This window comes from Gorilla gorilla, chromosome 1 (genome assembly GCF_029281585.2).
Source record: "Gorilla gorilla gorilla isolate KB3781 chromosome 1, NHGRI_mGorGor1-v2.1_pri, whole genome shotgun sequence".
Lineage (NCBI taxonomy): Eukaryota > Metazoa > Chordata > Mammalia > Primates > Hominidae > Gorilla > Gorilla gorilla.
This window is the reverse complement of record NC_073224.2, coordinates 216898654-217176247: the sequence shown is the minus strand read 5'-3', so window position 1 is coordinate 217176247 and position 277594 is coordinate 216898654. Positions and strand designations below refer to the sequence as shown.

At 51.3% G+C, this 277594-nt stretch overlaps 1 protein-coding gene and 1 long non-coding RNA gene across 8 annotated transcripts; one reads left to right on the top strand and one right to left on the bottom strand.

The window, feature by feature from the left end:
* Positions 1 to 41275: 41275 nt before the first annotated feature.
* On the top strand, positions 41276 to 248272 carry EPHB2 (EPH receptor B2). 7 transcript variants are annotated; one of them, XM_063701892.1, is made up of 16 exons: positions 41277 to 41484; positions 113136 to 113200; positions 116108 to 116792; positions 194813 to 194968; positions 196660 to 196995; positions 214917 to 215041; positions 225552 to 225621; positions 228072 to 228180; positions 228986 to 229050; positions 238909 to 239031; positions 239632 to 239879; positions 240874 to 241089; positions 241942 to 242091; positions 243305 to 243498; positions 245389 to 245544; positions 246409 to 248272. In XM_063701892.1, exons 1-16 carry the CDS (start codon positions 41424 to 41426, stop codon positions 246515 to 246517), a joined length of 2868 nt encoding a protein of 955 aa, XP_063557962.1. In that variant the 5' UTR covers positions 41277 to 41423; the 3' UTR covers positions 246518 to 248272. The 7 variants fall into 7 exon arrangements, with proteins under 7 accessions (XP_055211260.1, XP_063557962.1, XP_055211222.1 ...); XM_055355247.2 differs by having other exon boundaries at positions 228983 to 229050; XM_031011809.3 differs by having other exon boundaries at positions 225459 to 225621.
* Positions 248273 to 250627: 2355 nt separating this feature from the next.
* On the bottom strand, positions 250628 to 252706 carry LOC134757742 (uncharacterized). The gene is made up of 3 exons (XR_010132158.1): positions 252470 to 252706; positions 251799 to 252158; positions 250628 to 251037 (listed from the first exon to the last, which is right to left on the bottom strand). It is a non-coding gene; the product is annotated as an uncharacterized lncRNA (long non-coding RNA).
* Positions 252707 to 277594: the final 24888 nt, after the last annotated feature.

The following is a 277594-nucleotide window of genomic DNA, read 5'->3' as shown; positions in this document are numbered from 1 at the left end:
GCCACCATGCCTGGCCCATACTTTCTTTGTAGCCTCCACTCTCATTTCTGTCTATGTCTTCCTGCCTTTCCAACCACATTTTCCCATTGCTTTCGCAGATTCTTCTCATTTATGTCTTCTCATCACTTTTTTTTTTTTTTGAGACAGGGTCTTGCTCTTTTGCCCAGGCTGGAGTGCAGTGGCATGATCATGGCTCACTGCAGCCTCAACTTCCCAGGCTCAAGTGATCTTCCCACCTCAGCCTCCCAAGTAACTGGGACCACAGGTGCACACTACCATGCTCGGCTAATTTTTGTATTTTTTGTAGAGACGAAGTTTTGCCATGTTGCCCAGGCTGGTCTCAAACTCCTGGGTTCAAGAAATCTGCCCTCCTCAGCTTCCCAAAGTGCTCAGATTACAGGTGTGAGCCACGGCACCCTGCTTCACCACATACTTCTCCCTATAATCTGCCTTACAGCATCTATGGAGCAAGAGAGGACGTAAACAAGTCAACCACCAAAAAGAAGGCAAAGGAAGCAAAGCAGGATGCACCAAGCAACTCCGATGTGTCAGGTGCCATGCCAGGTGCATTGTGCAGGTTCCCTCACTGGCTTCTTGCTTGAGCCCCACCGAGTTCATTCCTGCTTTTCCACCTTCTAGCTGGATGACCTTGACAAGCAAGTTGCCTCGACTCTGAGCTTTTATATCCTCGGCTTCAAAATGGAACTCTATTGGCTACTATTGTTATGAGCATTCCATGAGCTAGTGTATGTAAAGCACCCACCTGGCACATAGTAGACATAAAATAAAATCTGGCTGTTATAAAGAAACACAAGGCTGGGCACAGTGGCTCATGCCTGTAATTCCAGCACTTCAGGAGGCTGAAGCAAGTGCATTGCTTGAGCCCAGGAGTTCGAGACCAGCCTGGGCAACATAATGGGACCCTATATTTATAAAACATAAAAAAATTAGCTGGGTGTGATGGCACACATCTGTAGTCCCAGCTACTCAGGAGGCTGAGGTGAGAAACTCTGTTGAGCCCAGGAGGTAGAGGCTGCAGTGAGCCATGATCACACCACTGCACTCCAGCCTGGGCAACAGACCAAGACCCTGTCTTAAAACAAAACAAAACAAAAGAACCACACACCCTCCCAGACACATAGTAGGCCCTCAACAAATGTTAGCATCCTCACCTGTGAAATGTGACTATTGGTTGTTGTGAGGTTCAGGTGAGCCACAAGAGGCAAAAATCCTGTGCCCACCTTAGGACAAATTTTTCCTTCTCCCTCTAGCCTGGATTCCAGCCATTCCAACAAGCCGCTTGCCGCTTGCGGCGGCAGCATGTGAGCCGTGCCACAGGGTGGGCCTGTCTGCAGGCTCCAGGCCTGAGTTAGCATATCTCGGGGCGGGCTCCCCATGCCAGCACAGGTATCCACAGGAGAGACAGCTGGGCCCTTGTTAACAAGGTGTCTCCAGACCTTGTTTGGAATACGTCAGCTACTGTGATTAAAGACAGTACATAAATGTCAGCCTCGCCGGGCCCCAGCCCCAGCTGGTTTCCGGGGAAGGAGACCTGAAAAATATGTCTTCATTCCTTCTGTTTTACAGCTTAGGCCATGATGGCTTTATACAGAGCGAGTTCACCGTGGTGGAAGCCTGCGCAGGTCCTGCCAGGCGTGGGGAGTGGGAGAACAGTCTCCCATTGAGCCCCCAGCCAGGCCAGGCCTGATTGTCGTGTGACCTGCAGTCACTTCTCCCCTTCAGAGCCTCGGTTTCCTCATCTATAAAATGGGGACAATAATATATGTGCCCATGGGTTCTTAAGAAATAAAGATCACCTTTGGAAGCTGCCCAGGGTAGTCCCTCTCCAGGAGCAGGCACTCACTGCAACCAGGAAAACACAAAAAGGGGCACACTGGGGAATGGAGCTGCCCACTTTGTAGACACAGGTGCTCAATGAATGGCCCTTTCCTTGGATCCAAGTGGGGAGAGACTTTGACATTCTCAGTGAAACAACATTGAAAATAGGTAATTGGGGGCAAAGTAAGGTGCAGGAGCACTGCTCCCAGAGTCACTGACTCACTGTGTGACCTCAGATAAGTGACTCCAGTCTCTGGGACTGGGTTTCCTCATCTGTAAAATCCCTGGCCCGGCCGGGCTCTTCCTTTTGGAGCACTGTGATAAGGCCAACACCTGGCCTCAGTTTCCCAATCTGTAAAATGACGGGACTGGACCAGATGATCTCTGGCTCATCTCAGCTCAGGCAAATGGAATTTCTTCCAGGAAGTGAAACAATGGTCAGGACTAGGCTGTGTGGAAAAGGGAGATTTCATGATTAACGAAGGGGCAGAATCCCATGGCAGGAGAAGCCATTCTGGAGAGTGGGGTTATGTACCTGAGGTCACACAGTGCGTAGGTGACTCTGAGACCAGTGCTCCTGCCATTCCTATGGCAGGAGAAGCCCTTGATGCTGTTGGAGTCCCTCAGGGAGGCAGAAAGATAAACCCAGGGCAGGGAGAGAGCTCACCATGCTGCAACCCGAGCACCAGACAAAGGTAGCCTGGGAGACCTGTCTCCCAGTCCCAATGGTAGGATAAGGGCAGGGGAGGGGACTGGAGATGCCTTTTCACAAATTGCTTCTGAACCTCAGAAAAAGAGAATAGCCTGGCACCAACTTTGCTCCTCCTTTGTTCCAGGTTCTGTTCCAAACACTTTACACATCTTCACTCATTTAATCTCCACGAGGCAGGTGCGACTGTTATGCCCATTTCACAGATATGGAAAGTGAGGTATAGGGAAGTAATTTGACCGAGTCCTCACAGCTAGCCCACGGCAGAGCTGGGGCATGGACTAAGACAGTCTGGCACTGAAGCCACTCTCTTGAAGTATCAATGATGAAGAGTACCATTTAATGAGCACCTACTATGTAACAGGTGCTGTGCTGGCTTCCTTACAGAATGATCTTCATTAACTGGGACAGCATTCTTATGAGGATGGCACTTTGTTACTCACATTTCAGGGAGGAAGAAATGAAGGCCCAGAGAAGTGAAGCACCTGGCCTTGGTCACAGAACCGGAATGTGGCTGAGCTGGGATTCTGACCCACGGCCCAGGCCCCTTCCATGCCACCAGGCTGGACAGGACCCCCTCTGCAGAAACTCTGAGTAGAGGCTAAAGCAAATGTCAGGAGACAGAACACAGTTATGGCTTGTGTAGAATGGTAGGAAAGTCTGTCAGGTGGTCCCGGGACAAGAAAAGGCATCCAGAACACAGCTGGGTGGTGGGGAGATCCCTATGAAGGATGTCTGGGGGCTTTGAGGGGCTCTGGGGGGCTTCGAGGGGTTCTGGCAAGCTTCACACAGCATCAGAGTCGTGAAGGCAGGTCCTCTGATGGAGGGCCTGCTGTGTCCTGGGCACTGTATTAAATGCTTTGTATTCATTATTGCTCAATTCTTACCGTGGTAGGAATGGCATAGATATCATTACTATCATCCCCATTTCATGCATAAGGAACTGAAGCTCACACAGGCTCACACTAGTCCAGGGTCACATAGCTAGCAAGAGCCAAACTCAGGTCCCCCCTTTTAAAAGCCAGTGCCTTTCCAATGGGCCAACCCTTCCTTCCCAGGTTCAAAGTGCTCAAGCCACCCAAACCGCATGGCTCAGGATCTGGTGCACGGCAGGTCCACGGCCTCGCCCCTTCCTAGCTCCATCCCAGGACCCTGAAAGGGTTAACTTCCCTGTGGCCCCAGGCCCGTCCCTGTCAGCCCACCACCCCTGCCCCTGCGTTATGAGGACCAGACCAGCTCTCTCTCCGGGCAGCTGACGAGTTCTCCACTCAGTGGTTCGCGCTCCAGATATTAAATTACTCATAAAATATTTGGCCTGTCCCCAAAGTGGCTGCTGCCTCCTCCCTGTGCCCACTGCTCACTTCACAACAGAAGGTCACACTATTCCATGGGGGAGGGGCCCTTGGAAAATGAACCCAACTTCATCTTGGGGGATCTGGGAGCCCAGGAAGGGGTAGGCTCTGGTAAGGTTGGGATGTTCCAAGGGCGAGGATTCTGTCCCCCATTCTGGGGCCCCCCGGCCTGGCCTGAGCAGAGGACTATGCCCCCAAATCTCCATGCTGCAGGGTACAAAGAGCCCAGAACTGCTGACTGCCCCGAGTCCCTCAGGATAAGGCCAAGGGTGACCTGGAATAGGTTCCCATTGTCTGAGGGACGAGTGGTCTCTCCTCTCCTCCTCCCTCCCCTCCTCAGTTGCCATGGCAACCACAGTGGGGGGTGGGAGGCTGGACCGCTCAGCTCCTGGCCGGGCTACCCGGCATGCTCTGCTTTCACCCAGTTTTCTCCCTCGTTGCCCCTTGGCAGGCAGGGGGTGGGGCAGACCCAGCCCTTTCACGCAGCAGAGGGTTTGCAGCCAAGGAGCATCACCTCCGGTTCCCTGCCTTCATGCAGGAGGTTTTCCGGCATGGCCCCCAGGAATGGGACTTTTCTGAGTATGGTTTATCAGAGAATGATTTTGGGGAGGGGTCTCTCTCAAGCCCCCTGGAGTTAATGAAGTCAGTTAAGCCCTGGGATTAGAAGGTCGGGGTCATGGGTACAGCCCATGTTTGCAGAGTAACACCCCACCCCACCCCTAGCTCCCACCAGCTGTTTCAGAAATGCCTAATGCTGGTCGTCTAGGGAACTAGTGAGAGGGTCTGGACAGGACATGGCAACCTCATCCTGAGTACCCACAGTCACAGTCCCTCAGAGTATATACCCCGCAGCCTGGGCATTGGGAGCCTCCTCTCTTTCTTCCTGCCCCCTCATAGACAACACATTTTTCATAATAGTAGTGTATATATTACTAGTAAGTTCTTATCACCCTGGCCTGGAGTTTCATAAAGTAATACTGAAAGAAACTGGGTTTAGCCTTTGTCGTGGCTCTACTTGGGGTACACTGCCACCAGGTGGCGGTAGGCACTTTCCAACTACTCCCTGAGATTCCAGAAGGTGATATTCCACTTTTACATTCCACCGCCACAACCTATAAAATGCCATTGCTTTTTTACTTTTATATTAAGATTACAGGACTTTATAAATAGCCAAAGTTAAGGAGGCTTTAAACAAACTCTATGTTTTGGTAGTATAGCATAGCAGACAGCACAAACTCTAGAGCCAAACTGCCTGAGTTCAAATCCTGGCTCAGCCACTTGCTAGCTAGTTAACCTTGGACAAGTTATTTCTCTGTGCTTCAGTTTCTTTATCTGCAAAATGGAGATGATGGAAAGCACCTCCCTCGATGCATTGTTTTAAAGACTCAATGAGCGAATGTACACAAAACATTTAGAACAGTGCCTGGCACAGAGCATTAAGCTCTTTAGAAATGTTGGTTATTAATATTTAAAGATGAGCATAAGGGAAAAGTTTCAAAAACAGTTCATTTTGAGACCCACGGACATATCTTTCTCTGCTCAATCTTTTATCTGGTGTTTCTAATCTGGTGATTCACTTCAGGGCTGCCCTGCTAGACACCCACCATCTGCCCAGATGCCTCCTCCAGCTCCCTCAACCCCACATTCAAGCCCATATCCTAATGCCTTTACCTCCCGGGTGTCTGTGGGATCGTCCCCTGCACGCCCTGTGCACAGCCACCCTGATCTCATTCCTGAACCACTGCAACTGTCCCCCTGCCTCTTGCCTGCTCCCCTCCAACCATCTTCTCACCGCTGCCACAGTGATTTTTCTAAAACAAAAATATGCCTCTACTCAAATGCCCTCCATAGCTCCCCAGTGACTCAATATCAAGTCCAGGCTCTTTAGGTAGGTCCCTCTCCTCATCTCCCACTCCAGCTTCATGTCCCCATCTCCACTGTCAGAATGCCACGCCCTGGTTCCAGCTGCCTCCTTGTAGTTCTCCCAAAGCCTTGGGCTCCCAGGCTCTGCAGCCTGGGCAGGGGCTTCCTCCTCTGTCTGCATCTCTTCCTTCCTTCTCCTGCCTGCCCATCTCCTGCCTGCTAAGCCTCAAGATGTAGCCCCTGTCTCCCCTTCCCTGGGAAGCACTTTATGATCCCTCCACGGCCTCTGAACCGGGTGCAGACCTTTCTCGGCATGCCCAAAGCCTCTGCATGCTGGAAAGGGGCTGTCTCAGTTTGTTGGTATCACCAGAGATGCCCTGCACACAGCAGGCCCTCAGAGTACCTCTAAGGAATGAATCCAGAATGTCCATTTTGCCAATTCGGCCTACAATGTCCTCTTTCCCATCTTCTCCGTCCCAGCATCTCTTTCTAGGTCTGGCTCAAATATCACCTGTTCAGGAGCCTCCTGGTAACCCGCACCCCCATGTCATCCCTGCATTAACTATTTCACTCTCTCCTCAAAGAGGCAAATGCAATAGGCATGAACTTGACATGTGCGGAATGAATGAACAAATGACCAGGATTATGGTCTAGACCAATGTTTCTCAACCCGGGTTGGCATCCCCCCAGGGGACATTTGACAATGTCTGGAGACTTTTTTGGGGTCACAGGGGTGCTGCTGAGATCTGGTGGTGGAGGCCAAGGATGCTGTAACACCTCCTGCAATGCACAGGACAGCCCCCAACCATGAGTTATCTGCCCTAAATGTCACTTTCTCAAGGCTGAGAAACTGGGCTAGAGCCTGTTGCCTACAAATCTGTCTTCCTAGTACACAGAGGGCCCCAAGCACTGAGTCTGATCTTATTTCTCCTGATTTTCTCAGTATCCACCGCAGAGCAGGCACACAACAATTTTTTTTTTTTTTTTGACATGGAGTCTCACTCTGTCACCCAGGTTGGAGTGCAGTGGCACGATCTCGGCTCACTGCAACCTCTGCCTCCCGGGTTCAAGCAATTCACCTGCCTCAGCCTCCCGAGTAGCTGGGATTACAGGTGCACGCCGCCACCTCCGGCTGATTTGTCTGCATTTTTAGTAGAGACGGGGTTTCACCATGTTGGCCAGACTGGTCACGAACTCCTGACCTCAGGCGATCCACCTGCCTCGGCCTCCCAAAGTGCTAGAATTACAGGCATGAGCCACTGCACCCAGCCAACAGTTTTTTAAAATAAGCTCATGGGTGACATAATTCTTGTCCTTTTCCTCTCCCCAGCTTCCACCTCTCACTAGGAGCTTGGCCTCGAACTATTGTCAAAAGCCCCTTCTGGGATTATTCTTGCTAAGTCCCTCCAGTTTCTGCTGCCCCCAACCTTCCCTTTCTCAGATTCTCCTGGTCCCCACAGCTACGCGGAGCAAACTGGCAGGAAAGGAAGACCACATTTCCAAGATGGCGGGGAGCTCTGCTGGGCTCTGGGGACCCTAGGAGTCAGTCCTGGTTGGTGACTAACTTGCTGTGTGACTTGGCTGAGTCACAGACCTGTCTGGGCCTCGAGCTCTCAGTGAGGTGATGGGGGCGTGTAGACAGACCCTCTCTGGGCCTGCCGCCTCTAAAGGACGGTCCTAGCAGTCCCCCCGACTCCCAGCACCTCTCCCCTGCATGCAACAGTGCTCCCTGGGAAATTCTGGGAGGTGGGAGGGAGACAAGGATTTCCCCGTCTTTCCCCAGCCCGGGTGATCCAGGTGCTCCCGGCTCTGCCGCTCACTGGGGTGCCACCGTCTCCAAGGGCGCCGCTGTCAGCTGTGACCCCTGCGCCCCCAGAGGCGGCCAAACAAGCGGCCTTTGTGGTCTGTGCGTTGGCGGCCCTCGGGGAGCGTCACAAAGGGTGGGAAGAAAGGCCGCCAATCCTCTTAGGGCCAGCCGCCCGCTTTCCCACTGCGGCCCATCTGCTCCTGGGGAGCGGGCATAACCGCCGCCTGGCCCCACGGCGCGCAAAGCAAGCAAAAGCTGCCCGGGAATGAAAGGCAGGGGCCCGGGCCAGCCCAGATCCCCACGGCAAACACAGGCCTGGCCGGGGGCCTGGGAGGGGGCAGGGCTGATCCCCGGGGGAGACCACGGTTAAAAGCGCCGCCCCAGGAGGGGGACCCAGGGCTAATCCCCTCCTGCCCCACGCCTTCCCTTCCCACACCCCTACAAGGGGAAGGGGAAAGGCAGGGAAGGGCTGGGATCAAAGGTCCTTCCTCCTGTGCCAGGCGCTCAGTGGGGCCCTTTCTACGCACCCCTATCTTTTCCTTGAAGCACCCTATTTTACAAAGGGGCTCAGTAAGGCTAAGTCACTTGCCTAGGGTCACCCGGCTGCGATGTGGCAGAGCTGGGATCTCAGCGGGAGGCTGAATCTGAATTCTTTCATCCACGTAGCTGAAGTTTGCTGAGTCTCTCCATGCCATGGGCTCTATAACCATCTCCATTGCTTACTGCAACTCTTTTAACAGATGGGGAAACTGAGGTCTGTAGGCCGGTGGTGATTGCCCAAGAGCACAGACCCGATCAAGTCCTGGCTCTACCATTCCTCTGCATTCTGGTCCCAACCCCCATCACTCATGTGCAAGCTTGGGCTCTGCCAGCCCCCAGCATGGGCCCTCAGGCAGGTCACTTCACCCCCAGGAGCCTCGATTTCCTCCTGTGGAAACTGGGGATCTGTGAAGGGCGTAGTTCTGAGGGTTTGATGAGATTATCTGCTAAAGACTTTAGCTCCAGGCCTGGCACACAGTAGGCACCCAATAATGGCAGCTGCTATTGGTATTACTTGGCCCAGAGCAGGATGGATCCCAGAACAGGAAGAAAAGGAAACAAAGAGTTTCCGCCCACTAATGGCTGGCCCCAAATACTCCTTTTTTCCATGGTTGGGGTTGGTTTGGCAGAGTAAGGAAGGAGCTGGAGAGGGGGAGGGAGGCAATGGATGCGTGGGAGGCCGCTGCTGGGGCCCAGGCTGAATCCACCCAGGGAGGGGGCTATCGACCAGCTGCCCCACCTCCCACCCACAAAAGGCCCAGAGCCCAGGCGTGGTGGCATCCAGGACATCAGAGCCCAAATGCTGCCTCCTACACACACACACACACATATACATACACACATGTGCACACACACGTTTGCACACACGCAAATACATACACTCACACATGTGTGCACACACAAATATACACACATACACGCGCATACATACACATACACACATAACCACACACATGCACACACACACCCCACACACATACACATAACCACACATGCACACACCCCACTCCCACACACACATGCACACACATACCCCCCCACATACACACACACAACCACACATAACCACACTCACCACAAATACACACGTGCACACACACATACACACGGACATACATATGCACACATACACTCACATGCACACTCATACACACAGACATACACTCTCGCATACCCACAACCACATACACACATATCCCCCCACAGAGACACACATGCACACACACATACACACAGACATACACACTCTTACACACACATAGCCACACACACCACAAATACAAACATACATGCACACACACATGCATGTACGTACACACACACGCACACACACATAATCACATACACACACATCCCTCCACAGAGACACATACACACATGCACACACACACACAAACCACACACACCACATACAAATACATACACATGCACACACCCATACATATACACACTTACACACACATACACTCACACACATATACACATAACCACATACACACACATATCCCCCTAGACACACACATACACACATGCACACACACACACAGATATACAAACCCTCACACACATAACCACAACACACACACCACATAAATACATATGCATGCACACACACATGCACATATATACACACACATGCACACAGACATACACTGTCACACACATACACACACATAACCACACACACCACACACAAATACACACATGGACACACACACATGCACATACATATACACACATACACACATATCCCCACAGAGACACACACACACACATGCACACACGCATACACACATGCACACAGACATACACTGTCACACACATACACGCACATAACCACACACACCACACACAAATACACACATGGACACACACACACGGACACACACACACATGCACATACATATACACACATATACTCACACACATATACCCCCACAGAGACACACACATGCACACATGCACGCACACACACATGCACACACACATACACACACACACACACACAGCCCCAGCTCTGACTGTTTTGCAGATTTGGAACCTGAGGCTCAGGAGAGGGGCTGTGGCTCACTGAAGATCCCTTGGCCCTTGAGCATGGCCCAGGCCCCTCAGTCACCCTCTCCCATCTCTCAGTGGGATCTGGCCCTGAATCCCACCAGCCTGCTCCATGCCTTGTCCACCAAGGAGCCACGCAGGGGACAAGGGCAGGGGACAAGGAGGTGAAGGTCCCTATGCTCCTGTCGAGCAGGCTGAGTTCGCCACTCTGCCCCGGGCATTCCCCTAGATCTGGAAATGGGTTCTGCTCAGAAAATGGAAATGAATCCATTATTCATTCTCTCTTTTCTCTTCCCTTCCTCCCTCCCCCTCTCTCCCTCCCTCCTTCCTTCCATCTTTTCCCCCTGCTTGCTCTCTCTTTGTCTCTTTTTTTTTCTCTTAATGTCTCTTTTAATCTCTCTCACATTCACCGTCTTTCCCCTTCCAGCTGCTTCTCCCCCAACTCTTGCCCATGACACAGTTCCCAGGGAACCTGACGGTGTGGCTTTGAGCCTGTTTCTGTTCCCCTGTACCCGGGGATTGTTGGGAGCTTCCCCCACTGACAGGCCTCCTCTGGGGTATGGGGGTGCAGTTAGTGCAAGATAGGCCATGGTTTGGGGTCAGTTCCAGCCCTGTCACCAACCTTATGCAACTCCTTTTCTTCTCCAAGTCTCGTCTCTTCCTCTGTGCGTAGAGTGGGCACACATGAAGAACATGGCTTCCACAAGTGCCCTGCCCCCCAGAACCAGAGCCGCTGAGCCCTTTGAGGGATGGGTGAGAACTGTATTCACCTTTGAAAATGGTCCCTCCTCCAAATCTTAGTGCCTGACCTCCTGCCCAAAGCTGTCAGACTGTCCCCCTCCCAGAGCAGAGCACAGCAGAGCAGGTCTGGGGATGTCCTGACTCGGACTGACTCCAAGATGTCACCAGTGGACCAACGCATTCCCAGTTAACCTTGGCCTTGGAGGGTGAGAGGTCACAGAAATAAGTGAGACCAGGAATCGGACAACCTAGGTTCTAATCCCCCCTCTGCTTCATGCCTGACTGAGGGTGTTGGAGAAGTCACTTTACCTCTCTTGGCCTCATTATCCCTCATCAGGGAACTGGAGCTAATTGCTGATTTGTGCTTGAAACTAAAGAAAGGGAGGTTACCAAAGAAACTGGCGCTAAGGTGGCATTTTGCTGAATTCATGGATGGGCTAATTTATGGACCACAGACTGTCTGCTCTACCCAGGCTCTTTCTACTTAGGGGGAAACTGAGGCTGGGAGAAGGGAGGCAACCTGCCCGGGGTTGGCAGCGAGTGGCAGCAGTGCCCAGACTTGAATTCCAGCCCGACGATTAGCAGTTCCTCAGTGCAGGCTATCAAAGACAGCCGATTCCAAAAGGGAGATCAAAGGCCTGCTTCCTTATTTACAAAGAGAAGTCCTCATTAAAACATGGCCAACGGCTGAGGCGGCTGTGGAGATGGGCCACGTGTGCGCCAACAGAGGATTCACGATCCCAGACAGACTGTGCTGAGCGGCAAGGGAGCCAGCCGTTCAGTGAGTCTGTGCTAGGGAGAGCCAGCCCGAGGGTGGGGTAGTTAGGGAGGGCTTCCTGCAGGAGGGCTGGGCTCAGGCCAGCCTCACAGGGAAGACGGGACATCCGGGACATCCAAGGAGAGTGGACCACAGCTACCTTTTTTTTTTTTTTTAGCTGGAGTGTTGCTGTGTTGCCCAGGCTGCAGTGCAATGGTGCTATCCCGGCTCACTGCAACCTCTGCCTCCCAGGTTCAAGCAATTCTCCAGCCTCAGCCTCCTGAGTAACTGGGAGTACAGCATGTACCACCATGCCTGGCTAATTTTTGTATTTTTAGTAGAGACGGGTTTTCTCCATGTTGGCCAGGCTGGTCTCGAACTCCTGGCCTCAAGTGATCCACCTGCCTCGGCCTCCCAAAGTGCTGGGATTTCAGAAGTAAGCCACCATGCCTGTCCCACAGCCAGCATTTATTGAGCACCTACTGCATGCCAGGCACTGACAGTAACTCTGAGAGGCTGCGATCCTGTCCCCGTTTTCCAGGGGAGGAAACAGAGGCACAGGACCTGCTTGGGGGTTGCCACAGGGCAAGCCAGACCCCACTGAATCCGGCTCTCGGGTCTCTGTACCTCCAAGCTTGTCGCTACTGGGCTGCACTGCCTCTTCAAGGATAACGTGAGCCACTGTGTGTGTCTGGGGGTGGGAACATGGTCTGTCACTAGAGTCATTTGTCAAAAGCCAAATGTGTGGGAAGTGGGGTGGAGGGGCCCAAGGAGGGCCTGGCTGGAACAGCAGGTTGGGGCTGGACTAGACAGATCCTCCCAGCATGCAGGGCCCAGGGTTCTTTGATTCGACGGAATCCTTTGTGAGTATCTACTATGCAACAGGTACTGTTCCAGACATGAGGGACACAGCAGCGACAAAAACAGATGGCACCTGGACTTATGGAGTGGATCCCTCGAGGAGAAGGATGAAGAATAAATCCATAAATAAATAAGATCATGTCTCATTTCAGATGGTTATCAGTCTTCCAGAGCTGCTGCAATAAGATAATACAAACCAGGTGCTCAAAACAACAGAAATGGATTATCTCGCAGTTACGGAGGCCGAACGTCTGGAATCGAGGCATGGGAGGGACCTGCTTTCTCTGAAGACTTGGGGAAGAATCCTTCCTTGTCTTTTCCAGCTTCCGGTGGCCCCAGTGTTCCTTGGCTTGGTGGTGGAATTGTTCATATCTCTGCCTCTGTCTTCACATGGCCTCTTCCCTGTGTCTTCTCCTCTTCTTAGAAAGACATCCCATTTTACAGAGGAGGAAACTGAGACTCGGAGGGGAGAAATAACTCACCCAAGGTCACACAGCCCAGGAGTGGGGACCAAGATGGAAGCCAACTGTGACTGATCCCCAAGTGCCGTGTGGGTACCTGGACTCTGTACTCCATGTAAGGGGAGGCTGGCCACTGATCCCCAGGCCAGGAAGACTCTCAGCCCTGGGGGTCTCTCACTGGCTAGAGTCCAGCCCCTTCTCCTGGCAGCAGCCTCCTGATTTCCTGTGGGGACCTCCTGTTCCCACTTGCTGTCTGTGTAATTTGGGAGGGCCTGACACTGCTCCCCCCACCCATCCTCCCTCCCACTCTTAAGACTCTAAGGCATGCCTGGCCACTCAGCATATTCCATTCTCCTCCAGCCATGGCGACTGGTTCAAAAATGGACATGCAACTCATGTCAGGCCAACAAGAGTCTATCCAGGAATTTCGTGGGAGAATATTGAAAAAGAAAAAAGAGCTCTCTTTTCATTGGGCTTTCTATGCAGAAAGACCTCTTGTCAATACGTGGGGAGAGAATGCTTGTAGACAAAGCCCTTGGAGAGGAAAACAGAGTCAAGAGATGGAGTACTGATGACATCACTTGAGAACCTGGATCCAGCCATGCCTGAAGTTCACTCCTGGTTATTTCAATGATGTGCATCCATAAACTCCATGTATTCACTCAAGCCAACTTGGTGTCCTGACTTACACCATTTTCTTATCTGGAAAACTCTGAGGAAGGCAGTGTAAGCCACCCTCAGATGACAAGTACATAACTTCATGCCCTCCCCACCTTTCCTGCTGGACCAATAACCTTCATGCCAATCCCAGGCATCATTAGCCAATAATAATGGTAAGGAAGACTGTGCTCTTCAGGCTGGGTGTGATGGCTCACGCCTGTAATCCCAGCATTCTGGGAGGCTAAGGCAGGTGGATCACCTGAGGTCAGGAGTTCGAGACCAGCCTGGCCAACGTGGTGAAACCCCGTCTCTACTAAAAATGCAAAAATTAGTTGGGCATGGTGGCATGTGCCTGTAATCCCAGCTACTCGGGAGGCTGAGGCAGGAGAATTGCTTGAACCCAGGAGACGGCGTTTGCAGTGAGCCGAGATCACGCCACTGCACTCCAACCTGAGCAACAGAGCAAGACTCCATCTCAAAAAAAAAAAAGTGTTCTTCTTCCCCTGATTCTCTGCCTAGTAAACTATTCAACCTTCAAGATACAGCAGAGAATGTCACCTGTATTGTAAAGAAATTCTCTCAAAGTTTGCTGCTCCCTCCTCTGCCTTCTTGTAGCTCCCCCTGCCATGCTGTTCTCCCTGGTGGTAGGGAGTGGGGGGACCTCATAGCACTCTATACTGTAAGGTCTGTCTTGGAGCCTCTGAGCTTCTTTGGATCAGGCATCATGCCTCATTCATTCATTCACTCATTCATTCATTCAACAAATATTACTCAGAGCTCTGAGTCTCTACTAAGCACACGGCTCAGTGCTGTGTGCTGGGGGAGAGAAAGACTTTCCTTTCATGCAACTTTCCATTGATCTAGAGAAACTGATGAGAAAATAGTCAAAATCATGTGTGACATGATAATGGGGAAGTCAGTACAGGGACTATGGAAACGCAGGAGCCAAAGGGTGGGGCTGTACATGGGATGCTGGGGAGAGGGGCCGGGGGACTTCCAGGCAGAGTGTGCAAAGGCTGAGAGCCAACAAGTGCATGGCACGTCCATGAAGGCAAAAAAAATTCAGATGGCCTGGATTAGAGAGGGTGAGTGACGCAGGCAAGGCCAGACCAGGCCAAGGAGCTCAGATTCATCCTGTGAGCCTTGGACAGCTGCTGAAGGTTGTGAGTAGCAGAGAGATGTGGTGGAGACCACGTTAGTCCCCACGTGGAGATGGGTGGGCCAAACCTGAGCAGAAGCCAGCTGGAGCCACAGCAGGGCCCAGGCAGCTTGGACTTCGAGTGGCAGAGGGTGGAAAGAGTGGAGTGGCAGGAGCTGGCAACTGGTTGGAAAGAGCAGCATAGGGAAGGGGAAGGCGCCAAGGTGATATCCAGGTTTCCATCTTTTGCAAGCAGGAGGTTGGTGGGACATCCCTGAGAGGGAGGACACGGAGCATAAGCAGGGCAGGGGCCAGGGAAGGGGATGGCTTCAGTTTGGGGATGTGGGGTTTGAGGAGCCTGTGGCACCTCCAGATGGAGATGTGGATCCGTCTCTGTGTTCATACCTTTCCGGACCTCGATGCCTGACCCTTCGTGCCGGTAAAGTCCCACCCACTCGGCAGCGTCCTTGCTCTCCCTTGGCCCCTCGCCTTTCCGTGCCACAGGGCATCCCCCTGCAGCTCTCTGAAGAACCACGTTCTCCCCAACCTTCTCATGGCCTTTGCATATGCTGTTTCCTCTACGCTTCCTGCTTTGACCCCCTTTGCCTGGCTAATTATTTACTATATGGCATCTCCTCCAAGAAGCCTTCCTGACGTCCCCCAGCTGGGAGAATGCACACCTCAGAGCTCCCTCAGCCCTTTCTGTGGCTGCCACCATAGGGCTTCCCAGTGCGGGGTATGGCACTCCTGAGTCACATTAGCAGAGTACAAGGGGTAAGCGTCATGCTGTGGGGACAGGCTGTCTGCGTTTAAACCCTGAGAAAGCCAGTTGACCTCTCCGTCCCTCAGTTCCTTATCCTTAGAGTGGGGATAACAATAGTTCTTATCTCTCGGATTTGCTGTGAGAACTAAGTGAATTAATCCACATAAGGAATAGTGCCAGGTGCCTAGTAAGTGTTCACTATTAGCTACTGTCATGGGTCCCTGCTTATCTCACCCAAGTGTCTTGGGGGTCCTTGTGGGCCAGTTCTTCCCTAGCAAACAGCGTGGGGCTAGCACACTGGCAGAGCCCACCCAATTGCCTAGGGAAGGATGAGGGCAGTCTGGGATTGGCTTTCTTCCACCCAAATCCAACAAAAGAGACTGCATAGAACAGTATCTGTGCAGAGGGCCAGGGTCAGACCCATGGCTTGATGCTAGGAGAACATGCATTGCAATCGTCTGAGCCAGCACCTGCCTCTGCCTAGCAAGGCGTCCGAATTCTCAAACACACCAGAGACTCAAAGATGGAGAGAACCCCCTCTGGTTCCTTTCTCACTGAGGCCCTGGATGCTTCTCCCCTGAGTATTTCCCACCCCTGGCTAGGTACGTGGCACACCTCCAGCATCATCTCCTAGCCCCGGGGCCTCCAGCCCATTACTCCTTCCCTGTCCCCAGTTCCCCTTCAGGCTGAGCCCTGGCAGGGCCCCTCCTTGGCTGCTCCTTCTGGAAACTGGCTTGGATTATGCAGTTTTTGCTCAGCAAGGCTGGGAGGAGACAGACCCTCCCATCCTCCCACAGCAGCCCCCGCCTAGCTGGCGCACAGCCCCCAGGCCACACTCTCCTTCCCATCCCCCCTGAAGCCCTGTCACTCCTGGTCCTGACAGCTCTGTCCTCAGCGACACTCTCCCTCCTACACAAACTCATTCCCTCCTCGGCCCAAGCCTGTCTCTGGGCACTGAACGTGGGAGTCCGCAGACACTTCAAACCCAATGCATTCCCGTTTATCATCTCCTCCGCAGACCTGCTCCCCGACTGCGGCCCTGTCTTGGCAGCCAGCAACAGGCATCCAGGCCCTGCCTCCCAGCCCAGAAGGTTTGCCTTCTCTCAAACCTGCCCCTGCTCTCCTATGCCCTAGCTCCCAGCCCCTCCCTAAAAGCTGCCTGTTCACCAGCCTCACCTCCTCCCGGATTTCCCCTCATCCAATTCATCCTCCTCAGAGTGTGACCCGGGATCCCCAAGACCTTTACAGGGAATTTTCAAGGTCAAACTTTTATCAAAATCATAAGCCAGACATAAAAGAGACCTGCAAAAATGTGAAACAGCGGTACTCTCACCAGTAAATACTTTTATTTGGGAAAATATTGTTGTTTTTCATAAAATATATTATTCACTTAAACATGGAATGGGTGTGTTATTATTATTTGGAAACGAATTTATAGATAAAAATGTTCACATTTCCTCAGTCTTAATTTTCTTTTTTTTTTTTTTTTTTTTTGAGATGGAGTCTTGCTCTGTCGCCCAGGCTGGAGTGCAGTGGCGCAACCTTGGCCCACTGCAATCTTCATCTCCCGGGTTCAAGCGATTCTCCTGCCTCAGTCTCCCGAGTAGCTGGGATTACAGGTGTGAGCCCCTGAACCTGGCCCATCTTAATTTTCGATACACATAAATATCATGTTCATGGATTGTATCAATAAGCCATATAAGTGATGATTCTTCCTCAAAAAGTTTTGAAGAGTATTGAAGGATCCTGACAGCAAAAAGTTTGAGAATCGCTGTTCTAGAATTGATCATCAGACACACAGGTTGTGAGGACAAGGGTCTTATCGGTCTTACTCTCAATCAGGGCCTAGCGCTGTGCCTGGCATTCAGCATAGTAGGCTCTGGCACTCAACATACGCTTACTGAACAAACAAATGAAGATGTCCCTCTCCCCACCCAAACCCTTCCTTGACTCCTCACTGCCCACCGGATTCAGTCCAAGCCCCATGGCTTTTTTAAAGTTCCCCAAAGGTGCTGTTCCCTCTTTGTCTCCAATTCTCTGCCCACTCTGTCCCTCTGCCCCAAATATCTTCCTTGTCTTTCTTCACCTGACTATCGCCTAACTCCCTCTTCAAGATGAGAGTCAGGCATCACCTCCTCCAGGAAGTCTGCCCAGATGCCTCTCATCTGAGCTGGATGCCCCTCTGTGCTTCCATCATTCTCACACTGCCCTCTGTCAAAACACTTCAGAGCACCTGTCACCCTCTGTTGAAGTGGTCTTTTTTCGTGTGTCTCCCCCAGAAGACTGCAAGCTCCACGCTGGTCTCTGCATCCCCACCCCTGGCATAGAGCCTAGCATAGAGTAGGTGCTCAGTGAATCCTGAGTAGCCCGTGGCAGGTGGACAGATAGTGGTAGGTCCAGAATTTCTATATAGAGGAGCTTCAAGGCAGCTGTCTTGCTAGAAGGCCTGTTGGGAGATGGCTAAGGAATTTGCTGAAGTTGTAGTGACTCAGATAGGTTAAGCCATTTGAACTCTCTGAGCCTCAGTTTGCTTACTTGTGAGATGGGGTTAACAACAATACCTCTCCTCCCTGCTTCACAGAAATGTTTTGCAAACTGTAAAGTATTGTACACATGCAAGATGTTCATTATAATTATCAGAGCTTGGAAGGGACCTGGAGATGGCATCACATCCTTAATCTCAGTGCTGAATAAGACCTGAACAATCAGTCAGGTGTGGTGGCTCACGCCTGTAATACCACCATTTTGGGAGGCCAAGGCAGGTGGATCACAAGGTCAAGAGTTCAAGACCAGCCTGGCCAACATGGTGAAACCCTGTCTCTACTAAAAATACAAAAAATTAGCCATGCATGGTGGCATGCACCTGTAGTCCCAGCTACTCGGGAGGGTGAGGCAGGAGAATTGCTTGAATCTGGGAGGCAGAGGTTGCAGTAAGCTGAGATCGTGCCACTGCACTCCAGCCTGGGTAACAGAGAAAGACTCTGTCCCAAAAAACAAAACAAAACAAAAAAAAGACCTGAGCAATCGATTTCATCCAACCTTCTCATTTTACAGGTGAGAAGTCTGAGGCTCAGAGAGGAGTCTGAAGTCACTTGTCTAATATCATACAATGACAGGGAACACTGAAGGGCTGTTTTCCATTCTCAGTGTATAATCTTATCTCCCTCTATCAACTTGAGAGGCCCCAGAATCACGGAGAAACATCCCCCTCACCGGGACATCAGAAAATCTGGTTTCCATTCTGATCTGTCCCTAACCTGCTTGAAGAAGCAGCTTCTCACCTCTGCGCCTGTTTTCACAGCTGTCAAAATAAAAAGCTGGATGATAAGCTCCAAAATCTGTTTCACTATAATTGACCAATAAGCATAAGGAAAACATGTCCACGACATCCCCAAAGGAAATACAAATTAAAACAACAATTAAATAAATAATACCCAATAAATAATACCCAATACCCAATAACACCAGAGTGATAATACCCAATGTTGGCAGGCATGAGCTGAAATGAGCACTCTTGATGTTTTTGATGGCAGTGTTAATCAATACTGTCAAATCCTGTAGCCAAAGTCTTTTAAATATAGTATGCTTATCCTTTGGCCTAGAAACTTCACCTCTAGGATTTTATCCTGTGGAAATAATGAAGAAATTGACTACAGGAATGTTATTTATTATTCAAAATAGTGAGAAAGAGAAAGAAAGAGAGAGAGGACACTGGTCCTGCCAAACATATACACAAGGGAATACTCTGCAGCCACTCATACTGATGATGTAGCAGTGCATTTATAGATGTAGAAAAATATTCATGGTTGGATGGAAAAAGCAGGTTAGAAACAATAGATGCAACATATTCTTGTTAATGTTGTCTTAAAAGTGGGAAGAAAACAAGCAAGATACAGGTTGAACATCCCTTGTCTGATATGCTTAGGATCAGAAGTATTTTGGATTTTGGATTTTCAATTTTGAGATCTGGGATGCTCAACCAGTATTTACTAAAATATTAAAGGTAGTTATGGCTCACACCTGTAATCCCAGAACTTTGGGAGGCTGAGGCTGGCAGGTTGCTTGAGGTCAGGAGTTGGAGGCCAGCCTGGCCAACATGGTAAAACCCAGTCTGTACTAAAAATACAAAAATTAGCTGGGTGTGGCAGCAGGCACCTGTAGTCCCAGCTACTCAGGAGGCTGAGGCACAAGAATCACTTGAACCCAGGAGGCAGAGGTAGCAGTCAGCTGAGACTGCACCGCTGCACTCCAGCCTGGGCAACAGAATGAGACTCTGTCTCAAAAAACAAACAAACAACAAATAAATAAATAAAGGTAGTTATCATTAGGTGCTTGAATTGCAGGAGAGAGAGAGAGAAAAAAAGAGATATCTTTTGGGGTTGTTTAGCAGTAAATGTGTGTTACTGTGAAATAAGAGAAAAAATAGAATCGAGTCCCTTTCAGCTCTGAAATTCTGCAATGTGGGGCCCCTGCTCGGTTGCATCCTCTTCAGCATCAGCTCATCTCTTTCAGCCCTGTGTGACTCATGGAAAACAGGAGTGACGGTCAAGCAGAGAGGAATGTGAACTTAGTGGGTAATGCCATAAACCTTTGGCCAGGACATAAGCAGTAGAAGCAGCCTGCATGTGTCATCCATGAGAAGGCCCCACTGTGACTGCAGAGGCAGGAAACCAGGTGTCAGTGGAGACAAAGGAGTCCTCGGCGCGTGAAATGGGACTTGGAGCAGGGCCCGACGGGAGGGGACAGAGGATGGCTGCCCAGCCAGACAGTCCTAACTCGGGGAATTCAGTGACCAGAGCATCCCCGGGTGACACGGGTGTGAGGCCTTCAGAGCGTCACCATTCAGTCACCCCTTTTTACACTGGGGAAACTGAGGCTCAGGGAAGTAAAGCAGAAATGCCTTTAGACCTGGGCAAGAGGGGACCTGTCCTAGGCCCTGCATTTTGGGAGCAGTGCTTCTTCAACTACCTAAGGCAAAGGACCATTTTGGTTTTCAAACCTCTAATCTGTTTCAGACTGATACTTTAATAAGAGACAATAAAAATGAATCTGCCGGGCAAGGTGGCTCACACCTGTAATCCCAACACTTTGGGAGGCTGACACGGGCAGATCACCTGAAGTCGGGAGTTCGAGACCAGCCTGATCAACATGGAGAAACCCCGTCTCTACTAAAACCACAAAATTAGCTGGGCGTGGTGGCGCATGCCTGTAATCCCAGCTACTTGGGAGGCTGAGGCAGGAGAATCGCTTGAACCTGGGAGGCAGAGGTTGCGGTGAGCCGAGATCACACCACTGTACTCCAACCTGGGCAACAAGAGTGAAACTCTGTCTCAAAAAAAAAAAAAAAGAAAAAGAAAAAAAGAATCCATAATGAGGTATCTGAAGTAAGTCCAATTTATAGAAACAGATAGTAGAATGATGGTTACTGGGGCTGGGAGGAGGAGCAGAGAGGAGTTGTTTAAAGGGTACAGAGTTTTCATTTTTTTGTAAAGATGAAAAAGTCTTAGAGATCTATTTCATAATATCATGAATAGACTTAGCACTACGGAACTGTACACTTAAACACTGCTAAGATGGTAAATTTTATGTGATGTGTTTTTTTCACCACAATGCAAAAAGATAGTTTTATAACTTGCAAAGATAGCGATGCCAATATACAACGTGCTATTTTGAAATGACAGTCAATGCATCCTAAAGCAATGTAATAAAACTTCAGGAAATGAGAGAAACATGTTCTCACTGTCTTCCAACATTTTATAAAATAATTACTTAAAAATGAACTACTAGAAAAATGAACACGAGCTTGGATGTAGCAATAATGCTGTGAGCGTTTTAAAATACTTATTTTTGGTTTCTGAGTAGTTCATGCACCAGCCACAGTCCACAGGCCCAGATCACACATGAGTAGCACAGGGACCCCCAGATCACAAACACACACAATTTATTAAAGGATACACAGAGCCTTGGTCACTTGGCCCAGCACACCCCATGTAACCCTCAACATCCGCTTTCGTGACTGACGCTGCTCAGGCCCCAGGAGGGAGAAGGGATTTGCTTTTCCTCTTTTCTTGCTCTATGTCCTTGACACAAAGGATGACTGCATCCAAATGCCACAAAGGCTGTGGGTTGTGCGGCTGCTGACAGTGCAGATGGACGCTGCTTTGGGGGCACGGGGAGGCTCTGAGCAGTGTAAGAAAAGCTTTCACTCTTAGGTAAGAAAAAAGACAAATTAATTAACTTGCTAAATCCTTCCTCTAAGATAGCACAAATGCGGTAAATTCCACTAGAACCAAACATCCATTTCCTTACTTCTTGTTATGTTCCAAGTCCTGGTTCTGGAGGTGCTCAAAAAAGAGCATGGTATCTGCAAGAGCTGCACAGGGCAGCTGAAGAACATTTTGCAATATTAAATCTTTTATATTACTCTTAAATTTGTATATACGTAGGTCCAGCTGTAACATACTTAAAGTGTGACGTCAATTACTTACATGGCTGTTAGATCTCGATATTGCCTAGAGAGACAGTAAAAAATCATGATATATATGATATGATTTACATGAAGAACTTACAGCTTGTAACATTTTCCATAATAATGGTAATTTATCATATGCAACCCCATTACAATGTTTGAGCTTGCTACATAAAATTCATGGCTCATTTCCTAATCTAAATATTGCTTTAAGAATTTTATTGACAATTTGTTGCTACATCCTCAACAGAGCAAGTGTTTCCAACCTGAAATTAATTAAAAACTAGCTAAGAAATACAATGACTTGCAAAAGGTTGTCTAATTTCACATTGCCATCAACGAAACAGAAATTATGTGAGAATCTTGATTATCACCACACAATTACTATTTTGTTGAAATAAAGGCAAGAAAGACAAAATTGATGGAACAAATAATAATTTATGAATCATGTAGGCTTTTGTTTTATTACTTATTCAAATATGATCAGCCTATCAAGAAACTACCCAGACATATGCAATATGATATTCAGTCACCTTTGATAACTTGCTGACTTTTGGCCATATAAAAACTGCAGTTTACACATATTTTCTATTTTGTTATAATAAAGGAATAGTTGCCATATTTTATTTAACTGTTTATTAGGTTTGATTTATAACTTTCATTTTATTTCATTTTTTGAGACAGGGTCTTACTCTCTTCACCCAGGCTGGAATGCGGTGACATGATCAGGGCTCACTGCAGCCTTGACTCCTGAGCTCAGGTGATCCTCCCACTTCAGCCTCCCAAATTGCTGGGACTATGGGTATGTGCCACCATGCCCAGCTATATATGTATATATACACACACACATATACATACATACATCATACATACATACAAGCATATATATACATATATGTACACACACACACGTATAATTCACATGTCTTGAACTCCTGGCCTCAAGTGATCTACCCGCCTCAGCCTCCCAAAATGCTGAGATTACAGGCATGAGCCACTGCACCCAGTCTGATTAATAACTTTTAAATATTAGATACAAACTCCATTTGTATCTTGCCCTGAACCCCACAAATGTTTGGATGGACTTGGCCAAGGAACCAGCCCAGGACCACACAGGATTCAAATGTCTCTCATTCAAACCTGCATTTAATGAGCCCATACTGGTTGCTAGGTATTGGGAATTGGGTCAAGATGTGTAGTTTACAGCCCTTGTTCTTGGGAGTGCACCAGCTCATAGTGGAGCCCAGACAGATCTAGATTCAGCCATCAGAACCCCTCTAGGAGGCTGGGTGCAGTGGCTCACACCTGTAATCCCAGCACTTTGGGAGGCCAAGGGGAGCGGATCACTTGAGGCCAGGAGTTCAAGACATGTGACTTAGTGGCTACCCTACTAGACTGTGCAGAATGGAACAGTTTCATCATCGTGGAAAGTTATGTCAGACATTGCTGGTCCAGAGCCACACTGTGCAACCAAAATATAAGGCCGCCACATGTGGAATTTTAAATTATAAAATTTAGCGATGTTAATAGAAGTAAAACAAAACAGGTAGAATTAATTTTAATAATATATTTTATTTAATCCAGTAACTTCTAAATATTATTTCAACAGTATCTCTTGATGGGCTGAGCCTGGCCAACATGACCAAACCCTGTCTCTACTAAAAATACAAAAAAATTAGCCGGGCATGGTGGTGCACGCCTGTAGTCCCAGCTACTTGGGAGGCTGAGGCATGAGAATCACATGAACTTGGGAGGCAGAGGTTGCAGTGAGCCGAAATCATGTCACTGCCCTCCAGCCTGGGTCCTGGGTGACAGAGACTCAGTCTCAAAAACAAAACAAAACAAAACAGGGGAAAAAAAGAAACCCTCTAGGAGGTGATATGTCAGAGCACTTACATACATATCATCAGGTTTTAATTCAGATGGCCCTGCACTGAGGTCTTGAGTCCATCACATCTTTACTGAGTAGACTTAGGCAAGTGTCTTCTCTTTGAGCCTTGGTTTTTTCATCTGTAAAATGGGGGTAACAACAGTATCTACATCAGATTATGAGAATTCAATGAGATCATGCATATGTTTTTGCTATGACTGTATAACAAATTATCCCCAAAATGTAGTGGTTTAAAAACAACAAACATTTATTAAACCACAGTTTCTGTGGGTCAGGAATTCAGGAGTGGCTTTGGTTCTAGGTGAGGGTCTTTCACGTAGTTACAGTCAGAATGTCAGCAGGGCCTGCAGTCATCTAAAGTTCTGCCTGAAGCTGAAGGGCCCGCATAGCCGGTGGCTCACTCCCAGGGCTCCTGGCAAGAGGCCTCAGTTCCTTGCTAGAACCTTGCAGGAGGCCTTGTTTCTCACCACCTGGGCCTCCCAATATGTGTCCAAGAGTCCACAAGACATGGCAGCTAACACCCCCCAATATGAGACAGCAAGAGGAGCAAGCCACGGCACCTTTTTATGACTTAAGTCTCCAAAGTCACACGTCATCATCACTTCTACTTTATTCCATTAGTTACAAGCAAGCCACGAAGTCCAGGCCACCCTCAAGGGAAGGGAATTAGATTCCACCTTCTGAAAAGAGGAGGATTTAAGGATTTAAATAATTCAAAGCCACTACAGCATGAGGTTAGCATGAGGGTAACACCTAGCAGAGCGTCCGGCCCACAGTAAGGACCATAATGATTTCCCATGCTTGCATTTCATTTGACAGTTAACAGGGTACTTTGCATCCCTTGCTGCATTTAATGTTCATAAGAGCCCTATGCTATCATTATGTCCATTTTATAGATGAGGAAACTGAGGGTTGGAGAGAAGTGACTTGCCCGTAGTCACACAAACATTTGGCAGCTCGGGGGTTGGAGCCCTGCCCATCCTCAGCCTGGTAAGGGAGCAGTGAGCCAGGCTTCTCCTGGTATTGCTTCCACATGAGATGGGAGTTCAAGTTCTGCATTTTAAAGTACCTGGGGCCGGGCGCAGTGGCTCACACCTGTAATCCTAGCATGCTGGGAGGCCGAGGTGGGTGGATCACGAGGTCAGCAGTTCGAGACCAGCCTGACCAACATGATGAAACCGTGTCTCTCCTAAAAATACAAAATTTAGCCGGGCGTGGTGGTGCATTCCTGTAATCCCAGCTACTTGGGAGGCTGAGGCAGGAGAATTCTTGAACCTGGGAGGTGGAGGTTGCAGTGAGCTGAGATCACGCCACCGCACTCCAGCCTGGGCAACAGAGTAAGACTCCATCTCAGAAAAATAAAAGTATTATTAATAATAAAGTACCCGGGAAGCCCGGAAGCCATGGAAAGGTAGCAGGCCACAGGCAGGGATAGGACAGGATGCCAGGGGCCTGGAGAGCACGTAGGAGGGGTGGGATGAGACAGGGTGTGGCCAGTGCAGAGAGGCCACGATTCAGGCGTGAAGTGCTGAGGGATGAGGGCGGGGAGGGTGACAGTATCCGAGCACATACTGAGGCAGGTCGGCATGTCACCGCAGCCTGGAAGGGGGTTCCAGCAGGGTGCCCAGGAGGACAGGTGCTCTGGGGTGGAGCGGTACGGGTCAGTGGTTGACTTGGAGGGGTTCTTTGGAGATGCCCTGCCACCCCGCAAAGGAGGCAGCAAACCTTGAGAACAAGCCCAGGGCTTCGAGGGAGGCTCACCTGGGGCCAATCCCTGAATCTACCACCTCCCAGCTGTGTGCCCTTGAGTAATCCTTAAGCTCTCTGAGTCCTGTCCACTGACCTCCTCCTTGAGTCCCCCACACCCTGTAAACACACATCTACTGGGACACCCAGAACACACCGTGACACTTGTTTGTCTCCACAAGGCAGAAAAGCCCACCCCTCTGGGGCTGTGCTATACAATACAGTAGCCACGAGGCATGTGTGGTCACTTAAAGTCCAATTTAAATTAATTACAGTGAATTAGAATTAAAACTGCACTTGCTCAGTCGCCCTAGTCATAGTTCAAGTTCTCAATAGCCACATGTAACTTAGTGGCTACCCTACTGGACCCTGCAGAACGGAACAGTTTCATTATCGCAGAAAGTTCTCAGACAGCACTGATCCAGAGCCTCACTGTGCAACCAAAGTATAAGGCAGCTGCATGTGGAATTTTAAATTAGAAAATTTAGCGATGTTAATAAAAGTAAAATGAGGCCGGGCATGGTGGCTAACGCCTGTAATCCCAACATTTTGGGAGGCCGAACAGTGCGGATTGACTGAGGTCAGGAGTTCGAGACCAGCCTGGCCAACGTGGTGAAACACTATCTCTACTAAAAATACAAAATTAGTGGGGCATGGTGGTGGGCACCTGTACTACCAGCTACTCTGGAGGCTGAGGCAGGAGAATTACTTGAACCTGGGAGACAGAGGTTGCAGTGAGCCGAGATCATGCCACTGCACTCCAGCCTGGGTACAGAGTAAGACTGTGTCTCAAAAAAAAAAAAAAGTAAAATGAAACAGGTGAAATTAATTTTAATAATATTTCATTTAGTCTGGTATCTTCCAAACATCATTTCAATATTTCACCAATATTAAGAAAAAAAAACACTTCAGCCAGGCACAGTGGCTCACTCCTGTAATCCCAGCACTTTGGGAGGCTGAGGCAGGAGGATTGTTTGAGGCCAGGAGTCCAAGAACAGCCTGGGCAACATACAAGATCCCCATCTCTAGTTTCTGAAACAAAAAACAAAAAAAAAACTCTCTTAATGAGATATTTTACATTCTTTTTTTTCCTTAGCCTTTGAAATCCCATGTATATTTTACTTTTACTGCACATCTCAATTCAGACTGCCACATTTCAAGTGCTTGATAGCCACGTGTGGCCAGTGGCCACTCTATTAGACAGAGGAGTGCTGAGGTCCTTGAGCACAGACCCAGGTACCTGCAGAACTGGGTGTGAATTCTGCCTCCTTCATGTGCTGCAGTGCTGTGTGATCCTGGACAAGTTATTTAGTCTCTCTCAGTCTCAATGTCCTTATCTGTAAAAGGACTGTGATATTCTATATGTGACATTATTATATATGTGATACTGTTAAATTCTATATGTGATACTATTTATTATATCACTAACTGATACATTATTATATCACCAGCCGGTGATTATTATGAAGATCAACGAAGAGTATGAGCATAAAGCCTGTTGCACAACGTATGCTACAAGGTCACTCTTTTTTTGAGATAGGATCTTGCTCTGTTGCCCAGGCTGTAAGTGCAGTGCCTCCATCATAGCTCACTGCAGCCTTGGCTTCCTGGGCTCAAGAGATCCTCCTACTTCAGCTTCCTGAGTAGCCGGGAGTACAGAGGTACACCACCACTGCTGGCTACTTCTTGTGTTTTATTTTATTCTTTTATTTTATTTTATTTTATTTTATTTTTTATCTATCTATTTTTTTGAGACAGAGTTTTGCTCTTCTTGCCCAGGCTGGAGTGCAATGGCACGATCTCAGATTACTGCAACCTCCGCCTCCCGGTTTCAAGCAATTCTCCCGGCTCAGCCTCCCAAGTAGCTGGGATTACAAGCATGCACCACCACGCCCAGCTAATTTTGTATTTTTAGTAGAGACAGAATTTCACCATGTTGGTCAGTCTGGTCTCAAACTCCTGACCTCAGGTGATCCACCCACCTTGGCCTCCACCACCACGCCTGGCCTATTTTTTAATTTTTGAGATAGAGTCTCCCTCTGTCGCCCAGGCTGGAGTGCAGTGGCATGATCTCGGCTCACTGCAACCTCTGCCTCCCGGGTTCAAGCAATTCTCCTGCCTCAGCCTCCTGAGTAGCTGGAATTACAGGCGCGCATCACCACACCAAGCTAATTTTTGTATTTTTAGTAGAGACAGGGTTTCACCATGTTGGCCAGGCTGGTTTTGAACTCCTGACCTCAAGTGATCCACCCACCACAGCCTCCCAAAGTGCTGGGATTATAGGCGTGAGCCACTGCACCCAGCCTAATTCTTGTGTGTTTTTTTGTTTGTTTGTTTTAGAGACGGGGTCCCACTGTGTTGCCCAGGCTGGTCTCAAACTCCTGGGTTCAAGTGATCCATCTGCCTCAGCCTCCCAAAGTGTTGGGATTTCAGGCATGAACCACTGCACCCGGCCACAAGGCCACTCTGGATAAATGCTACCTGTGGTGGTCTACTTATGCTACCTGTTAGAGGTCTGACTACCCACCAGACTGTGAATTCTTAAAGGGCAGGGACCAGGGTCTCTTCATCATCTCTGCCCCTCCCTGTCCATACCCTTTCCCCACTCCCCTTCCGCAGCACCTCATCCAGAGCTCCCCTCTTTGTCTGGCTTCCTTCTGAGGTCAGACAGGTGCGAAGTTGTTCAGCTTTGGTGCCGCCCACCCCCAGGGCCTAGCTCAGGCTAGGCCAACTCAGGCTTAGCAAACATTTTCAGCGCATGAGGCAGTTGGTGGTTCAGCAATCAATTGCCCCAGGGTGGGTGGGAGTGGAAAGAGAAGCAAGTTCTGGGCTAGGAGACAGAAGACCTGCTGGTAACTGTCTGCTGTGGTGGCTGGGTTACTTTCCCTCTCTAGGCCTCAGCATCCCAGCTGTAAAATAGGCAGGTCAAACCTGATGAATGTCAGAGCTCTTCTATAGTGTCTATACCGCTGGGGAGATGAGGGCCCCTGACCAGCCAGGATCTGCTCAGAGGTGGGAGGACAACAGACACACCCCTCCTGTACACACACACTCAGGCATGAAATGGGTGCATTCGTATGTGCCTCTATCATGGGGTTGTTGTAAGCCCTCAGTGAGCTAATAAAAGGCTCAGAACAGTTCCCAGCTCCTGCTGTAAGTCCTCTCCAAGCATTTGCTGTTATATTACTCTTTGCTGTTGTAGTGTGTGTATGTGTGTGTGTGTATATATATATGTGTGTATATATGTATATATAAGTATATATGTATATATATAAAAATTTGCTGTTATATTGTGTATACAAAAAATATTATTACATTACATGAGTTATTGTTGTATTTATTCCATACAGAGCAAGTGGATGAAGAGGCAAGCATTGGTATGATTGAGCTGAGTCCCAGGCCTTAACCAGACTTATCTCATTCAATCCCCCCATCAACTCTATGAGGGTACAATCACTGTCCCCCATGTCACAGATGAGGAGACTGAGCCTTAGAGGGGTAAAATGGCTCCCCCAAGGTCACACAGCCACCAAGTGGTGGAGCAGGGATTTGAACCCAGTTCTGATTCCAAAACCATCGCCCTTTCTCCTACGCCTCACTGGTTTCTTGGAGAAGAATTATTAAGCTCTGCATCCTGAGGCTGGGTTCCCTTCAGGGTGACCAGTCTAATCTCCCCTCTGTTAGTAAAACCTACCCCTAGACTCTCTCTAGAAGTTCTAGTCCCAGGCAAACAACAGTTGCCGGGGAGGATGTGGAGAAATAGGAACGCTGCTTTTACACTGTTGGTAGGAGTGTAAATTAGTTCAACCATTGTGGAAGACAGTGTGGCAATTCGTCAAGGATATAAAACCAGAAATACCATTTGAGCCAGCAATCCCATTACTGGGTATATACCCAAATGATTAAAAATCATTCTCCTATAAAGACACATGCACACGTATGTTTATTGCAGCACTATTTACAATAACAAAGACTTGGAACCAACCAAAATGCCTATCAATGATAGACTAGATAAAGAAAATGTGGTACATATACACCATGGAATACTATGCAGCCATAAAAAAATGAGTTCATGTCCTTTGTAGGGATGTGGATGAAGCTGGAAACCATCATTCTCAGCAAACTAACACAGGAAGAGAAAACCAAACACCGCATCTTCTCACTCATAAATGGGAGCTGAATAATGAGAACACATGGACACAGGGAGGGGAACATCACACACCAGGGCCTGTTGGAGGGTGCAGGGAAAGGGGAGGGAGAGCATTAGGACAAATACCTAATGCATGCGGAGCTTAAAACCTAGATGACGGGTTGATAGATGCAGGAAACCACCATAGCACATGTATACCTATGTAACAAACCTGCACGTTCAGCACATGTATCCCAGAACTTAAAGTAAAATAATAAATTAATAAATAAGAAGTTCTAGTCCCAGGCTGCACCCTGTTAAGTCAGGATTCTTCCAACTGCCATGCCATAACCCTAGACTCAAGAAAGGACACAGTCCCAGCTGCAGCCTTGGTGGAGGTTTTCTGGAAATGGACAGGTTTTTAAAATGGCGAGAACAACCAGGAGCTCAGAAATCTCCCGCCTCCCCTCCGCCCCCACCCCCGTCACCATCCACGGCCTCATTTGCATAATCCCCACAATCCAATGCAGACCCAGCTTCCCTTTGTGATATTAATTAAGAGGAGGAAAATGTCCTGGACAAGAACTGGCTCCCGTTTTTCAACCATTGTCCCTTCATGCCACCCCCCACTGCTTCATCCCTCCCAAATGTGTCATGGGTATGGTGCAGAATCGGAATTCAGAAACAAAAGGTTTGACCCTCTACCCATGTGCCCCCCATTCCTGTGTCCCCCAGGGGCTGCCTGGGCCCCTGAAGCCAATGGAAGAAGGCCTGCCCCTCCTCAGAGGCCATGGACCGATGGGTGCTGAATGCTCAAATGTGTGATAAAACAGGCTATTTGCATTTAAATATTAACCCTAGAGGAAAATAATAGACTATTAGTTAATAGACGGAATTGACAAGCTGGCTGCATTCCAATTCCACCTCAGACAGTTGCAGTGCTCAGCTCGGCCCAGCTGTTAAGATGGTCCTAGAAAAACGGAAACCACCCGCCTTATCTCCTTGGACTCCCCTTGGGCTCCTTGTCCCAGACTTCCCATTTGGAAATCTTAGGCCAACTGCCAATTCCACTCCATGAGCTGGAGAACATCTCACCATCATTGCCCACTAACTTGCTGTGTGACCTTGAGTTAGTTACTTTCCTTCTCTGAGACCTAGTTTCTTCATTTATAAAATGAGAGGGATGGAGAAGTTGATTCCAGGCTGGCTCTTCCAAATCTAAAGATTCTAGCGTTCTGGCCGTGCATGGTGGCTCATATCTGTAATCCCAGCACTTTGAGAGGCTCAGGTGGGTGGATCATCTGAGGTCAGGAGTTCAAGACGAGCCTGGCCAACATGGTCAAACCCTGTCTCTACTAAAAATACCAAATTTAGCTGGGCATGGTGGCAGGCACCTGTAATCCCAGCTACTTGGGAGGCTGAGGCAGGAGAATCGCTTGAACACAGGAGGCAGAGGTCGCAGTGAGCCAAGATCACGCCACTGCACTCCAGCCTAGGTGACAAGACTGAAACTCCTTTAAAAAAGAAAAAATAGACAATAGCATTCTGTCATCATCAATATCAAGAACAGGGGTTGAAAACTGACTATAGGCACAGTTCACCTCAACATTTTGAGGCCTATTTCCTGGGAACAGAGTCTATCCAAGGAACATCTGTGAAGGCTGAGAAGTTTAGGCTCACTACCCTCAAAGCTCCTTCTCCTTCCTTTATCTCAGTTCCCCTCCTGGACCCCAAATGCCTGTTCCCATCTGAATGCAGAGATAGAAAAGCACTGGGACATCTGAGTTCTACTCCTTACACTGCTCCAACCCACCATGAGACCCTGGCCAGGGCTGTACCCTCTCTTAGGAGACCCAAAGTCAGCAGGGCTTTGGACTGGCCAGGGGCCCAGGTGGTACTCCACCCACACTGGGCTGAGGTGCTGACTGGGCCAATCTCAGTCTCTCCTGAATGGCACAGAAAGAGTCAGGCAGACGAGGTGGGTACTGAGAGGGAGCAACCTGCCAAGAGAAGGAAGGTACAGAGTCTTTGTCAAGCATCCTAAGAGAATTTGGGGCAGTGAATAAGATGATGTTTGTAAAATGCTCAGCACTGCCCCTGGCACCAACTCGTTTTGTTTTGTTTTTGTTTGTTTGTTTGTTTTGAGACAGGGTCTTGCTCTGTTGCTCAGGCTGGAGTGTAGTGGTGCAATCATAACTCACTGCAGCCTCAACCTCCTGGGCTCAAGGGATTCTCTCACCTCACCCTCCCAAGTAGCTAGAACTACAGGTGTGCACCACCACGCCCCACTAATTTTTTTATTTTTATTTTTGTAGAGACAGGATCTTGCTATGTTGCCCAGGCTCATTTTGAACTCCCGGCCTCAAGTGATCCTCCCACCTTGGCCTCCCAAAGTGCTGGGATTACAGGTGTGAGCCACCACGCCCAGCCAGTAATTGTTATTATTATCATTATCTCAGTGGCTACAGATGCCTTTGATTCTCAATAACTACAAGTCTTATTCAGGCCCCCTAAGGCTTTTGCTGGGTTCCAATAAGTCCTGATCACAAAGTAGAGATTCCTGGGTTTTGATTGCCTTATGTGTCCTTCCAAAAACTCCTTAGTCAATTTCTTGCAATCCAGAGAATCATCATGGCTCACATGTCACTACCTCCTAGAAGCCTGCCTGCTTATCATCATGTCCTCTCCTCTCTGTCTGTCCAACCAACCAACCATCCATCCATCCATCCACGCGTCCATTTGGCAAACACTTCCAGAACGTCTTCTTTGCCTGGTCCTGTTTAAATGTGAATCAGCTAAAACCTTTGCAGAGAGCTTAGCTACACCCACACCCAGTTCCATGACTTTTTTCTTCTCACGTCCAGGGTCCTTAAAAAATGGGACCTGTGCCTTACCCTTCTGTATGTGTCCCCAACCCCAGTGCCCAGCCTAGTCTGGATCTTTTCTGTGATTGTACCCGGATAGGGGACAGCTGTCCCGGCCTTCAGAGCCTCCACACCCAGCTCACTCGCCCAGCTCCCCCACCCTGCTGCACCGCTGTTACCAGGAACCCATCAAAACAGCATTATCAAACTCCAGGAGAGACGCAGATTGGGAAACGGTCGGCCAGGGGAATAGCCATAAAATTCTGTGTGCTCCTGTGGGGCGCAAAGATCAAAGTATCCCATATCAGGCTCAGTATACAACCGTAACAACATAACAACCTTTTACCTGGATACGGCACTCCACAGTTGACAGAGGTGTTTCCCATCTCCTGGCTTCTTTCATCTTCCAACAGGGCCCCTGGCCACAAGGAAACTGAGGTTCAAGAAGTTACACAATCACCCAAAGCCACACAGAAAGTAAAGGGCTGAGTTGGGGTTTCAACTCGTTTCTCCTGACATTAAATCTAGTGCCTTTGCAACCATATCATAGCTACAAGCTTCGGAAAGGCCTTAATCTGGGGAATTGGGAGACCTGGCTCCCAGCCCAGCATTCAGGAGTCTGTTGAGCGACCTTAGCTAAGTCACTTCCTCTCCTGCCTGCAGTTTCCTCCACTGTAAAGTGAAAGGGCTGCCAGGCTCACAAAGTTGTTGCAAGGATTAAAGCAGATGATGGGTGGGAACAGACTGTGGAGACAGGCTACCCACTGCAAGCTAGACACCCACCCACCCACCAGGAGCCTCACCTACAAGCTAGATAAGCCAGGCCCTCCCAGCTCCCAGGAGGAAGTGAGTCTTTGGCTCCACGTGGTAATGGAGCTACTGGGAGCTACATGGCTCACAGCTACTGGGTAGCATTTTACCACTTATTTCCTATGCCAAGAAGGTTCTTTCTACTGGTGGGAGAGAAGTTTCCATTCATTCTAGCAAGCAATTAGTCAGTGCCCATGTGTCAGGCCCTTTGCTGGACTTGGATTCAGGGGTGAACAGAATGTAGTCTGCCCTAGGGCAGCTTCCTGTATGGATGGGGCATGAACTCGCAAGGAAAGGAAACTGACATTTCACAGGTATTCTCTAATGCCAGGTATTTTCTGTGTGTCGTCGCATGCTATGCTCATCACGAACCTATAAAGATCTGGTCCACTTGACAAATAAGGAAATTTGAGGGCTGGGTGCAGTGGCTCATGCCTGTAATTCCAGCATTTTTGGAGGCTGAGGTGGGAGGATCGCTTGAGCCCTGAAGTTTGAGGCTGCAATGAGCTATGATCACGCCTCTGTACTCCAGCTTGTGCAACAGAGTGAGACCTATCTCTAAAATAAAAAAAAAGAAAGAAAAAAACTGAGGCTTAATGAGATTGAGTATTCTCCCTGCTCAAGATCATGCATGATTCTAACACATCCCTTCCCTAACTCCAAAGGCCACACTCTTTCCGCTCCACAAGGCTACTTTGCAAGAACATAGGATGAAGGAAATTGAGGTGTGTGTCATCAGCAGGCTGGGGAGGTTTCCAGAAGGGGAATGGGTCTATGGAAGGATTCCTGAGGAGATGGTCTGTGATGAGGTCTTTGGAGGATAAGCAGAATTCTGGAAGACAGGATGGGGAGAAATGTGGTCTAGCGTGAAGCTGAGCATGAGGAGAGAGTGGAGGTAAGAAAATGGAGGAGTTCCTGGAGACCTGAGGACAATGGTTTGGCTGGGGCAGAGGGTACCTGGAGGTGAACAGTGAGACAAGACTGGGAAGGTGGGCTGGGTCCCGTCCTTGAGGGGCCTCGAATGCCAGGCTAGGGAGTTTATATTTATTGCATGGGGGAGTAGGGGGGCATTCAAGACTTGTGAGCAGGAAAGTGGCTTCATCAAAGGGGCTTAAGGGTTAAGAGCAGAGAACCAGAGAAACAGGATGAGATTTAATAAGATTCATCCTTGTACTTTGCACTTAATTTCCCTCTGACATTAAATAATTTAAAACACTGAACATGTACTGTGGACAAGGCCCCGTGCTTGTCCACATGGATTATCTCATTTCAGCCTCACAGCTCTAGGGGATAGGCACTATTATTAGTCCATGTTACAGATCAGGAGACTGAGACAGAAAAGTAGACTGGCCTGAGGACTCCGTGCTTATAAGAGGTGGTGCTGGATTTGCACCCAGGCAGTCCTCTCCCCAAGCTACGACCCTTTAGAATGACAGCAGGAGGGAAGCCCTTCTCCAGAATGAAAACTCAGATGACCCCTTCCCCAGAAGGCTGGTCATGAAGTGGGGTGCGGGGCCAGGGGTCAAAAGTGGAAACCCAGGACCCCTGCACCTCTTTCCTCTGGCCACCTCCCTGATGGTTCTCCTAGAGGGTGCATTCACTTCCAGGGCCACCAGGTGGCAGTCAAGAGACTGGCTAATTGGAGCTGCAGCCCAGCCCAGCCTCCTCCAGCTCTGAGTCACAAAGACCCAGGGCTGACAGTGAGGAGTCAAGCAAAGGGTGGCTTTCAGGGAACTCTCCTCTCCTGGTTGCTTCTCTCCATTCTCCCTGCAGCCTCTGTGCTCAGAGGGGCATCCAAAGTGGAGCTGGGTTCGCAGGTACCTCCAGGAGAAGTGGGAAAGCAGGAGAGTTTCTGGTTTCACGGCCCATCACCCCCCTGGAATAGTACGCAGTGGTTAGCAATGATGTTTCCAGAGGGTTTTTAACAACCCAAGGGAATGCCCGCTCCACGGTGCTGGGTGGGAAAAAATAGGACACAGCACCATACAGACAGCAAGATTATAGTTAACACGCAAAATACTTGTGCCTTAAAAAAAAAATACCTGGAAGGAAACAGATCAAAATATTAGTAGTGGGTCTCAGGCTGTGGAGATTAGAGGTGGTCTTTGTTTTCTTTCTTATCTCTTCTATATCTTCTTTATTTTTAACAATAAGTATGTGTTTCTTTTCTCATAAGGTAGAAAGAAAAGTTTTCTTGAAAGTGGGAAGAAAGAGGATTAGCTATCAAGGCATTTTTTTATCTTTTAAATGTAAGCTCCTCCAGGAAGCCTTCTCCCCTTCTCTAAGCAGAAGTAGTGACTCCCTCCTCTGTGCCCGCAGAAGGTTTGGACAACCTCTATTAAAGAGCACTTTGAGTTCCTTAGGATAACTATTGCCGTCAGTGTCTGTATCTGTGCTATCCAATAATGGTGGCCACTAGCCACCAGCCACACGTGTCTATTGAATACTTGAAATGTAGCTAGTGCAAATTGAGCTATGCTGAAATATAAAATGCATGCTACATGGCAAAGGCTTCGTGTGAAAAAAGAATGTAAAATGGTTCATTCATTACATGCTGAAATGATAATATTTTGGATATATTGGGTTAATAAATATATTAAAATTAACTCCACCTATTTCTTTTTTTTTTAAATATGCCTACTATAAATGGTTTAATTATATGTGGGGCTTAGATCATATTTCTATTGGACAGTGCTGGTTCATGAGCTTCATGAGGGTAGATCTGGGGCTCTCAGCTCAGGCCCAGAAAGGGGAAGAGCCCTGTCTGAGGTCACACAGCCAACTAGTGACAGAACTAGAATTTGAGCCATGTCTCTGTACATTTATGCAGCCAATAGACACATGAAAAAATGCTCATCATCACTGGCCATCAGAGAAATGCAAATCAAAACCACAATGAGATACCATCTATACCAGTTAGAATGGTGATCATTAAAAAGTCAGGAAACAACAGATGCTGGAGAGGATGTGGAGAAATAGGAACACTTTTACACTGTTGGTGGGACTGCAAACTAGTTCAACCATTGTGGAAGACAGTGTGGCGATTCCTCAAGGATCTAGAACTAGAAATACCATTTGACCCAGCGATCCCATTACTGGGTATATACCCAAAGGATTATAAATCGTGCTGCTATAAAGACACATGCACACGTATGTTTATTGAGGCCCTATCCACAATAGCAAAGACTTGTAACCAACCCAAATGTCCATCAATGATAGACTGGATTAAGAAAATGTGGCACATAAACACCATGGAATACTATGCAGCCTTAAAAAAGGATGAGTTCATGTCCTTTATAGGGACATGGATGAAGCTGGAAACCATCATTCTGAGCAAAATATCACAAGGGCAGAAAACCAAACACCGCATGTTCTCACTCATAGGTGGGAACTGAACAATGAGAACACTTGGACACAAGGTGGGGAACATCACACATTGGGGCCTGTTGTGGGGTGGGGGCAGTGGGGAGGGATAGCATCAGGAGAAATACCTAATGTAAATGACGAGTTAATGGGTGCAGCACACCAGCATGGCACATGTATACATACGTAACAAACCTGCACGTTGTGCACATGTATCCTAGACTTAAAGCATAATAAAAAATATATATAGTAAAAAAAAAAGAAATTCCCCCTGGCCTGGCACTGGCTGTAGGGATGGTTTGACCCGCAAATGGCCATGTGACCCCATCAATCCTGCATCAGTCAGCAAAGCCACTGGGATGGGAGTCAGAGACTTGGGTACACCAAGAGGGGATGTCTATTCTATGTTTTCTCTGGGCTCTGCCACTCAGTGTAACATATTTCCCCCCTTCAAAAGCCCCACTACCTTTCCCCTCAGGAAGAAGGAGCCTCAGGGAAAGCAAAGGGAGCCTAGAGCTCATTGGCATCCTCTGGTATGGCTGAGATCCTCACGAAGGTCATGTTGCCCCCACTGAATCCACGACAAAGAGAGGGCTGAAAGTGGCCTCAGAGAAACCACCTTGGCTAATGCCCTCATTTGGCATTTGTGGCAAGTGAGGCCCAGAGACGGTGAGTACCCTGCCCAAGGTCACACGTAAGTTAAGGGAGGGCTAGGGAGTTAAGGGAGTCAAGTTAAGGGAAGCAAGTTAAGAGAGCCCCTGGAGTCTCCATCTAGGGGCTCTAGAGGCCAGCCCAGCCCCACAGACCGGGAGGATGGTGGCATGGGTTAACACATGGGGTCCCCCAGGCCCTGCTCAGCTGAGTTCATGCTATTTCCTCTACCTCCAATCTATCCAGTCTCAACTTATAATCCTCCATGACTCCCCCATTGAGCTTAAACTACAATCCATATTCTCCCTCCCTGACGTAACCTCCTCCACGCTCCAGTTGATTGCCGTGCTTCAGCTCCTATTCCCAGAGGGTACCCAGTGTGTTCCCACCTCAGGGCCTTTGCCTCTGCAGTTTCTTCCACCTGGAGCTCTCTTCACACATGTTGGCATGGTAGACTCCTCGCTGTCCAGCTTTCAGCTGCCATGTTGCCTAAGAGGCCTTCCCTGATTCCCCTGGCCAGAGCAGCCCCCTGCCCTCCGTCAATCACTGCCCCATCACCCTGGTCATTATCTTTCTCGCACTTACCATTATCGTTATTAGCTTGTCCCTATATAGGTCTCTCTGCAGCAGAATGTAGGCTCCCAGAGAGCAGGGCCTTGTCTGGCAGATCCACAGCTGCACCCCTGCCTCCCCAGTGCCTGGTATGCAGGAGGTGCCCAACTAATGTTTGTCAATCAACTCTGATTGAAAGAGACCTAGACAAGACAAGTCACTGAAGCCTCACTCCAGCTGCACCAAAAACAAACAAAAAACCCCAAACCTTCCACATGTCTTTGGGCAAGTGGCCCCTCTTTGGGCCCCAATTTCGCCTTCTGAAAAATGGCGTTCCCTGGCTGCCAGGCTGGCTCGCAGGATAGGCTGGTTGAATTAGCATGAGTCGAGTTGATGGGTGTGAACGCTGCTTTGTAAACTGTTAAAGCGTGATTGCAAATTCGAGTAGCTGTTGTCATTAGACAAATGAAGCTTAAACCGCCTCCTCCTCTGCTGAGGTGGGGATTGGGTCAGATGCTCCCTGGGGCCTCCTGCCCTGGCAGTGTACAGTATAGTTTTGCATCCAGGCACTGCCCTCATGGAGCTCACAGTCGGCTGGAGTTGTAGAGATAACGTGCAAATCAGAAACAATCCATCAGAGAAACCAGCAATGGACCATGTGGGGCTGATTATCTTTCAGGGAACAGATAATAGGCAAATAGGTCAGTCAGAGAGGGGTGAGGCGAATGTCAATTAAGCTCTTGGTGGGGGCTGGGGTGAGGCTGAATCCAAGTCTTTAGAGCCAAGAAGGCAACCAGGTGGAGTGCACAGCTGGGACAAAAGCACAGCTAAAGGCGGTTGCCAAGAAATCAGGGAGGAGAGCCTGGCCAGACTGCAGAACCCAGCCACCCCAAATGGGGAATAAAATACTGTTTAGAGAGAAGAGGATGTGAGAGAAGGGGAACTTAATTATGATCAGTAATTTTCTATTTTTGCCAGGTAAAGGCCCTGGATAGATGTCTATTTCATCAGATAACATTGGGTGAGTCACTTTCCTTTTTAGGCCTCAGTTTCCTTATCTGTGAAATAGGCTGTGGGAAGAGCCCTGAGCTCTGTGCTTCTGTGAAAGGTACAAGGAGGTCAGCACTGGGGTCAGACGGACATGGGGTTGAATCCTAGCCCAATTTGCCATGGGACTTTGGACAAATTACTTATCTGGTCCTCAGTTTCATCATATGAAAAGATCAGCACCTGGTGCACAGAGTAGGAAAGATTAAGGGGGACAAGAAATAAACAAAGCCCAGCCTAGTGCCTGGTACCATGTCCTCAATAAAGCAGAGTCACTGGTCTTCCTATTTTGAGACAAAAAGGAAGTAACCACTGGCCCTGGGTAGGTGGAGTCAAGGGTCCCAGGAAATAGAAACAAAGCAAAAAAGCTGAATCTGCACAGTACATAATAGGTGCTCAATAATGACTTCTTGAATTTGGAAGTGTCTAGCACCTGGATGCACTGGAGGGGGCCAGAGCTTAGAGCTGCTCTGTCCAGGAGAGGGAGGATTGCCTCAAGATGGGCCAAGCTTGGGGTCCCTCAAACCCTGGGTCTCCTGGAAGGTCTGACAGGCAAGAACTGAAAATAAAGGCCAGCCCCACCCCAGTGGATCTTGACCCTGGTGAGAGGTCTGTAGGCTTAAAAGGGGGAATCTTTCATTTTTCCTCTCCCCCTGCTCACTCAAATAGGAACGGTAGTGGCTCTGCCAGCCCCACCCCACTGGCTCTTGACCCTGGTGAGGGGTCTGTAGGCTTAATAGGGGGAAATCTCCTGTTTCTCTTCTCTCCCTGCTCACTCCTGTTCTGTCTCCCTCCCAGGCTGCCTCCTCCTGGTGGCCTTCCAGGATGACACCCATTTCAACTGGACTCTTAGAGCTTCAAGAGACGACCCAACTTTCCAAACCTTAGATGGATTCCCGAAGCCTGTGGTACCCCATTTTCTTGGTATGGACTGAAGGGAAGGGATTGCTGGGACATTTTGATGGTATGTGGGACAAAGGGACACAGGAGATGTGGGTAGCATAGACTTAAACTGCCTTCGACTTAAACCACCTGCTCCTGCACTGGGCTCCTCCACTCACTCCACAGAGTTCCGAGCTCCTGATGAAGTCTCCTCAGTCAGGAGTGGGCTCCCAACCGCCAGGGGTTCAGCCTGGGTGATTGCCGCAGGCCCCCTGCAGCCGCCCACCATCCAGACTTCAGTAAAGTCTGTTAATGATGATGGTGATGAAGGCTGTCAGAGCAGGGCAGGGCCGACAGGGTTGGGGCTAGGGTTGTGTTCTCCCTGAAGGGACGGCCATGCACAAAACCACGGCTGCACAGACAGGTCCATTCCACAGCGTGGGGGTGGCTGGGGCTTTCCCCAGATTCACCCATGGACATCCTTCACCCCATCCCCAAACTGCACTGGGAGCAAGATCAACAGAGAAGGAGAAATCTAATACAGAGATAGACGAGTCTGCAGTGAGGGGCTCGCGGGCCAGCTCAGAACAACCGGGCAGGGAGGGGAGGCCTGGGGTCTGCCTGCCAGGGCCCAGCCCACCAGTGCCGAGTGACCACCTCCCCCCCCCCCCCCAGCCCCACCCCAGGCCCTCGGGTAGCGCCAAGGCCCAGTCTCCCACTCGGAGGCCCCGGCCCAGCCCCAGTGCCTGGGAAAGCCGCCTGTTTTGTTCCCAGATGCCACCCCCCCCACACCCTTTTTTTTTTTTCCATTCATTGCAGTTCGGTCCCTTTCGAAGCCGCAGGGACCCGGGTGGCAGGGCTGAGGCGAGGGGGTGGGACTCCCTGCCCTGACAGGTAGTGCCGGCCCCCGCTTTGGGAAGCCCCTTCCCCCGCCCTCCCCTCCGTCCGCTCTCCCTGCCCCTGTCAGCCGCGCCAGACGCTCTCCGGCTTTGCAGCATTCAATAAAAATTGAGAAACATTTGGGCTGAAATCGCTGCTTTATCTGGAGGAGCCACAGCGCCGGGAGAGACCACTGCTGCGCGGGGGGAGCCCGGGGTCTCAGTGTCCCGGGCACGCGGGGTCGCCGCGCTCCAGCGCCCGCGCTGCCCCCGGGTGACCTTACGGGCGCGGTGTGGGGACCCGGGCTCGCGGCGGCGCGCGGCCGCCGGGGGCCGGGACGCGCGCGGGGAGCGGTGGCCTGGCCAGGCTCCCCCCGCGCCCGCGGCTCAGGTGGGCCGTGCCCAGCGCTGGCGGAGCCCGGGTCCCCGTTCTGCCCGGGCTGGATGGCTCATTCTGCTGGCTGCGCGGTGGCGGCGGCTGTGTGTGCGCCGCGCCTTGCCGCCCCCCCTGGCCCCCCGAGCCCGGGGCGCGCGCTCCCGCCCGGGCCGTCCGGGCCCCGCGGCGCCGCGGCCCGAGGCCCCGGGAAGCGCAGCCATGGCTCTGCGGAGGCTGGGGGCCGCGCTGCTGCTGCTGCCGCTGCTCGCCGCCGTGGAAGGTGAGCGAGCGGGCGGGCGATGGGGGCGGGGAGCGGCCGGGCACGGGCGGCCGCCGGCGCCCACCTCCGCTCCGCGGCCCGCAAAGTTTGCCTGGGGGCCGGCGCCGGGCGCAGGTGGCCGCGGGGAGGTGTGTCCGGCCGCGCCGGGAGGAGCGGGCCCCGCGGGCGCCCGGGGAGCGGCGGGCGCTGATTGACTGTGCCAGGAGGAGGCGAAGGGACCATCTTGCCGAGGCTTTGTAGCCAGCCCGGCGAGCGCCGCCCAGGGCTAGGGGCTGCCCACGCGCGCTCGCCGCCCCCGGCTCGGGCAGCCGCCTCGCGCCGGCCTGGTCTTGCTCCGCACAGGGTGGAGGGGCGCGGGCCCGGCCGTGGCGGGTGGCGGGGGGCGGGGGGGGCCGGCGCTCGGTCGGGGCTGGAAAGTTTGGCAGGGAGCAGAGGGAGGGAGGCACCGCGGCCGGCCGGGGTGGGGGCTCCCGGCCCGCGCCCCCGAGATGAGGCCCGGCGCCCCGGAGAGCGGGGACTGGCAGAGTGGAAGGGAGCGCGCCAGCCCCCGCGTCGGTGCCTGCCCATCGCCCGCGGCGTACAATGGGGTCCCCTCCCCGAGAGGACTGCGCGGGGGATGGGTCTGTGGGCATCTCTCCGTCGCGCGAGGTCTCCGGGCACCCCCGCCGGCCACCGCCCCGCGGCCGCGGCTCTCAGCGTGGCGGCTGGAGCCCCGGGAACTCTCCAGCTGCCGCCGGGGTCGGACCAGATGCTCTTGCCATGTGTTGGCCTTGGCCAGGGTCGCGGGCCCTCTCCCCGTGGCCTCGTGTATTGGTACCACTCGACCCCCAGGGGGGCAAGGGTAGTTGCTAGGTCTCCCGAGCCAGCTTGCTCTGGAGGGAAAGTTAGTGCGGTCTGGGTGTGTCCACCAGGAATGGCCGAGCTTGCAGGGCAAGAAGCGAACGTGAATAATGGTTCTCACGTGTACTGCGCTTTACAGTTTTCAAACCACTTTACAGTTTATGAAGTACTTCGCACTATACGCAGCTCTCTGCGGTTTACAACGTGCTGCACAGTTGACAAGGTACTTTAAGCTTTACAAAGTGCTTTCCCGCCCACCAGTGTGTTGGATCCCTCAAAATACACCTTCCGGGGAAGACAGGTAGGTATGATTCCTACTTCTCTTGAACAGATAGGGAAACTGAGGCTCTGAAAAGTCCGATGTCTCACCCAGGGCCGTTGGGTGACAAAAATAGAACCCAGGTCTGTGGTCTTTCTTTGAAACCAGCACTCACTTAGCTGGGTTTTGTTGACCCTAAACTGCGTGAGCCCTTCCAGGGTTCTGCTCCCGTGGGCTTAGGGATGATGTCTGTGTGCACTTCTCAGGCCACTTTAGGGTTGCGGGGCGCCCCTTCCCTTCTTGCAGCCTAAGAAAAAAAGCATATCAGACCAGGCGTGGGGGCTGCGGCCTCTGGGAAAGGCGTCGTGGGGGACCCTGTGCTACAACTTCAGTTTCTCTTTCGGTAATGAGCACTTTAGTGACCGCAGTCAGGGGGTGGGGGGTGTCCCTGGATGGCAGCCACAGTTTCTGGCACTGAGGCAGCTGTCCTTCGGCTCCTGGGGGATTTGGCGGCTGCCTGCGGTTTCCCGGAGTGGGGCCACTGGGGCACCGAGGGTGCCACGGGCCCTGGGTGTGGAGGGCAGCCCTGGGGCCTGGCTGCTGGCGGGAGCCCTGTGGAATATGGCTGAGGTACCACTTATTAACTCTGGCTTTGGGGAAATGACTCATGCGTTGGCCCGCTATACATTGGGATGTTTACAGTATTATGGGGAGCTTGGCATAAATATTGCTATTTAGGTTGCAGTCAGCAGTGCTGGAGGGGAAGAAAATTGGCCCCTCTCTCGTTGGAAGAGGCCTGGGTGTGTTTTTAATTACTCTGGGGTAGATGGAAGGGCCACGTCTGTCCAGCCATCGCCCTGGCAGAGGCTGGTTGGAATCTGGTGGGCTGTGGCCAGCCTGGACCCTGGTCCTGGACACAGGGCTGGTGGGCGCTGACGTCACAGGAGGGTATGGCTACTTGGACTGCCACTTGGGGGCAGGGTGGGGAAGGGAAGCCACAGCAGGGTGGGAGGAGGGCTGCAGCAGGCACCCCAGTGCTTGCCTCAGGCTCTTCTTCCGTTTGCCCCCTGTACACTAGGAAGTTAGTCCGTCAGTCGTTAATAAGGAGCTGGCCGAATGGATGGGGAGATGGTGTGAGGTGGAGGTCAGAGGGCCTGCTTCTCATTTACTATGGGACCCTGGGCCAGGTCCCTTCCCTATGGGGGCCTCAGTTTCTCTGGGTGTAAAATGGCCTGGCTAAATATCTTGTACAGTCCATCATCTACACCCTACTTCCCCTCTTTGAGCCTCATTTTCCTCCCCTGTCTAGTGAGGGTGATGACAGCGCCTGTCCTGCCTGTCTCCTGGGGTGTTTGTGAGGATCAGACCAGATGACGGGTGGGAGAAGTCCCCCTTCAAAGCCAGGGATGGACGGTGCTGCCTGTGCACATTTGGGGGACGGTGCTGCCTGTGCACATTTGGGAGACACCAGGGTCCTCCTGAGGGTGACAGTCTGTGGAGACAGGACTGGGCCGTGGAGCAGTAGGAGGGTGGCCCCTCTGGCTCCCAGAACCCAGAGCCACATGGCTACCACTTCCTTCCCTTCCTCGTCTCCTCAGCCCGTAAAGGGCTGTCCTGCCGGTTAAGTCCCCAGGAAATCCCCAGCTCCAGCCTTCGGAATGGGGGAGAGGAGAGTGTGTGTGTATACGGGGGGTTTCTAGGTTAGGACGGTAAGCTTAGCATCTCCCCCAAACCGTGAGACCGCCCCCCGACCAAGGGAAAGAAAGCATGGAGCATGTGAAGTGGCGGCTTAGAGCAGGATGGAAGAGCACTGGGGAAACGTCCAACAGGACAGGAGGCCGGTGGCAGACCCGCCACTAGATGGAATCCAAAGGTCAAGGTCTCGAGAAAACAGCCTCCTTACATCTGCTCCTTTGCTCTCCAAATATCGATAGAGTTTCCTCTCTGGCTGGCAGGGTGCTGGACTCCGGGGCAGGCAAGGAGACGGGACAAGCTGACAGGGAAAAGAGTGGGCGAGACAGAGCATGATACGGGGTCCAACATGCTTCCCAGAGGAGGCTGTGAACCCCCCGGGGCGGCAGGTGCACTTGAGGACAGAACAGGGTTATTTCATCTTTTATGCTGTTATGCTTTGCCTCATTTTCTCACCACCCATTTTCCCTGCTATGAAACTTTCTTAGCCACCTGTCATGCTAACGAACTGTGTTCTCAAGAGTTAAAGAGGTTGACTTTAGAACTTATAGGATGTGGAGAATTTTACCTAAAAAAGGAAATAGCATGTCTATATGTCCATAGAAAGACATGGAGGCAGGATGATCAGGTGCTTACTTTGATGTGTCTGAGGAGGGTGAGTGTTGAGGGCAGCAGTGGGGGTTGAGACTGAGAATGGGAGTGGGGTGGTCAGGTCCTGAAGGGCTAGAATGGAAGGCTGGGGAGTTTGGATCAAATGCTGAGGGCAGCAGGGAGCCCTTGAAGGTTCTTGAGCTATCAAGGGACCTGGCCAGATTCATGCTTGGAAAGATCACTGACTTGCAATGTGTGGTGACGTTCAGATGAGCCAGATCTGGTCCTGGACAGTCACAGTAAAGCCAGCTTGTCGGTTCCCGGCTAGACTGTGAGCTCCCTGAAGGCAGAGACCCATCTGGCTCATTTTTGTGTCCACAGTTCTGGTCTGAAGAGCTCTGTTCAAATTCCACCTCCCCAGAGGCCTTCCCTGATTCTCTCTTCTAAAACAGACCCAGTTCTGCTTCTTTCCATCCCACCTGCTTTGTTGTGCTTCATGAAACCCATCGCCACCTGAAGAAGCATCAAAGACTTGTTTGGCATCTGCCTTGCCCACTAGACTGTAAACTCCGGGACTTCATCTGCCATGTTTGCTGTGACATCTCCAGTGCCTAGAACTGTGCCCAGCCATGCGGGTGCTCAGTAACGGAATGACATTGTCAGCTGAGGAACATGGAATGAATTGAATGTTGAGTGAATGAACAGATGAATATATGATACTGTGTTATGTGATAAGTATTGGGAGAATGATATGGAGATGGAGGGAAGTCCATCTGGCAGAGGAAATCAAGGAGGTCTTCCTGGAGGGAGATACCAAGGGGATGGCTTGAGTAGAGATGCAAGAAAGTGCTGGGGATAACGAATAGACCAGTTCAGGGGGAGCAGAGCATTCAGATGGGCCAGCAGCCACTGTGTGCTAGGTAGACAAGTCCACTTCTGATGGGTGGTGGGGGAAGCCTGCCTCCCTCCCTCCCCCAGCTCAACTCTCCCACCCCAACCTCTACCCTACTGGGCCCACCTCTGGGGCATTACCTGTCTAAGACCCAGCGACCTTCCATGGGATTAATTTGGAATTGGTTTTCCTTTTATGTCTGTTTCTTTTGCTTCTCATTTTTAAAGGAGGCTGCTTTCATGTATTTGTCTTAGCCAGGAAATCAGGGCTTAGATTTAAAACCTAAACGTTGTAGAATTTGAAAGCCAGTTGACTTATTCACTCATTCATTTCTCCATCCATCCATATATTTTTAAAGAGTCACCAGGCACCTAGTTCATGTCAGGGGCTGGTTGGGAGAAGGGATTCTGCCTGTGGTGGGGAACGGGGCCAGCTGACTTCACAGGCAGTGTGTGGTAGAGAAAACACATAGCCTTCAGGGGCAAACAGACGTGAGTTCAAATCCCAGCTGTGTGCTCTGGGGCGAGGAGCGCAGACTCCCTGCACTTCAGTTTCCCCCTGGGTTCCTGTGTCAGACACTCATTAAATGCTGTGGACATTAAATGCTGGTCTCAACCCCTCTAAGGTCCTTCCCTCAATGATGGCGACGTGGCCCCCTTTTTGGCATTTAATTTGTCCAGGCACCAGATCAGCCTTCAGTGTCTCCCCTAACCCACCCCACAAGCTCCCAACTTCCCCCAGACTCGGGATGGCAACCCCCCAAGTGTGGACAGACTCAGACTCCATCCCTGCCTCTTTCTCCAGAGCCCCATCAGGGGAAAATACTCAGATTCCTAGTCCAGGGGGACTGTTATCTGGGGTCCCTAAGCCTCCTAAGTCCTGGGGATCTGTGTTCACCCTGAAATTGTCATAGAACATTGGATGGGCCCCCTCCCTCCTGTGGGATTGTCCTAGGCCCTACTTCCTCAAGGCTCTGCATCAGAGCCAAAGTGGGGACAGGTTCTTTTTTTTTTTGAGATGGAGTCTCACTTTGTCACCCAGGCTGGAGTGCAGTGGTGCCACCTCGGTTCACTGCAACCTCCGCCTCCCGGGTTCAAGCCATCTTCCCACCTCAGCCTCCAGAGTAGCTGGGACTACAAGCATGTGCCACTATACCCGGCTAATTTTTTTGCATTTTTAGTAGAGACGGGGTGGGGGCGGGGGGTTCACCGTGTTGACCAGGCTGGTCTCGAACTCCTGACCTCAAGTGACCCACCCACCTTGACCTCCCAAAGTGCTGGGATTACAGGCCTGAGCCACTGTGCCTTGCCTGGGACAGATTCTATGGGCCAGTTTGCTGGGGATTCAGCCCGTGGTAGCCTCTGGTCAACTCTGCCTGCCCAGAGCTCACCTGTGAGTTTAGACTGGAGACTGGACCTCTGCACATAGAAAGGCCCCTAACAGGAAGGGGCAGATGGAGCCTGCTGATGACAGGATGCCTGGGCTGGGCAAGGCAGGGGACCCATGCTTCCACTGAGGGTGGCGGAGATGCAGAGCACGGTGGGCCTCCTGACAGGGGAGGATCTTCCACACCTCCGACCAAGGACCCGTCTCCTGACCTGGCACCTGCATGCCTGACTTAGCTGGAGATCTGGGAGATGGGGAACAAGGTTGGGGAGTCTGTATTTTTAACATACTCTCCAGGTCTTTCCATTAGGCAGGCAAATTTGCCCCCCAGCGGCCTATGATAAAACACAGGACTCCTGGGAAAGAGGAAGAGAAACCTCAGCAGGAAACTGGAAAAGACTGAAATGAAGTGAAATCAATCAGAGTTAGCGCCCACCAGCCCTGGCTGCCACTGGCTCGTGCATAAAAAGAGGGTTAGCTGGGGGAAGGCAGGAAAGGAAAGAATGTTTGCACAGCTCCCAGGGGTGGGGCAGCAGGCCAGGCAGTTGTTGATTGTGGCAGCACCTGGAGGCTCCCTGATTGGGATCAGCTCAGGCTCTCTGATAAGGCTGCCTTGAAAGCATTTTAGGGCCTTTTAAAGCAGCTGCCTTCCGGAGGGTGCAGGAGGGGGACACCTGTCTCCCCAGTACCCCCGTGTCATCTGGGGGCTTGCCTAGGACACCCTCACTAGGTGAGCTTCCTGGAGCCATCTGCTGCCCTGCTGCAGCCCCCGTGGGGTGGGAGTGTCCTCAGAAGAGGGGACCTTGCCTGCTGTGTGGCCTTGACCAAGTGATCCACTCTCTGAGCCTCAGCTTCCTCATCTGGAAACTGGAGAATACCGCGCATGTGTCAGAGGCTCATGGCGAGGATTCAGTGAGATGCTGTGTACCATGACTGGCAGAACTGCCTGGCACTCGGCTGTGCCCATTCTTTATTAGTTTCCATAACCATTAAATGTCAGCAGCACCCTCGTGCCCCCGGCCAGAATGACTTGTCCCTTTCTCTGAAGTCCTACAGAGGCTTTGCTTAGCCCTGATCACTTTCTCTCCTGTTCTATAAACAGCAGAGCCTGGGGGTTACAGGAAATGTGTGTGGAGTCAGACTGCTCCGTACTGTGTGTCCTCTGGCTTGTGTTTTCACCTCTCTGAGCCTTGGTTTCCTCATCTTTCAAATGGGGGTAATCATTGTTCCTAGCTCTTGAGATGGTTGTGAGCAATGGATGTGTTAATCTGAGGAAGACTAAGCTGAGTGTGTGCCTCAGGTGTGCTAAGTTTGCAATAAATGTGAATGGGTGCTATCCTTGCTTTCTACCAGTGGGAAGCTCAATTCACAGTAGGGGAACAGGGGGCCAGTGTACCAGGTTTTTCATCTCCAGCTCTCCCCCACCCACTGTGTTCTGAGCCTTACAGGGCAAGGGTCTGACTGGCTTGCCAAGTAGCTGAGAGGCCCCTCCAGCCTGCCCACTCAGGGTACCATCCAGGTTTTCTCAAAGGCCCCCTCCCCACTCCAATTCAGCCTCCGTAATCTGGGAAAGGGGTAGACTCCTTCATGGCTGTACCCTCCTTCTTTGCCCAGTGCCTGCCGGGCACCACCTTCCCTGCCATGATCATGGGAATGGCTGTCAATTCTTTTTTTTTTTTTTTTTTTTGAGACAGAGTAGTGCTCTTGTTGCCCAGGCCGGACTGCAGTGGTGCAATCTCGGCTCACTGCAACCTCTGCCTCCCGGGTTCAAGAGATTTTCCTGCCTCAGCCTCCCTGAGTAGCTGGGATTACAGATGCCTGCCACCATGCCCGGCTAATTTTTTGTATATTTTAGTAGAGATGGGGTTTCACTATGTTGGTCAGGCTGGTCTCGAACTCTGACCTCAGGCGATCCACCTGCCTTGGCCTCCCAAAGTGCTGGGATTACAGGTGTGAGCCACCGCGCCCAGCAGCTGTCAATTCTTGTGCCAGACATTGTACTAACAGCATTATGTGTGTTGCCTTGTGCAGTTGCCCCAAGAGCCCCGCAGGTCGTTGTATTATTGTGCCCGTTTTACAGATGAGAAAACCAAAGCTCTGAGAGGAGTGACTGGCCCAAGGACACCTAGGGAGTGGTGAGGCAGCGATTGAAACCCAAGTCTGGTGACTCCGGAGCTCATGCTCTTCTCCACTTCTGGAATGTGCCTCCCTGCTCAGAGGAAAGGCTTGGCTCTGATGAGGGTCTCTAAGGCAGCTGTCCAGCTTCCAGCTCCATCAACATCCTGAGATAATGCAATGGGAGGGTTCTACAACTCACAAACCTGCCATAAAAATGCAATCTCTGTGATAATGGTCAGAATAATGTTGTTCTAACTTAGACAAATCGGGTGTTAACTCATTATGTTGTAAGGGGCGCCTCCACAGAGAATGGAGACTACGAAACAGTCACAGGGCCATTTGCAGCTTGTACTTCCAAATACAATAGCTCATCAGGCCTTCACAGCCATCCTGAAAGGGGCAGGAGCCACGGGGCCCACTTTAGAGATGAGGAAACTGAGGTCTGGGAGATAATATGACTCACCCAAAGCCAGCAGCGGGACCAAGCTTGAAGCCCAGGGCCAATCTTAATAGCTCATCTATCCAGTTCAAATTCTTAGCCAACATTTGAAAATCAAGAGATTTTACAGAAAAGTCCTGTTTCTGGCGTTTCTGAAAAGTCAGACAATCTGGTTTCGCTGGGCCCACATTCCCACATGGCCACAGTTGGCTGGAGTGACTGCCTCTTAAGACAGAATGTGTGAGCACCAGGGGTACCTCTCTACTGACTTGCAACATACATTTGTCTTGGTGTGTTGCAAGTCGGTGGAGACGTACCCTTGGTGCTCAACCCCTGTAAGGGCTTGAGTTTGCCTCCTGGATCTGCCCCTGTTACCCTGTGTGACCTGGAGTCAATTGCGTGGCTTCCCGAGCCTCAGCTGTCTCTTCTATAAAATGACAGGGGTGAGACTCAGTGGTTTTGGAGGCCTCTTCCAGCTCCAGGATTCAGTGCCCATTGCCAGGGTTCAGGGGTTCAGGCAAGGGAAGGGAGAGCTACAAAAAGTACAGGACTCCACTCCTGAAAAGCATATCACTTATCTTTAGCAAGCCACCACAAAACCTACTGGCTTAAAACAATAATGATTTCTTAGTTGTCCTGATTCAGTGGATTGGCTGGGCTCAGCTGGGTGCTTATTCTGTTCCCCGGGTTGTCAGCTGGGATCACTCAGGAGGCTGCACTCAGCTAGGTTGGGCTGGAAGTTCCATCGTGGCTTCACATAACATCTTTGAGGCCCTCATAGAGAAGGCTGGAAGGCTGGTCCCCCTATGCTCCTCACTATCTCCCATCCTTTGCTAGTCTAGACTGCGCCTCTATCCATGGCAATTAGCTCACAAGATGGTGAAATGGAAACTGCAAGACTTCTTAAGGGCTGGGCTCTAATGTCACAAAGTGTCACCCCTGCAGCCTTCTGTGCTGGTCAAAGCCAGTCACAACGCCAGCTCAGATTCATCCCAGGCTTCCTCATCAGGTTCAAGGAAAAGGAAAATATACTGGGCTTGACTTTTTTGTTTTATCCTTGAAGAGAAGTCCCATTTCTTGCTCAGCTGTTCAGCATGGAAAATTTAATGGTGGGTTATCCAGCATCCCACTCAACATGTCCTGACCCACTGAATCAGGTGACACTCAGAGTTCAGTGCCCGCCCCTGCACCCTGTTGTTGTCCATGTTTCTTGGGCCAACCTGTGGTCCAAACTTGAATCTAGACGCCCCCTTACTGGGAGGAGTGGCTTCGTGTTTAGTAGGGGGAGGAATCGTTGGCAGCCATATTTGGAGACAGCCTCTCACAGGTAGTTTATCGTCCAGTCCAGGGATGGCGGTGGGGAGGCAACAGGAAGCCAGAAATCTCATTCCCTCCCACCCCACCCCCAGCACTTACCCCCGAATTGTCTTCAGTGTTATCTGCCTCTTCTGAGAAGGCAGGGACTTTCCACTTCACCATGTACAGCACAAAGGCTTGGCTCATGACAGATATTAGATAGATGTTTGTGCAATAAACGAACCTAAAATTCATGAAAAATGGCAGCCTGGAGTTGTAGATATTCAAGACCTAGTGTGAGGTGTGAGGCCAGAGAAAGGGGCCTTGGACTGGTGGGATTGAACTGAAAAGATGGGTCCCTGGTGCTCCTGTGGCCTGGGGCAGGTCACTTCACCCCTCTAGGCCTCATTTTCCTTATCAGTGAACTGGGCATCATAATTTCAGGCACTACAGAAGGCTGTGCCAAGGAGTAACTGTGTTCTTCATTCTACTATGAAAGACCGGGTAAAGGGGTGACTGGTTGTCACTCCCACCTTGGCCAGAGGTCATCGCAAGAGTGGGGAAGCATTAGAGGAAAAGAAAAAATTCTAAAGGCATGGGCCAGTTATTGTCAAATTAAGTTTGGACCACACGTTGGCCCCAGAGCACATGGAAATGTGTACAAACAGTGAAGTGAGTGGGTGGGACCACTGAGCTCTGAGCGTCACTTTTAAAGACAGTTGAGGGGGACCTGGGCAACACATAGTCAAAGTTGACGCATTAAACCATTGAGCAAGAAATTGGCCTTCTGTTTGCTGGCAGACCAGGAAATCTGGCCTAACGTAATACCGGGAATAAATCGCAAGAGTCTTGATCAGAGACTCCAGACTTGTGAGCTGGCCTGTGTTGTGAATGAGTGAGGTGACTTGACTGTTGGAAGTATAATAGTGCCCCCAGTAAGAGCGCATGTCCAGTCTAAAAAAGGCAGGTGCTACCCACTCCTGACCATGTTGTCACACAGGAATCTGTGTCCGGTTTTGCCAGATCTTCTGATTTGCAAAGTTCTTTTTTTTCCTCTCTCTTTTTTCTTAGACAGAGTCTCACTCTGTCTCATAGGCTGGAGTGCAGTGACGCAATCGCAGCTCACTTAGCCTTGACCTCCTGGGCTCAAGCAGTTCTCCCACCTCAGCCTCCCAAGTAGCTGGATCCATAGGCACCTGCCACCGCATCCAGCATTTTTTTTTTCTTTTTTTTTGTAGAGACAGAGTCTTTCACCATGTTGCCCAGGCTGGTCTTGAACTTCTGAACTCAAGCAGTCCTCCTTCTTCAGCCTCCCAAAGTGCTGGGATTACAGACATAAGCCATTGCGCCCAGCCTGATTTGCAAAGTTCTGATGCTTATGGGAAAACTGGTTTTTGTTTTGTTTTGTTTTGAGTCTCACTCTGTTGCCTAAGCTGGAGTGCAGTGACACTATCTTGGCTCACTGCAACCTCTGCCTCCCAGGTTCAAGCAATTCTTGGGCCTCAGCCTCCTGAGTAGCTGGAACTACAGTCATGTGCCACCACGCCTGGCTAATTTTTGTATTTTGAGTAAAGACAGGCACCTACCACCATGCCCAGCATTTTTTTTTTTCTTTTTGGTAGAGACGGAGTCTTGCCATGTTGGCCAGGCTGGTCTCGAACTCCTGGCCTCAAGTGATCCACCTGCCTCAGCTTCCCAAATTGTTGGGATTACAGACGTGAGCCACCATGCCTGGTCTGAAAACTGGTTTTTGAATGTTTACTCATTTTATTCTAAAATACAGTTCTGGCCAAACCAAACCGTGTTTGCTGGCTGGATTTGGCTCACTGGCTGGCAGTTTACAACCTCTGGTTTAGGTATTTGGGGTAAAGAAATAGCAAGGGTATTGTTAGCACCATTGTACAAATGGGGAAGTTGAGGTTCAATGACTTACTCAAGGTTACATAGCTGGTAGGCACTGGGAGGTGTTAAAACATGGCTCTTCACCTTGAAATGGGGAGTCTCTTTCCCTGTAACTTCCCTGCATGGTCCCTGTTTTCCACCCTCCAGAACAATCCAGGAACGTAAGAGCCATCTTGCAGGCATCTGCCATGTTTGAAGGCAGAAAGCATGTCTTCCCTAGGTTTCTTCTTGAGGGAGGTAGAGTTGGCAGAATGAATGAAAAGCAGCGTGGTCTTAGACTAGAACCTTGCTACGTTGGACCTCTGGCTCTGACACTTAACAATGTTACCTTGGCCCTCTTAGCTCTTTGAGCCTCAGCTTCTTGAACTATTCAATGAGGTTAGACAAGGCGTCCTAGAAGAGGCGACTTCTAAGATGATTCTTAAGGAAGAGCCAGGTGAAGAAGCAGCGAGGCAGCCATTTCAGGCAATAGGAACAGCATCTGCAAAGATCCGGATAGGAGGCCAGTGAGTGTGTGATGTATTTGGGGAGCTGGAAGGAGTCCTGTGTGACTGAGAATGGGGCATGCCAAGCACTGGGGCGGGGTGCAAGCTGCCTGGCCCCAGCAGGGAGAGACCGTGGGGTCAACATTCCCATTATGGCGACGACATATGTCCACGGTACCAACTTGTCACTTGGCCTGAGTCCATGGGAAGCCGGAAGGACAAAAAGCATCTGAAACGTGTAAGTGGGGAGAAAGCGGCTTAGTGCACAGTGGGATGCGTCCCGCCTGAATGGGGCTTCTCCGCCTCTCACGGGGAGGCAGAGCCTGGGAACAGCCTCGTCCAGAGCCCGCAGGGCCTTTTTGGAACCCACGAAAGGCCATGGCCCAGGGAGTCTGTTCGAGTCAGGGCTCTGGCCGGTACATCCTCTTGCCTGTCTCCGTCAGCGTCAGCTGTCACTCCCCACGGCCTCAGATGGCAGCTCCCGCAGCTCTCGGGAGAACAGTGGAAAAGGGCTCCTGAGCTGCCAAGGAGCCCCTGACACTGGGTGCCCCTGGCTGGCCCGGAAGCACAGCCATGCCAGCAAAGCTCAGGACTCCCTCTGACCAGCCCCTTCTGGAGTTGAAAGGGTGAGGAGGCTGGGCCCCTTGGCCTGAGGCCAGGAGAGGGAGGAGATATCGGGGGAAAGACCCTGAACTTTGTAGACTTGCAGAACTGTGTTCAAATCCTAGTCTTTCCACTCACTGGCGGTGTCAGGGGTAAACCATTTTACCCTCTTCAGCTTTAGCTTCTCATCTGTAAAGTGAGGATACTGTCACCTACCCCATGGTGTTGTTTGAGGAATTAAAAGAGCTCATGTATTTTTTTTTAAAGCAGTTGTTTTACCAAGCCTCTCTCATCCTCAGTATCTCAGCCACTCAAAGACAATAATAATAGTAGTAATAATACCAGCAGCAGCTAGCATGTATTAAGGACTTGCTAAGGACCAGGCACTGGGCTTAGGTATTATTGTTAGCTCAATCCTACAGATGAAAAAATTAAGGCTTAGAGAAGACATTCATGTACCCATGGCCATTTGGCCAGTAATGGTAGAGCTAGGATCCAAGCTTAGGCGTCTGGCTCCAAGATAAATGGAGAAAGAGCTGATTTCTTTTCTTTTTCACATTTCAAACATACAGAGAGGTTGAAAGCAGAGTAAAACACCTGTCTAGCCTTCACCTAGATTCAACAATCATCAACATGTTTACCACATTTGCTCTCCTGTGTGTTCTCACTCCCTCTGCTCCCCTTTCCCCCTTGCATGTGTGTGTGTGTGTGTGTGTGCGCATGTGTAATGTAGAGATATATATTTTTTCTGAACCATTTGTACATAATTTGCATACATGGACAGAGAACTAACATTTACTGATAATTGACTCATGTGTTGTCTAAGGCCAGCTCTCTAACCCCCGTTTTAGATCACTTTGCCTGGCACACAGTAGGACTTGAGTATTGGCAGCGACCAGGAAGACTAACTGGTCTTACCCGCAGCTTACCAAGTACTCCCCCTATATTAGCTGCTTCCGTCCTCACAATGGCCTGGCATAGAGCTCTTGGTGTTTTCTTCATTTTCAGAAGAGGGAAGAAAGACTCAGAAGTTAAATAACTCGTTGCAAAATAAGAAGTTGGGATTTATACCTGGGTTTGCTTGGCAGCAAAGCCTGTTTCACAAAATCTTAGGGCACCCACTTTTCTCTCCCTCCTGGGTTTAACCCTATTGTAGCCATCAGAGCACAGCCCAGAGCAGCAGATGGCAGCTTCCCACCCAGCTGCCGCAGGACATGGCCCTTTCTCTCTAGGAATCAAGGGGGAATTATAGAGTCCAGTGGACTTGGAAAAACTGGGGACTGGCCCAGGGATCACAGCTAACCAAGTAGTTTTGAGGACTCAAGGCTTTGGGCTCCTAGAATCCACCATACTGTTTCATGTTGCTCCTCCCTCTCCTCCTTGCCTGGGTACCCTTTTCACCATCTCTCCCTGGTCAGTTCTTGCTACCTGTTAAGATGAAGCTTGAGCATCTCTTCCTGTGTGAAACCTGCTCTGATCCCTCTCACTGGCCCCTCCCCCTTCTGCTCTTGGTGGCATCTGTGTCCTTGGTGGCACCTTGCATGCAGCCCTTTTATATTGCCTAGGTTATGCCATACCATGTATAGGTTTCTCCCCCACCATACTGGGAGATTCTCATCCATGCTGGTTGGGTAGTGTACAGTTAGATGGTTGCATGAGCAGCTCAGCTGTTGGATGAGTGGATGAGTTATTGATGGTTAGATGGATAAGTGGCTGGATAGATAAAGGATAAGTGCATGGATTGGATGGTTGGGTGAATGACGGGCAGGTTGATGGTGAGGTAGATTGTTGAGTGGTTGATGGTTGGCTGGCTGGCTGGATAGATGGAGAGGTAGATAGATAGGTAACAGGTTGGTTTCATGAGTAGAGGCAGGATGGCAGGATGATTGCCTGTTTTGGATAGTTGGTTGGATAAATCGATGAAATCGATGGATAAATAAACAAACACCAAAAACCAGAGTGCATTTCTTCCCCCGAGACTCCCTTTTGTATCTGGACTGTGACATTTCCTCATTTTCCAGTTTCTGGCCCTGGAAAGAGCTAGCAAACAGCACACTCCCCAGGTTTGGAGAAACCTTCTGAGCCATTGACTATGGATTTGCCAAGGTTTTTGCACTGGGGAGTTCTGGAGAAGCTGGCCCCCAAAGTGAATTTCTGTAAAGTAAATCCTATTTTCCCATTGACTTGGCCCACACTTTTGGAGATATGTTCCTGCTGTCAAAGGCTGGTGACAGGTGGGGGAAGAGCTGGAACTCCCCTGGGTGTCAGCTGCCCCGAGCTTCTACTCATTCCACCTTGAGAGCAGACTGATGCTGGCCAGGAGCACAAGAGCTTAGAGCCAGGGGGAGATGCAACAGCAGGGGAAGAGATTTGGCATCTGGTCCCAGAAGCCTCTGCTGCCAGTGGGATGCTCTGCCGCTAGGGTTCTGGGATAGCACACTCCGTCTCCTCCAGACTGATCTGTTTCTGTTCATCTGTCCGTACATCCTTCCTTCTCACAATCCCCCCCTCCCTCCTTCATCCATCCATCTGTCCATCCATTCAGCAATCATTTTTGAAAGACTCTAGGATGCTAGGGGACATAGAGGGAAATTAAAGAGAATCAATGTTCTGATGGCAAAGAATTATATCCCAGTAGAGGCGATAGGCAAGGCCTCCTTCCTCCTCTTTCTCCTTCTCTTACTGCATTGCTTTTTCCTCTTCATCCTCCTCTACCTCTTCTTTCTTTTCTGCTCTTTCTTCTTCTTTTCTTCTTCCCTCATCAATATCATGATCATAGCAGCCTCCACCGTTAAGTCCCCACTAAATGCCAGGCACCATCCTAGGTGAGGTTCTGACATACTCTAATTTATCTCAACAACCCTGCATAATAGTTTCTTTTTTTTTTTTTTTTTTTATGAGACGGAGTCTCGTTCTGTCACCCAGGCTGGAGTGCAGTGGCATGATCTTGGCTCACTGCAGCCTCCACCTCCCAGGTTCAAGTGATTCTCCTGCCTCAGTCTCCTGAGTAGCTGGGATTTCAGGCGTGCACCACCACACCCGGCTAATTTTTTATATTTTTAGTAGAGATGGAGTTTCACCATGTTGGCCAGGCTGGTCTTGAACTCCTGACTTCAAGTGATCTGCCTGCCTCAGCCTCCCAAAGTGCTGGGATTACAGGTGTGAGCCACCACGCCCAGCCCATAATAGTTAATAATGCTCATTTTGCAGGTAAAAAAGCAGGCTCTGAGATGTTCAGTGATATACCCAAGGTCACACTTTTTAGTACATACTTGTGTATGAGATGGAATGTGTTGAGTGCGGAGGGGAAAGTCCTCCAGCCTGTGCTGTCAGGATGGCATTATTTAGTAGGTAGGATTTTGATACACAGTAGATGGAAAGAAGGGCATTCTTAGCAGGGGGAACAGCCTAGGCAAAGGCCTAGAGGCTGGAAAGGGGCAGGTTTGTATGAGCCATGGTGAACCAAAGTGTGAGAAAGAAATGGCAGGAGAGGTTTGAGTCCGTTCAGAGAAGCCTTGAGTGATGAGCTATGGCTGACACTGGAAGCAGTAGGAAGCCACTGAAAGAAATCAAAAGGAGGGAAAGGTTCGGGAAGATGGCCATGAAGCCTGGCATGGGAGGAGGATCCAGAGCAGGGAGAGGCAAGCTGGAGGCCAGGAGGGGCTATATGGGCCTAGCCTCCATTAAGCCAGACCCTGGGTGTGGCTATTTCTGCCCAGCCAGCTACTCCAGCAGTGGGAGAGGCCAGGACGTAGCCCACATCCTTGGTGGATGGGCCACAATGGCAGGGACAAGGGCAGAGTGAACGAGTTAGGGCAGAACAGCTGCCTGCCTGCCTTTTCCCCTCACTGAAGCCCCACAGCTCCCAGGGGGCTCCTCCGCATCCTGTCCCACCCTGCCCACTTCACTCCTTGAGCCAGGGAATGGTTGCCAGTACCTTGCTGGGCCTCAGCTCTTCCATCGAGCCTGGACAACCCAAGCAGCACCCTGAGAACCATCCCAGAATATGCAGAATGTCAGAGCTGGACATATGGGGAAGCTGAGGCCCAGAAGGGGACAGCTAGTTGCCTGAGGACACACAGAGATAGTGGCAGGGCTAGAACTTGGGGCTAGATCTATAGCATAAAACTCCTTCCAAGGGAGATAAGTTGGTGGCTCCCTTTTCTAGCTGTGGAGGCTTGAACATATTTTTCTTTTCTTTTCTTTTTTCCTCTCCTGTCTTTGCCTATGTTTTCTTTTCTTTAGAAAAAAAAACAAAAAAACAGAAAAACAAACTTTTTTTTTTTTTAGTGGAGATGGGGTCTCCTCTATATTGCCCAGGCTGGTCTCGAACTCCTGGGCTCAAGCAATCCTCCTGCCCCAGCCTCCCAAAATGCTGGGATTACAGGTGTGAGCCACTGTACCTGGCTGAGACTCAGACATAGTATTTAACATCTGCCTCTAGCCCTCTTGAGAGTAAGGTGGAATAAAAATAAATAGCCTTTAAAAAATGCCTTAACCACTCTGAACCTCAGTTTACCCGGCTGTAAAATGGGGATAATAATAATAAATAAAACATTATTTAGTCATCATTTTTCCTATCAGCTCCCTGTAAGAATGCAAACTTCACAAAGGCCGGGATTTTTTAATCTCTTTTGTTTACAAATGCTCAGCATGGCACCTAGGACTTAGCAGGTGCTCAGTAAAAAATTACTGAATGAATGAATGAATGAATAAGGAATACATATGATTTATGGGTTCCTCACAATGTGCCTGGCACTGCAGAAAATGCTTTCCATGCAGAATCCTGTTTAATCCTTAGAACAATCCTGAGGTGTGGAATTGGTATGATTATCTCCACTTTGCAGAGGAGGAAACTGAGCCTCAGAGAGATTACACATGACTTACTCGTGGTCACACAGTTCCTGGGTGATGGAACTGGGAAAGAAGCCCTGCTTTGTGGGGCCCCACAGCCTGCAGGGCTGCACAGCTGCTGCAGAGCCGGGTGAGTGCTTCTGGGAACTATTGTGGGGCCTGGCACGAAGTAGGTGCTGGATAGACCATGTCTCTTACCCTAATCCCCCCATTTCCCTTTTCTGGACTTCAGCTTTCCCACCTGGAAAGCTCCAGGGCTGGCCTCTGACCTTTTCACGGTCCTCCCACATGGACTGATCACACTAGGGATGATCTTCCCATGGCCGACAGCTCTAAGGCCCGTTGTCCTGCCTGATCATGACCCCCAATCCCGAAGGGAAAAGGCCTCTGGAGGTGTCTCAATGCTCACTTCCCCTCTGGGACCTCAGCACCTCTGTGCTGTGCAAGTCTCATCACTTGCTTCCTTAGGGGCCCTGAATTGGCCTCCATGCAAATCCGCCTGCATGACAGCTCCCAGTGGCCTGCGGGAGGAGTGTGTTCTCGGCTCCCTGACGGCATCCGTCCCAAGGTGCGAGGTTCCAGCTGCACGCGGCGGGCCAGGCTGCTGTTCTGTCTGGAGCGCTGCATGGAGAAACAAACACAGCTGTGTTTATTCCAGAAATTACACATCCTGATAATCTGCTCACTCGGGGTAATGCCTCCCAGTTAGGATCACAGGGGGAGCTACACCAAGGTTCCTGAACTTCTGGGCAGGTTGTAATTCTCTGTGACATCTGTGCTGTTGGGCAGACCTTGGGCAGCAAGTAGACCTCAGCCAGTGGGCACCCAGACAGCTTTGGAATGCCCCATTCCGAGGGGTGTGGACATTCTCACCTGGGCATGAGATGCTGGAAGGAGATGACCTTTTGTCTTGAAATCTCCAAATTAGGATTTCAAGCCTGACACCCTGGCCCATAGCCACACTGGGAGACAGAAACACACAGACCTATATTAGGAGAACATGACCCAGAATTGGATCATGAATCAAGTCATGTTGTTGCTCCAGAGCATTTCCACAACTCCCTGTTGCTTTTGGGTCACTCTTCCTTGGCCCATAGGCCCTGTGCGGTCTGCTTCCTGCCTACTCTGCCTAATTTCCATCACCCACCTCGGTCTAAGGGTTCTAGCCACTCTGGCCTTTCAGTTCCTTGCAGTTCCTAGACTCTTCCCACCACAGGGCCTTTGCACTGCGTGGTCCCTTTAGCTGGAATGCTGTTCGCTTATCACTGGATAACTCTCACCCATCCTCCATGTTTTCAAGGAAGTGTTCCCAGAGCCCTGCATAGCTCCATGGGCCAATCTTTTGCTGCATTTGTCAACATCATAATTTTAAAATAATTAGTGTGTTTCTTTGAACATCTCTACCTCTCCTACCAGACCGTCAACTTTACAAGGGCAGGGACCATGATCCAATTGCTTCATCACTTAGATTCCCTGGGCCTAGCATAGCGCCCAGCCCCTAGTAAGTGCTCCACTGATATATATTGATTGGAAGAATGAATGAATGAATGCACGGCTCTCAGATGACTGAAAGGAGGATATGCTTCTGTTTGTTCTTTTGGGTGACAGTTGGCAGAGTGCTGTGACATCCATCATCTCCCTTTAATTGAACGGAGTGGGATTGAAGTCTGCAGGGGCTTGGCACAGGGCCAGGCCCCAGGGTGGGGGTGTGGGATCCGAGGTGAATTAGGCATCATGGGCCTGGCCTTGGGGAGCTCACACACTGGCTGTGCACAGCCCCCTGGGAGGAAGGTCCCACTGGTATTGTTCTCCTGGATGGACAGATGAGGCTCCTACTACTCAGAGCCAGGGGCGGAGGCGGGGGTGGCTTGATGAGGCCACACAGCTAGTCAGCGGGACAGACGTGCACTCAGATCCAACGGATATCAAGCCAGGTGGCCCTTCCCCCACTTCTTGTGGGCACTTGGGTGGGAGGTGTCAGGGATCCCTGGCCTTTGGGGGTCTTGACATCCCAAGCTCTTACCAGCCATGTGGCTGTGGACAAGTTACAGGGGGCAGCATGGATTGTCCTGCCCTATGGAGGTTTTATTCTAATGGACAGGACTGATGCCAGATATCTAGTGAGTAGCTTAAGTAGGGATGGTGCTAAGAAGAAAACTGCTGCAGCGATGGGAGGGCCAGTGAGAGGAGGGATCAGGAAGGCCTTTCTGAGGAGGTGACGTTTGAGCAGAGGCCAGAAGGAAGCAAGAGAAGGGGCCCGGGGATATCTGGGGGAGGGTGTTTCAGGCAGTGGGGAGAGCTGGCAAAGGCCCTGTGACGGGTGTGCAAGGCAGCCAGCGTGACTGGAGCGGGAGGGCCAGGGGAGAATGGGAGCAGGTGACACAGAGGGACCAGCCATGGCAGGACTTTGGCTTCTACCTGGAGTGAGATGGGAGCAGTGCACGGCTTTGAGGAGGTGGCAGGATCTAACCTGGGTTCAGAAAGCACCACTCTGTCTTAAGAGGCCAGAGAGTGAGGGGCAGAGCAGGGGACAGGAAGAACCATCACAGAGTCCAGGCACGAGACGGTGGTGGCTGGACCAAGCGGGCAGTGGTGGGGAGTTGTCAGTAAGCGGCCCTGGTTTTGCTCCTCAGGCTGCCTCACATAGTTTGGGGGATCCAGAGGGGGCGGAGAGAAAATGGACCTTAAATGTCTTCTCCCTCTGGCCTGCCCCCACTCACCCCAGGAGGCTCCGTTGGCATTTTTGGCATGGAAACATATGTCTCTTTCTTTCTAATGTAAATTGATAATGTATTGACAATGCGATCTCCTGGCAGCCAGGTTGGTGACTCTAGCATGTGCTAGATCATTCTGGGGGGGGGAATGGAGGGCAGAGGGACAGAGAAGAGCCTGGCCCGGGCCCAAATCCACCCCCATCAGGACTTGCTGAGCGACTGTGCACAAGGCCCCTTCCCTCTTTTGAGCTGGGGGCTGCACTGGGGGATTAGCGGACCACCGAGGGGCTCTGCAGTCACACCAGCTGGGTTCATGTCCTGGCACCAGCTCTTACTAGGTGTGACTGTGGACAAGTTGCTTCACTTCTTGGAACCTCAGTTTCCTTATCTGTCAAATGGAGAGGGTAATAGTCCTTACCTTAGTAGGTGGCTGAGACATAGTAAGTTCTCAACAAATAACCATCATCGGCTAGGCGCGGTGGCTCACGCCTGTAATCCCAGCACTTTGGGAGGCCGAGGCAGGCAGATCACGAGGTCAGGAGTTCAAGACCAGCCTGGGCAACAGCCTGTCAAACCCCGTCTCTACTAAAAATATACAAATTAGCCAGGCGTGGTGGCGCGCATCTGTAATCCCAGCTACTCTGGAGGCTGAGGCAGGAGAATCGCTTGAACCCGGGAAGTGGAGGTTGCAGTGAGCCAAGATCACGCCACTGCACCCCAGCCTGGACAACAGAGCAAGATTCCATCTCAAACAAAACAAAACACAACAAAAAATCATCACTGTGTAGAAGCCAGGGCACAGAAGCCAGGGCTGGAATGCTTTTGTGCGGCCTGTGCCCCAGTCTTCATCCCACCCAAGAGGAATTTGCCTGGTCTTTGGTTTGAGCAGTCCTAAGGATCTCTTGGGTCTCAGGACTTGCAGAACTTCAGCAGCAGCTGCCCTGGAAGGCGGCCCCCTCTAGCAGAGGAGATTCAGCTCTGGGCCGTACAGACCATTTACAGGCTGTGTTACCTCAGCTTGGGAGCACAACCTTCCTGAGCTCCAGAGGTGATGAGCTCCCCTTATCTGTGCAGTGGGAATTAGAGGGCCTGCCTCCCAGAGTGAGGATGACATAAGAACCCACTTGGAAAGGGCTTAGAGGGTGGGGCTGTGTGAATTCTGCCTCCCTTCTGCCCAGATGTGTGGGCCAACTGGCTCCCAGGAGTGGGAGCCAAGAGCTGCGGGGGCCTGGGAAAGGTGAGGGGGCCAGAGAAGGTGGGGGTGGAAGCCTGGAGGCAGAGGCAGCAGGGTTTGGGGAAGCGCGTGGGGGGCCGGAGGGCGGCTCTAACTCTTCTCTCTAATTTTTGAGAAAATCTTTACCCCATCTTCATATAATTAAGAGTATTTTTAAAATGCCTTGTTGAAATAAAAATAGTCCATTTCCATATGACCTCATTTCATTCCACACCCTCAGTGCGCGTGTGCACACAGATATACACACGCACACGAATGTCTAGATTTTTAAAGCTGCCTTTTGTGCCTCTGCTGAAGGGGTTCTTATTTTTGCCTAGCAGGTAAATATTTAGGGACTGCCCCCCAGCCCGGCTTTAATTTCTGATTTGCAATTGGAGGCCCTCTAAGGTCCATTAACAGCAGCTGACACTGTGCGGCTCTGCAGCTTACAAGGCGCGCTCACATTGATATCTCCGTTGCTCCTCCTGCGTTCCTGGGAGGGGGTGTCACCATGACCCATCACTTAGAGATAGGACCATCTTTTTACCAGCAGCATCTAGTCCAGACCTGGCACATCACACACAAAAAATCAGCTAGCGTCTGTTGAATACAGATGAAGAATGAGACGCATAACACAGATGAAGAAATTGAGGCTCAAAGAGATGAAAGGATTTGCCCAAGTGGATTTTTTCCTGAGTTTTAATCCAGGACTGTCCAGACTCTCTGTATGTTCCCCCTCCTAGGCTGCCTTTCCTTCTTTCTTTCTTTCTTTCTTTCTTTTTTTTTTTTTTTTGGAGTTTCGCTCTTGTCGCCCAGACTGGAATGCAATGGCATAGTCTTGGCTCACTGCAACCTCTGCCTCCCGAGTTCAAGCGATTCTCCTGCCTCAGCCTCCTGAGTAGCTGGGATTACAGGTGCCTGCCACCACGCCCGGCTGATTTTTGTATTTTTAGTAGAGACAGGGTTTCACCATGTTGGCCAGGCTGGTCTCAAACGTCTGACCTCAGGTGATTCGCCCACCTCAGCCTTCCAAAGTGCTGGGATTGCAGGCGTGAACCACCGCGGCTGGCCCAGGCTGCCTTTCTAACCAACCTCTTTATTTTCAGATGGGGAAACCAAGACCCAAAGAAGATAAGGACCTGTGCAAAGTCACACAGTGATGAGTGATGATATGAATGATGAAAATATTAGCGTTATACAATTTTAACATTCATGTTAACAGTCATTTTAAAGGATTGATTTTACGGAGTAGTTTTGCACGGTGGAAATCAGCATATACCATGGCCTTATTATGTGCCATGTTGCCATGCTGAATCCACCACTGTGAGGCAGGACTATTATTATTTTTGTTTTAGAGGAAAACTGAATCTCTGAGAGGTTCAGTAAATTGCCCAAGGCCACATAGCCAGTAAGGGGCGGAAATGGGATTTGAACCCGCGATTCTCTAAGTCCAAAGCCCATGCTCATGACATGCTACTACATCAGGCTGGTATGATTTGGTGGGGACAGAGCTAGAAGGTGAACCCGGGACTGGATTCTTGACCTGGTATGATTTGGTGGGGACGGAGCTAGAAGTTGAACCCGGGACTGGATTCTTGGCCTGGTATGATTTGGTGGGGACAGAGCTAGAAGTTGAACCTGGGACTGGATTCTTGGCCTCCTGATCCCCAAAAACAAAACCCCAGCCCAGAGGCCACAGGAGTGGCCCTGTCAGGAGCTTCTCAGTCAAGAAGGACAGAGCTCTGCCCTGGGCCCCCCACCCAGGGCCAGCCTGGGCTTGGGCAGGGGGCTCATGTCTATCAGGCCTGACTGTGAGGGGGCTTTGGAGCAGCTGCCTCTGTGGCCCAGCCTGCAGGCAGCTGGTCCTGGCTGCCTCTTTAGCAGGAGCAGGATAAATCTTACCCCCCGGCACAGCCCATGCGCAGCCCAGTGTGGTTCACAGCATCCTTTCCCCTCCACAGTCTCACCTGAGCCTCACAACATCCTTGTGAGACAGTTAGGGTAGGGCTCCCCAGTCTTCAAGCAGAGAAACCAAAGCCCAGAGATATATACAGTCAGTAAAGTACCACCAGAATGTCAATATTCTTTTTTTTTTTCTTTTCTTTTGAGACTGAGTTTCACTCTATTGCCCAAGCTGAAGTGCAGTGGCGCAATCTCTGCTCACTGCAACCTCTGCCTCCTGGGTTCAAGCGATTCTTGTGCCTCAGCCTCCCGAATAGCTGGGATTACAGGTGTGCACCACCACGCCCAGCTAATTTTTGTATTTTTAGTAGAGATGGGGTTTCACCATGTTGGCCAGGCTGGTCTCTAATTCCTGACCTCAGGCATCTGCCTGCCTCAGCCTCCCAAAGCACTGGGATTTAAAGGCCTGAGCTACCGCTCCCGGCCTGAATGTCAGTATTATTTTGCTGTGGTTCTTAATTTCTTTGGGGTCCTGAAGAGCCTTGAGAAGCTGCCACAGGCTATGAACTGCCCCCTCCTAGAAAGTTGGAGACACACAGATACTTTTATGAAAAAATTCAGGGGACTTACAGATTACAAGCCTCTGTTGTGTTGCTCCATGGTGCTGATGATAATGAATACAACTTTGTTTTATTGAGCCTCTGCTTTGTGCTGGGCAGGGTGTTTGATGCTTTACATACATTATCTCAGAACACCCCTGCAGGGTAGGAGACTGAGGCTCAAGGGAGGGTGACACTGACTAAGGCTGCACAGCAGGGCTATGAACCTGCTCTACCGACTCCTGTGGCCTGCGGGGCATGGTGTGGGAGCATCTTCCTGAGGCTGCTGTTAAGAACCAGGACCTTTGCTGGGTACGGTGGCTCACTCCTATAATCCCAGCACACTTTGGGAGGGTGAGGCAGGAGGATTGCTTGAGGCCAGGAGTTCGAGACCAGCTTGGGCAACACAGTGTGACCCCATCTCTACTAAATTTTTTTTTTAAATTAGTCAGGCATGGTGGCGTGTGCCTATAGTCCCAGCTACTTGGGAGGCTGAGGTGGGAGGATTGCTTGAGCCCAGGAGGTCAAGGCTGTAGTGAGTCATGGTCATGCCACTGCACTCCAGCCTAAACAACAGAGTGAGACCCGGTGTCAAAAAAAAAAAAAAAAAAAGAAGAAGAAGAAGTAGAACCAGGGCCTCTAAGGAAGTTTACAGTCCATACTTTCTGCCTTTGGAAAAGACTGCTGGCTTACCCCAGGCCTGAGAGCAGGAACAGCTACTGAGGACAGGGTTTCTAGCAACCTCTGAACTCCCAGCAGGGAGCCTCCTTCTCCCACTTCCCAGGGGTCTGATTTGAGGGCCCTGGGTAGAGCCTGTCTCAGCTCTACATGATGGGAAAGTCTGCAATTCAAGCTTGACTCATTTGGCTTAACTCATGGGAATTTGCCTTCCTTGAAATCCTCTTCCCACCCTGGGACAGCCTAATGATTCCTACAGGGCACTTGGGACTCCCTTGGCAGTGAGTCGGCCCAGAGAGCAGGACTGAGGGAGAGGGCTGGGAGGTCAGTAGGGTCACTAGACTTAGGGCAGAGCCCCTGCCTGTGCACCCCTCAGGACCGGAGCGGCCTGAGGTATCTTGTACAGTGGATAAGAGTGTGGGCTCTGAGGGACCTGGGTTCAAATCCTGGCTTACACCTACACTCTCTGTGACTTTCAATAGGCTCTTTTCCCTCTCTGAGCCTCAGTTCCCCATTAGTAAAATGAGGATGATAAATAGCACTAAGAGACATGTGGCACTGTCCCTGGCCCAAAGGTAGTGCTCAATAAAGATGATCGTAGTGGTCATCATTGTTGCTGTCATAAGCAGAGTCGGGGGGCTGTGGAAGAGAGCGCATCATACACACGGGGGTCTACAGGAGGCTGCTCAGGAGACCTCCCTTTCCTCTTTGGCAAGACTGTACCTGAAAGGGGATTGGGCGAGGAGTGATAAGGCTGGTATGGGGGAACGTTTGGGGACAAGGCGGCCCCTCTTGCCTGGTTGGTGTGGGGAATGAGGCCTGGTGCTGGGCCCAGAGACGTAAAAGCCTCTCCCCTTCAACTTTCCTCCCAAATAATTCTGGAGGCTGGACAAAGAGTTCCATGGGGCCCCCCTTCCCAATGCATGAGCCGAGGCTCTGTTTAGCAGCCCCCACCCCACAGACCCGCCTCAGTCACTGTGTTGGCCAAAGCGTGGTTCCCTGGGGGTGGGAAGGAGCCTGGGAGCCTCGGTGGGGCCTGCAGGCCGCGGTCTGGTTCCCAGAGGCCCTGGAGGGGGCCCCTTCACAGCTTCAGCACGAGGCCCTTTGAGGGTGGGGGCAGCCTCCGCAGCGCGGCATGTTTGCGCCGCTGACACTCTGGCAGGGTCACTGTGGATAAAGGCGCTGCCCAGACCCCGGGCCCAGCCTGCAATGGGGCTTTCTTGTCAGAGAGGAGTCTTTTTTTCCCAGGCACTGTGGGGCGGCCGCAGGGGGTCACCCTGCCTAGGAGGATAATGGAGCTTTGGGCCAATGGAGACACAGGACTCAGCTGGCCCCCTCCCTGTCAGACCTGGGGAGGAGGGGAGACTGGGGGAGACTGATTGGCTCGGATCAGCCGCCACCTTGGCCATGGCTCTCTGGGTGGAGTCAGAAGGGAAGACACAGCGGAGAACCTGGGACTCCCCCAGGCCTCCAGGTGTCTGCAAATCCAGCCATCAGCGTGACGAGGAATCTTGGGCAAGTCATCCAGTGCTTCTGTTTCTAATCTGGCTGCCTTGTGGTTCTCAGGAGAGACCACCAGGGCCAGAGCTACCACGGCCCTTTTTAGCTGTGCCTCCCTCTCACCCTGGCCATTCAGCTACTGCCTGCCTTTCTGTTCCTACAGCTACCACCTGACCTCAAGTCTACCCCCTGCCCCACCTGGACCATCTCAGTGACTTCTGAACCCCACAAAGCATCACCACTGAGTCTTCTAAACTGCAGCTGAGACCACATTACCCTCCTGCTCAGACCTTGGGCTCCTTATCTAAAAAAATCAAGGTCAAACAGCCGCTTGTTGACCTGGCCCCTGAGGCCTTCTCTGCCTGTCCTTGTCATCCCACAAACTCTAGGTGGATGTCATTCTCATCCACAAACTATAGGTTTCATACATACATGTTATAAACTCCCATGCCCCCAGATCTTTGTTCAGGCCCCAGCTGCTGCCTAGAATGAATGCCCTTCTTGCTTCTGCCTAGTGAACTCCTACTCATCCTTCAAGGCCCAACTCAAATGTCCCCTCCTTGGTATATCCTTCTTTGTACTTATCCTCAGCTCTTGATTAACAATTCTTATAACACCAAGGTATGGCTAATTTTGTCTACATCACCCTCCCCCATTAAGCTGGAGTGTAGAGACTTTCTTGTCTTATTCATCGTTGGGCCTCCAGTGCCTAGCACAGAGTCTGTTACCAACAGGCTCTTGGTTTGATGTTTTATGAATGAGGGAATGAATGAATACATTGTCTGCCCATGAAAATAACTTCCTTCTCTATCCTAGAGGCTTTTACAACTCAGCATGACACTCCCACAAGACCTTGGAAGTAGGAGGAAATTATCATGATGCACAGGCTGTTCAGATGCCTCTGAAACTAGGTAGAACCTGGAATGAGACTGGATCTGGGTCTCAGGCCAGAACAAGGTAGCTCTTACATCAACCTAGCCTCGCAGAGGTCTTGGAGTTCATGCTCTACCTTGAAGCAAGACCTGGTCAAACCATTTAAAGATTAAAAAAATACTAACATCGCAGAGTTGAGAATTCTCCACTTAGGGGCTGGATGGATTCTTAGAGGCTACCTGGCCCAACCCCCTCTTTGGGGATGATTTATACAGAAGCACAGATGGATTTGTTCACTTGGGATCCTTGTCTTAGTTTCTCTTCCTCTTTTTCCTTTGTCATTTTCTTGTTCCTTTGTATTCCTGGCTCTGTGCTTATCTGTGTTGATGGTCTTTCCAAAGCCGGGAGTGCCCAAATGTTCTAGCTCCCCAAACCCTCAAGCATGTAGTGATGATAGTCATGAGAATAATAGTTTCTATCTCCAAGCATGGCTGGGTGTCAGGTCCTATGCCAAGCTCTGCTGGTACCGTACCCATAGGAGCTTCCTAACGACCGCCTGTGGTAGGTACTGTCATTAAACCACACATTGCAGATGAGAAAACCAAGGTTCACAGAAGCAAAGTAATTTCCCAGAAGTCATCCAGGTAGTAAATGGCAGAGCCAGGATTCAGATCTACAGATAACTTCCGTGTGCTTTCCTGTTCTAGGGCCATACTGCAATTCAATCATTCATTATCGAGCCATTCATTCAGTAGCCACTTTTGGAGCCCACGTGCTGTTATTAGTCATTGTAGCCATTTACTCATTCCTTGCATTCAACAATTGTTTACTAAGGACCAACTATGTGCCTGGGCTCTGCTGCAGAAACTTCTAGGGGAGGTGAGACCTTGAGGTTGGCATTGGCAGAGAGGAGGAAGAGAGGCATTCTCAAGCCACGATGCGGGAACCTCTAGACCAAGGTGCCCCCACAGTCCTTGAACGGTTTGGACCTGCAGCCCTGGGTCCTGTAGTCTAGCAGGTTGGGGAGGATACTAGCAGTGAGCGAGTATGCTCACTCCCAAGTCTCACCTGGCACAGTGAAGCATGCTCAGGGTTGCTTTTGTAAATCTAATATTTTATTTTATTTTTAAAAATTATGTTGTGTACTTTTTTTTAGCGACAGGGTCTTGCTTTGTCACCCAGGCTGGAATACAGTGGCACAATCATAGCTCACTGCAGCCTGGAACTCCTGGGCTTAAGCAATCCTCCTACCTTGGCCTCTCCAAGTAGATGGGATTACAGGCATTTGCCACCATGTCCAACTAATTCTTTTTTTTTTTTTTTTTTTGAGACAGAGTCTCGCTCTGTCACCCAGGCTGGAGTGCAGTGGCACGATCTCGGCTCACTGCAACCTCCGCCTCCCAGGTTCAAGCGATTCTCGTGCCTTAGCCCCCCAAGTAATAGGGACCACAGGCGCATGCCAGCATGCCTGGCTAGTTTTTGTATTTTCAGTAGAGATGGGGTTTCACCTTGTTGGCCAGGCCGGTCTCAAATTCCTGACCTCAAGTGATCCACCTGCCTTGGCCTCCCAAAGTGCTGGGATTACAGACGTGAGCCACTGTGCCTGGCCTGTTTAGGGTTTTGGCTTCTAGACTTAGCTCTGCCACCTTTTCCATTTCACCACATCACCCCATCTCTGAGCACATTTCTGAAGTGAGCTACCCAGACCTAGCTCACCTGGGCAGTCCACAGCCTCAAGGAATTCATCTGTGTAAAGGGTCTGTCATGGATGATCAGACCCATCCCAGTCTGAGCATTTCTGGGGTCCCAGGCAGGTGACCCTTGGGGAGTCAGGGTGAGGAGAAGCTGGTCTGAGCCTGCGCAGCAGCCCAGAAGCTGGGAGTCGAAGGAAGCTGCCCTCCCCCACGTGCCCGGCCTGGCCTGGAATCGTTCTCGGATTTGATGAGTGATTCATAACCTGACACTGCAGAAAGTTGTGCCGGGCTGCAGAAGGGCTGCCCGGGGTTTGCGGTTTTGAACACAGAGAAGAATTCCCTCGTCGGCTCAGACTAGGATAACTTACTTGTTGAGAGAGACATTTTCACAAAATAAATCCTTAGAGAAACCAGGCGCTGAGGCAGGGAGGCCTGGTGAGGGATTATCCAAATAAACCGGTTTTGAAGCTTCGGGTCCAAACGATTTGCCTGAGCCCTTTGTTGCTTCCTTGTACTCAACCTGAGGTCCCCGGTGACCCTGAGATCTTTTTCAGTGGTACCAATGCAGCCAGGCCCTCTCCACCTGGGTGATGTCCCCATCACGTGGCATCACTGAAACCCTCTTCAACTGCGGTCACTGGGATATATTGTTCTTTTGGGGAGTGTGTCATGATCAGTCTAATCTACTATTTTTTTCTAAATAAGGTTTCTATTCACATTTTGGGTGGGACAATTCTTCCTTTTGTGGGACTGTCCTACCCAATCAGGGTGTTTTCCACCCCTGGCTCCAGCCCATGAAATGCCAGTGGTACCCAGTATGGTCATTGTGCCCTCACAATCCTTAAAAGGTGAGACCCGTGGCCCTGGGGTCCTGCGGTCTGGCGGGCTTGGGATGGTACCTCTGTGGCATCAGCATTGAGTAAGCATGCCCTCAAGCCTCGATCATCACTACGACAACCACAGCTGCATTTCTGAGTGCGATCTGGGGGACACCATGCCAGGCAAGACCCACTGGTCTCACCAGGGCCTCGTGTCCCACCACCCTGAGTGTCTTGCCATTCCTGGAACTCACCTGACCCTTTCAAACCTCCCTGCCTTTACTCCCACTCTTCCCTCTGCCTGGTGGCCCTTCCCCGCCCCTCTAATTTCTCCCAGAGCCCCACCCTTCTTCAGTCCCAGACCCCTCACCATCATACCGGCCCCTCCCTGCTTCCTGATGTGGGTGGCCTTGTACTCATTTCTTCAGCTTTCGGAGTGTCATTTTCCTCATCAGTAAAATAGGGAGCAGAACAGAACCTTCCTCCTCTGGCTGGGGGGCGGTCTGTGTAAAGTTCTTGGTGTCCAGTGGTGAGCATGAGCCGTCCCTGCGATGCCAAGCCTTTCCTTGCTGACGGCGGGGATTGACACTCCAGCTTATGTGCCCTGCTGCCCTCTGCCTGCCCCTTCTCCCTGTCCCCAGGTCTCCCCTGTTGTGGGGGATGCAGGTCCCATTTTCCTATGGGGCACTGGCTTTGGAGACCACCCCCGCCCCGACCCCTGTCCTCTGATTGTATCTAAGTGCTTAATCTCTCCCCCCGACCCCACCCCCCGACCCCTATCCTCTGATTCTATCTAAGTGCCTAATCTTTCCCAGCGGCAGCCCTGGGAGACATCTCCTCTCTCGCTATGGGGCTGCTGGGATCTGTCTTCCCAACCTGACACTTCACAAGTCTGTCCCCTCTACTTTATCCTCCCCCTAAGTAAAACTCCTTAAAACCGCGTTCCTGGAGCCGTCTGTTTTCCCTCCCCTGACGACACCTGGCTGCCTTCCTCCAGCCTGCGCCCCCTAGTCTCCCTCTTATCTAAATCCCAAGCCCTCCTGTCTCTCTTTGGGAGATAAGGGTTCCCTGCAGATTACCGTAGTTACATCCTAGGTGCTCACTGCCTGATGCATAGAATAACTCCTGGCACATAGTAGGCACTTAAATATGTGTCGAGTGAGTGAAAGGACCCTGTAGCCCATCTATTCCTCCTGTTCGGAGGTTTGGAATGAGGTCTAAAAGCTCAGGGAAGGCGGGTTATATTTACCTTGACAGCCTGGTTTTCTTCCCAGCAAAAAAAAAAAAAACTCAGTTTCTCATGTTGGCTCTGGCTCAGTGCAATAACGAAAACGAGGGCAATAATAGTTCACCTGCGTGGAAGCCGCAAATCCCCACACACTGTGCTTGTTGTCTTATGTGCCTGTCTCGGGGATGGGCTTTATTTTTCTCCCTGTTTCAGAGATGAGAAGGCCAGAGCTCAGTGTGGTTAAGGCACCTGCCCCCAATGGGGAAGTGGTAGAGTCGGGACCTGAACTAGTTCTGTGTCTCCAGTGCCCATGCACTTCATTGGTACCCCACACCTCTTCTGCACCATTTTATTTTACTCACGAACTCACCCTGCTACAGATGGGAAATCTGAGGCTCGGAAAGAACAGCTTGCCCGAGGTCCCCTGGGTGAGTGGGTGGGTAGGCAGGGTCCAAGCCAGCATCCGACCCAGGCCCCTGCTCACAGGGTTCATCCACATCATCCTCCTGGCCCATATGAGCCCAGAGGCTGTGTTGGTCTGCAAAGCTCCAGGCTCGTGGTATGGACAAGCCATAGGGTCCCTGACATGAGGACTGCCCCGGCTGATGTAGAAGGATGCCCAGAATGAGACAGGTTGGAGATAGAGAGCCCTGTCTTCTGCATTCAGGGTGGGCTGGGAACAGTTAGGAATAATGGAGGAAAGTTGGTAGAAAGGGTGGGGGCAGGGGCAAAGCTGAGAGCCGGAGCTCTGTCCAGGTTCCCAGCTCCTGGACCTCACTCAGATCAAAAGGAAAATGGGGTGAATCGACTAACTGACATTCCAGCCAGACTTCCTTCCTTCCTTCCTTCCTTCCTTCCTTCCTTCCTTCCTTCCTTCCTTCCTCTCTTTCTTCTAAGAGAGTGTCTCACTGCGTTGCTTAGGCTGGAGTGGAGTGCAATGGCTATTCGCAGAAGCAATCATAGTTCACTGCTGCAGCCTTGTCCTCCTGGGCTCAAGCGATCCCCCCACCTCAGCCTCCTGAGTAGCTAGGACTAAAGGTATATGCCACCATGCCCAGCTAGTTTTTTATTTTTTGTAGAGGGGACTCACTAAGTTGCCCAGGCTGGTCTCAAACTCCTGACCTCAAGTGATCCTCCCACCTCAGCCTCCCAAGGAAAGTCAGACACCTGGCTGACTTTCTTTTCTAAGTGCTTTGATGTCTTTCTGAGCAGAGAAGTTTAACCCCCAGGTTTGCTCAGGGTCCTTGTTCTGTTTCTACTTTGACATTCATTTATTATGAACTTTTTTTTTTTTTTCTGAGACAGGGTCTCATACTCTGTCACTCAGGTTGGAGTGCAGTGGTCTTATCATGGCTCACTGCAGCCTCAACTTCCTTGGCTCAAGAGATCCTCCCACTTCAGCCTCCTGAGTAGCTGGGACTACAGGCTTGTGCCACCACGCCCAGCTAATTTTTAAATTTTTAGTAGAGATCGAGTCTCACTACGTTGCCCAGGCTGGTCTTGAACTCCTGGGCTCAAACGATCCTTCAACCTCAGCCTCCTGAAATAGTGGGATTACAAGCATGAGCCCCTACACCTGGCCTAAACAAGCCTTTTTGAGTGCCAACTCTGTACTAGGCATCATGCTCTCCGGAATGTATTGGCTATTAATGGTCACAGCAACCCAGGGCTTGGTGATGCCACCCGTACACCTGAAGGGCTGCTGACCTCCAGTACAGCTTACCAGGATCAGCTTACTTCTTGTGAGACCCAGGCTGAGGCACTTCACCTCTCTGAGCTTCAGTTTCCTCCTCTGTAAAATGGGATGGTCATCACTACTTCATAATACATTTGGGAGGATTTCTGTAAATTTAATTTTATTTTTCAATTTTATGTTTTTGAGACAGGGTCTCACTCTCTTGCCCAGGCTGGAGTGCAATGGGGTGATCTTGGCTCACTGCAACCTCCACCTCCCGAGTTCAAGTGATTCTCATGCCTCAGATTCTCATGCCTCAGCCTCCCCAAGTAGCTGGGATTATAGGCACGCACCACCACACCCAGCTAATTTTTGTATTCTTTTGTAGAGATGGGGTTTCACCACGTTGGCCAGGCTGGTCTCAAACTCCTGGCCTCAAGTGATCTCCTCACCTTGGCCTCCCTAAGTGCTGGGATTATAGGTGTGAGCCACCATGCCCAGCCCGGGAGGATTAAAGTAGATGATAGCCCCAAAGCTCTGAGTACAGTGCCTGGCACATAGTAGGCCTCCTCGGCCACCTCTACAAATGGTAATGTCATCTGCTTCTGGACTGGGTCCCACAAGCTCTAAGTCAGGAAGCTTGATATGGCATCCGGGGCAGCAGGTAATGACACTGTTCTTATCTGAACCCCCAAATTACAACGTAGGAGTTCTAACAAAGAGTTTATAATTGATGTGCCAATTTGTTTCTAATGGAACTCACCCAGTAGTACTAAAAAGAATCAGATCACATTTCATTATTAACACAATGAATCACCATACTCAAAATAACAAAATCACCCCAAATCATGATTTCCCTAAGAAACAGATTGGGGTAAGGGTATGAATAAAATCAGTCATATAACCCCCCCACCCCTGTGGAAAACAGTTTAGCTGTTTCTAATAAAATTGAGCACACGCCTAGCTCGTAGCCCAGTAATTCCACTCCCTATTTAGTACATTTGACCCTTGAACAATGTGGGGGTAGGGGTGCTGACCCCTCACACTGTCGAAAATCCACATATAACATTTGACTCCCCAAAAACTTAACTAGTAATAGCCTACTGTTGACCAGAAGCCTTACTGATAACATAGTCAACTAACACATATTTTGTATGTTGTATATATATATATGTTATATATTTTGTATGTTATATATATATAATATACTGTATTCTTACAATAAAGTAAGCTAGAGAAAAATATTATGAAAATTCTAAGCTGGGCATGGCGGTGTGTGCCTGTAGTCCAACTACTTGAGAGGCTCAGGCAGGAGGATCACTTGAGCCCAGGAGTTTGAGGCTACAGTGAGTTATGATGGCCCAGTGAGCCTGGGCGACAGAGTGAGACATTGTCTCAAAAAAAAAAAAAGAAAAGAAAAGCATAGGCCAGGCATGGTGGCATGCACCTGTAGTCTCAGCTATTTGGGAGGCAGAGACAGGAGGATCGCTTGAGGCCAGTTCAAGGCTGCAGCGAGCTATGATCATGCCACAGCACTACAGACTGGGTGACAGAGTGAGACTGTGTCTCAAAAAAAAAAAAAAAAAAAAAGAAAAAGAAAGAAAATCACAAGGAAGAGAAAACATATTCACTATTCATTCAGTGGAAGTAGATTGTCATAAAGGTCATCCTCTTTGTCTTCACGTTGAGCAGGCTGAGGAGGAGAGGTTGGTCTTGCTGTCTCGAGGGTGGCAGAGGCAGAAGAAAGTCCAAGCATAAGTGGACCTGCTCTGTTCAAACTGGTGTTATCCAAGGGTCAGCTGTATATACCTAAATGAGATGAATGCACATGGTCACTGAAAGACAGGGACTAGAGCACAATGTTCACAGCAGCTTTGCCTGTCACAGCTCCAAACTGGAAACAACCCAAATGTCCATCAACAAAGAATGAGCAAATAAATTGTGGGGTATTCATTCATACGATGGAATATGACGCAGGAATAAAAAAGCACAACAAGCTGCCGATAACACGCAGCATCATGGATAAATCTCAAGATCATTACACTTCGCAAAATAAGCCAGACACCAAACAATACATACCCGACTGGTTTCACTCATAGGAACTTCAAAACCAGGCAAAACGAATCAATGGCAATTAAGTCAGGATCGCGATTGCCTATGGTGAAGGAAGGATATTGATGAGGACAGGACACGAGGAACTTTTCGAGTGGTAGTTACATGGGTATATGCATTTGAGACATTCATCAAGCTGTACACCTAAGATCTGCGTGCTTTACTGTATATGAGCTATACCTCGATTAAAAAAAACTTCAAACATCCCTCCCCACTTTCTCATGGTTTGGCTATGGGCAATTGACCTGTCTGAGCCTCAGTTTCCTTTATCTCTGAAAGGGGGTGGTCACAGGGGTTGAGAGGATGTACTGAGATAATTATAATCCATGCAGCAGCCTAGCTCACGGTGGGCGCTTGGCAATTGGGGGCTTTGTTGATGTCATTCAGCAAGGCTCAGGCTGGGCCTTGGATGATCGGCAGCTGTGAGCGCAGGGGGGCCTGGCGTCTGCCCACAGATGTGGCTGGTGTGCCTAGCTGACGCTGCTCTGGATTCTGTGACAATCTGCAGCTTATCTTTCAAAGCCTATCTCCCCACCCATTTCTACACCTCAGCAGTCAGCCTGCACAGTGGGGACGCAGCAGGATCAGGATGTTTAACTTCTCTATATGCCAGCAAGGTTTGGTGAGAAAGACCTCCAAATACATAGTGATCAACTCTGCTCTGATCGAAATCTGGTAATGACTGAGTCCCTGCCCTGAGCCAGGCATTTTGCCAGGGAAGGAGGTGAGTGCAGCCGTGGAAAGATCGCACCAGACACCTGCCCTATGGACCTTGCAGCCTCTGGCAACAGATCAGACAGTCATCAAAGAATGAGCCCACAGACATGGGGCAACTGCATCTTTCACAACTGCCAAAAGAGGCTGTAATGATTGGGTCTGGTGGGGAGGCCAGGGAAGGCTTCCTGGAGGAAGTGACACACAAGTATGGACTGAAAGATGAGCGGGAGTTGACCTGGCTAAAAGGGAAGGGAGGGCGCACGAAGCTGGGGGAACATCTTGGGCAAAGATCCAGTAGGAGTGTGAGTTATTGGTGGTCAAAAGGAACCAGAGTGGCTGGAACTGAGAGCTCGATGAAGAGAGGGGCAGGGTGAGGCCAGGGAGGCCTGTGGGCTCCTCCTTGAGCCCCACCCTGTGTGTCTTCACACTTGGAGCAACAGGAAGTCACTGCAGTGTTTTCTGCAGGGGGGAGATGAGACGGTGAAATTAGCCTTTTGCAAAGAATAACAAAACTTCCATGATCGACCACCTACTGTGGACTGTGGACCATGGACCATGTTAGGCCCTCCAGTACACATCTCTAAATCCTGACCTCCTTCTGCATGGGAGGCCTCACCTCCACCTTTCAGGATGCAGAAGTCAGGTCACAAAGGTGTGAAGTGTGTTTTCTTTGTGACCTTCCCACGAGGGTGTAGGGGAGCTGGGATTCAGACCCCGCTCTGAGGCCACATCCACACACTTCCCTCTGCACCCTCCTGACCTGTGACCCCCAGGGGTGCAAAGCTCTTAGGTTAGCCTTGCTTTCCCCATTCCTGGAAGGGGGTTAGGACCAGCCCTGCCTCCCTCCTAGGGAGTGTTTTAAAGTCAGATGAAATAAAGGAAGAAGTGACAAGTGGTCAGAGCAGGAGAGTCCCTCAGTCCAAGCCTCTTCTTTTATAGAGGGGGAAACTGAGGCCCAGAGAGGGAGATTGGCTGGCCCCAGATCACACAGCCAAACTCGGGTTCTGCATCAGCTGCTGCTTACCAGAAACCCAGGCAAACAGGGAGAACTGCCTTCTGCTCAGGGTTCGGTCACCGGGCTGAGGGCCCAAGCAAGGCGGGCTCATGTCCTCTGTTCACTGTGGTCACAGCAGCTGTGGGCCACAGATAGCCCAGGCAAGGTTACTTGTATTAATAATGGCTGAAATTTATTAAGCCCTTTTTCTGTGCCAAAGCACTCTGATAAGTGCTTTTACTGAGTTATATTACTTAATCCTTGACATTGCCCCCAGGTGGTGAAGTGGCTTGCCCAAGGTCCGACTCAAAATCAAGGTCTGTTGATGCCAGACCAACTAGGCTGTTCCAGAGATTCTTTGTCATCCTGGTAGAGCAAATCGAGAGGGGCTTGAGACTCCTCAAATCCCAGCTGCCAAAGCCCTTGCACAGCCACAGGCAAGGGAGGGGGGCTCTGAGATGACTCACCCACCCAGCTGAGCAAAGCAAACACCTTGGGGTGGCATGTGGTCTGTGAGCTGGCATTGCCAGACCCCCAGTCATCAGGGACCTCTGCCAGCAGGGGCGGCCTGCAGGAGAGCAGGCAAGCGAGCCGTCAGTGTTCCTCTGCTGTTTGGGGACTCAGGTGTGACCTGTCTCCTCACCTGGAATGAACCCATTTGTTGGTGGCTTGAGCTCTAGAACCCATCGTGCTGTAGAGCGGAGCCGGTCTGCCTGGGGAAAAGGACAATGAAGGTGGGCGGCCCCACTCAGCCACTGATGAGCTGTGTGACTTTGGGCAAGTCACTTCACCTCTCTGTGCCTCAGTTACTTCATTCAGCACCTGAAGGTAATAACACGCATGTGGTGGAGCTGTGTGAAGCCAGTAAAAAACCACATTTAAGGGCCTGGGAGGATAGCATGGTAGCTGAGAACGAGTATGACTCTAGAACTGAATTTCCCAGTTCACATCCTGGCTCAACTTCTTGCTAGCCACTTGTGCAAGTTATTTAATCCTCTCTGGCCTTAGTTTCCCCATCTGTAAAATGGAGCAAGTAATCTTATCGATTTCACTGGGTTACTGTGAACATTCAGTGTGTTTCCACACGTGAAGCTCTTAATGCCTGCCACAGAGTAAGCACTCAGTAAGTTTGGCTGTTATTCTTAATATTCCTTCATCGTACCCTCCCAACTTGCTTCCTGTCTCACTTTGGCTGCTGGGAAGCTCAGAGCAAACGTTGTTTCCTAATTAGGTTCATGGAAGAATTATCTTTCCCTTACCTCAAGGGGCTTTCTGGGTCCTTTTTTTTTTCTTTTTTTCTTTTTTTTGAGATGGATTCTTGCTCTGTCGCCCAGGCTGGAGTGCAGTGGCATGATCTCAGCTCACTGCAAGCTCCACCTCCCAGGTTCACACCATTCTCCTGCCTCAGCGTCCTGAGTAGCTGGGATTACAGGTGCGCACCATCATGCCCAGCTAATTTTTGTATTTTTAGTAGAGACAGGGTTTCACCATGTTGGTCAGGCTGGTCTCGAACTCCTGACCTCATGATCTGCCCACCTCGGCCTCCCAAAGTGCTGAGATTACAGGCGTGAGCCACTGCGCCCAGCTCTGGGTCCTCTTTTTACGTAAATTTGATTCTAATGTCCTGAGATGTATGTACATACATAAACACACACATATATATGATATTAAAATAAAATAAATTATATAATTTATTTTAATTATAAAGTTTCCTCCAATTCTTTCTAGAAGTAGTATTAGGTTGGTGCAAAAGTAATTGCGGTTTTTGCCTTTGAAAGTAATGGCAAAAACCAGAATTACTTTTGCACCAACCTAGTAGAATGTATCGCATTTTATGAAAACCAACAAGGTAGGCTACACATGTCATGGGCCCTCTTGTCTGTGAGCTGCTGGTCATCAGCGCCTATCCCATTCTTTCCTTTTTACTTTGTGGCTTTTTTTTTTTTTTCTTTTGAGATGGAGTTTCACTCTGTTGCCCAGGCTGGAGTGCAGTGGTGGGATCTCGCCTCACTGCAACCTCCGCCTCCTGGGTTCAAGTGATCCTCATGCCTCAGCCTCCCTAGTAGCTGGGACTACAGGCAGGTGCCACCACGCCCAGCTCATTTTTGTATTTTTAGTAGAGGCAGGGTTTCACCAGGTTGGCCAGTCTGGTCTCGAACTCCTGACCTCAAGCGATCTGCCCACCTTGGCTTCCCAAAGTACTGGGATTAGGGTGTGAGCCACCACACCCAGTCTCCTTTTTACTTTCTGGCTTTGCTTTTTGCCAGCATGTTGGTGCCCTGGAAAAAAAAGGAGAATGCAGGGCAGGGACTGGGATGTGCATTTCTTCTAGAACTCTCTACCCCCAACACTGCCTCGCCCAGGTCTGGGCACATGATAAAGATCCAACAGAAACCTGGAAGTGAATTGAAGGATTCAGACCAAGGTGTTTGGTTCTGTGGGTGACAATAGGCGTTTCTTGGTTGTCTTGTGTCACAGATCCTATGTGACATCAGCTCCCATTGCCAGGGGAGCTGTCCCTCCTGGCTCCTCTTTGAGGGAAGGGGAAAGGAACGTGAAGGTATTGGACCCAGGATGGAGAGGGGAAGGATGCTGTCTCCTCCCCGTCCACAGGGTGGCTTATGTCTACCGGAGCCATTCATTCATTCATTCAATCATTCATTCATTCATTCACTCACTCAGCTGGACCTCCATTGGGTTCCAGATCCTATACTGGGGGCTGAGGATACTGAGATGAGTCATCTGGTCCCTGCCCTCATGGAACACCTAGAAAGACATATGGACAAAAGGATGGGGATGAGGCGGGGATACATGAAGTTACCCTAATCAAGACGTGTGGTTTGACAAAGGACTTTCTTCTCAAATTTTGAATTTATTTATAGTAACAACTGTCATTCATTGAGTGCCAAGTGTGCACTCAGAGCTGTGCAAAGACCTTAACCTGCATTATCTCATTAATAAGCCCCCAAGGCCCCCTGAAGAAGGCAGTTATATTCTTATTTGGCAGATGAGGAAACAGACCAGAGCAGGGATGTGACTTGCCCAAGGTCACACAGCAAGCAAGTGTCAGATGTGGAATTTAAAGTCCAGAATCCTTATCTCAACTTCTCCCATGGGCCACCTCTCTATGAAAAGAAAGGCAGTGGGGTAATTTATATTGGGACAGCCCTACAATTCAGGGAAGGTAGTGGCTGAGGCAGTAGAAGGATTTTCAGCAGGCAAGGGGCAGGGGGAGCAGGAGAGATGGGCTGGGATGGGTGCTGAGGCCCGGACCCTTCTGTGGCATCAGAGCTTTGCTCTCTTCTCTTTCTGGAGTCCTGGGTCACCAGAGCCAGACTTCTGATGTGCTTTAGTCCTGTGTTTACACGAGTGTCAGACGGAGCAGGCTCCAGGGGAACACGGAAATGGCATTAAATAACGCTGAATCACACAGTAAGAAAGTTCCCCTTCCCTTCTCCTCCGTGCCTGCTGATTACTCATGGAGAAAGTCTCTGTTTCCTGCCAGCATGTCTCTAACACCTCTCTGACAGCCCCTAATCTCCCTTTTCAATTGGGAAAAGCAGACTTCAAGCTCAGACCCTGCTAGGGAGCCGGAATGCCAGGACATCATCTTGTTTTCATCGTGAATAGTTTAGCTTATATATTTTTATTTAACAAACATACAAATGGCACTTTCTAAGTGCTTTGCAAATATTACAAATATTTCATCCCCATTACGACTTTATGAGACAGGTACTATTATCCACCTTCCAGATGAGTAAGCTGATACACAGAGAGGTTGAGTAACCTGCCTGGGTCACACCTCCAGAGTTTCAGAGCAAGGACTAGGAATCCAGGCAGCGGGCCCCAGAGCCCATGCTCTTAAGCATCTCCCCAGACTGCCTCTGATTCTCAGAATTGGTGCTGGCTCTCTTCTAGTTCCAGCAGTAGCCTGATTTTTTCCTTTACTGATGAATTTATTTCCATGAAAATAGGTGAGCCAATTTAAAAGTAAAGTGGAGTTCAAGTGGTTGTGTGGAAATAGCCAAAGTCCTAACAGTAGTTCAAGGGCTACTGAAGTTTGAAGAACACTGGTCAGTCCAAGCCCTTCATTTGGTGGAGGGGGATGCTCTGAAGAACAGAGAGGGGATGGGACCTAGCAGAGGTCACGCAGCGAGTGAGCCTGGAGGCTGCCAGGACAGATGGGAGCGCTCACCTGCCACCCACGCCCGTCTGCTTCCTGCACGCAGGACTGATGGGGCGCCAGGTGGCAGGAGCACAGAGGTGTGCTCACCTGCCCAGAAGTGTCCCGGTGCTGTAACAGGATCCCTGTTATCTCTGCTGTTCTGGGAACAGGCAGATCTGAGCCCCGAGGCCCAAGCCCAAGTCAGCATTTTGGCCACTGCTGAGCTGACATCTGTTGTATGTCTTTACCTTGTCTTCCAAGTCTCAACAGAGCCTGAGTGGGGAGCTCTGTCCTCAGCCTGCTGGTCAGGGCTCACCTTCCGTACCTTTACGCCTTTCCAGAAGCTTTCACAGCTTCTGCCTTGGTAGATGCGAGCTGACCCTGGGTTCAAATCCTGGTTCTGCCGTATACCCACCATGTGGCTTTCTTTAGGATGCTTAGCCCCTGCAAGCTGCGCCATCATCAGGTAGGAAATGGGGATGTACAAGATCAAAGACAGTGGGCCGGGAGGATCACCTGCCACACAGAAAGGCGGGAATGATGTCAGCTCCTTCTGGAGTCGCCTCGCTGCAGGGCTGCCTCCTTTGTCATGAAGGCCACCAGCTTTCTCCATGAGGGTCCTGGGAAGCGGAGAATGAATTAGGGCCATTGTCCCCATCATAGAGATGAGAATACCCCAAGTTGGGGCTGTCTTCTTTAAAAATCAGGCTTCGGTCTGGAGTTCCACCCTGTGCACAGTGACACCAGTCACAAGCTTTGGATTTGGGCGTTCACTAGTTCCGTGTGGCCTTGGGTTGGTCATTTCTCCACTCCCAGCCTCAGTTTCTTCATCTGTCCAGTGAAACCATGCAGGGTTATTGTGAAACTTAAACATGATGAATGTTCTTGGAAATGTCTGACGTACTTCACAGGTGTTATTTATGATTGTTTTTATTCCTTGTGTAGGCAGAAAAATAAGTGTGCAACACTCTAAAATTACTAGGTGGGGTGGGCTCACGCCCATAATCCCAGCACTTTGGGGGGCCAAGGCAAGCAGATTCCTTGAGCCCAGGAGTTCAAGACCAGTCTGAGAAACACAGCGAAAACCCATCTCTACAAAAATACAAAAATTAGCTGGGCGTGGTGGTGTGCACCTGTTATCCCAGTTACTTGGGAAGCTCAGGTGGGAGGATGGCTTGAGCCCAGGAGGTTGAGGTTGCACCATTGCACTCCAGCCTGGGTTACAGAGTGAGACCCTGCCTCAAAGAAAGAATAATAATAAAATATAATAATAAAATAATAAAATAAAATAATACAAAAATAAAAATATAAAATTACCACGTAGTCAGGACATACAAGGGAATTAAAACCTGCTTTTTAGTAAGAGCCTCTGAAGAAGGCCTGAGCAGAGTTGGATCCAGGCTGATCTATATATTTGTATATAAAAATATGTGCATGTAAATACATTTTTAATATTTTAATATTATTTTCATGTATTTTAATATTTATAAAGTAAATATATATTTATACTTACACGTACACACACACACATGCACACACACATATATTTTGAATTGGGGTCTTGCTCTGTCGCCCCGGCTGGAGAGCAGTGGTATAGTCATGACTCGCTGCAGCGTCAGATTACTGGGCTCAAGCAATCTTCCTGCCTCAGCCTCCTGATTAGCTAGGACTACAAGTGCATGCCATCATGCTGGGCTATGTTTTTTTTTTTTTTGGAGACAGGATCTCACTATGTTGCCCAGGCTGCTCTTGAACTCCTGGGCTCAAGTGATCCTCCTGTCTTGGCCTCCCAAAGTGCTGGGACTACAGGCATGAACCACTACACCTGGCCCAGGCTGATATTTTGTTTCCCATCTGTTCTTCCAGTCAACAGTCTTTTTCACCCACTACTGGTTTAGGCATTGTGGTATGGAAGAAAGAGTGTGAGCTCCAGAGTTGGGCAACCCTGGATTTACAGGCCAGCTCTCCCAAATCTTGGCTGTGTGACCCTGGGCAAGTTGCTTTCACTCTCTGACCTTCAGGTTCCTCATCTGTAAAATGGGGGTCCCTTACCAGATTCTTATGTGGATTAAATGAGTCACTGCACATCAAATGCTCGGCACACATCCTGGCCTGTGGTGGACACTTAAATGATGGCTCCTCTTGTCACATGATCACGAGGCACTGGGTCCTGCACTGGGCTGTCATGGTCCAGTCAGGTGGCTTTGGTGGACATCCAAAGTCAGTCAGTCCCCTGCCCTGATGGAGGAAGCGCAGGCACCAAGCCCAGTCTGGGTGGTCAGGGAAGGCTCCCATGAGCCGAGTCAGAAGGGAAGGCAAGGGCTGGCTAGGTGCAGAGACCAGCACAGGCACAAGCGTGGAGTGCGGAGTGGGAGGGGCCTTTTCCTTTGGCTGTACCCAGGCTGCGTGTGGGGGAGAGGCAGGAGATGAGGCTGCTGAGTGGACGGGCCCCCTGGGGACAGTTTGTCGGGGAGCTTGACAAGGTTAAGGATCTTCTTTGGACATCCTTTCACTTTCTCTCAATAACCTGGTGTGGATCTATCATCCCAGTATTTATCTAAACCCTTGCTGGACCCATTTATATCCTCCGCCTCTCCAGCTTCTCGGCGTAATGAGCTCCAGATGTGGTGAAAGGGCCTTCCCCAAACCTCTACCTCAAGCCGGGAGGGTGCTGGGATTGCAGGGATGAGTCTTCGTTCACCAAGAGACAGGAAGTCCTTAGAGCCTGCAACTCAACCTTGGCTTCACCCTTACACAGGCCCAAGACACTCAGATTCGTGATCCCCTGAGGTTCCAGGCCACTGTAAGGACCCCAAATCCTGGGCCTGAGTGTTCTGTGGGCTCCTTAAGGGGCACCCCAGAGACACTGGACCCTCTGTGGCCACCCCAGGAGTGAGACAGGCAGCCAGTAAGCTTTCAGCCCATGGAGATAGCAGAAATGTCCCCAAACCAAACCAAAATGGTGGCTCAAAGGTGCTCAGAAACCTCCCGTCTTGTGATTCCCAGCTGTCAGTCTCAATTTCTACCATCTCAAGCCATGTTCTCACTGTTGTTCTACAAATGACTCACTTTTCTATTTCCTGGGTAAATGTATGAAGACAGAAAGTCCATATCCCGCCATAAATAAAACACCAGCATCTCTTGACACCACAGAAGTTAACTGTAACTATAAATACAACAGAGGCAGGACAGGGTGACCATGTCCGGCTCCAGCCTGGTGCTCACTCTTTGGCTGGGCTTCTGCAGAAGGGAGGACACCTGAGACCAGGGCTCAGGGGGCCAGAGAGGGGCCCAGGGAGGGAGGCAAAGGTGGCGCGAGGTGTGCAGTGGAGCTGACCACTGCTGGGGCAGCTGGGGCTCGATCCCCCAGGCCTGGTACGGGGCCATGGAGAGCACACCTCAGAACTGCCACCCGCCCTCTCTTGTCAAGGCTGTTCATGGGGAGTTGCCTCCCCTACACGTGTCTGTGTGCCGTGTGTCAGGAGGCAGAGGCTCTTGCAGGCACTGGGCATCTTTGTGGCCCCAGAGCAGAAAAGAGAGGTCGACAGGGAAGGTGAGAGACAGGGGAAGCGAGGTGAGGGGCAGGGGAGGGGAGGTGAGGGGCAGGGGAGGGGAGGTGAGGGGCAGGGGAGGGGAGGTGAGGGGCAGGGGAGGGGAGGTGAGGGGCAGGGGAGGTGAGTTGAGGGGTAGGGGAGATGAGGTGAGGGGCAGGGGAGGTGAGGTGAGGGGCAGGGGAGGTGAGAGGCAGGTGAGGTGAGATGAGGGGCAGGTGAGATGAGATGGGCAGGGAAGGTGAGATGAGGGACAGGGGAGGTGAGGGTGAGGGTCAGGGGAGGTGAGAGGCAGGTGAGGTGAGATGAGGGGCAGGGGAGATGAGATGAGGGGCAGAGAAGGTGAGATGAGGGATGGGGAGGTGAGGTGAGGGGCAGGGGAGGTGAGGTGAGGGGCAGGGGAGGTGAGGGGAGGTGAGATGAGGGGCAGGTGAGATGAGGGGCAGGTGAGGTGAGATGAGGGGCAGGGGAGGTGAGGTGAGGGGCAGGGGAGGTGAGGTGAGGGGCAGGGGAGGTGAGGGGAGGTGAGATGAGGGGCAGGTGAGATGAGGGGCAAGGGAGGTGAGATGAGGGGCAGGTGAGGTGAGATGAGGGGCAGGTGAGGTGAGACGTGGGGCAGGTGAGGTGAGGGACAGGGAAGGTGAGGTGAGGGACAGGGGAGGTGAGGCGAGGGGCAGGTGAGGTGAGGCGAGGGGCAGAGGAGGTGAGGCGAGGGGCAGGGGAGGTGAGGCGAGGGGCAGGGGAGGTGAGGTGAGGGGCAGGGGAGGTGAGACGTGGGGCAGGTGAGGCGAGGGACAGGGGAGGTGAGGCGAGGGACAGGGGAGGTGAGGCGAGGGGCAGGGGAGGTGAGGCGAGGGGCAGGGGAGGTGAGGCGAGGGGCAGGGGAGGTGAGGCGAGGGGCAGGGGAGGCGAGGGACAGGGGCAGGTGAGGCGAGGGACAGGGGAGGTGAGGCGAGGGGCAGGGGAGGTGAGGCGAGGGGCAGGGGAGGTGAGGCGAGGGGCAGGGGAGGTGAGGCGAGGGGCAGGGGAGGTGAGGCGAGGGGCAGGGGAGGTGAGGCGAGGGGCAGGGGAGGTGAGATGAGGGGCAGGGGAGGTGAGACGAGGGGCAGGGGAGGTGAGACGTGGGGCAGGTGAGGTGAGGGACAGGGGAGGTGAGGCGAGGGGCAGGGGAGGTGAGACGTGGGGCAGGTGAGGTGAGACGTGGGGCAGGTGAGGCAAGGGGCAGGGGAGGTGAGGCGAGGGGCAGGGGAGGTGAGGCGAGGGGCAGGGGAGGTGAGGCGAGGGGCAGGGGAGGTGAGGTGAGGGGCAGGGGAGGTGAGGGGAGGTGAGATGAGGGGCAGGTGAGATGAGGGGCAAGGGAGGTGAGATGAGGGGCAGGTGAGGTGAGACGAGGGGCAGGTGAGGTGAGACGAGGGGCAGGTGAGGTGAGACGTGGGGCAGGTGAGGTGAGGGACAGGGGAGGTGAGGCGAGGGGCAGGGGAGGTGAGGCGAGGGGCAGGGGAGGTGAGGCGAGGGGCAGGGGAGGTGAGGCGAGGGGCAGGGGAGGTGAGGTGAGGGACAGGTGAGGCGAGGGGCAGGGGAGGTGAGGCGAGGGGCAGGGGAGGTGAGGTGAGGGGCAGGGGAGGTGAGGTGAGGGACAGGTGAGGCGAGGGGCAGGGGAGGTGAGGCGAGGGGCAGGGGAGGTGAGGCGAGGGGCAGGGGAGGTGAGACGATGGGCAGGGGAGGTGAGGCGATGGGCAGGGGAGGTGAGGCGAGGGGCAGGAGAGGTGAGCCGAAGGGCCTGTGCCCTAGAGACAGCTCCATACTAGGCCCTGAGCCCGAGGCCCCCTCTCCTGCTCTTTGTTGCAAAAGACCAGTGTGTTTCAGAGAGGTGGAGAGGTGTTAACGTCTCAGCAGCCCCAGTGGAGACTTTCTCTTTGAGGGATCAGGGGATTGAAGAGAATTGAAAAAGGGAAAATGTTCTCAGTTTATGGCGTCCTAGAATACAGTGTCAGGTGCCACTAAATCCTCTTGCAGATGGCCCCGGTGAGAAAACTGAGGTCCGGAGCCAGGAAGGGACTTGGCGAGGGCGTGGACATGCCAGAAAAATGGCCTCTCCTGTCACTGCACCGACCTGCTGTCCCTGAATCTGTTTATGCTCACTTTGACTATTTTTAAAAACAAAGACCGAAAAAACATTTTTAGATGGATGCAGGGGAGGGGATGCCCCAAATCAAATGGGCACACTGAGGTCTGAAGAAAGAAGCCTTGGAAAGGCCCATCCATCCTGCTGGCCTACCTGCCTCCTCCCTGCCCTTCTGGCCCATGCGCCCAGGGTGAGCTTGGAATTCTTGATAGTAGACAAATGGCGAGGACAGAGAGGGGAGCCATCTCACTAGGAGGGGCTTCTGGGGGAGCTAGATGCACTGGGTTTGAATCCTCGCTCTGCCCTGAAATGGCCACGTGACCTTGGGCAATTACTTCACTGCAAAGTGCCTCGGTTTCCTCATCTGTAAAATGGGAATAATACGGTGCCTATGTCAAAGGAACATTTAGGATATTAAATATTCATAAATTACTACATGTAAATGCTTCCAACTGTGCCTGGCATAAACACTGTGTTTGCCAGTCGTACTATTATTATTATTATTAGTCACAGGGAAGAAAGGAAGGAAACTAACATGTATTTAGTCCTTAGGAAAGGCCAAGCACTGTGCCTGCAATTTGTGTGGCTCATCTTATGTAATTTCACCACTCTAGAAAGGTAGTTCTTTGTCTGAGACTGTCATTGACGAACCCAGGGTCCCATCATTGTGGGGATGCAGCCACATTCTGACCCTGGGCACGCAGATGTTCACTACATGGACTCAGGACAAGTGGGGAGGTGGAAACACAGGGAGAGGAGCCGATAGCTGAGCTGAGGGCTTCTGGGGTGGGGATGGGCTGGGGGTCCATCAGGCTGGAAGGGGAGGCTGGGGCTAGCTCAGGAATTCCGTGGGAAGAAGCTTGCACTTTCTCCCACAGGCCCTGGGGAGCGACAGGCAGGCCACGAGTAGGGAGTGACATGATAAAGGGGGTGTTCGGGAAAGGTCTCTGTGGCTGCGGTTTCAGGATGGATGGGGGCAGCGGAAGGGTCCGGAGGGGAGGCAGGAAGCTCCACTGGGCGGCTGGCCTGGGACGGTCCCCTGGGAGAGGCACAAGGAGCCTTCAGTCAGACTGACCGCCAGGACCTCATGGTCCTGGGCCCTGACCCAGCCCTGACCCTGAGTCCCGCCTGAGGTGTGGACTGGGCCCCAGTCCTTCCCTTCGCCCGTGGGCGGCTTTATCTGGGAGTCTCCGGAGGGTGTCCCGTCTGGGTTGAGCAGGCCTGGCCGCCTGCAGATTTATGAGGTGTGGGGGAAGTGGCGGGGGCAGCGGGCGTGTGAGGCAGCCCTGGTGGGAGAGGGGAGAGCTGGAGGAAGCTCTCCAGCCCATGGACCTGCGCTGACCCCATTTCCACCCCGAACTAACCCCACCCCATCTCACTGGGCCAGCCCCAGAACAAGGCGGCACCTGCTGCCTCAGTTTCTCCTCACAGACACCTTGAGGGGTGAGTAGAGAGAGGCTACAGGCAAGAACCTTAGATATGAGGAGGCTGTAGACAGAACATGCTAGAAGCTTCTGTACCCGGGTCAGAAGATGTCTATGATAGGAAAGCAGGTTACTAACAGTATGCTGGGTGTGATTCCATTTGCAACTTTGAAAGGAATAAATATGCATCTGTGCCTCTATAAATACATTTTATGTGCAGTAAAATGCCTAAATGATGTTTAGTTTGTGACTTCTTCTGGGGAAAGAGCTTTGACTTTCACTTAATACCTGTCTATATTGTTTCAATATCTTGTAAGCATATACTTTTTTCACTTACAAACTTTTTTAAAAACAGAGTAATGGTAGGGGGTGATGGTGGGTGGGAGAGGGCCTTTGTGTTTATGGGTGATAGGGGGTTGCTTTTGTGGGGGCCTGAGGGTGCTCAGGGTTTGGGTGGTTCTGGAATACTTGAGTCATTCTCTGCTGAGAGCCCTACCCTCCAAGAGACCCCAGCCTCATTGGGGAGACCCCACATGGATGAGCTCCCAGGATAAGGCAGGCACAGACAGGTTCCAGGGAGGTGGGTAGAGACAGTCAGGGAGGGTTTCCCAAAGGTGGTGGCCATTGAAAGGTGAGACAATTAGATTAGATGGGAAGGACAGCCTCAGGCATTGTAGAAGAGAAGCTAAGAGCAGACTCTGGAGTCAGACAGGTTGTGAATCCAAATCCTTGCTCTTTTACTTACCAGTCATGGGACTCTGAGCATATTTTGTCATCCTGAGCCTCAGTTTTCTCATCTGGGTAATGTTTATCCTAATGATATTAAAAATCCACCAGGCGTGGTGCCTCGTGCCTGTAATCTCAACACTTTGGGAGGCTGAGGCAGGTGGATTGCTTGAAGCCGAGAGTTCAAGACCAGCCTGGGCAACATGGCAAGACCCTGTCTCTACAAAAAATAAAAATAAATTAGCCAGGCATGCTGGCGCACACCTATAGTCCCAGCTGCTTGGGAGCTGAAGTGGGAGAATCGCTTATGCCTGGGGGGTTGAGGCTGCAGCAAACCATGATTGTGCCACTGCACTCCAGCCTGAGTGACATGGTGAGACCCTTTCCCCCCACCAAAAAAAATCAGACCATGCTCACTATGTGTAAGCTATGCTTTTAGGTGTAGGGATCCCAAAAGCTGGGGGATGGCCCTGAGAATTTGAAAGCACCCTGCCAGATGTCCAGGACCCCAGCCTGAAAAGGCATAGGGTCAGGGAGGGTCATGTAGAGGGACCCAGAGGGTCCCTCCTAGGAGAGAACAGCTTCTCCTAGGAGAGGGCTTCCTAGGCAGTTGGATGATATGGCAGCCCGTCGTAAGGGCACCAGGCAGTCCTTAGTCAAGGTCCATCCTGGTCTGGGTATCCAGTGGCAGCTGGCATTCATTTGCATGAGCACTGCCTCCCTGGGGCTCCCAGGACAGCCACAAAGCAGGACACCATGCTGCCCTTGTGCCACGCCTGAGCTGTGATCCAAAGCCAGGGTGGGATTCTGGCTGCCCCCAGAGACTGGGACTCAAGTCCCAGTGCCACCTCTCACTCATGGTCTTTCCCTGCATGATCAGGTCACCTTTCTAGGCCTCAGTTTCCCTCTCGGTGACATAGTGGTATAAGGGGCAAGCTGGACCTCTCTCTGAGGGCCACTCAAGATTTTATAGTCTGTGAGGTTGGAGCTAGCTGTCAGAACCAGTTCATATCCTCATTCCCCAGCACAGAGCCTGGTACCTATTGGGGGCCCAGCTAGGTCCTGGTGGATGGATGATGGATGGATGAATGGATGGCTGGCTGGATGGATGATGGGTGACGGATGGGTGGGTGGGTGGACGAATGGATGGATGGATGATGGATGGATGGATGGATGGATAGATGGACAGATGAATGATGGATGGATGGATGATGGGTGATGGGTGGGTGGATGGATGGTTGGTTACCTAGTTAACTAATGAACACACCAGAAAATGACAGAATCAGATAATGAATGCTCCCTCCTCAGGTCTTTGCACTTGCTCCTTCCTCTCGGAACATTTTTCCCAGCTATTTTCCCAGCTCGCTTCCTCACCGCCATGAAGCTTGACTTGGAGGCCAGCATAGCCACTAATCACCAAGGGCTTTGAGCAAAACCCTTGGCCTCACTGAACCCTAGTTATCTCATCTGTAAAATGGGGACACTGAGGTTCACCTGTTTCCTTTATACTGCTCAGGTGCTCCCTGTGTACTTCTCAATTCTTCAGGTACTTCAACAGGTACTTCTCAACAGTACCTGTTACCCTTTATTGCACTTAATGGTGGTCTGTTTGCCCCGGGCCATTCTTGCCACCCTGCCCCCATTATCTGTCTTGCCCCAAGGGATGGTGGGATTTCATTCCTCTTGGAGTTGGCTGAGCTCAGTACAACCCTGCAGTAGGCCCTCAGGGAGGCTCTGATGAGTGTCTTGAGTGTCCCTGACAGTGATGGGAAGGGGCCTTGCAAACTGTTTAGGACTGTGCTGTTGCCTTTCAGGAAGCTCAGCTGTGCCTAGGTCTATACCAACACCTCTGCCCAGCCACCTCCCTCACCAGGTGGCTCTGAGCCTTTGGGCAGAGAATTCAAAGCCCTTTCTACCATCCCATCCCCAGCCCCTTGAGTTCTGTGACACACTTTAGAGGAGGTGTCATCCTTGATGACTGTAGCACCCTCTGGAGGGATTCTCTCACCACAGCCACACCCACTGCTTCAAAGCCAAATTTTGGGCCTGGCTAACAGCAGGCCTGCATGCGTGTCAGGGGAGGCGGGTGGAGAGGCTCAAGAACCTGCCCCAGATCCCACCCATGCAACATTCTCGCTGCCTGTCAACCTGAGGCTTGTGCACTCTATGGGTTCAAGAGGCACCTGCATCCTCTAATTTGCTATAGATGCCAAACCTCTGAGGCACGTCAGACGGATAACATAAGTCACCCATTTTACAGCTGAGAAAACTGAGACTTAAAGAAGTTCATGCTTGGCTTATTCAGACAGAGCATAACCTGACTCAGTCTTGCCCCCCAAGACCCCACAGTTTGGTGGAGGTGGGGCACTCAGAAATAATTATCTCCCCGCATGGAGGATGGGGTGGAGGCTCACAGAAAGTGGGGCTGAGGGAACCCCAAAAATGACCTTGTAGCCAGGTCCTGAAAGCTGAGCAGAATTTTGGCAAATAGGGTGGGCTGGGGAAGACTGTGGGCTAAGGTCAATTCCACGCATGGTAGTGGGGGCCTGGATTTTTTAAGGACAGGGACAACTCTGTCCCCTGTCTGCAGAGGCAGTCTTGATGACATCTATTTTGGTTTTGCTTCTAAAAGCACCTCCTGCCCCACCTGTGCCCTCTTCCCCAGCTTCAGGTGTTCTTGCCTCTGTCCTCAAGGAGCAGCTCTCCAACCTTCCCAAAGCTGAGCTCCTCAGAGTCTGCCTCATGTCATCCTGGCCACAGGAGGGAGGACACATGCCATGATCCCCTGTCCGGGAGGGTGATATAACTCGGGGAGATGAGACCGCAGAGGCTGGGCCAGCTGAGCACACCCCAAGGCCTGTGTGAGTCACTCCTCTGCTGCTGTAACCCATTTCTCTCCTCTGCTCCGGGGGCCTCCCCATCATCCCATCTGTACCCCCAGGAAAGTGGCCTTAGATCACTTAGGATGACAGGCTTGGGAGGGTGGCTGTGTCTCAGGTAGGTATAAGATCCTGTTCGGCCTTTTTCTTTCATCCTCCCCACGAGCCTGCAAAGGAAGATCCCATTTTTCCAGATAAGGAACTGCAGCTCAGAGAGGTGAATGCATGTGACCAAGGCCACACAGCCCATTCCAAGGTTGAGCCAGGTGATGCCAGCTGTCTCCAGAGCCAGTGGTCTTGCCAAGTGCAGGTCTATAGGCTTCCTAGGCTGGCAGCATCAGCATCACCTGGGAGGCTTGTGGAAAATACAGATTCCCAGCCACCAATTATGAGCCTGCCCCCAAGATTCTCTTCTGATCTCATGGGGATCAGGGAATGCCAGGACTGATGTTTTTAAAACGTGCCCGAGTCCGTTGTGATGCACAGCCAGCTGCTACCCTGTGCCACCACCAAATGATGTTCAAAGTGTGACAGATTATGAGAAGCAAAAAAACAAAGAGTAGCACGAACACACCAAAATGTTGGCAGTGGTCGCGGAGAGGGGGAGGGATCGTGGGGGGAGATAATTATTATTTTGTACTTTATACTTCCATCTGACTTTTCTGTGTTTTCCAAATTGTCTCTAATGAGCATGTATTGCTTTTATAATGAAAAAAATAAATAACAGAGCATCTGGCTGGGAACTATTTGGAGAGGGGTGAGAATGAGCATTGGAGCCGTGTCCACACAGACCCGGGTCAGCCACCCCGCTCTTGGGCAGGGCACTTGACACTGAGCACTGAGCCTCCGTTCCTTCGTCTGTAAAATGGGGATAGGAAAGTCTCAAAGTATAGCTGGGAGTGTTGAGCAAGATAATTCCCTAGAGCTAACAATTCTCCTTCCTCCTTCCCTCTCCTGGACCTCTCTCTCCCTGGCAACCCTTCCCCTGGACGCCCTTCCCTGCCAATGCCCAGTTGAAGCAGTTGAAGCCTCCTCCCCGGCTCACCCAGACCCTCATGGTGTGTGCAGTCTGCCAGGGGCTTTCAGGGCTGCCTCAGCGAAGCCCATTTTGCAGATGGGGAAACCAAGGCCCAGGGCAGCCGAGGGACTTGGTTGCCAGCTCTGGCTCCCCAGCAGAGGGAGGGGGGCGTCCACGTGTCTGCTGCGCATCTCTGCCTGTCGTTGCCTTGCTCAGTGTGTGTGAGGGGGCAGCAAGTCACCATCTGTGTTTTCCAATAAAAGAAAATGAAAATTGAAGCACGTTAAAAATAGCTCAATTGGGATTCCGAGCGGGGCTCTGAGGCCTGCTGTGGCAGACGCCCAGCCTGCCTCCCCCTCCTCCCAGCCTGGCACCGACATCACCCGGAGTCATCTGAGGCGAACGTCTCCTGGTGGCGTATGGGAAGGGGCCAGGGTGCAGGCAGTGTCCCTGATGGCACCAGGGGCCGCTGGGGACCCCCAATTCCAGTTTCCCAGCTCCCAGCAGCTGGTGTCCCACCAGAGACAGGAGAAAATGGAATTGGGGCCATATGCTGGGCAGACTCCAGACACCCTCCACTCCTCAGGGCCGCAGGACCCTCAGCTGGAACCTCTACCCACTAAGAATGGCTCAGGGACACCCTGTGGCAGAAAGGAAGGTAGGCTCTTCTGGGGGCCTGGAAACCAGGTTCCCAGGCCACGTTTTCACTGAATCCCTGTGCCTTGAGCAAGCCAGGAACCCCTCTGGGCCCATTTACTCCTCTGTCCAATGAAGATCTTGGTAGGGGCCAAGGGGTGGTGTGTGAGTGGGCTTCTGAGACTCCTGTCTCCAGCAAGGCTCCTTCCTGGCTTCATGACCTGGGGAAGCCCCTTCCCCTCACTGAATCCCAGTGACCTAGTTGGAAATGAGGATGATTTAGGAGTTTCCTGTAGGGGATGTGTCAGAGGACAAAAGGAGACATCAGCAAGCACTTAGCTTGGTGCCTGGCATGGGCAGGGACTTGACCAATGACCACTATTGTAATCCTTTTCATTATCATGATTTTCTGTGAAATGGGAGTGTGATGGCCCCACACCGTAGAAGGCCTGGGTGAACTCTGCGCTGGCTGCAGTGGCTCATCACGAGGAAGGCTGGCACTCACCCAGGAGTGCTGGTGCCCAGTGATTCCCAGCATCTCTTCCTCCCTCGTGGGTCCAGCTCTTACAGCAGCATCTAGTGCCTATGACCAGCCACCACGCAGACCCTCAGTGAGGCAGACAAGGGGGCACGATTCCTACCTCGAGGCCCAGAGAGTGCTGGGCAGAGAGCAGCCCCGGATCCACACAGCTAGGCCCACGCAGGGGTTCCCTGCCAGGATCTGAGTGGTCTGAGAGTGGACAGGACATCCATGGAGGACCTGAGCTGCCTGGGTCTGGGCCTGTGCGAGCAGAACCTGGGCTACATCCTGCGGGATGGCCTTGGGCAGGTTGCTTCACTTCTCTGGGCCTCAATTTCTTCATCTATAAAATGGGGCTGATAATAGTTCCTGTCTCACAGGGCTTTGGGAAGACGAGTCCTGGGCAGGGTTTGGTAGGTGGAAAACACTAAATCCATGGTGCCCCTGACAGCACCAGCCCACCCCCACCTGCAATCCCATCCCTCCAGGACAGAAACTTGCTGGGCCCACCAGGGACCAGTCACACAGGACCAGCACCTGCCCTGCCTCAGCTCCAAGCCTCTCCTGGACAGGCACACGGTGGAGGTGGGGTGGCTCCCCTCAACCATAGATGTCAACTAAAGTGGCCAGACCCCCCCAACTTCAAATGCCCTTCAGCAGAGGGTCTGGGTGGTTTCTCAGCGGTGAGGAGTGAGTGTGTGGGGTTCATGGATCCAGCCATCACGGGGTGTGAGAGATGGCCACTTTCTCGACTGAGGATGGTCTGTTAGTTTCTTGTTGCTGCTATGACTAATTACCAAAGTCTTCGTGGTTTAAAACAAGATGCATTTATTGTTTTACAGCCCTGGAGGTTAGACGTCTGAAATGGGTTTCACTGGGCTGAAATGGCCAGCGGGGGGTGAAGGGCACACTACCTCCAGAAGCTCAGGAGGAGGATCCATGTCCTTGCCCTTTCTAGAGACTTCTAGAGGCTACCTGCATCCCAGAGCTTGTGGCTCCTTCATCCCCAAAGTGTGTCATTCCCACCTGGCTTCTGACATCACATCTCCTCTCTAACGCCAACCCTCCCACCCCCTCTTACGAGGACACTCATGATTACAATAAACCCACTTGGCTAATCCAGGATAATCCCCCCATCTCACGATTCCTAATCTCATCTCATTTGCAAAGTCCCTGTTGCTACGTAAGGCAACATTCCCAGTTATTGGGGATTAGGAATGTGGGCATCTCTTGGGGGACATTATTCTGTCTCCCATAGATGAGAAAGCAAGTCTGCTCAGCCTTGCCCAGAGGGTACTGGCTGATGTTGATAATAACAATATCATAACATCCGCTTATTGAGTGATTGCTTTGTGTTATAATTTGAGTGATAATGACCACGGTCAATATTTTACTGAGTACTTACTATAGCCAGGCTCTGGGCTAAGAACTTAACATGCATGATCTTGTCACAGCCACCTGCGAGGCAGGTACTAATCTTGTTCCTATCCCACAGCTCAGAAAGGGAAGCTCGAGACTTGCCCTGGGGTAGTGGGTTAGGAAGTGGGGTTCAAATGTAAATGACTCTGCCGGACTTGGTGGCTCATGCCTGTAATCCCAGCACTTTGGGAGGCCGAGCCAGGCGGATCATTTGAGGCCAGGAGTTCAAAACCAGCCTGGCCAACATGGTGAAACCCCGTCTCTACTAAAAATACGAAAATTACCTGGGTGTGGTGGCTCGCACCTATAATCCCAGCTGTTCAGGAGGCTGAGGCAGGAGAATCTCTTGAACCAGGGAGGCGGAGTTTGCAGAAAGCCGAGATTGCGCCACTGCACTCCAGCCTGGGCAACTCTCAAAAAAAAAATAAAAAATCTAAATGACTGCTGAGGCCACTCTCTCAGACCCTGGGATGTGCCGCTGGATAGGCCATTAGGCCATTTCCCTGGTGTTTGGACCTAACACCTGGGTTCTGCTGCCAGGTTCCCGCTCCCCTGCCCCTCGCTGCAGTGGCAGATACAAGAACTGCTTGATGGGGTTTCACCCTCGCCAGTTTGGGTTCCTCCAAGCAGGGGCTGCGGTTGGGGCAGATGCACGGGAGGCGCTCAGAAAGGGAGTGTTAAAATGGGAGGAGGGCAGAGGCTGGAGGACAGGCAGGGGTGCTGAGGGCTGCTTATGGGAGAGCAGAGTGGGTGTCTGTCTGAGTCTAATTCTGTATCTGGGTGAGGGTGAGGAGCTGGACATTCTGGGAACCAATTCTGGCCACACCACTGAGTGTTTGACAGGGAGCCTTGGCCCAGAACTCTGAGGCTGTCTGTAGCATAGGACCCCCACTGCACTCTGCTCCTTGCAAAGCCTTTAGGAAGCACCAGCGTGTAGAAAACCCTGAGTCTAGCCGGGTGCAGTGGTTGACACCTGTAATCCCAACACTTTAGGGGGCTGAGACGGAAGGATCACTTGAGGTCAGGAGTTCGAGACCAGCCTGGGCAACATGGCGAAACCCCATCTGTACTAAAAATACAAAAATTAGCCAGGCATGGTGGCGGGCACCTGTAATCCCAGCTACTCAGGAGGCTAAGGCAGGAGAATCACTTGAACCCTGGAGGCGGAGGTTGCAGTGAGCCAAGATGGCGCCACTGCACTCCGGCCTGGGTGACAGAGAGAGACCCTGTCTCAAAAAAAAAAAAAAAAAAAAAATTGAGTTCATCCCGTGAGCACTGGCATTCTCCTTTGCTGGAACCCTGGGGCCCTTCCCCAGTTCTGTCTTTCCACCTCTCCCGAGCTTTCCGTCACTCTGAGTCTTAGGCCCCACACATTGCTACCTCACCATGGGATCTTGGACCAACCCCCAGGCTGCCTCAGTCTTTCCATCTCTGCATTGGGTGCAGAGATTGCTGCATGCCAGCAATCCCTAAGGCCTCAGCTCATGATGTGACCCCTTCACAACCTTTGTGGGACTGACAAGGAACCTCCCCACCCTGGGAACCCGCCACTGGCCAGTTCTGCTCCCCGGGGTGGGGGCAGAGGGGACAGAAGCCAGGTACAGGAAGAGGGCCTCCTGCAGGAGCATGTGTCTTCCCTGCTCCTTCAGTTGGAGGCTCAGGGAGGATTCCTTAGACATTCGCTGTTCGTGGCATCCTCCTCCATCAGGGTCTTCCCGCCTCCCCGGAGAGCTCAGCTGTAGCCAGTGGGAAATGGGACAGATAATTGCAAGTTTAAATAAGGCCAAGTGAACACTCCCTCCCAGGTCCAGCACAGGGGACTCTCTGAGCTTTGAAGGGAGGAAGCCTCAAATGGCACTCAGAGTCCCAGCACTACCACTGCCTCCCTGGTGACCCCAGGCAAGTCACAGCCCCTCTCTGAACCTCAGTTTCCTCATCTGTGAAATGGGGACCACATGGCATCACCATGAAAAGTGGCTAGCACAGTGCCTGGTACGTTGAGCACCTAGTAGGTACTCAATAGCTGGAAATGAGGATTATGATTATTATCCCTGTTCAAATGCAGCGTCCCGCTCATCCCACCCCACTCCAGAGGTTTCTTTGGGAGCTGTTCTCAGTCGTGTTGGCCTCTAGGTGAATGAGGGGCAATGATGATTGTGGTACTAGCCTCCCCTGAGCTAGGCTGACTGTGCCAGGCCTTGTGCAAAGGGCATTGTGTCCATACCTATGAGTAGGTGTTATTTACCATTCCCATTTCCCAGATGAGGTCACTGAGGCTGCAGTCCTATGGTGGTTGGGGGGAGGAGAGGGCTAGCAGGGAAGGAGTTGGGAGCCCATCAGCCTGAGGGGACCACCCACCACACACCCCATCAGAGAAGCATCCTGTCCCAGTGGGATGCGAGCCAGCGTGGTGAGATGCTTGAGGTTCCGGGTCCAATTTGCCGTTTATAGGAAAAAATTTCTGATCCTGCTCCCAGCATCAGTAGGTCTGACTGCGCTGCCCCAGGCTGCTGCCATCACCACCAATACAGAATTCCTGGTGAGAAGGAACCCCAGTGTGGGGCTGGGGAGCTGATGAACTGACTGGGCAGGGCACTGGGCCCAGCTGTGGCCTGTGGTCCTGTGGCCTCCGGCTCTCATGTGAACCAGCGGAGTGGCACAGCCAGCAGCTTGGGAGGCTTCTGTTTGGCTCAGGAACAAGGGCGGGTCTGCCATGTTTGTGGGCTTAGCACAAGGCCATCTGACATAGCCTCTCCTTGTGCCTCAGGGAAGCTGTCTCCAGGTCACACTGGGCACCAATGGCCTTCATCCTCCACTTAGCAGCCCAGCATTGCAGGGCCTCAGGCCCAGTCCAAAACCAGACTAGGAAAGGGCATCAGACACACTCTGGAGGGCGAATTGGAGCCCAGACAAGGGGCATCTAACTCAAGCTGGGGAAGTGGGGGGTGGTCTGATTCCATGCTGCCACCTGAGCCCTTCCCGATGCCACTACCTGCATCAGCTCTCACCTGAGACTTTCGACTCCCAAAAGGCTCCTTGGGATCATGAAAGGAGTTTGGGTCACACAGCCCAGAAATCAAAGCCTGCCTCCCTCACTAACTTGCAGCCAGCTTGCAGGGATCTTGCCTGCTTACTTGTTCTCCCTGTGCCTTGGTTTACTTATCTGAAAAATGGGGGCAATGACCCATCCCTTGAAGGGTTTTGGAAAGCTTAGAGGAGCTCAGGTGCTATGCTGGGTGTCCATTGCATGGGACAGTGCCTGGCAGGTAGTAGGTGCTCAGTAAATGGTAGCTATGATGATAGAGATGCTAGGGGTGGAAGTAGCATTCCCTCACCTCCTGGTCCATGTCCTCCTTCCCACCACTGGCCCAGGGTGCCCCTCTTCCCCCTGTGTCTTCTCCACCTCAAAGGCTCTCTTGATTTTGAGCCCTGCTCCATGTCAAGGGCCCCACCAGCCCATTCCAGAAGCTGGCTCTTTAGTTGGCATTGCCTCTCAGGGTACCAGTGGGAAATGGTGGGAAAGAAATGGTCACTAATGATGAAGACATGGAAGCTCTGGTGAAGATGGTGATGGGAAATCACTGAGCAGCTCTCCTGAGAAACATCGACATGCGAGAAAATGCCCCAGCAGAGCCGTGACTGCTTAACTGCCTGAGATGCCAGGTGTGGTTGGCAAGAGAGCCCAGGGAGTCACACTGAGCAGAGATGGCACCCTGGGGTGTTCTGTCACTGCATCCACACTGCCGAGGGCTGCAGAGGCGGTCCTGGAGCCAAGCGTTACTGTGGGAGGGATGCAGGCATTCTGGAAACGTCTCCTCCGAGGCAGCAGCCTCTCTCAGAAAGAGCGAGGGCTTTGGAGCCATCAGACCTAAAGTGGAATCTCTTCTCTGCTCCTGACCAGCTGTGTGGCCTGGAGAAGCCCTCCATACCTCTCTGATCCTACAGTTTCCTCATCTGTAACATGGATCCTTTACACAAGAGAACACAGCAACAGCTGTCAGGCCACTTCTTCTGTGGTCCTCTGCTGTCTTAGGGATGAAGTCTTAGTCCTTCAACCTGGTATTCAAGACTCTTTGTGAGGCCAGGCACAGTGGCTCACACCTGTAATCCCAGCACTTTGGGAGGCCGAGGTGGGAGGATCACATGAGACCAAGAGTTCAAGACCAGCATGGGCAACATAGCTAGACCCCAGTCTCTACTAAATAAATAAATAAGCAAGCAAGCAGGGCATGGTGATCACACGTGTAGTCCCAGCTTCTCAGGAGGCTGAGGTGGGAGGATCAGTTGAGCCCTGGAGGTTGAGGCTGCAGTGAGTCACGCTGCCACTGCACTCTGGCCTAGGTAACAGAGAGAGATCCTGTCTCCATTAAAAAAAAAAAAAAAAAAAAAAAGACTCTTTGTGGTGTCTGGAGTTCTCTTTCTCCTAGGCCTTCCTTCTCCCTCCTGCAGGTTCTTGAAGGGGCCCTGATCATTCTCTCCTCCCGGCCTTTGTACAAGCTGTTCTTTCTGCCCGAGACACCTTTTCCCCTTCTCCTGGTGCTTCCTCTTTCCCTCCTCCTTTTGCCTTGCTGTCTCCTACTCAGTTTGGGGTTCAAGCCAGTTGCCACTCACTTGGGAAGTCTCCTCTAACCTCCAGGCAGGGTTAGGATTCCTCCTTTGCTGTGGGATCCCCCTTATAGACTGGGACCCCTTATGTCTGGGATCCCCCTTACAGACTGTAGGACAGGGGACTGTGGTAGGGGTGAGGCTGAACCTGGTTTAAGTTACCATTCACTGGCCCCTCTTTGGGGTGGGATGGGGCCCAGCCATGTCCATATCCATAATGTGATATGGACAACAGATTCACAGGCCAGATGGGGTCCTCGTGAAGCAGGCTATCTGAATGCAAAGGGAAGCCAGGTTCCAGGGCCACAGAACAGAGCCCAGGATGCCAGACTCAGCAAGGGCCCAATCCACAGGTAGAATGTGGAGCTTGGAAAGTGCTTGGGAACTAGTGGCAGGAGCCAAACAGGGCTTAGGGTTTGCTCCAAATCAGTAAATTTCTTCAAGTCAGTGATAGTATCTATTTTTGATTCTCCAATACTTTTTTCTTTTTCTTTTTTGAGACAGAGTCTCATTCACTCTGTCACCTAGGCTGGAATGCAGTGGCGAGATCTCAGCTCACTGCAACCTCTGCCTCCTGGGTTCAAGTTGATTCTCGTGCCTCAATCTCCCAAGTAGCTGGGATTGCAGACATGCACCACCACACCCAGCTAATTTTTGTATTTTTAGTAGGGACGGGGTTTTGTCATGTTGTTCAGGGTGGTCTGGAACTCCTGAGCTCCAGCGATTCACCCACCTCAGCCTCCCAAAGTGCTGGGATTACAGGCGTGAGCCACCGCATAGAGCCTGATTCTCCAGTACTCAGCATGGGCCTGGCACATAGTAGGTGTTCAACATATGCAGGCTGGCTGGATGGGAGGAGTGGATAGCAGATGTATAGATGTATAAATGAGTGATGTGAATGGATGGACAGGTAAATGAATGGGCGAGTGGATAGATGAATGGAAAGAAGAGAGGTAGGGAGGGAGGTTGCTTCAGAGGAAGGGAAAAAACCGAAGTGGGATGCTGGGCATAGGGGTGAGTGGATAAATTGGTGGTGTAAGGATAGACAGATGAATGTGGTAAATGAGAAAATGAGTAGATGAATAGATAGATCGGTGAGTGGAAGGCAAGATGGCAGAATGACTTCATAAATAGCTGCTTGGATTGGGTGATTCGACAAATAGATGGATGGATGGATAGGTGAGTGTGTGGGTGGGTGGAATGCTGGGTAAGTGAATGGATGGGTACACGGGCGGGCAGATGGATAAGCGTATAGATGTGTGCGGATGGGTAAATAGGTAGGTGGGTGAGTGAGCAGATGTCAAGATAGTTTATGGATGATTGCAAGGATTGGATGGTTGGAAAGATAGATGGATGAGTGGGCGTATGGGTCAATGGGTGAATGAATAAACAGTAAATTTCATGTAGCTAAATGCCTGACACCCTGCCCAGAAGCAGAGGGGTGGTCTGGGTTCTGGGATTTGAGTTAATTGTCCTTCACTGGGGGAAACCAGTGCCAATTAGGCAAATACATCAAGTCCCAGCAGGTCCTGCAGCAGGCTTGCTAATTGACTCCAACCCAAGAGACCCCAGCTTGGACTTACAGTGGCCTGTGTCTTATTGATTTGTAATTTATACTCCATTCACATGCAGAGGGATTTGAGGTGACTTATAAGATTAAACCTGCATGCAACAGTACAGTTAGAAATAAAGTGAGACAGCTAAGAGGCCACATAGCAAAGTGATTAAAAGAGTACCTGGTTCAGCTCCTGGATCTGCCGTGTACTCGCTGTGTGATGTTGGGCAGGTTACTTAACCTCTCTGAAGGTTATTTCCCCCATCTGCAGGAAGGAAGGGATGAAGGGAGGTTGGTTCAGTAGGAATATGAATGGATACATATGTGAGATACTAGTGGATGAACAGGTGGTAGAATACTGGGTGAGTGGAGTGGGACAGATGGATAGGGTGACAGGGTGGGTAGGTGGATGGATAGATGGGTGGGTAAGTGGTGACAATAATCAATTATCGCATGGGGCATTGTGAGCATCAAAACAGATAATATGTGTGACAGCTCAGCTCAATAAGTACTTTGGATTATCTACTGTGTGGAGCCATCTTGATACCAGCGACTGCATTTCCTGGAGGAACAGCTCAGACACCCAGACTGATGATGTCAGCAGGAAAGAGCATTTAAGGTCTGGGTGGGCCTGGGTGATCAGGAGTAAGGTGGTTTTAATAGAGAGGCTGGTGGCTACCACAGTGAACGAGACTCGGCCCTGCCTACAAGGCACTTAGAGTCCAGTTGAGGGACAGAGAAGTAAAAGAAAGTTGCAGGACAAGGTGACAAGTATAATGATGGGAGACACATATAGGACTCTGGGAGCCCCAGTGCCAGGGTCATTAGGGAAGCCTTCTCAGAGGAGAAGACATTTGAGATGGGTCTTAATGAACATGTCTGAGTGTCCTAGGCAGGCCAGGAGGGCGAGGGACATGGCAGGGAGAAGGAACAGCACCTCGAGTGCCAACTGTGGAGTGAGGCTGTGTCCAGTGGGCAGAGGGGAGAGGCACACAATTTAGAACCACTCAGAAGGGGTGCAGCTATAAGCAACTGGGGTCCCCAGGCCCCCTGCCTTCATTAGCCAGCCTGAGGGTATCTCAGCTCTGCCGCGTCTTGCAAGTGACTGCCTCTCTGAGCTTTCCTCCCTTCTTCTGTAAAATGGCCCTGACGATTGGTCCTCCCTCAGTGGGTCCCGTTAGGATCTCAGGAGATGAGTATTAACGTGGCAGGCATTGTTCCATGCACACGGTAGCTGCCCAGTAATGCCAGCTGCCATGATGATACTTCTTTACCTGCTGAATAGATGTGAAAACTGTGGGTTCATTTAAGTAAAAAGGCTTTAAAAATTAAAAAATCACTGGGCAAATGCTGGCTGTGAGATGCAGCCTGGTGTGTTGGGAAGGCTTGAGGGCGACTGGCCTGGGTTCAGTTTCTGATTCACTATGTGGCCTTGGTCAAGTCACCTAAAATGGGACCAGTAGCAGGCGTCCCTCAGGGTTGTCATGGGAACTAAAGGAGCGCTTAATGTGTCCAGGGCTGTTCCCGTCCCTGCCTCCCTTCTTTCCCTTCCCCAGCAAGCCCTGGTGTTCATTTACCACCCACCCCACCCCCAGCAACCCCGTCCCAGACCCCCATCCATCATCCTGTCCTTTGCCGAGGTTAAGTGGGTCCCCAAGCAGCGAATCCAAACTCTCCCAAAGCCGTGGCTGCACAATGTGGCCCGCTGTTAGTGAGCAGCCAGGCTGGCCCGGAGGATTGGGTTTCAGCCGGGGCGGCCGGCGCTGGCGGATGCCCAGGCCAGCGGCAGGCAGGCAGGGGACAGAGCAGAGGAGCTGGCGTCACAGGGACTCCTCCGCCTGGGCCTGAGAAAACAAGAGCAGGCTCCAAGCAGGCAACCGAGGCAGAGAAGGGCCTCTGAGTGGTGGGAGGACGAGAAGGGGTGTGTGCTATGAGAGTCCTCGGGCAGAAGGATTTTACATTAGCCGGGTTCTCTTTCCTCGAGACTGAGGGCTGAGCAGGGGGCCGAAGCAGAAAAACAACATGCTGCTAGTTGGTAGATTTCACTTTAGAAAATCTGCATTCTTCTAGGAGCTAGTCAGGGGCTTCTCTGGCATCTCCACCTCTTGCCTTGCTTTGGGCCAGTGAACCCAAGGCCATCCTGGGCTCCCATTCTCATGATGTTTATAGAGGAGAGGGCTCAGGAAACTCAGTCAGGCTGGCCTGGGTTCAAATCTCAGCTTGGCTTCGTTCTGGCTATAGGACTTGGGGCAGATCTCTGAGCCTCTGCAGTCTCAGTTTCGTCATCTGTACAATGGGATAAAGGTATGGGCCTTACAGGGCGTGCAGAGGGTTTAGCTCAGAGCCTGGCAACGACAGCACTGGTAGATGAAAGCAGTGATTCTTCCTTCCCTTTCCTGAGGCAGCATAGTCTAGTGGCTTCTGGGATCAGACCAAAGGGATCAAATTTTACCCTGCCCCTTACTGGCCTTGTGGCCTTTTGGAAGTCCTTGATCTCTCTGAGCCTTGGTTTCCCCATAAGTTTGCTCTGGGATGTAAATGAGACAATATCGATGAAGTGCCTGCCCCTAGGTGGCCTCCACCACCTTTCCCTATGGCTCTGTATGGTCCAGCCTTTGCATACTGTAAAAACCTTTGGCTCCCAGTACCTCCTTTGATCCTCAAAACAATGCAGTGAAGTATACAGAGCAAGGATTTTGTCATCTCCATTTTACAGATGAGGAAACAGAGGCTCAGAGAGGTGAAGTGACTCTTCCAAGCTTGTCAGTGTCCTTGTCTTCTCCTGGAATTTCTAACTTGGACCATGAAAAGAGTGCTGTGACCGTGGACAGTCCGGGTCAGGCCTCCAGGCTGTGAATGGCATCTTACCAGGCCATGAGATCCCAGCCAGGCCTAGCTTCAGGCCACCTCAGCCCCACCAGCCCCAGACAGGGTGCAACAGGAACCGCTGGGAAGAGCCTGGGCTGGTATCTGCTGCATGGGTCTCACACCAGGCTGATTTGCTGCCTAGGCTACAGGCCACTGGTCAGTCTGTAGGCGAAGACCCGTGGGTGCAGCTGCGGGGTGTCTGTTCATCTTCAGCTTCAACCCTTCCCCCAGCTGGCCCCCAATTCTAGCCTAATTTCCTCTGCCAAGACCACTCTGTGACCTAGTGGTTCTCAGAGCGGACCACATCACTACCCTCTTCAAGAATCTTCCATAGCTCCCTGCTGCTTATGGGAGAAGACCCAACCTCCTTAGCCCCACATTTGAGAGGCCCTCCACATTCTGGCACCCTGTCCTGTGCTACCATCTCCTTCTGTGAAGCATTTTGCTCCCACTACATGGGACGGACACTCCAGCATGGCGCAGTGGCTAAGGACATGGGCTTTGGTGCAAGGCAGACCCGGCTCCATCGCTTCCTGGCCATGGAAACCTTGAACAACCTCTCCAAACTTTGATTTCTCCATCTGTAAAGGGAGATCCTAAAGTACTTACTTCACAAATAGTTAACGATGAAATGGGATAATGAGTGCTAAGCGCTTGGCCTACAGCCCACCACTGAGAGCCAGTCATCAGTTTTACGATTGCCCAGCCTTCCCCGATGTCTTACACTTCTGTGCCTTTGATTCTGCTGGGCCCTGTATGTGGCGTGCCCTTCCCTCTCCTCCCAGCTCACATGCCACCTCCTCTGAGATGCCTTTCCAAATTTCCTGCTCAAAGCTACTCCCTTCTTCCTCTGGGTTTCCTGGCTCCTGGCCGGGACCAGCCGTCTCACTCCGCCTCTCCCTGCAGTAAGTTCACACGTCGGGCACTAGTCTGGGAGCTTTTTGAGGGAAGGGCCTGCTGATCTGCCTCTGTGTCTCCAGTGCCTGGCTCAGGGCCTGGCACACATCGGGTGGAGGAGATGTTCATTGAATGACCATGACTTTGTTACTTAACCCAGCCAGAGCAGGAGGAGTCAGGACAGCTGCCAGGAAGAAGGAAGAAGGAGGCTTTGAGCTCAGTTTTGGAAGAGAAGTTAGCCAGGCTAACAAAGCAAGAAGGGCCAGGCGTTCCAGGCAGAAAAATCTAGGAAGGTCAAGTCGCCAGTGTTCAGGGAGGTAAAGTGACTTCTGCAAGCAGGAGGAAATTTTGGATGGCTGGATACGAGAGACACGGAAGACGGTGGCTGGAAGGTAATTAGCTGGCCTGCTTGGCAGGGGCCTCGAGTACCTTGTTAAGAGCTAGGACTTGATCCTTCAGGCAGCAGGAGCTCTGAAGGGCGATCACACATGGACTTTAGGAACATCACCCAGCTGCTGTGTGGAGGTTGGATGCATGTGCTAGTGCCAGGCCTAGTTCTCAGTGTTGAGGGTACAGCGGTGAACAAGGTGGATGCAGACCTCCCCTACATGTGGGCCCTGGGAGACATCAGAAGAACAGGACTTACCTACATGGTGTCATTTAATTCTCACAATGACCCATTTTACAGATGTGGAAACTGAGGCCCAGAGAGCAGAACTGGCATTCCTGCAATTATACACTAGAGTGCCAGAGCCAAGATTCTGGCCTGGGCAGTCTATGTCCCACTCTCCTGCTGCCCTCCTCCTGCCCCTTGCTATTCTCACACAGGCCCATGCAGAGAGAGAAGATAAATGCACACACACAAGCCCTGACGACTTTGTTGTTTTGTGTTGTCTGTTTTTTAAGGCTATGGCCATGGCATCTTAAAAATAACACAGTTGTGAAAATAGATGGATGTGGGTTCCAGTCCTAGCCCTGCCTGTGTGCACTTATGCAGGTTGGTTCTCCTGTCTGGCCTCAGTTTCCTCGTCTGTGAAATGGGGTTAATAATAGTATATACTTCTGGAGGTTGCGCCTGAAATGGCATTTAGAGGGCCCTGGCCAGCGCTTGGCACGTATAGGTGCTTAATGAAAGTTTCTTCTTCATGACTTTGGAACACTCACATACTGTCATTAGTGCAGACAAACAGCATCTGTGGTCCTAGAGAATTATAGCCCACAAGGGGATCAGACAGAGCTGGCTAGGGGTGGATCGGAGAATAGGGGGCAACCACCCGCTCCAGCCTGAGAGCAGGCAGCCCCCCTGCAGCCACCTCCTTTCAGCCCAACGCTAACGACTTCAGTGTGTCTCCCCTTTAAGTTCAAATATTTCTGAAATGTACACTGCTCATTCACACATAGCCAGAGGGGCCATCGGGCCTCCCCAGCCCGGCAGTCAGGGCCTCCTGATTGCTTTCTTCTGTGCAGCCTCCAGGAAGGAGAGGGGGTGTGGGTACGGTAGGGATAGAGCCAAAGTCACTCCCATGGCTGGGCCCCCGTTTTCACACTGAGGAAGATGCTCTGGGCTGGTGGCCCTAGTTCCAGCTTTTGCCTGGATGCTAAGAATCTGTGTAGCCTCTTTCTTCATCTATCCATTGGGATTTTTTTAAATGGGCACTAAGAGCAGCCAAGGTCTGGGAACCGGACATTTCAATAGGGTGGGAGGGCCTAAGGGCAGGTGAAATGGCACAGTTGGCAGAGTGGGAAGTGGGTGGTGCCAGCGAGGCTGGCAAGGATGTGGGGAGACAGGGATGATCCAGCAGAGGGGCCTCAGAGAGCTGCTAACCGTTCATGGCCCTGGCCTGTGCTACCTGGGCAGCCCCTGCTTAACCTCTCCAGGCTCAGCTCTTAGCTCCCACCACTTCCAGCCCCACCCTTCAGCCAGCACTTGATTCCCACAAACCCCGCTGTGGCTCAGCTCACCTCCTGGCCTTTGCCTCTGCTTCCCCTCTGCCTAGCGTGCCCCTCCCACTCCACATCAGTCACTCCCCACTCACCCAGTCTTTAAGCCTCCATGCAGGCATCACGTTCTCCTGGAAGCCATCCCTAAATTTGGCATTTTATTCCCCTCCTTCCATATTCATTTCCTGTAACCTGCAATAAACCATGCACATCCTCATTGTGATCTTAGCCACATAGTGTGGTGATTAATTATCTGTGTACAGTGACAACAGCTTCCCCTGCATGAGAGATTGTCACCGTCACAGTGGGGATGGAGATAGAAACATTTCCAGAGCTTCAGAGGCAGCTCGAGGGAGCCCAGCAGCTCCCAAAGTATGGGAAGTGAAATGATGTTCCATACTTTGCAGACAAACATTTTTAATTGTAGTAGTCTGTGTTTATTTTCCTTCCTGTTATGGCAAGAGATATTGGTTTTCCATTTATAATCATGATTACGCTTTTTCCTCTTTAAGATGCATTTAAGAAAGAAAAGGAGTCAAGTGGAAGAAAAAGTAGTAACTAAATAATTGTACAGATTGTAGCTGGAAATGGCTAAAGTCATTAATGTTGTCTGTATGAAAGGCTCAAGCCTGGGCAACCCTAGTGGAGCAGAACACTGGCGTATGCTCAAGCCTTGCAGATGGGGAGAGGAGGCCCGTGTGCCAAGCCCTGTGCTAGGTCTTAGGGATCCCAGGACCAGGACCCAGCACCACCTCTCAGGGGACCACAGAGCTTTGGGAGATGATAGCAAATAGGGGTAGTTACCACCCAGAATATCTTCAAGTGCCGGGATATCTTGAAGCACCCGTGGCTGCAGAGCTTTGGGGCAGAATGGATTTAAGAGGACTTGCTAGAGGAGGTGACCTGAGTTGAGACTTCACAGATGAACATTAGGGCAGGCAAAGAAGATGTAGAGGTGAGAAGGTCAGAAGGAACAGTATGTGTGAGGTACAAGGGTGAGAAAACACCACATTGTCTGTGCGGAGTGAGACGGCCAGTCTCTCCACCTACTCATAGCTAACTGGAGTGCAGCTTGAGGGTGGAATAGATGTGTGATCTTGGGCAAGTTCCTGAGGCTTTGGAAGCCTCAACTTTCTCATCTATGAAATGGGACAGTATCAAGTACCTCTTGGCATTGTTGTGAGAATGTTGGTGAGAGATTCTGGCTCCTAATAGGGTCTCAGCAGATGTGAGTTCTCTCCCTTTGTAGATTTTTGGGATTGGAGGGGAGACGTCTGGTGTGTTACAGGGTGGAAAAAGGATGTGATGGTGGTGGAAACAGAGCTTGGTTTCCTGAACCCACTAAGTTCTTGAGGCAATAACTATTAACTCCAGATTCCCCAGAGAACAGAATTTGACTTTTGTGCTTAGTTTGAGAGGAACAAAGAGGAAACTCAGGGCACCCCAGGGAAAGCAGCATCAGATGGACTGGGACGGGCTCCATGGAGGCTATAGCCACGGAGCAAGAGACTGATGCTTGTCAGATGTTGGCAGGCATATCTGGGAGGTGGGGGAGGCCAGGCAGACTAAGTTGGAGCCTCTTGGGCCTGCCTTTGCTTTCAGGGGCACCTAATAAGCCCAAAGGAGGAAGCAGTATGTGCAGGCACTGGGTGGGCCAAAAAGCACTGCACACCATCTAAAAACAGCAGCTGTTGTTACTAAGTGAGGATCTACTTTGTGCTGGGCTCCAAGCTGCTATACTTCCAGACTCGGAAGGTATTTTGGCCATTTTCCAGATGAGGAAACTGAGGTTTAACAAGAGGTAGAACAAATAAAGGTCCATTTGTTTGTTTGTTTGTTTTGTTTTGTTTTGTTTTGTTTTGTTTTGTTTTTTAGACAGAGTCTTGCTCTGTCGCCCAGGCTGGCGTGCAATGGTGCAATCTCAGCTCACTGCAACCTCTGCCTCCTGGGTTCAAGCAATTTTCATGCCTCAGCCTCCGGGGTAGCTGGGATTACAGGTGTGCATCACCATGCCTGACTAATTTTTGTATTTTTAGTAGAGACGGGGTTTGACCATGTTGGCCAGGCTGGTCTCGAACTCCTGACCTCAAGTGATCTGCCCGCCTCAAAAGGTCCATTTGTAATAGTCTGTGTTTATTTTCCTTCCTTTTATGGCAAGTGATATTGGTTACCAGGCAAGGAAGGGACAGAACTGGTATTAGAATCCAGATCTCTGTTACCTCCAGAGCTCAGGTCTGTCTGCTCTGCTCATCTGCTCATTTGCCTTTGTGCAGAGGTAGAGGGAGGTGTTAAAATTGAAAAGCAAAAGACCAGGTTGGGGAGAGAGCATGCTTGTGCTGCCTCCTGCCACAACCCAGAGGGGTGACAGGTTTCCCAGAGCCAGGCCTCCAGGCAAAGCCAGGAGTGGCACAGGAGAAGGGAGCAGAGGAGATGCCGGCCCTCTACCTCCTCCCAAGGGGATCTGCAAACTTCATGTCCTTTGCGTTCCCTTTGTGTCTGCAACCCAGCCAGCCCATTTACTTCCAGTCCTTCTGAGATCCTCCCACTGCTTTGGGCCACTGCTTTGGGCCAGGAGAGGTAGAAGACACAGGGGGACAGTGGGCCCCCCCACCCTAAGCTTCTTGGGAGCCCAGAGTGTGAGCACCAACTTTTAGTGTGTGACTTGGGCAAGCCATTTGCCCTCCTTGAGCCCAAGTTTCCACCTGTACGATGAGGATGTCAGTTCTTGGCCCCTCCTTCTCTGGGCCATGGAATCCTCTAGTGTTTGGCCTCTGGGTCAGCCCAGGAATCTAGCCAAGGGATGGGGCCACCTGCTTGGCGGGCTTGCCTCCCCTGCCCGACCCTCTTCTTGTCCCAAGCAGAGTCTCTCCTCTGCCTTGTTCGACACAGCTCCCAGCAGCTGTTCCCTGGGCCCAGGCAGAGAGCCCGGCTTGGCGCGTCTCTGGCTGAGGCCAATGAGAGAAAACAGGTTAAAAGTTCAGCCCTTGTTCTCTCCAGGAAGAAAAATCTGTAGCATTCGGAGTGTGAAAAGGAACCTTTTTTTCAGCTCCAAAGCTGCATAATAGAACTTCCCTCCAATTTGCCATCAAAAAGATGCCCTTGGCACTGGCTCTACCGTCCCTGGCACCCTTACCCCACACCCCCTCCCTGTGCCAGCCCCCGGTGCAAAGGGACACAGTGACCACAGGCAGTCATGGGGATGCCAGTGCACAGGGACACAAGCCACAGGCAGTTGTGGGGACACTTCTGCATCCTCTCTTGTCAGCTCATGGGTCTGACTGGGGTCACCTCTGACCAAATGCTTCCTCCTGTCCCCACCCTTTATCCCCTCCACCCCTGCCATAGTTCAAGCCCTAATTATCTGCCATTTGGACCTTCTCAGCTGCCTAGACACTGGGCACACAGCCCCAATCTCCTGGTCCTTGTCATTTAGCCCAGACCATCAAACTAATTGTTTCAAGTGCCTAAAAGTTTATAGGCTAGGAGGCAAGACACCTGCACTTCCCACTGTGTCACCAACTCCTATGCAATCTTTGGAAGCCCCTTCTCATCCCTGTGCTTCAGTTGCCCTGTCTCCGAAAGGAGGCGATTGGGCTGGACCAGTGATAGCATCTCAAATGGTTCGTATTTGTTTCCTGGAACACTGTGGCAAGAAGCATCATGTGGCCACAGTATGGGGATTGATGAGTGATGCCTGCCCTGGGCACAGAATTGGAGCATGGCAGCAAGCATACCTCTCACCCACTCTCACTGAGCGAGGTGGTGTCACTGTGACCTTCTAGGTCTCTCCCCCTACTCTCTCATAGCTATTTATATTCACACCTCATCTCCACTACCAGACCAGGAACTGCTCCATGGTAGGGTCTTGCTAGCCACGGTTTTCTCTCTCAGGGCGCCCAGTGCAGTGCCTGGTACATAATGGGCATCAGGATATTTTGTTGAATGAACGCTTGAAAGGGGTCCATTTAAATTCATTCGGTGTATTGCAATTCCATTCAGAAAGTGTTTGGAAGCCAGAGAGGCAAGGAAGGGGTAGAGGACAGGGGTCCTGAACCTGACCTGGGGAGAATGGGGGTCTCTAGGGCCATGTGGCTCTTCTTCCCCCTAGGCCACGTGGCTCCCTGCAGCTGCTGGAATCGGGGGAGGCAAGTGGGGCCCAGGATGGTCCAGGTGCTGACATGTCTCCTGAACCCCCACAGGCCATGTGACAGTTGGCCCCTACTGGGTGCAGTGCTTGCTCTCAACACTTCTCCACTCCCGGGACCCTGTCCTGGGGGCAGAGTTGCCTGAGCCCTGGGGGAGGGGCCCCAGTGATAGGAACATGATGGAAGACTCCAGGTTTCTAGAGAAAGGGAGAGTGTCCTGACAAGATGTGTGCGCCAGAGGAGCAACGAGGGGAAACTGAGGGGTCTCAGCTGGGACACAAGCACAGCCCCTCTAAGGCCCAAGTTCCAGTTTTTGAGAGTTTGATGCAAGCTGAAAAGCAAACAGATCCCAGAGTTTGATGTAAAATATCAAGGGTTTAGTGGCAGACCCTCAGAAACCCATCCAGTAGACTCCAGGTTTAGTGGATGTAAGACCCTCCTCGTCCAGAAAAGGAAGGGAAGGACAGTACCTAGGTTAGTGAGACTAGACTGGCCTAGAGGTAGAGCCTGACCATGATGTAAGGGTGGACTTGGCCTGGAGGGGCGGGGCCTAGAGGAGTGGCATCAGATGATTGGCTAGGCTGTGGGGGTAGGCGGGATAATGGAGTAGAGAGGCGGAGTCTAAACCGAGGGCAGTCTGGAGAGTTAGAGTCAGATGACTGGGGCAATGGAAGTAGGCGGGGCTTTCAGTAAAGAAGGATGAGGGCCCGGCCGTGAGGGTCTGGCCGGGCGCGGTGGCTCACGCCTGTAATCCCAGCACTTTGGGAGGGCGAGGCGGGCGGATCACGAGGTCAGGAGATCGAGACCGTCCTGGCTAACACGGTGAAACCCTGTCTCTACTAAAAATACAAAAAATTAGCCGGGCGTGGTTGGAGGCGCCTGTAGTCCCAGCTACTCGGGAGGCTGAGGCAGGAGAATGGCCTGAACATGGGAGGCGGAGCTTGCAGTGAGCCGAGATCACGCCACTGCACTCCAGCCTGGGCGACAGAGCCAGACTCCGTCTAAAAAAAAAAAAAAAAGAAGAAGAAGGATGAGGGCCCAACAGAAAGATTGACAGCGCCTGGTAGGTGGGTCGGGGTGGTGACTCTTTGCTCTCCCCACAGAAACGCTAATGGACTCCACTACAGCGACTGCTGAGCTGGGCTGGATGGTGCATCCTCCATCAGGGGTGAGTCAGTGGTCCCCAAACCTTGCATTGGTCCCCAGGATCCCTCAAGCCCTGCTGCAGGGCCCGAATGCCCGCTCATATTCTAACCCCTTTCCCCCTCTTCAGGGCCCAGAGCCAGGCCTCTCTCAGCCCCACCCTCCCAATCCCCTACCATTGATGGAGCCATGATCCCCTACCATTGATGGAGCCAGTTACCATGACAACAGGCTGGATGCTTTCAGCCTTTATCCCGTGGAATCCTTAGGGCAAGGCTGAGAAGTAGGTGCTCTCACTACCCCCGTTTTACAGATGAAGACAGTGAACTGTCGTTTCCTGAGTACCCATTCTATGTCAGATACTGTATTAAGTACCTTTATACACATCATCTCTGATCCCATGGAGAGGAATTATCTCCATTTTACAGATGAGAAAACTGAGGCTCAGAAAGGTGTAGCCACCTGCCCAGGGCCCTATAGATAATAAGTGAAGGGCTAAGGTTTGTATTCAGGACTATGACTGAGCTCTCTCTGCCCGCTTTCTGGGTCCCCATAACACAAAGCTCCCCCTCCTTTGGTTCTTATCATCCTAGGGTCTATGCTGTGAGCTCTCCAAGAGCAAAATCTGGCATAAGTTACAGACTGTGGGGTCAAATACTCCTGAAAATCTGTCTTAGCTCTGCCACTCACCAGCTGTGTGATTTGGGGCACTTCCTTAATCTCTCTGAGCTTCAGTTTCTTCATCTATAAAATGGTGATGATGTTTTAGACCTCACAAGACTGTCGCGAGGTTTTTCTGCAAAGTGTCTAACACAATGCCGGGCATAGATTGGGCTCCCAGTCAAGAGTAGCTATAATCATCATCATCATTGTCATTGTCATGAAGTTGAATATTCATCCCTCATCCCCGCAGTCTCTGGACTCTATAACCCAGCCCTTCCCTTCCCCCCACCCCAGTTCCTCCGCTGGGACTCAGCTGCTGCCCCAGGGAACTGCATTCCCCCCACCCCCCAGGCCTGTGCTCTCAATAGGCAGGGCCCCAGGGTCAGGCCGCTTTCTGTGGCTCTTTCTTGTCACCAATTTTCCATCTGCGAAGGCGGCTGGGCCCACAGCCCCACCCTGCCAGTAATGAGGCCAGGCTGGGCTGCAGGGCCCCCGGACGCAATTATTTGGGGTGTTTAGGCTGCAGGGCCTCCGCATGTTAATTAGAGAGAGGGGAGAAAGGCAGAGTGCTCTAATTAAGTGTTCTAATTAAGTTCTGAAGAAGAGCAGCGGTTGTAACAAGGGGCTGACTTTGTCACATGGTGCCACCAAAAAGAAAAAAAAAAATTAATGCAATGTAGGGAGCTTCAGAGTCGCCATTGAAGAAGAGGCTGAGCCAGTCAGCTCCAGACCTGCCCTCCCCATGTGTACTCACCCTTCATCGCACCTGACCCTCCCCAGGCTGCCAGCCCCTGCTCCACACGCACAGACTTGGCCCAGGGAATCTGAGTGGCACAGGATAAAGGACACCCACTTGAGCGTGACACCTCTTCCATCAGCTGCCACCCCCACAGTCACATTTGGCAACTGGAGGCCCAGGAGGGAGAAATGACTTGCCCAAGGCCACTCATCAAGTTAGTAGAGCTGGGACTAGAACCCAGGACTCCTGGGGCACACTTGGGGTCCTTGTGTTTCCAGGCAGCACAGGCAACCACACGAACAGCTCTGGGTCTGTGTGACCTGGGTCAAATGACCTCACTTCTAGTCTCTACTCCCTCATCCTCTGTAAAAGGGGTCTAACCATACAGACCATGTGCGATAATCACACCAAAGAAATAAGATCCTGTTAGGGTGCCCATCCCCAGACATGGATGGGAGAGGGGACTCTGCTGTTGGGGCTCCTTTGGGTCTACCCCAGGTGAAGCCAGCCAACACCAAAGGGGATACGGGAGAAGGACAGGAGGGGTGGTTTCCCTCAGCAAGCTCTCAGTCCCACTGACACTGGCCCAAGAGGGCTGAGTGTACTGGGCACTCACGCAGGGAGATTGTTCCCGAAGGCCCTCGGGAAAGTTGGTGAATGCAAACAGCAGGCAGCCAGAGAGCCTGCTGCAGAGGAGACCAGAGACGATGCCCCAGGAGGGCACAGAAGTGTGCAAAAGACTCAGCGGTGGGAAGGAGCCTGGTCCGCGAGTGTGAGGAGGTAACCCGGGCCCTAGGCCCTTCCTGCCCCAACTTTCCACCACCTGGCCCAGCCCCTTGCAGCAGTGAGGCTTAGCATCTCTCTGCTGGGTTTGTGAGAGCCCAGGCTGCCCCAGTGAGGGTACAGGAGTACTCTCCCCAGGCAGGAAGGGTGGGCAGCCTCCCTCCAGGTACCCAAGAGGAAATGTTAGCAGCTGAAAGCCCCAGAGCAGAGCTGTTCTCATGGGGAAGGACCCTGTCTTCCCCATCATCCTAGGCGTTCATTGAGGATGAGGACTGTCTTCCTCCATCAGACCGAGAGTTCCCAAGGGCAAGGGCTGTCTCTCCCTGGTCAGACAGGGAGCTCCCCGAGGGCAGAGGTCCTGTCTCCTCCATCAGACTGGTAGTCCCCACAACCACAAAGCTATGTCTACTTTCATCAGAAGGAGCTCCCTAAGTGGGGAAGGGTTCTCCCTATTTTCCCCTTCCAGGTGGGAACTTCCTGGCCAGGGTCCCTGTCTCCTTTATCAGATTAGTGTACCCCTGACAGTAAGGGCAATGTCTCCCCTGTCAGCTAGCAGAATACCAAGAGCAGGATGTGTGCCTTTCCCACCTGATTGGCATGTCTCCCCCATCAGATTGGGAATTCTCTGATGTCTTCACCATTAGACTGGAGGATTCCCTAAGGCAGAGTCTGTGTCTTCCACCTTAGACTGAGTGTGTGCTGGGGCTGAGCCCTTACCGCCCCACCTGACGAGCATTTTACCCACAGTGGGAAGAGGTGAGTGGCTACGATGAGAACATGAACACGATCCGCACGTACCAGGTGTGCAACGTGTTTGAGTCAAGCCAGAACAACTGGCTACGGACCAAGTTTATCCGGCGCCGTGGCGCCCACCGCATCCACGTGGAGATGAAGTTTTCGGTGCGTGACTGCAGCAGCATCCCCAGCGTGCCTGGCTCCTGCAAGGAGACCTTCAACCTCTATTACTATGAGGCTGACTTTGACTCGGCCACCAAGACCTTCCCCAACTGGATGGAGAATCCATGGGTGAAGGTGGATACCATTGCAGCCGACGAGAGCTTCTCCCAGGTGGACCTGGGTGGCCGTGTCATGAAAATCAACACCGAGGTGCGGAGCTTCGGACCTGTATCCCGCAGCGGCTTCTACCTGGCCTTCCAGGACTATGGCGGCTGCATGTCCCTCATCGCCGTGCGTGTCTTCTACCGCAAGTGCCCCCGCATCATCCAGAATGGCGCCATCTTCCAGGAAACCCTGTCGGGGGCTGAGAGCACATCACTGGTGGCTGCCCGGGGTAGCTGCATCGCCAATGCGGAAGAGGTGGATGTACCCATCAAGCTCTACTGTAATGGGGACGGCGAGTGGCTGGTGCCCATCGGGCGCTGCATGTGCAAAGCAGGCTTCGAGGCCGTTGAGAATGGCACCGTCTGCCGAGGTAAGGGCCAGGGCGGGGCACGTGCCCCTGCAAATGCATAGAACTGGTCTTGGCTGCAGACTCGGGCTGCAGACTTGGTCTGGCCTCTGAAGCTTAGAGCTGACCATGAGGCACTCTAGGGCCAGGGTTTCCAAACTGGCAACCATCGTTCAGCTTCTTAGAGGGAGGCACTTGAATATAGCACTTTCTGAAAACGATCCGCGCACATGCCGCAGGTGGTATACCAGATAATCTGGGTTGGCACAGGATAAAGGTTTTTTGTTTACATCATCATATGAGTATGTCAAGTGGTGTCTTTTTCTTCCTTTACAAAGGTGATATGGTTCCCCTTTTAAGAAAACATATGTTATAGTAAGTAACATTTATATATGAATAAGTTAACATTTTTTGAGCTTTTACTCTGTCAGTATAGACCAGACAATGCTGAAGTGACCAAACAATAAAAGTTTATTTCTCCCCTTAATGCTCCATGTCCATTGTGGATCAGCTTGGGACTCCTCCCTCTGAGAGCCAAATGGATGGAGCACCACCATTAGGGATGTGGCCATCTGCAGGGCAGACGGATGGAAGGAGTGTGGCAGTTGGAATACCGGCTTTAAAGCTTCCACCTGGAATGCGCCCCCGCCATAACCTCTGTGCACATTTCACTGGCCAAAGCAAGTCACAAGGTTACTTCCTATTCAAAGAGTTGGAGAAGTGCAATTTTACTGTGAGCCAGGCCCACGACTCCCCTTGTACGATGTGCTGAGCACTTCTATGACTTAATTCATTTAATCCTCACAAGGACCCTGTGACAGAAAGTACTGTTGTATATGAAGAAACTGAGGCTCGGAGAGCTTAAACTGAGACTAAGTAGGGGATCTGGGATTCCAAAGCCCACCCTCTTAACCACCATGCCACACTGTTAGCTTAAGGAAAACTATTAAGTAAGTATAAGTGGTGTTTGAATATGGTAAAGAACCATGAAGGTGGTCTGCAAACAAACTTTGCAAACACGAGAAGTTTGTGAGAGGTACACCCTGGTGCTAAGAAGGCTGTGAAGGTTGAAGGACCTGGGTTAAATCACCCCTTCCACTCACTAGCGGTATCACCTTGGCCAAGTGTAAAACCCTCCTTCCTAGGCTGGTGTGAGGAGTCAGGAACTTGAGGCATGCAAAGTACTTGTAATGGTTTCCAGTACACAGGAAGTGCTTAATAGATGTTAACTAAATGAGATGATGTGTACAAAGCCCAGATGCTCAGCCTGTGAGCTGCAATGGTGGTGCTGGGGGTATAGGGGACTTGAAGCTACTTGTGTCATGTCCTCTTGCATTCCCCATTGGATTCAGAGGTTGGGGCCAGATCCTGGGGTGCCTCAGATGCCAGGTTAAAGACGGACCCTAATCCAGTGGCCTTGGAGAAGGCCAGATATACTTTAGCCTGGGGGTGGTTGCAGTGATCCTTACGTGATAAAATGCTTGTTAAATCTACCAGCTCTGTGGTTCCTCCCTCGGAGACAAGCAAGGCAGCTTTTCAAGATACCTAGAAGGACAGATGGGGGTGCCAGAGACAGGAGGAAGGGGCCTATAAGGGAACCATTGTTTTCATCTCAAGAGACAGTGGCAGCCTGGAGTGGGGCGTCCACCAGTGCTGGGGAAGAGGAGAGGCGAGATCAAAGGATGTTTTGCCAATGAAAGGGATGGGATGGGAAGGAAGACAGGATGGAAAGGGAGGAGAGGTAAGAGTCACAGGGAACAGGGCATTCCAGCTTGCAGAAAGGTGATGGTTCTAGAAAAGAAATGGGCAAGTTAGGAGAAAGGGCTGGTTTCTTGGGGAAGATAACAAATTTGGTTTTACGTCCTTGGATATAAAAGTGCACAGCCTTGGAAGGTGGCAGTGGTGAAACAGTGTGTGGGTGGCAGAACAAGTGAATGGGAAACCAGCCACTCATTGTTGATGGTTTGTTCAGTCATCAAACTTTTACTGAGCCTGCTCTGTGTTAGACCTTATGTTGAGCATCAGGCAGTACAGAGAAGAATCAGACTGTGGCTCTGCCTTCTGGAGCTCAGAGTCTAGCAAGGGAGACAGACATATAAATGTACAAAGGTGGTGATGTGTTAGACTTGTTTTAATAGGAACTGCTCAGGCTACAGTGGGCACAGAAAATGACAGAAGGCTTCACAGAGGAGGTGACATTGGAGCTGAGTCTTGGGTGGGTGGCCCAGGAATGCTGGAGGATGGAGCTGCATGAATAAAGGCCTGGGAACGTGAATCAACTTGGCCCATTAGGGAGGCAGTTTTGGTATGGCCATGGCTAAGGGCTGGAGGAGGGATGTAGGAAGAACTGTGACAGGTGGGGTATTCAGATGAGAAGGTATATTCATTACCTATTGCTGCATAAAAATTATTCCAAGACTTAGCAGTTTAAAACAACCAACAGATCAGGTATGGTGGCTCATGCCTGTAATCCTAGCACTTTGGGAGGCTGAGGCAGGAAGATTGCTTGAGCCCAGGAGTTTCAGACCAACCTGGGCAACATAGTGAGACCCTGTCTCTACAAAGAAAGAAAAAGAAAAAATTTAGCCAGGTGTGGTGATGTGCATCTGTAGTTCCAGCTACTTAGGAGGCTGAGGTGGGAGGATCGCTTGAGGCTGTAGTGAGCTATGATTATGCCACTGCACTCCAGCCTGGGTGACAGAGCAAGACCCTGTCTCTAAACAACAACAAACGTTCATTATCTCATAGTTTCTGAGGGTCAGGAATCCAGGTGTGGTTTAGCTGGGTTCTTCTGGCTCAGATTTTCCCATGAGGTTGCACTCAAGGTGTGGCCTGGGGCTGCAGTTTCATCTGAAGGCTGGACCAGGGAGGGGTCTGCTTTTAAGGTCACTCACGGGGTTGTTGGCAGGACTCTGTCCCTCACCACATGGGCCTCTTGCATGTGCAGTGACATTCCCCAGAGTGAGAGAGCCAAGAGAGAATACCAGCAAACACCCAAGACAGAAGCCACAATCTTTTATAACCTAATCCAGAAGTGACATCTTGCCACTTCTGCCATATTCTCTGCATTAAAAGCAAGTCACCCAATTCAGCCCATACCCCAGGGGAGGGAATTACACAGGGTGTGAATGCCAGGAGGTGGGATCATGGGGCCATGTTAGAGGCTGCCTGGCATAGGCAGGTTCTCAGAGTCAGAGCTACTCCTTGCAGATGGTGAGGGTACAAAGTGGGGCAGGGTTAAGGTGTGCCCAGCCCTGGCTCCCTTCCAGGCTCCCTTCCACTCTCATCTTCCCCTGGACCTGAAAGCCTCCCCAAGGCCTCAGCCCAGCCCAGCCATCCACTGAGTGTGAGTGGGGTCCAGTCAGGGTGTGATTAATGAGCTCAGGGAGCCCAGAAGGACACCAGCTGTTGCTGTGGCCTGTGCTGCTGTCACCCAGATGTGAGGCTGCTGCAGCCCAAGCCCCATAGGCACTGGCCCCGCTGGAGCAGGACGTGCAGGAATGGTGATTCCAGCTCACATCCAAGTAACATTGGCCAAGTGCTTTCTCGTCCTCTAGCTTAGGGCTTCTCAACCTTTATTGTGGATCAGAGTCACCTGGTTAGTTGGTTAAAGTGCAGGTTTCTGGGTCTGACTCAAACCTCTCCCCCAGGTCTGGGAATGTGGCTCTGAGATGGGGCCAAGAATCAGCAGGGTTTGTTTTGTTTTGTTTTGTTGTCTTTTGTTTTTGTTTTTTTTTTTTTGAGACAGGGGTCTCACTTTATCACCCAGGCTGGAGTGTAGTGGTGCAGTCTCAACTCACTGCAAGCTCCGCCTCCTGGGTTCAAGCAATTCTTGTGCCTCAGCCTCCTGAGTAGCTGGGATTACAGGCGTGCACCATCATGCCCAGCTAATTTTTGTATTTTTACTAGAGATGGGGTTTCACCATGTTGACCAGGCTGGTCTCGAACTCCTGGACTCAAGTGATCCACCTGCCTTAGCCTCCCTAAAGCTGGGATTACAGGCATGAGCTACCGTGCCCAGCTGGAATCAGCATTTTTAAACAAGCAGTCCTGATGATTCTGTACCAGGACCATGAGCTCAGACGCACGATGTGATAACACATGTTTGGCTGGACCAAGCTGGGACCTAAGGCCAAAGAGAGGACACTAGCCCAGCCCCAACACCACCCCAGGGATTGTCCCTCCTGGGGCAGTGGAACATTAGCAGAATCTCTAAGAGGATGTGGTTTGAAAAGATGCATTTAATATTGAGATATAATTTAATAGGAAAACATCCATTGCTTTGTTAATATAAATTAGAGAAAATAAGGCTGGATTAAGTCTTCTTGGCAGATGGAGAGTGGGGGAGTCCTCACAGGGAGTGGCCACCATCCTTGGTGTGGGCAGTGATGGTGAACAAAGGCTTACTAGTTCCCAATGCAGTGAGTGGGCTAAACTGATTCAATCTGACCAACTTCTCTGGTGCCTACTGTGTACAGGGCACAGCGGGAGAGGGGAGGGGCCTGGGGAAGCCAACCATTCAACACGCATGTTTTGAGTAACCTCTGTGGGCCATTTAGCCCTCTAACAAATATGCATTGCATACCTGCTGTGAGCCAGACACATTCCAGGTGCAGGGAGATACGGAAATGAACAAGACGGACACATCAGTGCCCTCCCAGAGTTTTTAGTCTGAGTGGGTGGATAGGAGACGAACAGAAGAAAAAGTCAGTGAGCAAATAAATAAACTAGTTGCAGAATGTGATGAGTGAAGGGGGAAAGAATTGTGCAACAATAGAGATCAAAAAGTGGCCGTGCTTCAGGAAGGGCTTCCTGGAAGAGGTATCATTGAGCTGATGGGCCTGAGAAGGCTGTGGGGAAAGCATTCCAGGCAGAGGGTCCCTGAGAAACCCTGACACTCAGGGTTTGGTCTGAAGTGGCTCCTGGGTGAGCAGGGGACTCAGACACCCAGGGAACAAGGCAGAGTATGGTGCTGCCACAAATGAGATCCGTCCAGGCAAAGTGCTTTGAGAACATGAGGAAAAAGCCATCTTGTATGACTGGGTATTTCAGAAGGCTTCAAGGAGAGAGTAGCATTTGAATTAGGCCTTGAAGAGTGAGTAGGATTTGGATGGGTGAAGGTAGGGAGGAAGGGAATTGTAGGCAGAGAGAACTATACGAATAAAGGCCCCAAGGTGTGACAGTACAAGGCATATTTGATGGGTAGAAAGTGCTTTGCAGGGTGTAGGGATTAGGACGCAATTTTCCCCTATTTATTCACCTGTTCATTTTTTATCGCATGCCTAATCGGGGTCTACACTGGGCATACAGCTGCCAGGTGAGGATTCCTGGGACTTCCTTTAGAAAAGCCCTGTTCCCTCCCCAACCCCAGTCCCCGCTGGGGCTTCCTGCCAGCAGGTCTGCTGGGAGTGGCAGAAGGTGTCCCTGGAATGCCTTCTTTGCAGCAGCTGCCCGCACCCAAGTCTGTTTCTCTGACTCTTTCTAGAGTATGATAGGTGTGATTGTGAATGTTCCCCTGCCCCAGTTTCTCCAAGCCTGCCTGTCTCCAGATTCCTGTTCTCCTTGGTCTCTCCTTACCCACCTCAGTCCCACTTCCGCCTGCCCATCAGGAACCCCCAACCTAGCCTTCTTTGGGGACCTTGCTCTGTTCTCTCCCAGTGGCCAACCCGCATCTGCGAGGGATCTGGAGGCAGTTCCGCAGTGAGCATGATTGCTGCGATGCTATCGGGCGTAATGGGATTTTTAATATTTAGCTTGGATGGGGAGAGGGGCTGCTAGCCAGCTCGGGGTGGTTGCACGCACATGTTGATTCGCTGGCTCCAGCTCAGACTCCCCAGTTCCCAGCTGCTGGGTTTCTCCTCCCAGCCTCTCCTTCTTGTCTGCCCTGCCCTGCTGTGCAGCCCCTGCTCTCTCCCCAGCTCATGGCCTCTCCTTGACCTTGGCTTCAGAGACCTGCTTTCAAACCCCAGCCCTACCTCTCACTAGCTGTGTGACCTTGGGTGAGCCACTGACCCTCTCCCAACCTTTGTTTTCTCATCTGCAAAACAGAATAAACAGAGGGCTGTTATACAGAATAAATGAGAAAATACCCAGAAGAGTGTTATAAAAATAAGATTAAGGACTTTTATGAACACTGTCTTTGCCTGTGAACTTTTTTTTCTTTTTTTCCTGGTGAGCTTTTTATTTTGAGGAAAAAATAACTTTTCCTTATCACAAAAGCAATGCAGGTTATTTGTAGAATCTTTAGAAATTACTGATAAGCAAAAAGGAAGAAATTAAAATCACCCATAATCCTATCATCCAGAAATAAGCACCGTGAAACAAACTGGTATAGGTTCTTCCAGGTGGATTTATGTGTATTTACACATACTGATTTTTTGTTTTAAGAAAAAAATGGACTTCTGCTTAAATTACATGGGTTTTTTCTTTCTTTCTTTCTTTCTTTCTTTCTTTCTTTCTTTCTTTTTTTTTTCCTTTCAGAGAGACAGGATCTCACTATGTTGTCCAGGCTGGTCTTGAACTCCTGGCCACAAATGATCCTCCCACCTCAGCCTCCCAAAGTGTTGGAATTACAGGCATGAACTACCATGCCCAGGAGGAGAATTTTTGATAATAATATTTTGTGGACATCTTTGCATATCATGTCAGAGCTATAACATCATTGTGGAGAAGCTCTTAGGATCCCATAGAATAAATGTACCGTAATTTATTTACTACTGCTCTGTTGATTGACAGCTTGCAGTATTTTACCATCTTAAACAAATGCTGGGGTGAGCCTCATTGTTTCCCTGTCTTTTTGCATTGCTGCTGATATTTGCGTAGGATACATTTCTAGGCGTGGAATTGTAGGGTCAAAGGGCATGTACTTTTTTTAGAGCTTTTGACAAACATTGCCAAATTACCCTCCAGAAAGGCTGGACCAAGTTACCCTCCTAGCAGCTGCCTTTGAGAGTGCCTGTTTGCTGGCATGCTCTCCAGCATGGGATGTTATGCCTGTGGCTTTATTTTCTGTTTCACTCCAGAATCCTGTGCTTCCCAGCCAAGGGAGGGAAGGGCCAGGGGTCCTTTCTGGGCCTTCAGAGTTGGATCCTCCTTCCCACCCTGCTTTCAGCTCAAGCCCTTCTTACAGAGGCTGGACCAGTGGCCCAGATGTGTCTGGGGGAGTCAGCGGGGGTGGGTTGCGGTCAATGGGGTGGGCTCTGGGAGGGAGGCCGCCAGCTGGCAGCCTGTGCTATGCTGACTGGGGAAGGGTGTGAGGGTTGGAATGCTGGGTGGGAGGGGAGGCCCAGACCCCCACACAGAAAATTCTGCTGCTTCTCTTCAAGGACAGGGTGGAGACACCCAGTTGAGGGAGAAGGAGGGGGGACAGAAAACTCCTGCAGACCCCCAGGCTCAGGCCAGGGCTGAGACCACACAGGCCAGCCTTTTGTGAAGGGAATTAGATAGGGACCCTGGCCAATGTACTCAAGTGATTCAGGCCTTTGCTCTTAAAAATAGGAAAAATTCTGCACCCTCCCCAACTTCCCCTTTCCTATCCATCCATTGGTCCATCCATCCATCCATCCATCCATCTGTCCATGATACATCCATCCATCAGACATCCACTGAAATCATTCAGCTCTTGATTTTTCTTCCTCTTGGAGGACTCAATTATGTCTTCATAGAGGACCAGGAAGCTAACCCTTGTTGAGTGTCATGTGCCAGGCATTAGGGGGCCTTGGAAATGGCCATAATGACCCCTGCCCCCAAGGCCCACCCAGCCTAGAGATGGTGACAGATACATCTACAGACAGTGAAGGTGCAGGGGGACTGGGGTTATGCTGAGGAAAGCAGAGCAGGCAGGGAGGGTCTGTGGAAGCTGACGGAGGCACCCAGCCCATCCAGGGGAGCGTCAGCCAGGAACAGGCGGTCAGAGGACGGCCTCCAGGAAGAGGGGCCACTCCGGTGGAAGCTGAGCAAGGAGCAAGAGTTAGGCAGGTAAGGAGGAGGTGGAAAGGCCTGGAGGCAGCCAGAGTGCATGTTCCTGGGAAGGGTGGGGGTCAGTCACCTCAGTCCTCTCTCCTCTCTGAGTCAGCTAAATGGAAGGTTCTGGATCTCAGGACATGAGATGATTCTTTCTCTCTGGTCTTCAAATTCCTAGTGATCTGGGTAGGAAATATGGGACAATTTGGGCTTCAGAACAGCTCATTCATTCTTCACTCAAATACCGCTTCCAGGACACCTGCTGTGTACCAGTTCCTAGGCCAGGTGTGGGAGCTGCCCAGATGCTGAAGGCCCTCCGTACCATCCCTCGGGCTGCCAGTCTAGGGCGCAGGAGAGAGCTCTATCCATAACTACAGACTTGGGGTGTTTAGGAGGGAATGGGGAGAGAGCCAAGAAGGCTTCCTGGAGGAGGAGCCATTTTCCCAGGGCTTTGGAGGATGAGAAGAACCAAGGGCTGAAAGGGCAATTAGTCCAGGAAAAAAATGGTTGGAAATGATGGCGGTTTTTTTCTTTTTAAACCCTAGCCTCTTGCTTATCCCCAGACAAGGTGCAGCCATCCAGGGAAGAGCAGAAGAAAGGTGTTCTTGGCCAAGGGAGGATGGTGGAAGGGCTGCCAGGGTTTCAGTTCTACTGCCCTCAAAGGCTGAGGGTAGTCCTGAGAGGCCTGGAGGAGGCCCGAGACAGGGAGGTGAAAGGTGCCACCTGTGTGTCCCGCACTGTGGTATATGCTATGCTTCCATTATCTTATTGAAACTTCTGTTGGTATTATTAGCTCTATTTTACAAATGATGAGACTGAGGCCCAGAGAGGGTCATCAAGCTGCCCAAGGCCACACAGCCACTAAGTAGCCAAGCCAGAATTTGAACCTGGCTTTCTGCAGCTTGCTGGGACAACTTATTAACCTGAAAAGGTTGGATGCCAGAATGTACTCACCTTTTATACCTGGGGCCCATGTCTTATCCACCTGGTCATTGAGTCCCGATCCTGTAGACCCTATGGAGAGCGACCAGCAGGGTGTGATAGAAAGAACCTCAGTTTGCTTACCTGGGAAATGGAAACATTACACCCTGGCCTGCCTACCTCCAGATGACGGAGGACCCCCTGAGATGGTGGAAGTGAAAAGAGCTTGGCAGATAACCGGCTAAGGGGCTCATGTTTAGGACTGTGGGACCTCAAAGGAAAGAGGGGGCTGACCCTACTGGGGCAACCAGGAGGGCTTCTTGGGAGAGGAGGAGACCCGGGTCTGGGCCTTGAATGACGAGGTGCTTTCCTATCAAGAGATGCAAGGCAGGATGGAACACAGTCCCAGGACGAAGGCTCGGGAGTAAGGAAGCCTCAGGGAAGGAGGCTCCCCCACCCTGGCTAACCTCTGGCCAGAGAGAAAAGCCCCCAGTCTGTCCCACACCGCACATACCAAATGCTCACCTGGATGGGCCGTTCCTGCCCAGTCACCTCCTTGAATCCTCTCATCAGACGAGGAAACTGAGACTTGGCCAATGTCACACCCCTCTTAGGTGGCAGGGACAGGTCTATGCCTTTGTGCCTTCCACTTCTGATTTCTTCTGATACAAGCAGTATCCACTGGCCCTCAGTCACCCTACAGGGTTGGATAAGGTCATCCCTATTTCACAGAAGAGGAAATTGAGGGGAAAAGTCCAAGATGACCCAGCTAGGAAGAAGTAGGGTTAGAACCCAGGCCATCTGACCCCGGAGCCCTGCACTGTCCTCTCTCGGCCCCAGACTGGCTCATCTGGACCCTGAAAACACATAGGCTGCCTCCAGATCACTCCAGCAGGACCATAAACAGCTGGGAAGTTCCCCGCCCTCCAGCCACTGCCTTTTCATCTGGCTGGGCTTTAGAATCTGGCAAGAGAGGCCCGTTTATTGAGGAAGTTTATGCATTTAACAGTTTAAGCCTTTCTAAGCCTGTGGTACAACAGGATTTGGGAGCTGTTAACAATTCTGTGTGGTTAAGAGCTTTTCATTGCTCTGCGGCAGCTGGCACAGGCCCCACTGGCCTGCTCTGGCCTCACCCCACCCTGTTTGGGCACCCCCGTCCCTGGGGCCTGTTATCCTCACTCCCCCCACCCTAAGCCCTACACCTCATACCTCACAAGAGGAACCGAGGCCCAGAGAGGGGAGGAAAGTTACCCAAGGCTGCATGGCAAGTGAGAGACTTAAACCAAGACCTGCCTGAGTCCCTGGAGAGGAGGGAACATTCTATTGTTAATTCTTTATTGGCAGAACTTGCAAAGCCTCCCTAAAATCAACATCTGTTTGATTCCCTACCAGGGCTCTAAGGCAGGGAGTCGGAGGTGGCTCGCCCAGGCTCACTCACCTTATCAGGTACATACGGAGCTGAAATCAAAACTCAGGCCTCCTGAAATCCTAATGAGAATTCTTCACGCCATACTGAACTGGTTTCCATTTTGTTTTGTTTTGTTTTTCCCCCATAGCTTGGTGGGAGAAATGCCATTTGTAATGATAATGTCTTACATATGTACAGTATTTATTTACTTACACCCTGCTTTATTCCAGAAAAGATTGGAGGCTGCTTTTGTGTAATATTCGGATTCACTCCATGAGATATTTTGATCTAAATGATACCCACATGAGAGACGCATGGCAAAGGTTATTGGCACCATTCTAGAGACAAGGAAAACTGAGGACACGAGGAGGCATGACTTTCTCAGCGTCCCATATACTTTGTCAGGCAGAAGCCGGGACTAGAACCCAGCGCTGCAGGCTCCTAGACCTGGCTCTTTCTGGAGCCCCTTGTCATCTCTAAGATGTCCAATCAGACAGCTCCCCCCGCTGGGGGAGGTTTTCCGGGACCTGTTACCATCCCGCCAACCCATCCACACACTCCTCTTCACACGAGCCACGTGTTCTCAGGTCTGTGAGGAGCTCACACTGAGGCTGGCCTGCCTCTTCCCACCCAGGGCAGAGACCAAGGTCTCAGGGGAGCCCAGGCGTCTCACTCCTGCTAAGGTGGAAGTGGGTGCAACAAGTATTTATTGAGCACCTTCTGTGAGCTCAGCACCATCCTAGAACCTGGAAATACAGTGGTGAACAAAACAGACAAAATAGCTGCTCTTTTGGAGCCCACACTCCAGCTGGGAAAGACAGGCAGTTGGGGAATACAGTGGGAAATACACAGTATGTCAGGCGGTGATTAGGACAACGGGGAGAAATAAATCAGGGAAGGGGATGGGCTGCGTAGCCCCCATGGCTGGGGGGCCAGGGGTTATCCTGCGGGGTGGGCTGGCCTGGGACTGCTGCTCTTGCTGGTATCCTGGGCTTTCTGCTCCTTCCTCGGGCCTTCCCAGTCTCTTCCCGTGGGACCTGGTGGAGGTTGGTTTAAGTTACTGTTTTCATAACGAGGATTTTGTTTTCTGGTCACAGTAACCTGCTTGCCCAATGAGACAACAGGCCAAGGAGAGGGCCGTGAGTGCACAGCCATTTCCATTTCACTTGCAATCCGTGAGCTTTGTCTCCTGTCCTCTCTGTCCCCCCCATCCCCCAAACAAAGGGGGCCAAGGCCACAGCTTGCCAACTTCACAGCTGTAAAAACTGAGGCCCAAGAAGTTAGATGAAATGACTTGTCTGGGGACCGGCACTCAAACTCAGGGTCCGACTCCTGACTCTGTACCTCTTGCTGGAATCTACTTGTAAGTAACAGAATAAGAATCCCCGGAGGAGGCAGGCACAGGCTCTTATCAATTGGGTGCTCACTCTGTGCCAGGCTGCTGCCTTGAGCTTGGTGAACACTCCGCTGAATCCTTACAATCCCCAGAAGCTGGGTACAACTATTACAGAACAGGAAGCAGAAGCTCAGAGAGGTTAAATAACCAAGCCAAGGTCACACAGCTAATGGACAGAGGAGCCAGAAGTGAAATCCAAAGCCTGTACTTGTCCTGCTGGAATATTCGCAGTGTTTCATCATTAGTACATTTTTTTCATGACTGTTATCTCATTGGATTCTCAAGGACTCTAGGAAGTAAAAGGGCTATTGTCCCCATTCTTCAGATGAGGAAATCTTAGCACAGTGAAGTGACCTGCCCAAGGCTCACTGCTAGAAAGGGTCAGAGCTGGGACTGGAACGGGGGTCACCGGGTTGGTTTGATTCTGAAGCCCCCCTTGCTGCTGACTCCCGTTCCTAGGGCTCGTGAACACATTCATATCAGACATTCGTCCCCTTCATTCCACTAAAACAGCTCATCATCGAGGCCTCCAGTGATGCCCGTGTTGCCAAGTCAGTGGGAGACATGGACGTAATGTCCCAGACCTCATCTTCTTCGACCTGCCAGCAGCATCTGACAAAGTGACTGCTCCCTCTTCTGGGACCTCACTGGCTCCCAGGGTCCCACCCCCCTCCACCTCTCACTCTGAGCACTTTGTGGCCAGTTCCTGTTCATCTCCCGACCTCTCCACCTTGGAGGGCCCCAGTGCTGTGTCCTTGGCCTCCTTTTCTCTCTCCCTGATGACTCCACCCAGCCCCACAGCTTCAAATGTCTTCTCTGGGCTGATCTCTAACCCAGACCTCTATTCTGAAGTCCAGACTCACTCCACTGTCTCCTGGCCGTCTCCACCCTGCTCCCACCCTGCCTCCTCCAGTCTGGGATCCCTAGGATGCTTGGTCTGGCCAGAATCTTTAAGACTCCCCATCTTGCACAGTGCAAAAGCCAAGCTCCTAAAAATGGCTCATAAGGCCCTCCATCATCTTTCCCTTCTCTCACCTTTTTGACCGGTCTCCTCCCGTTTCCTCCTTCCCTCCCGCTCTCTAGGCACTCTGACCTCCTTCTGCCGGGAATGTTCTTTCCCTAGATATCCACAGTGGTTGCTCCATCATCTTCTTCAGGTCTCTGCCCAAATGTCACCTGCTCACTGAGATCCCCCATCACCCAATTTTTATACAGGCATGCAGCCTGTCCCCTTCCCTAATCACCATCATCCTAATCACCATCTGACATACTATGTATTTCCCACTGTGTTCCCCAACTGCCTGTCTTTCCCAGGTGGAGTGTGGACTCCACAAGAGCAGCTATTTCGTCTGTTTTGTTCACCATTGTATTTCCAGGTTCTAGGATGGTGCTGAGCTCACAGAAGGTTCTCAATAAATACTTGTTGCAGAGTCCCACCCACCCCAGTCTCAGACATGGACCCTTTCAATCCTGCTGGGAGTAACGCTACTAACCAAGGCCCATGGAGAGGCTGGGGTTCTTCCTGCCACCTCTGGAGGGCTCCTGAGGGACTGACATGGCCAGGGCGCCCCACAGGTCTGTCTGTGGTTGGGATAGATGTTTCTAAGCACAGATGGAGACTCCTTATTCCTGATACTCAGGGTTTCCCTAAGATCTCAAATCCCTCTTGGAGCTAGAGGCCTTAGAGAGCATTTTTCAGTCTTACCCATTTTTTTTTAACATAAACCACTATAGTTTCAGCTCCTGCTCCCTTCTTTGCCCTGGCATGACCATGTTCTGAATCTCTGCAGTGTGGTCCTAGACCAGAGGCTGCTGTGGGACTCGATTCTCTCATAAGGAGCTGGTGGGAGCCCACCGTGTGTCTGGGTCTGTGCAGACCCGGAATTGGAAGTTGCCAGGGGGAGCCTTGCACAGAGAGAGCTCCCCGTCCTGCCACTAGCCATCCATGAGACTGACTGACTTGGTTACGTCCTTTTTCTGAGCCTCAGTTTCCCTGTTGTTAAATGAGACCAGTAGTCTCATTTAACAACAGGTTTGAAGGTTTGAAGAGGCTCCGAGGAGTCAAAGGAGCTCAGAAGGCAGGAGCAGGATGAGAAGGGAGGCATTGTCCGGCCGCAGGATGGATGGTTTCTCAGGGTGGACACCAGCCCAGTGCTGGCAGAGTTTCTAGAAAGCAAGGCAGTGCCTACATGTCTAAGGTGGGGGGGACATGGTAACTGATGAGCCTTCAGTTTTAAGCAAGTCCGAGCACACAGCAGGTACCTAATATGTGCATGTGTCACGGCACTGTTTTAAGCAGCCAGGGTGCATTGATTGAATAGTGCAGGAGCAGCTCACAAAGTCAGGATCCCTGGGTACAAATTTGGGTTCTGGGACCCCGGCAGAGCACTTCCCCTCGCTCCTCCCACCTGTGGAGCTCCGTGTCACCGTCTGTAGAATGTGCCTAACAGTCCCTGATTCCATTCTACCTGGTCCTTGTGGCACTCCTCGAGAAGCCATCAGGACAGCTGTGACCTTCTGTGACATAAGGATAAGGACCCTGTGTTGCCTCCCACCACTCCAGACACCGACAAGCAGGAAGGTTTAGCAAAATAGGTAAGAGCCAGCCACCTGGGTTCAAATACTGGCTCTGACATCTGCTACCTATGTGGCCCTGGACAGGTGACTCACCTACCCAAGCCTTGATCGCCTCATCTCTAAAATGGGCTCAATAATGAATGGAATATGACAGAGCAAGTTGTGAAGACTCAAGGAGATAATGAAAAGAAAGTGTCTGCACAGCACCTGACATGAGGTGCGTGGTCAGTAAATGTTTGCTCTGTTTGACACAGCCTGGCCCCTGCGATCTAAATGCTCGAAGTCATGACCATCCCCTTTTGCAGATGAGGGAACTGGGGTTCAGAGAAGCCAAGTGACTTGCTCCAGTCCACACAGCGAGTAAGTGGTTGTCACTGAACACAGGTCGTTTGGTGGAGCAGGAGGTATGACCTGGGTGAGGCTTAGGGGCCATGCAGAGCTATGTCTGTCGCTGTGTCCCCAGCAAATTTTGGGCCCAGAGCCTCATGGCAGCCTTAGAGAGAAAAGCTTCTGCCCTGGGGGCTTTGCAGGCCTGACCTGGGACCTGTCAGGGTTATACTGGCTCCTTCTAGGAAACCAGCCTCAAGTTCCCAGTTCCCTCCCTTAAAGGCATTGCCATCTGATTAGCAACATTTTAAAGACCTAAGAGTGGTCACTGGCGTGTCTGTGCTGCCTGGGCAGGCCATGCAGCTTTGACAGCCCCACATCCGTATCCCTGGCAACCCTGGCCCTGAGCTGCCCTCCCCCACACCCTGCTGTCAGAGCTGTCTGTCTGTGGGAGCTCCCCGGAGACCCAGGAGGGATGTGCACGCACGTGCTGGGTCAGCACAGAGCGTCCCTGTACGCATGCGTGTGTGCTGGGCCTGCTGGGAGTTGTTTGTGTGCCCATACGTGCACTAGCATACCCACTGAGCCAGCCTCTGCACGTGCTGTTGGAACGTCTCTGGATCTATGGGCATGTACGTACATTTCAGGGGCGGGCTGCGCACAGAGCTTGCCTGTGTGGGTGACGCTGGAGCCTGCTGGGAGCCATTCCTCTCCCTGTATTGGTGTGTTCCTGTGTCTGCCTGACCTGCCGCAGCATGTGTGTACAGGGAGGAGCACACTCATGAGTGTGCTGGATCAAAGCGCACACCTAAGAATGTGTGGGTGCAGCCGTGGAGTGAGGTCCCCATCTGTGTGTACACGCCACTGCTGTTGAGTACGCTCACTGGGTCATGCAGGTGTGTGTTTGCATGGGTGCCCACCCACTCACAGGGAAATCAGCCAGAGTATTCAGATTCATGTGTACATCTGTATATTTTATCAAGCCAGATGTACATGAAAATGGGTACTTGTTAGCATATGTGAGCCCTATCTGTGTGAGTATGTGTGTGTGTGTGTGTGTGTGTGTGCACACACATGGCTGGATCAATTTGTGGAGTGTGTGCGTGTGTATGTGACACACACACACTCTCTCTCTCTCTTTCTGGGGGCCAAGATATGTCAGGGCCATTGATTTTCTGTCTCTTAGAAATTCCCTTTGAGGTCCTATTCATGCCTCTTTCATGAAGCAAAATCAGTGGTTCCAATGTTCTTAAAGCAAACCAGGCCTGTTTTGCAGCAACGCTCCATCCCTGGTCCGCCCATCTCCTCCACCGGTTGTGCCTGCACACACACATATACCCACAGGACCTGCTTGTCGTGCTTAGGTGGGCACAGCAGCCCTGCAGGGGTACAGGGGGCAGGCTCCCTGGCCAGACTCTGCTGCTTTCTAGCTGTATGGCCTTGGCCATTTCCCATCATTTCCTGAGCCTCGGGTTCCTCCTCTGCCCGATAGGCACAGGGTGGTAGTGAAGATGTGAGTCGTGAAGCCGCTGCCAAGGCTGGAGGTTTTCTCTCATCTGTCCCAGCTATTACGTTTACAAAGCACTTTCATCTGGGGAGAGAGGCTTGTGTCTGTCCTCGCCAGGCCAGCAGAGGAGCTTTGGGAAGGGACACCCATGAATGCCCCCCTTCCTGTGGGCCCTCTGCTCCAAGCATTTTGCTGACATCCCTTCATTTTTATCCCAGCCACCGCCCTGGGTGGCAGCTGGTGTTATCCGCCTTCCACAGAGGGGAAACCGAGCCCCAGAGAACTGCAAGGGCTTTGTCGAACTTCACCGAGAGCAGGTGGCAAGCCAGGATTGGGACCCAGGTCCAGTGGACTCCGGAACCTTCCCACCGCATTCCAAGAAAGCTTCCTCCAGCAGGCAGGAGTGAGAGGCCAGGCCTTAGAGGATGCCCAGACCCCACACGAGGGGATGGCCTCCAGGCCCAAGGCACCATGTGGGCAGAGGTGCAGCACAGGGAAACGCCAGCCTAGAGGAAATAGGCCCTCAGCCTCTGTCGCCTGCCTTTGGCTCTCCCATCCCATCCCCTTCCCCCTCCAGATGGGCAGCCCCTCGTGGGGTCCCCTCCCGCCCCCTCGTGCTGCAGTCTTTGTGGCCCAGGAAGAATGCCTCTCTTTATCTCCCAGACGCCCCTTCCCTTTGATTCTCCTCTACCCAGCGTTTCTGCTGACCTCTGCGTGTTGGGAATCCAATTAGAGGAGCGGACAGGGAGAGTGACAGCCGCGCCGAATCCCGCCTCAGCCCCTCTGAGCACGCTCAGCCAAGCTGCAAGCAGCGCGGGGCCTGCTTGTCATGCTGGGCCCTGCACAGGGCTTTGTGGGGATTAGCTGCTGGGGGGTGGGCTGCTCGCAGATGGGACCAGAAGTGATGCTGGTGAATGTCACGTCCAGGCAGAGAGTGGAGGAGGGGGCCCGCCCAGTGTTGAATCCAGCTTGGGGAAGAGAAGAGAAGGGGGCTAGGGGGCAGACCAGCCTGGCCCATAGGAGGCCCATGGGGGAAATGATGGCCCACTTGGGTCATTTGGTTCCCCATTTGAGGGTTGGAGGGTAGAGCTGGCAGCCAAGCTCAGCTGTGTCTACTGTGGAGTGGGCACCAGAAGGATTTCCACCTGGGAGGGGCTTTGGGGGATTGATTGGATTGCAGGGGTGGGTATTGAAGCTTCATTTGCAAAACACTTTATGTATGATGGAGGTGGGGACCCTAAGAACGGGGAGGTGGCAGGCTTTGAGAGATGTGTCTAGAGAATCTGCCACCACCAGCCACCTCTTGGCAGGGCCACCAGTCTAAGGCCAAAGACTATGCCCTTCCCCAGCCAGCACCATGAAAGTTACCCTTCTGGTTTACAGCTGTGGAAACTGAGGCTCCGAGAGGAGAAAGGTCTGGCTCAAGGACACAAGGGTAGTCCATAGCAGAGATGTCTCATCCCCCTGTCCACCCTCATCACCCAGCCCCACCCCCAACTCCCTGGACCTCCTGAGTGATGAGAGTCCCTGATGCCCTTCCCCACAGAGGGATATGGCATCTAAGGAAGTGGATTTCAGGCCCTCAGGGGAAGCAGTATCAGGTAGAATATGGTCTGACTCTCAGCTCATGGACCGGCAAATGCCCCTGCCCCTCTAGAAATGTGTCAGGCCTTGTGCTGGGCCAGAACACAGTGGGATCTGTCGTGGCCTCTGCCCCCAGGAGCCCACAGTGGACAGAGACAAGGAGCCCCTGGTGCACAGAGAGGGTGGAGTGTGTGCATGGAGCAGTAAGGACTATGGGGACCCACTGGGGAGACTAGGACTAGAATGTGGGGATGGGACCACCCTGAGCCTGGGAGTCCCAGAGGCCTTTCTAGAGGAAGGGCCACCAGAACAGAGACCTGGAGGACAAGCAAGAAATAGCCTGAGGAGGCTCTGGCTATTCTAAGCCTGAGAGGCAGGGTAGTTGTGGGGCTTCTAGCAGGAGGGCATCTCCTGTCCCTCAAAGCTTTGTGCTCATTCCATAGCTGCCTGGGCCAGGCAGGACTGACCCACCTCCCACCCGCTGCCCTAGTGAGGCTGCACAGCTGCAGCCGCTGTGGAGTTGGCAGCCACTGGATGTTCAGGATCTTCTGTAAGAATCATGGTTAGGCCGGGCACAGTGGCACACACCTGTAATCTCAGCACTTTGGGAGGCTGAAGCTGGAGGATCACTTGAGCCCAGGGGTTCAAGACTAGCCTGGGCAACATGGTGACACCCCATCTCTACAAAAAAATTAAAAATTAGCCAGGTGTGGTGGTACGCACTTGTAGTCCCAGCTACTAGGGAGGCTGAGGTGGGAGGATCACTTGGGCCAGGAGGTCCAAGCTGCAGCGAGCCATGATCTCACCACTGCACTCCAACCTGGTCAATAGAGTGAGACCCTGTCTCAAAAAAAAAATAATATATATATATGTGTATATATATGTGTGTATATATATATGTATATATATGTATGTATCTATATGTATATGTGTATATATGTATATGTGTGTGTATATATATATATATATAAATTAGCTGGGGTGTGGCGATGCATGTTTGTGGTTCCAGCTACTAGGGAGGCTGAGGTGGGAAGATCACTTGAGCCTAGGGGTTCTAGGCTGCAGTGGGCTGTGATTGCACCAGTGCACTCTAGCCTGGGCAACAGAGTGAGACCCTGTCTCAAGAGAAAAAAAAAGTGTTTAGAGATAGTGGTTAGGAGGCCACAGTGCCACAAGCCAACCTTAGAGATCTGGAATTTCTGTGGTGGTGTTAGGCACATTCCATACACATCTTCACCAATCCCTGGGAGCAGGAGTTGCCCACCCTGTCTTACAAGTGAGAAAACAGGTTCCAAGAGGCAGAAGGGCTTGTGCGGTCTCACAGAGCACATTAATGGAACTGCCTTTTACACTCAGGACCGCATTAGACCTTTCCCACCATCCCAGGCTGCCGCAGCCAGTGTGGGAATGAGCTTATTGGGTTGGCTGGTTTGGTCCTCCTGCCCAGCACCGTACCTGTCACACAGGAGGTGCTTAGTGGGTGGGGGATGGATGCATGGATGGAGAAAACCAATCAATCAATCAATCAATTCTTCCTTACCTAGTGCCTTTAAAAAAAAATGTGCACCACCCCCCATCCTGCCAGCGAAGGCTGTATTAAGTATGAATTAATCTTTCAGCTCAGTTCTCATGAATATAAAATGCAGAGGGTGTGTGAAGCCAAGAGATCAAGACTAGACACCCCAGTCTGCCTGGGCCTGAAAGCGCACGCTCACACCCACTCACACTTGGAAGTGCGTTCTCACAGTCATGCAGACTCACTCACAGTCCTCAGCCACCCTCCTTAGCCCCCTCTAGGAACCTCCCCGCCCCACCCTGCCCTGCTCAGTTGGGCCCCTTCCAGGTCAGGCTTCTCTGGGCCACCACTGGCCCAGCTCTTTCCCATCCCACACCCTTCCCGCCCCTCCCAGCTCTCTGAACTTGACTCCTCCCTCCCACCTGCCTCTTCTCTCCTTCCTCACCTTGTCTCTTTGCCCCCGCCTCTGTCCCCTGCTCCTTCAGTGTCCTCTTGTCTTCCTTCTCCTTGTCTTAGTCTCTCCATCTCCCCTCCTCTCTGTTTCTCTCTCTCCCTCCCCTGCCTCCCCACTTCTCTCTCTCCCCGTCTCTCTAGCTCCCTCCCTATTTCCTTCTCTAAGGGGACCACTTGCCTGTGCCTGGACATGCCAGGGACCCTGGGCAAATTGTGGGCTAGAGAGTGAATCCTCCCTCCTCAACCCAGACACATTGGGGTCAGGACATGCCCCCCAACCTCCCCCTCTAGCAAGGGGCACAGGTACCTACATACCAGGGCCACACCTTGCCCCCTCTCCTTGCCCCCACCACCTCCCAGGGCTGGCATCCTGCAGGTACGGGATGAGCCATGCACCCGGAGTCCACACCAGACATCTGTCAAATCCATGCCCCACAGGGGGCCTGGCCTGTTGATTCTGAAGGACTTCAGAAAATGGATTCTAAAGGGACAGAAGTGTGTCCTGGTTCGACGTGACCCCATTTGTGTGTCTCTGAGCCATACGCAGTCTCTCTCAGCCTCAGTTTCCCCACCAGGCCCTTGAATAAATTAAATGAGGGGCTGCCAGCCCAGAGTGGGCTGAGATAAATGTCTCCTGACCTCCTGTGGTGCTCCCCAAGGTGAACATTCCAGACCTGCCACTCCCCTGTGGCCTGACTCAGGCCCTCCCTTTCAGGAGCTGACCTCCCTCCCACTGCCTGAGGACTCTGGCACAGGATGGTCTCACCCTCTGCCCCTCTCCCCACCTCTCTGCGACCACCCAGTCCAGACAGCTGGGCTGGAGGGGATCAGAGACTGTGAGCAGCCACCTCCCACCCACCCTGGACCCAGGGTCAGCAAGGAGCAGGTGGGGGTGCAAAGGCTGTGATTCTTTTGGGTGGGAATGGGGGTGAGGGTGAGAATCAGGCAGGTGCATGTACGTGTGTGTGTGTGTGTGAGAGAGAGAGAGATTGGGAGGGAGAGGGAGCTCACTAGCGCATATGTGCCTGCCAGGGGGGCTGCAGATGTGTCTGAGGGTGAGCCTGGTGAAAGAGAAGACAAAAGAATGGAATGAGCTAAAGCAGCCGCCTGGGGTGGGAGGCCGAGCCCATTTGTATGCAGCAGGGGGCAGGAGCCCAGCAAGGGAGCCTCCATTCCCAGGACTCTGGAGGGAGCTGAGACCATCCATGCCCACAGAGCCCTCCCTCACACTCCATCCTGTCCAGCCCTAATTGTGCAGGTGGGGAAACTGAGGCTGGGAAGCCACATAGCAAGTGACTGGCAGAGCTGGGACTGGAACCCAACCAGCCTCCTAGACCACGGTTCTTCCCATCAAGGGAATGCTAGAGACTCCAGCCAGGTACAAAGTTGGATAAATGAAAGAATGAATAATAGCCACTGATGTTTGTAAAGTGCACAGGGCAAACACTTTATAACTCAGTAATCACCCCCCTTTTACAGGTGGAAAAACTGAGGTGCACAGAAGTGATGTAACTTGCCCAAGTTTATACAGCTAATAAGTGGCAGAGCCAGGATTCAAGCCAGCAGGTTCCAGAGTCTGTGCTCGCTGTACCTCTTAGAATAGCAAGTCCTTGAACCACAGGAATTGCCACATTTCTGTGCCCCCGGCTCTGAGCACTGGCTAGGCACATAGCAAATGCTCAACAGTGCTTGCTGAGTCAATGAGTGGATGGATGGATGGATGGTTGGATGGATGGATGGATGGATGGATGATTGGATGGGAAAGGAGTTCACCATGAGGATGGCTTCCCAGGCCCCAGGAGCCCAGCTTCTCAGCACAGTAAGGTCCTACTGCATGTGCTTGGCTCCTGCCGCCCCTATTCCCACCCCCACCAGGCAGGTGTTAACTGTGCCCTCCACAGGGCCAGGCCCCACAGGGACAAAGCCGAGGGCGCGCCTGGGCGGCCCAGCCCCTGCATAGGCTGAAGCTGCTAACAGGCTGGAAATCTCTTTTGTCAAAGCCTGCACTGCCTCCAACCTCCTTTAATTAAAGACAATTAGTGCTTTCAGCCCCTCTGCACAGCTCAGCTCCCCTGTTTGCAAACACACAGCTGCGGGAGCTTTGTGGGCCCCCCCTCGTCACCACCCCCCAGCCCTACTTCCCCAGAGACACACAGAGGTGCCTTTATTATCAGCACTCCGGCTGCAGCACCAAGAGGCAGGCGCCTCTGCTTAAAGGAAGGATGGGAACGCTTCCCAGCTAGGCGGGGGAGCAGGAAGAGTTGAGGACCCTGGGGTGGCCTGGCACATGTGGGCCATGGGTCCCACGCTTCAAGGAACAGCCACTTGGGGCACCTCTGAGGGACCTGTCACCTCCCCTTCTCCCCTTCTGTCTCCTCTGCTCCTCTGGGCCTGCTTCCTGGAATTTGGGCTGTCCACATGTTTTCTCCCAGAATCTTGTCTCTGACTTGGGCACTGTAGGGTGTAGATGCTGGCCCTGAGTACTACCTTAGGAAGGAAGGAAAAGGGAGAAATGGCTTTTATTGAGCACCTGCTGTATGTTAGGGTGCTTGCTAGACTCTGGCTCTACACACCATCATTCTGAAATATCCCCATTTTATAGATGGAGCTGCCAAGGCGCTCAGAATGGCTTGGTGACTTGGCCAGGCATGACAAGGACATAGCAGAACCAGCATTTAAGGTCAAGCTTTCTGGCCTGAGCATACTGGTTGGATCTACGCATATGAGGAGCCCAGCCTCCTAGAAGTCAAAAGGTCAGCTGGTCCAGCTCCCTCCCAGCCTCTACCCCCATGGTCTGAGCCTGTGCCATGTGTACTAGGGAAGTCACAGCCACATCCATGCCCTCCAGATGCTCCCAGTAAAGGGAAGATGCCACCAACAGACCCTTACACAGTGGCAGTGCCCTACAATGGTGGAGGGCTCTACAGAATTCCCGGGCAGCACAGAGGAGGGAGTGACTTTGCAGGGAGGGGTGGAACATTTGAGCTGGTTCTCAAAAGGTGAATGGTTCTCAAAGAGGACAGTGGGGCAAAAGTATTCTAGCCAAAGGCCAGAGGCATAAAAGAAAAGCAAATTCTGGCCAGGCACGGTGGCTCATGCCTGTAATCCCAGCACTTTGGGAGGCCGAGGCAGGCGGATTAGCTGAGGTCAGGAGTTTGAGACCAGCCTGGCCAACATGGTGAAACCCCGTCTCTACTAAAAATGCAAAAATTAGCTGGGCGTGGTGGCGTGTGCCTATGGTCCCAGCCACTTGGGAGGCTGAGGCAGGAGAATTGCTTGAGCCCGGGAGACGGAGGTTGCAGTGAGCCGAGATGGTGCCACTGCACTCCAGCCTGGCCGGCAGAGCGAGACTGTCACAAAAAAAAAAAAAGAAAAAGAAAAAGAAAAGAAAAGCAAATTCCAGGAAAGGTGAGCAGTTCAGGCAGGAAGGGTATCACTGGGCCCATTGTGGATGAGGGGACTGAGGTTCCCCAAACCTGAATGCGGTGCTGCACCCACCCCATTTCTCAGCTCCTGCAGGAAACCATGACTGTGCTCACTCTCCTTTGAATCCCAGGACCTCAGCCAGTGCCTGGCACAGAGCAAGGGTTGGGGACATATCTGCTGAGTAAATAAAATGTCCCAATGATGGCAGGTGAGAGGCCCACAAGCTACCTGTCTCCCTTCCCGGGCACAGGGCAGACATACCAAATTAACCACGGCCCTCTTCCACCCAGTCCAGAAGGGGCCCGAGGCCAACTCCTGGGAGCTGGTGAGTGTGGTGAAACTGACGTGTCACCGCAGAGTCAAGTCCAATGCTCACATTTTGCAGATGAGAACATCCAAATAGTATGCTTCTGAATGGGGAGGAAGAGATAATAAGATTAATAGCTTAACATTTACTGAGTGATATTTATATACCAGGCACAGTTCTAAGCTCTTAATGTATATTTAATTCCCGTAACACCCTTATGACACGGGTATTAATCTTCATCTTCTCATTTTGCAACGAGAAGAGCTGAGGCACAAAGCAGTTAAGTAACTTACCCAACACCACACATCAGTATGGGATGTGCAGGGCCAAGATTCAAACCCAAGGAACCTCACTCCAGAGTCATGCTCTCAACCACTATGCCATATGTCCTGTCCTCCATCGGCATGGGACCTCGTGGCCCCCAGAGCCGGCCACCCTGCGGGCTGCTGGGCATCCTGCCTTGCTGTAAGGCCTTGGCTTCTCCCACTCCAGTGGAGAACAGACAGCTGAGTCAGAGCTGGTGGGGCCGGGCCAGGCCTGGGATCCATCTGCCTTTCAGCAGCCTCTGGGCCCATTTCCTCGGGCCCAGACAGCTTCCCGGCGGTGCCTCTGCAGGCCCTTTTAAGTCCCCTGGCACCCTCAGCCCCACTTCCTGTGACCCCTGGCCCTGGCTTGACCCACTCCACTCAATTTCCCAAGATGAGTTGCAGAAGCTGCAGGGTCTGTGCAGAGAAGGGAAAATTAACGAGCTGCTCCCCGGCAATTGGCAGTTTCCAGGCACCAGCTGGCCTGGAGTATTTACTCGGCACCCTCAGAGCAAGACAATTAAGTGGAGCTTAGGTTGGGGTGCAGAGATGTCTACAGATCAGACAGAAACTTTCCTAAGATGTTTTTCCAAGAGATCAGTGCCTAAGAACAAGTTTCCAGGGAAATACAGTCTTTATTCATCCTTATTAGTATCTGATATATTAATATACATAACATATATGTTATATACATACTCATTTAATTATTTAGCATTCACTGTGTGCCAGGATCCTTGTTGAATCCTCACCATCTCTCTGCCAGGTAGACATCATTATCCCCATTTTACAGATGAGGAAACTGACTCCCAGCAAGGTTAGGAGGCATCTGCCAGGTCACACAGGAGAGCCAGGATTTGAACCCAGGACTGTCTAACTCTAAGCTTCTGCTTCTTGCATAGAACAGACCTCCTTCTTGGTCTCTGATTGATTGTATGTAGCACTGTATTAGGCACCAAGACTGCGCCAGGAGCAAGAGAAGACCCAGTGTGTGCTGTGGACTTATGTGGTGCTCCACAGCAGGCACAGAGAAGAATAAGAGCATGAGACCCCTTCCCTGCTCTGAGAAGTATCATTTTGAAGATATATGCTGCCCAATATGTGAGCCCAAGGTCTGGTCAGCTTGATTGGTTCTGAAGGTAGGGTAGGGCTTCACTTAGGAAACAAACCTTGTGCTGGGCTTTGAAGGTTGAATAGGAGTCTGCCTGGTGGAGATGGGTCAAAGGGCATTCCAGGTGGAGAATTCAGCATGGACATTATAGTGCTTTGCGTGCTAGGGAAGTGACCCGGAGTTCAGCCTGATGGGGTGTTTGGTAAGATCGTTGGGGTTGGGGGACTTAGAGGGTTGGACTAGGCAGCTCTTGTGCGGGAGACCTGGGCGCCAGCCAAGAAGAGACACAGGAGATGGGAGCGGGACCCTGCCACTGCCAACATGATTCTACGGCAGGAAGGGCCTGCTCAACACCATGCAGCAGGGGCCCTGGGCTCGGCCAGGGGTCCCCCAGCCCTCCACTGTTCTCCTGTTTCCTGTGCCCCACGGTGGTGGGGTGGAGGGAGCTGGTGGATTGTTTGGCCATTGAGCCTCCCCTTCGTGCTGCCCTCCAGGAGCTTCACATCCACCTGTCCGGCACCACCCCACATTGGGCCATTACTAACTCACACTGTGACCTGAGGCAAGTCACCTCTCTCTGGGCCTGGGTTCCCCAAAAGTCAAAGAGGGCACTAAACCAGAGGTCGTCCTTACACCTCTGCGTCCTAGAGTTCTCTGAGAGAATGAGTGGTAAATCCCCACCTCTTGGGAGTTTCCCAGTGGGTGGGGATCAGGGCAGGGGGTGCAGGGACTTCCCATGACAAGGGGCACATTCAGGGACACAACCGACCCCAGCAGAGCTGCCAGGGCAGGAAGTTTATCTTCCAGTCTCTCTGCCTTCCCATCCCACTCCCATCCAGGCCCCATCTGATTCCTTGTCGCTTAATTTCCCCTGAAATGTCACCTGGTCCCTGTCATCCCACCCCAAGGCCGAGAAAGAAGTATAGTTCGAATGAGGGACTTTCAGGCACCCTAACACACCCAAGAGGCCCTGGCAGCCCCAAGTCCCCCTCCTCAGTGCCACCCAGCCCACTGGCAGCTCCCAAACAGGCTGTTATTAAAACACCCTGTTCCCTGCCCCTTGGAGTGAGGTGTCAAGGACCTAAACTAGGGAGTCAGAAGAAAGGGTCCTGTCTCAGCTTGACAACCCATGTGCTGCGTGACCTGGGTAAGTCCCTTGCCCTCCCTGAGCCTCTTTTTCTTCATTTGTAAAATGAGAGGGGTTGGAAAGATGAATGATTCGTAGCCCATGTGTGTATGAGAATCTCCGGGGCCTCCAATCCCATGTCTGATGCTGTTGGTCTGAGAATGGGACCAGCCATCCTGTGCTTTGGGTACCACTGGCGTAGGAGATCCCTGAGGGCCAAGTTCAGGTCCAACATTTGTGAACTCTGCATTAGATCCAGATTCTCTGTGCTTCTCTGTTTAATTCCTCGGACCCTAATGACCGGCACCACAGAGCAAGACAGCGCCCACTCCATCAGTCCCCACCATACTTAGGATGTCCAGGCCAGGTTTAGGCAGAAAGTCATCTTTTCCCTTCTCTTTCACTCTCAGGATGGCTGTCCCCAAGCTTGTCTGTCCTCGTGGGTGGTGAGATAAGGGGCTAAAGATAATTGCCTGGGCACTGGGGATGGAGGGCAGAAAGTTTATCTTCCAGTCTCTCTGCCTTCCCATCCCACTCTCATCCAGGCCCCATTTGATTCCTTGTCACTTAATTTCCCCTGAAATGTCACCTGGTCCCTGTCATCCCACCCCAAGACCGGGAAAGAAGTGTAGTTCTTTCGGACCATGTACAGGAGGCAGAGGGGAGGGAGCCTGCAGAGTCAGGCCTGGGCTTAAAATGCCAGCCCCTTGGCCAGGCGCAGTGGCTCATGCCTATAATCCCAACTCTTTGGGAGGCCAAGGCAGGAGGATCGCGTGAGTCCCAGAGTTCCAGACCAGCCTGGGCAACATAGTGAGACCCCATCTCTACAAAAAATTTAAAAACCAGACAGGCGTGATGGCATGCACCTATAATCCCAGCTCCTCAGGAGGCTGAGGTAGGTGGATCACTTGAGCCTAGGAGGTCGAGGCTGCAGTGAGCCATGATCACACCGCCAAACTCTACCCTAGGCAACAGAGCAAGACCTTGTCTCAAAAAACGAAATAAAAACCCCAGCCACAGCCCTGCTTAGCTGTGTGGCCCGGGGCAAGTCAGTTCACTTCTCTGAGCCCTCAGATATTTGTTGTGAGATGGAGGTGCCACACCTACCTCTCCAGATACTAGGAAGATGAAATTGTAGTGAATGTAGGCACCACCAGTCATACCCCACTTGTCCTGCCTGGCCAGGGAGGGAAGGGGAGCTTCCAGGGGAGCAGTGAAGCTGCGGCCCTGCCCGCGGGGCCTGAGCTGCTGGAGGCTGGTGCACCTTGGGCCCACCTGGGGATTTTCCACGAGGCTTCCACTCGGAGTGGGCAGCAATGATGTCAGTGAAATCATGGAACACATTTTCTAAGAAAATTAATAAGAAACGGATGAAGATGGAAATTATGAGCCCTTGGAAACCACAGCAGGAGGGGTGTGGTACTCAGAGGTGCCAGACCCACCCGGTTGAGTTGGGGGGACCCTCAGAATGAAGGAAATTGGGGGCGGGGGCTGTGGAGAGCGAAACGTTGCCTGTGAAGGCAGGAGGGAGGGGACTTCAGGGCAGCCAGAGGGAGAGGGACGTGGCCCCACAGCCAGAAGGGCCATTCATGTCGAGCTGGGTCCTGGCCTCAGGCTCTCTGAGCCTCGGCGTCCTCGTCTGTAAAATGGGCGTAGTAACAGCTATGGGGATGAAAGAAGTTGGAGCAAGCCTGGTTAGATGGGACTCCATAAACAGCAGCTGGCATTGCTGTTCATCATGGGTGGGAGTCGAGCATTGCCGTCTTCAACCCATCTGAGGCTGGCAGGAGTTTGATGAGTGTTGGTAGAATGACCAGATTGACGACTTGGTGGATGGACTGACAGACAGGTAAAGGGATGAGTGAATGACTAGAAACCACCTTCACTGGCCACAGGAGCCTAAATCTGTGTCTTGTATTTTTCTTCTGTCACCCACAAGCCCCCAGCTGGCTGCTGACATCTAGTACCCTTTTAATTGATGATTTGTAATTTATTATAATTTGGCATGTTATATACTTGCGTTATACTTCAGTATCGTGCTCTGTTATAATTCTGTAAAGTCTAGCACCTACCTAGTACTTTTCTGTTTACAAAGCATATCTAGACCCTTCAACTTGCCAGTCAGGCAGGTTCTCTTGTTTTCAGGTGAGGAAACCCAAGCTCAGAGAGGTTCAGTAACTTGTCACAGGTCACACAGCTCCTGAGTGGCAGGACCAGAATTCACACTCTGGGTATTTTGTCTTCCTGGGGCACTGCCGGCAGGGCTAGGATATTTCTGGTGATCTGGAGCCTGACTTGAAGTGTAGAGTAGGGTGAGGGGTCCACTAGGCATGGGATCAAGAAGAATGGGGTGAAGTTGGGCATCTGAGATCAGAGGCTGAGGGTGGGGAAAAAAGCTCAAGGCCTTATCTGTGGTGCAGTCCGGCTCCTTGTGGGAGCACAAAGGGCCTGTGCCACAGGAGGTTGACCTCGAGATGGGCAGCTGAGGTGGGTGCTGGCAGAGGCTGTGGAGGGGCCATCTGGGAGGTAGGGTCAGCAGTAGGCACCACGAGGCATTGGGAGATGGGTGGGCATGCCCAGATTTTCCTGAATGAAGTGTCCCAGATGAAGCATCACTGTCCACCAGCCATGTGACCACAGCAAGTGACTTCACTCTCTGAACCCTGGTTTCTTCCTCTGCAAAATGGGGGCTACAATGAGAGAAGTTAGGGAGCCTTCACAGCCCTTTGCCCAGAGCACTGGGCATGCTGGCTGGCCAGTATTCTGTTCATCCCCCCTGAAATATGCCCTCTGGCCCTCCAAAGACCACACCCCTGTATCTGAGGCTCAGAAATGATAGTCAGGTGGCTGGGCACAGTGACTCATGCCTGTAATCCCATCGCTTTGGGAGGCTGAGGTGAGCAGATCACTTGAGGTCAGGGGTTCAAGACCAGCCGGCCAACATGGTGAAACCCTCTCTACTGAAAACACAAAAATTAGTAGGACAGGGTGGCGGGCACCTGTAATCCCAGCTACTCAGGAGGCTGAGGCAGGAGAATCTTGAACCTGGGAGGCAGAGGTTGCAGTGAGCCGAGATCGCGCCATTGCACTCCAGCCTGGGCAACAAGAGCGAAACTCCGTCTCAAAAAAAATAAAGGAAAAAGAGATGATGCTCACCACATGGATTTGTTGGCTCATCTTTATGTATTTACTGAGGACCCATTGAGTGCTGAACTTGAACATTGCTCAGCGAGGCTAGTAGGGCACTGGGTCCAGGTGCTCAAGCTTATCTGAGAAACAACGAAGAGGCCATTGCAGCTCAGGGTGATGACTGCCCTAATGCAAGTCGACATTCAGGGTGCAGTGGGAGCAGGAGGCGGTGTCCCCAACACTGCCTGGAGGAGGTGGGCTTATGTACCTATGCAGGGTGATGCTGGAAAGTGGGGGGGCACAAATGGAGGGAAACAGACACCCACTAAGCACCTACTCTGTACCACGCTCTGCCCTTTCCATCCATTTCCCTGTCAAGCCTCCTTGCACTGCATCATGGTAGTCTCCTCATGCCCACTTTACAGATGAGGCCACTGAGGCTCAGAAAGGTGAATGCACTGCTTAAGGTCACACAGCTGCAAAGCCAACCGCAGCTGAGGTGTATCTACCCTCAAAGCCACTGAGGTTGGTTGAGTGGGCCTGAGGTAGGGCCCAGGGAGGCGGGGAAGAAGCAGGTGCTCCGAGCCCAGTGGCCCAGGAGCTATGTTCTCACCAGGCCAGCCGAGGCCACTGGCAGCCGTGGTTTACAAGGCATGGGGCTGGCCCGACTGCTTTGCTTCACAAATGCACGCCGGCTCATCTGGGGTACATTTGCGCCTTTATGAGTGTTCTTCAAAAGCCCAGCTCGGCTCTGTGCCTGTAACCATGGAGACAGCTCTGGGTGGCTGGAAGCAGTCGCCCTCTATGGCCACGCGTGAAGGCTGCCAGGTGCTGGGGCCGTCACCACACTGGGCAGGGCACCCATAGAGGCCTTTCCTGAGAGGTGCTTGTGGATGCCAAGGGGTGAGGGTTTAAATCCAGTTCCCAGGAAAAGTGAAAAGGTCAAGTCTGCTTCATTGACGGCAGAGCCATGTGGGCCAAGGCCACCTCTCTGGCCCACCACATGCCTGCTCTTCCTGGGTAAAGGTGGGCCTTCTCTTAGCCTGCCACCCTTGGAATCAGGACAGGCTAGAGATGGAAGGTGGGGGGTGGTTGTGGGGGGTACAGGAGGCTGGGTTTGAGTCCCAAAGTGCAGCCCCACACAGCCTAAGACCCTCACACCGAAATCCCATTTTCCAAATAGGGAAACCAAGGCCCATAGAAAAGAAATGAGTTGCCCAAGGCCACCCATCAAGGTAGAGGCCAGAGGAAGCCTGGCTGGACCCTGGCTCCGAGTTCAGTGCTCCCTCCAGGCCACCATGAAGCTTCTCAGTGAAACCTGAGGTGGGGCTGGGCCCAGGATCAGGCCGTGTTGGGTGCAGCCAGCCCACGCTGGAGGCTGGCCTGAGCCCCGCATTGGCCCCAGGCCCTTCTTGGCTTTCAATTTTGGTCCAAGTCTCAGGGGCTGTTCAAAGATTCCGAAGGCATGTGAACATTTTGGAAGCAATTTGTCAGTCCTGGAAGCTGCTTGGAGGCTCCAAAGACTGTTTAAAGATTCCAGAATCTGTTATATTTGCAAGGGCTGTTGTTCATAGTTTCCAGAGTGGTTTGCAGGCCCTGGGCGAAGGTCCGGAGGCAGTGTGGGGGTCTGGGGCTGGAAGCATGGCTGGGAGCCCGGGGCGGTGCTGGAAGTGGAACTGATGGCTGTCTAAGCTCCCAGTTTTCTCTCCAAGGGCTCAGTCTATGAAGCCGCCGTGTCCATCGGGCATCTGCTGTTCTGAGAGGCAGAAGGTGTGTGGGTGTTGGCAGCAGCAGGACAGGATTTAAAATCCAACTTTACCATTCACGTGCTGTGTCACCTGGGGCCAATTACTTAACCTCTCTGGGCCTTCTTTCCCCCCATCTATACAATGGGACTTAGACCACCTGTGCTGCAAGCCTAACTGTCCACCACCCATCTCATCTCAGGCATCTGTCGGATTAGTCAGAGAACATCCCCATCCAGAACTAGTTAACACTGTTCCTGGGTGTGGACTTGGTGTCTCTATCCAGGGTGGAAGCCTGGCCTTCTATAATAGCCCTGCCGGCCCTCCTAAAACCAGACCTCTCTGAGCCCCAGCCCTGCTGTGTCTGTCACTGGGGAGGAGCCATGCACTGTGCCAAAGGCCCTGGTTGACCAGGATGTCTGTTCCTACCCATGCCCCATGGAAGTTTCTGGCTGGTCACACTCCCAGTCCTGCCTCCTGCCTTCTTCATACCGCATTGCCTTCTCCAGCACTCTTCCTTCCAAGCCCATTGGCCCAACTCCCCCATCCCCACCCACCAGTACCTTAGGTCTCAAACTTGCCCTTGCCATCCTCTGGGCCTTGGCTCACGCTGTTCCCTCTGCCTGTCCCATCTCTGCCGTTCCCCCTGCCACCCTCCCACCTGGACCCCTGTGGTTCCCTCTCCTCCAGCCTCCACCCTGTCTCACGTTGCTGATTAGAGTGGCACAGTCTACCCTCCAGGTCTGTGTTGCCTCCTTGCCACCAGGTAGCCCCTCACAGCAACTGTAGGATATAGGCCTGGGGTGTGGAGTTAGACTGGCTAGGCCTGTTACCTGTAGTGTAACCTCAGGCAGGCTGGTGGCTGGGCCCTTCTGAGCCTCAGTTTCCTCCTCTGTAGAGTGGGAATGGTAACTCAGGCTCTGCCTGACTCCCAGGGTGGTCATGAAGGTCAGATGAGATGACAGATAGGCAGGAGACGTATAAAGTCTAAAGTGATGAGGCTAATGGTGGCTGAGTGATTTGCCTAAGGTCACCCTGGGGGAGATGGGGGCCAAGCCAGGACCTCAGTCCAGGTCTCCTGGCCAGGACGTCGACCACTAGAGCCCCAGACCATCATGGGTGCCCCTCTGAGAAGTTTTACTTTTCTCCAACTCCCTGACCCACTTGCAGAGCTGCAAGCAGGCAGGCTGGCTCCCAGCTGGGATAATCACTGGCCGCTAGCTGATGTGTTAAATGCATCGTGCCTTCCTGGTAGACAGGAAGATCAATACCAAGGTGGATGGGCAGCTTCGCTCGATGCCACAGCCAGCCCCCAAGGGTGAGAATGGGCCAAGAATAAATATAACCAGGCCTGCTCACTCCACAGGGTCAGACCAGGCCAGATGAAAATGCTGTACCTTTGATGGGACCACCTGTGGCATTATCATCATCATCCCAAGCAACGTGATTAGACCATAAACTCTTCTAAACTTGTTTGTTCCTAACATGTGTAAACTCACTGAATCCTCATAACCACGCTCTGAAGCAGGTCCTGATATTATTCCCATTTTACAGATGAAATGTGGCACAGAAAGGCTTGTGACTCACCAAAGGTCACACAGCTAGATTAGAACCTGCAGTTGCCTGGGTCAGAGCCCATGCCTGCTGCTGGGATAGTCTGCTGCCTTTTTAGTCATATGGACCATCCTGTGGCCACAGATGCCCACAGGCTCCTTCCTGTTCAGAAATGGCAAATCAGGGGCCTTGTCTCCAGCCCCCGTTGTGCTTTGGGCACAGGGGTCTTCAGTGCCTGAGCTTCTTGGAGTTTTCAGAGCTTGGACTGTGCTTTAGCCAAGAGCTCCTTGACAGGTACAGACACGTACCTAGCAGATGCCCATGCTCAGCCTCATTCTTCTAGAGCTCAGAGCAGGCAGGTTAAAGGCGAGCCTGGTCCCCATAGACACTCTGGGCATGAGTGACCCCCTGCTTGGCATGAACTCTCAGGGATCCGAGCCCTTGGACTGCAGTGGTCTCAGCCTCACTGCCCATCGGCTAGGGGCCTGCATAGCCATAGCCAAGGATGGGCCTTCCTAAAGGGCGGGACAGGAAGAGGACTCCATCCCTGAGCTTCCTGGGGTTAGACTGGGAGGTGGGACAGAGGTCAGCGTATAAGCTGTGGAACTGCTGAATGGGAAGAGCCCAGCCCATTTATCTTTTCCCTGAAGGGCAGCCTGAGTGGTAGGAAATGTCTGGGCTTTGGGATTCAAGCCAGCAAAGCCCCTGCCTTCTGTGTCATCTGGGCTTAGACACTTAACCTCTCTGATCCTTAGTCTGTCTCTTCCCTTACTACAGCTGACCCTTTCACCCTCTGCCAGACCACGTGGTCCACCTGCCTTCAGGTCCTTGTGCTCGATCCATCTGTCTCAAGCTCAGTGTACCTGGCCAGCCCCCCACGACCTCTCCTTGCAGTCCCACCCCGAGTCATCCTCCAGCCCTCCCTCACCTCAGGCTGGCTATGGGGACAGACACCAAGTCCTGCCCATTTTCTCTCCTGAATATCCCTGAGTAGTCACCTTCCCTCCTGGCCCCATGAACCCCTGCCCTGGCTCTGCAGACCTGTCATCATTCTGGATTTGGGCAGCGGTCTCCCTGCGCCCCCTGCCTGCCCTCTTCCCCATCCAGCCATTCCCCTCTGGCAGCTCCAGAACCATCTTTCTAAAATGGAAATCTGGTCATGGTGTGTATCTACCTAAAACACGTCCTGATTACACACAGGATAAAGGTCAAACTCCTTCCCATCCCACAAGGAAAGCCTGACACCCTCCGTCCCGGCCTTCCCATTCTGCCTTCAGCCATGCTGTGCAACTGGGATGTGCTGAGTCCTCCCTCTGAGCCTTGGCACATGCTGTTCTCTAGGCCTAGAATTCCCCTCTTTCTCTTCCCTCCCCTGCACCATTCGTCTTAGCATCCGTTTATCCGTCAGGTCTTAGTTGTGACGTCACCTCCAAGAATCTTCCCTTAACCACTCCCTCCCCCAAGACTGGGGTAGTTGACCATCCCCTGAGCTCCCACACTTCATGCCTCCCCTGTCACTCTGAATTGTCACCATCTGTTTATGTGTCTTTCTCTCCACTACACAGAGTCCCCGCCCCCAGGCTCAGAGATGGCCCCCATAGGTTAGAGTGAATGCCCCCCAACCCCAACCCAGGCTCCCCCCTCCCAAGGGAATTCTTACTTCCTGGCTCACTGGGGGCAGCTAATGAAGTCCTAGTCCCACCTCCCCCGGAGCCATGCTGTGAGACCTCAGGATAGTGTCTTTCCCTTTCTGTGCCTTCGCTGCCGAGGAGCTATAAAAAGACAAGCCTGAATTAGATGACTTCTCAGGGCCTTGCCAGCTCTGCAGTTCCACAGCCTGGTCGCCCAGCAGATGTCTCTCTCTCTCTCTCTCTCTCTCTCTCTCTCTCTCTCTCTGCTGGTCTTTGTGCCTTTTCATTCTGCCTCGAAACTCCATCTCCGGCCACCGCCTCTCACAACCTCTGTTCCGGTCTCTCTGGCAGCCCCTCCCTTCCCTTTCTGCCCCAAGACTTCTTGTGAAGACCGAGGTCTTCTTTATGGAATTCCGGATCCAGGTCGAAGGGCAGTCCTGGAAGCCTCCTGGTACCCCCACTCATCCTCCTGTCTTGGGACCTGCCATCTGCATAGCCCCAGTAGGGCCATTAAGTCACCATGAGTCAAACCAAGTTATAAATAAGTAAAGGGGTGAGGGTCCCCAAGGGGACTCAACCCCAGCTGGCTGCCCTATCTCTGGCCAGATCTGGGGTCCTGACCACCCCGGGACAGACTCAGCCTGACAGATCTTGACATGTCATCACTGTCCCCGGAGAGTGATGGGGAAATCACCAGGCCTCCCCAGCCCCCATTAGTGTCAGTAATTGCCAATCAATTTCCTGGGAGCCTGGTGAGGAAGAGGCCCCTGGGTACCTCCAGTGAGGAAGCCACATCTAATGGCTTTTATTTAGATTACTACAAATTGATGATTTTTTTTTTTAATGGAGCTTTGGTTTTCCTCTCCGTGTCTTAACCACCCCCTCAGGGCCAGTTAGACCAAAAGATGAGTGATGGCGTGACTTTCTTCTCTGGAAGAGCCGAGACCAGCCTGGTCATACCCACACCACTCATGTATCCTCCATGCTGAAGACAGGCACTTCCTGAAGCCATAGCCACAGCTCCCATTTCTCCAGCAGTAACCCCACCCCAGACCCTCCCCAAGGTTATCAGGTTGAAACTGCAAAACAACCCTGTTGAGATATATCTCACCATCCCCAGGAAAAGGGGAGGCAGGCTCAGAAAGGTGGTGAGACGTAGCTAAGATCACACGGTTAATAAATGGTAAAGTTGAGATTTGAACCCAGGTCTTTCTGGCATTGAAGCCTCGGTGTTCCCATTCTTACATGTGTCATCCCACGTATAACAGAGAGTGAAGATGGTTCCCCTGAAAGCCAGAGAGCAACAGGAGTGACAGCTTTCATGGGGCTCCTAGGGCAGAGATTAGCTGATGAGAATAATAATAATGATAGCTGTAACAATAGCAGCTATTGCTGAGCGCGGTGGCTCACGCCTGTAATCCCAGCACTTTGGGAGGCTGAGGCAGGAGGATCACTTGAGCCCAGGAGTTTGAGACCAGCCTGGGCAACATAGTGAGACCCCATCTCTACACAAAATACAAAAAAATTAGCTGGGTGTGGTGGTGTGTGCCTATGGTCCCAACTACTCAGGAGGCTGAGGTGGGAGGATCACTTGAGCCCAGGAGGTTGAGGCTGCAGTGAGTCATGATTGCACCACTGCACTCCATGCACTCCAGCCTGGGTGACAGAGTGAGAGCTTGTCTCAAAAAAAAGGAAAAAAAATAGCAACTATTATTTACTGAGCCCTTAATTATGAAACACAGACTGTGCCAATGGGTTTACATAAATGTTTTATTTTCTCCTTGGAACTACACCAAGAAGTATTTGTTATTATAACCATTTCACAGATAGAGGAACCAAGACTTAGAGGTTAAGTGACTTGCATAAGATCGCTCAGATTATTGGTGCTAGTAGAACTAGGACTCAAACTAAGTATGTTTGAATCCACGGCATGCACTTTTAACCATTTGCATCAGTTTGGATTATGAGTAACAGAAAATAAAAATAATGGTGGCTTAAACAAGATTGGAGTTTATTCTTCCCTCAAGTAAATGAAATCCAGAAGTAGGCAGCTGGTACGGCTCCATAATCGTGAAGGACTCAGGTTCCTGTCTTGGTCCCAAGATCTAAGCTGGCTGCCAACCCTCCAACCATCGCATCCACATTCCAGCCAGGAGGAAAGAGGAAGCGGTAAAGATAGACACGCATGCTTCTTTTAAGGACAATTCCCAGAAATTGCAGCTACCATTTCTGCTAACATCTCATCAGCCAGAACCAAATCACATGACTATACTACCCAGATGCAAGACAGTCGGGAAGCATAAGCTTGATTCTGGAATGCCATGTGCCCAGCTAAAAAGTAGAGCCTATTGTTAAGGAATAAGGAGAGGTCAGATATTGGGACAATCATCAGTGACTTCCATCAGCATTAGAATAATGCTGATGTTTGGGTGGAAATTTACAGTGCAGTCTAGTAAGTCATCAAATCCAGCTTTCTGGTATCCCAGAAAAGGAACCTGAAGCCCAAAGAGAGGAAGGCACTCACCCAGAATTGAACAAAAAATGGGGGGCAGAATCATGTTCGAAAGCCTGTCTTAGTAATCACAAAACCTGAGTTATTGGCACAAGAAATGCCCTCTGTCCCTTCTACATTCTGGGACATTTCTTCTGGTTCTTGGATTGTTCCTCTCACTTTCCCATTTTCCTCTCTCCCTTGTCTGGGCATTAGGGTAGTTGCCCTTTGGGGCTTCTATTAACCTTTGGATTGAGTAACAGAGGATCTGATTCTGTTCCCAACATGGATACAAAAGATGTCTGACCTTGGCCTTTAGCATTCTGGTCTGAGGATCTTAAAGGTCTTTCCTGCTCGGACAGTCAGTTTACGAGATACTCTGAAGCTAGGGGTGGCTTTTGCTTAGTGAATGTGGTTACTGGTACCAATAGATCCATATATTCCTCAGCATATGAGGCTCCAGTGGTGGTACTTGTGGAAGGGGCAATGGATGAGGGAGAAAAAAAACTAAGGTCCTTGGATGATGCTGGGAGGAAAGAATAATCTTTATTAGACATCTACTGTGTACCAATTACAGTGCTACAATAAATGTAAGTAAGTATCTCCTTATTGCTAGACAATGGCTCTTAGATAGGGTTAAAAAATAGAGTAAGTCCAGCTATGTGATCTTTTGAAAGGACACATCTAAAGCAAAATGGAGAAGGGTCAAAGGTGAAGGGATGAGCCGGGCTCAGTGGCTTATACCTGTAATCCCAACACTTTGGGAGGCCAAGGCAGGAGGATCACTTGAGGCCAGGAGTTTGAGACCAGCCTGGGCAACATGGCGAAACCCCATCTCTATTTTTTAATTTAAAAAAAAAGGAAAGTGATGGAAAAGACCTACCAAACAATGCTAAAAATAAATTTAAAATGAAGATGAGAAAAGAAAACAAAAGCGGCAATATTAATATCATGCATATTTCACAGTTGAGGCTCAGAATGATAAAGTAATCACCTGAAGTCATCTAGCCCCTAACTGGCAGAGGTGTGATTTGAAGCCAGGTCTTTCTGTCTCTTAAATTCCTTCTTCCTTGGGAATGTCTGGTTGCCTCCAGTGAAGTTGGCCAGCATTGTGACCTTGCCCTGATGGGATACGGGTCTGGAGCCACCATCACAGAGCAGGCTGGAGCAGGCAAAAGTGAAAGGAAGGCCCTGTTGGCCAAAGGGACCGGTCCTGGGTCAGGGCATGCACTGGCATCTGGGCCAGAGCCTGGACCAACTGTCAGAGAGCCAGCCATGTGCTGCTATGGCCTGCCGTCCAGCTTCAGGCCCAGTGCCCACAGGGGTCTCCACTCCCTGCCTTCCAATCCCTAGTCTCAGGCAGAGGCTGAGATGATAGAGGACCCGTCCCACAGAGCCACATGGCTAAGGTTCATGCCTGGAATGTAGTTCCCTCTGCGTGGCAGAGAACAGCAGGCCTGAGGCCTCCAGGAGACAGTTTGGCTGTGGTTCGGCTGAGCCCTAAGCTAGGAGCCACTGAGACCTACATATACCCTATCCATTCCCAGAGCAAGGGCAACAGTGGGGCCAGAGGCAGGTCCTCATTGTTTCTTAGGAAGAGCCAGACAGGAGACCTGGGTCCAAGTTAGCTCTGCCACATCCCCTGCACACATCAGGCTCCAGTCATCCCAGATGGACCCACCACGGATCCCAGAAAGCACCCTCAACTGCCTCGCTCCTCTAAGTTTTGCACACGAAACACAACGTGCAAATGGCGGTTAGCTGGCCTATTTAGCTAACCTTGCCCATCCTTCATAACTCAACTTGGGTATCACCTCCTCCAGGAAGCCTTCGCTGACTCCTCTTCACGTCTGTATTATAATGTATAGAACACTGGGTTTGGCTTTCTCTTTACTTGTATGTCTCTTCAGCCAGTGCCCTGTATCTTGAACTAATGTGTGGATGGCCTTTAAGGAGGTTTGTGAACCTCCTTTGTGAAATTGTTCACAAAATGCTTCCTGTGTGTATATATGTGCATTTGAGTGGGCAGCAGTAATAACTTTCATCAGATTGTTTTGAGAATTACCACTCTAGACTGTGATGCTCATACAGTTAGGAACTGTGTCTGTCACTGTCTCCTCAAGTGATATATAATAATAGAAGTAGGTGATATAATAAATATTAATTAAATGAACATTGGATGAATAATTTGCTGGGTGACCTTAGGCAAGTAACTTCACCTCTTTCAATCTTGATTTTCTCATCTATAAAATGGGAACAAAAGTGAGGATTCCACTATCTAAGCTTTTCCTCATCTCTGTTTTCCTTCTCTACCCCAGCACCTAGCATAGTGCCTGGCACATAGTAGGTGTTCATAGATGTGTATGAGAGGAATGGAAAGATGAGCGATTGGTAGGCAGGTGGAAGAATCAGGGTTTAGATGAATGAATGACAGTCAGCGAGTGAGTGGCTGCTATCCACTATGTGGAGAGAAGACCCAGTGGATGTGTTGGTAGGTTCACTGGCTGGACAGGTAAAACAGTGCCTAGGAAGATAGGTTGATGGATGGGTGGAGAGAGTGAGTGGACATATTCATGCTAAATAAACGGCTAGATGAATGGCTCAGCAAAGGGAAACTTAAGTATTTGGGAGGGGCTGGCTAGGTAGGTAGGTTTTTTATAAAATCATCAGTGGATGGGAGAAAATGATGAATACATGGATCATAGGTGGATTTGTGAATGCATGTGTAGATATATGATTGGATAGATGGATGGAAGGAAGGAAGGTCTAATTGATGGATGGGGGAAGGAAGGGAGGGAGGGAAGAAGGAAGGAAGGAAGGAAAGAAAGAAGAAAAGAAGAAGAAAGGCCTCCATCCAACTCAGGCCAGTGAGTAGGAAGGCAGAGACAGAGAGTTTCCTGTGTACAAGGCTGGCTTACAGAGCAGGTAAGCCACCTTCCAGAGCTGTTGTGTGTTGGGCCCCAGCTGCGCTCTTCCTTTCCATGGGTCCAGGGTCTCTCTGGCGGTGCCAATATTCAGAAACTGGTATAGGATGGAGACAAAGGGAGTAGGCAGATACCAGGGCCAGAAGGAGGGAGGGAAGACGGGTGGAGGCTGGGCCTGCCATTGGGCAGCCGCCCCTGTTTACTCAGCTCCAGAATGAAGCCCCGGAGAAGGGCTGTTCATATTTCTCCCTTGAACAGGGAGCTGACATTAATGAACAGCTAATTAACATCTTGGAGTGCGATGGTTCCAGTGTCAGTGTCCCTAATTAGTCTCGCGCTAATCTGCTTTAATTAACTGTCCCTGTCGTGGTTTTAATTTAATTTTCAGCTCTAGCCTGGGATGGCAGCCCCGTGAGCATTCCGTCCCAGGGCACCTGTGGCCAGGGCAGGGTGGGTTGGCCAGTGCCAGGTTCCCAGGAGCATTGCCAGACAGCCCAGTGATGGGCAGAGCTGGTAACAGAGCCTGGCTCCTCTGCAGCCCTGGGGGAAGGGGACTTGGGGATGGGACACTTTCCTCCTCTTCTCAAGGAAGTATTCTCAAGTCATCAGGAGCTCCTAGAACATTCATAGGTCAGGAGCATAGTCTGTGACTGCACCTTGATCTCAAGAAGACCCCATAAACTGACCATACTTTCTGGACATAAGCTCTGATTCAGGTAAACCTGGGTTCCTGTGTGACCTTAGGAAAAGCACTTGACCTCTCTGAGCCATTCTAGGTTATCAGCCCCATTCGTTAGTTATACAGTTGGATAGATGGTCACAAGGAAGGAAGATCTAATCCATGGATGGGGCTAATGAGATGGGGCTGATAACCTAGATGTTGGCATCCCGCTTTCACCAAAGATGCAGTTTTTCAGGGGTGATCTGCATACACACCTAACTCCTCGGATGATCCAGGTGGAACACACACTATGACAGCCACCCTTGGGTCAAGAGTGGAGAGGGCTGGGAAGGAGCCTAGATCAGGGGGTGAGCAGAGCACTGGTCCAGGACTCAGGATACCCAGGTCTCAGGCCTAGCTTTGCTGCTACCTTCAAGTCTCTCACCCTCTCTGGGCTTACACCTCACTCCCATCCATAAGTTGGAAGGGGCAGGAAGAGGGAGAACAAGATGCTCTCTGAACCCCCTCATGCATTGGCCAGAGTTAGAGAATAGATGTACAGCTGGCTCAGAAAACCTGACATCTGGAGCAGGAGGACTAAGTGGGAGCCAGGGGTAGGGCCACCCTGGGGGCCAGGTGTGGCCTCTGCCTTTTGCAAGGCAAAGCAGGAACCAGCTGAGGAGGCAGTGGCTGCCTTGGTCACCAGGACCCTGCTGCAGGTGGGAAACCAAATCAACATGTCTGCCCCTGGCAGGAGCCAGAGAAGCATCTGCCAAGAGAGTTAGACAAATGAGGATCGTCTGGGGGGATGCTGGCTGGTGTCTGAGGTGGGGAGGGGAGAGTCCAGGATCTGAGTCAGATCCCTCGTCCCAGAGTGGCTGGGAGCTAAGAGTGCAGGGTGGGTTGAAGGCTGAGGCCTGAGGCGTGAGGAGGCCCCTGCTGAGGCTGGATGCCAGCTCAGGGATTTAAGCTGTAACCCTGAGGGCACTGGGGAGCCACGGCCAGATTCTGAGCAGGAGAGTAGCTAGATCAGCTGATTGGCCACTGGCAGCACGGGAGTGAATTGGAGTGAGGAAGCAGGAGGCAGGAAGGCTGCCTTCCTGCAGGCAGTGAATCTGCTAAGCACGTTCAGCGTGACCTCCAGAAGCATAGATAGTGCACTCTTTAGTAAAAGGTGGGCGCACCTGCCTCTCCCCACGGCCTTGGGCTTAAGGAGTATGTTTGGCATTTCCTTGTAGTACCAGTTCCCAGAATATAGCTCACACTTTCTGCAACTGGGGTCTGCAAACCCCAGAATGGGGAGAGGGTCCCAAATATATTCTCAGGGGCCCAGGAATTCTAGGAGAATTTAAACTTTTGATGTTTAGATTTGGATGCTGATTCAAACAGACAATTTGGTTTTGACCAGTTCTAAACCAACACTTCTCTCCCAGTGATCTCTCAAGGGGGAAGGCGTCCTTGCTCCTGGCATCAGAGGACTGGAGAGGTAGTCTCCAAGGGCCACAAAAGACCATTTCCGTTTCTAAAGAGTCTGTTCTTGTCCAGCCCTGAGAAATGCTGTCACGCCTGCCTCCCCCAGGACAGTGAGCTCTTCCAGCCGTGCTGGAGCCGGTCTGGCTCACTGTGTCTCCGAAGCCTGACACAGGTCCGGACCCAGGGAGGGTTTATGAATTGAAGCAGGTTCTTTCTGGATGTCCCACAGCTCCCTCCTTGTCTGGCCCTGAGAAATGCTGTCACGCCTGCCTCCCCCAGGACAGCAAGCTCTTCCAGCAATGCTGGAGCCAGTCTGGCTCACTGTGTCCCCATGGCCTGACACAGGTCCAAACCTAGAGAGGGTTTATAAATTGAGCCGGGTTCTTTCTGGATGTCCCACAGTCCCCTCCCCCTGCCTTTGACCTCCAGTTGATCTTTGCTTTCAGTCCAGTCTGAGCCAAACCAGTTTTTCCTGAAATTCTTAGTAAATGAGTATGGAATCCAGAGCTCCTGCCCCGCTTCCTCCCCACCAGAGCACAAGATTTCTATGAAAGGAGAAGAACCCCTCACCTTTCTCGATTCCCCTCCCTTGCTCATGGAAACTCCTCACATTTCTTCAGATCCAGCTCAGACCAGGCCACCTGCAGAGAGCCCTCCCTGGCTTCCCCAGATGAATGTGTCAGTCTGTCCTCGGAGCCCCTGGAACATGTGCCGCCCCCAGGCCCAGGTCCTCTCTTGTCTTGCATTGAACATATTCATGGCAGGAACTGGATTGCTCCCATCTCTGTGTGCTCTGCTCCCAACCTGGCTCACAGCAGGGGCCCACAGGAGCAGGTGGAAGAGAGGTGCCCCTCGTCCCCAGTGTATTCTCCGCAAGGGTCCAGTGGCCGCCAGCCTGGCCTTTAGCATGGTAGTGTTATACATAGTAGTGGCTTTGCTGTCCGTCAAGCCTGGATGCAACCTGACTGCTAACCAGCCAGTGACTTTGGGATGCATCTCCTGAAATCTCAATTTTCTCATCTAGAAAATGGGTAATGATGGCACTTACCTCGTGAGGTCACTGTGAAGACTTAATTTAGGAGATTCATGTAAAGCGCCTGGGTCATAGTAAGTCCTCAATAAAACCATGCCAGTGATGATGGTGGTGAAGTGCTAGAGCCCCCAAGCCACAGCCTTGGGGTCAGAGTGCTTTACACAGAGCCAGCAGAGTTAAAAGAAGCCTAATTCTGAGTGCTACCTGCTAACCCTCCTGTTCCCTGTCTCACTCACGCCTGGAAATGGCTCCGCCAGGGCTCAGGTGACTGCAGAGATAACAAGCCAAAAGGTGACAGACCCTTGGCCTTGCTCCAGGGGCCTTCACCATCCACATGCATTTAGAGACCTGCACGTGAGAGACATGCACAGTGATACTCACAGAGACAGAGCCAGGGCTATAAACATGAGCACTCACAGTCATGTGTGTGTCCACACAGCCACACACTCAGAATAAGGAGAAAGAGGCCACTTTTGATGCCCAAGCAAAGACAAACATTTCAAAGCAGAGGTGGCCATGGGGGATCTCTGTTCTGCTTCCCCAGCCCTGGGCCACTGATGGGCTATAGCCACCCCCACTCAGTTCTCTCTGGGTTGAGCCAGCTGCCCAGGCTCATGGCTGTTTTAGATCTTGTGTCAGTGACTAGAGCAGGGACACCAACAGGGGCTGAGCTCCTCAGGGACTGCAGTGTGGGGTTCATGAGTGGGTGCATATGCCTCTCCATGGACCCTGGCAGAGGTAGCAGCAGGGCCTACACTGGTCCATGACTCACCCAACACTGTGGCTTGGGAAGCAGTCAAGGCATCCGGGCCCCTCCAGCTCCCCGGCCCAGCCCTGCCCACCCCACCTAGCAGCTCCTGGAGCCTCTTCTACATCTGCACGGATGAGCATTGAGTTGACCCAATCCTTGTTCTGACAGGAAGAGGCCAGAGGGTCCAGACTGTAAAAGAAAGCTGGAGACCTTTCGGAGAGAACTGTGAACACTGATAGAACAGTCAAGCAGCCAGGGGCTAGCAGTAGGGGAAGGTGACGAGGTCAGACAACCCAAGATGACGGGCTCACGTGAAATCACAGTCACCGCCTGTCACGGCCACAGAAATGCACAGTGTTAAAATCACAGTCAAGCAAGAATTTTAGAATGTTACAGGCCTAGAAAGGTTGTAATCATAGAATTATAGAATGTTACAATCATTTAATCATTGAAGCACTAAGACAACTAGGCACAGAGAGGCCAAGAGGCAGGAGCTTTAGAATGCTGTAGGCATAAAAGGGTTAGAATCATAGAATTACAGAATTGTACCACCATAGACTATTAAAATTGTAGCCTCACAAGCAGGAATTTTAGAACGGTGCAGTCACAGAACTGTAGACTGTTACAGTAAACACACACGCATAGAATATTCACTTGTAGACTTACAGGCAGGAATTATAGGATGCTATAGTAATAGAATGTCATAGTCAAGAACTGTGGAATATTCAATATTCAGGTGCCGTAGTGTAACATCAAGAATTAGAGATTGTGAGTGCTGCAAGAACATTTTACGTATCTTGTGCCAGATCCTGTGCAGAGCACGTGACACTGACTGACTCGTTACTCCTCAGAGCGCTGGTGAAGTGGGCGGATCCACTATGGGGCTGGGAGGTAGGAGCCACATGCAGCCCCCAGGCCCTGGAGCCTTGGCAGGGAAGGTGGGAGCAGTTGCCTGGGCCTGCAGTTGGCCCCTCCCCACCCCTAGCACACACCCAGCCGGGAGAGGCTCCCGGTCAGCGTCTCTCCTTTTGTTAATGTGTGTCTTAGGGGCCCACCAGATCAGCTTCCAGCTTATGGGCAGGATGCCTGCAGCCTGATGGGGTCGGCTCTACAGGCCCCACCCAGATTCCAAGCCAGGGTGTAAGACCATGGGTGCGTGGTCCCCAGAGGCCTCCCTACAACTGGCCTTGACCCTCACCTGCCTGTCTAGTGCACAAATAGCCACGTTGATTTTCATCAAACACCCTTCCCCCATCCATCATTCATCCATTCTGTCAGCTGTCATTTTCAGATCACCTTCTGAGGTCACTGGGGAGGTGGACGTGAATCAAGACAGCCCCCTGCTCTAAGGAATGGAATGGTAGGGCCATCTGGGGACACAGAGGAAGTGCTGTGGGGGTTGGGGATGGTGGGGATGGCCAGGGCATCATGGAGGGCTTCCTGGAGGTGAGGCTGGGTCTCAGACTAGGCAGAATTTGGCTCCGTAGGGATGACGGATGGCAGGGGCATTCCAGGCAGAGGAAGTGACAGGACAAAAGGCCCAGGAGACAGCCGCGTGTGATGTGTTCAGGAATCATTAGGAGCTTTTGTTTGGGCAGCAATGAAGGCTCCAAGTGATGGCAATGGGGCAGGAGAGGTAAGTCGAGGCACCGAGCAGAGGCTTTTGAGTGCCAGGCTAAGGAGGTCAGGATTTGTAAACAATAAATGGCTGTGCGAGTTCATGATCATGCTCAAGTTTGACTGGTGGGAAGGGGGGACTAGGGCTGACAATTTGCTTTTCCTTCCTTTAGAAACAAGAAACTGCAAATTCCTTCCCAGGACTGGTGGGCCAACCCTGGGCTGGGCTCCAAAAATACAGAGAAAGGGCTTTGGCGGGAATTCCAGGGCTGCACTGAGGGGTGCTGGCTGCCCAGCCTTTGTCCCCAGAGGCTGGCATCAGATGCCATGCTCTGAGGAGAGGGGCGGTTCGCAGACACTGAAGGGGACCCGCGTGATTCCTTCAAGTTCTTTGCAGCCTCTGTAGAAGCCTGCTCAGAGCAGGAGGCCATGCGCACCAGGGAAAGGGCCAGACAGGCCTGTGCTTGAATCCCTGACTGGCCTCATATTGCTGAGTGCACTGGGCAAGTGATATTACCTCCCCAGGCCTTGGTTTCTCAATCTGTAATGTGGGAACTAACAGCAGAACCTCCCTCACAGGGCCACCAGGAGGCAAGGGATACCTGGCCCTTAATGTGTTCAAAATTCATATTCATTTCTTTTGTTTGTTTGTTTGAGACGGAGTCTTGCCCAGACTAGATTGCAGTGGTGCAATCTCAGCTCACTGCAACCTCCACCTCCCGGGTGCAAGTGATTCACCTGCCTCAGCCTCTCAAGTAACTGGGATTACAGGCACCCACCACCACGCCTGGCTCATTTTGTATTTTTAGTAGAGATGGGGTTTCACCATCTTGGCCAGGCTGATCTCGAACTCCTGACCTCATGATCCACCCGCCTTGGCCTCCCAAAGTACTAGAATTACAGGCATGAGCCACCGCACCCTGCCTCATATTCATTTCTTTATGCCGACAGTCTTAGATCAACAAGAAGCATTTAGTCCAATCACCCCATTTTACGGGTAGGAAAACAGAGGCTCCAAGAACGACAGCAGACATTTCAAATGTAGAATGGCCAAGTGTGTGGGTGTCAGGAAGCTAGATGAAGGAAGAGGGGTAATGTTCCATGTTGACTACCAGAGTCTGAAAGTCTGAACCTGGGATGCCAGGCAGGCAGTAAACCCAGGGGCTCCCCAGATCAACCCAGCAGTACTGACTGCATCTTTGCAGGTCCACACTGGCAGCCTATACACTTTGAAGAACAGCAGGTCCACTGGGGATGAAGGGCGGCTGCAGGGATGGTGATGGGCATTGAGTGAGGTGATTTATATAGGGCAACTTACCGAGTGTCTTGCACATAGAAGGTGTTCAGGTCCTGGGAGGTAAATGAGCACCAGATACAAACCCAGAACTGGGATGGGGAGTGGCTGCCCCTTGCTACCTCCCCCCTTAGCAGAAAGTGAAAGCATTTTGCACAAAAACTCAGCTGTAGGCATTGTGTAATAGCATTGATCTATCCAAAAATATTGAGTGCCTACTGTGTGTCAGGCAGCCTGTGAAGCCTTTTGCGTGAATCCTCTCATTTCAACCCAGGAACCCTTACAAGTCAGTCTACTATTATTTCCATTTTACGGATGAAGAAACTGAGGCTCAAGGAGCCTGAGTGGTTTGCCTGAGGTCAAGCAGAGCAGGGCAGGAATCCAGGGCTTTCCAAATTCAGAGCCTTAACACCATGCCACACTGTGCTGGCAGAGATAGCAAGAGTTGTTGGAGATGATTATAAGGGGAGGGCCAAAATGATCGTGGGAATCCAATCCCCATGGCAGTAGGTGGGAGATGCTGACCTGGGCTTCCTCAGAAAGGTGTGAAATGTTGACACCCTCCCCTTGGGCTCTTCAAGGGCTCAAGAGGGGCTGTGTTAGGCTGGGCTGGAAACAGAGGGCTGACCATCATGGGTTCCAGAGGGAGCTATCCACCCCCCTACCTAGCCAGAGGCAGCCAGGATTCCATTAACCTGATTCTCTGCCCCACATAAACCTGCAAAGGGAGCCCCTGGAGGGAGGGGTACTGGGGAGAGGAAGAATTGGGCTTCCCCAGGCCCCAAATGGAGCAGCCAGTGGTGCTAGTTTCCTCTCTTGCAGTCCAGGAGGACCTTCGAGGCCCCTGGCTGTTTGAGCGGGGAATAGGGAGAGCGATGGAGAGCCAGAAAGTAGGGACAAGAGACTCCAGGCTGGGGCGCAACAGCAGGAATAGCAGGAACAGGGTGCACGTCATCAGAACAATGGGCCCTGAGTCACCCTGTGCCTGCCCAGCCCTGCATGGCCCTGGGTGAGTCGTGTCACTTCTCTGAGCTGTGGGTTCTTCCTCAATAGTAAGGGCAAACCAATGCCACCTCTCAGTGTTGCTGGGCAGATTCGCAATACCGGGCCTCAAGAAATGGTGGCTGTTGCCAATGCTATAATTTTACAATCTTGACCCCATGTATCCCTTCTCAGCTTGCAAGCCACATTCATCCTTTTTCTCCTTGGAGCCTCACAATACTTCTGCAAGGTGTCCAGGATTCTTACCAGAGAGGTTAAGGGACTTGTTCAGAATCACACAGCTTCTAACCCTTGGCCTGGGATGCACCCCTAGTGATTGTCATGGAGTGGGCCATCCCAGCCAGGCTACGCCACTCTTCTTCAGTCTGGGTGGTTGCTATTCCTCTGCCATGATTCACGTCAGATGCCTCTTCCTCCAGGAATCCCTCCCTGACCACACGAAAGCCTGGTTAGTACAACTCGTCTGCTTTCCCACAACCTTTGAGACATTTATCAGAGTGTTTATCAGCAGTCGTCACAACCGTTAGGTGCTCCCACCTAAGACTTTGAGGGTTCAGCCAATACTTTATAATAGAAGAAGAGGGGGTACAATAAATATTTTGTTAATGACTACAGCACCTGTACAAAGGGACACATAGGTGTCCACAGACTCACATGTATAAGTAACAGAGTCATGCATGTACAGCCATGCACATGTGGCTTAGTGAATACACATGTATATAGACAGGGAGAATGTTCTGGAACATGAACTGTGCTCATGTGGATGCCCCATCCCCCCACCCCCATATAAACACATAAAAATACTAGAGATGATATTGATACAACCTGGTAAGAAAGAAAGGAAAATCCTTGGGTGACTTGGTTTTTCATTTAAGGGATCTTTTTTTTCTTTTTCTTTTTTTGAGACAGAGTCTCGCTCTTTCGCCCAGGCTGGAGTTCAGTGGCGCAATCTCGGCTCGCTGCAACCTCTGCCTTCCAGGTTCCAGCGATTCTCCTGCCTTCAGCCTCCTGAGTAGCTAGGACTACAGGTGCACGCCACCATGCCTGGCTAATTTTTATATTTTTTGGTAGAGACGGGGTTTCACCATATTGGCCAGGCTGGTCTCGAACTCCTGACCTCATGATCTAGCCTCCTCGGCCTCCCAAAGTGCTGGGATTACAGGCGTGAGCCACCATGCCCGGCCTCATTTAAGAGATTTTTGAAATAGTAGGTGGAACAAAAATACAGCCATAAAATAGAAGCTGGGAGGAATAGGATTGGAATTACAACATACTAAAATTGTTTGGGAGGTAGACAGGGATAGCAATTAACTTTTGGCTTGGTTGAGGCCAATGTGAGTGTTAAAAATGACAGGGTACCCATGAAAGACAGAATATATAACTTCTGAAGCAGCAGAGGGAATAAAAAGGCATACAGCAAATACAATCAATTCCACAGAATTAAGAAAGGAGAAAAAAGTTTTAAATGGATTATAAATAAAGTCAAATACGTGTTAGTGTTCACAATAAATGAAAATGGGTTCAAAACTGTTAAAAAACAGAAATTCATAGTTTGGATGAGGAAAAACAGTACAGCTCTATCAGTTTACTGCAGACAAGCCTAAGAGATAATGAGGCACAAAGGGTAAAAGGAGAGAAAATTATGTATCAGCAAATATTCTCTAGAATAAAATAGGTAGCAAGATACATTTCAGAGGATAAAAAGACTTTAAGACAAAACAGCATTATTAGGGACAAAGAAGGTCATCATATCTTGTAATGACAAGATATAATAATCCTGAACTTAGTCTCAAAACACTTAAAAAAAAAAAAAAGATACACTTGTAAGAAGAAAATGTCAAATCAGATCCAATTGGTGGGATATTTTAGCATAGCTTTCTCAAAAATCAATGGAGTAAGTAGACACAAATTATTAGACTCAAATGAGCTAACTAATAAGAGCCCTGCTCCCAACAAAGAAAAATTACACTTTTTCCCCCCCAGGATTTACCACACAGAATGTCTCATACAGGACCACAAACCTTCCCCAGGTGTGTAAGTACCTGAGGACAGGGTGACAAGTGTGTAGGAACAGTTAACTCTCCCAAAGACATCCAGATATGAGAGGGGGTCTTGTATGGTGGCCAAGGTGTTTAGCTAACTAAACAATTCCATGACTTTGGACGATTAAAATACCTTGTCTGAATCTTAGTTTCCTTATGTAAAACATGTCAATTTGGGGACAGCAGACCGTAAAGGGCCAGAAAGTTAAAATTTTAGCCTTTGTGGGTTTTACAATCTCTGTTGCAACCACTCAGCTCTGCCATTGTGACATAAAATCAGCCATAGACAACATGTAAACAAATGAGCCTGGCTGTGTGCCAATAAAACTTTATTTTCAAAAACAAATGGCAAGGCCAGGCACGGTGGCTCATGCCTGTAATTCCAGCACTTTGGGAGGCTGAGGTGGGCGGATCACTTGAGGGCAAGAGTTTGAGACCAGCCTGGCCAACATGGTGAAAGCCTGTCTCTACCAAAAAATACAAAAAGTAGCCAGGTGTGGTGGCACGCACCTGTAATCCAGCTACTTGGGAGGCTGAGGTGGGAGAATCACTTGAACCTGGGAGGCAGAGGTTGCAGTGAGCCGAGATCACACCACTGCACTCCAGCCTGAGCGACAGAGCAAGACTCTGTCTCAAAAAAATAAAAATAAAAAGAAGGCAAGCCCAAATTGGCCTGTGGGGGCATAGTTTGTCAACCTAATACCATTTGCCTTGCCAGGATTGGTGATGACATAGAGAATGATAAGAAAAGGAAAGCATTGTATACAGCACAGGAGTTCAAAAAAGGGGTACCTATTGGCCAGACACAGTGGCTCACACCTGTAGTCCCGGCACTTTGGGAGGCCAAGGCAGGCAGATTGCTTGAGTCCAGGAGTTCTGAGACCAGCCTGGGTGACATGGCGAAACCTCGTCGCTACAAAACATACAAAAATTAGCTGGGCATGGTGGCATGTGCCTGTAGTCCCAGCTACTCAGGAGGCTAAGGCCAGAGGGTCGCTTGAGCCTGGGAGATCAATGCTACAGTGAGCCATGATCACACCACTACCCTCCAGCCTGGGTGACAGAGCGAGACCCCATCTCAAAAAAAAAAGAAGAGTACCCATTTTGAAAGAGGACATAACAGGAAGATGTGTACACACATACACACATATGTGTACAGAGACACACAGACATGTACATATGTTTGCATATGGATATATAAAGACTGGGTTGCACATGTAAGCACATTTTGTGCACATGAGTAGACATGCATGCATGTGGGCATGCTTTCATACATGTAGGCAAATCATCTAGAAAATGGGATAAGAACATGGACCTCATGGGGTTGTGAGTGAACGAGTCCATGGTGCTCCGTGCAATGCCTAGCCCATTGTAAGTACTCGGAAGTCAGCTTTATTCCATATGGGAATGGGTCTGGAGCACGGTAAGGGGTACCTGACACCACACACGTTCACACAGGCACGCACAATGCAGTCTGTGTGAGCTCATTTTCAGAGGAAAGCCAGGCTAATGAGGAGGTTGTCTTCATAGCCAGCAGGTGCCCAGGACAGCCCTGATGGGGACGCCACTTGGCTTTCTGCTGAGATGTTGGGCAAATGAGGAGAAAAGGCGTTTTAATCCCTCGTCATGTCTCTGAGGGCTGGAGGACATGTGCTGAGCTGGAATTCTCAACTTCAGCCTTTTTTTTTTTTCCTTGACACATCCATCCCAGAAACATCTGTGAGATGAAACAGAGAAAGGTCTTATGAATTCAGCTCGTACTCGGCCTGTGCTCCCACCCGGAGCAAGCGAGACATGAATCACCGGCCCAGGGGCTCGGGGGCCCCACAGAGCAGCCTCTCCAGAGGGGCCCCGGCCTTTCCAGCGTAGCCGCTTTTGATTTCCCCGAAGCCTTCTGATCGTCTACACTCCACAGAGCGTGTGCGTCCAAGAGAGAGCTCGGCTTGCACCAAGGTGGGGGGAGAGCCGCTCATTCCTCAGACTGTGCTGAGTCCAACTCTACACCAGGCTCTCGGAGGCACAAAGATGAACCAGACAAGGAGTGCGCCGAGGCCCTTTCACTTGTCCCCATTTTCCCATTGTTTGAAAACACTGGAGGAAGACAGCTGTTGTGGTTTTGTGAGCAGTTGCTTCAATGGGCATGTATTTTGATACATTGATCCGTAGAAGCCGTAGAATGTTGTGCGTTGGACATTTTTATCCTGCATGCAGGAGGGAGTGCGTAATGGCTACCGCTAGGTCAGGGATCAACCAGGTAAGGTCTTAACAGCCAGCCGGTAATTGAACTTGACCTTCTGGGGGCCTGTGCGTGGCCTGCAGCCTCAGATCCCGCCAGATGGCTGAAATCCCTAGCCCTCTCCCACCTTTTGTCTCACCTTTTCTGTGTTTCAAGAAAATGAGTAGATTTCAGAGCCGCAGTGACCCCTGGCCTTTTGTAGCATGCACCAGGGCCAGGAAGGGGGCAGAAATGAGGCCAGCCCTCTTGTTCATTTCTTCTGTCCAATGGACAAAGCTGTAGTGGGCACCTGCTGTGCTCTGGGCCCTGTGCTGGGCACTGGGGAAACTGAGGAGAAGACAGAGCTTTCTTTAAAGAGCCCACAGGCTCAGGAGGTAGATGGCCCAGGGCCCTGGTAGAAAACTTTTTGTTTCCTCAAAGATGCAGACAAAGTCCTGTGAGGTACAGGAGGTGGGAAGAGGGCCTTTGTGTTTCCAAGTGGCTGGAGCAAGACCAGGAGAGGCCCTACACGGCGGGGGAGGGGGGCCTGAACTGGATTTGAGTGTGCAGAGATGGAGAAGTCTGCAGACAGCCTTGGGCACTGGATCAGCAAAGTCAGGGATGGGAGAGCTGTCAGTCATTCAAAAGACGTCCCAACCAGAGGGTCCTAATTATTTCAGCTCCCAATGTTATAACGAAAGCAGCTCAGGCCTGAAGGGGGGAAGCCATTCTCCCACTGTCACAGGGGCCCCTGGGACCCCCAGTCCCCTTTCTAGGGCCATTTCCACAGTCGGGGAGACAGACTTACTAGTATGACTCCCTGCACACACATAGATGCCTGCTTTCCTTGTGCTGGCCAGCTGCTGTGCGGGGTGGGGAGGATGTGATGTTTACAGAGTCACAAGTTTATGAGAGGGATGGGGGTTCTCTAACATGAGTGTAGGTGGGAGAGATAAAAGAGTTTCTCTAGTCCTGAAGAATTTGGGCCCGTTTTACAGATGAGAAAGTTGAGTCACAGGAGACCAAGTAACATACCCAGAGTTGCACATTGTTTAGTAGATTAAACTAGGCGTGTATGAAGCAAGGAGAGGGAGAAGGTGAACACCAAGTTTCAGCCATTTTCCCATCTGTTTCCAGATCATCCCTGTCTTCCTCAGGACAGTCCCAGACCAGTCCTTCCCATTCAGCTTCTCACCTTGGCCTTCCCCACTCCTTCCCAGAATTCTTAGCAACAGACCGGCAGCCTGAGAGGGGCTGGAATCCCCCAGCCCACCCCCATTCCTTGGAAGGGCTGGCTCTTGTTTACCCAGCTGGTGTGAACCCAGGCTGGGGTCACCAGGAAGACCGAGGATGCCTGTCGTCCAGCTGGTGCCCCACTGCTTGGGTCTAATGACCCCTTCCCTCCCTTTCTAGGCCTCCCCCAAAGAGGTGACCCAAGGTGGGGCTTGGCCTCAAGGAAGAGGGGAGCTTGGCTCCTATTTCATCCCTTTATGTCTCTGTTCTTTCATCTTTCCTGAAAAAGCAGAGGTGGCCACGAGGAAAGAGATGGAATCAAACTTAAGAGCTAGTTAGTAAGGGGCAGATAAACAGAGCCCGGGGTTTGGCACTGAAAAACCTGGGTTTGAGTCCCAGATCTGTGTGACCCTAGCAGATCCCATGTCTTCTCTGGACATCCGTGTTCCACTCTGCCATCTCAGGGCAATGGTCACCCCTGATCCCAGTGAAGCTCAAGTGCAATAACCAATGTAAAAATGCTTTGTAGAGTCAAAATGCAATAAGGTTGGTGATTACAGTCATTATTAGATTGACATAAGGGAACATATCTGTTCAGAAAGGCACATTAAACTAATCAGGGAAAGGGGCATAGGCCAGGAGTCAGAAGACCCAGGGAATAGTATAGGTGTTAACCATGTGGCTCTGGGCATGCACTTTTGCTTCATTATTCCCTTTTAGCTCCGCTTACGTTAAAATGGAATCATAAGCCCTGTTCTCCCTACAGAGTCTTATGGTGACCAAGTAAGATTATTCATCCAACCAGCATTTACCCAAGACCTTCCAGGCACCAGGCCCTGGGGTAAGCTAGCATGTAGCTCCTGTCCCCGAAAATCTAGTATGATTTTTCGAAAAATGATACTAGAGGCCAGGTGCGCTGGCTCACGCCTGTAATCCCAGCACTTTGGGAGGCCAAGGCAGATGGATCACGAGGTCAGGAGATCGAGCTCATCCTGGCTAACATGGTGAAACCCCATCTCTACTAACAAAAAATACAAAAAATTAGCTGGGCGTGGTGGCATGTGCCTGTAGTCCCAGCTACTTGGGAGGCTGAGGCAGGAAAATGGTGTGAACCCGGGAGGCAGAGCTTGCAGTGAGCCGAGATGGCACCACTGCTCTCCAGCCTGGGCGACAGAGTGAGACTCTGTCTCAAAAATAAAAACAAAACAAAAAAACAAAAAAGAAAAAAAGAAAAATCATACTAGAGAAGGGTGTGGGGTTCAGAATCCTAGAGGGTCAGGTGTAATTGAGTCTAGTCTGCTCATTTTGCAGATAGGAAAAACAAAGCCCTAAAGAGCAAAACAGCTTTCCCAGGATATCAGAAATGAGGAACACCTGTTGCCACTTCTCTGCTGAATCCGAGGCAGACAGTACCAATCAATCACGATGCTCTTCCTGCCAACCCACATGCTACTTCAGGATCTTCTGAATCTCAGCGCAACACTCTGGGCAACCACCAGTCAATTGGTCAGAGTTGGAGGGCAAGATGAAACTATGCATACCAACCCTAAATCCTAACCCTGGACTTGCCCAAGGCCATTTGGCCAGAACGATCTGTTCTGACACTCAGACGCAGGGTCTTTCACCCACTCTGCATCTCCATTTGTTCCTGAAAGCAGCTCTTATGGAGTATCCACCAAAGATGAGTAAGGCCTGGTGACCGTCAGCAAGAGGCTCAAAGTCTGGGGGAGAAGAAAGTCAAAGGGGAAGTAATTGTGATATGGGGAGAAAGTCGGGGATATACACAAATCCCTGTGGGAATTTGGAGAAGAGAACAACCTGGCTATTCAAGGACAGGGTTAGGGGGCAGGGTGGTGGTTAAGGAAGGCTTCCCAAAGGAAAGGACATTGAAATCAGCACTCAGCCAGCAAATACATGGCAAACATGGGGTCCTGGATAGGGTCCGGATGCCTCAGGTGTCTGAGGATGAAGGACATCTATGAAGTGACATTAGAAGGCATCGTAGCAGGGCCACCAACCCTGGTGAATGGGCAAAGTCGGGACTTGGGAGGAGCAACTCAGGAGGTAGGAAGGGAAGTTTCTAGGCTGTTTTGAGCTGAAGCCCAGTGAACTAGACTGTCAAGCCCCTACTGAACTCACCTATCGTACCCTACACTCCTTCACTTGTAGCCCTCATCATACTGCTAATTATTTAACATAGGTCTAGGCTGGGAGCCTGGATAGGGCAGGGACTGGATCTCGTTTGTTACTAGCTGGGACTTGAACGTAGCCCTGGTGCGGTGCCTGGCTGCTTCATCGTAAGTACTCAGTAAATCTTGGACGGATGTGTGGATGGATGGATGGATGGATGGACAGATAGATGTCATGCAGCCTCTCTCTAAGCCTGTTTTCTCCTTTGCAAAATGGGAGAAATAGTGCCAAACTCATAGGGATGTTATAAGGATTAAATGAGATGATGTCACTAAAGCCTCTAGCGTGGTGTGTGGCATTCAAAAAATAATATTTATTGAAGGAATAACGATGACTACTTAAGCACAAGTGTAAAGATACTCTTGATAGATAAGCTCCTGATGAATAAATTTTGCATACTCTACCAGGATGATTAAAAGAGGAGGAAGTCTGGGACACAATTGTTAGAAATCAAGCCTAGTAGTGACCATCAGGGTGGTAAAACCTTGGATGGAAAATGCCCCAAATCATTTTATTTTATTCTATTTTATTTTATTTTATTTTATTTATTTGATGGAGTCTTGCTCTGTCGCCCAGGCTGGAGTGCAATGGTGTGACCTTGGCTCACCGTAACCTCCACTTCCTGGGTGCAAGCGATTCTCGTGCCTCAGCCTCCCAAGTAGCTGTGATTACAGGCACACACAACCACGCCTGGCTAATTTTTGTATTTTTAGCAGAGATGGGATCTTGCCATGTTGCCCAGGTTGGTCTGGAACTCCTGGCCTCAAGCAATCCGCCCACCTTTGCCTCCCAAAGTGCTGGGATTACACAAATAAGCCACCATGCCCGGCCCCCCAAGTCATTTTAGAACATGGAAGAATGGAGCTAACCACCCATTCCGTGCAGACACATTACCCTAGCACTTTACACATGTTAATTTATTTAATCCCCACAACAACCCCCTGTGTTAAGTACTGTTATTACCCTCATTTATCATATAGGGAAACTGAGGCACAGAAAGATACCCAAAGTCACACAGCCAGGAAGTGGTCTGACTCCCAAGGCCACTCTTTTAGCCACCTGAGGAGCTCACTGTCTGACAGAGGAGACTAAGTAGCAATTACTAGGAGCAGAGATTGCATCTCTGTCCCCAGCAAGGTGCCCGCCACATAGCAGGTTCTCAATCAGTATCTGTGGAATGAATGAATGAATAAACGAATGAATGAATCTGCATACCACCAACTCTAGAGCAGTGTGACGGGCTCTAATCATGGTATTAGTAGACAAATGGCAGCGGGTTAGTGCCTGAATGATCCAAGATTACTGTGTCTTATCTAAGTAGTTGTCATGGTCAGTTATAAAGCTTGAGGAGGACACATGCTTTGCTGTCCATTCCTGTCTGTCACTACCCATAAATGGCCTCTTGTTGTTCCTGTGATCTTAACCAGAGCTTCTTGCTGTCGTTTAAGTCCTTGTAGGGCAGGAGGGAGTCTGGACTGCAGGGAGGGCTCGGTGCAAAGGAGGCCATGCTCAACTCCAAGCCAGTGGGGACCTTGGCCCACTTCTGCCACCAACACCCCGTATATCCCTGGACAGAGACTTCCCTCTCTGAGCCTCACTCTCCTCATCAGGACAGGGGAATAGAGATGGCATCTCCCTCGAGGCTGTGGGGGTGGAAGGCATGCACGTGGCCACATTTAGGAAACACAGAAGCAGAAGGTAGGATTGTTCTAGAAAGAGGCGATTGTCAGGCTGGTTTCGGAGGTGACTCACTCTTGAAGGTGGGAGCAGGGGGAGGCCATGGCGAGATGTGAATGGCAGCCCCATGCCCTGTCGGCCCCATGGTCACTCCTGCTGTGTATGTCACAGTGCCGGAAGTGTCCATCATTTGATGAACATCTGGGATGAAGGCCTGGTGTCTCCAGGAGGGATCCTGTTTTAATGCATGCGGGGTACAGACAGTGTAACATTTTGATTCCCTGGCAAAGACACATCCCTGGCCTCTCTCAGCATGAGCTGACATCAGAGAGAATGGGGCAGGGCTGGAGACAGAGGTCCGATGCCAGGAGCCGGGCAAGATCTGAGACTTCCAGCAGGGGTCCCATGGGGCCTCGGGACAGCTGGAGGAGCCACATGCCTGGGGTTGGGTGAGGGGCAACAGGAGAACCCTAAAAATGGAGCAAAGAGCTGTCGGGAGTAACTTTCTTCTCTTTCAACTTTTTGCCAAGGAGCAGCGTGGCTACAGACTCTGCATAGCCCAGAGAGGAGGCTCTGCCAGCCCCCCGGGCACCTGTCCCAGAAGTCTAATTACTAGCTCTCGATGGGCAGCCAGCTCACTGATTGCGAGTCCTTGGGGGAGAGTCAGTGCTGAAATCATGAAATATTCCAAAGGAAATACGTTTATTCCTTTGCAGAAGGATAACACAGCATCTCACTCGTCACTACCTCGCATTCGTGTGGGGTGTTACCGAAGGCTGAAGAACTTACTTATGGGTCCCTGTTAGATCTGACCGCCCCTTTCCACCCCTCACTGTCACCACCCTGTCCATCCATAGTCATCTGTGCCTGAACCGTGGTGCAGCCTCCTCCCTGGCCACCCTGTGCCCCCATAGCCCATTCCTCACTCAGCAGACAGAGGGAACTGTTCACATCACAAGCCACTTCCCAGCCGCACCAAAACCCATGGTTTGCCATCACACCTAGAGCCACCCTCAGCCTCCTTTCTGTGGCCATGGGGCCCACAGTTTTGGCTCCTTCCTCCTGCTCTGCCCCGTTTCCCACTCAGTTCCCCCATATTCACCTGCTTCAGCGGCCAGACCTCTGTACAGCCTGAAACTGAGCCCCAGGCTTATTCATTCCCTCTGAGGAAGAGCCTTTGTACATTCTGTTCCCTCTGCCTGGAATACCCTTCCCTGCACTCCCCCTCTAACTCCCCCTAACTGGCACCTTCTTGTCCTTCAGGTCTCAGCTCAGATGCCACATCCTCAGAGAAGCCTCCTCTGACCACCAGCCAAAGCAGCCCCCCAGCACTCTCTAGCACATCCCCCTGTATTTATCTAATACCTGTTTATTTTTCATCTTCCCCATTTGATGATAAACTCTCAAGTAGGAACCTAGCTGTTTTGCTTGTGGCTGAATCTGAGCAATTAGAACACATGGTAGGTATCGTATCTGTTGAATGAAGGATCCCTGCAAGGAGAAATAGGTAATACTAATGGCCACTTACTGAGCCCCTGCGAGTACATGGCACATCCAACTGTAACCTCATTTTGTCCTCACAGTATAAAACCTTGCAAGGGAGTGTCCCCATTTTACACCTGAGGAAACTGAGGCTCTGGGGGTTCAAGCAACTTTCCCAAGACCATGCAGAAAGCAAGAAGCAGAGACCCAGGTCTGTCTAATTCTAAGTCCTTGCTCTTGCCACTGTGTTTTTTTTCTCCTAACTTTTATTTTAGGAGTACATGTGAAGATTTGTTATATAGATAAATTGCATGTCATGGGGATTTGGTGTACAGATTATTTCATCACCCCGGTGATAAGCATAGTACCCAATAGGTAGTTTTTCGATCCTCATCCCATCCTCCACCCTCAAGTAGGCCCCAGTGTCTTTTGTTCCCTTCTTCTTTTTCTTTTTTTCTGGAGACTTAGTCTCACTCTGTTGCCCAAGCCGGAGTGCAGTGGTGCAATCTCAGCTCACTGCAACCTCCACCTCGCAGATTCAAGTGATTCTTCTGTCTCAGCCTCCCGAGTAGCTGGGATTACAGCCACCTGCCACTATGCCTGGCTAATTTTTGTATTTTTAGTAGAGACAGGGTTTTACCACGTTGGCCAGGCTGCTCTCGAACTCCTGACCTCAAGTGATCTGCCCACCTCAGTTTCCCAAAGTGCTGGGATTACAGGCGTGGGCCACCGTACCCGGCCTCTTGTTCCCTTCTTTGTGTCCATGTGTATTCAATGTTTAGCTTCCACTTATAAGTGAGAACATGTGGTATTTGGTTTTGTGTTCCTATGTTAGTTCACTTAGGATAATGGCCTCCAGCTCCATCCACGCTGTTGCAAAGGCTTTTTTATGGCTGCATAGTATTCCATGGTGTATATGTACCACCTTTTCTTTATTCATTCTACTGTTCATGGACATTTAGGTTGATCCCATGGCTTTGCTGTTGTGAATAATGCTGCAGTGAACATACATGTGCATGTGTCTTTATAGTAGAACAATTTATATTCCTTTGAGCATCTACCTAATATTTGGATTGTTGGGTCAAATGGTACATCTGTTTTAAGCTCTTTGGGAAATTGCCACACTGCTTTCCACAATGGCTGAGCTAACGTACATTGCCACACTGTTATTAAAACAGGCTTATTGCCCTTGTTTAACACATAAGAAGACAGAGACTCAGAGAGGTATATGCTCATGTGCCCAAAAGCCTCAGCCGGGAAGAGCAGGGCTGGGATTGGAACCCAGAGTGCTGCTGCTGTCTCTGCAGGGGCAGGGGCTGGCGGGAGACCCAGGCAGCTGAGAGGCTGGCCCAGCCAGGCAGCTGTCTATAGTGAGAGGGGTCTTAGGGGTAGGCAGGAGCCTGTCCAGTTTGACAGCAGGGTCTAAGTGCTTCACAAGTATTAGCTATCTTCTCAACAACCTTAGGAGGGAGAGTGTTATTATCCCCATTTTGCAGGTGGAAAAACTGAGGCACAGAAAAGTTATATTATTTACCCAAGGTCACTCAGCTAGGAAGTGGTGATGCCGGCTCCAGAGCACACACTGCTAACCACAGCACAGCACTGTTTCTCTGAGGAGACGAAGCTGGGCCAGGCACCGGATCCCCCAGGAAGCCCCCAAGAAGGAAGCCTATAGCCTGGGGCCAGCATCCTTGGGACCTTGACTGATCCCAGTCCTTTGGGGTCCTTGGTCAGATCAAGAGGGCACTAGGTCCTGCCTGCAGCTGAAGGCCTTTGGCAGCTCCATACCCTGCAAGGTACTCGGGCCCTGGAACCGGGCAGCAGGAGTAGACCCTGGCTCTGCCCACACCCAGATTTGTGTGCTCCTGGCCAGGCCACTTGAATGCTCAGAGCCTCAGTTTCCTCAGCTATAAAACAGGGCCAGGAGTTCATCAGGATGTTGTGATGAGAGCAGGGGAGGTGACGATGATGAGTTAGGCTCCATCCAGCGTGGAGTCCCACTCCCTGAGTGGTGAGCGAGCAGTGGCTGAAAGCACATGGTGTCCAGCTCAATTTAGATCCCTCCTCTACCACTCACTGCATCAGTGACATTGGACAAGCGACTTACCTCTCTATGCCTGTATCCCTTGTAAGTGGGGATAATTATAGTATAATTTGAGATTACATGATTAATCCATATAACGCACTTAAAACAGCATCTGCCCCACGGTAAGCACTAAGTGTGAACCGTCATTTAATAGAAGATAAATGTTAAAACATTAGTTCTGGCCTCTTTTGGAACTAAAGAGACCCTTCTAAGCAGAGTTCCCATGAGGTCAGAGAAAATAAGCTGGGAAGTTGTGGTCTCAAGCCCTCACTTGGTGACAGTGTGGGCTATCTTTGCAGGCTGCCCTTCACCACAAGTTGCCTCCCGACTCCTCATCTCCAGTTTTCTCGAGGATTAGTCCTTGTCTGTGGGTGCTAGAGCTAAGTGCTTGTCAAGTTTATGAACTTTCAGAGCCATTTTTAGAAGCAACCAGGACTCCTCATTTTTATAAGGGCTGAGATGAGAATGGTCTGTAAGATTAGAGGTTTGTCATTTTCCTCTGCTTTGATTCTCTCTCTCTCTTTACACACACACACCCACACACACACACACATACACAGACAGCACAGCAGCCCCAGGCCCTATAAACACATTGTTCAAATAAAGGAGACATTTAGGGGAAGTCTGAAGCACCATTTAAAGGTGATTGCTCTAAATGGCCATGTCTAGGCAATTTGTCATAAAGTCTCCCGGCTGTTGGCCAGAGATCACTTTTGCTGCAAATCTTGCTGTTGTCTTGTAATTTTCAACTTTTGACCCTTTAAAACTGAGAAGGTGTGGGAGCTTGGTGAGTTTTGGGGATGGGAGTATTTTAAAGTAACTTGTTAAGAAGCCATTTGGCCCTGGGAAAGTTTGGGATCAGTTAGACCCTAAGGATCCCTGCAGAGGAGCCTAGGATGCCCAGGTACCTGCTCTGCTGCAAAGGACTTGATGATTCAAGAATGTCCCAGGGCGTGGCCAGGTGCAGTGGTTCACACCTGTAATCCTAGCACTTTGGGAGGCCGTGGCAGGCGGATCTCTTGGGTCAGGAGTTCGAGACCAGCCTGGCCAACATGGTGAAACGCCATCTCTACTAAAAATATAAAATAGTCGGGCATAGTGACGTGCGCCTGTAATCCCAGCTACTAGGGAGGCTGAGACAGGAGAATCACTTGAACCCGGGAGGTGGAGGCTGCAGTCAGCCAAGATTGTGCCACTGCACTCCAGCCTGGGCCACAGAGTGAGAGTGAGACTCTGTCTCAAAAAAAAAAAAGAAAGTCCTAGGTCAGGGACCAGGCAGACTTCTTCCTGATTTCTCCAGAGGTTCACAGACCGCCCTGCCAAAGACAGAACTGCCCGATCTGCAGGCCTTGGGCATGGAGAGGTTGGCACGCACCTGTTGCTGGGTAGGCGGCTTGTTGCCTGTCCAGCCTTGTGTCCTGCATCTCTGCAACCATAGACTCTGGGTTCCAGCTGCCGCAAACGAGCAGCAGGTCCTCAGCCTTGCCATGCAGTTTCCCATCTCCACCCCTCCACCCACGCTGCTCCCTCAGCCTCGCATGCTTCTCCTTTCTTGCTTTTGTCTTGTCATTCTTAGTCTTCCAACACAGCTCAAGTGTTTGCACCTCCAGGAAACCACAGTGGTAGAGACCTCTCCTCTGGGCTTCCAGACCCAGCGCCTCCTCCCCACAGGCTTCCCCAGACATTGTTTGGAAACTGCTTACTGACCGGGGCATCTTCCCCACCAGGCTGGGAGCCCCTTGAGCTGTGGATCGCTAAGCCCAGCCCAGGCACCAGCCTTGAGGAGGTGAGGCCATGTGATAGAGTAGTTAAGACCCTGCCTTTGGCCTCAGATGTAATGCTCCCACACTCCCCTCCCAGTTCCAACACTAGCTGGGGTGGGTTACTCAGCCCCGCAGAACCTCCACCACCTCTTCTAGATGTGGGAATATCAATAGTACTCATGGGGTTGCTGTAGGAATTGATGATGCAAGCACACACTCTATGCTTATTAACTCCAAGTCTTCACTGCAGTTAAGTCCTATTCATTAATCGATTTTCCAGATGAGGAAACCGAGATGCAAAGACAGTTTGAGGAGCTTGCCCAAGGTCAGTGGCAGAGTCAGAGTTCAAGGCCAGAAGGACCCTGTTGCAGAGCCTGTGCCCCTAACCACTGGGAAGCACAGCCCCCTGATAACTTATATGAAGCCTGGAACACAGCAGGTGCTCAATAAATGGTGGCTGCTGTTGTTAATAGGTGCTCAGTTCGTTTTTAATGGTAAAGAGGTAGGGCTGGACACAACAGGGGAGGAAGGGCTCAAGACCTAGGGAAGGGAGAGAACTGGAGGAAACAAAAAGGAAACAGGAAAGCTTTGAAACTGGGGAGAGGGCCATCTGAGGCCAGAGCACGTGGGCTGGAGTGTGAGGGGCCCAGGGCCTAGGCAGGCTGCTGGAAGAAAGGGCTGAGGGCACCAGGGCTATGTGGCCATTTGGGCACTGGAATAGGATCTCCCCTGGCTTCCCTGCTCTTGGAAAATAAAACCCCAAACTCCGTCACCAAGCACACAAAACCCTTTGTGACATAATCCCAGATCAACTGTCTCACCTCGTGTCTGAACCCTTCCCCCATACACCCTGTGCTCCAGTCCCTCCATGCCTCCAGCACATGCTGTTCTGCCTGTCTGAAATGTCCTTGGTCTCTTCTGACCCTGACAGACTCCTACTCATCCTTTAATACCCTATTCAAATGGCTCCTCTTCTGGAGAGCCTTCCTGGGTACCCCTAGCTAATCATACTCTCTCTCCCCTGCTAGACGGTGAGCCTCAAGGCCAGGGACTATGTCTTATTCAACTCTGTGCCTAGTGCCTGACACAGAGCTGGGCACAAAGTGATCATTGAGAAACAGCTTGTTGAGTTTTTATGGAGTGAATCTATCCTCAAATCAAGGGCAGGCCCTCATGGAACCACACACACGATCTCAAATCCTCAGTGTCCAGGAGGGCTTAGATTTGGAGGTAGGAGCCAAGTGAGATTAAGAAGAGAACTCATACTTCTTAGGGATCCAGACTAGGGAATTTTCCAGGACAAGTAGGCCTCCAGAACTCTGCTGTGTGCCCGTGACTGCTGCTGAGAGAATTCATACCTGGGACCTCACCCCGATCCACTCCAGCACCACTCAGAGATAGTGGAAAACAAGCTAGAGGCCTGAGATGGCCTGTCCACTATCGCTCAGTGGACCTCCTTAAAATGTGGAGCCCAAAACTAGCCCTGCCTGAGCTACCAGGAGGATGCTGGCTGTCACTCTACTTCTACTCTTACAGCCTACAATCACATTGGCTTTTTCAGCAGCTTTTGGCTTGTGGTCAACTCAAACCCCCAGATCTTTTTCACTGGGATGGCTGCCAAGCCACATCTTGTGCATTTGATTTATGGCTTGGGTTAGCTGAGGCCTTCTCCTGCTCCCCAGAAGTCAACAGGAGGAAGGCGACGGGTTCTGTACCCCTAGGAGGGAGAGTGATTCCAGGCCTCCCAATCAAGATCCTTGTTGTTTGTATTTCCTAAACCCTTCTCCCAGAGATGCCAAATGCTGGGACCTCTTGAGTGGGATTTTCATTAGCATTCAAGTCACAGGCCACCGGGGCTCAAGCAGACCAACCTTCCAGGTTTCCAGGGGATACAGTGGTTCTGGGAGACACCTAGACAAGGCAGGGAGAGAGAGGCAGGTGGTGGAGGCTCAATCTTCTGAGCTTGGTGTCCATGTGCGCTGGGGATGGCACTTCATTGCTTGGAGCCTCCATTTCTCATCTGTACAATGGGGGTGACAAATCTCCAACATCATAGCACTGTTAGAACAAAGGTGCCCAAGCAGGACGTCCCTCCCAGAGCTTAGTACTTCTTTCTGTCTGGGATCACGGGCAGCTGGGGCTAAGAGCAAATGGGTATTAAGTCTCTGTTAATACCCCGCTCTCACTGCTGCTGCACTGATGAGGATCTGCGGTGCTGAGATTTTCCCACCTTTGCAAATATTGTTCCTGCTGAGCTGAATGCTCTTCTCCTCAGGTGTTGCCTCTTCAAGGTCACTTTTGCAGAAAGGCCTTTTCTGCCCATGGTCCCTAAAGTGATCCCTCTGAGGTCCGATCTCAGCCCTTGTCCATCTCCTTCGTGACCCATCACGAGGTGTGTGTGTCATTTCCATCTGTCTATTGCTTCTTTCCCTCCTTCTCTCACCCACTAGACTATCAGCTCCCTGAGGTCAGGGCCTGTGTCTCCTCAGTCCTCACTGGTCCCCGGCCCCAGCACATAACCAGAACCTAGCAGTGTATATGAAACAACCATTGCAGATTTCAGAATGTTCTCTCAGACTTTGGCAACAAATTCTAACTGTGGGATCCAGCGGACCAGGGGATCCATATAGAACCAAAGACAGAAGCGTGTTTAGTCCTCTCTGCCCTGAGCAAGGCCTCAGTTTCCCTAGCTGTAAAATGAAATGATAAAGAGACTAACTTTTTCTCCAAAGTCCTTCGAGCCCTAAAAGACTCTAAGTCGGCACAGGAAGTGGGAGAAAATTGTATTGAATGGTATTGCCTCTTGGATTGAAAAAAAACAACTTCTGCTAGGAATCTCTCTTGCTCTGTCACTTTCTCCACTGGCCTGGAAAAAAAACTGCCTTGCGCAGGCCCAGGCCTGCAGAACCCACGCTGAAAAAGTTCACAGGTGCCCTCCTGCCCTGGGCCCGGGTAAAGGGGCCCTGAAAGGTGTGTGGCAGCTGCATCCCCGGGGGGTCTGGGGGTTTGTTGCCTTAACCGAGCTCACCAAGCAGGTAAAAAATTCCAGACATGTTCTCTGCTGACAGCTAATTGTGTCCTTTATTAATGACCATGGCTTTCTTGGGGCAGGTGGGAGGAGGGAGGAGGCCAGTCTCAGCCTGGAGGGGCTCCCTCAGGTGCAGCTGATGACCACATTTCTGGATCCCATAGAAGGGGAAGTGCTACATGAGGTGACCCTGAAAAAGCACCCCCCCTTCTGGAGGGGGAGGGGGCTTTCCCAGGCTCCCCAAATCCCAGCAGGGGTGGCCAGTACCAGACACCGACAGAATGATGTAGGGATTTAGGAATCTGAGGGCCAGGGTTCTGGGCCCTAAGTTCTTCTCTGAGAACACAGCCAACAAGGTACAGTGGAAGGCCTGAACAGGGGACCTGCATGTGGGGCGGTTTGGGAGATGCTCCCCAGCTCTGCCAGGTCCATCTCACCCTCACGGTACCAGGACTGGGCCTGCCAGGCCTTACCTCGGTGGCCCACTACACCACCTGTCAATACAGCAGCCAGATGTGTGGGAGGGGCCTGGGCCTGGCCCTGCCAGATGTGTCAAGCTTTGTAAACACATCCGACTTCCCCTCGGGCACATCGTGATTATTGTTTAACACTCTCTATTCCTGCATCTGTGAGTCCCAGGGATTACAGGCTGGGAGGCTGCAGCCTGATGAGCCCACTGGCAGTGATAGTCTCCAGCTGGGGAGAAGGGGATACTCGATCGGTCCCCATTTTCTCAGGAGGGTGAGGGATGTGGCATGAACCCCAAATATAGATGAGGAGATGAGGCCCGGAGAGAGGCTCAGGGAAGAACTGATGGAACCAGGACTTGAACCAGGCAGGAGAAATGGCGCATGCACAGGCCCTGAGGCTAGCAGAAGGCTGGTGTTCTCAGGGCAGCCAGGAGGTCAGTGTGGCTCAGGTGGAGTGGGCAAGAGGCCAGGCGGGTGGAGGGGAGTTCAGAGAGGAAAAGGAAGCTTTGTAGGCTATTGTTTTGTGGGGTTTTGTTTCTTTTTGGAAATTCATCTTTGTTTAGATACAGGGTCTTGCTCTGTTGCCCAGGTTGGAGTGCAGTGGTGGGCTCTCAGCTCACTGCAACCTCAACCTCCCAGGCTCAAGAGATCCTCCCACCTCAGCCTCCCAAGTAACTGGGACCACAGGCTTGTGCCACCACGCCCGGTTTATTTTTTAAAATTTTTTTGTAGAGTCAAGGTCTCACTATGTTGCTCAGACTTGTCTCAAACTCCTCAGCTCAAGCGATCCTCCCGCCTTGGCCTCCCAAAGTGCTGGGATTACAGGTGTGAGCCACTGTGCCAAGGCTATTGGTTTTTACTCCAAGTGAGATGGAAACTGTTGGAGGCCTTTGGGCGACATGAGCTGATGGCTGTTCTGCAGGATCCTGGCTGCTGTGGAAGGCTGAATGCAGCTGGAGGAGGGCAAGGACATGGGAGAGCAAGGGAGAAAGCCAGGAAACCAGTTAGGCTTCTGCCGTGATGTGAGGATGCTCCCACTCCTCTGCCCCTTCTCTTCCCTCCGATGTGGGCATCAGCATAGCTGGGCTGCAACCCCAGCTCTGCTGGCCACTCACTTGTTGTGTGACCTTAGGCAAGTCCCTGTCCCTGTCTGGGTCATGTATTTTGTAGTCATAAAATAAGGAACTTAGCCCAGAAGATCGTGAAGATTCTGCTGACTTCCAATGTCTGAGACCCTGCCTTACTCTCCAGCCTCATCTCCTTCCTCTCCTGGCCTTGAACCTCACGTGCTAGCAACCCTGAACTATTTGTAGCTCTCTGCACGCACACCATACTGTTTCACGCCTCTGTGCCTTTGCACACTCCCTCTCCCTGCAACACCCTGTCCCAGCAGCAGCCCTGCACACAGATGGCCTGTGTTCTTCAGCAGGTCTCCAGCTTGGGGGCATCTCCTCCAGAGGTTGACCCACTCCCCTTTCTCAGTGCCCTGAGCACTTTTACAGACCACACACTGATTTTCAGAAGACAGTAGAATGAAGAGGCTGTGGAGTCAGAGCTGGCCTCAAATTCCAGCTACCTATCTGGAGTTGTTCATGTTTTTGAGCCTCCATGTCCTCGTCTGTAAAACAGAGATCATCATATTCTTCCTCCCAGAGTCAAGGTGAAGATGCAGCAACATTGTTAAGCACCTACCCCAGTGCCTAGCACGTGGTAGCTAGGATTTTTGAAGTCAGATTCTAGCTGCAGAGAAAGAGCCATTGAATGAATGGGAGAGGGTTACCCTGTATAGTGTGGCCCCAGATTCCCAGAAGAGTTCCAGCTCGGACCCCAGGACAACCTCCCAGCAGCCCATTTTGGGGAGGGGGTTCCTGCCCACCCCTCCTGTCACCAGCTCCTCCATCAGGGCTTGGTCAACGCTGCCTGCCGGCAGCCACACAACACTTGGAAATGTCCTTCCTTAATTGCTTCACCAGAGTGGGGAGCCACCCTGCAGGCAGATAATTAAAAAGTTCAGAGCTTGATTAATTGGGAGGAAATTGGAGGAATGGGGCTGCCTGCTGGGAGGGCGGGAGCTCTCAGCCCCCACTGTGGGGGAGCTGGGATATCATGAAGGGAGGCCAGACCTGGGGCTGGGGGCAATGCGGGGGTCCAGGGGCTGGGAGAGCCAGGCCATGAAACACCCTCACCAGCTCACCAGCCTTTACAGACTGTGGGGTTCAGTGTCTGGCTCCCCTGGGAGACTGTGAGCTCCCCCTACAACTGGGGAACACACAGCAGTCATGAAAGTCCCGGTTGCTCCGGCCTTGGGGCCAGGGGACCTTGCAGCCTGTCACTCAGAGAGCTGTTATGGAGCATCTGCTCTGTGCCAGCTCTGTACCAGGCAGTCAGCAGGGCAGGTGCAGTGGCTGCCCTCATGGAGCTCACAGCTGGTGGGAGGAGGGGATATGGGAGGTGGAGAGACAGATGTTAATCAAATGCCAGGGACAAAGGTAGGACGCCTTGAGAGCCTGTCACCAGGGGCTCCAGGAGGAGCTCAGAGGATTCCAGAGGCCTCGAGCAAAATCTCCAGTCCACACACAAGTTGAATGAGCTTAAGCACAAGATTCCGCCTTTCAGCCGGGCACAGTGGCTCATACCTGTAATCCCAGCACTTTGGGAGGCCGAGGCGGGCAGATCACGAGGTCAGGAGATCGAAACCATCCTGGCTAACACAGTGAAACCCCGTCTCTACTAAAAATACAATAAAAAATTAGCCAGGCGTGGTGGCGGACGCCTGTAGTCCCAGCTACTCAGGAGGCTGAGCCAGGAGAATGGCGTGAACTTGGGAGGCGGAGCTTGCAGTGAGCCAAGATCGCGCCGCTGCACTCCAGCCTGGGCGACAAACAATTCCTGAAGCCTCTATCGATCACCTCTCAGCCAGACACTGGGGCTGGTGCCAGACCTCGGGGTTACCCACCATCACTGTCACTGTGCTCACAGCCTGGTAGGAGAGGCAGACAGTCACCATCCTGTATACTCATGCAGTGGCAGAGGTACAGTGCCAGGCACTCCTGGAGCACAGAAGAACACCCCCAGACCCAGCCCTGGCAGGGGACATCCTAGAAAAGGACCAACAGCTGATTCGGGCTGGAGTGAGATTTGAAGGACAAGAAGGAGCTGGGTGGGAGCTGGGACAGCATATGAGGCAGAGGGAGCTGCCTGAGCAAAGGCCCAGAGGTGAGACCAAGCACAGCTTGTTCCAGGAACTGGCAGTGCCTGCAGTGGCTGGAGCTCAAGGTGTGACTGGGAGCATGAGGGAGCTGAAGCTGGCCAGGTGGACCGTGGAAGGGGAGGCTGAAGCAGGCCGGACTCTCCCTGGGCATGAGGGAGCCACCGAAGGGTCCTGAGCAGAGGAGTGACTCGACAGATGGCAGGGGTGGGGGCCTGGCTGGCGAGGCCTGGGTGCCCCCTTGGGCAAAGGGGAGGCATGCTCGTGCAGCTCCCCGCCTCAGCCTTGTCCTGTCAGCTGCTGGCTGGGTTCCACAAAGCCGGGTCCCAGCAGGGGCAGACAGGAGGAACCTGGGCATTGGGGCAGGATGACTGACAGCCCCTGGGTGGTCCCAGTGGGAGCTACCCCAGCAGGGGCATGGCCCTGAGGCACTCGCTGGACTTAAGCTGTCTTGTCTAGGAAGGGGGAAGATGGAGGAAGGGAAGGAGTAAACGGGCAAGAAGGGAAACCCTTCATCAAGTGGGAAGGAGCTCCAGGGACCTTAAGGATGGGGGTTTTAGAAAGAACATGGCCTAAGGCTGGGCATAGTGGCTCACACCTGTAATCCCAGCACTTAGGGAGGTCAGGGTAGGAGGATCACTTGAGCCCAAGAGTTCAAGACCAGCCTGGACGACATGGTGAAACCCCATCTCTACAAAATATACCAAAAATTAGCCAGGCATGGTGGTGTGCACCTGTAGGCCCAGCTACTCGGAAGGCTGAAGTGGGAGGATCACATGAGCCCAGGAAGTCGAGGCTGCAGTGAGCCGTGATTGCACCACTGCACTGTAGCCTGGGTGATAGAGTGAGATCCTGTCTCAAAAGAAAGAAAAAAAATTAGAACATGGACTGTGGAGGCACATGTTCTGACCCTAAGTCTCTATGTGATTTGGACAGAGTGCTTCCTTTCTGTGAGCCTCAGTTTCCTCATCTCTAAAATGGGAATAACACCTCCCATTGCACAGGGTGGTCCAAGGAGGCCATGGACCAGGGAGGCTCCTGGCCCAGCACTGGGCACATCCTAGGCACACAGTGCTTAGAAGCACCTCCTCTCCATCTCAGGAGGTAGCTGCCTACTTTCAGTGCAGCTTTGCCCACAGTACGGAGGAGGACCAGGCATCATGCCCAGCCCAGCCCAGCCCAGAGGGACTGACTCTGCTGGGTTAACCTTACAGCAAAAGCAGGAAGCAGGCAAAATATAAAAGCCACTTTGCATGAGGCAGACCCCAAAACCCCACCCACTCAACCCAGCAAGCCCAGCCCTGCCCTGCACACGGCACAAACCCCTGAAAATATGCAAATCAGTCTTTCCACAGTTCAAAGAGAATGTAAGAACCCAGCACTGAGTGTCTGAGCCACCCACAGCTGGAGTCCCAAGCTGGAAGAAGCCCTAGAGGGGGTGCCAGGCAGCGCCTTCCTTGGATTGTGGATTGAATGATTGGATTGAATTGTGTATATCAATCCATTCAAATCCAGTAGAGCTGAGGCCCAGAGTGGGCAGGAAGTAGCCTGGGTTCACAGAGCAAATGGCAGTGAAGCCGCCAGCCCCCCTACTCTGGGGCCAAGACTCTTTTCTCCATCCAGTCAAACTCCTCTCCCCAACTGAAACCCAGAACTGACTTCCTAGAGATTCCAAGGCAGGAAAGCGAGCTGGCTGCACTTCAAACCTGCCACTGCTGACCCCAGAACCCGCTCCCTGGCCCCTCTGCCCACAGCAGCCAGCAGGTAAGCCTGGTTCAAGGAAGGCATCTCAGCCCCCTGCTTAGTCATGGTCTCTTATGTTCCAGGGCTGAGGCCTTTTGTTTCAAAGTCCCAGTACCTGGCACCTACTGGGGACTCAGTAAATGCCTGTAGAATAAATTTACAACTCACTGTCTCCCTAACTAGACCTGAACTTCTGAAGACAAGGACTATGTCTTCTTTATCTCAGTATTATCTCCAGTGCTTAGCACATAGCAAATGGAGGCCAAGAATGAATGAATATAATAATAGCCAACACTTACATAGCACTTAACATGAGCCAGGCAGACACTGTTACGGGTGCTTTACTTTCATTAACTTGTTTAATCTTCCCAACAAATATAATCAATATTATTATTCCCATTGTACAGACAAGAAACTTAGGCACAGAGAGGTTAGGTAACTTGCTCGTGGTCACACAGTTAATGAGAGGCAGGACTGGAATTAAGCCCTGGCCGTAGCTCCACAGTCCATGCCCAGGTTCAATTTCATCAGACCTCCTGCTCAGGTCTGGGGAGTAGGAACTCAACCCCAGGGTGCAGACCTTTTCAGATGCCACCTCTACCCAGAGCCACAGACAGCGCCCTCTGGTCTACAGAACCCCAAGGAAGACAGAGATGCTCCTTCCAAGCCTCGGCAGCCTGACACACTGGGCCTGACCCAGCGATTGACTCTGAGGTGGCATCAGTTGTCTTTGGGATTAAGCCGGAGTCCCTGGGAGGAGAGGGGGGAGCAGAGGCAGCAGGCCAGCCATTGAGGTTTTGAGGATCACCTGATGCCAATTAACAGCCCCACCGTGCCAGGCCCAGATGGAGTCCTGCCTCGGCCTGACTCAGGGCTCACTCGGTCAATTATCACCTATCCCCAGAGCCCAGGGGCAGGCGGGGAGAAAATCTGTTTCCCTGTAATCCTCCCTCCTTTCCCCGGCTTGCTGCCATCCTGCCCTGGGTTGCCTGGCCAAGGGCTCTGGGCGATTGCAGAAGGCCGGCGCTGGCTGGCTGCTTCGAGCCCTGAGTCCTGGGTTTGAGGACCAGGCGTTACTTCTGCCCTTCTGAAAGGCTCCAGCAAATCCCGTCCCCTCGGCAGGCCTGACAAGATGGTGTCCAGCCGTAACACTCACCACTCACTAATTTCTGGGACCAGTAGTATTTGGACACAAGCTGTTCTGGATCACGAAGATCTGAGGTCAACCCCAGCTGTGCCATTGACTTGCTATGTGACCTTAGGGCGGTCACTTCACTCTCCCTGAGCCTCAGTTTCCTTATCTGTAAAATGAGAATGATAATGGTACCTAGTTGGGTGGGTGGTTTGTGGAATAAGTTAAAGAATCCATGTAAGACACAGCACTGGGCCTGCCACCTGGAAAGTACATAATGGAATTATTTTTGTCATTCCATGCTGGATGAGTAATAATAGCCATTTACATGGCACTTACTTTGTGTTCTAAGTGCTTTGTGTATATCAATCCATTCAAATCCACAGCCCCTCCCCTCGAGTCACTCACTGTCCAACCAGGGAGACAGACCTGCCTTCATTCAGCAAAACTAAATTGGCTGAACACCTACCATGTGCCAAGTCCTGGGATAGGTGCTGGGGATGCAGAAGTGAAAGACTCAGCCCCTAACCCAACCAAGGTTCACCAACCAGTGGGCAGAACAAAGTCACGTGCCATGTAAGTCCAGTGGTGGTCTGGAGCTTGACTTGCAAGAGCCGACTGTGCACATTTTTTCCCAAGTCAGGGTTTAATGATCTCAAGTTGGTACCTTGGCATTTGCTCTGGTGGGAGTATTTACACCACACAAATTGGCAAACACAACCAATCAGGGCTTCTTTTCCCCTCAACTGCCAGTTTAATAGCACACTACTGCATATGGAGCATGTCTTGGGTGCTACAGTGGAGATGTGAGCTGGCGCTGTAGGAGAATGGAGGGCAGGCTGCCTAAAAGTGGGCACACACATCAGACTCACCAATCCAAGGGGCCAGGGAGATGAGGGAGAAGGGCATTCGGGCAAAGGGACCAGCATATGTGGCCCGATGTCCAGGGAGCTGCAAGCAGATGAGAGAGGTGACAGATGGGGCTGGAGAGGTTACAGTAGGATGGTCAATCCTCCCAGTTTGCCCAAGACTAAGGGAGTTTCTGGGATACAGGACTTGCAGTTTGAAAACCGAGATGCTTTGGTCAGTACCCTGTTCAACAGGTCCCTGGGAAGACCATGGGGAGAACAAATGGGAGGCAGAGAGGAATGTGAGCCTGATGATGGGCTGGCAAGATCGGGATGACTCTGGTGTTACCCAGACAGGCACAGACTCAGCTAAATATTTTCTCACCCACTTTCTCATCTGATTCTGATGGTACCTTGTAAGAGGCACATTGATTCAATCAACCTGTACACATCAAGTGCCTACTATCGGCCCGCGGCTCTGCTAGGGGCTGGAGAAACAATGAAAGCCAGACAGCCCCGGCTCCTCCTCCCCTTTCCAGGTACTTTCAGTGCATGAAAAAAGACAACACACAAGTTTACAAACCGTTTTCTAATATAATTACAAATTGTGATGAGGGTCAGTAAAGGAAACTGAGACTGAGACAGAACACAGCAAGAGACAATTGCTTTAGCCAGGGTGGTCAGGGTGGGCCTCTCGGAGGAGGTGACATTTAAGCTGAGGTCTGAAGGAGAAAAAGGAGCCAGCAATGGGAAGAGCAGGGAAAGCATTCCGGGCAGAGGGAACAGCTTGGCCAAAGGCCTGGAGGTGAGAGCGCGTTCGATGACCACAGGCAGGAGCACAGTGAGTGAGAGGAGGAGGGGGAAGCGGCCAGGAGACCATCAGGACCAACCTCACAGGCCTTGTAGCCAGGCTAGGCATGTGGGTCTATTCTAAGTGCAGTGGGGATAAATTGCACACGAGGGAGTTTAGACAAGATGCCGCAGGTCTGATTCATTTTAAACAGATCACTCCAGGGACTGTGGAAGATTGGCAGAGAGGCCACAGTGGAGCAGAGACCCATTCAATGGCTCTCTCTGTCGTTATTCCATGCAGGGATCATCAGCCCCTTTCCAGATGAGGAGACTGAGTTTCAAAGGGGAGGAGGCCTTCCCAAGCCCACACACCCGTCAGAGGTACAACTGCCTTCCTGTGTTTCAGGTCTCATTGTCTTCTTCCCACTTCTGCACGTGACATGCAGATGCCAGCAGGACAGGTTCCCTTCCCACCCAGAAGTTGGGAGTGGTGTGGCCCCCCGGGCACTGTGGGCAGTGGCCACCCAGACCTCTCAGAGGTAGCTGATGGGAGCTGAGGCCCCAGTGCACCCCACAGTCACACAGTAGACTTGGGATCAGAATTGGCCTCTGCCACTGAAGAGCTATGTCTGTCTGTTCCTCTCTGGGCCTCAGTTTCCTCAAATGTCAACTAAGGGGGTGGGGCTCGATCCCCTTCCAGCCCCTCATTCATCCACCCATCACCCACTAGAAACCCAGCATTATACTGGGAGTTTACAGTCCAGCCAGGTAGACACATTCATAAGCAAGTAATTAAAATAGGCACCGTATACAAAAAAAATTAGCCCGGCGTGGTGGTGCACGCCTGTAATCCCAGCTACTTGGGAGGCTGAGGCAGGAGAATCACTTGAACCTGGGAGGCAGAGGTTGCAATGAGCCAAGATCATGCCACTGCACTCCAGCCTGGTCAACACTGCGAGACTCTGTCTCAATAAATAAATAAAATAGACCCCGCCAGGGGGCTCAGGGAAGACTTCCTAGAAGAGATGATGTCTTAAAGGGGTCTAGGAGTTTGCCTGATGGTGAAGGGAAGGCATTCTAAGCAACGAGGGCAGATGGACAAAAGCCAGGGGTGTGGGGTGGGCCTGGGGGGGGGGTATTGTACCTAGGTGAGTGTGAGAGAGCACCAGACCCTGAGGTAGGAGTGGTGGGCAAGTACCAGCCCCCTGGAGCCCAGGGGCCCTGCAGAGTTTGGGCTTCCCATGTCTGCTTGGGGAACTGATGTGGACATTTTAAGATAGTGGCTTCGTTGAGATAAAATTCACATACCAGACAATTTGCCTATTTAAATTGTACAAATAAGGCTGGGCTCAGTAGCTCATGTCTGTAATCCCAGCACTTTGGGAGCCGAGGCGGGTGGATCACTTGAGGTCAGGAGTTCGTGACCAGCCTGGCCAACATGGTGAAACCCCGTCTCTACTAAAAATACAAATTAGCCAGGCATGGCGGCACGCGCCTGTAGTCCCAGCTACTCGGGAGGCTGAGGCAGGAGAATCGCTTGAACCCGGGAGGTGGAGGCTGCAGTGAGCCGAGATTGTGCCACTGCACTCCAGCCTGGGTGACAGAGCGAGACTCCATCTCAAAAAAAAAAAAAAAACAAATTATACAAATCAGTGGTTTCTAGTGTATTCACAGAATTGTGCAACCATCACCACAATCAATTTTAGAACATACTCATCACCCCAAAAAGAAGCCCTGTTCCCCATTAGCAGCTCCTCCCCCTGCTCCCCTATCCCCAGCCATTGGCAACCACGCATCGACTTTCTGTCTCTTTCGATGTGCCTGTGCTGGGCCTGTTTCATATAAATGGAATCCTGCTTTCATGGCTGGCTTCTTTCACTGAGCACGATGTGTCCAGGGGTCACCTGTACCGTAGCATGTGTCAATGCTTCGTTCCTTTTTATGGCCGAATAGTATTCCGATGTATGTGCCATTGTGGATTTTTAAGTGACTTGGAAAGGTCTGCACTCCAGAGAGCTAGTTTGGAGAGTGGGTGGGCGGGAGGAGGCCAGATGGCGTGAGAGGCTGAGGAGTGGGTGGAAAGAGCTTTCTAGATGCTGGCAGCGGGGGGAGCGGCCAAGACCAGACCAGAGACTGCTGAGGAGGGAAGACCTAGTAATTGATTGGCTGCGGGGGGACAGGGTGGAGAGTGATGCCACTTCCCAGGGCAGAGAAGAGTGAGTTTCATGAAGCAGTGCCATAGATACAGAAATGATACAGTGCCCAGTGGTGGGGGTCGAACCTGGCCAGGCAACAGAGCAAATGAAGGGCGGCTTAGGGCAGGGGCAGCCTGGGGAGTCTGAGAGGGAGCCAGGACACTGCAAGGGGGAGAGGGCAGCCAGAAAGGCAGTCCAGATGGAGGGGCTGGCACCGCACAGAGGGGAGAGAGAGCAGCCACCCACTGGCGGCCCCCCCGGGAATGCCCCGCAGATGGAGGAGGGATGCTGAGCTGGGCAGGCTGTCTCCAGAGAGGGAGCAGGAGGAGGTTGATCTTGGGGCCAAAACCCTTTGGCATCTCTAAGGATGGTTCTAGACCTTCCTGGAAGCCTTGTGCCCCCATTCTGCAGAGGAGGAAACCCGTTCAGAGAGGCCGACTGCTCGACCAGAGCTGGGGCTGCAGCCTGCATGTCCTGACTGCTCAGAAGCTCTGGCAGTGCCAAGATGGTGAGGCTGCCCCTTCATCCAGCCATCAGGGAAATGTCGGTGCCCAAGAGGAAGGCGAGAGGGAGGGCAGGAGGACTCAGGGGACCCAGACCCAGTGCAGTAATCCTCATGACTACTTTATGTGGTAGATGCTCTTACCAATGAGAACAGTGTAGCTCAGAGAGGTCAAATAACTTGTCTAAGGTCTCTCAGCAAATTGCTTTTGAACCAGATGGCTTAGTACTGCCAGGAACTGTTACAAGTGTTTTTACATAAGTTAAGCAATATAAACTGACAACAACTCTAGGAGGTAGATACTGTTGTCCCATTTTACAGATAAGGAAGCAGTTTAAGTGACTTCCCCGAGTTCACACTGCTCACACAGGTGGGTCTGGGTTTGCCGGCAGCCTGCACACTAACCACTATGTTCACTGCCCTCCTGCTTGCATGGCCTCCAAAGCTCATGCTCATTCCACTTAAGGAGGCAGCTCCAAGATGTATTTATGGGCCAGGTGTGGTGGCTTTTGCTTGTAATCCCAGCACTCTGGGAGGCCGAGGCAGGAGGACTGCTTGAGCCCAGGACTTCAAGACCAGCCTGAGCAACATAGTGAGACCCCCCCCATCTCTACAAAAATAAAAATAAAATTAATAACAACAACAAAAGAAGTATTTACAGAGCACTTGCTGGGTGCAGATTCTAAGCTAGGCACAGGACAAGCAGCTGTGAGTCAGACGTGGCTCCGATCCTGGGGGAGTTGAGAGCATGGCCAGGAGACCCCCAGAAAAATAATTTTGGTGGGTAAGTAAAGCACTCTGAACCCAAGCAATGTTCTGGGCCCCAAGAAAGGCAGGGTCTCTGAGGCCAGAGCTGGTTGAGGGTTGAGGGAGGGTGGTTTGCTAAGACTTGGACTGGGAAGATAAGCCTTGAAGACTAGAGCTGGAAAAAATGAACTAGGGAAATTTATGTTAATTGTTTACATACACAGAAACTAATGTCCAGAGAGGCTGAGTCACTTGCTGAAGAACCCACAGCACCCAGGCATAAAATGTACTCCCGGTGAGGGCCTGGGGGCCTGTGGATGGTTTAGCTGCATTTCATCCCAAGGAGATGAAATGTTTGTTGCAAAGCTGTTTCCTGTCCACCCACTTACCCATTGCACAATCCCTTCCAGGTATCATAGCAGAGCTGGGTTCATGAACCCAGCAGGCTGAAGCTGGGAGAGGGGCAGGGCCGAGACCCTCAGCCTCCTGATTCTCAGCCCAGGGCCAGCAAGAAGAGGAAGGTGGATTTGAATATGTGTGCACACAAGGCAGTTGCCTCTTATAGGCCCTAACCTCATACTCAGAGCTGCAGTGGGGGTGGACTCCATATCAGGGATGATGGCCACAGCCCATGGGAGAAGCCAAATGCGGGCCGAGTGCAAATGTGGGCCGAGTGCAAGCAGTGCCCTCCTTAGGCTGGCCCTGGTACTGCAGGCCCCCCTTTTATTAATATTTTAATAAATTGATCACATACCAACTATAACAGCTACTATTCATTGGGCACCTATACTGTGCAAGGCCTTGTGCCATGTGCCTTACGCTTAAGCAGAATACTCACAATGACCCTGCAGAGATGGGCCTTAGAATCCTAATTTTACAAATAAGAAAACTGAGTCTGAGTAGTTAAGCAGCTTGTCTGGGGCTGCACAGCTAGTAAAAGGCCTAGCCAGTACTCAAAGCCAGGTCGGTCTTATTCCAAAAGTAGTGTCCTCTTCTGTTCTACCACATCACCTCTCTACACTGCCCTAGGACTTTTCTTCTGCCATATAATCATCTCAATTGTCTGTAACCCAAGGATCTAGTTCTAAGAATCAGGGCCCAGCCAGACATTATTAAGCAAGACCAGGACCCATGCACACTGCCCCAGACATCTTCAGATGTGCCTCCTAACTAGGTCAGGATTGATTCTAGAGACCATGACACAGCCAAGCTGGGATAGGTGAGGGAAGATTGCTGGGAGCCCTAGACAGCTCACGGACAAGAAACTAGGGAGCCCTGACAGAATCAGAACTCCCACGTTGGGGTCTGGAGACTTCAAACCCTTCAAGAGATGAGATTTTCCAGCAGTGGTGCTGCATGGCCCCTCTGCGAGGCTGTGTGGCCCCTCCGTGAGGCTGCGTGGCTCGTGACCTCGCTGAGTCTTCATCCGGTTTCCTGGTGACTCTCCTTGTCTTCTCTCTCAGGTTGTCCATCTGGGACTTTCAAGGCCAACCAAGGGGATGAGGCCTGTACCCACTGTCCCATCAACAGCCGGACCACTTCTGAAGGGGCCACCAACTGTGTCTGCCGCAATGGCTACTACAGAGCAGACCTGGACCCCCTGGACATGCCCTGCACAAGTAAGTCCTAGGGCCCCTCAAGGGCGATGCCTGGCCGAGTCCCAGGTCTACCTGCAGAAAAGCTCAGAGTGAGGATTGGGTGCCGTCCGGTTACAGCCAGTCTTTCCCTGGTGGGAAGAGAAATGGAAAAGTGCTCAAGAAAGGGGCATCCTGGGGTGGCCATGCTCCCACCTTGCAGACACCACAGTGCTGGCATCTGGCTCCTTACCCCTTTCTGCTGAGTCACATGGAAGATAAAGTCAAGGTCTGGATTCACAAAGGGACAGGGGATGGGAGGCTTGGCAGGAGATGAAGCAACACAGGTAGTGTCTGTGGCAGAAAAGGCTGCCCAGTGTTCTAACCTGGCAGCGGCTGCCTGAATCACAGCCCAAGGTGCTCTAGGAAGGGACTGCCTGAGAACGCAGCGTCACAACCCCTGTATCTGTCAGGGATGGCATTCGGCTGTAAGTAACAGAGCTGAGCCCGATGGCTGAAACTGTACAGATTTATTCTCTCACCCAAAAGGAGCCCAAAGCAGACAGTCCTGGGACAGTATGGGCAAACCACGATGGCCTTTGGGGCCTGGCTCTTTCTGCCATTCAGAATGGCATAATCCTAGCTCACTGCAGCCTCAACCTCCTGGGCTCAGGTGCCCTCAGCCTTCTGCCCTCAGCCTCCTGAATACCTGGGATTGCAGGCGTGCACCACCACACCCAGCTAATTTTTCTAATTTTTTGTAGAGACAGGGTCTCACTATGTTGCCAAGGCTAGATTTGAACTCCCGGGCTCAAGGAGTCTTCCTGCATCCTCCCAACCAAAGTGCTGGATTACAGGCATGAGCCACCACGCCCAACCTAGTTTCTGTTCTTTTTTTTTTTTTTTTTTTTTTTGAGATGGAGTTTCACTCTGTCGCCCAGGCTCTGGAATGCAATGGCGTCATGATCTCAGCTCATGGCAACTTCCACCTCCCGGGTTCAAGTGATTCTCCCACCTCAGCCTCCCGAGTAACTGGGATTACAGGCATGCACCATCATGCCCGGCTAATTTTTTGTATTTTTAGTAGAGACGGGGTTTCCTATGTTGGCCAGGGTGGTCTTGAACTCCTGACCTCAGGTGATCTGCCTGCCTTGGCCTCCCAAAGTGCTGGGATTACAGGGGTGAGCCACTGTTGTTTCTGTTCTCAAGGTCACTTCATAGTCTAGCATAGCTGCTGAAGTCCCAGCCATCACCCACATTTTAGGCAGCAGCAGGGGGGAAAGGACAAAGGGACACGCCATAGCTGTTTGTCTCTTTTTAAAGAAACAGTCCTAGTCAACAACTTCTGCTCTATATCAGTGGCAAGCACTTAAACACAGGAGGCTGGGAAATGCCATCTTTTAGCTGGACATATTGCCACCATGAATAAAGCTGGGCTGTTCTAAGGAAGAAGGAGAAAATAGATACTGGGCAGGTATAATTCCAAACGCAAAAATACTATCCTCAGTAACAAACACTGAGCAGTTTGTAAGCTGGGAGGAGAGAAAGGTTTGGGCAAATGTACAGCAGGCTAACTTGTATTCTAGAAACATTTCTCTGGTGGGGAGACAGGACGAAGAATTTAAGGAAGTCCTTTCAGAGGCCTGGTCTGAGCCAGAGCAGTGGGCACAGAGTGATCACATGGGGAATAGTACCCCCTGAGCCCCCCACTGACCAACACCTCTCCCCCGCCCCAGCCATCCCCTCCGCGCCCCAGGCTGTGATTTCCAGTGTCAATGAGACCTCCCTCATGCTGGAGTGGACCCCTCCCCGCGACTCCGGAGGCCGAGAGGACCTCGTCTACAACATCATCTGCAAGAGCTGTGGCTCGGGCCGGGGCGCCTGCACCCGCTGCGGGGACAATGTACAGTACGCACCACGCCAGCTAGGCCTGACCGAGCCACGCATTTACATCAGTGACCTGCTGGCCCACACCCAGTACACCTTCGAGATCCAGGCTGTGAATGGCGTTACTGACCAGAGCCCCTTCTCGCCTCAGTTCGCCTCTGTGAACATCACCACCAACCAGGCAGGTAAGTGCTTCCGACGTGGGCCAGGGGAGTGCCCCATCGTGCCGTGCCGGGGAGGGTCCTGCAGTCCTCACAAAAGACTCCTTCACATCTGTGGAGTGATTTCTTCTTTTCAAAGGCTTTTCATGTGATCCGTCCACCTGGGAGAGTAAGTGCTACGTCTTCATTGTAGTGGTATTAATAATAATTGCTCCCATTTGTTGAGTGCATATTATTGAAGGTAAAAGTTAAGCTGCTGTAACAAAAAGATCCAACATTAGGTGCCTTAAAGGAGTGGAATGTATTTCTCTCTCATGGGAGAATCCGGAGGTGAGCAGTCCACGTTAGCGGGGTGACTCTGATCCACTCAGAGACTCAGGGACCCAGGTTATTTCCGTGTCGTTTCCCCACGTCCCCTGCTCCTTGTCTGTATGATCCAAGCTGAGTCTCAGGCATGTCTGTGCGAAGAGAGAGAAGACAGGGCAGCAATGATGTTTGAAGCAAGGTAGGTAGAGGCAGCATCTTTCTCTTCTGCATGCATTCCACGGGCAGGGCCTCAGTCACGTGGCCTCACTGAGACCCAGGAGAGCCCGGAGATGTCATCTCTTGCAGCCTAACTTGTACCTCCATCACAAGTGCTTTCTGTGAAGCTCAGCCCACTCCAGTCTAACTCCAGCAAAACTCCTCAAGCTCACCTTTAGTAACCTTTTCTGTGGCCTCACGTCATCCTCCACCCCCGATCCTTCTTTCCTTCACAGCAAAAAAGGAAGTTGCCGAACACCGCAGTCTCCCCTCCACCCTGTTCTCCTTCTAGTCCCCACTCCACTTGGGCTCCTCGCCTCCCCTCTCTACCAGGACCACTGTCCTCAGTGTCATAGGAGGCTAAGTCCTAGAGATGCTTCCCAGCCTCATCCCCCACCTGAGGGCCACATGAGATTATCGAGGACATTATGCTACCTGTGGGTAGATCTCAAGGTTGGCACTGTGAGTGTGCCCCTCAGTTATTCACTCAGCAACCTTTGCCAAACCCCTACAGTGAGCATGGTCAGGGCCATGTCCATGGAAGAGCTAAGGGAGGCCAGGCTGCAGGAGGGAAAGTGACTGGGCCCCCGAGCTGATCTTTCTGATGTAGGGTGGGGCCCACATGGTAAGCATGCAGGGATCCAGTTGTGGAAGTCCAGGCCCAGGAAGTCTTCCTGGAGGAGATGGAATTTGACTTGCAGTTTGAAGGACCAGTCAAAATTTTTTCTTTAGAGATGGAGTCTTGTATGTTGCCCAGGCTCATCTTGAACTCCTGGCCTCAAGTGATCCTCCTGCCTCAGCCTCCCAAAGCGCTGGGATTACAAACAAGAGCTGCTTCACCCAGCCAGTAGAATGTTGAAGGGAACAATAGAAAAAAATGGAATTCAGAAGGGAGGAAGGGCATGCCAAGGACATTGAAAGAGAGAGGGCAACTGGCTGGGCACAGTGGCTCACATCTGTAATCCCAGTACTTTGGGAGGCCAAGGTGGGAGGATCACCTGAGGTCAGGAGTTCAAGACCAGCCTGGCCAACATGGTGAAGCCCCATCTCTATTAAAAATACAAAAATTAGCCAGGTGTGGTCGCGGGCACCTGTAATCCCAGCTACTCAGGAGGCTGAGGCAGAAGAATCACTTGAACCCAGGAGGCGAAGGTTGCAGTGAGCCGAGATCATGCCATTGCACTCCAGCCTGGGTGACAAGAGCAAAATTCTGTCTAAGAAAAAACAAGAGAGAGGAGAGGGCAACTGACTCCACCTGGTTGAGGGGTGCTTCCATGCATGACCTCACTGCATCCTTGTGGCATCTCTGAGAAGGAGGCATCCATGTCCCCATTTCACAGATGATGCTCAGACAAGTTGAGTCACAAAACCAGGAAGAGTGAGAGGCAAGAATTGACTGGGTCTGACAGACTCCAGTTCTTGGGCGAAGTCCTTGATGTGTCCACGGCACCTTGAGCTTGACTGTGGGTCTGATTGCGCATGTGAGTCTGTGTATTTGTGAGTGTGCTGTCATATGTGTTTGGTGAACATGTGTTTACAACGCATATGACTGTGGCCATGTGGGTTCTGTATACATGCATTTGTGAGCATGGATGTATCAACCTGCAGGGCCTTGGGGACAGGGGTAGGGTATATTGTGTATTTGAGCATCAGTTTGTACATCCAAATGTGGCTCTGCCTGTCTGTGTGTTTGTGTCTGAGGAGTGTGGTTTTGTTTGGGAATGTTGGTGGTGTTGCTGTGGCTGAGAGGGTATGTTTGTGACTGACTGCCTATAGTTCTTTTGGGGCCCTGGGTGGATTTAAGCCCTGCTCAGATTGGGGTCCAGAGGGAGCTGACTCAAAGGAGGCAATCTGAGAAAACCCTCAAAAACCAGCCGGGCACAGTGGCTCATGCCTGTAACCCAGCACTTTGGGAGGCCAAGGTGGGTGGATCACATGAGGTTAGGAGTTCAAGACCAGCCTGGAAAACATGGTGAAACCCCATCTCTACTAAAAATACAAAAATTAGCCAGGCGTGGTGGTGAGCACCTGCAATCCCAGCTACTCGGGAGGCTGAGGCAGGAGAATCACTTGAACCCGGGAGGCAGAGCTTGCAATGAGCTGAGATTGTGCCACTGCACTCCAGCCTGAATGACAAAGCGAGATTCCATCTTGAAGAAGAAAAAAAAAAGTCAACAAGTGATAGAAAAGACCCCTAACAGATTAGAAAACCTCAGCTGTGCGTCTCTCTGGCTTGACAAAGCTCTGAGCTGGAGAAACCCAGGCCCCCAAAGCGGGTGGTGGAGAGGGAACTCTTTCTAACTGGTAGAAGCCAGAAGGAAGCTCCTGGAGCCCTTTCCCTGGTTGCGGGGAACTCTCCTACATCCATTTGGGAGCTCTGCAGGTGGAACTGCCTACTCAAGACACCTCAGCTTATTAGTAGCTAGGAGTGGTTCTGGGCTGCTGGGATGGACCCTGCTGTCAGGAGCTGGATGTACCCAAGAGTAGAGATGGGGCGGAGTATGGACGTGAGGGGTTTCCGGGGAATAGGCACACAAGGAGAGCCCTCAGGATCGAAAGACAGAGAAGCAATGAGAAACAAGCACTGGATTAGGAGCAGAGACCGAGGCTTGGCTTTGCCGTTCATTTGCTGCATGACATTAGCAAATGAACGGCATTCATTTAGTCAGTGTATGAGTCAGCTACTCCTGCAATAATGCTGCATAACAAAATCACCCCACAACTCAGTAGTTTAAACAATAAATATTTATTTTCTCACTCACTAGTGTGTGGGTCAGCTAGGGTTTGACTAATCTTGGCCATGCTCTCTGTGCTGGGCAGGTCTCCAGAATGTGATTTGGGTTCAGCCTGTTTCATGTGTCTCCTCATTCTCCTTGGACTGGCAGCCACCCCAGGCTTGTTTCTCTCAAGGTGAAGTGTAGGAGCATGGAGGGAGCCAACCATATCTCATTGGCCAAAACAAGTCCCACGGCCAAGCCCAGCATCAGTGGGATGGAGAAGTATACTCTGCCCACAGTGAGTGGGCCCTGCAGATTTACTTGGTAAAGGATGTGGGTACCTAATCCTATCACAGAAATGGAAGAACTGGGGTCATTGATCTAATCTACCATGCACGTGAAAATCACTTCCTCTGAGGCCTCAGTTTCCCCACCAAACTGTACGTAAGAACTATATGTAAGCACAACTTCCAGAACACAGATTTCTCTCTACCCCAGTCCTGCTGAATCAGAACCCCAGCCGCAGACCCTGGGAATATGTGTTGTTAACAAGTGACTCAGGTGTTTCTTACCATCGGACAAATTTGGGAAACTCAGGTCTGAGTAAGTCTAAGCCCCTTGAAGCCCTCAAAGCCCTGAGGCTTTTGAAATTATAACAAGTCTTTCCCCCTCCTCTTTATTCCAAGCCCCTTGGCAAGCCCCTTGTCTTACAGCTGCTCAGAGCCCAGCTGGGGGCTGTGCAACCACACCACACCCCCACCCCATTATCCCCCTTTGCCAGGTGAGGAAACTGAAGCCCAGAGAGGTAGAGTCATTTATGCTAGGTCCTACTACTTAAGTGACTTCTACTAATATTTAAACCCAGGACCATGTGACTCCAAGTCTACACTGTTCTCCAGTGTAGTGTAGACACAGTATCTGCCCTTGAGGATGTATGTCCTAGTTGGAAAAATAAGACACAGACACAGAGCCTACATACAAGATGGCGTGGATGAGGGCCCAAGAGGTGCTGGGGGAGATGAGGGAGATCACAGGCAGGAGAAATCATCCTCCTAGGGAATGAGCAAAGGGTATGTCCTGGAAGGCTTCCTGGAAGAGGAGGCATTTGAGCTTGACTTTGAAGAATGGAGAGGCTTCTAGCAAGCAGAGATGGAACCATACAGGAAGGAAGATGGCCTGGGGGAGGGAAGTACAGGAGGCAACTGGAGGGAGGATTCTTCTTTCTGTTCCTCCTAAGTATCAAGTTCCCCTGACACAGAGTCTTGGCACATGCTGTTCCCTCTGCCTGGAAAGGCTTTCTTATCCCATTGTTCCTTCAGGCCTCAGCTCATTTCACTGACCTTCCTGACTTGGTGGGACACCTCCCTCCCCAGCCCCAGCACCATGGCCTTCTAGTTCCCGTGGTTGAAATTTTACCTTGTGTCATTGATCATTTAGTTCTTGTTCGTCTCCCCCATCATCGGCACTCGCGGCGCACAATGGGTCTGCTTTTCCTCACCATGGTTCTCCCGGCACCTAGAGGGGGCTGCACCACAGTGAACATTCAGCGAACATTTGCAGAAGGGTTCGGAGAAGCGTGGGGTGAGGTGGGGTGTGGAGAAGTGCAATCGGGCTGGGAAACAAGGCTGGGGACTCGATTTCCAGACAAATGCATTCAGTGGTCGGTTTTAAACAGACCCTAAAATTCAATATATAAATATCTAGCTCATTGCCTTAAAAGGAAAAAGTGTTTCTTCTGGGCAAGTGACTGGGCCTTGCTCGCAATCCCTTGGCATTCACCGGGGCCAGAACTGTCTTCTGACTTCATCCAGCCATCATGCCGCCTTTGAACCACGCTCCGCCTTTCCAGAGCACCTTTCTGCCTCATATTCATGAGTCGTGCTCATGGCCCCCAAGGAAGGAGGCTGGGCTGGGCTTGAGGGATAAGGAAACGGGTTGGGAGAGGTCATGCCACGTACTCAGGTGTACTCCACTGGACAGTGGCAGACCCAGGAGTCAGTCTGGCTGTTCAGAGTGAGCCACACTACCCTTCTGCCTCTCCACACCCACAAACAAGACCACAGCAGAGAGGGGCAGGAGGGAGGGACAGAGGCTGAGCCTTAGGGTGGGCAGTCAGAGGAGAGACTCTCTGAGGAGGTGGCATTTAAGCTGAGGTCCGAATGACAAGCAGACAGCCCTGCAGACCTGGGGGCTGGGAGGTGTAGCATTTCACTGATCCCGGGCTTCTATCCAGTGCCCTTGGCCATTCTCCAGAGCTGCCCCGGACACAGCCTAAGCCCTTTAAGGATCTCACCCTGAGCAAGCCCAGAACACCCCCACCTCTGCCAGCTTCCGGAGGTAGTGGGAAGGGTCTGTGCTTTGGAATCAGGCAGCCGAACCTGGCTTTGAGTCAAGCCTGGCCGCTCACCAGCATGCAACCTTGGACAAGTCACTCAGCTTATGTCTGATTGCATCTTCCTCATGGACAGCTTCGCCCTCTCCTTACAGGAGGATTTAGCTGTGAGGATTTCAGCTAAGCTATGCAAGGTGCCTCCCAGGTTGCTGGCACAGGTAGGCGCCTAAAACACAGAGATGATTCTCTATTCACTCTAATCCCCCAAACGGCTCACATTTGTCAAGTGCTAACTGTGTGCCAGGCACAGTGCTAAGCCCTTAACACTGAATCCTCACAACGATACGAGGTAGGTCCTGTTGTCATCCTGTTTTATAGATGAAAGGAAAGCGAGGCATTGAGAGGTAAGTGACTTACTGTGCTCTATCCCAGGCCAGGAAGTAACAGAACCTGAATAATTGTATCTCTGCATCCTCAGGGCCCAATGTTGACCAGACCCATGCCTTCTACAGAGATGGGGCAGGCAGTCCATATGCTCCATCCATACCACAGCCTGGCTGGGTATCCCCAGCCTTTGAGGCCCCCTGTAGTGAACAGGGTCAGCCACTTAGGAAGCTCTACCGTCGGCATATCCTAGGAGCCCATGTTGCAGAAAGGGCATCGGAGCGGGGCCTGACAAACTCAGCCCCCATCCCACATGGCCCATTCCAAGCTGTGTAGCCAGGATGTGAGAAGACCTCATTTCTCTGAGCCTCAGTTCCATCACCTACAAAATGGGCATTTATCTATCATTACAGCTTTGCTAGATGGTTGTGGACATTAACAAGAATGTGAACAGCACCTGGCACATAGATGGACAGTACATGGCAGCTTGGCTTAGTTCCCTATTGCTGCCAGAACAAAATACCTCAAACCTAGCAACTTAACACAATACACATTTATTATCTTATTGTTCTGCAGGTTCAGAAGCCTAGCGTGGGCCGGGTGCAGTGGCTCCTGCCTGTAATCCCAGCACTTTAGGAGGCTGAGGCGGGTGGATCATGAGGTCAGGAGTTCGAGACCAGCCTGACCAACATGGTGAAACCCCATCTCTACTAAAATTACAAAAATTAGCTGGGCATGGTGGTGCACGCCTGTCATCCCAGCTACTCAGAAGGCTGAGGCAGGAGAATTGCTTGAACCCAGGAGGCGGAGGTTGCAGTGAGCAGAGATCGTGCCATTGCACTCCAGCCTGGGTGACAGAGCGAGACTCCATCTCAAAAAAAAAAAAAATCTAGCATAGATCTCATCAAGCTAAAAGCAGTGTTGGCAGGGATGTGTCCTTTCTGATGGTACTAAGAGACAATCCGTTTTCTTGCTTGTAGGGGTTGTTAGCAGAATTCAATTCCACGTGGCTGTAGGAGTGAGGCCTCTCTCCCCTTGCTGACCATCAGCTGGGGGCTGCCTGAGCTCCTCAAGGCCTCTCTTGGGTCCTTCCACAGAACCCTGACATCTCAGAAGCAGCAGCAGGGCATTGAGTCTTCTCACTCTCCAACTCATTGCTTCTTTGACTCTCCGCTGGGAAAGGTTCTCTTCATGTAAGCACTCAAGAGATGAAGTTCAAGCTACCTGGATAATCTAGGAAAATCTCTCCATCTCAAGGGTCATAACCTTCATCACACCTGCAAAGTCCCTTTTGTCATGTAAGGTAACATATTCACAGATCCCGGGAATTAAGACATGAACATCTTTGGGGGGTCATTATTCTGCCTATCACAGAAGTTAAACCTACATCAAATTAAAACTCAGCAGCGTTGGTAGAGGCCTTGGAGTTCACCTAGGGCAAACACCTCCTTTTAGAAGAAAACTGAGGTCCACAGAGGTTCCTTAGTGGCTACCCAAGATCCCACAGCAGGTCCCCAGCACCCTGACCGGGTGTCTGTGACACCACTCCACATGGCTTTCTCGTGGAAAGACTTTCAACTCTCCAAAGCCTTTTCTGCCACTTGTGTTCTCTGATCCTCCTGCCCTGCTGTGGGGCGGGCACACAATGGCTCAGCCTCTGGAACTGGCATGAACGTGTACTCACCTACTTCTCTCCCTGGGGGACCAAGAGGATCAGAGAGAAATGGGCCAAGAGAGAGAGCCCCCTGTGTGCTTATGCCTGAGACCACAAGGTTCGAGAGGGAGATAGAGGGAGAGGGCACTTCCCTCCCTGGGCCGAGCCCTCTGCGCGCATCTTCCTCTTTGATCCTCCCAAGCATTCTGCAGGGAAGGCATTGCTGACCTAGAGTATCGTTTAACATTGGTTTTGGCTGCATATTCTAGGAAGAAAAATAACAGATAGCCACTGCCACGGTAGTGCTGGTTAACAATCAACCATTGACCACAAAGCCGACGGCATGGAACAAGAAGCACTTAGCTAGCTGGGGAGTCTCGGGGTTGACTGGACAGCAACACTGGTCTTGGCGAGGTGCATTCTTAGGTTTGTAGTTCATCTGCTCCGGGTCACTCGGTAGCTCTTTGGGTTTTGTCACGTTTGGGGGTTGACTGCTGTCCACTGGTCTGGAGTGGCCCTGGAGGGGACAACTGGAGCAACAACTCTGCTCCAACATGTCTCAGCCTCCAGCAAGTCCGCCTGTGCATGTTTTCTCATGGCAATCACAGGGAACCAAGGCAGCAGGCAGACACTCGCAAGGGCTTTTGCAAGCCTCTGCTTATATCATGTTGGCTTATATCCTATTGGCCACCACAAGACACGTGGCCAAGCGAGAGTGAGAGAGAGAGAGAACTACATAAGTTATAGGGCAAAGGGTGTAGATACAGGGGGGTGATTAATACAACTGGTCTAACAGCGTGGCTTAGACTAAAGGGAGGTTTCTTTTTCTCATGTGTGAAGCATGTCAGAAGATAGGAGTACAGCAACTCCATGGAGCCATCAGAGATCCACACTCCTCAGCACACAGCTTCATGTCCTCATGGACCAAAATGGCTGCAAGGTCTCTGGCTATCACATCCATGTCTCAGGTTGCAGTGGAAGGAGGGTGAGAAGGGTAGGGCCCTCCCTTTTAAGGAAACTTCCTAGAAGTCCCACACATGCTTCAGTTTATATTTCACGGCCACTTCTAGCTGCCAGAGAGGTTCAGAAAGTGTTGTCTTCTATTTGGGCACAATGTACCTAGCTAAGAACCAAGATTTTGTTAAGTTGAGAAAAAGAGAGAATGGATAGTTGTAGCGTCTGCCACATCCCATTTTACAGGTAAGGAACCCAGGCTCAGAGAGAGGTAACTTGCCTGCAGTCACACATTGGCCTAGGAGTAGAACAGCTGGCATGTGAACCCTGAACACCACCTTTTCTCACCTTCACCGCCACCACTATTCCAGAGCACTCAGCTACTCATGGTGCTGTTTGAGAATCTGAGCAGCCCAGACAGCTGCATTTGGCTCACATCATCCTCTGACCCCTTAATCTGGGCCAAGTCATGTGCTAATCACTTTACAAACAGGTCTTCATTTAACCTTCCTTGCCCATTCACAGAGGAGAAACTGAGGCACAGGAGGTGGAGGTAGGCTGCCCAGACCACCTGCTTTGAGGCCCAGGCTTTTAGCATCTTGCTAGTCCAGGTGCTGGGGTAGGACTGTCCCACCAGGAGGCCAAAGGTGAGGTCAAGACGATTCCACAACCCACTAGGAGGTGGGTGATTGGATGTTTCCCCAGCACAAAGCCCATGGCCTCGCCTCAGACCACTCATAGGCTACTTATGGGTAGGGCCAGGTAACCAGGGATAGAAGAAACCAACCTGGGCCTTACAGTCAGACAGACCTGGGTCCCCATCTCAGCCCTGCTGCCTGGGGTGTGGGGGCATCCTGTCGGTCTCTTCCTTTCCTCATTGGTAAAAAGGGAGGGATTAACCCCTACTCCATCTGATTGTGACGAAGGGGCCTGGCACTGGGCAGGCTCTGCTAAACATATGCTGGATCAAGGGGAGAGCAAATGAGCACATGAACAGCCAATTGCCACCCTAGAGAGGGGCTCTTCTCAAGTTCAAGGAAAAAATAATAATAATGTCTCCTGGACCCGGTTTTTTGTTTTATTTTTTTCATATGTTCCACAGATTGGTAGTTCCCAAAAACGTTAATAACTATTATGTGAGAAAAGGTTTCTGAGGCCAAATGAGCCTGGGACCACTGGGTTAAACCGAGTTCACTGGATGTCTCCCCTGCGGGACTTCTCAGAGCCTTGAATTAAACACATGTGCAGTGTGAGTCTCCACAAGCAGACGGGCTACAACTCTGTGTTCCTCAAACTTTCTTAGCGACAGAATACGCAGTGCCACCCTAGCACCAGTTGTCAGCTTTTCCTTTTTTCTGTCCCATACCACTCTCTAAGAGGCCCATCAGAAAGAATCAAAGGCCCACTTTCTGGAAGTTTTATTTGCAGAAATTCGGTTGTGAGAATTATCGTCAGGTCATCCAGAATTGCAGCCAGATCATCGGGGGTTAACTGCGTTGCTACGGGTTTAAGGGACAAACACTCAAAAAGCAGCTGTCCCATGATTAGCTGGGAATTCTAAGAGTCCCATCCCAAGTAAACTGTCCCTGCTACAGACCCTGGAGAGGACTAGCGCAGTGACAAGCAATTGTCGTGGAACTGTTGGCTAGCTGGTGGCAAGAGGCCCCACGTCACTGCAGCAGTTCCCAACTGTGGGTGGGCACAGGCCCTGGGGGAGAGGGAACCTGCCTTCCGCTGGCTGCTTGGGAAGTGCTGCCTGGGGCCTTTGTTTTAGTGGCCAGCCCACAAGGTCGGTAGACTCGGTTCCTGAGGGGGCCAGAAAAGGGGAGAATCTGTCTGGTCCCCGCTTCTCCCTTTCTCCCTCCCTTCCTTCCTCCTTCCTGTCTTCGTTTCTTCCTCCAGTAAATATTGGTCATGCACCTACTCCAAGCCACACACTGTTTCAGGCTCTGGGGATAAAGGATTGAATGAGAGACAAGGTCCCTGACCTCAGATAGTGTTGGTGCTATGACAAAAATAAAATGAGTATGAGAAGGGGCTACTGGAGGGGAGAGGTAGTTCAGGAGGGCATCTCGGAGGAGGTGACATTTGAGCTGAGACTTCAATGAAGAGGAGGATTTGGCCATGGAAGATGTGGGGGAAGAGGTTTCCAAGCAGAAACACCATGGGGCCAAGGCCCTGAGGCAGAACAGAAAGGCTGCCAGTGTGGACAGCTTGGGAGAGAGGGGGCAGGCAGAGGGAGGTGGCAGACGCCAGGCAGCTGGGCCTTGTGGGCCACAGTAGTGTGTCTGTGTCTTATTCTGGGTGCAGTGGGAAGCCGCCAAGGGTCATCAACAGGGAGTGAAGACATCAGGGAGACACTGGGATCTGCAAGTCTGGGGCTTGGGATGGGGTCTCCAGCTGTCCTGTGCCCAGCGACCTCTCCCCCACTCCCTTGGAGCTCAGGGATCTTCGGACCAGTGAAAGGGTCGTAGCTCCGGGTTGTGAGGGGAAACTGAGCCAATCCCCAAGCCCACCCACCTCTTGCAGCAACCAGGGGCACAGGCTGCTGGCTTCCTGTCCTGTCCTGGGATCCTAGTCCCAGAAGACCCTGAGAGACCGCCCCGTACAACCCCTTCATGCCCTGAGAAGGAAACGGAGGCACACAGAGGGAAGGCTCCTTCCCCAAGTCTCAGCCAAGGAAGGGGCTGAACTCCCCCCTGGGGTTCACTGAGGGCAGCAGGGCCCCTGACCACCTGCTCCAGACAAGCAGGCCCCGCCTGGCTGGCCTCCCCCTGCCCCTCTCAGCCACAAGCCTCTTTTGTGCTTACTCCCTGGGGCTCCATCTCCTTGCAGGGGTCACAGGGCACCACTGACCCCATCCCCCTGTCGGCGTGCCCGGCTAGTAATTGAAAATACCAGAATTCCCTGATGACCAACTTACAGGGAAACCTGACACCCCAGGGTGGGCGGTGGGCAGCAGGAGGGGTGGGAGAGCATCCAGCTGTTCCCTTTTCTCCGCCGTTAATCCCCCTGGATTCCAGGAGAAAGGCTAGCCCTGCTGGCCCCCACTGGCCCGCCTTGATCATCTTCCTGGCAAATGCCGCCTCCTTGCCACGCCTGGGGTTACAGGGCTTATGGGATCAGAGCCCGGGTGAGCTGCCTGTAACCCAAGCCTGCCAGCTACGCCTGCCAGGCCCAGACCCCCAAGGCCGCGTGGGACCTGCCTCCACCAGCAGCTGAGCTCCCAGAGCTGGGGGGGCCGGGTGGGTGGTAGGTGAGTCAGCGGGAACCAGGCGGGGTTAGCTCTGCAGCAGCAGGAAGGGAGCTGGACCAGGATGTCCTCAGGGGCCCTCGGAGGTCCGCTGGTTTCCAGAACTCCCTGGTCAGCCGGCATCAGCCACAGCCAGTGGAGGGGAAAGGATGTGTTGGACCTGGGTGAGCCTGTTTGAATCCCAGCTCCACTGCTTGCTGTGTGGCCTTGGGCAAGTTACTTCACACTTCCGTGCGTCCATGTCCTCATCTGTAAAATGGGTATAACAGTAATACCAGCCTTGTAGGGTTGATAGGAGCATGAAGTGAGTTAACGGATGTGAAGCATGTGGTTTGCTGTTAGCTGCACGGCCTTTCCCTTTTTCTGGGCACCATGGGGCGTACGGGGGCTATCAGAATGGCAAGCTGAACGACAAGCTTGTTTTAGTTGAGGAGCAGGTTGCCACCCCTACTAGCCCTTCTGTGGCTCCCCAGTGCCTCAGGACTGGAAGTTTGGCCCCCACCTTCCTCGGCAGCCTCGTCTCTTCACCTCTCATGGAACTCTTTGCATGGCTGCTCCAAGACCCTCTGAGCTCCAGGGCCGTATATAAAGAGTGTAGCCCAGGCAGGTGAGCGGGGCAGGCTCAGCAGAAGCCAGGCTGCAAGCAGCCGCGTGGCAGGTGGATCATATACTAGACCAGGACTCAGCTTCTCCTGGCTCTAGTCCAGCTCTACCACTACCAGCTGTGTAGCCTTGGACAAGTCACTTTCTTTCTCTGGCCCTGAATCCACTAGTCCTCAAAGTGTGGTCCACAGACCAGCAGTATCAACATCACCTGGGAGTTTGCTAGAAATGCACATTCTCAGGCCCCACCCCAGACCTGCTGAAGTAGAATCTCAGTGGGGGGTGTTGTGGGGAGGCCAGCAATGTGAATTTTAATAAACTCTCCTGGTTATCCGTATGCCCATTCAAGTTTTAAAAGTGCTGCAATCTAGAGAGATACATTCTACAATTGTCCTTTGTTGGGAGGTGAAACTCCAGAGAGAGGTGTGAACAGAACAGCCTCTGCTGAAATCCCAGAGGGTGATGTGAACAGAGCAGCTCTGCTGAACTCCCTGAAGGTGGTGTGAATGGAGCAGATCCTGATGAATTCCCAGGGAGAGGTGTGAACAGAGCAGCCCCTGCTGAAATCCCAGATGGTGGTGTGAACAGAGCAGCCCCTGCTGAAATCCCTGAAGGTGGTGTGAATGGAGCAGCCTCTGCTGAACTCCCTGAAGGTGGTGTTAATGGAGCAGATCCTGATGAATTCCCAGGGAGAGGTGTGAACAGAGCAGCCCCTGCTGAAATCCCAGACAGTGGTGTGAACAGAGCAGCCCCTGCTGAAATCCCAGATGGTGGTGTGAACAGAGCAGCCCCTGCTGAAATCCCTGAAGGTGGTGTGAATGGAGCAGCCTCTGCTGAACTCCCTGCCGGTGGTATGAATGGAGCAGCCCCTGCTGAATTCCCAGGGAGAGGTGTGAACAGAACCGCTCCTGCTGAAATCCCAGGGAGAGGTGTGAATGGAGCAGCCCCTGCTGAAATCCCAGGGAGAGGTGTGAACGGAGCAGCCCCTGCTAAATTCCCAGGGAGAGGTGTGAACAGAGCAGCCCCTGCTGAAATCCCTGAAGGTGGTGTGAATGGAGCAGCCCCTGCTGAGTTCCCAGGGAGAGGTGCGAACAGAGCAGCTCCTGCTGAAATCCCAGGGAGAGGTGTGAATGGAGCAGCCCCTGCTAAATTCCCAGGGAGAGGTGTGAACAGAGCAGCCCCTGCTGAAATCCCTGAAGGTGGTGTGAACGGAGCAGCCCCTGCTGAAATCCCAGGAAGAGGTGTGAATGGAGCAGCCCCTGCTAAATTCCCAGGGAGAGGTGTGAATAGAGCAGCCCCTGCTGAAATCCCTGAAGGTGGTGTGAACAGAGCAGCCCCTGCTGAAATCCCTGAAGGTGGTGTGAACGGAGCAGCCTCTGCTGAACTCCCAGGGAGAAGTGTGAATGGAGCAGCCCCTGCTCTTGTTCAAGGCTGAATCACTTTGACCAAGTCCTAAAATGGGAGCTTGGACCCCAGAGCTCCATGCCGCTTCTGAGTCTTACAGCTTCCCCAGTGCCTAGCATGGTGCCCATCCTGGGACAGGCACTCATTTAGTTGAAAAACAATATGCTTCCTCCCATTAAGCTGCAAGTCCCTGGAAGGCTGGGATGCTGTGAGGTTCCTCTCCGGAGCCCCAGCACCCCGTATCATGTGGTTGGCATCATAGCAACTCCACGAACTGAAGAATTCTTCACAATGTCTCCCTCCTGAGGGGCGCCCAGCACCCCACTCAGACCTTCACATGCATTTCCACTGCCTTCTCACAGCGTCCTGGCCAGGTGAGGGTTCCTACTTGATAGGTATGAAAACTGAGGCTCAGCAAGGCTAAAAGTACCTGCTTAAGGCCACACCTGAGTGAGTGGAGGAGCAGGGAGCTGCATACAGGTCTGTGGGACTCCACCCTCAGGGCTCCCCACCGCTAGGCTAGACGGCTTTGCCAGGAACTGGATGGGAGCGTCTTGACCTGGGTAGTGTGCGGGTCTAGGCATGAAGCAGTAGGTGAGCGAGCACTCCTGGCAGCAGCGCAATCCAAATACTCCTCACCCGTCCTTGCCCTTGCGGGCTGTGTGTGTCTGATGCTCCGTTGATGTAACACACACCAAGGTGCTGTAAGACAGCAGCACGCCTCTGACTGCACCCTTCACACATCCCTCCCCACCTGCTTGGCCGGCCCTCTGGGAGACAGACCCAGTATTTCAAGGAGCCCTGGAGGCTGCCTCACCCAGCCCCTCACCCCAGAACTGTCCTCAGGCCCCTGGAGGCAGGGGTGGGGGGGCATCTCTCCCAGAATCTCTGGCAGCTGAGTTTCAAGCATCCTCCTTAGCTTCTCAGAGCACCCTGTCGCACCCCCACCTCCACCCCACACACACAGACCCAGTGGTCAGCCCCTGTGGGTTGGATGAGAGGGGCTGAGAAGCTGTGGGGAGGCATGGGGATTGGGGTGCTTCCCGGGCCAGCACAAGGGATGAGCCCCCAGATTGGCCCTGGTCAGTGACACTCCAGAAGGGCTTTATTTTGTTGTTTCACTGGGACACCGACCACTGACAAGCCCGTGATGGGCAGACAGCCTGGACTTCATAAAGAAGCTGGATCCTCGGTAGTCCAGGAGAGCAGAACACTCAACTCCTCACAAAGGCAGTTCCACGGGGAGGGATGGCGCTGGGGCTGGAGGCAGGTGGGGAGTAGGAACTGCTTTGAGACCCAGAGAGGGTCATAGCTAGGGCAGGATGACTCAGCTCCAGGCCCACCTCAGCTCCTCGCCAGCTGTGTGACCTTGGGGAAGTCACTGTGCCTCTCTGAGCCTCTGATTCCTCTTCTGCAAAGTGCAGATATTGACCCTCATCCTACATGATTGTTGAGGGGATTAAATGAGATGCTGCAAGTCCATGCTCAATGCACTGTGGCAGGTGACACCTGCAAACACCCACAGCACTGACAACATGCCAGGCGCTACACTGAGCACACAACCAGACCCCTGATCCCAAGAGGCCAATGCCCCTGGCAGGGCAAGGAGCCGAGCTGAGGGTCAGGCAGCCTCCCCTGGGTGTAAAAGGAACAGAGGCTCATCAGGGCTCCATGGACCAGGGTCTAAGTCCTTCTTGCAGGTGCTGCCACCTCATCTGGAGTGTCTTGGGACAATTTTCCATAGCTCCTTGGGGTGCGGGAGGGGAGTCTGGACCTGCCCAGGCCCACGCTGGTCCTCAGGCTCATTCTCGGTGTCGAGGGCTGCAGAGGAAGGACTGGCAGGGAACATTGGAGCCTCAAGGCCTCAGAGATCTTCTAGCCTGGCCAGTGGTGCCCAGGAGGAAGCCAGGTCCAGAGGGGAGGCAGATCGCCTAGGTCACACAGCCAGTTAGCAGCAAGGCAGAGAGGCAGTCTAGGGACAGACACAGAGCAGGAAATGGGTGAGTCAGCTCCAGCCTTCAAACCCCACAGCTGATGTTCATGTTCCCCTGAACTCCTACCAGGCCTGCTCCACACTCACATCCCATATGGTCAGAGCCCCTGCAGAGCAGGACTTGGGGCTAGGAGAAGTGTCAGCCTCCACTTTCCAGTGTCCTTGTATTGGCTGAGACAGGACGTCTGCTTGTCACAGACCCGCCCAGGAATGAGGAAAGAATGCAGGAGGTGCCCCCTTCACCCTGGTGAGCCCTCAGCCCCTCCTGGGACCACAAAAATCTCGGGCCCAGAGAAGCAAGGAGGCTTGCCAGAGTCACACCACGGGTGTGGGGACCACATTGAGAGTCCTTCTCTGGCCAGTCCCACTCTGGAGCAAACAACTGCTCTGGCAAGATGCAGACCTGGGTCCAAATCCCGGCTCCCCACTGACTGTGTGATCTCAGGAAGCCGCGTGCACCTCGGAACTTCAATGTCTTCACCTGTCAGCAGGGGTGATACACCCCCTCATCAACAGTCAACTCAGGAAGCGTGTGTAAAGGGCCCAGGGCCATGTCTACACAGAGTTGATGCTTTCTGGAGGTTTGCTCCATGTGAGAAGGAGGCAAAAGACAGCAGGCCGGATGCATTATGAAATAAGGACTCAAGAACAGGCTGTGTGCCATGGACCTACCTCGGCACCTCAGGCAGCTCACACCCCCTCTCTTGACCTCAGTTTCCACGACTGCAAAATAAGGGAACTGGGCCAGGCATGGCAGGCATGGTGGCTCACGCCTGTAATCCCAGCACTTTGAGAGGCGGATGCAGGAGGGGATCACTTAAGCCCAGGAGTTCGAGACCAACCTGGGCAACATGGCGAAACACCGCCTCTACAAAAATTACGCCAGGCACAGTGTCTCATGCCTGTAACCCCAGCACTCCGGGAGACTGAGGCAGGCAGATCACCTGAGGTCAGGAGTTTGAGACCAGCCTGGCCAACATGGTGAAACTCTGTCTACTAAAAATACAAAAATTAACCAGGTGTGGTGGTGCACACCTGTAATCCCAGCTACTCAGGAGACTGAGGTAGGAGAATCGCTTGAACCCAGGAGGCAGAGGTTGCAGTGAGCCAAGATCATGCCGCTGCACTCTAGCTAGGGTGGCAGAGCGAGACTCCATCTCAAAAAAAAAGAAAAAATTAGCCGGGCATGGTGGCGCACACCTGTGGTCCCAGCTACCTGGGAGGCTGAGGTGGGAGGGTCACTTGAGCCCAGGAAGTTGAGGCTACAATGAGCTGTGTTCATGCCACTGCACTCCAGCCTGGGCAACAGAGTCTCAAAAAATAACAATCATAAAATCAAATGAGGGAATTGTACTAAGGTATTTCTTCTCCCCCGTCTTTGCGACAGAGTTTCACTCTTGTTGCCCAGGCTGGAGTGCAATGGCATGATCTCGGCTCACAGAAACCTCTGCCTCCCACGCTGAAGTGATTCTCCTGCCTCAGCCTCCTGAGTAGCTGGGATTACAAGCATGCACCACCATGCCTGGCTAATTTTGTATTTTTAGTAGAGATGAGGTTTCACCATGTTGGCAAGGCTGGTCTTGAACTCCTGACCTCAGGTGATCTGCCCACCTCAGCCTCCCAAAGTGCTGGGATTACAGGCGTAAGCCGCTGCACCCAGCCATGTACTAAGGTATTTCTAAGCATCCTTCTAGCACTGCACACAGCCCCCCTGACTGCTTGTCTCTTCATCTAACCACCTCTGTGAGAGCACTCACAGCACTGGTGGGAGGAATGGGAGGCGGAAATAACTGATTGATTTTACTGAGATGAAATTCACGTGACATACAATTAACCATTTCTATCTCTACTGTCTCTCAACTTGATGTGGCCTGAGCTTCCCCAGGGCTGGTGAAGTCGTCAGTGTCTGACCTGAAGGTGCCCCATGAGAGCTCAGCAGCAGCACCCATAGCCCTGCGTGAGCCCCTCTGCCCCCTGTCGGCTCCCCGAGACTGGCTGTGTGGCCTCAGCCAGATGCCCTTCCCTCTCTGATCCCACAGTTCCCCACCTGTCCGAGTACCTCTGAGGGTGGGCCAGAAGCTGCACCTTCTCATGCCTCCCTGATCCCTGACCTCTGGCCTCTCTTCCAGCTCCGTCGGCAGTGTCCATCATGCATCAGGTGAGCCGCACCGTGGACAGCATTACCCTGTCGTGGTCCCAGCCGGACCAGCCCAATGGCGTGATCCTGGACTATGAGCTGCAGTACTATGAGAAGGTACCTATTGGCTGGGTGCTGTCCCCATCACCCACCTCCCTGAGGGCCCCTCTCCCAGGCTGAGGCCTGGGAGTTCTGCCCCACCGCAAGATGAGACGCACTGGTGCAGCAGAAAGAGCACTGGCCTTGGAGTCAGGCTGCCTGGCTCCCAATCCAGCTCCACTCCTTCCCACTGTGAGACCTCAGGCAGGTGCCTTGACCTCTCTGGATCTCACTTTTCTGGTCTGGAGGATACACCCAGCAATCTCAGTGAAATGCAACAGTCACATCCCTTTCCCTACCACGACCCTTTCATCTTGACCTCAGTGGCTTGATGTTGTGAAAAACTGGGTTTCCAAAAAGCTGCACTTAGGAAGTGATAATCAGTCACTCACCTCTTCTTCGACAGAGATTTGAAACAGCTCAAGAGAGCTTCCGCCCGCCCTGCTCTGAGTCCTGCTAAAACACCCACTTTCACTCGCCTGCATGCCCTTTGCATGGGGAGAGGTGATTTCACTTTGAGCTTTTAAATCAGACCTTAATTACTCCCTTTGGGGACCCAAGGTGGAAGCCCCTGGGATGGTAGAAGGATCACTGGACTAGGAGTGAGAAGCCGTAGGTTCAAATCCCAGCTCCGTCCTTCACCAGCTATGTGACCTTGGGCAGGCATCTTTCTCCCTCTGAACCTCAGTTTCCACCTGTGTCAAGTGTGGGTGAGACCCCTTGCGGGGAGCTATGCAGGTTATGGAGAAAAGGCAGCACAGCACCCAGAATGGGACCTGGCCCTCAGCAGAGGCCATGTGTGTCCCTGGCCTTCCTCCTCTGCCCTGCCTGCTGCACAGTGGGCAATGGTGACAGAATGGGAGGCCAGGTGGATGTGAGGTCTGCACAGTACAGGGGCCAGGAGGTAGACAGCACAATTGCCCACCCACATGGCTGGACATCAGAGGCCCCAGGAAGCCTCTCCTTTGAATGATCACTTCTCTTACCTGCTCCAGGAGGCAACAAACAGCCACAGAGGCTGCAAGGGCCCCTGGGAAAGGCATCGCAGGGCTTCCATTCAGACTAGGTGTCAATGGCTGACAGGGAGGCCTTTCGTTGAGGGCAAGCCCACGGGGAACTGCAGATGGATAGAAGGGCTCTCCCTGAAGGCTGAGAGGAAGAGTGCAGTCAATTGCAGCCAGTCCTGCTGAAGCCCGACTTTCTAGGGCCCAGCCCAGCCTTTGCACTCTGTTAACTGCTGGATCGGCTAACCAGGCCGGTCTCCAGGGCCTTTCAAACACTTACCCAGCCTTTGACGGCCGTCTTACCATTGCTTGCGTGCGTGTTCATCCCGTCCCCTAGGCAGTGCATTCCAAGAGGTCAGGGGCTACGTCTCCATTCACCACCTTCTCCCCGGCACCCAGGCCTGGCACCAAGGAGACACTTGATCAATATCAGTTGAATGAACAAGTGAATGAATCCCTTCCCTTGTGCCCTGGCCCCCAAACACCTCCTGGGACTTCATGCCTGCCATCCCCCCACCCACCCACCTCACTGCCCACCCTTTTCCCTCATCCTCCCCTCATCTCTGCCTGTTGGAATCTTCAGGGTCCCTCCCAAATGTCACCTCTGCCACAAGTGAACATGGACTCTGCCCCTCTCTTAGAGCACCGCATGTGGGCGGAGGGTGCCTGTGTCTCCCACAGGGGGCCATGGACACTGAAGGAATGAATTGTGTGAATGAATGAGAGACATGAGTGATGGAGCCTGTGAATGAAAAAGGGAACTGGCTGGGCACGGTGGCTCACGCCTGTAATCCCAGCACTTTGGGAGGCTGAGACGGGCAGATCACCTGAGGTCAGGAGTTCGAGACCAGCCTGGCCAACATAGCAAAACCCCATCTCTACTAAAAATTCAAAAATGATCTGGGCATGGTGGCGCACGCCTGTAATCCCAGCACTTTGGGAGGCCGAGGTGGGTGGATCACGGGCCTGACCAACATGGTGAAACCCCATCTCTACTGAAAATACAAAATTAGCCCGGCGTGGTGGTGCACACCTGTAATTCCAGCTACTCAGGAAGCTGAGGCAGGAGAATCACTTGAACCCAGGAGACGGAGGTTGCAGTGAGCCAAGATCGCACCACTGCACTCCAGCCTGGGTGACAGAGTGAGATGCTGTCTCAAAAAAAAAAAAAAAAAAAAAAAGAGGGAACCAATGGGTGGCTGGATATGGATGGGTAGATAAATGGATGAATTCCTTCTGTCTAAACTGCTCCTATCCCTACATTCTCCACCTAGCCAGGTCTGACTCAACCTTCCAGATCTCAGCCTAACATCACCTCCTCAGAGAAGCCCTCCATCACTGCCCAGATGCCATCCAGCACCCCATTTCATCTTCTCCTTGTGTCTTGCCCTTCTGCATAGCATTTATCACAGTTATCATTTTTAAGTGTTATTGAGTAATTAGGTATTTACTACCTCTACATTGAGCTAGATAGTGAGTTCCTTGAGGGTGAAGATCTTGCCATGATCTCTGCTGTGTCTCCAGCGCCTGGCACACAGTAGGTACTCAAGAGCTGTTTGTTGGATGACTCAGGAAGTGGACACACGAGGGCCTGAGCTGTGGGTGGTGTGAGGGAAGCAGCCCCACCCCTCAGTGGGCCCTGGAGGGCCTCGAAGGAGCCGGAGTCCTGGGTCACCAAACCAGCCGCTCCCAGGCTCTGCAGGAGCCAGCATCTCTGCTCCCCGCAGCAGGAATAGCTTAGCAACTCAGAACCCAAAAAGGCAAAAAAAAAAAAAAAAAACTAATTAAGAAGCTTTGTGATTAAATGAAACTGAAAGTGTTAGTCCCCAAAGACGGGCAGCGGAAATGAGGAATCCCAGGGCAGGTCCTGCCTGCGACCCATTTCCTACCACAGCGGGCAGGCCTGGGGAGGCTGCTGGAGGTGTGAACCGGGAGGCAACTCTGCCCTACTTTCCGCCGCTGCCCGAGCATCCCCAGGCTGCTGCTGGGGGTGGCAGGACCTGCAGGATCTGCAGCAGCCAAGGTTACCATCTGCTCACATTTCATGAGCACTTGCTATGTGCTAAGCACGTCACCTCTAGCATCTCATTTATCCTCACCACATGGTTCTTCACCCCATTGGATGGAAGGGGAAACTGAGGCACAGAGAAGTTCCATAACTTGCCCAAGAGGATCCAGCAAGGATTTGCACCTATGGTCTCCCTCTTTACTTGGCTCTCCTGCCTCCCAGATTTTTTTCCCCAGGGATGCTTCTGGGATGACCTTTAAGAGGTAGACAGGACCAGTCCCTGCCATGGAGAACATTAGGCATAAATGGTGAGGGGGGTCAGGTGGTAAGAGGCTGAAGGTGTGACGGCCTGAGGTACACCTGTGATGAGACGTGGCCCTACTTCTTTCAGTCCCTCCCCCAGGGCTGGGTTACAGAGAGGGACAGCTTGGCATCTGCCAGTGGGGAGATGGACACTGGTTCACTCAACTTTCACTCTCACCAGCTTTGGGTCAGGCACTAAGGTGGGTACCAGGAATCCTGAGGGTGACCAGGTGGCTCGGAGGCCTCAGGGACTTCACAGTCCAGGGAAAAAGAGTCAGACACTGAGAGCCATGAGACAAGGTTTGACACTAGCCACAGGAGGGTCAGCAAAGGTCCCAGGAGGGCACCAATAGGGGCCCACAGTCCTGGCATGAGTGAGGGAAAGCCTTCATTCAGTGACACTTAAGCTGAGTCTTGAAAGATGCTAGGAGTTCACCAGACAAACGCGCAGGTGGGAACACAGTTGTTCTAGGCATCAGGAATCGCAGGTACAAAGGCCCTAGGGCAGGGATGTGTGGGCTGCGTTCAGGAAACAGACAAGGCAAGTGTGGCAGAAGCAGAAGCGGGAGCATCAGGGGAGGAGGTTGGGAGGGAGGCTGGGCTAATTGTCAAGGGCCTTCCAGCCTTGGGAGTCTGGATTCGATTTAAAGTATGATCGGATCACTCTGGAATTATGCAATCTGACTCAGATTCCTTTAAAGATCCCTGTAGCTTGCTGTGTGGAGAATGCATTCCAGGGAGACATGGAGACACAGGGAGCGCCTGTACAGGGCTCCCAGGGGACGCTAAGTGAGAAATGATGGTAGGTAGCATGGGCTGGGGGAGTTGGCAGTGGAGATGGCAAATGCCAGCAGAGTCTTTTTTTTTTTTTTTTTTTGAGACAGAGTTTCGCACTTGTTGCCCAGGCTGGAGTGGAGTGGCGCAATCTCGGCTCACCACAACCTCTGCCTCCCGGATTCAAGCGATTCTCCTGCCTCAGCCTTCCAAGTAGCTGGAATTACAGGCATGCACCACCATGCCCGGCTAATTTTGTATTTTAAGTAGAGACGGGGTTTCTCCATGTTGATCAGGCTGGTCTCAAACTTCTGACCTCAGGTGATCCGCCCACCTCAGCCACCCAAAGTGCTGGGATTACAGGGGTGAGCCACCACGCCCGGCCAGCAAAGTCTATATTTTAAAGCCCGGAGGACCCGGGAAATGTGAAGGGTGACTCCTAGGAGATGGAGGTGCCTTTTCCTGGGGCAGATGCAGGTTTGTGATTTGTAGGTGTGGTGCTTACTGGAGCAAAGGGGTTGGGGTTCAAGGAGGATAGAGAACAGCAGCCAGGAGAGTGTGCAGAGGAAGAACCAGAAGATAGGATCCTGGAGAATGCCAGGGTTTAAGGAGGGGAAGAAAGCGGAGTTGATGAAAATATTAGAGGAGGTGCTGGCAGAGGGGTAGGAGCAGAACCAAGAGTCATGTCTCTCCCTGACCTCTCAGACAAGTCTGTGATATGCCAGCCACCACCACCAGGAAGGGACAGCTAGGCTGCAGGTGGTAGGATTTATTCCAGCAAGTCCACAGCCGGCTGTTACCTAACACAGGAATCCTCCTTGTGTCTGCTATTAGATTCTTTCCTGAATGCTCCAATCTTCCTAGGAAGGGAAGTCAGATACTGAGCCCTGCAGGCCTGTGCGGCCCCCACCTCCACCTCTTTCCCACTCCTTTCCTTCTTCAGAAAGGGCTCTCTAGGAGCGGGCCCTCCGTTTGGCCTTCCCCAAGCCCCACTGGGATTTCCCAGCCAGCCTGGAGTCCAGAGCTGACAACTGCGTTGCTAGATGGCTTCTGGAGGCCACTGATGAATGGTGGTGGCCTTGTGCAGACCCAGGCCTGGCTGCTTCCGTCAGTTCCAATGCCCCAGGGGAGGTGGCCTCCTTTGGCAGCTACCCCAAAGCACACAGGTTCAGGATCCCACTGGTCCCCCAAGAACTCAAGGAGAAGAGCCATTCATGAGGCCACCTGTGGTCGATGGCCCCTGGTAGCCCACATCAATTTTAGAATTTATTTAACAGAAAGTGAAGAGGAAGGACATTCCAGGCAGAAGGAGCAAAGGTTGGAGGATGGGGGGTGAAACTATGAAAGTTCAGGCCATATTCAGCTTGTTGCCCAGTACCTGGAGTAGGATCTACCTGGAGAGGTTTGTCCACTCATTCATTCACTTTTGCATTCATCCATCCATTTAATGAACATGGGAAAGGGCTTACTCTATAATGGTTTTTTTGTTTGTTTGTTTTTTGGGGTTTTTTGTGTGTGTTTTTTTTTGTGACAACAGAGTTTTGCTCTTGTTGCCCAGGCTGGAGTGTCATGACGCAAGCTCACTGCAACCTCCGTCTCCCGGGTTCAAGTGATTCTCCAGCCTCAGTCTCCCAAGTAGCTGGGATTACAGGCATGTGCCACCACGCTCGGCTAATTTTTTGTATTTTTAGTAGAGATGGGGTTTCACCATGTTGGTCAGGCTGGTCTCGAACTCCTGACCTCAGGTGATCCAGCCCTCGGCCTCACAAAGTGCTGGGATTACAGGCATGAGCCACTGCACCTGGCCTCTATAATGGTTTTGATGATAACAGTGATGGTGGGAGCCAACATTTATCAAGTCTTTTTATGTGCTAGAGACTGTGCTAAAAAGCTTTACCTGTATTTTCCTTTTAAATCTCCAAAACCACCTTTTATGGTACCTACTTGCATTAACCCACTTTAGAGATGAGAAAACCAAGGCCTGGAAGGCTTAAGACATGCACCCAATGCCTCACTGGCCCTAAGCTACCAGGTAAGTGCTCAGACTAAGGACTAGTGGATTTCATACTGAATCTCTTCCCATCGTCCCTTGGTGCTTAATCACTATTCAGATAAAGGTACCCCAGGGAGAGGAAAGACCGAAGGGAATTGGCATCTCTAGGGCATCTCCAATGTGCCAGGCACTACCTGATCAAATTTTATCTTCACAACAGCCCTGAGAGCTTGGCATTTATTGTTCCATTTATTTGGAATAGAAAACAGGGGCTCAGGGAAGTGAAGGGTCTTTCCCAAGGTCACAGTGCAATCAAGTGAAAAAACAAGGATATGAAGCAGCTTCCAGCTGGGTACAGTGACTCATGCCTGTAATCCCAGCACTTTGGGAAGCTGAGACGGGTGGATCATTTGAGCCCAGGAGCTCCAGACCAGCCTGGGTAACATGATGAAACCCTGTCTCTACCAAAAATACAAAAATTAGCCAGGTGTGATGGTATGTGCCTGTAGTCCTAGCTACTAGGGAGGCTGAGGTGGGAGGATCGCTTGTGTCTGGGAGGTCAAGGCTGCGATGGGCCATAATCGCGCCACTGCACTCCAGCCTGGGTCACAGAGCAACACCCTGTCTCAAAAATATAGACAGACAGAGAGAGAGACAAAAATGAAAAATGAAACAGCTTCCAATCCCTTGCCCAGCTTTAATGAAGGGAGCTGCTCAGGTTGGTTCCTCACTCTCATGAGGCACCTATGGAACCAGCAGCCGCCTCCCATCTCCCTCACATAATCAGGGGCTTAAAACCTCCAACATCTGCACCCACCCAGTTTACAGAATCTAACCTGTTTTCAAGTCTGAGCAGAGCCCATGTTGTACAGTGGCACTTAGTGTCCATGTCTGGTACTGCATCCCAGGTTTTGTAGATTTTTGAATACCAGTTTAATGTTCATTCATTATGTCAATAATTAGTGAACACTTACTGTGTGGCAAACCTGGGGGTATCCAGAGATGAGCAAGACATGGTCCCTGGCCTCAGGAAATCCACATCCTTAAAGAAGATGGACAGGTATATTAGGACAATAGGTGGGAGAGGAGACAATTTGGACCTGCAACTCCTGGCTGGGACATCTGGGAAGCCTCCCCAGCAGAGGTGGTACTTGCGCTGAGTCTTGAACGATGAGTAGGACACTGCAAGACAAGTGAGGAAAGGGTATTTCAGACAGGGGCAACAGTGCTTGCAAAAACTCAAGAGTGTCCATGGAAGGCAGAGTTGCTAGATAAAATAGAAGACACATGATTACATTTGAATTTTTTAAAAATAAATGTTTTAGTACAAATATGTCCCAAATATTGCACGGGGCGTACTTATACCAAAACGTATTTGTTGTTCATCTGAAATTTAAATTTGACTGAGCAGCATCCTATATTTGTGTTTGCTAAATCTGGCAGCTCTACCAAGGAAGGGGGAAAGAGTTAGGGATGGCAGGAACCTAGGAAACATTAGGGATGTCGCAGGAGAGACTGCAAAATGGTGTCATGAAGGGTCTGGAATGCCAGGCTAAGGAGTCAGCCTTCACCCTGTGGGCACTGGAAAAGGACTTTGTGTGAGGGACCCCAGGCTTGGTACAGGGGAACAAACACAAGCCCTCCCTCGTGGGCTTACAGTCAAGGGGGCGAGAGGAGCCTCAGCCGGAAGTTGAGGGGGCATAGCAGAAACCCCCTCCTGTGGCACCCACAGCAAGTGCTCTGGGACTGAGAAGGAAGAGGTGCATCTGGCTGGGATGTCAAGGAGGCTTCCTGGAGGAGGAGGCAGATGATCTGGCTTGGCAAAAGAGACTTCCTCTCTGCTGCTGCCCCACCCAGCTATCCCTGCCTCCCCCTGTTATGGGGGTGGTAGAGACACATCTTCAAGTCAGCCCCCTTCATATCCCCTACATCCCAAGCTTTTTCTCATCTCCTTTCCTCTGAACCTGCTGCCCCTTCTGCCAGGCATGCACATCTTTGTCTGGGTGGTTCCTGTTTGTTCTTTGAGATCCCATTCCAGTGACCCCCACTCACGAGGGAGCTTTCCTGACTTCACCTGGTAGCCCCTGATATGGTTTGGCTGTGTCCCCGCCCAAATCTCATCTTGAATTGAAGTTCCCATAATCCCCACCTGTTGTGAGAGGCACCTAGTAGGAGGTAATTGAATCACAGGGGTGGTTACCCCCATGCTTTTCTCATGATAGTGAGTGAGTTTGCACAAGATCTGATGGTTTTATAAGGGGCTTTTCCCCCTTTGCTCGGCACTTCTCTCTCCTGCCACCATGTGAAGAAGTATGTGTTTGCTTCTTCTTCTGCCATGGTTGTAAGTTTCCTGAGGCCTCCCCAGGCATGAGGAACTGTGGGTCAATTTAACCTCTTTCCTTTATAAATTACCTAGTCTTGGGTATGTGTGTATAGCAGCATGAGAAGGGACTAATGCAGCCCCCGTCCCAGACCAGGTCGCATGCCCCTCGGTATGTGCTTACCCTATCAGTGTGAGCCTGTTATACCTATTGATTCATTTTATTATCTGAACAAACTCTGAGGTAGCTACTGTTACTATCCCCCTTTTACAGATGAAGACACAGAGAAGTTAAGGAACTTGCCCAAGGTCACAGAGGTCATATATAGTAGAGCCAGGATTTGAACCCAAGAAGTCTGGCTCCAGCTTGTGATCTTAACCTCCATGCTATAAAGCCTGTAATAACGTTGCACGCACTGAATCTTCATCGTTTTGGGAAGGTTTTCAAGGGCTCCGTGCACTCTGTGATGTGTATGTGACTGGCATGTACAACTAGGTGTGTGTTTTTCTGGATAAGCAATCACAGATTTTCATCAAAAAAAAAATTGTCTCAGGAGCTTCATGATCTTCAAAGGGTTGGGATCCTCACATGCTTGCTTTTCCGGACTGAGCTCTCCAAGGCCAGGGCCTGTGCCTTAGCTCCCTGTAGAACCCCAGTCCCAGCCTAGTGCAAAGAGGATATTTGGGGAAGTTTTGCCGGGTGGCTGACAGATGCCTAAACGAGCATCATCTGTATCTGATCCAACCACATCTCCACTCCCACTGCAGCAGCTGGATCTTTGTCTTGTCCTAGACTCCTTGGATCACCCTGGGTAGCATTCAGGAAGCCAGAATTGGTGTTCTTCATCTCTCAAAGGAGAAGACACTAGGTTTGGGGTACCCAAAGGCATGGACATTAGATAGAGGTGGCTCCATGCAAGAGTCTGGTTTCTTTTTTTTTTTTTTTTTGGTTGTATTTTTTTAGATAAGGTTTTGCTCTGTTGCCCAGGCTAGAGTGCAGTGGCACAATCATGGCTTACTGTGGCCTTGACCTCCCAAGCTCAAGTGATCCTTTAACCTCAGCCTCCCAAGTAGCTGGGACCACAAGCATGTATCTCTATGCCCAGCTAATTTTTTTTTTTTTTTTTTTAGAGAAAGGATCTTGGTATGTTGCCCAGACTGGTCTCAAACTACTGGGCTCAAGTGATCCTCCCACCCTGGTCTCCCAGAGTTCTGGGATTACAGGTGTGAGCCACCGTATCCAGCCTGGTTTTGAATCTCAAAGCAACCCTGAACTGATAGTGACCCTGAGCATCATTTTCCCATCTGGACCTTAGTTCTTGACTCACCCAAGTGTGCTGAGGCTGAACAAGGGCTCTTACACTTAACTCATCAAGGCATAGGGCAGGGAAGGGGATGCAGAAGTGAATGAGGTGGGCCTTCTCCCTTCGGTCTCCAAGAACTCACAGTATAGTCCTCAGGGTCTGCACATAGGAACCACTCAATACATGTGTATTAGTCAGCTTTTCCTGAGATAACACTGCAAAACAAACAATCCCAAAAATCCAACACCTTCCAACAAGTGGCTATTTTTCTTGGCCATGGTTTTATGTCTGTGGGTCAATAGGGGTGGCCCTGTTTCATCCTAAGAGTTGGGTCATGGTCTCCTCCTGTTTCTCATGCTGGAGCCAGTGGTTACCCAGTGCAAGTTCCTCTCATGGCAGAAGCACAAGAGGCCAAGACAAATTGGCAGGGATCTGTAAAGCCTCTGCTTGCATCATGTCCACTAGAATGTTCCAGTGGCCAACACAAGTCATGTGGACAAATTCAACATCCATAAGACAGAGACATATACTCTGCCTACTTTTGTGGGCAGTGTTGAAAAGTAACATGGCAAAAGGCATAATTCTATTAAAGGGAGGGGATGAAGAATTGGGAACCATAGATGTTTATCCAATGGCCAGACCTGCCCCCAATGTGGCAGGAGCAGGCAGTGGGCTCTGGGCCCACTATGAGCCACAACCTCACTAATTTTCTTCTCTGTTCCTCGGCAGGAGCTCAGTGAGTACAACGCCACAGCCATAAAAAGCCCCACCAACACGGTCACCGTGCAGGGCCTCAAAGCCGGCGCCATCTATGTCTTCCAGGTGCGGGCACGCACCGTGGCAGGCTACGGGCGCTACAGCGGCAAGATGTACTTCCAGACCATGACAGAAGGTGAGCAGAGTCCAGCGGGCAAGAGGAGAGCACAGACTCCACAAACAGAACAAACTCAAGGGTCACCATTCCCATGAAGCATGTTTGTGCAGATTAGAAAAGGCACTCCCTTCTAGATGTCAGCCCTCCCTCCCTCCTAATTTCGAACCTTTGTGCACAACCATATATAAAAGCCCTGTTTCTGTTCCCGTTGTGTCAGCCAGGCCAATTCCTTTCCCAGGACTCTAGGGAGCTTAGCCCTAACTTCCAGAGCCACTCTGAGCAAGTCATGCATTCCTTTGTCCAATTTTTTCTCATCTATAAAATGAAAGCATCACATTCAATCTGAGAGAGTAAGCATATTTTATCCATACACAACTCCAGTGACTTACAACCGGACCGAGAAGGATTCTGAAGGGCTGCATCCGAGTTCAGCAGGAAAAAGTTCTGGGATAGATTAGTACTGTCTGCTCCAGGCAAGGGAATGGGAGATCGTAACCTGTGTGCTACGTTTCCCATTCTGGAACTACATGGTCTCTAAGCACCATTCCTGCTCTAATAATCTTTAGAAGCAGCACGGTTTAAAGAATGTGGGCTCTGAAGCCAAAGAAATGAGGATTCCATTTCTGATTTAGCCCTAACTGTATGTGCCTGAACAAGTCACCTTACCTCTCCAACCCTCAGCTTTCTCATTTATAAATGGGGGTGATAACAATGATCTCATTATCACTATCATTATCAAACTAGTGTAAGAATAAGAGACCTAGCACAGGGTTGGCACTAAGTCCCAAGCATATCAGCACTCACCAGATGGTAGATAAGTCATAGTTTGTCATTGCTGTGTGTCTGGAATCCCTTTTACCAGCCAGTCAAACTCCAGGGCGGCTCTATCTGACCAGATTCCAGCATCCTCTCTTAGTATCTGCTCTAACCACTAGGCGTGCCTTGGCCTTTGCCTGGTTGAACATTTCAGAGGCTCCTGGACTCCTAAATTCTTGCCTTATCACAAAAATCCTCCCTATGGCTCTACCATCTCTTCCAGCACTCACCTCCTCTGTAATCTTTCTGTTCCTCGTGGCAGCTTTTTTCACCTTGCTAAGCCTTTTTCCATGTTGGGTGAGTGTCATTGACTGGGAACTGGGAGACTGTCCCAACATCCTTTTATTAATTCAACAAATGTGGCTGAGGCCTTGCCACTTACCAGGACAAGTGTGGGCACTAAGGTCCCAGAGCGCGTCCCTGATCTCAGCAAGTTCCTGTTCTGGTCAGTGAGACAGATGAGAAGTAAAAATAGCTAGGCGCGGTGGCTCACACCTGTAATCCCAGCACTATGGGAGGCCAAGGCGGGTGGATCACCTGAGGTCAGGAGTTTGAGACCAGCCTGGCCAACATGGTGAAACCTCATCTCTACTAAAACTACAAAATCAGCCGGGCGTGATGGCAGGCACCTGTAGTCACAGCTACTGGGGAGACTGAGACAGGAGAATCGCTTGAACCCGGGAAGCAGAGGTTGCAGTGAGCCGAGATCATGCCATTTCACTCCAGCCTAGTGACAAGAGTGAAACTCCCACTCCAAAAAAAAAAAAAAAAGAAGTAAAAATAATAAAATGTAAATCAATGATAGTGTTAATGGCATTGAGTGGTGGTTTCCAAGAGCCAGGCTAATGCCAAGTGTATCTTCTGCATTCTTCCAATTCAACTCCCACCCTTGGATCAAGCAGACCTGGGTTCAAATGCCTGGCTGGGGTGCTACTTTCTTTGTGACCTCAGGCACATCATGACCTCACTAAGCCCAGTTTCCTCATCTGTCAAATGGGGTAATCATAGGACTGTTCCGAGATACGTAACATACTTAGCACAGTGAGTGACACATAAAACACTCAGGGACAAGAATAGTTAATATTGATTGAATGCTTGCTTAGGTGCCAGATGTTGTTCTAAGTGCTTTACCCAACAATCCTGAGATGGGAAATATTATTCTCCCCATTTTACAGATAAGGCAACTGAGGCACAAAGAGGTAAGTCACTTTGCCTTATCACACAGTCACTTTGCCTTATCACACAGTCAGTTTGCCTTACTAAGTCACTTTGCCTTACTATCACACAGATAGTAAGTGGCACCATCGGGAGTCAAACCCAGAGAGTCTGGCTCCAGAGTCTGTGCTTTTAACTGCCTGTGTGTGTGTCAGCTGTTATTATTGTTGATTTTCACATCAACATTAAGATGTAGGAATTATGCCCATTTTATGGATGAGAAGTTGAGGATCGGAGCAGTTCATGGACTTGTCCAGGGTTACTTGTGAGACAGTGACAGCCCCTTTTCTGCATGGGCAGGTAACAGGTGCTCTGTCAGGGGCAGGAACAGAGCCTAGGGATCCCAGGAGACCCAGCAGCATGGCAGGGGATAGGGGACAAGGGTATTACGACTCCCACAGCCAGGCTGAGAATGCCCTACCATGCTTTCTCCCCAGCCGAGTACCAGACAAGCATCCAGGAGAAGTTGCCACTCATCATCGGCTCCTCGGCCGCTGGCCTGGTCTTCCTCATTGCTGTGGTTGTCATCGCCATCGTGTGTAACAGGTGGGTGGGGTCTCCAGGCTTGGCCAGGCCTGGCTGTCCCAGATGGCTTCTCTCTCTCTATTCAGTCATCCCTCTACAGTGCTGGTGAACCGAGGAGGCATTCTCACAATTGCAGGGAGAGATGTGGGTAGGAAGTGGAAGGCTTCAAGTGGCCTCCCACTACCTAAGCGGCCACCATGTGCAATCCATCCCTTTGGGATAGGCATCGCCCCTGACAAGCCCACTATTGAAAGAGGTGGCACATTAAGACACTAATGCAGTGGGCAAGAAAGATTGCAGGATGCTAGGAGTTTAGTGGGTGGTGGAAGGGGTATACAGATTGTCCTGCTTTCTGCATGAGTTCAGGCCCCCTGGCTGAGGTGCTGGAAAGACGGGGAGGACTTAGGAGGAGGAGGGGGGAGGGACCTCCCAAGTGGCTAGGACGGTACAAGCAAAGGCAAGAGGGTGGGGCCAGTTCCTTGACTCCTGCTGGGTATAATGCAAAGAAAGATTCTCTTCTTCTTTAAAGAGTTCCCCATTTCAGAATAGACTGAACCATAAGTTCAGGTGGACAGAAGCCGTGGCTGGAAGATGACTTTACTTTTTGAAGGGGGCTTGGCTGGAGGGGGAACTGGGGAAGATGTGAACCTGGACTTGAGGTGGGAGGAGTGGGAAGGGACAAGTGGGGCCAAAAGGGGCAGGCAGGGAGCCCTCTGGCAGGGGTGTGGCTTCTAGGGCCTGCCCACCCTCTCCCTATCACCTACTGTGGCTCCCAGCTCCCTGGGCGCCTTCAGGTGGCTCCAGCCCTTTGCTCTTGTTCCAGAAGACGGGGGTTTGAACGTGCTGACTCGGAGTACACGGACAAGCTGCAACACTACACCAGTGGCCACAGTATGTACACACCCAAGCGGGCTGGAACCCTTGGGCCCTTCACTGTCGGTTCCCCAGTGACCTCTTAAGCCATCTTTGACCTCCTTCTGCCATGCTGCAGGCAGACAATGTCAAGTGGTTGCCTGGTTGCACTAAGCTCACTCTCACCTCTAGGCCTTTGCAAGTGCGGTTCCCTCTGCCTCAAGCGCTCTCCCCCTTTCCCTTTACCCATGTAGCTCTTACTCATCCCTCAGGCCTCACCATACACAGACTCCTCCAAGCAGCCTTCCCTGACCCCACCCCATCCTGGGTTTAGGGGCTGCATCTGTGCTCGCAGGCTGCATTGAGGTGGCTGTTTCTTATCTCACCACCGTGATAGTGGGGGCCGCTGGAGACCTGGAATTGTGTCTGATATTTACCATGTCTCCCCAGCACCAGCCTGGTGCCCAGCACATAGTAGGCACTAGACATATTTGCAGAATAAATAAATGAATCAAATTGAATAAATAAGATGATGAGGACTCTGGGCTCTGGCCCAAGAGGTGAGAAAAGCAGCAGGAGTCCCTTCTTCCTTCTCTTCCTCTCACTCTGTGGCTCCAGACCCCTGTTCTTCCCCAGTGACTCCTCTGGTGGCCTCTTCCCCTTACCCAGTGCCCTCATTTCTCCCACCGTCCCATCCTATATCAGGCCAGGGCTGGGGATGTATGTGCCACACACACAGAGATGTCCCCTCCTGAAGGGCCAGAGAGAAAAGTAGATCATAGATTCCTCTCTCCACTTGACCTGGGCAGAACCAGTAATCAGGGAGTCGGGGGAGAGCAAGAACCTTAGTCCTTACTTCAGCTCACTCAGCAAAAAGGAGTTCTAAATGGGTCCAACATTCATTCTCAAACTGTACTCAGTGCGATGCCCTGAGGTTCCTCAGGTGGCTGCCTCTGGGTACAGAGGCCCATCATCATATCCCTGCCCTTGTCACACAACTGTCGTGGGCCTACCACATATGCCAGGCACTGTTCTAGGTGCTGGGGATCCCAGCACCTGGTCATAAGGCCAGGCACAGTAGCTCACGCCTGTAATCCCAGCACTTTGGGAGGCTGAGGCAGGCAGATCACTTGAGGCCAGGAGTTGAGACCAGCCTTGCCAACATGGAGAAATGCTGTCTCTACTAAAAATACAAAATTTAGCCAGGCACGGTGGTGTGTGCCTGTAATCCCAGCTACTCAGGAGGCTGAGGCAGGTAAATTGCTTGAACCCGGGAGGCAGAGGTTGCAGTGAGCAGAGATCATGCCACTGCACTCCAGCCTGGGTGACAGAGCAAGACTCTGTCTCAAAATAAAAAAATAAATAAATAAACATATAAGGCCAGGCACAGTGGCTCACGCCTGTAATCCCACCACTTTGGGATGCCAAGGCAGGTGGATCGCTTGAACACAGAAGTTCAAGACCAGCCTGGGAAACATGATGAAAGCCTGTCTCTACCAAAAAAAGTACAAAAATTAGCTGGGTGTGGTCATGTATGTCTGTAGTTCCAGCTACTTGGGAGGTTGAGGTGGGAGAATAGCTTAAGCCCAGGAGGCGGAGGTTGCAGTGAGCCCAGATCGCACCACTGCAGTCCAGCCTGGGTGACAGAGCAAGACCCAGTCTCAAAAAAAAAAACAAAAAAAAAAAGAAGAAAAGAAAGAAAAGAAAAATACATGTCATAAATGCAGAAGCGTATGGTATATTTGAAGATGAAAGTGCTATAGGAAAAAGACAAAGTGGAACAGTAATGGACCGAGAGTTGTGGGGATCAGGGTGGCGTTTTTAAATACGACAGCTTGGGTTGGCCTCACTGACAGGGTTTGACTTGCACAAAGATACAGAGGAGCTGGGAGAGTGAGCTGCTCAGAGGTATCTGAGGGAAAAGCATTCCAGGAAGAGGGAAGAGCCAATGCAAAGATCTTGAGGCTGGAGCTTCCTGGCAGGTTTCGGGAACAGCAGAGGCCAGTGTGACTGGAGCAGAGCAAAGAGAGAAATGGAAGCTTTGAGGGAGTCCAACGTGCAGATTCTCATCAGGCTCAGCAAAGCCTTGGCTTTTCCCTGAGTGAAATGGGGAGCTGCTGGAAGGTTCTGAGCAGAGGGATGACATGCTCCAAGTTACGGCCTTGGCGGGACTTCTCTGGCTGCTGTCTGGAGAATGGACCAAAGGGGCTGATGCAAGGAGACCAGTGGGGTGGCTGTTGGAAGAATCCAGGGAAGACATGATGGCGGCCAGACCGAGTGGCACGGAGAAGGTAGTGGGAAGTGGTTGGATTCTGACATATTTCAAAAGCAGAGCCACTAGATTTGCTGCAGGATTGCATGTGGGTACATAAGAATGAGCAGAGTCTAGGAGCTCCAGGTACGAAGCCTCTGGGTAAGACATGATTTGAAGTAAAAGTTCCTGGGCTTAAAAATAGTTTGGGGCTGACCAGGCACGGTCGCTCACGCCTGGCCACCAGGCCAGGCGTTGGAGAGCTTGGCTCCCAACACTTTAGGAGGCCAAGGTCGGGAGTTTAAGACCAGCCTGACCAACACAGAGAAACCCCGTCTCTACTGAAAATACAAAATTAGCCAGGCGTGGTGGTGCATGCCTGTAATCCCAGCCACTCGGGAGGCTGAGGCAGGAGGACTGATTGAACCCGGGAGGCAGAGATTGTGGTGAGCCGAGATTGTGCCATTGCACTCCAGCCTGGGCAGCAAGTACAAAATGCCATCTCAAAAAAAAAAAATAGTTTGGGGCCAGGCACAGTGGCTCACCCCTATAATCTTAGCACTTTGGGGGGCCAAGATGGGCGGATCACCTGAGGTCGGGAGTTCAAGACCAGCCCTACCAACATGGTGAAACCCCATCTCTACTAAAAATAGAAAATTAGCCTGGCGTGGTGGTGTGTGCCTGTAATCCCAGCTACTTCAGAGGCTGAGGCAGGAGAATCCCTTGAACCCAGGAGGTGAAGGTTGCAGTGAGCTGAGATCATGCCATTGCACTCCAGCCTAGGCAACAAGAGTGAAACTCCATCTCAAAAAAAAAAAAAATAGTTTGGGACATGTATGTAAAACTAGTTAAGCCATTAAAATTTCCAGAAGATAATTTAGGCAACTATTAACCAATACAGAAATAGAAAAGGACCTTCTAAACATGAAAGCAATAGATAACTCCTAAGAAAAAGATGGACACATTTAACTACAGAGAAATAAAAGTCACCTGTACATTAAAAATAAAGGTCATAGGCCAGGTGCCATGGTTCATGCCTGTATTCCCAGCACTTTGGGAGGCTGAGGTGGGAGGATCACTTGAGTCCAGGAGTTCGAGACCAGCCTGGGCAACATAGCAAAACCCCATATCTACAAAAAATGTAAAAATTAGCCAGGCATGGTGGCACACACCTGTAGTCCCAAGCTACTCAGGAGGCTGAGGTGAGAGGATCATTCAAGCCCAGGAGGTCAAGGCTGCAGTGAACCATGGTCTCACCACTGCACTCCAGCCTGGGTGACAGAGTGAGACCCTGTCCCAAGAAAAATGAAAAATAAGGCCGGGTGCGGTGGCTCACGCCTGTAATCCCAGCACTTTGGGAGGCCAAGGCGGGTGGATTACCTGAGGTCAGGAATTCAAGACCAGCCTGGCCAACATGGTAAAACCCCGTCTCTACTAAAAATACAAAAATTAGCTGGGTGTGGTGGCGCACGCCTGTAATCCCAGCTACTCAGGAGGCTGAGGCAGGAGAATCACTTGAACCCAGGAGGCGGAGGTTGCAGTGCACCAAGATTGCACCACTGCACCCCAGCCTGGGTGACAGAGCAAGACCCTGTCTCAAAAAAAAAAAAAAAAGATTATATATCCAAATAAGGTTACACAGAGGTACTAGGGGCTAGGACTCTAAGATATCTTTGGCCAGGTGCAATGGCTCACGCCTGTAATCCCAGCACTTTGGGAGGCCGAGGTGGGTGGATCACCTGAAGTCAAGAGTTTGAGACCAGTGTGGTCAACATGCTGAAACCCATCTCTATTAAAAATACAAAAATTAGCAGGGCATGGTGGCGGGTGCCTATAGTCCCAACTACTCAGGAGGCTGAGGCAGGAGAATTGCTTGAACCTGGGAGGTGAAGGTTGCAGTGAGCCGAGATCACGTCACTGCTCTCCAGCCTGAGGAACAGAGCAAGACTCCTCAAACAAAAAAAAAGAAAAAGAAAGATTATAAATTATGTCATCCCCTCTTATTGCCCCAAGTAATGAAATCATGATCATAGATGTGGCTAGACGTACTGCATGCATTCTGTGTGCCAAGAATTGTTTCAATGCTTTACATGTATTTATTCATTTGATCTTTGTAATTTCTCACGTTGAATATGGGGAAACCGAGGCACAGAGGTTGCACAGCTGCTCAGGGATGGAGCAGGGGTATGAACTCCAGCTGTCTGGCTGAAGAGCTGGCATCCTGTGCTGGCTCCATTCTGCTGAGCTGGAATGGGATAGGCTCCCATGCTCCGTCGCCTGGAGCCACTGGGGAGCATTGCTATGTGGTGTGTGAGTCAGTAATAAGGAAACAGGTGAGGTCTATTTTTAAGAGAGACCCCAGGGTTTGTTCCTAGATCAGCACATTTTAAGGCCTAAGATCCCCCTCCCTGCATCCTAAGCTCTAATGTTAGATCCAAGCAGAACTTTGTTCTGTTCAAAGTACTGCCAGCCCTGTGATCCCATATCCACCCAGCCACCCTGCGTGGTCAGGACAGAGGAGGAAGCTGAGGCCCAGAGAGCCATGTGACTGGCCTGTAATCACCCACACGGCCCCATGGTTTCCATCATTCAGCAGGTGCTGAGTGAGTACCAAGGTCTGTGATGCCTGGATATGGAGCCAGAGGGACTGACCTGGTTTTCATCCCTATTCTGCCACTGGCCAGCTGGGTGACCTCGGGGAAGCCATCAAACCTCTCTGAGCCTTGACATCTTTATATGGGAAGTAGCAAGAATGATACTTTTGTCACGGAATTGTGAGGATTAAATGAATTAAGGGACGTTAAAGTGCTTTGGAATAATATTTAATAATAGCCAGCTCTTCTTTGCAACAGTTTACAATTATTCAGCACTTTCCTTTTGCCAACTACTGTACTGAGCTCTTTAAAAAGATACTCTCATTTAATCTTGCAACCCCCTTAGGAGGTAGGTATTGTTTATTATACCCATCCGGTAGGTGAAAAAAGTGAGACACAGAGGTTAAGTAACTTGCCCAAGGGCACACAGCTGGATCAACACAGTGGTTGATCCTGGCTTCAAACTCACAAAGCAGCTGATTTGTGACCAGAATTAGCAGCAGTGCCAGAATTCAGACCCAGAACTCTGTACACTGGTTCGTCTTCCCTCATTGTGAATTTCGCATTTGAGGGCAGAGCAACAGCCAGTGGCTGACACCCGTAAATCATCCAAACAACAGCCCCGGATTTTCTGTAGCCTTTGCCTGCAGAGGTCCTCACCCGACCTCGGTTCAGCAAGTGCCCCTTCTGAGAGCCAGGCTTGTTGGAGGCTCTGGCCACCAGGCACTCACTCACCTTCTATTCCAAGAGACAGACTGGGGAAGCACCTGGGAGAAATTGGCAGCCTGAGGGTTACAAGTGGAGACTCTGTAGCCGGCCTGGGTTCAAACCCCACTTCTGCCATTTATTAGCTGTGTTGATGTCATTTAACTTCGTGTGTGTGTGTGTGAGTGTGTGTGTGTGTGTGTGTAACAGGGTCTCACTTTGTCACCACACTGGAGTGCAGTAGCACAAACACGGCTCACTGCAGCCTCTACCTCCTGGACTCAAGCAATCCTCCTGCCTCAGCCTCCCAGGTAGCTGGGATCACAAGCCTGCACTGCCATGCCTGGCTAACTTATTTATTTTTTGTAGAGATGGGTTTCTGCCATGTTACCCAGGCTGGTCTCGAACTTCTGGGTTCAGGCAATCCTCCTGCCTCAGCCTCCCAAAGGGCTGGGATTATGGGCTTGAGCCACAGTGTCCAACTCATTTAACCTTTCTTATGCCAATTTCCTCATCTGAAAAGCAGGCATCACATGTGATTGTACCAAATGAAATTGCTATTTTTGTAGGTCAGAAACAGTTAAATATTGACAGTTTCATAAGGTATCAGCCTAATAATGGCACTTACCTGGTAGGGTTGTTAGGAGGATTAATTGGATTAAAAACTATAAAGTGCCTAGAAGAAGGCCTGGCACCCAGTAAATCTACGCTGAATGTATATTCAATAAGTGTTTACTAAGCATCTACTGTATACCACCTTCACATAAGTACTCCAGAGCCAACATTCTAAAGCAAGGGCTTATAGCTTTGGGTCTAAAGACCCCTAGAGCTTCCAATACCCCAAAATTGTATGTGAAATATGGGAGCATACACACACAGGAATACTTTTCCAAGGAGCAGATTCATAATTTTCATCAAATTCTCAAAGACATTCAAGACACGTAGTAATGCTATTATGTGTTCAATAAGCACTTTTACTTATTGGGCACCCACTGTGTGCCAGGCCCTGGGATTCAGCATGAACAAGACAGACACAGCCTCGGTCTTCCTGGGGAAAAGGGTAAACTAAGCCCTCACGGGCAGCAGAGTGTTCCAGAAAGGAGTGTCAGGGGGCTGTGGGCGTGAGTCTCTGGGAACCCCGGTACAAGGTAGAAAAGCCACACAGACATCAAGATCATAAGAGTGGGTGTGGACTCAGGACTGTGGGAGCCTGAGGAGAGGGTACAGGTCTCCCCTGGAGCAATCCAGGCAGTCTTCACAGAGGGGATGGCATTTGATCTGGTCACAAAAAGAAAGAGAGAGTGTTCCAGGTAGAGAGCACAACATGAACAAAAGCATGGAGGCAGGAAATAATGAAGTGTGTCTGAAACCCCTGGGTCAATAAGTCCTGTGAGCAGGCATCTAGGGAGCAGGGAGCTGGAAGTAAGGCCAATCCACGGAGAGCTGGGAATGCCAGGCAGGGGCATGCAGCTTTGTCCTGCAAGCAGCAGAGGCCCTCTTGACCAGTGTTGCTGGCCACAGCATGACGATGGCATCCAGTTGCTTGGCAGTGGAGGTGACCAAGGAGGGTTTGAGCTGCTGTGCTTCCCCTTACCTCCCTGAGTCAACCCATTCCTGTCCTCTATCCCCATCAGAAAGGGCCTCCCTGAGTCATGTTGGGAGGGAGGCTGAAAGCCAGTTGTCAAGAACCACAGGGCATGCATTGAGTCTGAGCAAGCAAGAGAGCATCCCCAGGAAGCCGATGCCCTGGCTCTGAGAAGGCTGATGGGGAAAGAGGTGATCATGGCGGAATCCTCCAGCAGGCAGCATGGACCAGATTCTGGTTGTATTTCATCCAGGAGGCAGTGAACATGGTGATTAGGAGTACTGGCCCCAGGCTCAAGTCTGACAGACCTGGCTTCAAATCCTGGCTGTGCCATTTGCTAGCTGTGTGGCCTTGGCCAGATGACTTAGCTTCTCAGAGCCACAGTTTCCTTATGTGTGAAATGGGAATAATGGTCCTTTCCTCTAAGAGTTTTTGAGTGGAGGAGCGAAGGCATATAAAGAGCCTGGCATGGTGTTGGGCACAAAGGGCTCAGTAAGTGACAGCTGCTGTTATGATTCTGTCTGTGTCATTTGGATTCTGCTCAGCCCTATAGACATTGAGTGTCTGCTGTGTGCAGAGCTTTATGCATGTGCCAGGGGAGGGAGAAATCAGAAAAAAAACATGTGTCCATTTCCTCCTCCCAGGCACTCACAGTCTTGGATGGTGGTTCTTTACCTCTTTGGGGGCCTCAGACTCCTGGGAGACTCTGCTGAAAGTTTTGGAGCCTATGGCCAGAAAAACGTATACATGTATAAAATTATTAAAAGTCCAGAGGTCAGGCCAGGCGCGGTGGCTCATGCCTGTAATCCCAGCACTTCGGGAGGCCGAGGCAGGTGGATCATTTGAGGTCAGGAGTTAGAGACCAGCCTGGCCAACATGGCAAAACCTATTAAAACTCTATTAAAAATACAAAAAATAAGCTGAGTGTTGTGGCACATGGCTGTAATCCCAACTACTTGGGAGGTTAAGGTGGGAGAATCACTTGAACCCCGGAGGCGGAGGTTGCAGTGAGCTGAGATTGTGCCACTGCACTCCAGCCTGGGTGACAGAGCAAGACCCTGTCTCAAAAAAAAAAAAAAAAAATTAATTAAAAAAAATCCAGAGGTCTATACTCAAGGTTGGATTTTTTGAGAACTTTTATTTTTGACAATATTTATTTCCATAACTTTTGGACTTTAGAAGCAGCATGAATTACTTTTTGAATAGAAAAGGACAATCATAATAAATGCATCCCATCTCAGGAGGTTACCAGATCTCCTACTGCTCATACTTAGGACTGCTAAGTAGCTCACAGACCCAAATTAAGAAACCCTGACCTCAAGGGTTAAACAAATACCCACACAAATAATCCCAAATAAAGCTAATGTGTTAGAGCAGCGGTTGACAAATTTTTCTGTAAGGGAACAGATAGTAAATATTTTAGGCCTTATGGGTCTCTCTTGTAACTACCCAACTCTGCTGTCATAGCTTAATAACAGCCACAGGCAAAGGAATGAGCATGGTTGTGTTCCAATAATACTTTATTTACAAAATAGGCTATAAGCCAATTCGCCAACCCCTATATTACATGCTCTAATGCCTAGATTCCTGGAATGTCTAAAATAGAGGCCAAGAGTGGTCAACTCATATGTCCAAGGTCACACAGCTGAGCAGGGTTGATGGCCTCACGCACCAACCAGCCAAGCCTTATGGTGACCCAAGGATTTCAACTGCCAACTCCTAGAACTTCTACCTCCAAAGTTGCAGCTCCCGGAGTGGCAGGAGAATGTGAGCAGGATGGTGGAAGAGCCAGAGTAAAGCCTGGGCTCAGGGAGGACCGGGAGGTCTGGATGTTGGAAGACCAGCTGCCTATCTGGGAGGCGGAAGATGGATGGGTCATCTTTCCCTTCTTTCAAAGCATTTTGCCGACTCAGTGCTGGCTGTTCAGAATTGGGTCTTTGACATCCAGGTTACCTTCTTCTCTTAGTGCATAAAAAAATAAGTGTGGGACAGAAGAGAGGGAGAACAAAAAATAATAATAATAATAAAACTAAAATATGCATCAGATCAGGAATCAAATGCCCCATGTCTAGCTTCATGCTGATTACCAGAAAATCAGGGATCCAGAAGGGGTTAAGACTTGGCTAGAGGGGGACCTGGGAGGTGGCCCAGCAGCTGTGGACACTCAGTCCCTGGTGAGTGGGGCGACCCCTCAAGGCTCTGGGGGCCCATTTGGGAGGGCTGGGCAGCTAGAAAGGGACCCTGGGGGAAGAGGAGGCTTGAATTAGGCCTGGAGAGACAAGGAGGAGCTCTCCTTAGCAGAACCCCAAAGACAACACGGTCTATTGCCTGCTGTTTCTGTATTTTAGTTCCAATTCGCTCCCTTCCTTTTTGCCCCCCTCTTCTTTTACGTTGCACCCCTTGATTCTGTATCACCTATCGATCCGTTTATCCATCTGTGCCCATGCCCATACCAGACATTGCTTATCAGTCCTGCCAGTCTCAGCTGCTCCAGAAAACCACTGTTGATCAGTGAGAGTTGGAACAAGAGCTAAGACCTATCTGCCACCCCTGCTGGTCTCTGTTCCCCTCACCTCCTACTCGGTTCACGCCCATCTGCTCAGTAAGACCCAGAGAGGTCAAGTGACCTGCAGGGAGTTGCCCAGTTCTTATGGGGGCCACATGGGAGTGGATTTCCCTCCATGGAGGGACTGGCTCCCGCTTTTCCTTTTTGTGTGCATCTTGAGTCAGTCCATATGACAGAGCCTGGTCTTGTCCCCCAGTGACCCCAGGCATGAAGATCTACATCGATCCTTTCACCTACGAGGACCCCAACGAGGCAGTGCGGGAGTTTGCCAAGGAAATTGACATCTCCTGTGTCAAAATTGAGCAGGTGATCGGAGCAGGTAGGTGGCTGGTACTCTCACATGTACTATGACCTTAGCCATGGCTGGCGAGACCACCCCAATGTATACCCTTGGGGCAGAAGGTAGGATGTGGGACAGGCGCCTCAAAGGACCCCCCAAGGCCTGAAGGTTCAGAATGACCATGAAAGAAGGGCCCTCAAAGGTCATCCAGTAAAACCACCTCACTGACAAAAGAGGAAACTGAGGCACAGGGCTGGGAAGGGACATGCACAGTGAGTCAGAGATTGAGCTGGGTCTGGAGCCCAGTTCTCTGGACTCCTGGTCCAGTGCTTTTCCTTCCTCCCCCCATGTATCCCAGTGCCTTTCCCCATCTCCCAGGTTCCCCTGCACCCTCACCCCCATGCCCAGCCAGGGACAACCAGAGAACAACCATGAGGAATTTACTGTCCTCTCCCAGAGGTGACTGGGACTTTTCTGGACCCCTGACATTCTTGAAGGGGTTCTGTGTCTGCAAGGATGAGTGGGCCATTGAGAAGAAAATGTACCTTCAGGCCCCGTGAGTGGACGTGACAGGGAACAGGAAGGTGGCCCTTCCACCTGGCAAGTGACATCCTGTCTGTCTTGGTGTTTCTGTCTCAGGGGAGTTTGGTGAGGTCTGCAGTGGCCACCTGAAGCTGCCAGGCAAGAGAGAGATCTTTGTGGCCATCAAGACGCTCAAGTCGGGCTACACGGAGAAGCAGCGCCGGGACTTCCTGAGCGAAGCCTCCATCATGGGCCAGTTCGACCATCCCAACGTCATCCACCTGGAGGGTGTCGTGACCAAGAGCACACCTGTGATGATCATCACCGAGTTCATGGAGAATGGCTCCCTGGACTCCTTTCTCCGGGTAGGGGAAGGCAAGAGGGCCAGGGGCCCATGAATGGGGCAGGAAAAGGAACAATGGACATAGCTTCATACTGTCAGAGCCTGAAGGGGTCTTGGAAAAGCTCTAGGTCAGGAATGGCTTGCAGGCTGTCACTTTCCATTCCCTTATCCATGGCAGGCACTGCTAATCAATCCCAGCACTCTCATCCACTAAGCCCAGAGGCAGTCCCAGAATTCTTCTCAGTATGGTTCCCCAGGAAGCCACAGTCAGCTGATCAGAGTTGGCACACATCTGAAATCTGTTTCCATTCCTGCTCTTAGCCAGCCTTCTCATTATGCACAGGAGAAAACGGGCTCAAAGAGAGGTAGGATTTGCCCAGAGTCACCCAGAGGGTCAAGATGAGGCCTGGACTGGAACCAAGTGTCTTGACCTCTCATCCAGGTTTTCACCAGATTTTGGAGTTCTCCAAAGCTCTATAGGCTGGTGGGAGGAGTTCAGAGCACAAGGCCAACAGAGGAAAGTGTATAGGCCTCCCAGGAGACCAAGACAACCAACCAGACAAAGCACCAGACTGGATATCAGAAGCAGGCCAGTGGACCAGCTGCCATTCAGTAAATATTTGTGAAGCACCTAACATGTGCCAGGCACCTTCCATACACCTTCTTGTATAACCCAGAATAGCCCTGGGAGATGGGTGTGATTTAGGCCCATTTAACACACAGATGAGGAAACTGAGACTCAGAGATATTAGGTCACATGTCCAAGGTTGCACAGCCAAGAAGGAATAAAGCCAGAGTCAAACCAAGCATGTCTGCTTCAAAGCCTGTGTTCTTACCACCACCCTGAAGTTGGCCTCTGACGGGCCTCTCTGAGGTCCCGAAGCATCTGAGTCCTTCCCCAGGGGAGCCCAGAGCCAGGCTGGCAGGCCCTGCTCTGGTTTCCCATTATGAGGATGATGCAGAGCTCTGATGCCTGCTCTTCTGTTTACTCTGTGTTTTCCCCACTTCTCCCAAAGCAAAACGATGGGCAGTTCACAGTCATCCAGCTGGTGGGCATGCTTCGGGGCATCGCAGCCGGCATGAAGTACCTGGCAGACATGAACTATGTTCACCGTGACCTGGCTGCCCGCAACATCCTCGTCAACAGCAACCTGGTCTGCAAGGTGTCGGACTTTGGGCTCTCACGCTTTCTAGAGGACGATACCTCAGACCCCACCTACACCAGTGCCCTGGTAAGATGGAGGCAGGGAACACCGGAGTCACAGAGCCAGAGAAGAGGACATGAGTGTCCATCTCTCCCTGCAAGACACTTTCACTAAAGCCCAATTGGGCCAAGCATTGTCCTGGGCCCTGGAGACAGGGAGACAGGAACCACAGCTCCTGCCCTCTTACAATTCCCACACTGGTGGGGAACAAATGTGCAGAGCCATGTGGAGTGACAGGGCTGTAAGCCAGGACAGCCAGCCTTGGAGGCAGAGGAAGGCTTGCTAGAGAGGTTGATATCTGAGCTGACAGCGGAAGGGCCCGGAAACGTTTGTCAGATGCCATGTTCTCATGGCAAAGTCCTGTGACAGGAATACAGGCTGTAGGGGCAGTGGTAGTGAGCAGTCATGCTGGAGAGGTAGACAGGGCTGGACCTTGGAGCTCCTGGAATGCTCAGGTTCAGGACTCTCCTGAAAGCAGCAAGGGTTGTTGAAGGTTTTAAACTGAAAGGACAAAGAGCCCAGAGATGGGTGCAAGTAGGCAAGTCACTTGAGTACTGTGCCATGTGAGACATGCCTCCTTGATGGGGAGACATAAGGCACAGCTGTGGGATTGAGGGCAGCTGACAATTCTTTGGGAGCTCAGAAAGGCTTTTGGAGGGACTTGAGGATGAGAAGGAGGTTTCCAGATGGCAGAGTGGGAAAAGGCACTTCATGCAGAGGGCGCAAATGCCCAGTGGTCTGAAGCTGCATGGTAAGTTTGGGGCACAATGAGGTGCCTCATGAGATTGGGGCATCACAGGGCACAGGGTGGGAGGATTAAGAGAAGAGGTCAGACAGGCCAGCCTCCCACCCACAAACCCTCCTCTTTCTGTCTCCCAGGGCGGAAAGATCCCCATCCGCTGGACAGCCCCGGAAGCCATCCAGTACCGGAAGTTCACCTCGGCCAGTGATGTGTGGAGCTACGGCATTGTCATGTGGGAGGTGATGTCCTATGGGGAGCGGCCCTACTGGGACATGACCAACCAGGACGTAAGTCTCCAAGGGGATAGGCAAGGCCTCTCTGGCCCGTCAGATGGGAGAGGGAAGATCGGGGCTCCTGGCCTTGTGCCAGTCTCCCAGAGTGTGGGACATAGGCTTCTGAGATCATGGGCCTGGCTCCCAGGGCAGCTGCCAGCCCAGTGGTGGCTGACTCGAATGTCTGCACAGGACTCTGGACTCTCCAGGGGGTAGGAAGTAGGAAAGGCCACCCATCCACACATCAGCACGTCTTCAGGATGCATGCACCTGTGGCCAGCCCCAAATGAGACCACATCTGCCCTTCAGGTGTTCACCACCTAACTGGGGGACAAGACGATTATTCAGGGAACCAGATGTTATGATCAGGAGCTTTTACGATCAGGTGCTAAATCAGAGTAGCCTGGAGGCACTGAGGCACCGGCAGCATGGGCAAGATCAGCCAGGAAGTGATCGCAGGACAAGTGGGGTTCGAAAGGTCGCAGGACATGGAGACTTGAGGGCTTCCAGTGGGAAAGAACAGTGTGTGCAAAGGCTAAGGTGGGCTAATGCGGGGTTGAAGCCAAACCAAGGGATTTCCATTAGCAAAAATGAAGACAGGAAGGACTCGAAGAAACTTCTTACACAGGGAGGGTGACCCACAGTTGAGCTGTGGAAGGTGAATCTGGCCGTGGTGGCAGGACAGGCTGAGAGGGGTGTTTGGATGCATTTCCTTGACAGAGAAGCAGGTGGAGATGGTGGGAGGGAGCCCCAGCCAGGCTTGAGGCCATGGTGTGGGCCTGATGGAGGGAGGTATCTCACACTCCCTGGAGCTGTAAATGGCACTAAAATCAAGCATGTGGCCATGTGGGGTCAAGCAAGGAGGCAGACTGGGGAGGCCTTGGGGTCATCCAAGCCAAGAGGGGGCTCACAGGGTGGGAGGAGCTGGTGGAACCAGGCACAGGAGGGTCATCTTGGTGGACCCTGGGGAGAAGCTATCTCAGGGCGCTGGATTTCCCAAGATTGGCAAAGGGTGGGGCAGGAACCCAGCTGCCATGTCAGATTGAGGGTCTAGATGGTGGAAACCCAGGTCATCCCATCCCTGGGGCTGCCTCCAGGAGGTTAAAGTGGTTGCCACAGCAACTAAATAGGTCAGACGTGCAATGTACTGGGGGTAAGATGGGCCTGGCAGAGGGTAGATGCCCTCAGCCCATCCACCCAACCCCACTGCACTCCTGCATTGTCCCAGGTAATCAATGCCATTGAGCAGGACTATCGGCTGCCACCGCCCATGGACTGCCCGAGTGCCCTGCACCAACTCATGCTGGACTGTTGGCAGAAGGACCGCAACCACCGGCCCAAGTTCGGCCAAATTGTCAACACGCTAGACAAGATGATCCGCAATCCCAACAGCCTCAAAGCCATGGCGCCCCTCTCCTCTGGGTAAGGCCCCGCCCTGGCCCTGCCCCAGCCAGGCCCTGCCCCTGCCCCAGCCAGGCCCTGCCCCTCTTCCCGTCTCCCATCCCTTCTGCCCCCACTTCAGGCAAATGCTCTTCCTTACTGCAGCTTGGGATGGGGAAGGACAGGACTAGTGTTTGTTGGGTACCTGCCCTGCCTTAGGGGTGCAGGAGAGCAGAGGATGCAGACTGCCCAGAGGAAGAAAAGGACATATACCCTGTGGGTGCAGAGGAGGCATCTTTTAAAGCATGGTCAGAGAGGACAATGAAGAAAAATTACCAAAGGAAGAGATGGCTCACGCCTGTAATCCCAGCACTTTGGGAGGCTGAAGTGGGTGGATCGCCTGAGGACAGGAGTTCAAGACTAGCCTGGCCAACATGGTGAAACCCCTTCTCTACTAAAATTTAGAAAAATTAGCCAGCCCCTGGTGGTGTGCACCTGTAATCCCAGCTACTCAGGAGGCTGAGGCAGGAGAATCGCTTGAACCCAGGAGGCAGAGGTTGCAGTGAGCTGAGATCGCGCCAGTGCACTCCAACCTGAGTGGAAAGAGTGAAACTCCAGCTAAATAAATAAATAAATAAATAAATAAATAAATAAATAAATAAATAAATAAATACCAAAGGATCCAGAATCTTAGTTCGTGAATAGATATGCCTGTCAGTAAGTTTCCTTCCTAGCTACCCTCACACTCAAACCTGGACCCTCTAACTTCCATTTATATCCTCATCACACACATGCTCACACAAATCCAGTCCTACATGCACAGATGAACACACAATTAGGCACAAACACTCATGCCTGTTCACACACACAGTCTCAGGCTCTCACACCTACACACATCCATAGGCACCTGCACACACACACCCATTCAGAAGTTTGTACTCACCATACACCCAACTGTGCCCCCACACTGAGTCAGCATCCCCATGCCTGAGAGACGGGCTCGGCCTGAGGGGTGTTCGCTCGGGGACCTGGTGCCTCCCTTCTCCTCAAGGCTCAAGCCTCCCAGGGCAGGCTCCATGACGCAGCAGCTCCCCTCTGCCTTCCTTGGGTGGCTGTCACAGGTCACACTGCTGCCCCTGCACACACTTACTCCTCAGGACCCACAACCCCACAGGGTTTCAGAGGGGCGTCTGGCCAGGTATACTTAGGATCTAGGGCTGGCTGTAGCCAAGTCCTTAGGAAGGACTTGGGCCAAAGTCCTTCTTCCAGCATGTTCTTATGAGCGGGAGATCATCATGCTTCCCTCTGCCTGTCTCTCCTCACCATGACCCTGTGTCAGCCACCCCTAACTCTCCAGATCAAATCCCTCTGAGCTTTAAACCTCATGAGAGCCATTTCACTCCTTGCCAGCCAAGAAGTCATTCCCATTAGCGCCGCCAGCCTTAGCTGGGCTTTGGAAATACAGTCTCTGGACAGTCCAGAAGGTGAGCTTCCTATAGCACAAACCAGGGTGGAGAAGGATGGAGAATGGCACTGGGAGAGGAAACTGTGAATAACCAGAATAGTTAGTCTAGCTGAAATCCCTCCTCCTGAAAATAAGCATGGAGCTGCGTCTTCCCCTCCTCACTTCCGAGGTCCAGCCTCTTGGCCATCCCTGCAGTGCCTTCCCTAGACTTCCCAGTTGGCCCCAGCTTTGAGTTCTGCACACACACTCACTCTCGCACGCTCACATATATATGCATGCATGTTTCCACAGGTTCAAACCCATGCCCGCACTCATGCAGAAATACTCACGTACATACCCCTTCACCTGTGTTCACATAAATGGATGCACACGTGCACATTCACGCATATGCAGCCTACAGGCATGTCCCTGCACGCTCCCTGCAAACAGGTGCCCTGACCATCTCTGTCGCCCACCCCCAACCCCAGCATCAACCTGCCGCTGCTGGACCGCACGATCCCAGACTACACCAGCTTTAACACGGTGGACGAGTGGCTGGAGGCCATCAAGATGGGGCAGTACAAGGAGAGCTTCGCCAATGCCGGCTTCACCTCCTTTGACGTTGTGTCTCAGATGATGATGGAGTAAGTGCCCAGCCACTTCTGCTTGTCACCTTAGCACCCCTCTCCACCGGCCCCACCAGCCAAGTGGGGTGATCTGGAGGGTGAGGAATAGATCATGTCCCAATAGGGAAGCAGGGACCAAGGGGCAAGATGGCCAACTTCGGAGTCACCTGTGGACTGATACCCAGGTCTGCCTGCCACCTACAAGCTCTGTGACCTTGGTCAAATCATAGCACCTCCCTCAGCCACCATTTTCTCACCTACAAACTGGGGGTTGGTAGGAAGGTTGAGGGAGATATAAAGGAAGCGGGTGCTTAGAAAATGCAAGCTGGCAGCCCGGCACAGTGGCTCATGCCTGTAATCTTAGTACATTGGGAGGCCGAGGCGGGCAGATCACAAGGTCAGGAGTTCAAGACCAGCCTGACCAACATGGTGAAACCCCGTCTCTACTAAAATGCAAAAAATTAGCCGCGCGAGGTGGCATGCGCCTGTAATGCCAGCTACTCGGGAGGCTGAGGCAGGGGAATTGCTTGAACCAAGGAGGTAGAGGTTGCAGTGAGCTGAGATCACGCCACTGCACACCAGCCTGGGTGACAGAGCGAGACTCCTCTGTCTCGAAAAAGAAAGAAAATGTAAGCTGGCTTCCCCCTCCCAATAGCAGGGGAGAGAAGGCCCCCTAGGGACCCTGATTCCGACTCAAGTGCTCTTCCACCTCACACCATAGTCGCTCCCTCCAGCTGTGGCTGCCTGCCCACTCCCCACTCCCCACTCCCCAGTAATCCTTGCTTTGCCATCTTCCTCCCGGGGAAGCCCAGGCAGCTCTCTACCAGGCACAGAACCCCTTCACCCGCACATTTCCCTAACACACGTGCTTCTCTCCCAAAGGGACATTCTCCGGGTTGGGGTCACTTTGGCTGGCCACCAGAAAAAAATCCTGAACAGTATCCAGGTGATGCGGGCGCAGATGAACCAGATTCAGTCTGTGGAGGTTTGACATTCACCTGCCTCGGCTCACTTCTTCCTCCAAGCCCCGCCCCCTCTGCCCCACGTGCCGGCCCTCCTGGTGCTCTATCCACTGCAGGGCCAGCCACTCGCCAGGAGGCCACGGGCCACGGGAAGAACCAAGCGGCGCCAGTCACGAGACGTCACCAAGAAAACATGCAACTCAAACGACGGAAAAAGAAAGGGAATGGGAAAAAAGAAAACAGATCCTGGGAGGGGGCGGGAAATTCAAGGAATATTTTTTAAAGAGGATTCTCATAAGGAAAGCAATGACTGTTCTTGCGGGGGGATGAAAAAGGGCTTGGGAGATTCATGTGATGTGTCCAATCAGAGACAAAAGCAGTTTCTCTCCAACTCCCTCTGGGAAGGTGACCTGGCCAAAGCCAAGAAACACTTTCAGAAAAACAAATGTGAAGGGGAGAGACAGGGGCCGCCCTTGGCTCCTGTCCCTGCTGCTCCTCTGGGCCTCACTCAACAACCAAGCGCCTGGAGGACGGGACAGATGGACAGACAGCCACCCTGAGAACCCCTCTGGGAAAATCTATTCCTGCCACCACTGGGCAAACAGAAGAATATTTCTGTCTTTGGAGAGTATTTTAGAAACTCCAATGAAAGACACTGTTTCTCCTGTTGGCTCACAGGGCTGAAAGGGGCTTTTGTCCTCCTGGGTCAGGGAGAACGCGGGGACCCCAGAAAGGTCAGCCTTCCTGAGGATGGCCACCCCCCAGGTCTGCAGCTTCAGGTACATATCACGTGCACAGCCTGGCAGCCTGGCCCGCCTGGTGCCCACTCCCGCCAGCCCCCGCCTCGAGGACTGATACTGCAGTGACTGCCGTCAGCTCCGACTGCCGCTGAGAAGGGTTGATCCTGCATCTGGGTTTGTTTACAGCAATTCCTGGACTCGGGGGTATTTTGGTCACAGGGTGGTTTTGGTTTAGGGGGTTTGTTTGTTGGGTTGTTTTTTGTTTTTGGGTTTTTTTTAATGACAATGAAGTGACACTTTGACATTTCCTACCTTTTGAGGACTTGATCCTTCTCCAGGAAGAAGGTGCTTTCTGCTTACTGACTTAGGCAATACACCAAGGGCGAGATTTTATATGCACATTTCTGGATTTTTTTATACGGTTTTCATTGACACTCTTCCCTCCTCCCACCTGCCACCAGGCCTCACCAAAGCCCACTGCCATGGGGCCATCTGGGCCATTCAGAGACTGGAGTGAGATTTGGGTGTGGAGGGGGAGGCGCCAAGGTGGAGGAGCTTCCCACTCCAGGACTGTTGATGAAAGGGACAGATTGAGGAGGAAGTGGGCTCTGAGGCTGCAGGGCTGGAAGTCCTTGCCCACTTCCCACTCTCCTGCCCCAATCTATCTAGTACTTCCCAGGCAAATAGGCCCCTTTGAGGCTACTGAGTGCCCTCAGATGGTCAAAACCCAGTTTTGCCTCTGGGAGCCTAAACCAGGCTGCATCGGAGGCCAGGACCCGGATCATTCACTGTGATACCCTGCCCTCCAGAGGGTGCGCTCAGAGACACGGGCAAGCATGCTTCTTCCCTTCCCTGGAGAGAAAGTGTGTGATTTCTCTCCCACCTCCTTCCCCCCACCAGACCTTTGCTGGGCCTAAAGGTCTTGGCCATGGGGAAGCCCTCAGTCTAGGGATCTGGCCACAGACTCCCTCCTGTGAGCCAACACAGACACCCAAGCAGAGCAATCAGTTAGTGAATTGAATGGAAATAAACGCTTTAGTTATAATATGACCCCTGTTCTCTGTAAGTTCCAAGGGAGACCTTGGTACCCTTGGGATGCACGTGACCCAGGTGCTAAGGGTTGCTCTTCTAAGCAGCCCTTCCTCCCTCAGGCTTCCAGAAAGCCCAGGGCAGAGAAAACACATGGAGAACGACAGCTCCACGTGGCCTTTCTGGCCCTGGCTTGTCAAAAGCACAGGCAACAAAGGAAGTGAGTTGGAAGTGGCTCAGAACTCAGCCTTCGATGCCCGGGGAATCAGGGTGAGCCCCTGCAGGTACATAAGTAGCAGAGAATTGACGAGAGTGCACTCGGAAGAGGGTCTGGGTATCAGGTGAGCTGTCATAGTGGGAACGTGAGGGTCTTAGAGTGCTCATGGACCCCCAGGCACAGCCAACTCTGGTTTTCTCTGTGCAAATGAGCTCTTGCTCACATTAAAATCAGAATTGTCCACGTGGCAGGAGGAGGCAGGGAGATGGATGTGCCATGGATATCGGGTCTGGCTGAGGAAGGGGAGCCAAGGAGACTACCTCTCGGGACCTTTCCCAGATCCGAGGAGATGGCCAGTGAGAAAGATTCGGGCCACAGGCAGCCAGCTAGAAGCGCCACGGTCAGAGTGAACATCCAGCACAGCACAGCCCATCGTCTGTCACTCACCTGTTCCGGGAGCCTGAGCTGCAAAGGGAAGGAAGGGATTAGAGAGAAGTGTGGGCCCCCCATGGGGACAGCAGGGCGAGCCACAGGGAAAGCATTGGCAGGTTTCCCACAAACTGGCCGGCAGTGGCCCACTGGCCTTCACTTTGTGCCCCAAAGGTGCCCCGCGCGGGTGGCAGCTGTCTCGGCACACAAGGTCACCTTCTGGCGGGAGCTGCCCTGATGCTCTTTAGATTAGTTCTGTCTCCCCAGCCCACCCCCCAACTGTTCTGGGGCCCCACATGGGGCTGGCAGTCGGTGCTTCCCGTCAGATGGCTTCCTGTCCTAAGCCGCTGAGCTGGTGACCACTAGCCAGCATGTCTGCCCCTCCACCCTCCAGGGCCGAGGTCCTCAGTGGCCATGGCCCCCTGCAAACCTGCTTCCCAGAGCACAGGTGCTACCAGACCTCTGTGTCTCCACTTCAGGGTAACAAACAGATGTCACTGTGACTGTCCCAGGGGTACAGGCGCTGCTCACATCTCCTCCACCCCCACCCACCCACCCCACCCGCTACCGGGGCAGTCGCCCCGCCCCAACCTCTTGCTTGCTGCTCAGCAGGGAGTGGCAGGCCGTGTTGCCAAGCGCCTTCCACTTACACCACCCGCTCGCCCAGGCACACAGCTCTGAGCCACCCGCTGCCTGGTTACTAATCCTTTCCTGGCTCAACCTCCCCAAGTGCCAGCCCCCGCCTGCCCAGCAGTGTTAGGGGAGTTTCCGCCTGCTCTGCACACAGTTGGTACTGCAGGAAAGAAAGCTGCCTTGTAAACACAGGCCGGGGCACCGTGGAAATGGGGACCAGCTGCTCTGGGAGGGTGCAGCTAGCAGAGCTGTGCAGCGCCAGGCTGGGTAGGAGAGAGCCATGCTACCCACCCGCACCCCTACTGCCACGAAGCCCCCAGAATGGGTCATTGTTGGTGCTCAGCAGTCCTCTCCCTGGGGGATGATATCCAAAATATCAACTGCGAAGACTCAGGCAGACCAATCAGAATAGATGATGGCCTGAGTGCTGGACCAGAGGCCTCAGAGCAGGGACCCGGGTGGTGGGGCAGTAGGAGACACTTAAGGGACTCAGGGCTATGGCTGTTTACTAACCAGCAGTGCCTCTTACTCAGATGGCATCAGCTGAACTTTCCCCATCATTTCTAGTTGGTCCCCACCCTGCCACCATCTAGGGGCTCTCTGCCACCACCTTGTGAGCAGTCACTAGCCTCACACTCCTCTCCCATCAGGGGCTCATCTCCAAAAGGCTGGGAGCTCCCGCCCTGCCCAGTTAATCCTCCTGCCTCACTGAAGCACAGGAAGGACCCAGGCCCCAGACCATCACCCACCCCAGGGCTGGGCCCTGGGCCACTCCTGGCTCACTCCAGGGCCCCTGTTGTTTGAAGATGGTACCAAAGGCTGGAAGACTCTTGCTAGGGAAGATAACGTAAATGCATTCAAAAGACAGGGTACCACATGATGCTAGGGAAAGTGCATCATGACCGCAGGGTAGCAGCCTGCTCCTGTCACTAGGGATGTGAATCTGGGGAGACACTTCCCCTCACTGAGCCATCTGTAAAATGAGAGCATTGGACTGGGTGAGGCAGGCTGTGCAAAACACTTATACACCTTAGTCCCATCAGGAAGGAGTATTCCCCCTGCATATTTTTGGGGGAAACTGAGGCTCAGGGGGATGAAGTACTTTGCTCAGGATAACACAGCCAGGAAGGAGCAGAGCAAGGCCATGAGCTTTGGTTTTTTTCTGTTTCCAGTGTCTCCTCTACCATGCTCAATTAGATGACGAGAAACAGTTGGTGTCTGATGCTGGCCACTAAGAGAAAAGAAAGCTCAAGTGGGCTGGGGCTGTCAAGGAGGGCTTCATGGAGAGGCTGTCTTGAAAATGACAGAGGTCAAAAGAAAGGTCACTCCAAGACGCAGCTGCCAGAATGGTCCAACACAGTGAGGAGTTGTGTCTGGATGGGCCAGTGGAACGGGGGAAGTGAAGGTTGATATAAGTGGAGGTTGAGGCAGTTTAGGCGTGATGTACAGTCCAGCCACAGCAGGTTCTTGAGCAGGAGAGTAGCATAGTGAGCATCAGGTTCTAGGAAGAAGCACCAGTTCAGCCATCAGATGGGGCAGGATGCCTCCCAGCTACTCCTCTCCCCGAGAAGGAATTGCCCCCGGAGCGGCCCTCATTTATTCCAGGAGAAGCCAGGCCCTGCTGCTTCAGTTTCCATCCTCACTGACGCAGATAATCCAAAGAGTCACTTCAGCTGCTTGGAACAGCAGGGTTGGGTCTTGTGCTACCTGATTCTTAATTTGGCTGATGTCTACCCCATTTCCTCCAGGCTTCTCTAGAGGTGGCAGGGGTGGGGTGGGGAGAAAGCTGCCAGACACCAAAGGAGCTGAGCCTGGCGGGGGCGGGCGTGCGGGTGGGCATGAGAAATTGCTCAGGAAACCCATCCCTGCCCTGGTCACCCTAGTCCTGGAGAGATCACCCAGACGTGTTGGAATGAGTCTGGGGTCCTGTCTTTTCCAATAATGTGTTATCCTGGGGAAACCCAGAGGGAAGTTGAGGGAGCCCCACTGTGCTGTGTGATGCTACACACGCATGCGAATACACCACCAGGCGGCCTTGACCCAGCCTTCTGCAAAATGGCTTCTGCCATCAAACTTAAGGTGGAGAATGGTCTTGCAGCTGCCAGTTTTTCCTTCAGAGAAACTAAGGTCAGAGTGTTGGCTGCAGAAAAGGACTTGGCCTTTGTCACATAACAGGAAAGAGTCAACTCCGGGCACACCCCCTCGGAGGCTAATCTCAGGAGGTTGGAACCACAGGGATTGCAATAATCGCTGAATACTTACCATATGCCAGGTGCCAAAGCATTATCCTCTCCACTTTATGAGTGAGGAAACTGATTCCCAGAGGTGATTCCCAGAAGATTCCAACCAGGCCATCTGTCTGTAGTCCTTCCTTCCCACCTCCTGGGATTTCTCAAAATGTTTGCCATCGCCCACCTGTATCAGAATCTCCTGGGCTATTTATTGTTTAACTTGCAGACTCCTGGGCGCCACCCCAACCCCCTAAATCAGAATCCCTGGGGTTGGGCCCAAGAGTCTCCATTTTTTGACAAGCTCCTCCAGGAGATTCCTCCAGACATGGAAATCCTCACTTGACTCTTCCCCCACAACAAACTGCCCTGATGTCTGCAGAGAGAGGGTCTGCTGTAGACAGGGATTAAGAAAAAGCAGGACATTTTCAGATAGGATGCCCAAACCCAGACACAGATTAGGACCCATGAAGTAGGGGGTAGAGCTGACCCTCAGGAATGTGCCCAGACAGAGCTAAGCTTTCAGGAAAATTAGAAAGACCCTCAGACCCAGAGTCTGTCTGAGTTTAGCTTCGCAGCATGAAGGCTGCCTTGAGAAAGCTGATATAACAAGAAGCAGCAGAAATTTAATACTTTGGAGGGGCCCAGCAACCCACTCAGGGCCACCCTGGGAGACCCCACAGACCCCAAGGCTATGGTCCAGACCTGTTCACTCAACACCTGGCCAGGCGGGGCCTCCAGCTGGACCTAGAGCTACAGATGCCCCACCACCACTACCAAGCCCGGCTACCCAGACCAAGACACGGCTTTTCCTAGAGGAGGGAGAGAGCAAAGGCCCTGTCTCTACCCAAGACCTGATGGCCCCTGTTGAAGGAGAGGGAGCAGGAGAGGGAGGAGGGAGGAGGTCACAGCCAGGACCACATACACTCTTGGGGGCCCTGCTGAGACTGCAAGAGTCAAGAATTCTAACGTTCCACAGGTGAAAGATTCCAAGATTCTAGGATTGCAAAGCCCCATCATTCTAAGATTCCAATGGAATGATTCCATGTTTCTAAGATTCCATCACACTATGATTCTATGCTGCTAATTCTTGAAATTTCGAGTCTCATTGTTCGTTGCTATTCCCCAGACCTGTGGGCCCTAGCAATTTTTTAAAAGCACAAAAAAAAAGAGCAAGAAAGAGAGAAAGAGATGGGGAGGGAGACAGCTGAAAACAGATACTAAGAAAAGCTCCATCCCTTGGATCTGAGTTACAGATGCACCTTGGCAAGGGCCAAAGACCCTCCTTTTGAGTGGGGTGCAGAACGTCTTTCCCTGGTAGAGTGGCAGAATTGCATGTGTCAGGCCTTCCTGGGGGGAAAAGGGGCTGGTTGTTCCAGGCTACAGCTGAGTAAAGCCCCACACAGGCCACAGTGCCCACTGGCTGGTGGACCTAGGAACCAAGCAGGGCCCCACTGGCTCAGTCTGGGGAGGGACTCATCTGGGGTGGAATTTCCCTCCCTGCAGCAAGGAAGCTGCAGGGCCAGGAATTTGCCTTGGGAGACCCCCACTGAGGAATATTTCCGAAGCAGAACCCCTTCCTATTCAGAGCCAGAGTCTTAACACTGGACAACCACAGGGTCTTGCTGCAAACTCCAGAGCCAGGTGCCTTCCCTCTGACATTTGGGACATAGCTTCCATGGCCACACAGCCTCCGTCCCCTTCCAAGACCCCCCTTGACCTTTCTAATCTTAGTCACTGCCTTCCAGAGCTGGGAGGCCACACGGCAGAGGTGCCTGTGAATCACTCCATCATCAGCCTGGCCGCTTTCCCCTCTGTGGAGAGGGACTCTGATGGGCAGGGGGCACCAAGTTGAGCCTCTGAGGCTGGCCCAGCATAGGCCTGGCAGGGACATTCACTCACAACTAGCCTTCTTGGACTCCAGAGAAGAGTAATTACCACTTGGTCATGCCCAGCCCCCAAATCATAATCATAGCTGCTATTTCTTGAGTGCCAGCAATGTGCCAGGCACCATGCCCAACTTTTTATACACAATGTCTTGCCTAATCCTCACACCTCTGTGAGACAGGTACAATTATTACTCCCACTCCACAGACTAGCAAACTCAGAGACGTGACATGGTGGCTCTCCCAGGTCACACAGCCAGTAAGTGGCCTCTGACCCCAGCACCCCCCACTTAATCACTATGCTATGCTGCTACCAGTGGTACACACTCAGCCCCTCTCCACTGTCAGATCCTTTGCCAGTCAAATCCCAGATCCCCGGGGGGGCACTGTGGCACCCTCTTTGAGCGTGGCCTCCCTGGAGCTGCTGTCAGAGCCACGGGCTGTGGGGGTGAGTGTGCACACTCCTTCTCCTGAAGTGTCTGCCCCAGCCTGAGCTATGCAGACCGGAGCTCTCAACCAGGGTATGGGGCTGTCTGGCAGGGTTTCCCAGAACCCTGTTTCCTGTGGTCATAAATATGGGTTTTCCTGACAATGTTGGGAGGTCAGGGACTGATACAGCTGGGGTTCCAACGGCCGTGGGTCAGACCTGGCTCCTCCAGACCCCACTGCTGTGACCAAGGAAATCTCACCAGCTGTGTCCAAGATCAACCCTGACCCTGTTACTCCAATGCCTTTGTAGGAGTATTTTTAGCAGAACCTTTTTTTCCCAAAATAAATGTGAATTGTAAAAATTATCACTTGGACTCAGTATTTCTTTTTCATCTGAGGTTCCCCAGAGAACAAGTAGGAGCTCTCAGAGGCCCTGGGCAGGGTTCTAAAGTATGACTAGCAGTTTTCCAGGGCTAAGAATGGAGCTAGGCTAGGGCTGGGCCTGGAGCTGGGGTTGGGGTGCGGATTTGGCCTGGGCTAGGGTGGAGTGTTGACATAAAGCAGCTTTTAAGTGTTCTAAGAACACCCCGTTGTGTTTTAACAGTTTCAGCTCTGCTGTCAGGGGCTTAGAGTTCATATCCCAACTCTGCCATTTGTTAGCTGCCTTGCAGAGGTCACATAACTGTGCTGAGCCCCATTTTCATGTCTGTAAAACAAGGGCAATTGTTTCTAACTCCTAGAGTGTGGGTGAGGAGTCAGTGAGATAGAGCATGGAAAGCCTTGGCACTCACAGACGTGAGCTATTATTATTGTGCTGAGCAGGAGGCCCACGAAGGCAGGGCCAACGTCTATCATACTCTCTTGCTGTGTTCTTTGCAACCAAGATGATGCCTGCTGAATTAGTTCATTCTCACACTGCTATAAAGAAATACCCAAAACTAGGTAATTTGTGAAGAAAAGAGGCTTAATTGGCTCATGGTTCTGCAAGGCTGTACAGGAAGCATGATTCTCGCATCTGCTGGGCTCCTGGGAAGGCCTCAGGAAACTTACAATCATGATGGAAGGCAAAGGGGGAGCACACATGTCACCTGGTGGAAACAGGGGCAAGAGAGAGAGGGAGGAGGTGCCACACTCTTTTAAACAACCAGATCTCACCATAACTCACTCACCATCACAATAACAGCATGGTGGGGATGGTGCTAACCCATTCATGAGAACTCTGCCCCCATGACCCAATCACCTCCTACCAGGCCTCACCTCCAACAATGGGAATTACAATTCGCCATGAGATTTGGTGGGGACACAGATCCAAACCATATCACTTGCCTCATGCTAGACACTCAATACATATTTGTCAAGTAGATATCAGAGACATTCAGTGAGGGTTCCATGGTCGAATACATTTGGCAAATTCTGGGGTAAGGCAAGTTAATCAGATTTGTTTGTCCCAGGATATTGCAGAGTCTTAAATATGGTAAAAGTGCAATGTGAATCTCTAAAAAGGTGTTACCATTTGCAGGCTTTCCCTCTGGGAGAGCATCTCATGGGACCAGTGTCCCTGGGAACACACTTGGGTAATGCTCTGGGAGTTGCAGGTAGATCTGGAGCTAGGGGTTAAAGTTAGGCCTGGAAAACACTATGGCATAGAGCCCGGAAAGGGATGGGAACCGGGAGGCTGTCCTCTGATTCACCATAATTGTAAGTTTCCTGAGGCCTTCCCAGGAGCCAAGCAGATGCCAGAACCATGCTTCCTGTACAGCCTTGCAGAATTGTGAGCTATGAGTGAATCATAACTCACTCATTCATTCATTCATTCATTCAGGAAGTACTTACTGAATTCCTACTGCACAAAAGTACTGCATTAGATGCCGTGGGGGAAACAAATGACTCCTGCCCCCAAGAGCTTATCAGGGCATTTGGGCCACTTCACTGCCCATGAATCAGGCACCCATGGAAAGCCAAGCACTAGGCTGGTGCTGGGAGCGCTGCAGTGAATGAGACCCATGCCTGCCCTCGTGGAAGTGCTCAGTCAGTGGAGGAGACCAGCATGTACATGGGTCACTACAACGCAGGTGATGTGCATGGCATTCAAGGTGTCGACAGCTTCCAGGAAGGGAGCAACTAACCCTGAAGGACACCCCTTTGAGGAGCTGAGCAGGGTTCCAGAGCATGACTGGGAGCTCTCCAGGAAGCAGAGAGAGAGGATGGAGACGAGTATTCCAGGTCGAGGGAATGGCAGATGCAAAGGTATGAAGTCAAACACTGACGTAATATCTTTTGTGAATTTCTATGTGCTATGGTCTGAATGTCCACAAAAATTCCTGTGTTGAGACATAATCACAAGTGTAATAGTATTTAGTGGGGACCTTTAGGAGGTGATTGAACCATGAGGGCAGAGCCCTGGTGAAGGGGATTGAGGCCCTCTGAAAAGAGGCTTCACATCTTGGTCAGCTTGCTTGTTCTGCTCTTCTGCCACATGAGGACACAGACTTTGTCCCCTTTGGCCCTTCCATCCCTTCCACCAAGTGAAGACACAGAGAAGGCACCGTCTATAAGGAGCAGGCCCTCATCAGACACTGAGCCTGTTGGTGCCTTGATCTTGGACTTCCCAGCCTCCAGAACTGTGAGAAATCAATTTCTGCTGTTTACAAGTTACCCAGTCTTGGGTATTTTGTCATAGCAGCAGAAACAGACTAACACACTACGTAAGTAACACTGGCACAGAAGTGATTGCTAGATCAAACGTAATACATGACCCCTTATGGCAGTTCATAAAGCAGGCTGGCAATGCCACCAGATCCCTTAAGGAGGACAGTCTGTGACAGCTCATGGTGAGGTCAGCTGGTTCAGGCACCACACACAGGCACACAGTACGGGTGGCTCAGCTTGCAAATTCCAGGCCTTCCTTAGGTGTCCTGGGGCCTCTGACCCATCACCCAAGATGACTTCTGTCTCCCAGCCTGGTTCCTCTGAGAAGCCTGGATCCCCTTTCTATTTCCACCTGCCCCAGTTCCTGGACCAAACTGGGCTTTCCTTAGACTCTCCTTCCCATTCTGAGATCCAGTACAATCTCACAGGGGTCTACTCCCTGCTCAGGGACCCTGACCCAGGTCCCCAACTCCCAGCTCTCTCATCTAACCCTTATTGGCTCCTCTCAACCTTCTTCTCACCCTTCTCTCCCACCCCTGGGACAGCTGAGACCAATCTTTGCCCCTCCAGGCTCCAAATGGGCATCCACAAGTTCAGTCATTTCTCAGACACAGGGGCATCATGGCTGCCACAACAAAATGTCATCAAGGAGAAAAAGAGAAACAAGGGAGGGGCTGTTTCCCATAGTGTCTCACTGGGTTTGGAGTCATGGCTATGGAGACCCCACCCCCACCCCCATGGGACTATAGAAATGCTCTGCCCCTCCCCACCGCCCCACCCCCCTCCACTCCTCCACCAAACCCATCAGATCAAAGTGTCTGCCTGGATCAGCCCTGCCCCAGAAACCCTGATGACACAGTGCAGGGGACCCTGGAGCCACCAGCACCCCCTGCCCTCTACCAATCACACTTGCTGCGAGCACCTCCTTCCTTGCTGCCCCTGTGGGTGGCACAAAGGTAAAACCAAGACTCTATTGCTACAAGCCAGGCACAGTGGCTCACGCCTGTAATCCCAGCGCTTTGGGAGGTTGAGGCGGGTGGATATCTTGAGGTCAGGAGTTTGAGACCTGCGTGGCCAACATGGTAAAACGCTGTCTCTACTAAAAATATAAAAATTAGCCAAGTGTGGTGGTGGGCGCCTGTAATCCCAGCTACTTGAGAGGCTGAGGCAGGAGAATCACTTGAATCCGGGAGGCAGAGGTTGCAGTGAGCCGAGATCACACCACTGCACTCCAGCCTGGGCAACAGAGAAACACTCCATCTCAAAAAAAAAAAAAAAAAAAAAAAAAAAAAAAAAAAGACTCTATTGCTACAGCACAGTCCCTGGTGATGGTGAGTCCCCAGGCAGCAGAAACCGTGCTGGAGTTGACCCCATCTCCTTCCCTCAGCCCCCCAGCCCTACACACTCACACACATCCATAAACACCCGCTTTCAGCCAGAGGCACTGCACATTTACACACACTCATTTGTAAGCAACTCCTACGGTGCACACAGTCGTGTTGTCAGCTGCACACAGACACACATTCACACACAAAGCTGTGACATCCCTCCCGCCCCACATCCACGTGTACACACAGGCACACAGATGCAGGCTCATGCTCAAACTCAGCCCCGCACTCTGCTCCCATCACATGTACACGTACTCAGCCTCTGTCATTACAACAGAGAACATTCTCCAACACTACTACACATCAGGCACCGTTCTGAGTGGTTTCCCTGTATCATCCTGCTTAATCCTCTAAACTCGTGCTTTTCAAATTATTTGTGGTGGAAGACTAGATTTGGTTTTCCTTTTTTATTTAACATTTTTTATTATTTTTAGAGATGACATCTCATGCTGTCGCCCAGGATGGTGTGCAGTGGCATCATCATAGCTCATTGTAGCCTCGAGATCCAGGCTCAAGTGATCCTCACCACCTCAGCCTCTCGAGGAGCTGGGACTACAGGTGTGCCCCACCATGCCCAGCTTTTTTTTCCCCCAACCTGTTGAGGATCCACTAGGTGGTCTGACTGTGAAATCAACACCCAAACTTGTCCAACACCCAAACTCTGTTCCACAAGGCCAGATTCCACCAGTCACATGTTTGGATGCCCTGGCAATGTCAGGATGTCACACTAGGTTCTAAAATGTCTGTACCTATCTTGTGTCGTACACAGGTAACAAATAGTTCTAGGACAGGCAACATTCCTGCCTATATTTTAAGTGGCACTGCCCTAAAGCACCCAAGAAAGTAAACAACTGTCATCATCCCCATCTCACAGATGCGAAAACTGAGGTGCAGCATTTTTTTGTTTTGTTTTTGGGGGGTTTTTTTGAGACAGAGTCTCACTATGTTGCCCAGGCTGGAGTCCAGCGGCACGATCTTGGCTCACCACAACCTCTGCCTCCCGGATTCAAGCAATTCTCCTGCCTCAGCCTCCCGAGTAGCTGGGACTACAGGTGCGTGCCACCATGCACGGCTAATTTTTTGTAATTTTAGTAGAGATGGGGTTTCACCATGTTGGCCAGGCTGGTCTCGAACTCCTGACCTCGTGATCCACCCGCCTCGGCCTCCCAAAGTGCTGGGATTACAATAATGAGCCACTGTGCCCAGCTGAGGCGTAGCATTTTGAAGAAACTTGCCCACAGTTACACAGCTAGCAAGGGCAGGAGCCAGGATTCGAACCCAGTGGTCTGCTCTAAAACTCTGCTATCTCAGGTCCCTCCACACTTGGACACAGAGTTCCACTCACACACACAACAGAAGACACCTGCAAACAGAGAGGGGCAAGCACTCCCAACATAAGCACACACATACAAGCGTGTATCCATCCACTGCAGTAAACACACGTACACACACAGACATACAGCCACAAGTAAACAGATGTGTCTGTTTTGCTAACCAAGAAGGTCCCCAGTGCCAGCACAGTGGCTGACACACAGTAGGCACTTAGAAAATATTTCCAAATAAATCAATACCCTTGTGCTCATTCACCTGCCTACCCATGATGACACATGAACACATGTGCACAGACTCTCATGCATGGAGACATTCAGGGAGGGTTCCATGGACTAAACAGCTGGTTAAGAGCAGTCTTTGGGTTCGGGTATATGACAGTTCAAATCCTGTCTCCATCATTAATGCTGTGTGACACAGGGAAGTCACTTCACTTCTCTAAGCCTCAATGCCATCATCTAGAAAATGGAGATTAATTCATTTTTTTAATTTTTTAGACAGAGTCTCCTCTGTTGCCAAGGCTGGAGTGCAGTGGTGCAATCTCGGCTCACTACAACTTCTGCCTCCCAGGTTCAAATGATTCTCATGCCCTAACCTCCCAAGTAGCTAGGATTACAGGCACGCACCACCACACCCGGCTAATCTTTGTTTTTTTGTTTTTTAGTAAAGATGGGGTTTCACCATGTTGGCCAGGCTGGTCTTGAACTCCTGACCTCAAGTGATCTGCCTACCTCGGCCCCCCAAAGTGCTGGGATTACAAGCATGAGCCACCACACCCAGCCTAATTCATTATTTTCTGAGCAAATATTTATTGGCTGCCCATAAGTGATGGTCAGTTCACCAGGTACTGGAAATAGAGCAGTGAGCAAAATAGACAAAAATGCTTGCACACACAGAGCTCATGTCCTACTAGGGGCAGATAGGCACTTAAACAATCAAACACAATATATTAGGTGGGGAGGAGGCCATGAAAAAATTAGCAGGAAAGGCTTTGGGGAGTTCTTGAGCGGGACTGCAATTTTAAAATAGAGAGAATGGACACAGAAGAGCACATAATCTAAGATCCCGTTTGTATGAAGATCAAGAAGAGTTCATCAATGGTGATAGAATTCATAAGAGTAGTTACTTCTGGGAACTGTGGAGTGGAACCTTACAGAGGGGCTGGAAATGTTCTACTTCTTGACCTAGTTGGTGGTTGCACAGGTATAGGCATACGTAAAAAAGAAAAAAAAACAGGCACAAAGATTAGTGCACCAGACACATTTTTGTACATTATCCCTCAGTTTACAAAAATAGGATGGTCAGGGAAGGTCTCATTGAGAAGATGACATATGAACAAAGAAATGACTGAAGGGGGCCAGGTATGGTGGCTTGCACCTGTAATCCTAGCACTTTGGGCGGCCAAGGCGGGTGGATCACTTGAGGCCAAGTGTTTGAGACCAGCCTGGCCAACTTGACAAAATCCCATCTCTATTAAAAGTAGAAAAATTAGCTGGATGTGGTAGGCATGCCTGTGATCCCAGCTACTGAGGAGACTGAGGCAGGAGAATCACCTGAACCCGGGAGGTGGAGGTTGCAGTGAGCTGAGATAGCACCACTGCACTCCAGCCTGGGCAACAGAGCAAGACTCTGTCTCAAAAAAAAAAAAAAAAAGAAATGGCTGAAGGGGTGAGGGAGCAAACGAGTGGCTCACCGGGGAAGTGCTTTCCAGACAGAGGGGACAGCAGGAGCAAAGGCCCTGAGGCCAGAGGATGCCTGGAGTGCTCAAGGATCCGCAAAGAGGCCAGGATGCCTGGAGCAGAAAGAATAAGGGGGAGAGTATGGAGAGCTGGGGTCCTCTGTGGACCATGAGGTGAACTTGCACTTTTCTCCGCATGAGATGAAAGCCTGTGGAGTGTCTGAGAGCACCAGTGCCGTGATCTGACTTTTAAAAGGATTGCTTTGATTGCCTTGCAGAATGATGGTGGGGGGATGTATCAGTCAGGTTTCTCCAGAGAAACAAAACCAGTACGATATATATTAAAAGATTTATTTCAAGGAATTGACTTACCCAAATCAGCCAGCACATCCAGAATCCGTTGGGTGGACCAGCAGGCTGGAATCTCTCAGGCAGGGGCTGATGCTGCAGTACAGAGGCAGAATTTCTCCTTCCTTAGGGAAACCTCAATTTTGTTCTTAAGGCGCCTTTTGCTGATTGGATGAGGCCTACCCAAATTACTGAGGATAATCTCCTTTACTTAAAGTCCACTGACTGTAGATGTGAGCTATATCTACAAATACCTTCACAGCAACACCTGGATTAGTGTTTGAATTATTGGGTTCTACAGCTTAGCCAAGATGACACAGAAAACCAACCATCACGGGGAGCCAGGGGAGAAGCAGGGAGACAGTTAGGATATAACGATAATAACCCTAGAGGGAGAGGAGAGTGGCTTGGAACAGGGCAGCAGGAGCAGAAGTGGTGAAAAGCGATGGGTTCCAGGCACAGTATGAAGGTCAAGCCAGGAGGATTTGCGGATGGATTGGATGTGGGTGTGAGAGAAACTGGGGACCAAAAAGTCCTCCAAAGTGTCTGACCTGAGCAACAGGAAACATGGAGCTGCCACTAACTAAAATGAGGCAGACTGCAGGAGGAGCCGGTTTAGGGGAAGATGGAGAATTCCATTTTAGACATAAGTTAGAGATGCCTCTTAAACATCAAGCAGCCAATTGAATATATTAGTCTGGAGGCAGAGGAGTAAATCTGGAGTCTGGGATTTAGCTAGATGAGTCTGGCAAAGCCAGAGCGGAACCAAGGAGATAAGAGTAAATGCGAGAGTGACAATAGCGGCCGGGCGCGGGCTCACGCTGTAATCCCTGCACTTTAGGAGGCCGAGGCAGGCGCATCACCTGAGGTCAGGAGTTCAAGACCAGCCTGGCCAACATGGCGAAACCCCATCTCTACTAAAAATACAAAAATTAGCCAGGCGTGGTGGCATGCACCTGTAATCCCAGCTACTTGGGAGGCTGAGGCAGGAGAATCGCTTGAACCAGGGAGGCGGAGGTTGCAGTGAGCCAAGATCTTGCCACTACACTCCAGCCTGGGTTACAGAGTGAAGCTCTGTCTCAAAAAAAAAATGAGTGACAATAGCAATACACCTTGGGGCCAAAGCTAGGTACAGAGCGCAAGGCAGCATGACAGATGTGGACAAGGCAAAGGTGTGGGACCAGTGCATTTGTTAATGGGGTGCAGGGGGAGATTGTTGGAATGAGGAAGCTGGAGGAAGTGACTTAGGAATATGAGAGGTAGTAGTTGGAAATCGGGCTCCTTAAAATTAAGATGACTGAGAGGCTGCTGTTGTTAAGTCAAGGGAATGACCACAGGACACAGGAGGTAGGATAGATGGCAAGGGAGGAGCTCAAGGAACCCAGGGGCAGGGTGTCAGCAGCATCATCCTAGGTGGTTATTAAAAGCACCAAGAATTCAGACCCAGCCAGGCGTGGTGGCTCACACCTGTAATCTCAGCACTTTGGGAGACCAAGGGGGGCAGATCATTTGAGCCCAGGAGTTCAAGACCAGCCTGGGCAACATGGCAAAACCTCATCTCTACCAAAAAAAAAAAAAAAACAAAAAACCACCAAGACAAAAAATTAGCCAGGTGTGGTGGTGTGCACCTGTAGTGCCAGCTACTCGGGAGGCTCAGGTAGGAGGAGGAGGCAGGAAGGGCAGGGGGGTAGGAAGTCTCCCTGATGGCCTGAGAGTCAAGCTGGGAGTGCTAACCCTCCTCCACCTTGCAAGGCCTTCGTGAGGGCTAAATAGGCCCACCCTATGTAGGGAGGGCTAAATAGGGCTAATGGGTGGCCACAGTGCCCAGCAGACAGCCTGGCACATAGTAAGGGCTCTGTAAGCACTACTCCCTGTGACCCCCTAGAAGCAGCCCTGCACTGACAGTGGGGGATGGGAGGCGGGGCAGGGATGGAGGCTGAATTTGGCCTTTTTTCCATGGAGCCGCTCTGCCCCCTGGGGGATGGGGCAGGCAATGGCCGGAGCTGAGCCCCAGAGAGAAGTATTTTATAATATCCTGGGGTAGGTGGGGAGCGGTGGGTATTTGACTCCCTGCCCCCGCCCCTACCCTGACTGGGAGCCAGGCCAATGTGTGGGGAGCTAGAGATACAGTGATGGGGCAGGAAGCAGAGAAGGTCGAATCAAAGATTATTCCCCTATCAGCTGCCCTGGATACCCCTTTCAAAGGCCCCACTTCTGACTTACTAATTAATAATACTGGCTGGGCCTGGTGGCTTACACCTCTAATCCCAGCACTTTGGGAGGCCAAGGCAGGAGCATCACTTGAGACCAGGAGTTCAAGACCGGCCTGGGCAACGTGGTGAAACCCTGTCTCTACAGAAATTTTTAAAAATGAGAAATAATAGTAATAATAATGTATGCCAGCTCCAGGCTACTGGCCTCAGAATTTCTCTACATGAAGAACTCGGGAGCAGCCAGTCACTGGGGTGAAGAACTAGGAGACTGGTCTTGCAGTTGGAGTTACCTAGCCAGGGTGCTGTTTGTCTTCAGATGGTGAGTTTATTGGAGGCAGTCTGGGGAGGGTCAGCCAATGGACCCCGCCAACCATGACACCTCCATCATATTTCATCACTGAATGTTATGACCACCTAGATGGTTACTACCAGGGTGGACTATTTCAGGTTTAACAACCAACTTCCAACTGTAGTTACTGGATGCTGGTTGACATTTCTGTTTAAGTTAAGAACGTAAGATAAAAAGTGATGCCAGCTGTGGTGGCTCACACCTGTAATCCCAGCACTTTGGGAGGCCAAGGCAGGCAGATCACGAGATCAAGAGATCAAGACCATCCTGGCCAACATGGTGAAACCCTGTCTCTACTGAAAATACAAAAATTAGCCGGGCATGATGGCGCGCGCCTGTAGTCCCAGCTACTCGAGAGGCTGAGGCAGGAGAATTGCTTGAACCCAGGAGGCAGAGGTTGCAATGAGCTGAGATCGTGTCACTGCACTACAGCCTGGCAACAGAGCAAGACTCTGTCTCAAAAAAAAAAAAAGAGAGAGATAAAAAGTGAAATAGGCCAGGTGCAATGGCTCATGCCTGTAGTCTCAATATTTCGGGAGGCCAAAGCAGGAGGATAGCTTGAGCCCAGGAGTTTGAGACCAGCCTGGGAAACATAGTGGGAGCCTATCTCTACAAAAAAAAAAAAAAAATTTTTTTTAATTAACTGGGCATGGTGACATGTGCCTGTAATCCCAGCTACTCAGGAGACTGAGGTGGGAGGATCATGTGAGCCCAGGTCAAGGCTGCAAGGAGCCATGATCGTGCCACTGCACTCCAGCCTGGGCGATAAGCTAAGACCCTGTCTCAAAAAAAAAGTGAAACAATAAAGATTATGTTGGAACTTCATTCATTCCTCAGTGACATAAGTGATTTCTATTACAGAATTTAATTTTTATTTATTTATTTATTTATTTTGAGACAGAGTCTCACCTGTAGCCCAGGCTGGAGTACAGTGGTGCGATCTCGCTCACTGCTACCTCCGCCTCCTGGGGCCCCGTTCAAGCAATTCTCCTGCCTCAGCCTCCCTAGTAGCTGGGATTACAGGCACGTGTCACCTTCCCAGCTAATTTTTGTATTTTTAGTAGAGACGGGGTTTCACCATGTTGGGCAGGCTGGTCTTGAACTCCTGACCTCGTGATCCACCCGCCTCGGCCTCCCAAAGTGCTGGGATTACAGGCATGAGCCACCGCGCCCGGCCTAGAATTTAATTTTTAAAGATGACATTAACAACGGGCTCCCAAAATTCCTGGAAATGTACCAGTTGGCTCTCAATATCCAGTGTGAACGATCTCTCATGCAACACCGGGCTGTTCTCCCATTTTACAATGGTGGAAACTGAGGCTCACAGAGATGGGGTATCTCAAGCGCTGAAGGTCAAGCTGAATGTGGCCTGGTTGGGGCAACACCCAGGTACATTTTGCTCTTACGCTGAGTTCTTTCAACTGTTTCCTAGATTTTCAAACTCCCTTCTCAGAAAATTCCAGCATCTTCTCTCCCCATGTCTTCTCTGCATCCCTAGAGCTCTTCAGTGCAATATACAGAATTTCTTCTTCCTCCTCCTCCCTCTTAGAAACCAAATTTCTGGCAAAAGCAGCCTGAGGCTGAATCCTTCTTCGCAGCTTTACAGGGTCACTAACTGTGGAGTGAGCCTCAGGGGCCATGAAGGAGCCCCTGGGCCCAAGGGAGAATGACAGGTGCCCTGCCCAGCCAGCACACTCAGGTGACCCAATAAACCCATCTTCAGTTCACACTCCTAAATCCCACAACGATTGGTACAGAGAGTTATAGAGACCTAGAGACCTGTGTTGGGATCCCACTGATAAACTCGTGACCTTGGCAAGTCAGCTCACTTCTCTGAGCAAAATGGGGTTTCTAATCCCCACCCTCGGGATTGCTATGACAATTATCTAACAGCTGCCTTCCTTCTTTCCCCAGTGTCCTTAAATGGTGTGATTCACTGGGTGCCAGGGGCCCCTCACTTATCCCCAGTGTCTGGAATTGCACCATTAAAGGGTCATATCTTGGGTTTTTGGCACTGCCTTCTTTCAACTGTTCTTTTTCAATCCTACCACTCCTGGAGAAATAGCTGATAAATCCTGCGCACCCTTAGGAGTGAGTTGATCCAGGCTTCCTCCCTGCCCGAGGCCCTGGGGTCTTCCCCTTCACCATCTCTCTTCCTCCCCCAGGTGGGAAGGGGCTGAAGCCTGACCTCCCAGCTGGAGGCCACAGCCAGAGTCCTTGGCTTGGGTCTTCCCTCCACGGAGTCTTAATCTCCCCAGATGGGGAAAGGAATCCTAACCCCTTGCTTTTCCTCTTCCCCTGCAGTGCCCCCAGGTTTTCTGAAGGGCTTCTTTTCTTTTCTGTCTTTTTTTTTCTTCTTTTTTTTTTTGTTTTTTTTTTTGAGACGGAGTCTCACTCTGTCACCCAGGTTGAAGCAGTGGCGCGATCTCGACTCACTACAACTGCCACCTCCCAGGTTCAAGCAATTCTCCTGCCTCAGCCTCTCAAGTAGCTGGGATACGCCCAGTGGGAGGATCACTTAAGCTCAGGAGTCTGAGACCAGCTGGGCAACATAGTGAGACTGTCTCTACAAAAAAAAAAGAAAAGAAAAGAAAAAATAGCGGGTGTGGTGGCACATGTCTGTGGTCCCAGCTACTTGGGAGGCTGAGGCGGGAGGACTGCTTGAGCCCAGGAGGTCATGAGGCTGCAGTGAGCTGTGCACCAGTGCACTCCAACCTCAGCAAAAGAGTAAGGCCTTGTCTCAAAAAAAAAGCAGAAACAAAAAATCAGATTTACATGTTGTTTGAAACAAAAATTACATAGCTTAAAAATATTCAAAAACCTACCACATCTATGTCTTGGCAGGAAAAAGAAAAAAATATTCAAAAACCACTAGAATCCGTTTCACTAGTGATGAGATGTTTGCTAAGGACACTTCCAGCTCTAAGTCTTAGAATTTCTGCATTCAGACTGGGAGCGGTGGCTCATGCCTGTAATCTCAGCACTTTGGGAGGCCGAGGCAGGTGGATCACCTGAGGTCAGGAGTTCAAGTCAAGCCTGGCCAACGTGGTGAAACCCTGTCTCTACTAAAAATACAAAAAATTAGCTGTGCGTGGTGGCATGCACCTGTAATCCCAGCTACTCGAGAGGCTGCGGCAGGAGGTTGAACTTAAACCTGGGAGGCAGAGGTTGCAGTGAGCCGAGATCATGCTATTGCATTCCAGCCTGGGCAACAAGAGTGAAACTCCATCTCAAAAAAAAAAATCTGCATTCATAGAAGAAAGACTGTCAGGTCACAGGAAAGGGAGGGAGAATATTGCAGATGCTCTTGGAAGGATGGGGCAGGGCAGGTGAACCTCTTGTCCATGGCTACTTGAGTAGTAGATTCTGGAAGAATCAAAGAGCTTCCAGCTGTGTGACCTCGAACAAATTGCTGAACCTTCCTGGATCTCAGTTTCCTCTCCCTTGACACATGGGTGTATATTCCCTACTGCTGCTATCACAAATCACCACAAATACAGTGGCTTAAACTACACAAATGTATTATCTTATAGTTCTATGGGTTAGAAGTCCAGTGCAAGACCCGACAGGCTAACCTCAAGGTGTCAGCGGAGCTGGAGGTTCTAGGGGCTGTAGGGGAGAATCTATTCCCTTGCCTTTTCCAGCATCTAGAGGCTTCCTGCATTCCTTGGCTCATGGCCCCTTCTTCCTTCAAAACCAGCAATGTTGCATTTCTCTCTAACTGTTCTGTATCTCGTATTTCCTTCTGCCTGCATCTTCCACTTTTAAGGACCTTTATGATTACATTGAGCCCATTCAGATAATCCAGGATAATCTCCCTATTTTAAAAGTCAGCTAAGGGATGGGCACAGTGGCACTCCTGTACTCCCAGCACTTTGAGAGGCTGAGGTAGGAGGATCACTTGAGGCCAGGAGCTCAAGACCAGCCTGGACAACAAAGTGAGATCCCCCATCTCTGCAAAAATAAAAAATTAGCTGAGTGTAGTGGTGCATGCCTGTGGTCCCAGCTACTCAGGAGGCTGAGGCAGGAGGATCACTTGAGCCCAAGAGGTCAAGGTTGCAGTGAGCCATGGATCTTACCACTGCACCCTAACCCGAACAACAAAGCAAGACCCTGTCTGAAAGATAAATAAATAAATAAAAATAAAAGTCAGCTAGTTAGCAACTGAATTCTACCTATAACTTTATTTCCCTTTGCATGAACCCTAACATATTCAGAATCTGGAGATAAGGACATGGACATCTTTGAGGCACCATTATTCTGCCCACCACACGGGGTTACATTCCCATGATATCAGAGCACTCTCCAACCTGCTCAATAACAGAGCCTCCTTTTGAGGCAGGAAAATAGGGAAATAGGGTAACCAGGGGTTAAGGCATAAGCAAAAGAAGAGCAGGTGCAGCCAGTTCTAGGCAAGATTAGCCAACAGACAGGCCACATCCTCACTCAGGTGGTAACAAGACAGAAGTTTCCATGTCAGCCTCTGATTGACTGAGGGCCAAGCCTCCACTTCAATCTCTGATTGGTCTCTGGCCAATCCTTCATAGTCTGTAACCAATTGGAGGCCTCTAAATGGCACCTAGGGGTGTTACCAAATTCTTTTAGCTTAATAAAAACCCTAATGGTGGGGGAGTGCCTCTTAAGCCACTTGCTCCGGCCTGCACTTACTCTGTGGAATGTACTTTTGCTTCAAGAAATCTGTGCTTCCGTTACTCTGTTCTTTTGTTGCTTTGTGTATCCTGTTCAATTCTTCGTTCAACATGCCAAGAACCTGGACAACTCACAGTCAAGACCTTCCATCTGGTAACACTTTGATCCCCCTGGGGAGGCCCCTGCAAACACCAGTATCTCTAGGGAAGGGCCCGGGATAGTGTCATTCCACACATGCCCCCATCTTTCTGTCCCCGCTCCCCTCTCCAACCACAACCTGTAATTCTTCCTACAAAGTCCAGGTCTCCTTCAGCTGCCTCAGGTAGCCACAGTAGCTATTTAACTCTGACTTGTGCTAGACATTGTGCTATGGGTTTTAAATACATGATCTCATTTAATCCTCACAGCCAACGAAGGGAGCAGTATTAGTGCTATTCTCATTTTATAGGTGAGGAAACTGAAGCTCAGAGAGGCTAAGTAGTCTACCAGAGAACCACTAAGTGGTGGAGCCAGGACTGACAATACACTGTCCTGCCCAACACAGGCCCAAGGAATCTTTGTCCCTCTGTAAACAGATTCTTAATTCCCCACGACCCAGATCACCAACCAGACTGGCATTTTTGACAAGGCCTTACTGAAGGTCCAAGAATAATGGAGCAATGTTCAGCAGGGAGAATACAACCCCAGGACCACCAGAGAGTGGGTCTCAGGCCCCCAGGCCCAGCCCCAGCCTAGGACCCCTCCCTCCCACACACACACTCCACGCATGAGGCAGTGGACGGCCCACCCCACCAACAAGGGGTACCTGGAGCTGCCGCACTTTCTGAGCCACACCTAACCTTTGCAAGGTCCAAGAAGAAGAAGACATCTGCCCTCCACATGCAGCTGAGATGACCAGTCTCAGTGCACAAGTGCAGGTATGAAACAAAAGACACATTTGTATGTCCTTTGATGCAATTAAATCCAGCGAGCCCCCATCCTACCGGGCTGGTAGAAAACTTGACCTTTGTAATTACTGGACTCCTCCTCAGACTTGTGCAAAGGTCCAGGGGCCTTTTGCAGAGCCACCATTGGCCCATATGGATGCCTGCTCTGGGAGGACCTGGATTTGCACCAGGACACATGCCAAGTGGCATATGGGCTGGAATTCAGCCCCTACATTCCCACTGGGCACCCTGGGTGCTGCTCTGGAAGCTGCCTGCCTCCACCTCACTCCAGTCTGAGGATATCTCCTTCTCTCCCTCAGTGCCTTCCAAAGGTGCTCCCCTCCCTGCCTACCTTGCAGAGAGCTCTTTTTGCAAGTTTAGGCTCTGACCAAAAGAGTAGAGCAACTGCCTGTAAGTAGCTTCTCTTCCACCCAGCAAGATTCCCAGAGTGAGAAGAAAAAATACTAAAGCCCTGGCAGTTTCCTTTAAAAAAGAGAAAGATGGCCTGGCGCAGTGGCTCACACCTGTGATCCCAGCACTCTGGGAGGCCAAGGCAGGAGGATTGCTTAAGCCCAGGAGTTCGAGACCAGCTTAGGCAACAAAGTGACACTTTGTCTCAACAAAAAAAAATTTTCTAAATTAGCCAAGCATGGCATGAGCCTGTGATGCCAGCTACATGGGAGACTAGGGTAGGATTGCTTGAGCCCAGCAGCTTGAGCCATAATCGTGCCTGTCTCAAAAAAATAAAAACAAAACAAAGCGATATCCTGTCTCAAAAACATAAAAACAAAATAAAATAATTTTCAAAAAGAAAAAAATATAGTGAGAACAAACACAAATTAACTTTTTTTCTTTTTGAGACAGGGTCTCCTTCTGTTGCCCAGGCTGGAGTGTCGTGGTGAGATCAATGCTCACTGCAGCCTTAATCTTCCAGGCTCAAGTAATTCCCCTACCTTAGCCTCCCTAATAGCTGGGACCACAGGTGTGCATCACCACACCCAGCTAATTTTTTTAAAAAATTTTCTAGACACAAGGTCTCACTATATGGCCTAGGCTAGTCTCAAACTCCTGGACCTTGGCCTCTCAAAGTGCTGGGATTACAGACATGTGCCATTATGCCTGGCCTAATTCTTGATATATTATCCTGCTCCACACTCATAAACGCAAAGGCTCAGTGCAGTTTACATCAGTGCTGTTCATGACTCAATTTTGGTTGGGTACCTCATAACTGTTCCAGTTTTCTCTTGTCGTGTAATAAAGAACTTCAATACTTAGTGACTTAAAACAAACAGTAATTGCATTATTAATTATCAACTAGTTGAATGTTGTTATTGTAATTCATTCATTGTATTATTCATATTAATTATTTTATTTTTTTCTTATTATACTTTAAGTTTTAGGGTACATGTGCACAACGTGGAGGTTTGTTACACATGTATACATGTGTGCCATATTGGTGTGCTGCACCCATTAACTCATCATTTAGCATTAGGTATATCTCCTAATGCTATCCCTCCCCCTTCCCCCACCCCACAACAGTCCCCAGTGTGTGATGTTCCCCTTCCTGTGTCCATGTGCTCTCATTGTTCAATTCCCACCTATGAGTGAGACAAGGCGGTGTTTGGTTTTTTGTCCTTGCGATAGTTTGCTGAGAATGATAGTTTCCAGCTTCATCCATGTCCCTACAAAGGACATGAACTCATCATTTTTTATGGCTGCATAGTATTCCATGGTGTATATGTGCCACATTTTCTTAATCCAGTCTATCATTGTTGGACATTTGGGTTGGTTCCAAGTCTTTGCTATTGTGAATAGTGCCGCAATAAGCATACGTGTGCATGTGTCTTTATAGCAGCACGATTTATAATCCTTTGGGTATATACCCAGTAATGGGATTGCTGGGTCAAATGGCATTTCTAGTTCTAGATCCCTGAGGAATCGCCACACCGACTTCCACAATGGTTGAACTAGTTTACAGTCCCACTAACAGTGTAAAAGTGTTCCTATTTCTCCACATCCTCTCCAGCACCTGTTGTTTCCTGACTTTTTAATGATCGCCATTCTAACTGGTGTGAGATGGTATCTCACTGTGGTTTTGATTTGCATTTCTCTGATGGCCAGTGATGATGAGCATTTTTTCATGTGTTTTTTGGCTGCATAAATGGCTTCTTTTGAGAAGTGTCTGTTCATATCCTTTGCCCACTTTTTGATGGGGTTGTTTGTTTTTTTCTTGTAAATTTGTTTCAGTTCATTGTAGATTCTGGATATTAGTCCTTTGTCAGATGAGTAGGTTGCAAAAATTTTCTCCCATTCTGTAGGTTGCCTGTTCACTCTGATGGTGGTTTCTTTTGCTGTGCAGAAACTCTTTAGTTTAATTAGATCCCATTTGTCAATTTTGGCTTTTGTTGCCATTGCTTTTGGTGTTTTGGACATGAAGTCCTTGCCCATGCCTATGTCCTGAATGGTATTGCCTAGGTTTTCTTCTAGGGATTTTATGGTTTTAGGTCTAACATGTAACTCTTTAATCCATCTTGAATTAATTTTTGTATAAGGTGTAAGGAAGGGATCCAGTTTCAGCTTTCTACATATGGCTAGCCAGTTTTCCCAGCACCATTTATTAAATAGAGAATCCTTTCCCCATTGCTTGTTTTTGTCAGGTTTGTCAAAGATCAGATAGTTGTAGATATGCAGCATTAATTCTGAGGGCTCTGTTCTGTTCCATTGGTCTATATCTCTGTTTTGGTACCAGCACCATGCTGTTTTGGTTACTGTAGCCTTGTAGTATAGTTTGAAGTCAGGTAGTGTGATGCCTCCAGCTTTGTTCTTTTGGCTTAGGATTGACTTGGCAATGCGGGCTCTTTTTTGGTTCCATATGAACTTTAAAGTAGTTTTTTCCAATTCTGTGAAGAAAGTCATTGGTAGCTTGATGGGGATGGCATTGAATCTATAAATTACCTTGGGTAGTATGGCCATTTTCACGATATCGTTTCCCTCTTAACAATTCATAGAACAACAGATGGAAAATCATGAAGGATACAGAAGAATTCAATACCTACAACCAACAGGATCTAATCGGCATCCAACAATCCACCTAACAATAGCAGAACACACATTGTTTTCAAGCACCAGTGAAATATATACCAGGATAGACCACACCCTGAGCCACAAAACAAACCTCAACAAACTAAAAAAACAACTGAAATCATACAAAATGTGTTCTCTGACCACAGTGGAATCAAACTAGAAATCAACAGTATAGAGATAACATGAAAATCTCTGAACCCTTTGAAACAAAGCTATACACTTATAAATAATTCATGTGGTCAAAGAATAGATCTCAAAAGAAATTTAACAATATACTTACTTTAATGAGAATAAGAATACTCCATATTAACACATGTGGGGCATAGCTAAAGCAGTGGTAAGAGGGAAACTGATAGCAATAAATGCTTACATCAGAAAAGAGGAAGCAGTCCTCCCACCTTAGACTTCCTAATAGCTGGGACCACAGGTGTGCATCACCATACCCAGCTAATTTTTTTTTTAATTTTCTAGACACAGGGTCTCACTATGTGGCCTAGGCTGGTCTCAAACTCCTGGGCCTTGGCCTGTCAAAGTGCTGGGATTACAGACATATGCCATTGTGTCTGGCCTAATTCTTGATATATTATCCTGCTCCACATTCATAAATGCAAAGGCTCAGTGCAGTTTACATCAGTGCTGTTCATGACTCAATTTTGGTTGGGTACCTCATAACTGTTTGTCGTGTAATAAAGAACTTCAATATTTACTGGCCTAAAACAAACAGTAATTGCATTATCAAATCAATAATCTAAGTTCCCATGTCAAGAATCCAGAAAAAAAAATCTAGGAAAAAAGGAACACAATAAACCCAAAGCAAGCAGAAGATTGAAATACTAAAATAACAGCATAACATTAAAAACAGAAAAGCAAGAAAGAAAACCAATGAAACAAAAAACTGGTTTGCTTCACTGTTTCAAAATTGACAAACTTCTAGAAAGACTAACAGGAAAAAAGAGAGAAGACATAAATTATCAATATGAAGAATGAAATGGGATGTCACTTTAGGCCCTGCAGATATCAAAAAAATAATAAGAGAACACTATGTATAACTCTACAGGCATAAATTTAACAATTTTGATGAAATAGACCAATTCTGGGAAAAGCAAAAACTACCACAACTTGCTCATATTGAATAGCCCCATAACCATTTAGAAAATTGAATTAACAATGTTTTTTAATTACCAAAAAAGAAAATCTCCAGAGCCAGGTAGTTTCACTGGAGAATACTACCAAGTGTTTAGAGAAGAATTAATACCATCTACACAATCTCTTCCAGAAGATAGAAGAGGCAGAAACACTTCCCAATTCATTTTATGAAGCTAATATTATCCTGATACCAAAACCAAACAAAGATAATATACAAAAAAAGAAAGAAAACTACAGACCAATATTCCTCATGAGTATAGATGCAAAAATTCTTAACAAAATATTAGCAAGTAGAAGTCAGCAACATATCAAAACAATTATATACCAATTGAACAGACCCAATTTTCTCAGAACTGATGTTTATAAGTGTTTTTAATAAGATAGAAATTGACCCTTCCAGTCTTGAAGCTTGAGAAACTTACATTTTTCTTATCTGAGTTCCTTTTGCAGGAAATTGGCTATCAGGGAGCTGAAACTTTCCACATCACTGCATCTGGACGGTGAGGTGCCAGACCCCTTATCTGACTCCCTGATGCCTGTTGACCAACTCCTATATAAACCCCTAACTTTAGTTGGTTGGGGAGAGAGATTTGAGACTTGTCTCTCATCTCCTGGCTGACATCACCCACAATAAAGCCTTTCTTCCTTGGCAATACTCGTTGTCTCAGTGATTGGCTTTCTGTGGGTGAGAGGAACTGGACCTAGGTCAAACCCCTGGCATTCAGCAACAAAATTCTGGTGTCCTGACTTGGATTGCATTGCTTGTGACTTGGCAGCCACAGGCTGGGAGAGTTTTGAAAACCCTTCTAGCAGATGCCCAGCCATATTTGGCCAGAGGTTTCAGTCTCTCTCTCTTTGGCCCCAACTGCAGTCCTGATTGCCTAGGAAGAATATTCTTTGAAATTTGACATCTGCATCTGGACAGGTGAGTGTCCTTTGTGGGTACTAGACAGTAGGAGCTGCTCCTGTCAAATTGGGAAATTCTGAAAAATTTCCATTTGTTGCAGGTTAAACAAGCCCAACCCACTAATGTGAGAGTGGAAAGCACTCTATTTCAGTTCAGACACTTTGGGGGCTTGTTAATCACTACTGCAGTTAGATTGATTTTTGTTCTGTTTTGGTTTGAGACTGAGTTTCAGTCTGTCACCCAGGCTGGAGTGCAGTGGCGTGATCTTGGCTCACTGCAACCTCCACCTCCTGGGTTCAAGTGATTCTCCTGCCTCAGCCTCTCAAGTAGCTTGGACCACAGGCATGCACCACCATACCCAGCTAATTTTTGTATTTTTCATAGAGACAGGGTTTCGCCATGTTGGCCAGACTGGTCTCGAACTCTTGACCTCAAGTAATCCACCTGCCTTGGCCTCCCAAAGTGCTGAGATTACAGGCATGAGCCACCACACCCGGCCTAGATTGTATTTTGATAAGTGTTTGTGTGTGTGTGTGTGTGTGTGTGTGTGTGTGTGTGTGTGTGTGTGTGTGTGTGTGCGTGCGCGCATGTGTGTATGTGTGTGTTGATTTCCTGCACCTTCTTTAAACTTTTGGTTTGAGGGACTCCCTTCCTGAGCCCCACCAGAAAACAGTCCAGAACCCCTGTTGATCAGCTTCCAGCTGGGGTCATGGAGGGGCACTGCCAGACTGTAACCAGTCCTCAGCCCATTATTAGGATCTTCTGTGTGTAACCGATCAGCCTTTTCCGGAGCCTTTTCTAGCACTGTATGACACTCTTCAGATGTCAGCAAGACTTTAAGGAGGCTCTGAACATCAGCCCATGTAGGGCCATGAGTCATGAAAATAGACTCAAAGAGGTTAGTTATACATTTCAGGTCATCCCTATAAGCAGGTTTGGTCTGCTTACAATTATGTAAGTTTGCATCATTCCAGCGGGCTGTCCTTCTTCAGCTAAACCCCCAACAGGGACCTATCTCAGAGGGAACTGCCCTGTAGAGAAGGGTAGCAGAACCCAGCCAAATTGTGTCCCCTGATGGGTCCAAGAGGATGAGACCATTTCTCTGGAGTTCCCAGATGTCTCCTTGGTGAAAGGAGAGAGCAAAGGAAAATATGGGGGAAGACCTGGCAGAACTCAGGTATGGGTCCTGGGTCCATAAGTGAGAGGGCTAGCAGGAGTCAGGAAAGGGTTTTGTAGGGTTTGGAAGTCTCAGGGGTTGGGGCCATCAAAGCCATCAAAGAGGCTGAAGCTGACCCCAAGGCAGCTGGTGGAGAGTGCTGAGATGGCTGGGCTGGGGTTATAGAAGTTATAGTAGGCTCTAAGGAGGATTCTTCTTTGCTGGTGACATGGGGATCATAGGGAAAAGTGCAGACTCACCAACCTACTTAAAAGCCTCCATCCATTGCATCAAAATTTTTACATTTAACTTGATTGGTATGTTCTGATAAAGGAGTATAAAAGCTTAGACATCAGGGATTTCATCCTACTTTCCCATTTGATAGCAAAATGAAACTAGTTGTAAGATATAATTTATCAATTTTGAAGAATTTACTCAAGCAGGCTGCATTCTGGGGTTGAATTTTGTTTTATTATTATTTTTTGGGGGGAGGTCAAATTTTGATTTCCCATGACTATATCTAGACAAGAAGTGGATGAGAACCCATTAGCATTTTGGAAAGAATTTTGGAGGCTTATCAGAAATATACAGATGTAGGCCGGGCACAGAGGCTCACACCTGTAATCCCAGCACTTAGGGAGGCCAAGGCAGGTGGATTGCTTGAGGTCAGGAGTTCGAGACAAACCTGGCCAGCATGGTGAAACCCCGTCTCTACTAAAAATACAAAAAATTAGCTGGGCATGGTGGTGCACGCCTGTAGTCCTAGCTACTCAGGAGGCTGTGGCAGGAGAATCTCTTGAACCCAGAAGGCAGAGGTTGCAGTGAGCCGAGATCGCACCACTGCACTCCAGCCTGGTTGACAGAGCGAGACTCTGTCTCAAAAAAAAAAAAAAGGCCGGGTGCGGTGGCTCACGCCTGTAATCCCAGCACTTTGGGAGGCCGAGACGGGTGGATCACGAGGTCAGGAGATCGAGACCATCCTGGCTAACACGGTGAAACCCCGTCTCTACTAAAAATACAAAAATTAGCCGGGCATGGTGGCGCGCGCCTGTAGTCCCAGCTACGCGGGAGGCTGAGGCAGGAGAATGGCGTGAACCCGGGAGGCGGAGCTTGCAGTGAGTCGAGATCGCACCACTGCACTCCAGCCTGGGCGACAGAGCGAAACTCCGTCTCAAAAAAAAAAGAAAAAGAAAAGAAAGAAAGAAAAGAAAACAAATATACAGATGTAGATCCGACAGTCCTAAGAATTCCATGTTAATTAATGTGAACTATTTTGTAATACGCAGATGATATCTTGATAGCCAGTGAAATGGAGGGTAACTCCATCCTCCATGCCATCAAAGTCTTAAATTTCCTGGCAGATAAAGGGTACAAGGTTTCTAAGAAAGAGGCATAGATCTCTCATCCCACCATTCAGTACCTGGGATTCAAGGGACTCACAATCTTCTCCCAGATCACAGAGGCAATAAATCAGGTGGCAGTCTCCAGTATCCTTAAACAACTACGTGGTCCTTTAGGGATGCCTGGATTTTGTCAAATTTAGATCCCTAACTTCAGGTTAATAGCCAAACCTCTCTAGGAGACTTTAAAAGAAGAAGAAAGGGAACCCCTTTCTTGGAGTAGAGAATGCCAAAATGCCTTTCTAACCATTAAAGAGAAATTGATGACAGCCCCTGCCCTGAGTCTCCCTGA

Excerpts from the sequence above, each read along its gene's own strand:
- EPHB2 (XM_031011808.3), top strand. The coding sequence starts at position 41,424 with ATGGCTCTGCGGAGGCTGGGGGCCGCGCTGCTGCTGCTGCCGCTGCTC. Across the intron at positions 242,092-243,304 it reads GGGACATGACCAACCAGGAC|GTAATCAATGCCATTGAGCA; the intron begins GTAAGTCTCCAA and ends GCATTGTCCCAG. Across the intron at positions 243,499-245,388 it reads ATGGCGCCCCTCTCCTCTGG|CATCAACCTGCCGCTGCTGG; the intron begins GTAAGGCCCCGC and ends CCCCAACCCCAG.